Consider the following 267,228-nt stretch of genomic DNA (forward strand, 5'->3'; position numbering starts at 1 on the left):
GAAATTTTGCTTTGGCAAACATTTAACCTCTCAGACAATTATTCCAAACCTATAATGCCAGAGGTTGTTTATGTGTAAGAAGGTGAAGTGGGGGTGAGTTTTAAGAACATCTCTAGATGAATCTGAAAATCGATAATGCCATTAATATGAGCCCGTATCCTGTGCTGCCACTACAGTTCATCACCTCCCAACTGCTACTCCATTTAGATATTGATTATGTCATTTCACTGTTGACCCTAAGACCTTAGTTACTGAGTCAGCGGAAAATAAAAGCCTAATGGGACCTTAAACTGTAAGGACAAGTCAATCTGTTGGATATAGAAGATTAAAGTAAATATTTACAATATCATCTTTCAGCTGAGGAAGAGGAGGGAGCACCTTAACACCATAAGTAATCCTGAAGATTGCAGACTGTACTTTCTTTTCAACTAAACCAAAGATTAATAAGATTTATAGTATTTTGTTTCTTGTGTACTGAAATTTACTGCAAAGAACTTGATTAATAAATCCAAAATTACTGATTGCTTTCTTGATTTTCAACCATACATACTTTCCGGGTCAAATCTGACCCATTTTAGCATTTGATTTGAAAATTAATTTTGATTCCCCAACTCTCTGTGTGTGTGTGTGTAGCACATGAAATATAACTAAATAATCTAACAATAAGCAAGTTAAAATTATTACAATTTATTAGAAGCTAACTGAGTTTAAACTAACTGAGATTCAAACAGAAATAAAAAAATAGGGTTTGGAGAAGGTTATAAGAGTATAAAGGCAACTGAGCTGCTATTTCAATGAGTGTGGTAAATACAGATACACGTCTAATTTCCACACACACTGAAAAAAAGGGATTGGCCAGCTCTTGGATTTACATAAGCATCTTGCGTGTATTTAACACAATTGCCTCATGCTTTAAAGTTAAGTGTAACTATATAGTGTAGAAACTACATGATATGCAGAGAGGGTAGATTAAATTGTTCATATCATGTTCAAGTGAAGTAAGTCAATAATATAGCAATGTTAAATCCCGCGACACTGCACGGGATTTCAGTCTCGCACTCTTTGGATCGTGGTTTGAGGAAGGCATCCATCTCAGTCAAGTCAAGCAGCCACCTCTACTTTTTTTGGTATACCAAAAAAAGTAAATTGGGTGGTTGTTACATTAAAAAAGTCTACCTTGTAATTTGAACACAATAATTTCATGTTTCTATGAACGTAATTAAATCATGAAGGATCTGTACGAAATTCAACAACTTAATTTGTTCTTGTTGAGATGACATGATACAATCTAGTAAGAGTGGTTAGTTGCTGAACTCATGAAATTCACAGGATCGCACAAGATTTCAAACTGCAAGAAAATCAGTGGAGTTATAAGAGGCAGAGAACTACACACACACCACGTGCATGCTATTGCTATTTATTGTGGATTAACCTGTCAAGGACAAAAACAAAAAAATTCTGCATCAAATACAGGAAATCATAGCTTTCCTGTATTTCCTAGATTGTTGGCATGGTGGTTAGTGCTGTTGCTTCATAGTAAGAAGGTCCTGGGTTCAAATCCACATTCTGGCTAGTTTGCAGTGGCTTCTCCCTGGGTATTCTGGTTTCCTCCCACAGTTAAAAGTCATGCAGTTATTAGAGTTAGGGTTAACTGGTGATTCTAAATTACCCGTGAATGTAAGTGCACGTGGTTGTTTGTTTCTATGTGATAGACTGGTGAGCTGTCCAGGGTGTACCCTGCCTCGTAACCTATCACTTCAGGGTTATTTCCCAGCTCTCCTGCAACCCGGAGAATGGTAGTCATTGTAAATCCATTCAATTTTTATGGTAACCTGGATCTAGACTTTGTTGAACATTATGTAATATGAAGACAACATGTAGTATTTAAGTGACCAAGTAGTACTGGGGTAAAAGTTATTGAATAGTGTTGAAATAAAATGACAAAATTGTGAAGGATTAAAATATTCCAAGAGCTCAACTTACTTCATCTAAACATGTTTCAATTGCGTTTTAGGAACACAAAATGCACATGTTTATTGAATATGAAAAAGTTGTGTTGATTTAACTCAGTTGTTTAAGTTTCTGCCAAAGCAAAACATTTGTGTGCAACAAATGTCCACTATTGAATCAAGTAAATCCAACATGGCCTTTTTTTCAGTGCATGCAAGGTTTCTTAACACAGCTTTCATTGCACATACTAGTTAGAAATATTTATTTTATGTTTTATTTTTGGTGTAAACTAATGTAAGAGTAATAATTGTATATGTAGTTCTGAGGATTTCTGGTAACAATAGTGAGGAGAATATTCATCCATGTCAGAAAGGCTATTTAAATGTTCTTAAGTGATATGTAGCTTAGAGTGGTAGCAATTTGTCTTCTGTACTTGTTATCATAAGCAATACAAGCCTTTAGTCTATATCTTTTAATGTTCCTAAAACTCCATGCACATACTACAGTATTATTTTATGGAAGCCCGCTTCCACCACTAAAAATAATTTCAACTTATTAACTCAAAATTTAGAGAAAAGCAACTCAAAATTTCCAATCAGTAATGAATGACATCATTTCCTTCCTTCCTCAGCTACAACTGCTACAGCTAAGCTACCAATATTACAGCCGGTCATGAATGCACAAATTGCTGAGTATTTTCAGGGTGGCTTCACAAATGATGAAATCCTTGTAATATAAGCTGAACCACATGGCGTTACAATGTGCATTCCTCTGCACCATATCCTTCTGGGTAACAAGAAAACGACATCATTCACGTCATTCATTGGCAGCGCTAACTCAAAATTTTGAGTTACTTTTTTCAAAATTTTGAGGCAGTAAGTCAAAATTTCAAGGTGCTTTTCTCAAAATTTTGACTTATTAACTTGAAACTTAGAGAAAGATAACTCGAAATTTCGAATTATGGATACTTTTTTTTTCATGGTGGAAACGGGTTTACATACTATTTGGCCTATTTTTTGCAGTGTGGCCATGAAATTAAAATTATATTATAGTTTTATAAGGTGACATTATATCATATATAATTCAGCTTTTGTGGATATAAATTAGGTGTTATTGTTGTGAAATTAAAAGAATGATAAGAGTGCTTTTATAAGGTCTAAAGCTCGATAAATGCTAAGAAACAGGCAACTTTGACTTGTTGCTAAGTGGCTGCTATTCAACCTGACAATGTCATAATATCTGATGTATCTAAGAAGCTTCAGGGCCCTAAGATGGGTGCCAAACTTGGTTTCTCAACTCCTGATTGTGTAGGAGTTGGTGTCATAATCACAAGAATGATTGAACTCAATAGTAAAACCATGAAGACCAACACAAGTTTAACTCTTCTACCGACACAAGCAAGGAATATTGTCTGTATACAGGCGAGTGTAATGCAGGTGAGCGTTTGCAGCACAGGAAGGGGCTGAGGAGCGTAGCGCCAGAGCTCTGTGACAGGGGAGATCACGGGTTAGTGATGTTTCAGTAAGTCTGAGGATTGAATTGTGTATTTTGGAATTGGCTCGAGTTCTTACTTGAGTCCTTTTATTGAATTGCTCATAGGGGAGTCAGGTGACTGTTCGGGAAGACTGAAGTGGCAGAGAGTGGTCGTACGGGTGAGCTTTCCAAGGTGAGTATTGATGAGGGATTGCAAGGTTTTGGTCTGCAGGTAAGTCCAACTTGAAGCAGAGGGTTTTTGAAGGATTTCTTCAAGTTGCAAGAAACTTGAATCCAGCCAAAGCCCACACACTGGAGAAAAACATAACAAGGGTGACAATGATGTGGCAAAGAGTGAAGGTTTCATCTGGCTTTTTATCCAGAGGAGTGATGAGTATACGGGAAGCACGTCTTTAGACTAGATCAGATCGTAAGGGAGCCCCGCCCAAGGATGGACTATTCCGAAACTAGAACTGAGAGCGACAGGTAGAGTGGGAGAAAAAAGCAGGAAAGCGGGAATTAATAGAACAGGGACAGACACCCAGAGATTTCATGTATTGAGAAGATGGCCAGTTAGCTTAGATCAAAATGAGTTTTAGCTATCTAGCTTCAAAATAAGTTGGTAGCTAGCTTATGTAAACAACGTGACAAAGTGCTTACTCAGAAATTAGTCCACCTCAGTGCTAAAGCATTTGTCCACTGCCTGTTCTGTGTCTTAACTTGAGGTCACAACACAAATCAAACTGACAGACATGTCACAGGACAAGATTCACGGGAGTAAATAATACATTTCATCAGCTGCTTCAGTTCCATGGCCCTCATATGGAAATTTATCACAGCAGACATTTTGACTTGTCACAGCAGGAAAAGCGCGGGTGGAATTAATAACACTACTGCTGACTCAGTTCCATTAAGGATCGCAGTACGGCATGGCAGTAAACCAGCATGCATGAATGCAGGATCTTCCTTAACTGAAATACTGTAAAATACACCTTCGACTTCCCTGCTATGACATGTCGACATGTCTGCAAGTAAAGAAAAAAAAAAAAAAAGCTGGCACGGTGTGACACTACCATATCTTCCTGGGAGTCACCTAAAGAATATTTTTATCTGTTTTCACCCGCTTCTTTCATCATAATACCCGGTGAGAACAAATGTAAAGTTTGAGGGTGGTTTCATGTCACGGGGACTTATTAATTTATTAATTTAGGTTTTTACTTTCCCAGCAGATGCACAGTAGACAGAATGTGGTGTTTATGTAAAGTCTTGGTGTGAAGGCCCGGGTTTATGGTGGGTTTCAGAGCACGGTTTCTTCATACCACGCGCCTCCTTCTTTTATAGGAATAATTAATCATAATGTATGGGAAAAAATATAAAAACTGTTGGACTGAATAGGCTTTAATAAATATCCTTTTTTTAATGCTCTCTTTGTTGAGTTTGCAATGTTCTGGTGCTGATTTCTGAGCCAACCACAGGCCTCTCTCTAGTGTCCTTTCTCTGAATTTCGGTGCAATAGCTGACCCACTATGAGTATCGTCAATCTAATGAATTTATTATTTCCCAAAAAAACCTTACAAACTTACCTTTTATTTAAAATTGCACATTCCATTCTCATCGATCATTCATCACATACTATCTTCTTCAGGATCCTGTTCTCACTATTTTAATGCAAGGCCCTTAGAGTCTTTTTCCGATGCACCAAGACAGCGCTTTAGCATAATTTTCCGGCACGAGGAAGAATATCAACCTGCAAACCTTGTTTTTACTTTGACCTATCTCTTACCTTTTCTGTCACCGTATTGTTAGGTGTAAGCACTAAAATGAAGTGGTTAAATTGAAGAAAATAACATGGTTTGGTTTAAAACAAACTAGTTCATTAATTTGACCGTGCAAAGATAAACAGGATCTGCAACTTTAATCTACAACAAGCTTCTCCGGTAGATCATTTTTGATCATCTATTTCTTTGGCATCTATTTCAGTAGTTAAAGGAATCCTACTGAACTCTGTCAGACTGGATCTATTATCTTGAAAGCTTCCCATTCAGCCTTACATTGCATTACATTTTAAGCTATAGATGACTATATATAGCTGATTCTCACATGTGTAAAACTGAAATCTAAGACCCTAGTCAGACAAGCCTAGACAAGGGTCAGTGACCATCTAGAAACCACCATTCGCTGGGAAAATGATGAACATTGATGAATGGTTGCCAGAGGTTTCTGGCAGTCACGAGTTGAAACTATTTCCAAAGAGACATATGGTTCTGCACCAAAAAAATCCTTGTGATTGCTTTGGTTGCTAGCAGAGTGCAGCTAGTCCTGTAGTTTTCATGGGAGACGTCTGCAAACACCTGTCAACCACTCTCCAAGTGGGAGTGAAACTGTGAAAAGTGTGACTACTATCTGCCAACAACCAAACCATTCAAAAGGTGTTTTTTTGTTTTTTTTCTTGTGGAGCACACTCTTTGCAGCTAATTTCACTTTGTGACAACCAGCAGCTTCTCTACAATCGTGTGACTGAAGCCTAAGCTATTTTGTCCAACTCAGGAGTATTTCTACCATGTGTGTTTACAGCCGCGGGGGAAATGGCCTCAGTAAAAAAGAAAAAAAAAAATCATAAACACCTTAAATTAAACTTTGTATCAATGCAGTCCTACTAGGAACAAAATGGAAATATTTATTCTGTTCTTCAAATCATTTTATATTAAATTATTATATATTATTTTATTATATAATTATAAAATATTTTTGCCTTCACTGCACTCATGCATTCTAGGCCATTACCACAGTTCAATTTCAACACCGGCCATGTTGTTGAAACACAGTGTAGGTTTGCAACACACTGAGATAGGTGTTCCATCTTGCTCGCCGACCCCTGCCAAATGATGAAAATGTGACACGAAACTTTCAGCTACTGTATAAACAAGCCCAGAATGAGTGCTCACAGAAATATTATTTCTTTTGCAGAAGCAAAGCATCATATAAAAAATTGAAAGAATGGGGGGGGGGGAAGAAAATGTGCAGGAGAACAAGCGCTTTGGAGGCTGTCTCTGTGGTTTAAGATGTTATGCATTAATTCTCTGAGGGGCCTTGAGGTCCCAGTTTCCAATGTTAATTGATATCCCCATTAAAGAGATAAGTAGGCTTGGGGAAAAGAAGAGAGCCAGAGAGCAGAGAAGTTACTGCAAGGTGTAGCCGAAAAGAGAACGGAGATGAAGAGGAAGAGGAGAAAGAAGATGACAGGAAGTTTAGGGGGAAAAGAGAGAGCAGGAAAACAATGCACCAGTCAGCTGCTGGGAGATGACCCCAGACGATTAGTTCTGGCGATGGCTGTGCAAGTGTCCAATAAATGAATAATACTTTGCATTGTGAGTTTATGTGTCTCTGCATGTGAGAAAGCGAGAGTGACATAAAGAAGAGAGCACAGAGAGGGGAAAAGAATACGCTTATTGGCTGACAGAGCTGCTCTCACCTAGTTCGGGATGAGTCACAGTTCGCAGAGCTGTTAATTACGCCAACGGCTGAATCAAAACTCGGGGAATGAGAGCAGCTGTCTGCGCATTTACATATCACAGCCTACAAGGAGTGGAAGGGAAGGAGGGATGAAAGATAGAGAACAGAGGAAGGTAGAGAAAGTGGAAGATGGAAGAGGAGTTGATTCAGAGATAGAAAACTAATGGAGGAGTAAAAAGCTCTCAAAAAGAAAGTGAAAGGTAAAGAATTGGGACAGGGAGGAAGGTAGCGTAAGGAAGTGTGAGATGCAAAGAAAAAGTGACAGAACTCACTTGATTAGAGAAAAATGGAGTGACGATCACGTCATCTGCATCAGCCGTCATGGGATTTTGTCATTATTTTTGTTTTAGAGTCTTATGCTCTAAATGTCTTGTTTGTGCATGAACCTCTGTACCTGAATTAAACACAAGGTTTTAGCATATACCTGGCATACAGTTTCCCGAGTGTTGCCAGAAATCTCCATTTTGTTAGCAACTACATTTGTTTTATTCTGTTTGCTTCTTTTTCCACTACATTCGTAAAACTGACAGCCTTAAGGCCAGCACTGACCAGAATAAGACTTGCTTTGATTTCAAAGTCACAAACAAGGCAAGCCATTAGCATACAGCTGCCAACAGGCCAGCCTGCAGCTGCACTTAAAGCCTTTAGTTTCCTTCCAAAAATAAAGCAACAAAACAACGCAAGAAACACAAAACCAAGTGACTGCTTTGCATTGCTTTACCACTTGAATACCAAATACATAGCCTAATACAAACGACCTGGGTATGTGGTAATAATACGTACATCTACACACCTACAAGTACTATATTGCAACCGTCTGAATTACTAACACTAAGAAAAAACTGGATTTAAATAAATAGTACAACCAGGAAGATACAGTATGTTTTATTTCTAATATTTATTAGTAGGAAAGGTTGAAAATGTCAAGCATACAGAGTATTAATTATTGTCAGTTAAATCAAATGAACTGGTTCCTTTATTCCTGCACAATGCGCACATGATGATGAACAGTATGAGAAGCTTATGATATTTTTGTTAATATTGGTTTGAAGCTATATCTCACACCTTGTCATTGTGGCGTTATACCTTGTGATGCACGGTGCATAGCTTGACATATAGCTTATTGGTGTGTTTGTAATTCTGTATCCTGTTTGAGAGAGTAAAATACACTGTGTTGTTGCCAAGTACAGAATAGAAGCTTTCAAAGAAGGGCATGAAAATGACTTTGAGATATTTCCCATGTTTTCAAGGAGAACTGTGAGTCAATGACAGCAGTTGTAATTTGGCGCTGGGAGCCGATTTAATTGAGATGATTTCCAACTCAAAATGAAAATGAAAATGCCATCCCTGGAAACACTTTACTATCAAGTTTATCATCTGCTTTCATCAAAGAGACTAGGTCACTGCTTTTTGGCCACGGTGTTTACCGGACGTGAGGAGAAGGCAGATGAGGGAGTTGTGTCAATCACAAAGACTTCGTTCATGACAAGCAGGTGGCTGTGGTGGTGGTAGTGGTGGAGGGTTGTGAGCAGGGTCTCGAGTGAACAGTCTCTCTCAGTCTTAGTCATCAGAAACTGCACTCAGCTGAGTTACAGAGAAAGAATCAGGCAGCTCTCTGTAATAACAGACCGGCGGCTTTGAATGCGTCCTTCATGTGACAACAGATTTACAGTAGCATCTTTTCATTCGCTTGTAACAACATAACAGTCACATAATCACAATCATCATTAACTGATCCGTGTCTTAACATCTGTAAACCTTTAACACTGCGACAGAAGTATATTTGAACCACTCTTTTAAGATGCAAACCTCACACGTAATATGTATTATAAAAACGCATCGTCATACATAAATGACAGAATTGGTTGATTGCTAATGACTCTTCAAATGACATTCATTCAGAAATTCATTATACTGCATGCAGTAATGAATGTAATATCAGTGATGTCGCTGAGCGGTTTTTCCTCCCACTTTAAGTTGCAAAGGGCTATTTTCTCAAATTGTTATATTGTTTTAAGTGTTCGTGTAATGAAATGATCAGTTGTGAATGTGTTGCTCATACAGCTAACATGATTCATCCAGTCTTAAAACTAAACAAGGCTCAAGTTGTAGAACCATTCAAAATGCAAAATGAAGTGATGAGAAAAAGTAAAGTATAATAAAATGGCCTGTATTTGTATAGCGCTTTACTTAGGCGATCGTGGCTCAAGAGTTGGCAGTTCGTCTTGTAATCGGAAGGTTGCCGGTTTGAGCCCCGGCTCCAACAGTCTCAGTCGTTGTGTCCTTGGGCAAGACACTTCACCCGTTGCCTAGTGGTGGTGGTCAGAGGGCCCGGTGGCGCCAGTGTCCGGCAGCCTCGACTCTGTCAGTGCGCCCCAGGGCGGCTGTGGCTACACTGTAGCTTGCCATCACCAGTGTGTGAATGTGTGTGTGAATATATTGTGTATAGTGTAAAGAGCTTTGGGGTCCTTAGGACCAAGTAAAGCGCTATACAAATACAGGCCATTTACCATTTACTAGTCCCTAAGGACCCCAAACATTCAATCATCCACCCAACTACATCACATATGACATCTGCACTGGGTTATACAAGTCACCTAGAAGTTACACCTCTGCTGAAAATGGAATAATCAGAAGCCAACAGCCAGTTTGGTTCATTCTACTTTTCCTGTCATTGCCGCTCACAGTTGGTTACTGGACACCAGCTTTTAGGGACCAAAAACGAACTCCCTCTGATTACAGCTCTTTCCAGTTGCTCTTTGATTGAAGTTTTAAAGAGGACTTCTTTGACTCCATGTCCTGCCTCTGTCCAGACATGTGAAAAGCATATGGGAAATGCTTGTAAAAGAGGAAAATCCTACTGATCAATTACGATTACTCGGCACATTAACATTATACCTCATCATATTGAATTTTTGGGTCTACCTTTACTGCATATCTCCAACTTTATAGTTATGTGCAACCAGCTTATGCCTACCATGGACTCAGAAGGGAATATCTTTCTTTTCAAGTCACAGTGGTGCCAGTTTGTGTCTGTTTTGATAATATTCTCCGGTTAATTCATTCAAGTTCTGGAAGAAATACATTTTTGATAAAAAATAAATAAAGCACAGAACCACAAAAATCATCATAAAATTGCTATTGGAGAGTGTTTCCTACAGCTGTTTTATGCTGAGATCTTATTTTTCGTGGGTGACATGACAATGAAATCTTTGAGAAGAGTTAAATCTTTGCTGGTTTCCACTGAAAACGGGATACTCAGGTTTAATGCACAGCAGAAATTACGAGACAGGAGCAGTTGAACTAAATGGACTGAGAGGAGGTACGTTTTAGTAGCCAACACTGCATGGTCTAGCTGTTAAAAATCTCACATCTGACACCAAATACATGAACAATAATTTATGTAGAGCAACACACAAGCCTTGCTTATGCTTAATGAATAATAAACACCATGCAAGTATTCGAATCAGTAATGTTTTAAGCTTGTGTGTTTGGCTCACAGTTACTGTAGATGTGGGGAAAATCTGAAAGAATCTCTGGCAGTTTAGATTAGTGTAGAGACTCAAGAGACTGTTGTTGATAAATTCATTTAAACAATTTTAAAGTGATGGGTTTGAATTTGCACACCTGGAAAAGTGGAAAAATCAGTTTAACAACCACACCTCTGCAGTACTGGGGTCACTACTCAATAAAAGTAACATATTACACATTACTTGTTACTTTACTGCTACAGGCGTTAGCAGTACATTACTTAATTACTCATTGGCAAAAGTCATTGGTTACACTTCTCATGACTTTACCTTCACGCTGGGCCCTAACATGCTGTGAATTGCACTGTCACATAATTACCAGTTAACAACTTTAATCTTGGGCGACAACACAAACCTGTAACCTAATGAAGACACACAACATCTGTCTTTTAATGTTAAAGTTTGAAAACAAAAGTGTATAAAACCAGACCAAAGAGATGTCAAAGTGATCGCTATCATGATTCTATTTTAGAAACATGAAGAGGTAGAAATGGGGGCTTCAGTGCCACAAGTCTGACTGCTCATCATTGCTTTGGTTACCTGTTGAAGTTCAGTGTCTCACTGCTTGGATTAGGTCAGCAAACACTGAGCTTTAACATCACTCTGGGTTCTTTGCTAGCTTTGTCTTAGCATGCCATCTGCACAGATGCTTGCAAAGAGCCAAAGCTGCATTAGCAGTATATTGCAGTTGTTTCTGTCCTGGTCAAAGTTTGTACTTTACCATCATGCACTTGTCCTGCATAATATTACTACGTTACTGAAAAATACACAACTTTTGCTGTTGTGTAGCTTTTGTGTTGGTATGTGGGACTGGAGCCTATTTTTTTTATTGTTAAGTGATGCTTATAAGACAATGCATTTCAGGTCATTTTATGGAGTAATACAAATAACTTTCGCTGGAAAGTAATTCCTTTTATGAAAAGTCATTACAACTTTTTAAAATAATGACACCAGCACTGATTATAGTAATGTGTTATACTGGAATGTGGCACACCTAGCAATGCACCTGTGTTTACAAATTTCATCCATGAAAATTCAAATGTAAATTGTCCAGTAAGAATTTGCAAGAACAATGACTTGCACTTTAGTGCACATGGTCTTCAAAGGGAGCAAAAAACAAACACTCTGTGTATAGCTCTGGTCAGAAGTTTACATATACTCATCATGAGCATGGATAAAGATAATTTGTGGCTTTTTTTGTTTGTTTGTTTGCTTGCTTTTGGTGCACAAGTTTAAATTCATGTTGGATTTTCTATGATCCAAACGGTCAAAAGTATGCACACAGGCTTAATATTTTATTCCCAGTAATATTTGGTTAAATGTCACTTATAGGGCTGCACCTTGACCAGATGTCCGCAAATTTTTAAAAGGGTTGAGATTGGGCCTTTGGGAAGGCCATTCCACAAGCTTTACCCACTCCAAAACTAGTCGTGAAGTATATTTGTGTCACGGTTCAGGGTCTGTGACCCAGTATGTGTAATTCCAGTTTAAGTTATATTATTTAAATCAAATATTATTATTTGATTTGTTGTTTTTTATGGTTGTGGTTTTCTTTATTGTGTTTTACTTGTGTTATATTTATATTTCCTATTTCTAGTTTTCTGTTGCTATGCCTTTCCTGTGTTCCACATTTAGTTACTCTTGTCTCTGTGTCTCATGTTCCCTCTGTTCCACTAGTCAGTTATGTCTCTGTGTCTCATTGTCAGGTCTGTCTGTCTTTGTGAATGTGTCATGTTCCTGTTTTCTTTTGATAGTTCCTTGTCCTGTGTTCAGTATATTCAGTTTTGCTTCCTCCCCGTCTTGTTATGTCAGATTAATCCCAGCTGTGTCTGATTCCCTTGTTATCCTTCTGTGTATGCCTGTGTTTTCCTCTGTCCATTGCGTTGTACCATCATACTACCCTATGTAGCTATTTGCTATTTAAGTGTCTCTCTGTTTCTGGTTTCTCAGTCTTCCAGTTTCTAGTTTGAGTTATGTTTTTCTTGTATCTGGTGTTATTTCATACAGCAAAAATAAGGCTGGCTTCCATAGTTAATTCTTTTTGAGTCCTGCATTTGGGTCACAGCCGTACTATGGCAGTTTGGAATTAGTATAAAACCTTTCTTCAGAAGGCATTTGGCTTGTCCATGTGGCCAGCTGCAAATTGTATTTGAGTTTGAACGTGTCAATTTTTGAGCAGGGACTTCTTTCTTGGTGAATGGATATATAAAATTCGCTTCACTGTGGACAGTGACTCTGGTGTTCCAGTTAATGATAGGTTTGCGTCTTGGTATTTCCTGGGTTGTTCTTGAACATCCTGCAACCAATTTCCTCTCATCTGAGAGTGACAGATAGGCTTTTCTTCCAGACATTGACAGTTGTTCTCAGTATTGTTCAGTCCAATGAGTAGCGTCAAGCAATTTTGTTTTTGTAGTCAGTCACGATCACTAAGTTAATATGCCTCAGCCTGGTCAACATTAGATATTGTAGAACTTCAGCAAATGAATAAAATAAATAATGAAAAGCCCGAAATTACCACAACAGCCATGTCCATAATGAGTGTGTGTAAACTTCTGACCAAAACTGTAGTTTCAGATTTGCATGTATACATAACTATTAGAAAGTTCAAGCAAGAAGAGAAGAAGAAAGGAGACACAACTTTAGATGAGTAGCGCAGCATTCGCTAACATTTACAAAGCACCCACTTGTTTGGCTTAATGGATGAACAAAACCTTTGGGACTTTGAAGAAGAAGGCTTACTCTTTTTAGGCCTCACTGATCACAGTGATAGAGAATGGTTTTATAGCCGTTTTGAGGTAGAGGAGAAAATACTCAGTATAATAAATGTAGGGAGTAAGTCTCTTGAAATTAATGCCCCCATAAGAGAATGAGTGATCACAATGTATGGAATGTAATTAATCAGTGCAACAAGGGTTATTGAAAAAATGAAATTGACGAAACCGTTGTTAATCACACCTGTCCTAACTGCCAGAGCAGAAACGTTTGAAAGCTCTACAACAACAAAGCACCCGCAAACTTATAGAACAGTAATTAATACAACAAATATGATCACCCATAACAATAAAAAAACCCTCCTTAATATTGTGTAGCTACATGCCACAAAAAGCTGCATCTATCTACTTATCTATCTTAGAAAGTGCACCTGTTGTATGAGGGGTAAAAGTTTTCATGAGTATACTGACAAAAAACAGACATCCAAGGTCCATTTTGGCAGCTTGCAACATCTCCACCATGCACCTAAACATCAACATCTGGGTCCCACTGACTCATGCGCGTATGTGCGTATGTCAAAGATTATCAGTGTTTAAGTAAAAGAGCCTACATTGTTTTGTAGCCTGTGGCGAGTGCTTGCTTAATTCCCATTGGCACATTTCTCCCAGGTCAGACCTTCAACACAGGGTTCAGTATCAGTGGCAGGAGCATTCCAGAGGTGCACGAGGAGACACTCTTTAAGGGGAATTTTAGCAGTGAAGAAAACCAGCTTACTCCATCTACTATACAGGAAAATGAGCTTGATTAAAAGCCACAAACAGAAGTTAATGACACTCAGTGCTGCTGTTTGCTTTTTTGTTTTTTATTTGTGCTAGTAAATAAATAAAAAAAAGATTAATGATCCGTGTTTACTTCTTACTTCTGTACGCCATAATAATCACATTGCAACTGTGTTGAAGCATTTCCTGCCAAATAATTTATGCATGTATCGCTGCTGATGTGTGAAAGCACGTTTTTAACATCTCCAGTTTTGGTGTACTGTGCTGGCATTACTTTTCAAGGATTACAAGCATTACAAGCTTTTTATCTTAGCTACTGTCACTTCTGCAGCCACGATGTAGCTGAATTCATTGCTGAATATGCCTAACGCGGATTAGTTTAGCAGTCCTACATTACAGCCGCCATTAAATCTTCGATTTGTTAAATGGTCTTGGATTGCCAACAGCAAAGTTGTACTAAAATTATAATCCCATTGCATTGAAGAGGGAAAAGATAATATGAGCGCTGATATGCTTGTGAAAAATAAGGTTAGCAGTATGACATATAATTCCTGCTCTATGCAGATAACTACAAAAATACAGAATCATGCAATGCTTCACTTTTAATAGTCTACTGATGTGATTTAATGTTTAATATTGTTTTCAGGCCTCAATTTTTATGCTCTGAGGAAATCCAAGAGGATTTGTTTTTCCCAAATCTGGCACAGATTTACAAAACAATACATGACACAGTAATAGTTTGGCAGATAAAGTCAGAATGAGTGTGAACTCATGCTTCACACATTTTTGTCAAATAAGAAAATTGTTCTTTACACTACAAGTGATGCTGAATATTTAACCACATCAGACTTTAACCTCTCCTCTGTGCATTTTGAAAGTAGGTGACGTACCAGTAACATCCACTCTCTTTCTAAAGATCTGACTGTGGATTGAATGGAAGGACATGTTTTAAACATTACATCACTGAAAGTGTGAAACACAGGCCAGACACCAGGATTTTGCTATCAAATAGTAAAGGATACATTTAAAATAACCAAATATAGTGTATAAACATGCAAATGTTTCGTGTGGTTGCCAAGTTGAAGAAGCAAATCAACACACACATGCTGAGTGGGAAGAATGAGAAAGGCTTTCTCTTGAGGACAGCAAGTTTCACTGTGTTCACTATGTTCATGATTATTATTATCTTGTCATGATTAGTTACCCTCTCATCTTTTTTCAGATGTCACCAGTGATTTATTGCTATTGCAAAGCCGTTAGTAAAATTCTATTTGATATTTTGCCTTTAAATTTCTCCAAAAACCTGCAATGTAATAACATAATAGGAGGATTGCAGATATTTAATTAATGCCCTCTAATTAAAACCAGAAAGGATTCTTTATAGCAAAGGGTCACAGTCAAAGTCGAACTAAAGTGAACTCTGATCTGCAAGACTGTCTGCACATTGCACAACAATTGCAGACTTAAAATTTTCCTCTGAATGGACTGTAATAGAAGGCGAAAGGGAATTCAGAAATTCATGGCACCTGGACCTTGAAGCAAGAAAACCACAACCAGTTTACCTTCAGTTGAGTTGATCCCATCTTTTCTCACTTCACTCATCTCAGTGCTCTCAATTTTATAAGCTAAAGATGCTACAATATTAAAGACATGCAACGAGTATGCATAGAAAGCATAAACAAAAGTTAAAGAGCTGCATGAGGTGATATGAGGAGTGTAAAGGAGGGGAGTGCAGTGTGCTCAGTACATTACTGCAGGTCCCCCAGCAGACTGAGCCTATAGCAGTAGAATTAAGGGATGGTTAATTGTCACCCGATTCAGCATTAACTAAAACCAAAAGTAAAGTTTTAGCCTAATCTTAAAATTAGAGGGGGAGAGACTGTCTCTTGCAAACCAAACTGAGCGCCGGTTTTGCAGGATAGGAGCCTGATAGCTGAAGGCTCATCCTACACTGTACCTTTGGATACAGCACAATTAAGCCTGCACTCTTAGAGCCAAAAGCTCAATAGGGATAATGAGGGTTTAAGATAAGATGGGGCAAGCAGTCTCTGTTTGTGAAATAGTCACAACCGCTAATCCACTGATTTGTGTTTCTGGGCACAAATGTAACATGTTCCTAAGCATGAATTTTCCAATGTCATTTTCATGTCCCTGAACAAGATTTTTCATCTGTCCAGTCTCATTTGTACTGATTCATGTCCATGTACACGAAATCAATATCTTCCACTGTAAAAGGCGAAAAAGTTCACATTTTCTAGGATGGAGGGGTCAGTGGTGGAGCAAATCATTTCACCACTCACACCCGAGACAAGTTGGACCCGTACATGTTACAGATATTCACACATCATTTATATTATCTTATTTTTAGGTATTAAAAAGACATTTGATTAGGTTTTGGCACTAAACATGACTTGGTTATGATAGGTATAAATACTGGGTAAGTTTATAACAAAAGAATACAACTGCTTTTTTTGTGGTTGCCATGGTGACACAGTCCCAATTTTGTCTAGCCAACATAGTATGCATAAACTATTTCCTGGTGTATTTGGTTAAAATTTGACTCATGAAGCCATAACTACTGAGTTGAAGGAATGCAAGGCTCAACAGAGCCTAGAAAGAAGCCAGGGTTTATTTTTGTTTACCCCCATCAATAATAGGACATTTAGACATAGCAACAACATTATTATTATTAATTATTCGTCTATCATTCTAATAAACAAATGAGTAGTAGTCTTAGCTTTAGAGAGGATTGTTTTGATGTAAATAATTCAAGTAGTGTATTTGGAAAATCACATGCTTTCATGGTGTCATCTTTAGATTTTCATTGGTGAATTGCACCATGAGTCAGACTTCTCTGATAATTGCTTTATTTCTCAGACAAGATAATCAAGCTGTGTGGGATTAACATTTACTGAGAGTAGCTGCTCTCTGAAAGAAGTAATGATTTCTTTCAATTTTTGTTAATTCTAGGATAATTTAAAAAAAATCAAAATAATTGGGTTTTTCAGGAAATACCACTAAACGGGAACAAGATCAAGGGTATGATTAAAACAGTCAGGGTTTTGTTTTGTTTTAATAATGAATAAAATTCAGGGTTGTGGCTCCTTTTGTCAACATAAACATGAATGTAATTTTATCTAAACTTCGTACTAAATTTTATATATATAACAAAACAATCAGAGTCAGTCAGACAGTTCAGATAAAAACTAGACAACAACAAATGTTGAAAAACACACATAGCTCTTTACAAGAGATGACAGATTCATCTGAGTCTGATTCTATGAATGTAGTTCATTTATTTTTAAAAAATCAACTCTTTTTTTATTGTTTTGGGAGATAACGTTGTGTCTCTCCTCTATAAATCAGGAAGACTGTCTCTAAACAAACCTTTCTGGTTAGAATCCTGGGTATAGCACCTGCTCTGGCTGCTGAACAGACCTCATACCTCTTGTGGTAAGACTCAGAAGTCTGTCATTGCTATTTACTTGATAGAGATGCCTCTTCGAACTAAGTCTAAAATGTGTCAGCCACAAGGATGTCACACCAAATGTTCTGTTGGTGGCTACAAGACCCCTTTTGCAGGAGAGGATATTTAGCCTTAACAGATATGGCCAAAGTTATTATCATCAGCTTATTTACATATTTTCCTTCTGTTGCCTGACAACAGTATGTTGGACTGAAACACAACCAGTGAAGGCTGCATGTTCTTGCCACAGCTCTGTGATGGTAAAATCCAATATAATCAGCATACAGTGAAAGAAATGTATAATATTTACAAAGGTATAAATACATGCAAAGCTGTGATTTGAAAAGTTTTATGTTTTAAAGTTAAGTTGTGTTTTAAGCTGCTGTGCATCATTGCTGTTTTGCTGCTGCTGTCTGCATCTCAGTGGAGTACAGGGTGGGCCATTTATATGGATACACCGTAATAAAATGGGAATGGTTGGTGATATTAAAGTCCTGTTTGTGGCACATTAGTATATGTGAGGGGGCAAACTCCTCAAGATGGGTGGTGACCATGGTGGCCATTTAGAAGTCAAACCAAGCACACCATTGTTTTTCTTGTGACATTACCAATAAGTCTGATGTGTCACATGGCCCTCTTCCTATTGAAAAAAAAAGTTGTATCCAAGATGGCCGACCATGGTCACCACCCATCTTGAAGAGTGGTGACTTATTACGGTGTATCCATATAAATGGCCCACCCTGTAGAATAGTTGTATTGTTGCAAACCAAAAATTATAGCACATAAAAGATGATCTCTGCCAAGGATAATAATGATGCCAACATTATAAACATGGCCTATTAGCCACATGTCTATTTTTGGTGTATATTATGTAGTGTTTGGTTTTAGCTTCTAAAAATTAATGAACGCAAAAAAAAGTACTAAACTTAATGGGAAGAATTTCTAAAAGCAACTACCATGATGCTGTGGTAAAGATGCCTGTGTAATGTGTTGCAGAAATATCTATTGTAGTTAGCATGGTCTTGTACCCTGTTTGTAGCTCAAGATGAGATACAGCGAGTCAAAGCAGTGTCTGCCCTCAGTCTAACATGAGAGGAAGAACAAGCAGAGCAGAGCAGTCTTTGATTTTGATCTCTTATTAATCTTTTTGAAGGACAGGCAATTAATGAATGAAACAGGACAGCAGGATTAGCAGAGCCAACAAGCTAGAGGGCTTATTTTTAGCATGTGTACTCCCTTGCACACTGGCTAACGGCATTAAACAATGTGAAATGCTTCAACTCTCCAGCAGATCATCAGTAGATCAAGTTTGTTTTTGTTTAATTGCTTCTGTGCTGTTGCTGTCTGAGTTTTTATGCACAGTAAAAATCAGTGAAAGTTGGGCTAAAAAGCAAAAGCAGCACCACTGAAGACCTCAAGTGATTGATCTGTGTTATCACTTTTTAAGAGTAAATTATGCTATGTTTTGCATATTTTCAGTGTCTCCAACTTTCTTTTACTGGAATTGAGAATGCCTTCATTTCCAGCAGATCAGAAAGAGAAACTAAAAAAGTGCCAACAGAGAGAAAGTTAGCAGCTGTGCTTTAGCAGATATCATATGGAATAAAGCACATGCACAGAGAGCTGTAGGGGTGCCAGTGTAACAGACACCATTATGAGGCCATAAGTGTCCAGATTAAATAATAAAAAAAAATGCATGTGAGTGGATTAGCAGAAATGACTGAAGAAATGGGAAACTCCTTTGGAAAACAACAACCTTCTGCAGATGGGGGAGGACACCTGCTGTGTAGCAAATGTGATTTTAGCAGTAAAGATATGACGACTGTATGTGACAGCTCACCTATATACAGTATGTAAAAACAAATGGCATTTACTGTTAGAACCAACCTTGTCCTCCATGCTAGGACTCATTAATGGCTTTCAATAAACAATTCAGTTACTAGTGTTGTTTCTTATTTGTAAATGAGATTGTGCACCTCAGCTTACACGTGTAAACTGTGTATATTGTGACCAGTTTGATATCACTGGTGGTGAAATATGGAATACAGAAAATTCTACTTTTAGCTTTGTAACTTTTTTGTAAATGAAGGAAGGGCTTTTAGGTTTTTTACTGTTATAGTATGTGTGTTGCAGTTAGTAGTGTTTTGTTGATAAGTGTTAGGTGACCAATATCTCACTCATGCCATGTGCACGCACTGTGGCTATTGATCCCAACTCATTGGAGCTACTAATGCAACAAAAATGTTTGAAGATCTGTATGGAGACTTGTGTAAAAATATTTCAGTTTATTTCTGTGAAATATGATTTACAAATGTGTACTGAGATTTGTAAATTGGGAGTTCGCTTTGTAATCAGAAGGTTGCTGGTTCGAGCCCCAGCTTGGACAGTCTCGGTTGTAGTGTCCTTGGGCAAGACACTTCACCCGTTGCCTACTGGTGGTGGTCAGAGGGCCCGGTGGCGCCAGTGTCCGGCAGCCTCACCTCTGTCAGTGCTCCCCAGAGTGCCTGTGGCTACAATGTAGCTTGCCATCACCAGTGTGTGAATGTGTGTGGATGACTGGATGTGTAAACCGCTTTGGGGTCCTTAGGACCAAGTAAAGTGCTATACAAATACAAGCCATTTACCTCTTCACCTTTGCCTCTTTTAGTATGCACAGAGCTATGTCAACCAGCCACAATGTTACAACTACTAAAAGATGAAGATAGAAGTATTTATCATCTAGTTAATATGCAAAGTTTCGCACTATAACCTTGGTTCCTGGCATTCATGAGGCTGTGCTGTCCACATATAGTACCCTTTCCATTTCTATTACTATAACTTGTGTGTAATTTTAATAGTTTTGGTCAGTAATGTTACTATAAGGTACAGTGTGAAGTTACAGTAATTATATCTGTTTTCAATTGTAAAAAGTAGATTTCCACAGTTTGCTGATGGCTTTAGATGTTATACACTTGTTAACCCTTGGATGCACAACCTACCAATACCTACACTCTTCCACGAGTAGGGTCAAAAATGACCCCAAATAGAAATAATGCATTTTGCTATAAACTTGGTTGTTATTCTTCAAAATCTTTAAAACAAAGAGTTGTAACATTCTCATATTTGAGGTATTCCTCATAAAACATGTTTGTGACATGAGGCACTTTGCATTTTTATTTATTTTTTCATTAATTTTAAGAAATTGCAGTTTTTCTATCGCTTGTATCACTTTTGTATGCTTGCTCTGCATATACTGCAGAAGCTGGGTCTTCCCTCTGAAAGGCACAAGTTGTTCATCCACTGTAACACAATCACTAGGGATGAATTTCTGCCTGCAGTTGACCAGGAACAGGCCCCATATGTAGCAGAAAGCTGCCATGTGGTTTGTTTTCAGTCTGTAGGCTCTGGTCCTCTTGTCATCAAAGTGCAAGAAACGGTCAATATCTTTAAATCTTTGAATTGACATAGTGGCCTTGTACCATGGGTTATGCAGAGGACTCCCAAAAAACACACCAACTTGTACATCCCAGTTCTTCTCACTTCCTGCAAAAATGGTCAATCAAATGAAGGCCAGGAACTTATGTTTGATTACATTTTTCCACTCTTTTCCCCTGTCTGTAGCTACTCTTTATGTCTCCATGTTTGTGCATGTAAGAACCTCTTCTATTATATTATCAGACCTGAACATCTTCCATGCATCTATTGGGGAGACAGTACTAAACCCAGGTGCAAGCCCTGGGTGACTAATTCAGAATATTGTGGCTAGAGCAGTAAGAGGGGCTCATTCCCTTGGACTCAATATCCATTTCCTCTTCAGAGGACTCATCAGAGGACTCCTCTGTATCTGACTGACCTTGTTTGGGGGGGATAGTCTGGGTCCTCTATATCTGAGATGTCAAATTCGGAGTCAATGCCTCCGATGTGCTCTTCATCCCATCCGTCCTGGATCCACAAGGATCCTAGATGGCCTCATAGCAGCCGTGTTACTTTAATATTTAAGTAGACCACTGCAGACCACTTATGTGCAGCCCTGACTATAAATCGTGTATGTTACTGTGTAAAAATTTATTCCTGATCCATCAGAAGTGTAAGTGGGACAGTCAGAGTTGCTAAGAATGAAAGTTTCATAGAAGAGCCCATAGGAACTGCTTGGTGTCATTTTTGACCCCACTTGTGGAAGAGTGCGGTAGTGATACAAAAACTGCATTTTTTTTAAATTAATGAAACAATTAAAAAAAATGCAAATGGCCTCATGTTACAAACATATTTTATGAGGAATACCTGGAATATGAATATATTACAACTTTGCATTTTAAAGATTTTGAAGAAAAACAACCCGTGGGGTCATTTTTGACCACGTGTGCATCTAAGGGTTAAAAATGTATTTAACATCTTGTTTGTAAACTTCAAAATTAGACAAGATATGCATTATCTAACAAACAAATCTACATAAAATTACAGAACCTATACTTATTTTACTTTTTGTTTAAAGTTTTTTTTTTCACTTCTTTAATGCCTGTAGATTGACATAATCTCCATAGGGATTATCAAATTGTTCCGATTCTGATTTACTTATTAAATAAAAATCACATAGTTATAAAATTATGCCATATTTTCTGATTTTGTTTTTACAGTTTGTTTATGTGAGAAAACATTTTACGGTTATTGTATATTTATTGGAAAGCCATGCTATAAAAACATCTCAGGAAAATGGCCTCAAGACTTGTAGATCTCAGTCCTGATTGAACATCACTGTGGCACACACCACGGGTGTCCCAGAGACTCCATCTATATGCCCCAGTGGGTTGCAATTGCCTTGAGCTGCACAAGGTGAACCTGCATAATATTAGATTAAGGTTATTGTACCAAGGCTAATAGGTGTATATGCAAATGGGCCCTTGCCTCTAACACTACATCTAACAACTCTAACATCTCCAACATTTGCTGGAGGCTTAAGTATACTTGTTCATCTATGTCTCCACTCAGATGCTATAAAGCTATGCTACACCACAATGACATTATTTAGCCAATCATGTTTAATACTACAGGGGTGTCTGCATGACCAGAGGGGTTCTTTCATGTTTGTAGTTTTGAAAGAGGACACTCTCTAACAATATTATTTCAGGCTACTTTCTAAGCTGTATGTACACTATATTGCATTACTGCCTCTACGGTGAAGGGTCTATAAGAAGTATAAAACACCACAAAACCCTAAAGATAATTAAGCAGCAGGTGGTCTTTGAGGTAGTTCCAATGAGAAGAACTCCCAGCTCTTCTCCGCTTACTATTAAAGACAGGATGTGGGCATCGGTGGGAGGACTGTGTATGAAACAAAGACAGTAAGCAACAGTGAAGAAGTACTTGGTGGTTTGGAGGTAATGCTCCAGGAAAGTTTCTGAGTGGAAGAAAGTTGAGTTGTTGCCTAAAGAAATGCTCATTTTGCACCCATTAAAATCCTCCTCAGGGTCTGTGATCTTTAAGTCTACAGAGCTCCTCGAGGGGAGATAGAGCGAGAGAACTTAACAGTTAGGGAGCCCAGAGGCAAAGCAACAACCAGAAAACAGCGTAATTAAATTAATCCCATTATATGAGGATGTGTTACACTCAATGGCCGGAAAATCATTATTAATTGTTGTAACTGTTGCAGAGATTATTCTTCTATCTTGAATTTTTCTTTTCATTTGCCTTAGAAGAGATCCAGTCAAAACTAATAGGAACATTGTATAAATTAGTAGAAAAACAAGTTACAAGAATTTAATGTGTGAATAATATTATCAAGAATGTGATTTTTTTTATCAAGAATGCCACCTGTACATAATGTTTTACATAATACTGATATACTGATAAATAGTTGAAATGTAATTTTAGCCATAAAAAACATGTCTTAAGTACAGTGAAGGAGCTGTCAACAAAGCCTTCTTATTCAGTCATGTACAATAATAGCTATAGGAACTATGTTATTAAGTAACGATAGGTTTAGATACCCCAGTGCCTCCACTCCCTTGACATTTAGTAAAGCAAGGACTAGGTCCCAAGTATGGATAACCCCAGCAAGGGAGGAATGATTCTTAAGTGGTTTAATGAAAAATGCAATAAACAGAAGCAGGTAGGTGTCATATTGAACTATGACACCTACCGCATTTTAAGAAGCACTGGGTACAAGGACTTTTGCAACAGGCTACTCTTGGTTTGTGCTCATGGAAGTGTTTGTATCTGTGAGCCTTCAACTTCAAAATAAAACAGTGAAAGCACACATTTTCCTAAAACTACATTATCTTTAGCTATACCGTCTTATCAGCAGGGTATGTATTTGAAAAGATGGAGAGATACTGGTAAAACCTGTAGCCAACATAATTTTTTGTAATGTACCAATTAAAAAAAAAAAAGTCTTTCTTTATACAGTGGCCTATATTTTTTTTTTCAGGGAGGAACACTGCAGAAAAAGTCAGCCACCTGTCAGACTTTATATTTCTGTCCTCTTTTCTGTCCTCACTTCCCTGTTTCCTCCTTTGAGCTTCTGTGTTTCCCCACCCTTCTTAGCATAACAGCAGAATTGCTACTTTAATCCTCCTCACGCCTAGTGTCTCAGAAAGCACTCATTTTGTTAGCCAATATTATTCTAATGACACTTTATTTGAAATGTAATGTAAAACATACATTTGTGTATTTCACAAAGTTACACGTGTGATCTGCCTTTGATATGCTGAAGTTGTCATCCAAGTAGAACACACACAGACACACACAGACACAGACACACACACATTTACAAGCGCAGATACAACACGCGCACTGACACGCGCGTCGTGCCAACGCTACGCAACGGCGAGGGCTGTTGTTAGGAGAGAAAGTGACTGATTACTTTTTTATCAGAGGAATTTTAGAGAGAAAGAAAGCAGCAAATGAGAGCGCTGTCATCTTTCCTCTGCTCGTGACGGGATATAAATAGCAAGTAGGTTCTCTTAAAAGTCGAGATGAAAACATTTGCTTTGTTTCCAGTGCATAGCTGTAACACTTCTTTGAAACCTGAAGCAGGGAGAAGATGCTCCTTCATGTCTCCCTCAGTAAGCTGGAGAATAAGGAAAAACAAGAAGGCTCCTCTGAAATGCCTGACCTAATATTTGACAGATAGTCAAGAGATATGTATCCAGGGACCAAAAACAGATTTGCAGGAAAGATGAGCTCATATTGTATTTTATTGTACAATTTTATTAGGTTGCTGTGACTGAGCCGCTGTTGCAGAAAGGAAACTATTTCCTTTCTTCTTCTCCTACGAGAGGAAATTTCAGTAAGCAATTATAATGCTTTGAGATTTTGATTGCGAGAAACCTTGTTTTGATTAATAATAATAATAATAATAATGCAACTAAGGAGCATTGAAAGATGCTGCTGTCCGGGTTATACCTTTCATACCTGTTTATAATTTACCTATATTTTGTCAGTCTTATTGCCTGTGCTGTCATATTACTACACTGTTAATTGCAAAGCCGCCTGGGGAAAGTTTGTTAATTGTGATGTTGGACTACATGCTTAAATAAAGCATGACTTGACACTTACAGTACTATCCAAACACAGGTTGTACTGTGTAAAAGTATGGGAAACCCTCTGAAGAGAAACAGTTGGTAGAGGATATAATGAGGCATTATATTCATGAGTTTTCTTATCATGCTCCCTGTTGTGTAATTGACTAATCAACATCACCCAAAGTACACAGTCTTTGTTCTCTGGCTAATGCATTCTGATGGGTTCAAAGGCATGGAAAACAGAATGAGCAAGTTAAAGACCAAGCATATGTGTGTTTGTATGCAATTGTGTGTGTCGGGAGACCAATTACATTTCCAAGTTGTACTTCAAATGAGGCACATCGAAATACTGCCCTTTCCTGATTTGGCTCTTGCAGAAATGAGAGCAAACCTTGGTGATATGCATGCGAGCACATGCATATACAAACACACACACACGTAAACACAAATATGTTTTTGTCTACAGTAACTCATCTGTTCATTTTGGCGGACTCCATGAGTGGTTACATAAGGTCTTTTCCCGGTGATGGCAGCTGCTTTGCTTAGCAGGTGAGGATGTAACAAAAATATTGATTCTGGACAAACAAATAGCCACCGACTCACTGACTGGGCAGAACTTACAAGTAAACAGAATAAAAAATAGCAGTATTGATTCTAACAAACAAATAGCCACAAACTGACTGACATGGGCACAACCTGTGAGTAAACAAAATAGCACAACTCAAATAAGGAACGGAGGAGCGATATCGCAACGGTTTGTCATGTGTCGATTTAAATTTGCTGACTAATCCTCCTGCCGTTAGTTTCCACACTGGAAAGGCTCTAAGTACCCCACCTTTCTGCTGGGGTAATCTCAGTGCAAGTAAGCAGCATGAACATGAAGGGAGAAGGCCCTTGCTTCGAGAGTATATAAATTTCATAACATAAAATGCATGCATCCATTAATCCTTGGTAGTGAGTAATCCCAGAATGTTTACGTGCTGGGCTAATCTCCTTCTCTTCTGCTGAGGAACTGAGCACTAGGCTCCAACTTGCAGGTAAGCCTCATTCCCATACCTCGCCCAGAAGTGCTAATCCCAATTCCAGATACAGAGACTAGGGAAAGAAAGAGAGGGGGTTTGGCACTGTCTGTGTGTTTGTGTTAGTTCACCTGTGTCGGACCAGTAGACACCACATTAAAACCATGATATAACTGTTGTTGACTAAGCAGGTCGAAATGTGGGTGTTACAGAAATTCTCTGTAAACAGAGTGTTGTTGATTATTTTGAAATTAAAAGCTAAACTTGGTGAACATCAGTACACTTTTGAATTGTTTTCTGTATAAGTAGTGATTAAATCACAATTTAATCCTTTAAAGCCTGAACCATCAAGCATTTAAAAGGAATGTTTATTGCATTATTGCATGTTTTTAATTTGTATCATATTTGATACATCTGCCTTTTTTGCAATTTATTATTAAAAAAACAATAAATTTTATTATTATTATTATTATTATTATTATTATTATTATTATTATTATTATTATTATTATTGCTTAAAAATGTCTTTAAAACTCCCACGGATGATATACAAGTCACAAAAACTCACAAAAACTTTTTCTATTAAATATGATACACTTGACATTAAGGGGTTAAGTTTCTAAAATTATCATTTTAAACTGCCACAAAACCACAAGTTATTGACTTAAAGTTAAAAATGTACTTTTGGATTAGATAATTACATGAAAGAATGATAATGTGTTGCAGTGGTTACCACTGGTGAGCCGGCACACTGGACTTCTCAGAGAAGTCGGAAACTAACCAAGCGTAATATTCAACCAAAAAAATACATTTTTCTCTTCAAGAACGCAAGCAAATAACTGTAATTTTGCATTTTAATAAATAACAACACCACCAACAACAATGTGCTTCATTTTTGTATTTTGATTTTTTGTTTTTTTCAACTGCAAAGTTTATGGAAAAACAACAATAAATATATTTTAACATTAACATGTTTGATTTAAGTGCTTAGAAAAACTTATTTTGTTAATTGTCAATGCTGTTAATTCCAGAGTGCCTCTCTATGTTAGGCTTGTGATAGACTGGTGACCTGTCCAGGCCGATCTGTCCCTACCTCTTTCTAGTTAGTGGTTAAAAAATGGATGGATGGATGGATGGAAAAATACATAAGGAAAAAAACTAAAGATTGCAACCAACATATTATACTTTATACACTTGCAATTTGTCTGTTCACAGGTATTTTCAAATATGAATCCTGACACTGAGAAGAGTTGTTTTCTTCCAGGTTTCATGATTTTTTACTTTATCAGTACACATGCTGATAAGAAAATCATTTTTACCATTTTGTATTGTTTTATTTTCATCCAGCCATTCTGTAGGCTGTCAGGTTTAAATGGTTGTTCCAAAGCATGGGTGTGTTTGCCCCACTGCGAGTTTGCATGTGAAGTATGGCTAGATTATTTTCACACATATACTTGCATGCAAATTGTATACTTACTCGTGTCATTAGTTTGTATAACCACAATCTTTAATGCAAATCATTGCAAACCAGGTCTCCTGGTGTGACGTATTATTTAACATGTTTAATGATAACACAGTATTTTTATGTTAATTGTATTTTTTAACTGCCAATTTCAGCCAAAAGCCTGTAATTAAGCACAACAAATCCTTTTCCCACTGGAATATTAATAAGTAATAATATTATGTTTGCAGCAGTGACAGGTACTTGACAGGTAAGGGGCTGTGCTTATATGTTTTGTATTGCCTTGTGATGAAATTGTCACAGTACTTACTGTATTTGTACTTACATTTAGACCTGACAGGTGGCAAGCAAATAGTAAATGATATACACAGGCGTGTGTGTGTGCGTGTGTGTGTGTGTGCATGTGTGTGCGTGTGTGCGTGCGTGCGTGCGTGTGTGTGTGCGTGTGTGTGCAGATGACAAGGATTCCTTATCCGGCTGCAGAGACAGTGATGGAGACAGTGAAAGGACAGCATGAGTGCAGTTATGGATTTTGCATCCAAATGAGGGAGCAAGTTAATTTTGTATACTTGTAAGCTGAGTATAATTTACACTTTGAGCATCCTGATGTAATGTGTGTGGGAGCGTGCATGACGTGGACAGAGCTGCAGAAAGGGCCAGCTTTCCTTACTTTAGAGGCCTTGAGGCTGTCTGACCTATTTTTGCCTGGGAGTAGATGGTTCATCACAAGCAGACACCAGCCACTGCACCTGGACTGTGACTATGGGTGTATGTGTATTCATGTGTGCCTGTGGAACGATGCACCGTATGTAACTCAAGCATTACCGCACAGCTCTGTTAGGTTCTCAGTGGTGAATGCACTCTCATTCCCTTCTCCTATCTTCTTTCCCCACCCATCACCTTTTCATAAAGCAGCCCTTTCCAACCACACACACTCACACACATGCATCCACACACTTTCTCAATCTCTCTCAGGTGCTGCCTGCTGTGATGTCCAGTGCTGAGTGCTGCTGTACTTGCGTTCACAGCAGGATCTTCACACATGTGCGCACTCACTCAAACCCACATACACACACACACACACACACACACACACACACACACACACACACACACAGATCCTGTTACACTAAATGTGTTCACAGCAGGGTAAACTTGATTCAAACAGCCAGTGAGAAAGTCTAATGATTGATGATAAGACCGGAATATCCGCAGCCACAGCAAAAAACACACAAACAGGTTATCTGGGACCTCCAGGCACTAAGCTCCTTTCACAAAGGAAGAGTGTTTGGAATCATTAGCTCACACATACAGGGGCTGTATCACCCCCCCCCCCCCCCCCCCCCCCAACCACATTTACATGTATGTGTCACACCTGTGCTCATAATAATACCTATATGTGCCATCACATTCCCCTTTGCATATCAACTCTCACTTGTGCACTCTGGTGCTGCCTCTTTTTTCCTCTCCCCTTCTCTCTGGTACTTTGAGACAAGTTTTTGCTGAACTGCTGAGGAGGCAGGCAGGTAAGCAGGCACATCAGCAGTGGGGCAGAGGTGCTGTTAGTCTGATGAGCAGTAAAGCTGTCAACACCAGAATAGCTATGAGGAGCTGCATTTGCTCTTATGTTTACCAACCCCGCTTAATGCAGTCCTTTAAGCGACACTATCCTTAACATCTTTATGGATTTTGAATGCCAAAGCACAAAATCTCACAAGCATAGAAGGTGTGCCATACATCTCCTCCACTGTTAGGTCTGTAGCTTCAGCAGTCTAGGACTGGATTTGTGACATGATGAAGGTGTTGCTCCTGTACCAGAAGTGTGATTGGAGTCTTTCCCACTGACGTAAGCTAGAGAGGAGTATTCTCATAGAGAACAGTGATGTAATGGACTGTGAAGGTACTAGTCAGTCTCCTTTTTGCTTCCTCTCCCTCTCTGTCTCACTGTTTCTCCCTCCCTCCCTTCTCTGTTCCCATCTCTGTGTTTTTTTTTCTTTTCCTTTTTGTCTTGGCAGGCTAGTCCTGCTATTCCTTTGGGATATGTGAAATCAAACCCAACAGCTCCCTCGCTTGGTGACAAAATGGAATTACATCTAGATACATTTGCCGTTACTTACCTAGTCTCCATGTGCACACATAATAACGCGGCACAGTGCTCCTCCCTCCCCCTTTTCCTTCTGATATTTCATTCGGTTGCCAGCCACCACTCGGTGTTACGCTGTACCTAGATCAGTCCTTAAATGGTTTGTCAGATACTTTCTAAACACAGACAGTTCTTTTGTCACATTAGCTGTCAAGATTGTGAAACATTAATTAGACTCAAGTTCCCACTAAGGAGTCCCATGCTAGTGCTTCTCCTCCTCTTCTCCTCCCCTTTCTTTTCTTCTGTCCTTGTTCTCTGTCTTCATCAAAGAAGAACAACCAGCTCTCTCTGCCCCGGGGAGACATCACAGTGAGACAGACAAACCTCCCAGTCCTCTCCTCTACTTGACCATCCCAGCGTGAGCAGAAAAAAACAAAATACACACACACACAGATAGAGAGAGAGCCACGCTCTCTCGCAGGCTTTGCTTTGTCTTGCCGGGTGGCCTCCTTGACTTTACCTGTCTAAAATTACAGAGAGTTCAGAGTGCCATAGAAACAGATGCACAAACATCTGTACCCACACGCACTTTGCAGTTGTTCTTTTCAATGAATTCACCACTAAGTCAACCTTCTTTCCAAGAAAACTCCAAAAGCAAAAGGAGGAAACAACACACATGCACACGCCCACACACGACAACAACAACAAATATATGCTTGCTGGTGCATGTTGGCATGCAGACACACACATGCATTATACATGAAAACAAACACACACCTATACAGTGCAGCTAGAGATGTACTATACGTACACACACGTGCACAAATACCAAAGTGCAATGGGGAGTTTGAGAGAGGAAGCTCACAACATAAATATCCAATTACTAAACACATCAAACGCACAGAGGATGAAATATTGATAACTTTGAGATATTTATGTAATCCACAATGGTGCCTTATATAAGTGTTCCATTTAGAAGGAGAAGCACAAGTGTGCAGGGAGGTATTGTTTTTCTTTTTTTAACATCACAGAAAGAGAAAGAAACTCTGTTGTATGTTGGCAGACAATGGTGTGAGCATATGAGAGCACTGGCTGAAAGCAGTTGAAAATGAACTCCCTCTTCCTCCCTGCAGTTCTCTCTTACCCAAAGTGTTCGCACTGAAGATACATGTGTGAGCGCTTTGGGTGAGATGTCTTAACCACAAGTGTAAACCACATTCGAGTGAGCTCCAGTCAGAGATCCCCCTCTCAGAAATAAGACAACAATTGAAAATGAAAGCAAAATGAGTGATGACTTAATCACTAGTGGGGCTCTACTCTGCTGTTGGGTGTACATTTATGAGGGGGAGTGACTGGGATGTTTTATTTGGCAGTTCATATTGGGCTGTCAATCTTTGGGTGATAAAGCAGGTTCTGAGCATATGGAGCTGACGGGGGAAGGTTTTGGGCTTCTGTCTTCGCTGCTCTGCTTTGAGCTGCAGATCATAGAGTGTTTGCAAAAGCATAAACAAGCAAGAAAATATGGATTCTCTAATTAATTGTAAATTGTCACCGCTTGAAGTGGGGATGCTGAGTGATGTGTGCATGTAGAGTGTGTGCTTGTGTTTTCATGAGTGAGAGAAAACGAGAAGGGGGGAAAAAACAGAGGGGAAGGCTGAATAATTTGACTTAACTTTCGTGCCTTATCAACAAGGCACTCTTCATGGTTTTTCCTTTGAAAATGCTGTTCCCCACTAAGGCCGAATAAATTAGAACTCTAAATAGGAATAATAATGAGAGCATACATTATTTCTGTTGTTGGTACTGGTTGATGTTGTTGTTGTTTGTGTCGGCAGGAAGGCTCAGATCTCCATATATGCAAAAAGAAAAAAAAAAGGTAACTTCCCCACATGCTTTACAAGTTTGGAGGATCATTTTAATGGTGACCCAAAAAGATGTCCTAGATATTTGGTGAACATCCTTTTGAAAAATTCCTGAAACTACAGACAGCGAAACTGAGGGAAGAGACGGAGAGAGAGAGAGAATGGAGAAAAGGCAGAGAAAAGATAGAAGAGGAAAAGATTTGATGAAATGGAACGCCTCCCTCTGTCGGGAATGACTTAGAAATTCAAACAATTCCCTGCAATGTCAGTCAAAAGCATTGTTCTATTTAAACTACAAAATCTTTGTTTATCTCCAGATCTGTACTCGGTATGGGAAGTACTTCCAGACCGAGTGAAAAATCATACGGAAGATTAACTATGACTAACCTGTGATACACTAACCTACGATTCAAGCATGACGCCCTGCTCATCTAGTCTCGGTGTGGTCCTGCTGGCACTCCGCTTCAGGGAATTCCCTGATGTAATGTGGAAAATATATTCACACAAGAAAGCAAATCAAAGCTTACATTCCCCAAACATCTTGAGTCTTTTTAAGTTCAGTATATTGTTGTCTTTTGTATAACTGGTGTTTTTTACTACTTAAGATCAACTTTAACGTCACTTACTTGAACCGTTTATGACATGCAAAAGTAACTGTAAATATTCTAATAATATAACAATTCAGATTTATTTGATACTAGTCATTTCACATGTTATCCATTTCTTTGTTGTTTAGTTTGTCTTCCATGGGCTGGGACAGATGCTGCAGGAGTCAACTATATGCTTAGACTGTGTAGCTTAATGGTGTAATAAATGAAGTACTGTGAAAAATCATGGGCTCTTTCTTTGTCTTAATTTCACTTCATTGTTTTCAGTTATTCTACCTGCTTAAGGGCAAGTGCATTCCATTTTTAAAAAATATTTTCTTTGACCCTGACCACATATTTTGAAGAGGAGTAACTAAGTGCATCACTCCAGGAAATAAGGGAGGACAAATCCTTTCCCACAATGACATAAAATATTTGTAAAACACACACACACACCACTAGCAGACATAAAAAAGAAAGACACAAATTTAAAAAAAAAATTGATCATGGATCGCCTACATGTGGCAAATGTCTCAAAACTAGTAAATTCATTGTTTTCCTTCTATGTGCATGACACTCATTAGGGAGCCTACAGTGCTGCTGTTGTTTTCTTGCATAAAAATGATACAGCCTAGAGTGGAGCTACATCTATCTGAAAATGTAGACCTGACAATAATGACCTTATGTTCTGATCGGTCTTTTATAGAAGTGCCAATGACTCAAGCCTAAAACACTGTTTTCTTAAAGAAAAAGCTTCTTGAGCATTTTTGTTAACATTTTTGATGCAAAATTAATATACATCTGTGAATGATTGAAATCTGTAAGTCTTTTCTGTTCAAATCAACAATATAGAATCACATAAAACTGCGTGCTATGTGCTTAAAGTGATTGTTTTCTAGTACTTCTGCTGCTAACAAATAGGTCATGTTAGTGTAGGTAGAAGCTAATGTTGGTTTCCTCACCTCCACTGCCCTTTCTTCATAGAGACCGCCTCTGAAATTCCAACACTGACATGCAAAATACAGACAGCAGCTCTTATGCACTCACAGCACTGCACAAGGTGCTGCTGCCCTCAGCCCTAAACACAGAGCAACTTCAGAGGCCGTGCACTTTCCAGAGTTTCCCTTTGGTAAGATGACAGGAATAAGATAAAATAATAGAATAAGGTCTATTTTATTCAGCTTCGGGGAAATCCGTTGCATAAATAGGGACAGTGTCAACTATGGGTCACTGACCATTTACATTAATAAAAATCTAATTTCATTTTTTGCCTTGTCATGGTCCCATGTTTTTGCATTGTTTTTCTTGTGGTTTAGTAAGACAAGTTTGTGTACCTCTTGTTTCATGTGTGAGTTAGCTTTTGCTTGTTATCCTTTTCTACATTGTTTGGTTTCATTTTAGGTGATTGCTTTCACCTGTGTCTTGTCCATATTTATTTGTCTTATTTTAAGCTATCATCAAACTTATCAGACATATGTGTTAGGATGCACACAGTATGCACCTTGGTAATAATCCCCCTCTCCCAGACTTAGTCACAAGCTAAGTATGAGGTGCTACTGCCTGGTAGCACAAAGCACAGTGTGAAGCTCATGTGACTGTATTAACCTTTCAGACCAAATCTCCTGGAGTCACGAATGAGAGCGAGCGAGATCAGAAAGTAAAAGTTGAAGAGACTTTAAAAGCATGAAACAAAGAAAGCAGAGAACAAAACAATTGAGTTATGTCTTGTTGCTCCTCTGAAGCAACCAAGTCTCAGTTTCTATCTCTGGTTTGTTTTGACACAGAGTGTCTTTAATATGCAGAAGTGCAGATTTGGCAGTGAATTGTCAAGAAAATCAAAATGAAGCAGGGAGCACTGCGCAGCACTACATGTGGCTTCAAAAGCAACACAAAGAACTACAGAGAATTACACTGACACATTCTTATAATAAAATTGATGTTTGTTTTTTAAAAAAAAACATGATTATCTCCATATTTGGTTTCATAACTCAGAACAGACCAATAGACTGATAAGTCTGAAAGATAATAAACTGGTAGATGAAGGAATCTTGCTGGTTTGATGACAGGAATTTATCATTTTCCATGCTGGTCCTGTGGTGAAAGAATCAGTGTAGCCTTTGGTGAGGATCAGATGATTAATTGAAAAGCAAGATACATTAAAGTGTCCCAGAAGTCTTACTATTATTAGGCAGATAACAATGCAGCTACGGTATGAGCTATCAAAGGCACTGCTTTTTCTTACAGAGGTTGAGGAATGGGGGTGGTGGTGGTAGTGTGTGTGGTTGTGTTGGGGGTGGGGTAAAAAAATGTTACATTCCAGTACACACTGACGTGGGGGTGAATGAATAGAGGTATTTATGTTTAGTGAATGGCTCTAGTCATGCTACCAAAGTTGAGTTGATAGCGAAAATCTAGCATGACGATAAATCGTGCTAATGAAATTACTCAGCTTATTTAGAAGTGTAAAGATAGTGCATACAATGTCATATAATCCAAACCACACTGAATATGCTCCATAGTGTGGTGTTTACACATTTGCCTGGAAAGCAAATGTTGCTGGTTCAATTCCAGCCACAGATGCAAATCCCCTTTCGGGTTGTGTAAGCAAGGAGATCTGGTGTAAAACTGCTGTGGTGACCCTTCTCACAGGGTCAAGAGAGCAGCAGAAGGTTTCTTCATCAAAATCTCATTGACTTGGATTTGCTGGGTATTTTTGGCCATATTTCTGTCTTCTTAGGCAGTACATTGGTCTTATTTCTTCAGCTAAGATTACTATTTACTAATGATTGATCTCATTTTGAAACAAACAAACGTCACAGACATAGTGCTGTGTGCTGTTTTTTGAGCTATGACACTGACATCAGCATGGTCCAATCAGAAAGTTTGACCGTTTTGCATTTATAGTTTGCAAAGCACAGTTTGCAAGCATTTAATGCTTGAACAAATTCAAGCATTAGCAAAATTTGATAGTCATCCGATAAATTAGTTGGTCACTGTAGATTATTTGTCTCTTTACTCAAAGACATAAATCTGAATCTCCTAATGTCAATAGAGAACATCAGAGGCACGCAATGTCATTAGGATGCATGCATGAATAGAAAACACAAATGGCTGTTGATCACCACAGTCAAGCTTTACATGCATCCAACCATCCAAAAAGTCCTGAGATATTGCTGTCTGTAACATAGAGGTGGACAACCTAAGCAGCCCTAGATATATGGAGGTAGCATGTGATAAACTAGGTGTAGTAACAGAACAATGTTCGGTTACTTTATTTGGCTGTTGTACTTTTACAATATGGATATGCATGCTTACTTCAATGACTGTATCCATATAAAAAAACAAAACTACCCAAGTGGGTGTTTGGTGCTCTTGGAGTGCCTCTGTGATGCTAACCTAGACATGAATATAAATAAACTGCAGCAAAAACAGCACCTAGGGATTTTTCATTGCCTCTAGCCATATACTATGTGCATTCACAGAAACAACCCAATTAAGGAAACACCTGCTTCCAATTTCCTTGGATTTCCACACTAATCATGCAATCAAGAGACTGAATAGAAACACCCTAGATGCAACAATAGGAAACCATAAGGCATCGCTGTGCTGTTCGACATCCTAGCTGTGCACATTGGACTGATAACAGAGAAGTGGGCATCTTAGTAGAAACAAATGCTTTATATAATAAAAATCCTGGTAACATAAGGGATTCTTTTTCACTCTGTAAACTAACTCATTAAATATTTTTAAAATATTGTGAAATTTTGTTTGTAGTCTTTTGGGCTCCAACTCAGCTCTGCTTTCTCTAGCACTGTTTCAGGCCTAAATGGTTGCATCACTCACACTCTCCTTATAATTGCTCCTCCAGAGTTCACTGTGTGTGTGACATGCCGTCCATGCTTCACCACAACCCTTGTAAGAGTCTCAAAACCATTTAGCGCTGCGGTGCTACTTCATCTAACGACACCATAGGGACACCTGGTGGTACAGAGAAACCTTGAGGTGACAATATTTAACATGGCAATGTTTGTTTTCCACCCTCCCTCATTTCTTCGTCACCTGCTGGAATCACACTCCATTGGGTATTTGCCGTCCAACCATCCAGAGTCTCAGTGTATGTCTTGTGGTGGTGTACACACTCACACTTGGCATTTTGAGCAAGATTTCTAGACACAAAAGACATTAAAAGGATCTTCCTGGAAATTACTGTGATTGCTTTGGAGTACACATTTGGAGTACACATGGAGTACTGCGCTTTGAAAGGATTCCTAGTGGTTTTAATAATACAAGGTAGGGAGGTAGTAGATAGGTGTGATTATGTATACAGTGATGTTCTGATGAACGAGTCACAAGTGCTTACTGATTCCAAACCACTAGTTTAATTAACTATAATCTACAAAATGAATAAATAATAGTATGACAAAGTGAAGGAACAAGTATAAATAGATGTGTTTAGATTTGATTCACTGGCAATCTGAGATAATGCTACCACATATACTTTATATGTTCATTACATGTGAAAATGTCATGCATATTATATACAAAGATGTAGTAACTAGTCCTTAGGTATGTTAAATTATCAATATTCATCACTATCAATAAAAAATTAAATGTCATTAAACGTACTTTATTCCCGTTTGTTCACTGTGTCCTTAGGTCTGATGACGTCTATCCAGTCCTCCACTGAGGGCACCCCCTATGGACGGACCTCACCACAGGAACCAGAGCTAACCTCTGCAGGGGTGGTACCAGCAGTACTGTCCCCTCCTAGCCTGAAGGAGGTGCAGCAAGCTGTGCAGGAAGCCTCAGAGCAGGTGGAGGGCCGTAGGACAGAGGAAGTGCTGAAACAGCTGCTGGAGAAGGTGGTGGAGGTCGCTCTGGGACAAGCGGATCGAGGGAGTGATACAAAAGTGGATCCGGGCACAGTCCAGAAAGCAGCTGAGGAAGAAGCTGACTTTGAGGCAGAAGTGCTGGAGCAGAAAGTGGAGGATGAAAATATGGGCATCAGTGAAGAAGATGCTGGTGTTGAAGAGAAGCAGGATGAAGCAGGGGTGGGTGCATCTGAAGATGTATCTGATAGAGGAGTTGTCATGGAAGAGCATGAAACAGTAGCTGGATCTGTGGAGAAAACCACAGCAGGTGTAGAAACTGGAGTCAGAGAAGCAGACACTGTGAGGGTTATTGATGAGACGCTAGGAACTGAATTCAGTGATGAGGTTGTAGAAGGAGTTGGAGCCACTTTAGACGAGACAGGAGAGGATTCAGCTGTAATGGCAAAAATTCAGGAGGACAACAAAGATCAGGCTGTGCTGTCAGAAGAAAAAGGTGCAACACTAACAGAAATACAGGAGACAAAGGAAACTCTGGATGTTGAGGAGGTGGCAGTACACAGAGAGCCTGAACTCAATCTTGGAGAGGCTGATGTGGAACAAATAGGAGATAAGGAAGAAACTCGGCTAGACAAAACAGCAGGTGAGACAATAGCGCTGCTTTTGGACAATTATCAGATAGAAGCCACACAAACTGCAGTCAGAGAGCCAATACTTGAGGAGGAAGATGTAAACATAGCTAAAGAGCCAGATGGACCAGAAGAAAAACAAGAACAAGGTCATTTAATGGAGGAAGGAGCTTCAGTAGAGGTAGAATTAGGAGGTACAACTGTGGGGGAAGCAAAAGTAGATGACAGAGATGGAGAGAGTGTGATCAAGGGGAAATCAGTGGTGCTCGTGAATAAAAGAGATGGCCAAAAAGAAGCAGAAGAGGAGCAGCTTGCTTCGGAGACTTCAATTGACAGTACAAAAAAGGATCAAGGTGAGGTGGAGTTGCAAAAAAGTAGAAAATGCACAGGAACTGAAGTGTAACCTACACTAAGAAATAAGGCTTCAGTCTATAATCTTTCATCTTTTAGACAGAGTAAGTTTTATCTGTCATATTAACTTTAATCTTAGTTCATCTGTCTCTGTTAAATATCTGAAATGCAGACTATCTAGAACCAGCTCATAATTTGGGTCACAAAAATTTAAAACTGCAATGGTCTTTAAAATTGCATTTGCATAAGACTCAGCAGATTTGGTTGAGCATTGCATTGTGTGTATCATAACATACTTAAAGACCTTAAATAAGGACTATAACAGCTTTTTGTGCAAGAAAAAAGGCTGGTTACTAGACTATGTCTGAAAACCCCTATAATGTAAATAAGAATATTTAACACTGGCTAGTCCTGTTCTGTTTGCTCAGAAAAATCTGAAATTTCTACTCTGAGTACATTGATACAATCATGAATCCTTTATCAGTTTAATCCTCCATTCCTGTATGGTCATTTGTCATTAAGACCTATGCAAAAAAGAAAAGACACTTTCTGCTACAAATGCACAAATGCATACAAATCACGACCCACCAGGGTCTTTTAGCTACGGCACATCTGTACTTTATTCTGCATTCCACTGCTCTACTTGACAAAACCTTAGTCTAGGCCTCTACTCTTCATTTTCATGTGCGTGTCACATACCAAACCTCACTTCTAGATGTGGTGGGGATCTCTGGCCCAGAACCTGATGGTGGTGCTGAAACCACCATGTTGCAGAGCTCTGAGAACCAGGCTTCCACTGTGGATTTATTCCTCATTGATGTGGAGACTGAAGAAAGAAACCTAGATGATGAGAAATTTAACAGCAATGAGATCATCACCCCGACCAATGACCTTTTCCTGTATGACCCAGCTGATGCCCATCCTACACTGGATAATTTTATGAATGATGATCTAGCCGAACACCCAAGGACTGAAGGAGAGGCATTGGGGGAAACCAATGAGCTAGTTAAAGATCCAGGTAAAAGCTAAACTGACAGTATAGATAACTATGTATTTTACATAGCCCAAAGACATGCATGGTAGATTGATTAGTGATTGCAATGTGGTCTTTGCGTTTGCCCTGGGACTGACCTCTCTAGGCTTTGTTGCACCTTTTTGTCTGTCTGTCTGTCTGTGTGTGTGTGTGTGTGTGTGTGTGTGTGTGTGTGTGTGTGTGTGTGTGTGTGTGTGTGTGTTTACAGCAGTCTTACAATAGCAGCTGTAACTTTTCCCTCCAAAAGTCATATATTAGATTTGCTGTAGTTCTCAAACACTTTTAGAAACACATCCTAGGCTATAAATAGTTTGGGAAATATTCAACAGGAGATTTTTTTTTTCCACATTAAAAACTTGGGCAGAATAAAGAAGAAGAAAACAGATCATTATCATGATTCTGCCAGCAAAATATGCAGATGGCCAGCTTGATGTTTTTCCATTCCACTGAGCAATTGTGCAGGCTAACTATACCCTAACTGGTGGGGGAAGACCAGAAAGTTTGGACCCTCCTGTCACACAGGCTACAACATGCTGTTTTCTGCCTCTTGTATTTGCTTCATATTTTTTGTAGGAGCCAGTGCCATTAGACACATGCCAGTTTGGGCTGGCACAATTTTACTGGCAGATTGTTTAAAATGACGTAGCGGTAGCAAAAAACAAAAGGTCTTTTCTTCTATGAAAAACCATCATGTATAATTAGACTGCACATATTCATATAAGAACTTCCTGTTTGTACATTTGCTGGACACTTTGACGTACTTGTGGCTGCCCATCAGCCACAAGTATGTCAAACTTTGTATTAAATCTAATGCTTCCACCTGCTCTGCCCTGCAATTTATCTCTCTCTGCCTTATTGTATCTGTTTAGAATCAACTGAATTAGGCTTGGAACCATGGAAAATCGGAGCTGCTACTGCTGCAGTTTTCCTGGTTTTGCAGACCGCCGTCATCATTATCTATATCGTCAAACGTCGTCACAAAAACAAGTAAGTTGCACCACTTGATCTACAGGAACATTGATTCAAAAGAGTTCTTTTATAGGCCCTGAGTTCCTCAAATTACAGCTCTAATCTTTGCTTGTTAGCAAAAATGCTTTGCTTGTTAATCTCTGGCCAGCAGTATTCCTTTAAAGCCTGCCTTCCATTTTATGCTTTGATTAGGTTAGACTACACATCAAACAGCCTCATTTTAAAGCACATTTCTTTTACAACACAAATTTGTACAATACCATTGCATGAATATCTGTCTGACTCTGTATTTGTAAAGCAGACTCCCCTCCTTTTTTAATTACTTTTGTGAACGTGAATGCAACTAACATTTGTTGCATTTGCACCAGTGTCAGCCACCATCCACTTCTTTTTCTCTGATATCCGAAACAAACCATTTGATTGCTACCTGTAACAACAAAAGTGCTACAATCACAGATGGGACTCGGAGCAGAACTGGCACATGATTGCTTTAGATGTTGCCTGAGCTCAAGGTAACATTTCAACACTGATACATGATGAAATCAGACCACGTATCGAGTGTTGGGTCAGAATTTCCTCCTCTGTTCACAAAAGAGAATGGTCTTGCTTCAGTTATATACTTGGCTACTTTTTTATTTCTCTACATGACTCATTGCAACGTGCAGTTCATTTGTAGAAGGTCAAGAGTAAGCAAGAAGAGCAATAATAGTGATAAAGGGATATTGTTTATGTGTTTGTGTGCGAGCAGCAGCCTGCCCCGACAGCGTGCATGTGAGGAAGAGTGTGTTGAGCCAGAGGCAACTACAGGAGATGACTACAGTGATGATACACTGCCTGCGGGCAATGGTGACCCTCAACAGTATGTTCTCACCAGTGTTTCTTGCAGTGTTATAGATGCGTACAGCACACATGAGAGTATCTGCAAAAATAAAGGAAAGGGACAACATTAAGAGTCATAAAATGCTGCCAGAATTGTGTCATTTTGCAATCTAACACAACCTAACACACAATCTTCCACAGGTGTTTATTTGACTTGAGATCTGCTGACTGCAAAGTCACATTCAAAACATTTAATATACAGTGTTCACATTCTTCTTTAAGCCTGGCCTTTTTCTCTCTCTTCCCAACCTTTTTATTTTTTCTTACACTGCTCAAAAGAAAATTAAGGTAATGCTTCATTTTCACAGTATAACACAGAGCCAGTTAAACTTCAGGGACATCAATCTGTCTTGTTACAAATCATAAACCATTGTGAATCCAATTCACTTGCTTTGGTGCAAATGAAAATGACAACAGGCGTACTGCAGAGGCAATAACAAGACTCCCTAAAAACAGAATGGTTTTCTTATCCCTCCCTCCTCCCTTTTTCCTAGTTTTTCTATTTGTTAGTGTCCTTGTTACTGCTAGTAACATGAGACGGTACCAGCAGTCAATTCAGGACACATCCATGCTTTCCACCATAAGAAGGTTTACTGTGGCTCCCTGTACAGTCTCAGAACTGAGAAAGAGAGCCCTACAAAATGATCTCCAGTGGGCTACTGACCAGACTCCATGGGCAAGGCATGCATTAAGTGATCCCTTAACTTTTTTGAGCTGTGCATTTATACAAAGTGACATCTCTTAAACTATTTTAGGACTGACAAGCAAGCAGAAGGTGCAAACAACCTTCACAGGTGTTGAATTAAAATGGAATCTTAACTTTAAACTTTAAAAATAATCTAATGCAACAAAGCTTAAATTTTATTGGCAGCCTTCGCTAGGCTTCATCACAGATTACAAGATACAAGATTTCACTGATTTCTTTCCTCAGCTACACTTACTTACTTTTCCATTGTGACCTGCCTAAATATCATGTACTGACCTGCGTAGGAGGTCAGGAGCCACCAGTTGTGTGCTTCTCAGCTGATTCCCTCTTGGCGCTTTTATAGTGTAATAGCCCCGGGATTCTGCTCAAAATGTCACATGAGAATGTGAGTCCCGTGAACCAAGAGCATTACTGGCTAATACCACTGCTTTTGCTAATCAGACCGGTGGGCTTGGATCAGTAATTAAGCTACAGTTGTGTGCTTGCAGTGAGAGACCATGTGAAAAATATGCATGTGGTGACAATCAACTGTAAACAAAAAATACTAAAAATTCAGAGATTTAGAGATTGAGAGTCTGTGTATTTGTGTGTTGCTTCAGCGAGTGAATGTGTATAAGACACAAGTAGAAATGTGATGCCTGCCTTACACAGACAATAACAAAGCAACACTGAATTATTAAACAGTCGACACAGTAATTTTGAAATGTGTCCTTGTTAAGAGTCTTTGCAGCAGCAGTGGCAATCCAGTCGTCATCAGAAGAACCAAAATTCCTGTTAATAGAAAACAAAATTCGCTTTTTAAATACTTTTTTGGTTTTTGAACTCTTCTTTAGCAATAAATGTTTCCCCCAAAAAAGGTATTTCAAGAGTCAAGGTGGCTGTAAACAACTGCACCTGAACAAAAGATGCTGGGATTTACAAACTCTTTGGTATTGCATTGAACTTGGCGTCCATGAGGTTTCACTTGGAAGGACGGCATCTGTCTTTGATGCACAATTCAGTGGGTGCTTGGCTGAAATCATAGCCGCAGAAAAAATATCGTACTTTATTATCTTTGGAACTTCAAGCAAACAGCTCGACAAAAAAGCAACAACAAAAAAACCTCCACAGTGCTCTAAGATTATATTTCACTGAGCTTTAAACTGTAACCCAAATCCAGCTCCCACCTCCATCACCTTTAGCCCAACACAAAACCCAAAGCAGCTGTGTGAACATTAAACTCATCAGGCATTCTGGGTAACGTGCAAATATTCAGCACCCAGGCAACATAATGGAAGTGCTCTTAGGACAGCCGCATTGTTGCCCTTGAGGGGTAGTCTACTAGGACATATTACAAATTTCAGTCAGGACGGTATCCCCTGCAATTATTCAATAATGTCAAGTGATCTGTTTGTATCTAGGTGTGTCATTAGCTCCCAGGTATCTCATTTCAGCACAGTTTGTAAGCTTCTCCATCTGGTGTGGAAATCATTAAATAAACAGACCTTCCAGTGAGAATATTAGCATTCGCTTAGAGCGGCATACTTAACAGCAGTTTGACAACCATTACGAACAAGCCATTTGAAAGTGTGTTTCAATTTCATCGCTTGAAAGGTTCCTGTCTTTGTTTTTGCGTGAAGCAAAATAGATTTTCTCATTTGTGTGAAATTTATCCCATTTTCCTGCTAGCACTAACCTAATATTATACCATTGTACAACAATGTGAGTTGTTCCTGTCATCAGACGGCTGTATATTTTCTCCTTTTTTCCTGTTTCAACTGGTCTAATCACTGCCAACTGCTCTTTTGTCCTTTCCACCAGGATGGCTGCAGTTGACCCAGCTAATATGGCTTCAACCCTGGCCAAAATAAATGACCAGCAAGGAGATGAGCATGCAATAGCTATGTCAGACCTCCCGCCCAGCTCTACAGATGAGTGGGCCAATATTGGATCAGGACCAAATTCCTCACAAGACCTCAGGACTTCCTTTCTCTAGGGGGTCCAACTGTTTCCTCATTCATGCTATATCTAAATTAAGCTCAGTGAGCACACAGCCAGTGAATTACCTAAACATTTCACACCCTAACCAAACCCAGTAGTGACTGTCTCACATTCCCAAGCGTATTAACTACTGTATAATCATCTTACACTTAGTGCATATGACTTTATTTGTGTTTTTGCATGTGTAAATTTAAAAAAAAAAAAAGCCTAACAATTTTGGATTTTGGCATATATGACTGTGTGACTGAGTGAACAGAGAAACGTGTGTTTGAAAATACTGTGTACATGTGCAAGTGTGCAAATGCGATAAACCTTTTATGTATCTACTGCTGTCTAGTGGTTTGATGTCTATAAACACTTTAGGCTGCACTGGAATTGTTGAGCAACGGTTTTCAAAGTGGCCACATCGCTCATGCTGTACAAAGCTGCTGAACTGCCACGAGCAATCATCCCATTTTATCAGCAAGTCTGAAGTCTGAGAATGCTGGCTGCAACATGAAGTGCCTCATCTGAAAAGTCTTTAAAATGTAAAATGATTTTTTAAAAATGGATTTGATTTTTATTCTGCACAAGTCTTGACTTGTGTATCATAAGTTTTGCTTTGAGTAGAACAAAATTAAGTGTCCAAAGAAGCAACTAGATCCATAAACTCCAGTGCCGGGTTCCACTGGCCACCACACACCACAACCATGCCCCTATCCTATTTTTCTCTTCCCGTCATTCTTCTGCAAGTTTATCATCTGACATTTTTTACTTAGAACTGTGCAGGCTCTTTCAGAAGATTTCTAAAAAACACTCATCTGACCTTCATGTTCTTGAGTGTAACCGGTGGTTTGCACCTTGTTGTAAACCCTCTGTGTTTCATGTTTGTAGACGTTAACAATGATATCGCTAATATTTTGAGAGTGTTCTCATCTTCGTTAGATTTTTTTAAGTTGTTTTTCTTAACAGTTGAAATAATTCTGTCATCATCCACTTTATGCATGATCTTTCAGGCCTCTTGGGTTAGCTGTGTTGGCAAATGCATAAATCCTTTTTAGAATGCACGAGATTGTTGATTTGGCCACTCCTAAAGTTTTTGCTGTCTCTCTGTTAGATTTATTTAGATTTTTTTCAGCTTAATAAGTACCTCCCTGTCTACAGAGAAAAGTGACAAAAATACAAACTTAGGACTTTGAATCAACTTCAGATATTATGTTTGCTTCATTTATCATGAAATAACAACAAGGGACCAGGCCTCGTGTCACCATGAAACCGCTTGTCAGTCAATTGTCCAATTATTTTTAAGCCTTTGAAAACGAGGGACTGTGCATAAAATTGGCTGCATCTCCTAAAGTGCTAGTGTAAAAATACTGTAAAACTGCTGGAATTAAAGCTGACAGTCTGTACTTCAATCACGTCTTGATTGCTTCATTTGAAAATCATCTTTGGGAGTGTACGGAAACAAAATGAAAACAAACAAAAACAAAGCAAAATTATGGAACTAACTTCTACTTACGTCCATGATTTACATAAATGTAGAACTTGGCTAAAACCCCAGAAATTTTCTCTTGTAAGACTTCAACATGAATGTCATCAAATAGTTGTGTGAGTATCTACAGTCTGGCGTCATTTGGTCCATGATCACAAGGTTCATGAATGAGTTTTTGAAAAAACTCAAGTACCCTCAAGTGTACACGTGTGTATGGTGTGTGTGTGTGTTTCTCCTTGCACAAGCTCCACAAAGGCCTGCTCATGTGCTCAATAGCTATTTAAGACAGAGAAGGGCTGATTCTTGGGGGGGACTTCAGTTCTGCAAACAGAGGAGCAGCATGTACAGTCAGAGGTAGGGGAACAAATGATACTGATTCCTTTTTCATTCCTTTTGCAGTCAGTCATACAACTCGGTGGTATGACTGACTGCTTTAGCGCCTTTACAAATTAAAAGTGTTTATTGGACTAATGCGCTACATCTTTGCAGATGAAGTGAAGTTTTGTCTCATATGATGTTACAGAGCAGATTTCCACAGAACCCAGCAGGTGATGCACCGACTTGTTAAGTCGTGCATTCGAATATTTGTAATATGCTCAAACATGTGGAGCATTTCCCCTTTTATATCGGTAACATTTCTTAGGTGTTGTTTTGTTGTTAAATAATTGCTCATAATAATTGCAAATTATTAGCCCCTCCTTCATTCATTTCTAATCAACAAACTTCAAAAGGCACGAAAGGCAAGCAAATCTAACTGCAAAAAAAAGGAAGAAAAAAGAGAAAAGGTTCAAGCAAATCATTGCCTGCTGTCTATTGTTGAAAGCATTTCTGAACTTGTAAGAGTTGAAAGCTAATGGCTTTGTGAATAATAAATAATGACTTGTGCTGCCTGCAGGGATGTGTAAGAACTGAAGTTTTAGAATAATGTTAAGACAATTGGCTTTAGCAAGAGAACACATACTGAGTAAGTTGTTCTGGAGCTTAATTTCAGTGGATGTGGCGTGTATGTGGGGATGTTTTTTTTTTTTTATCTTCATCTTGCTAAATGTGTTCTGGGACGGTCACTGGTCCTTCACAACCGTGAACAAGACAAGTCCTTTAAAAAAAGAAGGAGGCCTGTATAACAGCAATTCTCAACATGTAAAAGATTTCCACACACTTTGTTCTAACCTTGTTCTCACATCTAAATTACTGCATGGCCCTAAAAAACTCCTTACTTCACCTCATTCTCTACTTTATCAGCTTGTGGAGTGTGGGTTTGGTGGGGACCTTGTGTGCCACGCTCACCTTGGCCCAGTTCCCGAGGGAGTGTGTCACTCCTGAGGGGCTGCAGAGCGGCCAGTGCTGCCCATCCCCTACAGGGGTAGCAGGAGACGAGTGTGGCTCCAGCACAGGAAGAGGCCAGTGTGTGACCATTGAGGCTGACAGTCGGCGCCATGGACCTCAGTACCCTTATGCCGGGCGTGATGACAGAGAGAGGTGGCCGCTGAGATTCTTCAATCGCACTTGCCGGTGTAATGGGAATTTCACCGGCTACAACTGTGGGCGATGCAGACACGGGCTAACTGGACCAAACTGTGATCAGAGGATCTCTGTGGGTAAGAGAGCAGATGCTTTTTTACGACCTAAAAATTCACGACGACTTAAAATTTCTATCTTCTACTGTGTCCTTCACGATTTCACAGGTCTACATCAGCCTGGGGAATGAAGGCAGCATTTATTGCTAGGAGCAGGAAAAAAGTGTTAATTTTTAATAGCACTTTCTTTTCTCTACTCTTCCTTTGTTTCCCCCACACTTTAACAACACTTCATTCTCTCTCTTCACCCCATTAACTTCTCCCCAGTAAGGAGAAACATCATGCAGATGAGCACAGCTGAGAAGCAGGCATTTGTAAATGCTCTGGATCAAGCTAAGAGGACTGTCCACCCTGACCTCGTCATCTGTACAAGACGGTATATTGAAAAAGTAACATGATAATCAAGCTGAATACAATTAGATGGTTTTAAAGGGTTGATTTTTACCTTGTGATTCTCTGTAAAACACAGCATGTTTTGCACAAGGACCTGCACGCTCAGACTCAGCTGAGTCTGGCAGTTGAAAGAAATATATGTGCAGTATCTGTGGCTGAGCCACATGCTGTGCTTTTGAAATTATTTGTAAAATCAGAGAATTTCTCATGGCAGCTTTCTTTAAAAGCTGTAGAAAGTTGAGCAAATGATCACGTTTGGCATGAGTAAAGGGAATTACAGTCTTCTGAATCTGTGAATAACCTCCTTCTAAATTAGCTGAGGACTGCAATCTGTTAATTTTTGAAGCCATTCTTGACTGCAGCTCAAAGAAAATCTCTTAACCTCTGGATCAGACAATTAAAATTCCCCTTGTTATTAATGGTCATGCTCAAGATTCTTAGTTACATGCCACATAATGCAGCTACAGAGAATAAAATATGTATTAATATCTATATATCCATTAGTGAGTTATTCACCAGTACCATCCCCAAGTTCTGAAGCCGTGTTTGAATGGATCAGTGAAAACAAAATTGTGAAAAACACTTTGTAGAGCTACTAAGATTACAAAGCTTTATGCAACAGCAGAGCATTTAACACATGCATAGTTCATCTAAGGCCACACATTCTCTTACTTCAAATCAATCAGGGTGAATTTGGAGGATTCAGGCAGGGCAATGTGGAGGAAAAAATACAACGTGACATTCATCCTTTATCTTTAGGTACCAGGAGTTGTTTGGGCCTGATGGCAACACCCCACAGTTTGAGAACATCACCATTTATAATTACTTTGTTTGGAGTCACTACTACTCTGTCAGTAAGACGTACCTGGGGCCAGGCCAGACCAGCTTTGGAGGTGTAGACTTCTCCCACGAGGGCCCAGGTTTTGTCACCTGGCATCGTTTTCATCTGCTGCAACTGGAGAGAGACATGCAGGTGAGCAGAGAGAAGGCAGGGAGAAAGAGGGGTGGTAGAGGAAAAGAGGAGAGACAGCAAGCTTCTGGGCTGATAAAGAAATGGATGAGGAGGTTAGGATTGGAGGAGTGGTGATGGAAAGAAAAAAGATCTGACACTGAGTGAAAAGCTAGCCTGAAGGAGAATGGGTTAATGCAAGGAGGAAATAAAAAAAGGCAAAACAAAAGCAGGAATATATAGGAAGGGGACAAAAAGAAAAAGAACCAACCTGCATATTTTTCTAATAAACAATTCAAGAAAGTAGTTTGTTTACAGACAGTCCTTCCCTGAACACCTGCCTCCTTCCCCTGTTCGATCTTCATAGGACATGCTGGGCAACCCCACCTTTGCCCTGCCCTACTGGAACTTCGCCATTGGAGGCAGCGAATGCGACATCTGCACAGATGACCTGCTGGGAGCCAGGAGCACATTTGATATGAGCTCCATCAGCCCCAACTCTGTGTTCTCACAGTGGAGGGTCATCTGCGAGAGTGTGGATGACTACGACACTCTGGGCACCATCTGCAACAGTAAAGACAGTCACGGAAACACACTATACCAGCCGAGCTCTGCTGATATACAGCATCGTCTCAGCTGCATCAGAAAAGAGGGCAAAGAGCTCATAAAGAGAGCATGTAGAACATAGGCTGCTATAAATAATAGCTCACAGCTGTTGTGCTAAATTCGATATTGCTCGCTATTACTTCAGTTTGTTTGAAACTGCTCTAGTTGTTAAACATCGCCTTCTCTGTTGCCGTGTGTAACTGGAGTACTACACACTGCATCTCTAAAAACTGCGGTTTGAAAGATTTTTTTGTTTTTATTCAATCAGCCTAGTTTTTCAGTGTTAATTCCTGATTGGTCACAAGATTTAACCTAGAATAAGGGAATTCTTATTCAGTAATAAGATAACGCTGCGTAACCTAGACTTTAGGTGATCAGATTTGCAGGGATTGGCTCTCATTCCGTACTGGCACCAGATTACAAGCCTAATTCACTACCTTTCTTTCAGTGTTCAAATGCACCTAATTTATAAAGGATTTGGTTTTCATCTGGAATAGGCAAGTAATTGGGAATGTCAATCATCTTTCCCCGTGGACCCTCAACAACAAACTTATAAAAAGAGGTCATAAGAAAAAAAAAAGTGTTTGGTAACAGGTTGAACACGTGAGTGGCCAACATGTGAGTGATCTATCTTGTTATTCCCCCCAGAGAGTCATGACAGGCCTGGTATTTCCTGCGTCAACAAGCAACATCTCCTTAAATGGGTTAAGGGGGTTGCCTCATTTGTGCATGTGCTTGTTGAAGACAGGAATCTAACAGTCTACTGGTTCCTTTGATCTGAGGGAACAATCTTCAAACAGACAGACAACTCGGTTATGTAGCCTTCTGTTTATGTGCTTGTGTGTAGGAGAGAAAGCCTGAAAAAAGAGAAAGAGATCATACATGCAAGAGAGACAAAAAAAGAAAAAAAACTTCTGTTCAGTCACAAAGCTCCCACTCACTACTGTTGACTTTTATTGAATAATTAAAAAAGAAAACTGCCATCCTGTCATGTTTAAGGCAGATCAAACTAGTAGAGTCTCCCACACAGAGTTAGAAGGTGGTTAAATAATACATTTTCAATCAAGCCATATCTGTAGGGACCTCTGGCTTGTGCCTGATCTTAGGTCTTAGTGTGCCAGTAATCAGAAGTTATCTTTATTATTTTAAACTAATTATATTTCACTCAACCTAGTTTTATTGAGTCCTTTCTTCATCTCCAAGGCACAGAGAGCAGTCCCATCAGGAGGAACCCAGCAGGCAACGTGGCGCGGCCCATGGTGCAGAGGCTGCCGGAGCCCAAAGATGTGCTGGACTGTCTGGAGATCAACACCTTTGATACCCCTCCTTACTACTCCACCTCCTCCGAGAGCTTCAGGAACACCATCGAAGGTGATCCACATTCAACATGACTCATAGGTTAGAGCCAAAGCAGTAGTTGAGATTTAGCATCCTCCCATCAACCCAATCCAAGGAAATATTCAGTTTCTCTTGGGCTCAGCTCAGAAAATAAAGCTGCTGAATACTGTGTGAGTGTATAGATGAAACACAAAGCCAGAAAAACACTCACTCAATCCTCCACCCACATGCACATATGGTTAGCTCCAACACAACATTTGTTGTTCCTAATTTTGGTAAATCAGAGTCTTCATTAAACGTTTTCCTTTTTTTTTTCTTCTCATTTTTTGTTCCATAATTTCAAGGCTACAGCGCCCCCCAGGGGATGTACGACCCAGTGATCCGCAGTCTTCACAATCTGGCCCACCTCTTCCTCAACGGGACGGGTGGACAGACTCACCTGTCGCCCAATGATCCCATCTTTGTCTTGCTTCACACCTTTACTGATGCAGTCTTTGACGAGTGGCTCCGCAGGCATCAACCGGGTACACCTTTGCGAATATTCAAACAACAAAATTCACTTTGGAGAATGAATAGATGGATTGACATATTCTTCACTCTCTCAGGTGACACTGTTTACCCCGATGAGAACGCTCCCATTGGACACAACCGCAGGTTCAACATGGTTCCTTTCTGGCCGCCTGTCACCAATGCTGAGATGTTTGTGCCTGCCCCAGAAAACCTGGGATACTCATATGAGGTCCAGTGGCCGGGTGAGAAGCAGAGAACGTGTAAGCATGCGCAGATCCACAAAATCCAGGAATTGCTCATAACCGTCCACTCTTTTCCCTCATAGCTCGTACCTTCACCCTCTCTGAGATCATCAGCGTAGCCGTTATTGCTGCAGTGCTGGTTGTGGTGGTGGTTGGTATCGTCATAGCCTGCGCTATGCGTTCTCACTCTTACAACTCTGCCGAGGCCCTGGAGCCGCTGTTGGCAGAAACTTACCGACGCTACTCAGAGGAAGACCGCAGGCTGGACAAATCACAGTCCGTTGTCTAACATTTTCGATTATCTTGAGAGGACCCAACATTTACATACATAAATTTGTCTTGTTTTCCTTTTTTTTTTAAAATTATTCCTCCATTTCTTCTAATAAAGGTGAACTGGTTTTGAGGCTTAATTGTGTGTCTGCATTTATGAATTGAAAGGCGGAGAGGGTCTGGCGGATCTTTTGTTGAGCACATACAGCAGATTTTCAGACTGCAGCCAAGATTATAATAACTGCAAGAGCTGATATCCAGTGCTCAGATAAGTACACAGAAAGCATAGGAGCAGCTACTGGGACTGAACCTTCCAAAGCTACATGTCAGAGCTACAATATTTTGCGACTCCACCTCGCTGCCCATTTTCAGCTGACAAATATATGTTTATCCGTGCAGATGAAATGATGTCTTTCTATAGGAATATGCTTCTATTCCTTTTCATTTTTTTAAACTTTTAACTCACTCTGTTTTTGTGTGAACAAGCAGTATTTTATGAAAACACCATTGCAGGCCTTTTTGCCGCAGGCATAAATTTGCTTATCTCAAGCCTCAGGCCAACTGGCAAATCACACCACTTAGACGTAATCTTACTTCTCAAATCAAGCCCATGCAAATTTCCATGTGTTCAAAACAGCAGATGTACCGCCCTCAAGTGGATCTAAAGGATTACTGCGAAAGGAGGAAATCTGTTTTTTTTCTTCATTTACACTCGTATCCTAATTTTTTTAAACTGCATGTAGGGAATATCAAAGACTAAACTTAATATGACTTTAAGCACACCGTGGAATTTTAAATGTTCATGACACCATAAAACTGCTACACTGTCCACACCTATAAGCTGGTACCTTCGAGTTGTAAGACTAGTTTGCCCTTTTGGCACAGATTTATTACTTTTATTTTTTATAACTTTGGCTTTTTTGTGTGTGTGTAGTTTTACATACATAATATCGTTTGCCTTGAATAAATAAATAATCCTGTCCTGTCTGTCACAAAAGGCGGCCACCTGTCACTGCATGCCTAATTACCACGAAGGCGCACCTTATGCACAATTTAGGATCCTACGTTGCAGCTTTGGAGCCTTACAGCAAGTCTTCAAGCTCGTACCTACAGCAAGGGCGTCATGGAGATGGAGGGTGGAGATGCTGTCTGATCTTTCTGATGTGAAGCTGCATTTTCAGCAGAAACTCCCCACCCCAAAACAAACACTTACTTAACCACAGTGTCCCCAAATTTGAGGATTTTTAAGCCGAGGGTGATCAACGGACATTTAAAAACGGACATGTTTTTTTTTTTTTATTCAGAGTATCTAACAAAATTTTCAGAAATAAGCTTTTGTGAACCGTGAGAAATTCAGTGGTTTATTGAATAAGCGTTAAAAAGATTTCTGTAAAAACTACACAGTAGACTACGGAACTTTCATCACTTGAAATTTACTTTATTTCTGGATTAATTTATTGCTAAATTAATGTATTGCTAAATTAATCCAAGTACAGATGTGTATAGCCGCATGTAAAATTAATAGCATTATTCATTAGCATTGTTCGGTCGGTTTTCAAACTCATAATCGGATGACGTCATCCAGTGTTTGCCTGCTGTTTCATGATGAGGTCTAACTATTTCTTGCTCTAGGCTATGTCACTGAATATAAGCCACACCACCGTGCACGCTTTTTTGTGTCTGTGTGCCAAATGCCAACTCAGTCCAGCTCATTCGCTCATTTGATGGGAATGACGTGGACTTAGTGGCACCTAACTCTTCCTTTTGGGATATTTTGGGACATCTTGCTTTATGGGAATCAAGATTTTAACACTCAGCACTGACTGGAGTGAATTTCAAAGGACCGGTATTTTTGCAGTGCATGCTGATATCTTGAAAAAGGACCTCATGGGAAAGGATGGAGAAGAAGACTTTTTGGACCCATCATCAGTTGGCTGTACTTTCTGTATCACCAGGTTACACTGACAGCAAAAAGACACGGTCCCCTATGTTTATGAATATGGATCGATGTGACAGTCACACATAGAACAATCATTTGGCCACTGCTATCCTCCAGAGAGAGAGGCTCATTAGTGCCTTTCAAGCATGCTCTCATGAAAGTCATCTGCAGAAAAAAATGCATTGCAGTTTCTGCAGCCAAAGAAGTTACTGTGCTACATGGTGTATGATTAAGGGTAGGAAAAAAAGTCCCGTTCCCTGTGGCTGGACCTCTTCCCCTTAAAAATGTTTGTCATGAAATTTGAGGCTGATTTTGAAAAAAAAAAAAAAAAGAACACCAAAAAAAAAAAACCCGGCAGATAAGTCCTTTTGCTTCCTCTTAATGAAAAAAAGAAGAAAAATAGATGTCATTTCATCTGCTTCTCTGTCAGTTATTTGTATGGAACTGGAAATCCACAGGGGTCAAATGTTTGTGGATGTGAAAAAAATACCAAATAGGATGTTTATCTTTCTTATATTACAGCAAAGATCCAAGTGAAATGCAAAAAAAAAAGGAGAAAAAAAAGCATTACACCGTTTCTCCATTTCTCCTCGGGCCAGCAGGGAAGCAATTGTTCATCTGGAGAAGGATAAAGCAGACCGCGATGGCTGGGTTTCAATAAAGCTTGCAATGTGAACAGATGGCTTTGATTAATGCCGAGGCTCCAGACAGGATCTCCCTAGATGCCTCCTATTTCCTAAATGAGACATTTGTGTGCAAATGTATTGTTTATCAAGTTGTCACCAGTAACTCTGGTAATTAAAGTGAAAGTACTGAGGATTTTCCTTTAAAAAAAAGTCACAGGTTTCCTCTTCCTCTGTGATTGTCGGACCTCAGGTTTAAAACGTCTTTGTCCAAACTTTAGACTGATCTTCTCAGCCTTCTATAAAATGTTGCCTTTTCTCTAATCTAGCTCATCCCCCTTCTTCTCTCCTCTCCTCACGACTCCTCCGTAATTCAGAGCTGCCTGTCATTCCAAGCACGACAGGCACTTCATCCTGTCACCTTGACTAAACGTGAGTGATGCCGCATATGTACTCATGGCAGACAAAGGTGGAGAAAAAGTGCGAGAGAGGGATAAAGACAAAGAGCATAACAGCTACAGGAAAACACCTCCAAGGCGAAATTCAGTTCACTGGTTTGGAAACATGCAAAAAAAATCTGCAAAAAAATAACATAAAATAAAGAAAAAAGAAGACTCTTGCTTCTTCTATCCATTAAAAATGTGACTTTCAGCTCAGTTGTACTTGTTTAACAGTTCAGAGCTTTTCTCAGATACTGGTGGTGTGCATGTGTGAAATTTGAAAACTGAAAAAAAAAAAAGGTTTATCCTACTCGGTGAGAGAAATCACAAAATATAACTTGTTGGTATTCATTAATAAAGAAGATGAAAAAAAACCTCATCCTTAAAATCAGAAGGTAAGAAAAACAGAAACACAAGGTCCTAAACTTCAAAAGGTTTTGGATACAAAACTTTAACAAATAACATTTAATAAGATCACTTACAGAACATTTGGTTACACAATACCAGTGCGTGTGTACCATGTTTATATATCTTTGTGAGGACCAATACAAATGATGGTTAGGGTTAGGGTAAGCAGCTAGGGAAAACATTATGTCAATTAGATGTCCTCACTAAGATATGAAAACGAGTGTGTGCATCCATGTGTGTATGTAAGTGTGAAGAGACTTCTTAATTAAATTAATTACAGCGACGGAAAAATAAGTATCACAGCCGTGTGAAGTCAGGTAAATAAATTTATATAAAACGAAGACGGTGTCTAATTTCACACTGAACTATTAACATCAACAATCAAGTCCTAAAAAAAACAGCTGCTAAAGTTGAAGACTATGAAAACACTGATTAATACTACACTGGTAAATAACAGTCGATACTCAGCAGCTGCTTCTAACAGATGCAGCAAAATGCATTTTTTCCTATTCTCTGTCCCGTTTAACATAAGGTGGTTATCATTGCTAATTATCGACATGCCACTTAAGACATTCAATATTCATGAAATCATGACACATTTTTAATTATTTGAACACAACAATGAAAAGAAAAGTACAACAGTCTTTCAAAGCAGACATCCTATTGCCATACAAAAGATTGGCAGAAGCAGTTGGCATATTTTGAGTCTTGGGAGTTGTTTGTTTGTTAAAGTAATAATCAAAATCCAGCACTAGGCTGTTGTCATTTGAGGCTTCAATTATATATATCAGTATGAACACGTAACGTATTGATGAGTGTGTTTACGTGAAAAATAATGCACAACAATGCTAAACTCTCCATCCAACCATTTTCTTCCACTCATCTGGGTCAGGGTCTCAGGTGCTTCTTAGCTATTTCCTTCTCCAGCTCTTGTTGGGGCTTTCCTAAGCCACCTGAGGCATAAAATCTCTCTAGTGTGTCCTGCGTCCACCCTGGGGGTCTCCTGCCAGTTAGACATGCCACAAAAAGCACCACCTAGAGGGCATTCTAGGCTTTCTGGACTGGAGGAGTAGCGTCTCTACTCTGAGTCCCTCCAGAATGACTGAGCTTAGTGGTCAGACTGGACTCAGGCATCCAATCCCCAAAGCCCAAGACGGAGGCCCAATACCCGGCTCCTTAACTGGATTTAACTGGACATGCTCTGCTATATTTTTAAATACTGAGTGTAAATACAACAAAGCTGTGTTTGCAGTTGGAGGTAGAGTTCACAAATTAAATGCAATTTAATTTAGACTTAAAATAAATACTCTTCTTATAATCATATGCCTTGTTTTGACATGTAGAGTGCCCTCTACAAGAGGAGAATCACTCTACAGCTTTATAGGAAACAACCACAGCCCTCCAGAGTTGTTTCAGGAAGATGTCATTAAATTGAGGTACAGTGTGCAGTTGTCTCATGAGAGCACGGTGAGGACGACAGTTCCTTTGGTCTTTTTCAGAATGTCCACAGCTTCAGCGTGGGTCACACCTTCCAGGCAGTGTCCATTAACAGCAATTATCTGATCGCCACGTTTTAGCCTGCCATCCTCAATGGCTGCACCCTGAAGTACAAAGTCAACAAGAGCTTTTAAACACTAATATGGCAACACATATGTTAGAAGAGAATGAATGTGAGATTAAATGAATGTTTGTAATGATCACAAAGGAATTGGTCGCAACAGATGCTCAGAAATAGAATCAAGAAACAAAACAAAGGAAAGCTATCATGCAAAAACTGACATAATGCAGTTTACTACAGCATGGCACTAAGAGTTTACCACCTGTTACAAAACAAAAGCTATTTAACAAGTTATAACTGTGGCCTTTTTTGCTTTGTTTCTTACATTGAGCATTGCAGTTCGGGACAAATTGCTATTTTTGGTGTTGAATTACAAAAAAGGCACTATAACTTAAAACCACACAAGAATCTTATGTGGCTTACATAGGTAGTCACAAAACAACAACGCATATAAAGTGAAACCACACATGGTGAAACTGCCTGCTCCCTGCTTTTTTACCTGAATTGCTGATGATCTGAGAAAGTTTTGTTTTGAACAGAGAAAACGCTATAAGAAGATGTGAGGGAGTGACTCAGTGAGTGACATATAGACTGCTGCTAAACTGTCTTCCCTAACATTAAAACTCTTCGGTTTTCACAACAAAAGGAGACCTAGCAGATGCTTTCTCACCTTGTCAAAGACAGTTTTGATGTAGATAGGCAGGTCTCCGTGAGGGCTGCCAAAACCTCCTACAATGCTGAAGCCGAGACCTGAGGAGCCTCTCTCCAGAGTGATGGTCTTATACATGCGAGTGCTGTAAAGAATACGATGCGAAACAATGGATGTTGGCTTCTGAGCGCGCCGATGTGCATGCATTTAAAAATAAGTGTTGCACCAACTGTTTAGTAAAGTTTGAGGCCTGCTTTTGTCTTTATTCATTAATTAAAGTGGAGAGAAGAACAATGAAATGACACTGTTAGCCGAACCACTTCTTACCAGAGGCTGTTGTGAAAGCAGGGCAGCCTGCTCGGCTGGCCTAATGACCATGCGCGCACATCGCTGTTACCCTGTGTGCTGCATCCCTGAGAAGCTGCTGCCACCTAGACAAACATTGATCCACACAAACAGCATGTTATGAGTGCAAAGTGTAAAGGTTTTAGCCATTTAGGACTACACGAAGAGACCAAAGTAAGCAGGACAGCCTGAATCCAAGGAATAGCATAACATCTACAAATAGTGACAGTAACATGTAATTAAAAATATATCTCATTATTTTATGCGATTACTCTGGAGAACAGTGAGTTTCTCCTGACTGACATCAGCAAGACAGGAGTGCTTTTCTTCACAGCTTCCTTTTAGGAGTATGCAGAGCATCACTTTGAAAATGCCTATTTGTGCTGAGTAGGCAATCTGGCAGACCACTCTACATGAGGTGCCAGTTTCACTTCAATAAAAGACAATGAAAGAACAATGAAACCAACACAGGAGAAGTCATTATAACGGAACATGTGTAACATTTGAGCTAGTGTATAGTACATGTTGTCACGGTCCTGGGTCAGTGACCCAGTGTTTTGAGTTTCTTGTGCCTCTGAGTTTTTTGTATTATGTTCTTAGTTCACTTTGTTGTCCCAGCTTATTCTTTAGTGTAGTGTCTTTGTTTGGTTTTCTTGTATTCTGTTTAGTTCTCTGAGTATTTAGTAGCTCCCCTCTGTGTCTCTTTGTTGTTGGTATTGTCTGTGTTTCTTAGTTGCTCTGTCTCCCCTAGTCTAGTTTGCGTCTTCCTGTTTTACTTTGAAGGTCTGTGTCTCATGTGAGTGTATCCTACTTTGCTCCCTGTCTCGTCAGTTCTGATTTCCCCCAGCTGTGCTCTCCTTCTGTGTCTCATTCCCCTCGTTACTTCCCAGTGTATTTAAACCCCATGTTTCTCTGAGTCAGTGTCGCGTCGTCCCTCTTGCTGTGTGGATCTCCCTGTGTCTCCCTTGTGAGTTTAGTTTGAGTTTCCAGTTTAGTTTACTTTGTCTGCCTTTCTCCTGCCAGCAAATAAAACTGGGTTCTTTGTGTTTAAACCTCGTGCCTGAGTGTCTGCATTTTGGGTCCAACTCCTGCCTGCCGCACAGCGATTCATGATGCATGACTACTAAAAATACAAGCTTCTCAAACAAATCTGCAAAACTGATGCATTGCAAATTTATCCAGAAGAAGTTGTGCTAACAACAGATTAATCAGGATTTCTGCAAAAAGTTAATATTTCTATAGTTGGACAATGATCAAATATCTTATTGATGCAAGAGCGGTCTTATGCACATCCAAATATTACCATATTCCTACTTAGTAGGAGTGATACAAGTCTAAAAACTTTTGATGTTTATTTTAAAGACAAAATACTTGCCAAAAACAAGCAGCATGCGCTTCCATAGATACAAATATAGTTTTTTCCCTTACAGCAGAAGTCTTTTTAGAGGAGATGGTGTGAAATCAATGTCATAAACACTGTTGTCTTGAAATTAACATACACTGACTGTGCAAAATCCTGATAATGAAGGGCCTCCTTTTTTGTTAAAGACTTCTTTTTTTTAGTTGTCTGTATGTAAAACTATGTCTTGGGGAAATATGGAAGAAGATAAAAAGCCCTACGGGGAGCTGGCTGTGAACCATTACTGTGTTTCTCTCACAAAACAGAACTAAAACCTGCTGACGTTATCGCACAGAAACTTACTGCCTTTACAGGCATTACATATCAGTTACTGGATGTCTCACTGTGACAGTACCTGCAAAATGATGGTTCCAGTGGTGTTCTTGAGCAAGGCTTCAGCATGGGCATGAGTCATTCCCTCAGTGGAAACATCATTGATACTGAGGATCCTGTCTCCCGTCTAGATGATGCACACACAAACACAAACACGTTTGTCCTAGACTTGACACTATCCCCCCTTTTCCTTTTTGCCTACAAAGTCTCCTTTTCTTTTCTGTCCCTATCTTTTTTCTTTGGGATTTTATAAAGGTTTAATTTTGGTATGTCACTCCATTTTCAATATTTATGTCTAAAATGCATTTTATGTTACATGTATCTGTAATTTGATCATGGAGAAACATTTATGTCCTCTGCCCCTTGCATCCCGATCTATTCCAACCTTTATATTTGTTTTATGAGATGTATTTCAGGAAGAAAATGGTGTAAAAATATCGACCTCTATTCCAATAAACATGTAACACAGTCAAGGCAGTCCATATATTTGTCTCAGTGTTGGAAAACTTCATTTTGGTAACCTTTAGTTAACCAGGAAAAACGGCCTCTTCAGATTCTAAATGTCTCCTGCACTCTGCGATTACAGAAGAATACACAGTAAAACAACAGTCACCTCTTAAGAAAAAGGCATCTTGTGCCTCCTTCACCTTATTTTTTATGATTCCCTTAAATTTATTAATGCATACCAGAGAGTCTAAGTTTACAGCTTTTTGCAGATGTTCCAGCCTCTAAGGGACACAGTAAGAGTAAGAAAGTGCAATTTTCCTTATTTAAGGCCCAGTCCACATGCGACTAGTCATAATGTGAAGCACACATGAGACACACATGCATGCACGCACTGGTGTATATACATGGTCACTCCCCACCTGTAATTTCTGTGTTTTGGCAGCAAGTCCATTGGTATCCATGGTAGCAATAAAAAGAGGAAGGTTGCCATGGGGACTGCCCACTCCTCCAGCTACGCTGATGCCCAAGGAGTCGTATGGACCCTGGAGTGATAGCGCACAGACACACAAACACACACATTTGCAACCTTTCCAAATGGCAGATTCGAACAAAAAATAAACACCCAACGTTACAGGAGCATGATATCCAGTCAGGAAGCAGGTTGTTTTCAGTATATAACTAATTTATACTAATTTGTAACTTCTAAAAATAAGTTAAATTATCACTACTCAGTTTCTCCAGCACAGTATGGAGTCAAAAAAGACATTGCTTTTATTACTATAAGAGTGTTTTACCTTTTTTAATATCACTTTTCTGATGTCAGAGTCTTTGAATGCTGGAGAAGAGAATGACACATAACTATGGATAAAAAGATGCAAGAGTATATTTTCCATTCAAAGCAAATTGTTGGACTCAACATTGTAACTCAGACAATACTCGAGAACTTAGTTGACACTCACTGTAGCTCTCTATTTTGTTATCTGTCTCCCTCTGGTGGCCAAAAGAACCATCGCATACACTTGAGGGTGTAAGTGTGGAGCAGTCAGAGTCTTCGCTCTGGATAAAACACAACTTAAGGTACTCCTACGTTCACAGAGTAATATTGTTAAAATAGTGTATAAACGCAATAGTTGACCTACAAACTACAGACTGAACTATAATTTCACTAGGAATCATATCACTAAAGAAATACGTAGGCAAGAGAAACAGTTTACCTGACTCCGCAGTGTGTACTGCACCCCGGCTTTAAAACGAGCCACCTCCAGGTGGACTCCTCCACTGCAACTCTGAGAGCAAAGTGACACATCTCACATAATGACGCGGCCATAAAAATGCCTACCTATGTGCATCTGTTTATAAACTGTGAATACGGCAGACCTGCAGAAGCGTGTGTGCGCGCTCCTGTGATGCCGCACGCACGTCTTCCCCATTGATTGACAGAATCTGGTCACCTAGCAACAACCTGCCATCCGAATCTGCTACACCTCCTCTGATGATATCTGACACAAAGATGCCAGTGTCATTACTGTTGGAAGAAAACAGAGGTCAAAAGCTTATAAATAATGTGACCTGTGCACCGGCTGTTTTGCATAATGTCACACCTGATTGTGCAAAAACATAAAGCTGCGAGAAAATTGGCACCCGAGCTCTTTGGAAAATGATGCGTCTTGCGACTTCTTTGCAGTGAGACCCTATCTAACCTTTATGGTAATTATCGAACGCTGGAGAGATCTGTGAAGTAGTTACAGAACATGTCAAAGGAGTTTGCCATGAAAACAGTCAATCTAGTAGGGTCTATAAAGGTTTTTTTTGTTTTTTTAGAATATAATTTTCGGAATTATATTTAAAAGGAACGGGTATTCTGCAATTTAAACTAACTAACCAGCCTAACTACAGCTTACAAACAAAAGTTGATTAAGAATAAAATTGTGTTAAAAATAGGCAACAAGACTAATCACATTTATTTATTTTTAACCTATTTCTCATCTTCAGAAGTTGCGAGGAGAAGTACTCCCACTTGCCATATGTTATATTTGAAGCCCATATATTAACAACTTCATCAGCCTCTTAGACTTCAGGCTCTTTCAGCAGGTGACATCACCTAGGTTGCGAACACGATGGTTCTGAACAAAATTTGATTTTGTCTTTGTTGTACTTGAAAGCACAGTGTTAGATAACACAGGCTCAAACCTGCTGTGAACATACCAAGTTGGAGGTTTCTAACTTGATAAAAGCATCCTGACTGTACCTCTTCCCCACAGTAGTGAAGCCCAGTCCTTCTCCAGGACGAGGCCTCAGCTCCAGGCTGAACACATCCCACAGGTCCTCCTCCCTGTAGGACTCCTGGTGCCTGAAGACGCACAGCTGGACACGCTGGGTGGTGAGCCGTAGCACGGCAATAGCTTCGTCATGACTGGCCTGCCGCATATCTATGCCATTTACCTAGAAGACAGTGACAGTGAGAGAAACAGGGGAACAGATGCATGAAAATACATTCTGTTTGTTCAGGAAGTACAGGAACAAGTCTGTCAGTGGATACAAATCAGGCTGTACAGTAGTTAACACTGACAGAAAGAAGGTCTGAGGTGTGGCATTTGTATCTATGTCAGTTTCTCTCTCACAGTTCAGAAATGATTGTTAAATTAACTGGTGATTGCGTAATTATCTGTAAGTGTGGAGATGAGAGTGTGTGGTTGTTTTTCTATTTCTAGCAGCTTCCTTTTCCTTACGCAGCTTCACTTACCAATCAGAAATATCGAAGAGTCTGCTGGTAGAAAAGCAACTGATTTTACATAGTAAGATAAAACACACAATACAGACTGAAAGCAACAGAGCTGCTGCACTCATTACAGTGTTAGTGTGTGTGAGAAAAAGCACTGAATAGAAGTGCATCATTAAAAACACTTCGTGAATATGTGTGCTTTAATGTCTAGACTATTTGAAACTGAAAAGAATGCAGAAAAAATGCCAATTATGTAAGTGAACAGATGTATCAGTATGATAGCTCTATCATTAAATCACGAGCAAATCTGATGGATTACAGATATTATTATAGCGTATGGTTATAAAAATACAAATGCTCCAGGTGCTCTGTTTTAGTATCATATATTAATCTTTATATAACAATAAAATTGATGTAAAATTGGAAGGAGGAATAAAGCTGCATAGAAATAAAGACTGCAATGCTTGTTAGTCTACATGGAAATTCCAGGAATGCTGACACTATTTTCTTGGCGGTGACTTTATCGTGAACATAACCTAAACCGTAGCAGGTTAGGCCTGCAGCCATGGTGATGTGCCCAGGTAAAAACGTATACCTTTAATATGCACTTCGTATCCCTGAAGTTGCCTGGAGAAATTCTGCTTATCCTCTGTGTACTAACGCTTCAATTCTATGACAGCTGAGACCGGCTCAAGCCTCTCTGCAAATTCTAATTTGGATAAGTGGTTAGATAAATAGACAATTATTATTAGAATTTTGTATTTATTTATTTTATTTGCTCTATTTAACTAGGAGAGATGACAGAAGCTACCAGAGCTTTACAGTCTCTCAGTTCAACAAGTATCTCTGTAAGTGTTTCTCGAGTCATACTGCAGTTTGTTTAGTAGTGATGCGTACAGTGCTGGAAGCCAGCTTTCCAATTCAGTGTTTGTGTGATGATCTCTCCAATGAGCTGTTATCAGAAAAATGACCTCTAAACAACAGCAAAGATGTTAAATATCTTTGCATAGATGTGATCTTTATAGTTATTCGTGCACAATATGCTGCACACTGAATATCATCATTTGTCTGTTTTTTGGTTTGTTTGTTTTTTAAATAGTAGGTAGTGTAGTGGTATAAGAATCTAATTTATCCAGAATCCAGTTTTTGAGCAAGATGTTCATGTGTTTTGTAGGACAATCTGTTCTCTAACATTTGTATATATATATTTTTTTTTCATTTTGGAGTTTAGTACAAACTTCAAATTAAAGACTGATATTCTGAAGTGACTGAAAGCAGTCCCCTGGAGAAGGTTTTAGGGGGATCAGTAGCATCCAAGATGGTATTATTAGTGTAAAAGCATCACAGCCCAGTTTCATTTAGATAAGGAGCAAAAAGTAGTGGACAAAAGTGTGAATAAAACCCTGAGGATAGGTCTTTATTTTTAACTCCTGGGAACCACATTTTCTATAAAAACAGGTTTTTGAGCTTGTAACCAGCAGTAAACCTTAAAACCCCTTTTTAAATCATGTGAGTAAACAATTTTTAAGGCAGATTTTTTTTTCAGGTTTTCTTTGTTTGTTTGTTTCATTTCTGTGACTTTCTGGTTTTCACTATAAACTGAAGCTTGATTCTGTTATATCTGGCAGCGCAATCTGAGTTTGAGTTCCGAAAAAATTAGTTTCTGAATTGGAAAAAAATAGTGCATAAATAAATAAGAACACAGATGCATCACGGCTGCGTTCTTCATACTGAAAAATATTGCAAAAACAAACAACAGAAATAAAAATAAATGCTGTGTGGTTTGAAATAACTTATTCACATGCACTGCTGTTTGTTCTGGTGTTTGTGTGCACATGTATCACTGCTATACCTCTAATATCTGATCTCCAGCCTGCAGTCTACCATCTCTCTGTGCTGCTCCTCCATCGTTCACTTCATGGATTATTACTGCCCCCTGGTGTAAAAACCAGAAACCACTTCCATCATTACACAACTCCACAAATGAATATTGAAACAACAAACAAACAAACAAATGCACAACTTTTTGGCCTAATTCGAGTACAAACTTTGCTTCCATCTGTGGATTTTTTATTTGCAAACATAAATAAAAATTATATAAAGTCACCTTCATGTCACAAGGACAAATAATGAATAACGAAATCTTTATGTTAAAAATCATTTAGCTCTTCTCACCAGCAGAGTGTCACATCCACCTACAATGCTGAGACCCAGGCCTACGTTTCCTTTATAAATCTCTATGGTAGTTTCCTTTCCTGAAACAATTGGACAGCTGACAGGGTCGGAAGTTGTGGGAGCTGATCCTGGCCAATCAGACCGTTCCACTGGAGAGGTCTGCATGGGTTTTAGAGACGAAGAGGAGGAGGAGGCGACAGGAAGGCTTAGAGAGGACACTGGAGTGAGTGAGCGGGGACTGGAGAGTGATGTAGGGGGAGGAAGAGAAGAAGAGGAGGAGGAGGAGGAGAGACTCTTGGAACGGTTGATGGAGAGCTTGACAGTGACCCGGTGTTTGAGAATCAAACTGGACACCTGAATACAAAAAAGACAGCTGAGTCATAAATCATTAAATCAACTTGACCTTGAAGAGCATATATTTCACAGCCCGCATGTGTGCTTGCACCTTTTTCACTGACAGTCCAGCCACGGGTTCATCACCCACTGCTGCGATTCTGTCTCCAACCTTTATCCTGCCATCCTGCATAAAGAGGCATGAATAAAATATGTAAGATAAGCAAAATGTATGAAAGTGAGTGTGTAGAAGAAAGATGGTGGGGGAGTGTGATTAAAAATCAAGCACACCTTCTGGACAAATATATGAATAACTGTTCCCTTAGGCCGGACATGAAGACGTATTAGTACATGATGACATCACTTGAAAAAATGGCAACCATCATCTGTTTCACATAATATTCATAATGCCAAGATGGCAGAACCATCACATCAGACTTGTACAAAGCCTTTATAATTCAAATATGTTATGAGACGAGTTCTGCCCTGGTGAAGGGCAAAATTTCAATCGATTCTACTTTTTGTGGGTAAAACAGGAATAATACATATTTATTAATAACAGCATTTTTATTAATTTAAAAATTACAGAGTAGATTTGCTCAGAGAGAACCAAAAAGAAAACGGAAAATGATTAAATTACTTAAAAGGCTTATATAGTATAGATACTTATAAATAGTATAGATGATATACGGGCATATGATCTTGTTGACGATGTCATACCTTGCTGGCAGTGCCGTGCTGGATCAGGGACGTGACCACCAGTCCTCCCTTATAGTTGTCCTCTTCCAAGCAAAGGCCAAGACCTGCATAATCCTGGAATGAGAAGCAACTATGTAAGAAAACAAACTTAAATACTTACCTCTTATCAAAAACGAATAATAATACTCATATGTAAAAAATGACTGTGCCAGTTTTAAGAGGTGTGCTTTAAGATGGGATTTTTTGGCTTTATTAGACAGACAGTGAAGAGTGACAGGAAACCAGAGGAAAAGGGTCGGACTCGAACCCGGGCCAGCCGCTCTCAGCAATGCAGCATGTGGTCGCCTGCTCATCCAAATTTGCTAAACCGGCACACTTAAGATGGGATTTGAAAGTGTTAAGAGAGTCAGTGTTACAGATGTCTGGTGGGAGGGGATTCCAGAGGCGAGGAGCAAAGAAACTGAAGGTTGTAGATCCCAGTGTAGTCAAAAGGGCAGAAGGGACAGTGAGGAGTTCAGAGAGGTACTGCAGAGGGAGGTTAAGGATTGCCTTAAAGGTGAGGAGCGGAATCTTGAAATCAATACGACATTTAACCGGGAGCCAATGAAGCTGCTGAAGGACAGGCGTGACATGACTAATGCAGGGAGGTCTGGTGATGCTCCAAGTGGCAGAATTCTGAACCAGTTGAAGTTTATGAATGAACTTGAGAAGGGAGTTAGAGGATGGCAGTACTATTGGGTATGAGAGATGGATGGAGGCGAATATTGGTACGGAGATGGAAATATGAGACTAGTGAAACCAATAACAGCACGTCTGCAAAATGTGTTTTTGTGATTAAAGTTACATGTTGTTCATTTTGTACAATTACACAGATACTCGTCTATCTATCAAGATTTTGATACAAAAGTACCTGCTATCAGGCTGCCTTTGATACACAAAAATGTCAACTGCAGTACAGACAACTGACAGTGGTTAGCCAGAGACCTACTGGATGTATTGTACCTGAGGTAGAATAATGTGTTCAATGTCACTGGAGATTTGTCCACAGCCTCCAGTGTCAGTCTGGGAGTCGATCGTGTCCTCACAGTCTTTCCTGAGTCCCTGGACCGTTTCACCTAGAGCTGCTTTATTTCTGGTAAAACAACACCAATTATTCCAGAAGCAGGTTACAAAAACCTTTAGTGTGTAAAACCAAAAAGCAATCATGTTACCTGATGAGAATGATCTTGACTTTACATGGAGCATTACTCATGATGGCGGAGGCATTCTGGTGACTCCGGCCGTACAAAATCTGACCGTTAATCTAGAAGAAACACAGCGTCATGTAGTTCCTATTACACAACGCCTTTCCCCCCCTATTCACCTCTACATTAATCTTCCTTTCTGTCATCTCTTTCTAACCTCTCCTCCCCCGCCAACTCATCAGCTGCTCCTCTCCCACTACTCTCCTCCTCATCTCTATTACACGGTTGTTCATTACAAAAATCCGGCCCAGCACCAACTATCATTCAAATGGTAATTTGCATGATAAATCTACTGTGCAGGTACTCAACGCTCTCATCCATGTCTCCAACTGCCTTCTATTCTTCTCCTGCTTTAATTTTTGACTTCACTATTTTGTCTCTCTCCAATGGCTCAACCCATTCTTGGCGTCTTCAATCTCACACCATTAATCTGTTAATCCCTACTCACTCATTCTTCCATATTGTTCCCAATACCTTACCTCTAGAAGCTCATCCCCGATCTGTATCCTCCCATCTAAACCAGCGGGGCCTAGAGGGTCTATAGCTGCCACATAGACACCCATACGGGCCCTAGAGCCATCCTTGTTGCCCGTGAGGCTGATTCCCAGGCCGTGAGCTGCAGGGTCCTTCTCTAGCTCAATCATTTGGAGCTTTCCAGACAGACTGCCATAACGCTGAAGCATCTTTTCTAGGACACAGTTAGCAGACAGAAAATTGTTAGGAGAATGATATGATTGTTAAGCCAAAAAAAGTGTGGCAAACTACATGTAATGAGTGACACATGGAGACATGGGGAAAAGCATTACACCCTGGAGGAGAATGTGTGTGGGCTGCTGCATTTTGCCTGGAAGTGACTTGTTGAGGGTGTTTCTGACTATATACAGCATGATAGTATGCACCTTGTGTGCACAACTGTGCAAGGAAAAATGAATATAGAGCCACGACTGTGATTTATATATGCATACAAAGTGTTTCAAACCACTTGTAGCATCATGGGGCAACGCTTTAATGAATGGATTCATATTTTCTTTGCTTGTGTGCATGTGCAAGACACACACAGTTTCCTTCTAATAGTTTTACACTATTTTACTAATCAACAGTATAAAGCACCCTGAAGCTCAAACACACTAGAGCCAACTCCAGAGTGGGATCCTGATAACCCTAATCCAGGCGAGGTAACATGTCTCATAGTTACGCTCGTAAGAAATAAAACAATAGATGCAATTTGAATACAATTTTTTTTACTGCCAAAAAAGAGACAGAAAAAAAATTACTTAGAAACTAAAATGCATTCAAACAGAGTAATGTTACTCTTTCAAATGATGCTATACTTGAATAATATTTCTAAAATGTTTTTTTTTAGGCTTTAATCTGTTCTTGGTACATTATTTATGCAAACTGGCTTGAAATGCAGGTGGTTTAAGTGTCATATGGCTTAAAGTATGTCCCAGAATTTGACAATTCAACTGTGAGTGTCAGAAAATGTTTATCAGTATTAAAATCTATAATGGATGAGGATGGCACCTAGGCTTTTGAGGAGTCTTACTTCTGCCAGAGTCGTCAGCATCTTCAACTGCTCCTGTGACTGGTGTTGTGAAATTCGTAGGGCTTCTCTGATCCATTCTATCGGATGCTGGTGAAGGTACCTTGGGACAAATTTTGCATTATTGAACAAGCAGAGTTTGAGATGCCTCAGGGGTCCTTCAGGCATAAGTTGGACTACCCCTGAGGCTTGTTCAGTGCGCTTGATAAAGCACTGGGAAATAACTGATGAAGAGGATGAATTAATGAACGCTGTTTTAATGTCAGCTAAAAATAACATGAAAGATGACCAGAATCATGCATTATTTTGCAACTAACTTACAAGTGGATGGAAAAATAACTTCAAAAGAATGCGCTGACTCTATTTAGAGTCATGCATCTCCATCAAAGGCAAAAAACAAAGGGTTTAAACAAACAAGGTAGCTGCGAGGGACTACAAGGGTTCTATGTACAAAACTGCATGTTAATTAAGTTTCTGGAAGTTGGTTTGATGTAAATGCAAGAGTGCTTTTACAGTGTGGCACACTTGTGGTAACACACACACACACACACACTGTGCACCAACCTTAAACGGGGTGGGAATGAAGGGGTTTGCAGGGGAAGGACTAAGGAACAGACCACCAAGGTTCTCTGCTTCCTAGTATCATGTGGGGAAACACAGACATAGCTCTATATCTATGAAAAAAGAAATCCCTGTCTCAAAAAAAAACCTCTTTGAAGCTTCCCCATTCTTTTTTGGATTGCTGTGTAGGTGTTAATGACTCATCTATCTATATATAATATAGTGTGCACGAAACATTTTCTATACACTACAGCAACACACAGCCAAATATCAGTAACTGTGTAGGAACACAAAGTGAGAACTTCACAGCTTGTGTTCTCTCCCAGCGAAAACTAAAGATGTGGTCGCAACCTTTAAAAAACATGAAAAGTAGCTACTGCTCTTTAGCTCCAACGAGCAGTACTTCATATTTTAATGGACATGATTGTCTATACTAGAAAAGTAGTGGAAAGCACTATAATATCAAGGCTGGTGTAAATTTGAAATAAGATTTACGTATGCCATTGAAACAGGAAAAACCTTAATGCGAAGCTTAAAATAGGAAGTAGAGCGGTGTTACCCTGCTGCTGTGTGAGTTGGACAGTGTTGGAGTTAGTCTTTCATGGTTGATAAGAGCAGGAGACTGTGGGCGAAACACAAGACGCAGAGTAGGCATATTATTGTCTATAAAATTGTACACGTAATGCTGAATAATTACTTATTCTGTCAGTCAAATGCATTTTTACCTAATATGCATTGTGTCCACAAGACATAATAATGCAACCCCCATGCACAATGCTGCTGCAACTTCTGGTGGGACTTTCCAATAGAATATGCATTGCACCTTCGCTTTACTGAGTGTTGAGATTCAATGTGAAAGAATCTGAAGCCTCAGAAGACTCAAATTCATGCATGCATGCCAGAATATACAGAGTCTGCAGGATGCATAAAGCTACCAAAAATCTGCTATTTTTGGTTGTTTTCTGAGGTGCTGTACCTGAGATCCGTCTTGTCCAGACTGCACTAGAAAGGTCACAGTGTCTCCAGCTCTGCGGATGGCCTCCACTGCTTGCTCGTGGCTGGCACTTCTCAGGTCCACACCACATACCTTAGCAACATCAACAAAAAAGCACGTAAATACAATTTTCAGATCAGATCAGTGTAGATCTGTTTTTAAAGAACGCATTGATCATCTAAACTCCAAGTTGCCTTAAAATAGCCGTGCCCATTTATTTGCAATGCTGTCGGCTGTCTTTTTCAAAGAGACAGCTAGTGAAAAATTATATATCAAAATTTCTGACAGTTGACAATTTCTTTTATCTTGCAGTGTTGTACACACAGCTCAAACCTAATACAGCAGAATGGCATGTTTTCCCAGTCTTCACTTCACTTTGGTGAGTGTGTGCCCGCCGCTGCAGTTTCAGATTTCTGTTCTCGGCTGACAGGAGTGGAACCTGACATTAGTCTTCTGCTGCTGCAGCCCATCTGCCTCAACATGACATGTTGTGCATTCTGATGCTATTGTGCTTACAATGTGTGTTTTTCTTTAAGGACAGAGAATTTTTATTTAAGCTACTGTTTTTCTGTCTTTCTGTTTCCTGCAATCAGTCTGACTGCTCTTTTCTGACCTCTCACATCAACAAAGCCTTTCAGTCCACAGAAGTGCTCATTGAATGCCTTTTCAGAAAAAATATTTCACACCATTCGCGATGAACTCTAGAGACTGTCATGCACAGAAATCCCAGGAGACCAGCAGTTTCAAAAAATATTCAAACCAGCCCATCTGGCGCCATCAATCAAGCCACAGTCAAAGTCAATTTGACTGTGTTTCCCCATCTGATGTGCGATGTGAACATTAACTGAAGCTCCTGACCTCCATTTGCATGATTTTATGCATTGTACTGCTGCTACATGATTACCTGATTGGATAACTGCGTGAATAACCAAGTATGTTATGGCGGAGGGGGGTATAACTGCATTTTATTGTGCATTCCTGTATTATATAATGACGGTGGAGCTGAACCTTCAATCTTTGACCAATAACAAATAACAGGCTGCTGCGAATAACATTTTATGGGCATTTAAACAACAAATTGGCCATTAGTGTGTCATATTACAATCAAATTGGCACCTTTTAATACAGCAGAGACCACAAACAATATTGAATTCCAGTACCGCATACACAGTATGTATTATATAAATGCGTGCTCATGCAGTATGCACAATACCTTCTCCCTCTACCACACACAAACACCACTGGGTACCCAAACACACACACACACACATGCACCTCTTTCCTGCAATTTCTGATAACTGCGCCTCCTTCTCTGCTACACACCAACACACATGTCAGTTCCAGGCATTCGCATACCTCCAGTATCCTGTCTCCAGCCCGTAGGGTCCCATTACTTGCTGCCGGGCTGTCTGGGCTGATGTTCTTGATGAAGACTCCCCTCATCATCTCACCGCTGCTCAGTCTTCGGCCCATGCCTCTACCTCCCATTATGCTGATACCTAGGGACTGACCTGGTGCTCGCGTTAGTCGCACACTGAAACACAGAGTGTAACGCAAGAAACATTACCAAACACTGCAGAGCTGATATTGTTCTAACATTACTTTACGTATCTTAAAAACAGTGCTGCATAATTTATCCAATGTGTATTTTTGCTTTTTTCAGTCTCTGCTGCTTAGTGTTGCAAATGGAGATTCAATGATTTAGTCAAATAAAACTTAAAGGGAAACACAGAATAGTTTTTTTTAATAATTTTTTTTCTTCTTCTTTTTTATGCAGTGCAATATTTGTATCAAAGTGGGACACATTCTTTAATGCAATAAATGCAAGCTGAAAATTTTGGTACTGTAGTCGCTTTCTCTAAACTCAAGAAATATGAGCATGTAGAGTCTGTTGTGCACCATTAGCACTGCTGTTATCATGACCTGAAGTTGCCTGAATAATCTGAATAATATCTCATGATAATTATTAGATGACAAATTCACTAACCTTTTAGGCTGGTCCCAAGACACTGTAGAAAGAAGCCCCTCCTCCTTTCCTTCTTCTGCACCATCCACCGTTATCTCCACATCTGGCTTTGATGCCATTCCACCTGTATCAACATTGTCCCTTTTCTCTGCTGTAATGCCTCCATCTTTGCTCTTCAGAGGTAGAGATTTTGCTATCTGCCAGCTGGGGATTAACAAAAAGATTACTTTATATATCAGGTTTTAATATGTGTTTTTGAATGATTATTTTTGTGCTACAATGACTAAATGTATCTAAATTTACAGGCACCTTTCTGAATATAAAATACAATAGGAGAATAACAAAATGCCCAACAAAGAAAGAATCCAAATCTGTGGTATAATTGACACGTTTGGGACTATTATCCATGCAGATTTATACTCTTAAACTACACACTGTGAATATTTATACAAATTCAAATTCAATTTTTTTATTTGTCACATACACAGTCATACACAGTACGATATGCAGTGAAATGCTTATATACATTACATAATTCATTTTTTCACATCCATGTGCCCAGTGTATAGCTCCATACCTTTTAAAAAGAGACATATTTTTATTTACATACAACATTTTCTAATTGCAAATGTTTCTATTACGTGTTGTTGTTATGTTTACTGTGACTGTATGCACACAAACACAGGCAACCAAATTATGTGACATTTTGATAAGTGATCTATTGATATAACATGGATTAACAGAAAATGAATGAATTATTCAGTTTATTTATTCAGAAAAAATGCCAACTGTTAAGTTGTTAGAACTTTCAGAAGTGAGAATACCATACTCGATACCACATTTTCTAAAGTACTCGTACTCGTTAAAAGTCCCCCGATACTGAGGACCGATACCACGGTCTGAGACCTGTCTATGTTTGAGCAGCATGTAAGGGGTTAATCACAGGCACCGAGTGCCCGCCCCCAGGCCCCGGCTGCAGCTCAGAGCGGGGAGAAGGCGAGGCGAGACAAGTCAGCCGTGTGGAACTATTTCAAAGTGAACAAAGACGCGAAAACAAAGGTGGACTGCAAATTGTGCTCAGCGAAATTGTCCAGAGGAGGCTCTAAAGGTAGCGCATTTAACACAAGCAATTTAATCAAGCACCTAAAATCCCAACACGACAACGAGTACAAAGAGTTTACCCACGCTTATTTACCCATGCTTATTAGCACAGAGGAGCATAGCTGATGCTATAGCAGTGGGACGGAAAATAGTTGGGCATTTTAAACATTCCGCCTTAGCCAAGTCCCGCCTCGAGGACATTCAGGGACAGCTCAACCAGCCAATAAAGAGACTGCAGCAGGACGTACAGACGCGCTGGAACAGCACGTATTACATGCTCCAGTCCCTCATTGAGCAAAAGCGAGTGCTGGGCGTGTATGTGTCTATCTCACAGCTCACCAATGCCATCCTCGCCCCCTTTGAGGAACTAACTAAAAAAGTGAGCAGCTACGACGCACTAGCCTCTGATGTCATCCCAGCTGTGACTGTGCTAGTGAGACTTCTAAACAGAGAAACAGACGAACAAATTTCAAAATTAAATTTTGTTTTTTATAATTATTTATTCTGTAATATGTTGCATACAACATGCTTTTCATTTTAAATAAATGTTCTTAATTCCAAACTAGTCCCTTGTTTGTTTGTTTTTTGTTAAATTATAGGACTAAAGCTGTTACCTGTAAATTTAAATCATGTTTTTATTAAGTACTCGGTATCGGTATCGGCGAGTACTGAAATGCATGTACTCGTACTCGTTTCCAAAAAAGTGGTATCGGTGCATCCCTAATATATATATATATATATATATATATATATACACACACACACACATATACTGCAAAAGTGGAAGAAAAAGGTACAAAAGCAGAGAAATTTTCATGAATATGTTTAACGGTGGAGGGCTGTAATAAGCCCATGGATTTGAGTGATAGTGGTGCTATCTGCACAGCAGGAGCCTATAGCCAGTTAAGTTACAGAAGAGGGCAGAACAAATGGTTCCACCAGGGCTGAAAGGAGCGAGGAGAAGGGGGATAGACGCCAGGCAGGGAGGAGAGGGAAAATGAGGTGAAGAGAAAAACACCAGTGCAAGATGACTGAGAGTGCGAAAGAAATGAAAGACAGATGTAAGCACACACAGAGAAAGAAACAAAGACAATACATTGAAAGATAAGAGCGAAGAAAAGGCTGCAGAGAAAAATGGGAGTGAGGGAGGGAGGAGAAAGGCAGAGGTACGAAGACAGAGTGAAAGCAGGGACAGACAGAAGCGAAACAATTCATTTTCGCTGACAGTCAGCACTGAGATCCATAAGCGAACAGCTAAATATAACTCAGAGATTCAACAGTGAGAGAAGCTTTTGCCTTTACAACACAGAAGAATGGAGAAGAGAAAATACGTGCTGGAGGAGACTCACACTGAGCTGGCTGCATTCTGAAAACAATTGTTTCCTCATGGATACGGTTAATTAAAGTGTCAGATCATAATTCAGATCATTAGCGTGACTTAAGCAGCTGGGTAACTGAATGATGTGTTACAGTAATAAAGCCATAGCTGCTACAGCAATCAAAAGCCTATGGTTAAAATGTTAAAGCATGTATAGCTATTTCTTAGTCTGAATTCCCTGCAGCAAATGTATCAACTTGTAATAAAACTGGAGCCTTGAAGTCTAATAAACCTTTAGACAGGTTTATCTTGCACTCTGGGAACTGGGAAGGGATTAGGTGACCGTAAATAATAGGCTAAGACCTCTGGCTCTTATATTACCTCGTGTCTGAGGCTGGGCTGATGGTTGGAACTGTGACCGGGTCTTTATGAGGAGTTCTGAAGGATGCAGAAGATCTGATTGAAGTTGGATCCGGAGTTGTAGCTTTAAACTTGAGTGAGGAAGAAAGCTTGAGCATAGACAAAGCCGGGTGACTCGAGGATCCAGCTGGGTCCGCTGCTGGCTCCGGAGAAGCAGTCGCTAGAGTGGGTGAGGAAGAGGGGCTTTCTGTTGCAACTGATGCCAGAGGGGGCAAACACAGTCGAGTACGGTGTTCATCCACCTGGTGGGCTGGGACATAGGTTATACTGGGGGTAGGGGAATGTGGGAAAAGAAGTGTGGGAACGGGGTGAAAGCATTATAAACATTATTTACTTAAGTTTTACCAACACTGTTTTCTCAGCAGCACATTTGCTTTACTTCTTCAACAAAGAATGAGCAATGGGTTCTTAAGGAATGAAAAAACAGTCCCAGTAGTGAGAAATTTCTATAAATCATAAATTAAATATCAGTTGAATAAGAGAATAATTGCATTTTATCCACTGAAGTAATGGCAAGTTTTTAAAATGACTCTTATTTACTGCCTTATCAAGATAAGATGAGTTTAGTAACATTTTCATTTCTATAAAGAGGATTTTTAAGCAACCTCCAGCTTAGCTAAGTATAAAGCTCATGCAGGGGGAAACAGTGTGTCCAAAATCCACACAAAAGATAACAGATAAAACAAAATGTGTCAATTAGTTAAGTTATTAAAAGAGATTAAGTTATAGATTTTTTTTTGTTTTAAGTTTATAAAGAAGCTAGATGTGGTGACTTCCAGAAGTCTTTAGTTTATTTTCCAGCTTTAAAGCCAGAGCCAATAAAACTGCAAAGAAATGTGCTACTCGCTGTTTCATCCTTTGCCAAACAGAAACTGACAAATCATGGCAGTCTTCATGAAATCACTCACTTCTCTCAGAATGCAAATTAACCGCTTCTGCTGTCAAGTAGCTTGGACTATTAGCCAGCTAGCTTGCCTACAAGCACAGAGACATGTCTGAGTCAATTTATGCTAAAGAATATAGGGGAGAAGGGCTGTTCTCAGAAATTTTGCTTCCTTGTAAGGTGTCCATTTTGTCAAAAAAACACTGTACATCCATCGCTTTGCCTGGAGACTATCCTGGCTGTCATAGGGAAAAAGTGGGGTACCTCCTGGACAGGTCACCAGTTTATCATAGATAGAGGCTAACGTGGAAAGACGGACAAGCATTCACACTTGCAATCACCTGCAGCTGATTTAGAATTGCCAATTAACCTAAACCCCCGCATGGCTTTGGACTGTGGGAGGGAATCGGAGACAAGAAAACTCCCCACAAACAGGTCCTAGCTAGCCAGTGAATTCAAACCCCAGACCTGCTTGCTGTGAGGCAACAGCACTAACAACAAAAAAAACCTCCACTATTATTCAGACAGTTTTACTTGTTGACAATTTAACATTGAACTGAAGACAAATTAAGCCATATTGATGGACAAATACCACATAATAGCTAAGCAACTAAAAACATACCCTTTTTGTATGTCATACATGAATATTTTTTTCTCTTTTACAAACAACCTCTAATCCACAACAAAAACTGAAGTTGTCGGTCAAACGATATTTAGAGCTCTGAAAATACGGATGTGTCCCGTTCCATCTGAAAAATGGAAAAATCTTCTCAGCGTTTTTGTTTTACATAATCCCAGATCTGCCTAAGCCATGCTGTAAAAGATGTCAAGGACATCATTCAGCCCCCTCCTCCCACTTTTATTTTTCTTCTTTTTACACGGTGTGATGCTACTAGCAGACATGCTTTTTGAATCTGCTGAAAAAGCCAATTTCTATATTTCATTCAGGGTGGTAGATTGAACATGGTAGTCTACACTAAGCTGTTGTGACTGAGCCTTGTGGACAGCCTGTCTTGTCTGAAAGGAGGCAGTTTGATGGTGACAAGCCCTCACCCGTCTATGTGTCTTATTCTGAGGCTGCCAAAGCAACTCATCTGCCTCCACTCGCTCTTAGTTTATCTGAAGTGCTGTTTAGGAGTAGGCAGTGTGAGCACACGGTATGTGTATACTGATGAGTGTTTTTGTGTGTATATGATAGAGAAAGCCAAAACGCGTGTGTGTATTCGTCCGCGTGTGTATTGTGTGCGCATCTATGAGAGGCTCTTTAAAACGTTCTTTTATTCAGAAGCACACTGTTCAAGGTGAGATGAGTGATGAATTATTCAGAGATATTTCCCATAGCAGGAAAAGGTGTTTTTGGAGGTTAGACCATTGAAAGGCTGGTATGTGTGTTAATGTTTGTATGTGTGTGCCCATAAATGCAACACAGAGCGGAAGAGAGAGAGGGAGGGAGAAAGAGAGAGACTGGGAGAAAGTGAGTGGGTGTTCTGCGGGGCAGTGGGGTGGTGGGGGTGGAGCACATCGCCAATCAGCCAAACAAGCATTGCCAATGTGGAGCCATAACTGCTGATGTTAGAACAAGTAATAATTTATCCAATTTCCCCTTAGGCAATCTTTAAAATTTCATCACCTAATCTAATCTAACATGACTGCACTGCCTCAGTCAGCTATGACTGCAGTGTCAAAAAAAACAAGGTGGTAATGGAGATCCAAAGTGAGACGAGATCATTTATAGGTGATGATGCGGTCAAAGTCATGTGACTGCAGAGATGATGATATTGATGACATGCTTGTACACATTGCAGATGCAGGCTGTTACATTTTGCATGAGTAGATCTAACAAATATGCATGGTAGTCAATTACTTTTTCAGCAGTTGTTCTCAACATTCCCAAAAGACAACATTCTCTCCAAACTAATACCTTTGGTTTTCTTGTTTCTTAAAGAAAACTGTCTTTAAACTATGACAGCATGGAAAGTGCACATAAATGCAATGCAAATAATTGCATTAAGTAACTACTGTAACCCGCTAGGGTCTCTTCAGTTGGGAAAAACACTCACTTTATAGTTTTGGTAATTGCCTGAGGCCTTGAACCACAAGTTTTAAGTAAACAAACAGTTTTATTTTTTTGTGGTGCCTGAAAAACTTTTGAAAATCCGAAAACCTAAATTGTGTATCTGCCTTGTTTAACGAATGTATTAAACCACCTATCACAAAACAAGAAAACACGAATAATTCAGAAGGTGTTTAAAACTAATAATTATATTGTTATTTATTTGGCAAATAACCAGCTAAACGCACATTTTTATACCAAAATCTGAGAACAATGGACTTCAGTCAGAAATGTATCAATTCAAGCATCACATGTTTTCTCTTTAGAAATGCAAGTAAATAAATGTAATTTGGCATCTTAATCAAAAATAATATTGAATGGTGGATTAAGCTTTACAGAAACATTGTGGTAATTAAAAATACTGTTAATTACGGGCAGCTATGACATAAAACTTATATTGGATGGAGCATTGTTTATATCATTAATATACTCATGGACATTAATAGGTGTTTGTTGATCAATGGTCATGACAATTTGCATATTAATGATCAAGGAACTGACCTCACAGCCCATTGTTCAGTCAGTAGGCTGGTTTCAGTTCTTGTGCAAATGTACTGTTTGTAAGGTTGGGGAAACCTGCAGTCAGCTGAGACTGAAGAAGTGATGAGTAACGAAACGTTTCTCCCATTGAAAACGTGAAAACACTACGTCCAGATGAACAGAATGGGATTTACTTACCTGGATGATTGAGCATGTATCAAGTATATTTTAGACATTTTTGCAAACTGAAAATCAAAAAGTGAAAAATATTAAAGCATTCTGATCTTTAATTTAGAACTATGAATATTCCCCTTGGCAGCAACTACAGCCTCGAATGTTTTTGGGTAAGTCTTTAGTCAGCTAGTTTGCTATACAGCTTGATCGGGGAACTTATCCCAATCTTTCTGACAGGGTTCTCAAGCTCTTTCAGTCATCTTCAATTTTCTACACAAATGCATATGTGGGCTGAGCCAGAACTTTGGTTTGATGATTCAACGACTGCCCTGTACTTGACCTGAAGCCATGCTAATGCTGCCTCGGCTGTATGCCTCCATTCATTGTTGTGCAGAAAGGTAAGATCACTTACACTTGGAACCTCTCTGTTGTGTATGCATACACTACATACTCAATAACTGAGAATTATAAAACTATAAAACCTATTTTAGACATTTTTGCAAATGGAAGATCAAAAACTAAAATCTCGCACAAACGTTTTCTGATCTTTAATTTAGAAATATGAAGAAATCCCTCTGGCAGCAGTTTATAGCCTCAAGTATTTCAGATTTTAGGGTAAGTCTAAGTTGTACGCTGGATTGCTACACAGCTGGGTCTGGGCAGTTATCCCATTTTTTCTGGCAGATTTCTCAAGCAACTTCAGTCGTCTTGAACTTTCTCCACAGATATTGAAGTGGTTTTAGGCTAAACTTAAAGACTGTCCTTGACCTGACCTGAAACCACACTAGTGCTATCATGGCTGTCTGTTTCAGATCATTGTTGAGCAGAAACTGCCCTAAACTCAAGTCACTTACATTTGGAACATCTCTGTATTTAGCTGAGAAGCACACACAGTGTGTTGCCTTGTCACTGGTTTTAGACAGGTGATAGATAATAAGCAGTGTCTAGTGCTCAACAGAGATGGTGCTTAGAAATGTGCAAGAGAATCATCCCAGAGAATCTTGTTCCTTTAGTCCTTTAAATACCCCTTGTGGGAGGTTGTATGTGTTTTAATCAAGAGTGGCTTCAATCTTGCTGCTGTATCATAAAAGCACAGAAGTCCTTTGTGTTCTCCACAAAGGACTTCTGAAGCTTTGTTTGAGTGACTTTGGGATTCCTTTTATCTGTATGACACTGACACTGACAACTTTAGGATGAAGCAAAAATAATCAGCTGTACCTGACCACAATTTGGATGTGATAGTAAAGATTTCGTAAATGCAGAAAAATTCAAATGTAATTTAAAAAATGTACAGTTCTAAAAAATTTTTTTTGGTCATTGTAGTTTATGGTCATTATGATTTATGGCATTTTTTTAAAATCAAAATTAAATCTACCAGACAAGTATGAAAAAACTGAAAAGGTCTGAACACTTTTTATAGATCCCAGAAAGATGATTCTGTTCATCTGGACATATCAACTTTTTGAAATTTCTTTACCTGGAGCAAGCAAGTTGAGCAAGCATCAAGACTTTTTGTGCCTTTTACACTGTGCAAAAATATTAAAACATCGAAATAAGCAATTCAAAAAATACAGTTATTGTAATTTGGAGTAAAATGAAATAAAAAGTAATCTCAAAAAGCTGTACTGAATGTAATGTAAAAAAAAAAAAAATAAGACAGCTAAATCAAGTAAAGCTAGCTGCCATGGTTAGCTTTAGGCTTTAAAATAAAGTGTAAAAAAGCGTGAAAAACTACACATGTAGTTATTGATTTTTTTCCCTGTTTTTTTTTATTATTATTATTTATAGACGTTATAAAACAACAATGTAGCTTCCAAACCTGACAAATGAAGCCTCTGTGAAAGTGTGTTAAACCTGCTACCTGAAGTCTACAAGATGACATCAGCTGTAGTTGCAACACACTTTCAGTCTTATTAAAGTCTGCAGGAAAAGTGTAGAAGCTCATTTCTGTTAGTGAAAGAAATAAGCAGAACAGCAATGTCTGTATTTCTTAGGTTTTGTGTATACTTTAGGTGAGTGGTTTTTAGGGGTAAAAAAAAGAGTAGCACTGTCCACTCAGGTGTTTTTAGTTCTCATGGATGACCTGCACTGGGGACTGTGTGGGCATGTGTACTAGAGCATGTGCTTGACTATCGTAATGGTCTGACATTTGCTACATTAAGGTTGAGAAGCTACATCTTCCTCATTTTCAGAGGTTCTTTTGCGGTGACTTAGTCCAGTTTTAACTTGAATAGAGGTCTAATTAGCCATATTGAATATCTTTTTGAGAGTGCTCTTTAAAACGAGATAATTTGGCATTTCACAAGAACAATGGCTCTTTGTTTTTATTAAAATGTCCCAGTAGGTCACTGTACCACAAAATACCTAACACCCCACCTGGAGCAAGAAACTGAGACAGCTTGATACAAGTAGTTCATTTTGTCATTTGCACCTGGGATATTTCTGCTTTTTTTGTCAAGAGACCTTCAGAAATATAATTAGTTTCTTAATATACTTACTCTACTCGAGCCACAATCGTCAAAATAATTTTGCAAGCACAATTACTAAATATGTGCACTAAGTATAAGAAATCCAAAGGTTCAAGCAGCACTTAAAACACTGTAAAGGATGTAAACAGTACTGCACAGCCAGTCAAACAGTGTGTTTGTTTAGGGATTAAGGATTATTGAGAAAAAAGGGGCTCTGTTATGTACAGTAAAAAAAAAAAAAAAAGCCCTAGAGTGCTTTAGCCCTTTTGTTGAGCTTGACCATGTTTTCTGGGGGGCTGCGGGGATGTGACTGTCTCCTTACCTAATTTCTGGACCTATGACGGAGTGCCTGCGGAGCATGGCCCTGGCCTTGGCGCTGGTCAGGTTGGAGGTAGATTCTCCATTGATGGCCAAGATGGCGTCCCCCACCCCGAGCCTGCCATCCTGGCTAACAGCCCCCCCCTGGACCACACTGCGCACCAGCATGCCTGAACCGTCCTTGATAGCACTCACTGTCATCCCTGCCAACACGCACATTAACACACACACACACACACAAGCACACAAAAGCACAGGTGAACGGAGGGCTGGCTAAGGCTGCTTTGAATGCATGCCAAACAGAGAGACAGTCGCCCAAACAAACACCTGACAGTGGTATAATCAGCATAATCAAGACAGACACTAGGCAGATTAGCACACAAACATGGCTACAAATGCTTGACATTTACACAGCATCATCCCTCACAGTCACACCCACAAAAGGTGCACAAAGAGTGTCATGCACACTCACATCCACAGAGGGCAGAGGGCACAGGTGACTGACGAGTAACACATGCCTGTCACATAAACACCCGACTTTGGCATTATCAGTTTGGACACTAGGAGGATTACACAAACACTTCATTAATGCAAACAGACAGAAGCAGGTAAATCAGGCGTCCACACACACGCACGCCTCATGCACGCACATACACAAACCACAGAAAGGGAAGCCAGCCAGCCTGCAACAAATTAGGCAGTCTGGTCTATAGCTGCTGGCGTACTACGTTGCTATCTAACTACAATCCACAACACTATGGTCGTACATAATTTGAAATTCGTCAAAGAAATGACTTTGTGCTTATTTTTCATCATATAAATAGTTTATTGTCTTTTTCTTATTACATTCAAATTACAATACAATCATAGTGCATGGAATACAGTCAACAGAAGACATAGCTACCGATTTTGACAGGACAAACAGAAGACACATGTTTTAAAGACATTCAAAGAAATTATGGTGAATGTTTTAAACGTGCTCAATACTATGACACTGTAACCAGACAGATTTAAACATTACAAACTCTGCCAAAACAATGCTTAAAATGCGTTACGGTTATATCCAAATGAAATATTCTACATGGAAATCTAAACCTCTTCAAAAAGTAAGTCAAACAAATTCACACCAACTGGTTCACGCCAGGAATAAGCAACTACTAAATTAGCTGTTTATAGTCATGTTTTAGATGAGCAAGGCAAGAAAAAAACCCTTTTCACACCATCAAACCTTTTTCTTTGACAACCTGCTCTATAGAATATCCAAACTCTAGCACGAAGCAGCCATATACGGTATGTGCATGTCTCACTTGGGTAAAAAGTCATAGTCATGGATCGCATTGCACATGGCACCTATTGGAAAAGTTGGTAAAGTAGCACAAAAAATGTTGCACTACATTACCATTGCTCATAAAAATAAGTCCATATTCAAGCCTTATGGATAAACACTGTAACCCTGTCTATGCTGAGGCTTTTGCCTCAGATCAAACATATGTAAATTCACAAAACCAGAAACAAACTAAATATGCAAACCCTCCATACTTGGATATCCAGAAGACAGAACTTCAATAAATATCTCAGTAAAAGGATCTACAATATAAAAACAGGTAAAAACCAAAGAATACAGTGGTGCAACACACAGACACAGACTGTAGGTTATGACCTTGATATTCTCTACCTGTGAACATTTGCATAATTTCAAACTTTCAAACTTTCACACACATACACACACACACACACACACACACATAGTGTGGTGCCTTATTAGCACGTTTGGAGAATACAAATGACTTTGTTTCCTTATACTTTGCATAGAGCAGAACTGCCTTGCACTCTTTGTTCGCCTCCTGTGTTTGAAGAGCCAAACATCAGACTTTCTCTTGGAGCAGTTAAGACAATGCAGTCTCAATACTGGAGTATAAAAAATATAATCATATATTAGAATCAACATTCAAATTAATATGTCATTTTTTAAATGAATGCTAAGTTTTCATTCTCTTTTATGTCACTTCATTGCTTCGTACCTCAAACACACACACACACATGCGGTACACACACGGATCATATTTTTCTCAGGAATGAGGAACACATTGCTTCATCATTCCTCTTCAGGGCAGTCGTCATCACCGCCTCCTATTAGTGTCATTATCGCCATGCCTGCGATGTACACACACCAAGACAGCACCACCATGAGAAAGACGGAGAACATACCAAGGCTACGATTGCCCCGCACAACAGTGATTGTCCTCTCAAAGCTGGTGCGGGGGGGCAGAGGTGGCGGTTGCTGCATGTCGTCATCATCCATGTTGGTGAAGCGATGATGCAGCTGGTGTTCCAGAGAGAGAGAGAGAGAGTGACAAGGGGGCAGGGGTGAGTGAGAGCATAAAAGTGTGTTTTCATGCTAGTGAACAATTATGCAGCACAGCTCCACTTTGAGTTCCACGCTAACAACGACAGTGTTAACAGATTTATATTCACCAACTTTTCAGTGTTCAAGTTTGGCACACTAGCAGTCTAACATCTTTTAAAACAACTAAACACAAAGTGAAGTGGAGGCTGATCGAAAGGTCAATAATTTTGCAGGCGTTTGGTGAATGTTTTGTCCTAGACACCAAATTGCTTGGGTGATTCATCCAGTAAATGGGTGAAAACTGACCTGCTGGTGGTGTTAATGACATAGTCACACAATCATCAAATCATCTGAATCTGTCATGATTGTTGGTGTCAGACAGGTTTTTAGGAAAGTGCTACTACTGGGGTTTTCCCACATAGCATCTCTGGGGTTTATAGATAATGGTCAGACAAAACATACATATATAATATATATAAAATATAAGGAGATATAGGAGGAGTGGCAGTTCTCTGTGTGAAAATGCCTTTTCAATACCCGAGGTCATAGGAGAATGGCCAAGCTCATAGGAAGGCCACAGCAACTCAAATAACCACCCATTACAACCAAAGTATGCAAAAGACAAGAGTGGAGAACATTTTAAACCTTGGAGAAGATGGCCTTCTGCAGCAGAAGGCCTCACTGAGTACCCCTCCTGTCAGCCAAGAACAGGAAACTGAGACTTCAGTTCACATAGGTTCACCAACAGAAGACTGGAAACATGTTTCCTGGTTTAATGAGTCTCGATTCTTGCTTTGACATTCAGATGGCAGGGTCAGAATTTGGCGTAAACATCATGAAAGGTCCACCCTGCCTTGATTAATTGAGATCTAACTGTATGGGGTATTTTTTAGTACCAATTGAATGAATGAATGAATGAATGAATGAATGAATGCTTTATTGGCCATATGCAGGTTGCCCCGCAGAGGAATAGAACCTCCCCCGACTTACACACACAACATAGACATCACATGGGAATACAAGTCGGAGATCGGCAGCGTTACAGAGAAAAGTACAAGAGGAAAAAAAGAGACCTCTACTCATGCTGGGCACCTATGGGAGGACAGCATGAGAACAGGAAACAAAAAAAACCTCCTCTGCACAGAGAGCACATAAATGTCCACAGTACAATATTGGAGCACGTGACAAGCCACAGGGTTGGGTAGGGGCATCATTCCTTGAGTATTATCACTAATCATGTCCATCCCTTGATGATCACAGGGTAACCACCAATCCAACCTGGTGCTGGAAAGGTTTACCTAATATAGTGTCCGTGGGTATATGCAGCACCTTTAATAGGACTCAGTTCAGTAAAGACACTTAATATTACTAAGAACCGATGTCAACCTGACAGTGGTGCCAGAGAAGAAATGAAATGGACCCTTCACAGCCAACACCATCAACACTTCAACAAGGAATTGTGTTGCAAAGATAACCTGGCACTGAAATGTGAAATTATCATTACCACTACCTGCATTCTTGTATGACACAGTAATTATTTCAAAGAGCTATTACTGTAACTCTCTGTGGTTGAGGCCTTTGGAGTTACTCTTAAATGTAAAACACGCAGAAAGTTCGAGTTTTAATGTCCCCTCGGGCACTTCACAAAGAAAAACGGCAACAAAGACATCTTCTTTGAATCTTTACATAAAGTAAAAGCAGCACTGAAGTTCTGAGGCTACCTTTTGCAACAAGCCCATCTTTGATGAAAACACTGACACTTGCTCCAAGTCTCTTGTGTGTGTATGCGTGAGCCTGAGACAAAACTCTATGTCCTTGTGTTCGACCATGTGCCAAAGCTGTGCAAGCAGTAAGCACTTTTCATTGAGAGGCAATTGTTGGTAATTAAGCAAAGTAGAGTACAAAAGGCCAGCTCAATAGGACTGAGCTGAGGCCACAATGCAGGAACAACTCTGTGACACCGAGTACTTTTCTCTATCCCCAACCCAGTAATACTGATACAGCCAGGTCTAATCTCCCCACTATAGAATGTGAATGAAGCGAACACACACTGACATGGTAATCTCCTTCAGAGCAACTAAAATGGCTACCCACAGAATCTCAGGTTTGCATGGTAATGAGCAATGTTTCCTCTGTGACAGATTACAGATCCAGACCACCGCAGTTTCACTGTATGTGTCACTGCAAATATGCAAATACTATGCAAATACTGCAAGTATGCAAATACTTATTCTGAAAGGATTTTGCTTATGATTATACGAAATATTATTAAGATCAAGGACCAAATAACACATTTTAAACTTTACTTAAAATTGTATTTAATCCAGACACAGAATAACCAGACAACCTGTTCTGCTTTCTGCTGACAAATAAATAAATGTGCAAATACCCCAAATATAGACACACTCTACCTCTCTATTATTTTTCTACCCCATAAAGTGTGCAAAAAGCATTTATCAAGTACTGTCCAATGGCAGAAATATCATTTTATGACTGGTGCTAATTTTGTTTAGCTGAACATACCGTGTAACACAGCTGACTGGTGCTGTTGTCCTCTGAGTTTGAAGCAGTGGCGTTGACGTTAGCCTCGGCTGCTTCAGCTACCAGGCTGACCTGAGTGTGGCTGTCATTGTCGTCGCAGGAAGCCCGTGTGCTCCTCTCTGAGATGGGAGTTAAGCCACCGCACAGTTCCAGCTGAGAATACAATATTCAAAAGTTGAAATTTAGGACTTTGACAAAATAAAGGCAAAAGTAGCTGTGTTGCTTTGAAAGTAAATTTGCATCGAAGCAAACAGGCTAAAGGGGGTGACTATAAATTAGACACCCTGTACTCCCCTCCCCTTCTCTCCATCTGTAGAGTGGTCGAGCATTGTGTTTATCTCTCAGCAGCATTAAAAATTCAGAAGGCCTGTAACTAGATTCTCTGTTCCTTGTTACTAAGCCACAGTCCACAACAAAAAGGAGAAGACATAAAGTGCTTATTAAGAGAAAACATACATGCAAGTAATGAGCTTGCATATCTCTGTAAATTATAATACATTTTATTATACATTGCCAAACTGATAAAGATTTAATGAAGTCATAACAGTAAAATAAAATATCTTTTGAACTGAAAGTATGTTTTGAACGTGCAATGTGTGATAATGAATATGACTCAGAACACAAGCACCTAACCATGCAGCAGCCTCACAAACATTTGAGAACGTAAAGAGCTCAATGAATTTGAGTGTGGAACTGTAATGAGATGCCACCATTGCAACAAGGCAGTTTGTGAATTTTGTGCTCTCCTAGCTGTTCCACGATCAACTGGAAGTGGTATTACTGCAAAGTGGAACACTATATACAGTTACAGAGTTGCTTTGCCAGGTACTGAGACTCATATTGTGTAAAAGTCGCCAAGGTTCAGCTGTTTTAGAAATGTCAGACTTCCAAACCACCTTTAACATCAGCACAAAAACTACGTGCTGGAAGCTTCATGGCATGGGTTTCCATGGTCAAGTGGCTCCTGTAGGTGTGATGCTTCTGTGTTTAATCTATGTAGGTACATCACAACCACAAACCTCCTAAAATCCTCTCTAAAAATGTAAATACAACATGCGTGGATGCAGCATGCAACAATTATGATTGGTACCTTCACTTAACATATAATGGACCATCATACACAAACATAGAGCCACCTGTGTAGGCTACACTAAAGACTCTGAATATAAATTAGCCATAATGTGTAGGTGGCCCAATACTTTTTATCTATATAGTGTATATGCCATGTAAGATGTACCATACCATTTATTATGGAAGGCAACATCTTACATGGCACACTGTCTGGTAAACTTCCATATATTTGGACCATTATGATAAATAATGCATAATAAAGTAGTGTTAGTATTTGCAGGATTAGCTGTAGGTGACGATCTAATAAGCCGTTTATTCATACACAGTTTACTTTTTACTTTATCACAGCATACAAGTTAGCTCCAATATTACTAAACATTTTTAGCAATCAAAATTTTAAAATCTTCCAATATTGCTGTCATTTTTATATCAAATGATAGGGTATCAAACATTATGCACAGTATATTTAAAAACAGGCTGACTACTTTGAGAGGCCCAACAGTAAAACCTTAGTTAGGCGTTTTACTTATTTTACATAGTTTTAGTATGTTTGGTATATCATCCTGGGCACAAACACAACTTGTGCGCAAATATGTGGCAATCCTGAGAACAGACTATTTCTTTCCATGCAGTGTCATGTTGAACTGGACATTATAACCCAGGATTAAACTCAAAAAGCTTTAGTTTTGGCAGGTAGTATTTAACCTTGCTCCTGCTTTTAGCTTTATGTTTAAATCATATATATAATCAGCTTGCTCAAAATGATCACACTTTTCTTTCACTAAGTTTGCAGTTTGTAGTCTTTTCAATTGGTTTGCTTTTAAATATACTTAAGATTAAATAGCCTATATTTCATTAATCATTTACTGTTTTACAGGTCAAAGCGGTGTACTTGAATTTTTATGTATACTATACAGTAATAAAAATCATAAATCCTCATGATTTATCTGCACATACCGGCAGAGGTTTGGCAACACCAATGTGGACAGGGCCATAGCCTGTGGACTTTAGGACATGCACAGCATAATCCAGGCTGGAGCCTTCTAGGTCAGCTTCATTGACAAACATGAGCCGGTCCCCAGGAAGGAGGCGACCGTCCCGATCGGCTACACCTCCAGGCACCAAAGACCGGATTACCAGAACTGTTTTAGAAGCATCTTCTGGATCCTAGAGTTAAATCGAAAGAAGAAAGATTTGCTCAAATATGCACAGAAAATTAAAGTTAAACTAGAAAAATGAGAATGAGAAGATGAGGCATGAATGCAGGTAAACAAAGTGACGAGGGCTTAATTAACACATGAAAAGCAAAAGCATCGGTTAGCTTCACAGAAGGGAAACCAGCTACAGTTGCCTTTTCTTTATAGCTTGAAAGCTTTTGAAAGGATTGATTTTTTGTTGTGTAAAAAGATTTCATTATCTAACATTTAAATAGAAACCGTCAGGGCACATCAACGTGTTGGTGATTTAGAGCACAAAAACACAAAATACAAAAATCTTCCCTACAGAATACAGAAGTCAACTCCTCCATTTTCTTAGTATTCACTGAGAAACTCCAACACTGATATTCTTAGACTGCAGCCTATTACAGCCAGTTCTATTTGTAGAAAGGCTCAGAGGCATGTCTCTGACCTGATAGTCCAGGATACTGAAGCCCAGGCCCGCCTCTCCTTTCTCCAGCTCGACCACCTGAGCCTCTCTCTCCCACATGGCCAAAGGAGGTGACATGGGGGGCACGCCACGCTTGGTGATGTCCTCAGCTGTAGGACAGGGAATGACACAACCCTGGTCCAACTGGAACAAACAGAAAGAAGAGAGAGAGAGCAGAAAATGTGGAATGATTTACAGCTGTAGAGCACATCAGTGGTATTTCAGAGTTTCTTTTCACATGCTGATCTACTGTTATTCATGCTGTTTTCAAGCTAAAGGATTTCAATATTAAATCTACTCCTCTCAGTTTACCGCCTCTTCAGGCTGTCCCTACCTTATCATTGAACCCAGCCAGCAGCTCTTTCAGGCTGAGACAGACATCATCATCGTCTTCCTCATCACTGTTGGGAACTGAAGGGGGTATAATGCGAGCGCACACAAGGTATACGTGCACTGGCAGCTCCTTCAAAATACTGACCACCTCCTTGTGCGTCTCTCCGATAAGAGGAATTCCATTCACCTGCCAGCAAGATACATAAAAATTACACATTATTTCAAAAATACACGTTCTCGAAGTCAGGGATTGGTTGAGTCGTGTTTGTAGCGTTTAAAAAAATGTGTTCTTTACTGTGCTGTGTACCCAAGGTTAAAGATGCTGTGTGAGAAAATGTTTTCCCATAAAGCGCTGGCTGCAAATCATCTGACGTTTGTGTATATCCCTAACTGCGTTTCTCTGTGCATGTGTGTGAGCATACTTGGCTGAAATTTCTGTTTTGTGAATCAAGGAGAAATCGCTGGCTGCAGTACATCGAGTCACAGCAGAAACAATTAAAGCTGGAAGCAATAACCCAACCGGGTGAAGCTCATTTAAAAACAGAGATGAACAATGGCTTTGGCATCACTTAAGCCATGGGAAGGAGATCAAAGGGTCGAGCTGCGTCACAGATGTCGGTTTGTCCCCACAAAGACATGAAAGACAATCTGGAGTGTGACTATAAAGCGAGTAAAGCAGCTATAATTCATCCAAGAGTTCATCCGACTCCTCATCATAGTGATACATGTGAGTGAACCTGTCCCCTGAGAAGTGGATATGCCGTGTTTGGATTTACATTTTTGTTTTAATTCCTAGATTCATTCCTTTTTTCTTTTTTTTTTTATGCGTTTGCCTTTCCCCCCCAATTTGTTCCAGATTGCAGGTTTCCCCAAGTCGAAGTCTGAGTTAATTAACCCTGAGATGGGAAACTCAAAATTTTCAGGCAGCTGATCAATCAACTCTGACTATGTTGATCCAGATTTATGTGGGTGTGTGAGTAATGAAAGACAAAAACAAAAAACCCTCATCAGTGAAGGTCTTATGGCATGTTTTACCATGGCAACATGCAAAGAAAGAGTAGTAAATTTAGACTGTGAAATTTATCTTAAGGAGAAAGTCTAAATAATGTTGAATGTTAATAAGTTATATTTATTAGATTCTAGCCAGTGTAGGCCCATCGTTTAAACATTTCTTCACTTTTCTTAATGGATGGCATTGCTGAAATCCTTCTTGACTACTGTAGATTACATTTAATACATGCTTTTTTTAATTGATGTATTTTGCAGTAACCTGATGAGGATAAAATGCAAGTGGCAGCAGCTGACAGTGAAAAACACTGTGGCACTGATACTAGTGTTAGTCTAGTGCCTGGCTGCACACGCTGCTGATTGGACAGGAGCCTGCCAGTCCAACCCAGCAATAAGGGGATCCACGTGGTTGCTGAAGTATTTGTTTTAGATTTGAAGAGCAGTATAATGTGAGCAGTGGCCTTCAATGCCTTTTGATTTGGTTTATGTATGCTACAAGCAGAAACTCGAATGATACAGTTTAAGGTTGGATGCAAATACTAGGTACAGTTAATGTTCAAGGTGCTTGTTACTGCCTGAGGCTGAGACAGGTTTCTCACACACACACACACACACTAGTTGTCCTTTTGTTTAGAGACATTAGAGAAAAAGATGTGGTTTTGGGCAGAGAGTTGATTGTGTTTACTTTCTATTTTCTTTTGCTGATCTGGAAACACCTACAGGCCATGTTGTCCCTGTAGTTTGTTTCTTCATTTTTTGATTCTTATATCTTGTGGTTGAGCAATAAATATCCTTAGTGAAACTGACAACATCTGGTTCTGTGTCGCTTCTCTCCAATCAAGCTGAGCCATAGTGACCATATAAGAAGGTGGTGGTATTCCTAATGTCTCGCCCACAATTTTCAGAAAACACTTTTAAAAGTAATGCAATTCACTACACCCGTACTACACACCGTGACCTTATGAAACAACTGGTGAGTGTATGTTATCATTACCACTTTATTAATCTTTAAAAGGGAAGTCAAACTCTAAAGATTAAGAATTTCTTTTGTTAGTGCTTGGGCCCAAACGAGCAACACTAACCTAGCATGTGTTTGCATGGCAGGAGAAAATCTGTGCAAACAAGTGGAAAACATTCAAACTCCACAGAAAATGACATATACCTCTCACTCCAGGTATAAAGTCCAATAGTGCATGTGCATAACTAAAGCTAAAAACACTACATTTACTGTGCTCTCTGTTCTGACTGGCGATTGGCTGGTCAGTCTCATGTATGTTTAATTACAAGCCCATCCATTTTATGTGCACTATGTCAACAGTAGCACATGTAAATGAGTGTGCACACTCACAGATACACTACAACATGTCATTAATGTAGCAGCTCTTCACAAAAAACTTGCCAACTTTGTGTCTTTGCAAACTGGCAAAGGACCTAATCAGACTCTTGAATCACCTTCACCCAGCCAAACGTGGACATTTTAAAGAAATAACTGGCTAAAGCTATGCAGAGCTTAGAGACAATCACAAGCCAGAAGAAAAGCCAGAAAAAACACGGACGTAGCTTACAGGTTTGAAAAATTAAACCATTGGAGAAGGGCCTAAAGCCTGCATTCTATATGAGGGTCACTAAGTGGTGATAGATATGGTTTCAAGATACTTCCTGACCAAGAAGTCAGTGGGAAAATGGTTGTCAAGATCAATCACTTGGTCATACTATATTTAAAAATGGAAGACTATCTGTGGTATGAAATCATAAGATATGAAAACATATCAATGATGGAACCTTATATAATAAGTAATCCAGAAATAACTCACAGCCGTGACAAATCAATCAGTTCCACACAGATCGTACTATAACCTGGTTTGCATAATCTCATATTGTTATCAAATGAGAAAATGATGAGTTCCACATACGGAGGCTGAAAGGGCCTGAAGTATCAGAGTTACCTCTAATATCTGGTCTCCTATGAAGATCTTGCCACTTTGGCCGACGGGCCCCTCGGGTAAGACGGAACACAGATAGTGATGCCCTGCCCGAGCCTCCAGACTGATGCCCAGACCGCTTGTCTCACTGAATCGCTCCAGCTGGCAAACCTGGTGGAGATTGTGGAAAATAAATGGCAAGAAAACAAAAAACAAAGAAAGCTACATTTAGTGGGTAAGTCTGACGGAGAAGACGTTTGAGCATTGTTACGTCAAAAAACTGTGATTTTTCAATGGTTGTTTTTTCTGTGTACTGCACAAATTTTCACAAATGTAAAAATACACGTTTATATATTAAATTTAGTCACGTGACAGTTAGTCAGCATTAAAGTGACACTTACAACCACTTCATATCGCAGTCCCACTGCTTGCTGCCACCTCTTTCTCAGGTTTTCCTCCTCAGCTGGAGTCAGTTTCACATCTGTAAAATGTGCACACACAGAAAATCTGCCTCACCCCACATATGTAGAGATATATGAACCCAGGCACATACACACCAATTCAAATCACCTCAAGCCCTCAGATGACCCAATCAATAAATAATGGGATCCTATATGAAAGAATCCACTTGGCTGTATTATAGAGAGATGACAGCATCCTTCTACTTGTGGCAAGGCAGGATGTCAACATACACCCACAGCTCAGGCACATAGGATGTGCATATTCACATCCACCATCTTGTGATTTCTTGGCAAACCAATGTTTTCTCATTCATCTAATAAAGCCTCACAGCAATCAGGGCTTATTTAACTGTGCTCTCTAATCAAGCCCAAAAATTCTTGTCTAAATAAAGCCATATATACAGGCGGGGTGAGAGACAAATCATCTGGAATTAGCTGAATGAGTTGGATAAACACATGATTGCACAATACTATAAATAGACTCCCATCAAAGAGCACGCTTCACTGGCACATTGCTGTTCCCCGAGTCCAATCAGCATATCACACCAAGTCCCATGATCTAGTTCCAGACTGCAGTGCAGTATGGGAAGCGGAGCTTACCGTTTTTGGAATCGTGTCTGGGTCGTCTGCTGGCGTACGCTGCTCTCCTGGAGATTTCATGCAGAGAGCAAATGCCTGGGAGACGTTTGAGCACACGTGCAGGGATCCAAACAGACATAACACACAAACACACAAAAGAAAAGGTCTGTTTTTCCCCAGCAATCAAGCAAGCAAGCTCAACATCAATACAGAGATTCAATATCATATTCCGATCCAATATTACAAAGTTAATTAGGTCACAGTTTAACTCAACTATGAAGGTAGAACCAGTGAATCAATGATCCTTTGAATTATAGATTAATAATCAACACGTTCTTGAGTTTCTCAGGTACAACAAAAATGATTTGACCGTGACACAACTGAGCCAATGTGTTTCCCCTTCACAAATCACCTGACTCTTGGATCTTGTTGAGGCCCCATTTGTAGGGATTCCCTTCATGGAAGCTGTGGGAGTGTCGGAGGCGCTGCAGAGGAGGAACTGGAGGCAGGATGTTACTAAGACGGACGGCTTTTCTCAGCAACCTAAGTCTGACCAATGGACCTGTCCTCCTCAGCACTTCCATGGCACGCTGTTCACTGCAGCCCTGCAGGCTCACCCCATCGACCTGAGTCAGGTGACAAAAGATGTGGATGGAGTAGACGATGTACACAACTACAAGTAGATTTAATGTCAGTGTAGGTTAAAAGAGAGAGAGAGAGAAAGAGAAACTCACAGACAAGATGATGTCTCCAATGTGTATGCGTCCATCTTGATCAGCAGTGCTGCCTTTTACTATGCTCTTCACCGTCACGCCAGCACTGTATACTGAGGAAAGAACAATATATGAAATATATAAAATCTGAAATGAAACTGAGAACTGATTGCATAAATGTGGAACTGTATTTTATTTTTTATTGGATAAAGATGAAACTTACCTGAGTTTAGGTCACCTACATAGCTAGAGATGCTGAATCCCAGGCCCCGATTGTTCTTAGTGAACTGCACGCTGAACTCATAGTCATCATTCAAGTCACTGACCTGGAAAGAAGTCCAGAAGAAAAAAAAAACATAATTACCACCTTGCAGTTGTATGCCTTCACCAACCAGTCAAGATGACATTTGCAACCACGCCTGTCCAGACTTATACAGCTTAATATATAGCGTGATATTTAAAGGAGTTTAATAGGTGAGCACCAAAGATTAGTGTCACGATACGATCACAACCTCATCTTCTGTTCCTAAGTTACAGCACTGATGAAAGGAAAAGTGTTTTCAAAGAACATTTTTATATCCAAGTGACGTTCACTTGTGGCCCTTTGGTAATAAATTCTAATCTCATCATCATTTTACCCTATTGCACATGTGAGTGATATTTTGTCATAATTAGCATATGAATTTTTGAGCTATAGCCAAATGACCTATTTTAAATTAGTTCATAATTGAATAATAAAAATGTGTGCATGACGTAAAGAAATTACAGATTTTACAAACACATTACAATCATCAATTTGGGATGGACATGAGAAGACACGGAGAAACTGCCTTTTGACCATTACATCTATTATATGCCTATTCAGGTCTTCCTTGAGTCCACGTACTAAAGGAAGAAGGGACAGAATATCCAAAAACATCAGCTTCGCTGGCACAGATGCATAAAGATATTTGGGCTTAAAGAATATTTGATTCTTATATTTGATTTTGATACCCCTCCCCTCCCACCCCTTCTCTTCCACAGGCACACATACACACACACATACACCCACCACGCCACCCAGGTTCCCCTGGTTGAAGACAGGGGAGGAACAGTGGTTGTCCTTAGGACCATCCCGGGCAATGAGCAATTTCACCCTGGTACCAGCATTTCGCAGCACCTAGGCCAGGCGAGCATAAATGAATAAGATGAACAGTTAAAAGCCACCTATTCTCAAACAGGAAAAACAGTGAAACCGCAAAAACAGATTAAGCAATGATTTAATCACCAGTTTCACAAAGCGTTATTATAATGGGGTGGCTGTAGCTCAGGTGGCAGAGCGGATCAGCCACTAACCAGAAGGTCGGTGGTTTGATCCCCAGTCTGCTCCAGTCTGCATGCCACATATCCTTGGGCAAGATACTAACCCCATGTTGCTCTCCGATGCATCCATCGGAGTGTGAATGTTAGATACTCAGCACTTAAACTTAGAAGTGCTTGTGTGATTGGGTGAATGAATTAGCTGTATAAAGCGCTTTGAGTGCTCGGACAGAGTAGAAAAGCGCTATATAAGAACCAGTCCATTTACCATTTACCATAATTTTAAATTACTCACCTGTGCCACCTGCTCGCTGTTCATGCCCGCCAAATCCGTATCGCCAATGCGCAGGATCTGATCTCCGCTGTGCAGGCGCTTATCCTGATGAGCAAAAGAAACTTGTTTTGATAACAATGCTTGGCTAAAAAAACATCATTCCAACACTGTGCAGATTGAACCATTTTATTTGTGTACAAATTAGATAAACGAGACATAAAGGACTAATAATTCATTAATTGATCATAAGAGGATTCATTGTATTATCGAACAAGCTAGCATTCCCCTCTGCTTCTCGTCTTTCTAATCTTTTTATACCTTGCAGTTGTATGTGTTTGCATACAACTGCAAGGTGGTATTTATGGTTCCTTCTGTGCTTCTTTCCAGTTCAGTGACTTGAATTATGAGTAGGCTAACCAAAGCTTGACTCTCCATTTGATTAGTCTTTTCATCTAAGTAATGGCGAAAATAAAAACAAGACAGGAAAGGAAAAGGATTTTTTTGTGTAAATGGCTATGTAAACTTTAGCTATGTGATTCAGTCGCAGGCACACTTACCCTTCCAGCAGCTCCTCCAGGGAGAATGGTCTTGACCATGACCCCTGTGCTCCGTCCTCCTATGATGCCAAAACCAAGTCCTTTCCCATCATTGGTCAGCTCTATCATCTCCACATGACGCCTCTAACAGGGCAAAGGTTACAATAAGTGGGAGGGAGACAGAAAAGGGGGAGTGAATAAATAATTTCTCATTAAATGCTTGAAAAAGGAGAAGAGTATTAGGTGTTTCATTCAGTTGTTTTTTACACACATAAGAGATACATAAATATTATATACAAGACTTTCTGTACCTCGTGTGCAAAAGCAGAAAGGTTTCTCCCCATGGACATGGTACGGGAGAGCCGAGGTGGAGTGCAGTACTAAAAGAAATGCCTTGTGTTAAATAAAAGCAAACTGGAATTATATTAAATGAACTGAGAAGTCTTCTTATGATCAGATAAGACTCTCATTTGATGATAGCCAACTGGGCCTGACTTACAAAATGCAAAGAGATATTCTCTAATGTGAAATGTGACATTTTAAATAGTAATGTGCTCCTTTTTACAACAGAATAAAATAAATCATTTGATTGATCCGTAGTCTGTGCATGTTGAAAATAAAAGACTCCCTAATACTAAACTACTCCTGACTGAATGATCTCTCTTTTATCGTGGCTATTTTTATATACCTGAGATTCACTTGGAACATAGTTATCTGGGTAGATGTCTGAGAAGGACAGCTCCTGTGAGCCATGAGAGGAGATGCTGCCGTCCCTGGCAGAGCTGGGCCTTCTGTTCTCCACGGCCCATGTGTACGAGTCGCTGTGGCTCAGCGTCTTTGTGCCCAGTGCTTCACCCTGGCATGGGCCACAGTTCATGGACACGGACTTGGAAATGCCCTTCCCCTGGTTAGATTTACAGAACAGGAAGGAAGAGTTTAAATTGAATGCATGAAGCAACAGAAGAGAATGCATGCAGAAGAGATGGATTGGGTGGAGTGCATGGAGAGAGGATATATAAGAGAAGGATACAAGGGAAAGAAGGAAAAAACGATGGGTGACAGGAAGATGGGTAACGGGGTCGACACAAATTGAAGAATGGAGACGTGCAGTCAGAGAGGAACAGGATGATGGTAAGAGAGCGATGGAGGCAAATTAAAAAGCATAGAGCAATTGAGAAAGGAGGCCAATGTGAGACAATGGAGAAGGATGTGAGAAGGAGAAGAGGGAGAGAGAAGAATGGGTTGGGTGGGGGTGGGGTTAATGTGTGTTAACTGAAAGGGAAAAACTACAGAAAGATGTAAAATGGAGCAGAGAGGGAAAAGATTGCAGAGTGGAAACTTAAGGATCTGAGATAAAGGCTTCTTTTCAATACCACATAACCACAAAAGTGTTCTCTTTTGTCTGCAACGTTTTCTGTTTCAGAGTTTAAAAGCAAGTTTCAGTGGGTGCCTATTTGTGATTTGTATTCTATCCTAACAATTTTGACACCTGTTGAAATGGCAGAAAGAGCGTTAAAGAGAGAACGCTATAAAAAAACATACCAACAGGAAACTTTACCCTCACATTCCAAATGCTATGCATAAAAAAAAGAAATGTGCAAAGAATCTCAACTAATAAAAACCATGTCAGCGTCTGTCCTGTTAAAAATATCTAGAGATCTTTGACACACTCCAGTGCCGCGCTTCCCTGAATGCAACAATGCCAGAACGCTACAAGCCCAAACCACATGGCAATCTAATATTCCCAGTGTGTTTAAACTTTGCCTATTAGAGGATGTCACAACTGGTAGACACCAAATGAGTACGCAGATACATGCGCCGTGGAAGTGCAGGATTGTATGCATAAAAACTCTTGGATGAGTGGCATCCAGAGCTGTATACCTCACAACTCAAACACACACACACACAAACAGACATACACATCAGCTCAAAACTTATGACAATGTTACAGACGACTTCTGTAAACTCTTCAACCTGATATATCCACTTCTTCCCTCCTCCTCCCCTCTCTCCCTCTTTCTCAGGGCTTTAGTGGTAAGCTTAGGTAAGCTGATTACTCATCCAGTCTGGTTCCTGCATTCAGTATTTTGGGAAGGATTCCGGGCTCCTTCCTCACCATTCAAATGTACCAAACACCCACACATTCTGGCTTTTCGCTATACCTTCGCCGCAGGCTTCTGTTGAGCTTGCTGTAAGCTCAGTATATGAAGGAACAGTGGGCTCTGCAGGACAGTCTTCAGCAGGGATAGCTTCTCCTGAGTGGGGGCCTCTCCTCTTTCCTTCAATTTGGCTTGCAGTCTCTCCACCGCCGCCAAGGCACACTGGGTATCTGCGAAGAAATTGTAGATTATTTGTGTCATTCAGAAACAGGATTTATCCCATTTGGCTTTGCATTAGTTTTCGCATGCTGTGGCAGCTGCTGAGACAGTGACACAAAGCCAGGTATTTGATATTAAGCTATTAAATGTCAACACTTACTAGTACCGGTGGGAAAGTAAAAGAGTAAACAATAAAAACAACTGTGCTTTCGAGGTTCGAGTGCTTGTCTGAAAATAAAAATCCATGAACCAAGGCTGCCTGTGTGAGTTATTTTGATTTAAAATCTGTGGCTGTATATGGAGGCAGAAACTGAATTAAAGTGGTTACACATGCACACACAAAAACCTATACTTCATCATACTAAAGGAGGCGTTCAACTTCACCGCAGAGCGAACGATGAAGCGTTTCATCAGGTCATACTGCCCTTGTTTATTTAGCTGAGTAGCAGCTGATGACCACAAGCCACAACTGCAGTAATTGTACTTGGCAGAAGGTTAAAACCCCGTAACTCTTCACCGCAAAGTTTTGACTACTGACCAGATTGTGAGTTCTTTTGCCACCTGCACGTGTAACTGTTCCCTTACTGTCTGGCTGAGGCAGACATGCCTGACACCTTAATTGTAAGAGCTTAATGACGGCAGTGGTGTGCAGTCTGACAGCGGTAACTGAGAGTGCTCTACATCTTCAGCTGTTTGAATTCACTTACCTATGATTTCCATCGTTGCCTCACAGATTAGTACGAGTGAAAATTTCCTCCTGCTTCTTCCCTCAGTTAAATGTCATACTTGTCTGTTTGAAAACTGCAAGATGAATAAAAACAAAGGTGATTGTGCAGATTTCTTTAATGTGTTCCTTTTCACATTTTTAATGAAACTGAAAGGGATGAAAACATAAGATGATTTCAATAAAGTTTAGAAAATTATGAATCCTGTAACAATGTAATATTACTCCATTGTGTCTTTTTTACACCTGTTTAGCACCATGTATCATTTTTACCCTACGTCTTGTAGGCCCGTGCCATGCTTGCTTGCAAGCGCCTTGCTTGTCACCTAATGCTCTTTAGCGGGATTTAAATCTTTTCCAACAGGCTTTATCAACCAATGATGCTAATTAACAGCGACACATAGCCTCCATCATTCTGACTTGAGGAGGGGAGGAGGGGGGCAGTCTGTATGGCTTCGAAGCATGATACCAGTGGCATGATTTGATTTGCAAAACGATCGACTAGAAATGACAACGACTCATCTTAAATCTAATTAGAAGCCATTGATAGGCAAGAGGGGTATGCGCAGTAATACATACCCTTCACGGCAGGGTAATTAAATCTTTAGCTTGTCCCTGCTGATATTAAAGCAATGCTGACAGCTTCCAAATATTATTAAAATATATTAGAGATTAATGGTTTTACAGTAGAATTACACGTCCCTATTAGCAGTTCACCTGAATCGAGCACACTGGTAATTTCTATTTATTTATTTATTTTTTAAATTTCTTATCCATAGCACTGAAACGCCATGTGCAGAAAGGTTCATCTCACCTCCATTGCAGCGCCTGTGGACGATCAACAGGTCCCCACTGAGCTCCAAGCACAGCACACACACCACTTTCGAGAGTACACGGGCCAGATTTGCCTTTGCCGAGTAGAAAAAAATTAGTCTGTCCTAATGGAATAAGTCATAACAGCTTATTGAGAGAAGGGGAAATGTCAAGAAGCGAGCTCTGGGCTTTATTTTCCTGCATTGTGTCCGCAGCTTGTGAGCGCTCCGTGCAGTGCGCATGTCACACCCTCTGATCTTCAGGCGCAGAGGGCTCATCCCTACTGATAAAGAGCTAGCCATCAGTAATCCCGTAGCCACAGGTGGGAAGTAATTAAGTTAGCCACTCAGTATAAATGTGAGTTTTATGTCAATTTATGTTTTCTGCTACTTTCTACACTATTAGCTTTATTAGACTTTCTTTGACAGATTTAGCTTCTAGTTACCCCTAAGATGAAGATTTTACACAAGCTAACACGTTTTAATTTTTTGTTTAATTATAAGGTCATGATTGACATTATATGACATAACAGGATTTTCAAATACAACACTGTGGTTTCCAACTTTTTTGGCATCGCAGAAACAAAGCGGTGTGTGGCCTCAGTTACATTTTGGATGTATGTGAGACTGTTTTTAAAAAGCCTTTACATTATTTCAATTTTTAACAGATCCAATTGGAGATCTCGCCAAAAATAACCGGAAACGGTGTTTTCCTCCTTTTGACTTCCTGTCATCATATCAGGACCCTCAGTATCTGTCTGCTGTCCCTGTAGGCTACGTAAAACTGTTTATGGGGAACTTGAAATCGTTATCACACGCTTATTAATAACATCATGATGTTACATACAGTACATTTTTTAGAAGAATCAAACCACAGGCTTTCCCCCAAACCTAGTATCTACTTTAATGCTTTAACCACGCTTTCATCTCGTAGCTGTTCTGTCGCGCTTTTCATTCATATAGAAATGTTACGATAATGCGTTATTTTAATTAAATGTTACCTTAATTTATTAATGGATTTACATTATTATGCTACTACTTTTCCTTTTGCAAAGAATCTTCTGTTGTTGCTTTCAGCACATTTCAGTAGGGCACATGCTTTTTAGAGTAAATCCTTTTGAGAAAATGATGGTTGACGTTGTTGTAAACCAGTTTACGTTTATGTGGGCCTATACGCCTTGTGGTGAAGTAGGCCGTGGACATTAACCATATTTGATTAAATTAAGAAATGTTTTTAAAAATTAAATAAATTTACAAATTTATTTGGAGTTTAATAAGTTTTAATTTTTGCTGTGCCAAAAAATGTCAGGTTTTCCGCTACAGGGAAAACCCGTTCGGATTAATCTGTAAAACAGCCCCCCAACTCATAGCTTGACTTTCTGTAGGCATATGGATAACTTCTGCAGGTCACCGTAGCAAAATCATTCAATGGGTTCCATGGTGCGATTAACCAAAACCAGCCCTGTGGTTTCCCCCCTTGTCCCTCTTGATTAGCTAACAATGTGGAATTTGTGGGAACGCTTACGCGTTCTCACACGGCAGGTGGAGCTCTAGGTCCAGAGATTTAGGAGCCAGATCCAGTTCCTTGTTTTCCACTGCACACCCTAGTTCTCGTCTCCCCATTTCTCTTCCTGCATCCCCAAGGCAAGAATCATCACCCTCTCCCCAGCCCTCCATCCACCCTGCTCCCCGCCCGCCTGCAACGCAACGCTCCTCGCGCCGGGCTGCGCTCTGATCAGCCGAGCATTCACCGCGCCTCCAAATTGGTTTGTCATTTCTGACCCCTCTCTCTCTCTGCGCCGACCACGGTCCTCTGCTCCACTGCGCTCTGCGCCCGTGGACTTCAGCAGAAGTCACTAAGAACATAAAGGCAGCCGAGAAAGATAAAAAGAGAGAGGGAGGGAGGGAGGAAGGGATACAGACAGACGGATAGAGAGAGGGAGAGACAGAGATACGCCTCTGTCCTCCTCCGGCGCTCCGCTGGACTCAGTGCGTTTGGACGGACTGACGGACGTGATACCTCCTACTGTGCGAGCGCTGATCGGGATACTAAGCACGCAGCTATTGGTTTGTTACACCCTCGGCTTCTTTATTTCGATACCCTCTTTCAGGAACACTTGCCAATGTCGTTCTGCAGCCGCGAGAATTAACTAGAGCCGGAGTCGAGGCACAAACCAGCCACTGAAATTTATCGACTAGGAAGATACGTTTGTACACAAGCATTGCGTTCTGGTGACTGTATAGAGCAAAGAAGGAGAAGAAGGAGAAAGGTTATTCCCGACTCTTCTCTGCGCTGGATGTGTGAGCTATACATGCGCCTATACTGCTGCGACTGGCGATAAGGTAAGAGCCCGCTCTGTGTACCGACACAAATGATGGGAAATTTTTCCAGACATTACTGGTAAACGTCTTGGCTTTATGTCAACCCATGTCACTGAATTGCTCCGAAAGCGCTGACTTTGGATGTTACTGGTGCCCATGGGAATGTGGCCTGCCATTATTGTACTTACGGGGAGCGGAAACTGGCCTTAATGGACGATTGGGTAAAATGTAATATAGTGCCAGCATTTGTACAGATGATGGTCCAGAGGCTTGTGGCTGCATGGGCGTCGCTAGGATGTGAGACGTCGCTAAGGCGAAGTAATAAGCAGTGATACCCATAACCGCTCCGGAATATAATCAATGCAATCACATTATCCCATGACATCTTCTCGGCCAGGGTGTACACATAATTATTATTCTGTAGCCGCAAGTACCTGCCTCACTGCAGGGCGTAATGACAAATCACATGCTCTGGCATGATAGATGACAGACAGACCAAGTGTTCACCTCATCAGTATTTCCTCTCCTGTTTTATGTGGTTGTCATTTGAGTACAGCTAGAGCTTATTTGGGGGCTTTGCTGGTTTGATCAACCGCAGTCTGAAATCCAGAGTAAATCCAACGGCTTTGTAAGAGAAGGAATATCCAGCAGGCCAGTGCACCTCAGGATACGTCAATCATGCGGATATATGAGTGAAAGCTTTGGCTCTTATTTACAGAAGAGGCGTCCTGGGTTGCAGATGACCTTGATGTGAAACTGTGAAGGCGGCAGAATCCATCGATGTTGACCTCAAGCTGAAAAAATAAATTTAAAAAATATATATAAATATGAACTTGTGTCAGATTCGTGTGACCGCAGACGTGTACTCTCCCTAAGAAAAATGAAGTAGTAACACACTGATAATAAACAACGTGGTTCATTGTAAGTTGTCTGCCTCCCAAATACTTGCAGGTGTCTGACAGTTAAAACAGCCTTAATAGTCATTTGCGTTCTGTGTCTGCTTGGGTAGCTGTAGGCTCGCCCTTTTGACTTTCAGCACCCAAATGGCCATCAGCAAAGAGATTCAGTGTAAATTCTTTGTGTGGATCTCAGTGTTTAAACAAAGGGTGGATAAAGTGTAGGTTGCTGGTTGACGTTGTGTTGAGTCAGTGCTGCGGCTGAGATAGGTGTCTCAACAGAATCCACCAAGCAGGTGAGCAATAGTCAGCGTTGGATGATGTGCATCTGTCTACATTGAAGACATTTTTGCCATTCTATCTGTTAAAGGACAGCTCTGTCTCCAGGACGCTCAAGGACTGTGAATGTTGTGGATATCATTAATATTTCTGCTTATATCAAAGTGTTACCATAGTTCTTTGCTTTGCTTTTATAGACTAAAATGATTATTTGTTTTACAGTAAATATTCATCAAACTGTTGTAAGAATATAGCTTTCTCTTCAAATATCGCAGTTTATTGTCGGTGTCTGCTAAGCTTTCGTTGTTTGTTTTCAGATTAGTTGTAAAACAGTGAAGAAAGATGGGGACTCAGTAGTGTTTACCTGTCCAAAATCACACCTGCTGCGGGGGATGTCTTTGGTTTACTTTTCTGACGGTCTCAGTCTGCCTCTCTGGAGAGAGAGCCACATCACACTGTGAATGCGAGATGTGTCAAAGAGCATCTTAGGTCACGTTCAGTAATGGCACTCACGCAGCACTGATGTTGTGAAGCACCTGAAGCTGTTTAATGTGCAACCGCAGCAATCAAGCATTCTGCTGACTGTGGGTCTATCTGTCTTCTTTTAATTAGGTCACAGATTCCTTTCTGTTTAGATGCACAAGACATACTAAGCTCCTTGCTGGGAAAACATGGAACGAATTAGGAGGGTTGTGCTAATTTGGTTTGCTCTGCTTGAATGACCAGGGCCTCACTTTCTTTGTTTGGCACTGTTACCGTAACACAATATTTGATTTAGATTTGGAAGGCTCCAATAACAGTGTCTCACCCTGCAATGGAAGCAGCCTGTAATTTAAATAAGGGATCGTATGTTAAGCATCCTCTGCTCACATGGAAACCTCGAGAAATGAAAACACAACTTGGCAGAGAATATAATCTGTTGCAGACAGACAACAAGACACACAAATACACATGGGATTATTAAGACAAGCAGGCATATAATCAGTTTTGTAATAAGTGTTAGCATGCTTGCTTACTAAAGTCTCTATTTATATTGTCAAGGGTTAATAGAGAGTCTAACTTAAGCACTTGTGCAATTAATTCCATTTAGTAGGCATGCAGAATAAAATACTGATTTCCCCAGAAGCATTTTAACAAGTGATTCTGCAAAAAAAGAATCAGGTTCTTGGATTTGGCTCTCTATTTAGTTAATTTATGCATGGCAAAGTAAAGGTTTGTGTTAGAGAGCCTTGTAGATAGAAGGTGATGTTTATTATGCTCAGCGAGGTTGACAGCCAGCCTTCCTGCAGAAATAAACTGTCGCTTTCCTGGCTTGAGCTGTAAAAAATAACAACAAATCCTAACGCTGTAATAATAAAACATTATTTTCAATGATAACAGAACCATAGACTTTCAGTGCTCTGTTTCATAACGTGATGATGATTCACATTCCTGGTTTCAGCCCCACTTTGTGTGCTGAGCTTAACCTAATTCAAAAGCCCTTTCCTGCACTATACGACATCTCCCATTTTAAAACAATGAGACTAGGTCCTTGCTTGCCTTCCTCTGCCATCTAAACCTCTGGCCATGTGGTAACACATCCTTCCTCCTACCCTTTCCTTCCCTCAAACAATAACCCTAGTTTTCTGCATCTTGCACCAGACTACCAGCTCTCTTAATATGTGAAACACACCTCACATAACATCGAACCCTAACAGAGTTTCACCATGAGACGGGCCCACAGTTACTTTGAGCTCTGATTAGATATGTGCTCGGAAAACGGGAAAGCTAATAGCAGACATAGCAGACGACAGTCAGATCTCAGAGCATTCACAGACTCGTTGCTGCTATGATCTCCTAGAATAGTCCCGCAGACGTAGATGTCTTATTTTACCTAAAAAAAACCTCTTGAAATATGTTCTGTTTGAACCACCACAGCTTATTATCTGCGTGTACCTTCAGGCTGAAAAAAGGCACACTGTTGGCCTGCTTGCTTATACAATATGCTATGGGGCTGTTAGTATGGTGCTGAAAGTGATACATTTTGTCATTCTGCTCAGTGGTTTTTGCATTGTTGAGCACTCTATTATAATCATACCATTAAACCGCATCAGCACTATGATACAGAATCATCTAGTGATTGTAAAGCGCAGGCTTAAAACAGATGATGCACATGGTTCACTATAGGATGAGGATATATTGATAATTCAGATATAGAGGATATATTTGTAAAGTTTGTGAAGAAAACCAGAATTAAATTAGAATTAATATGTATTATTTTTGGTTTAGATTTATTGAACAAAAATAATTAAAAAAAATAGCTGCACATTTTGTTTTCTTTTTGCTGATTTGATAGTGAAATAATGAATTTGGGCTTTTTGTAATGTTTGGTCAGTTGAAATAAGGTGAGTGAATGAATACTAGAAATAATACATGAAATAAATAATATCAGTGGGCTCACTAGATGGGAATCTTTATCCAAGTTATCTAAGTATAAAATGAGACTAAAACATGTACAATAAACAAGTGTGATCCATGGTCATGAGAAAAATTCACCTTATGTTGTCACTTTTGTTTACTTTTGAAAAGTTTTTTTTACTTTTCAAAAGAACTATATTTTTGATTTAATTAGGAGCTTTGAAAGACAAAGGAGGGTCTATAGCAGAATAAACAACATGTTCTTTGAAGCACCCCTGAACTATTTTAAAGGCTTGATTACTTAGTTTTCAATCAAAGATTTTTCAAACAGACAAATCAAACAAGATCAAGGGACTTAGGTTGTGAAACGTCTTACGTGGAATGAAAGTAGTTGAGAAATCAGTCGGTGCAAATCCGTTTTGAGAATGATTACACCTCCGTACAGGAAAAATTATTAAGCAATATTTTGATTGACTTATTATGAAAATAAAATGCCAAACATTATTTAGATCTAGCTGTAAAAAATAAATTCATATTTTTACTAAGTTCCAGTCAGCTGAAATAATGTCAGTGAATACTTGGAAATAATACATGAAAGAAGAAATATTGATGGAATCATTTGGCAGTACGTTTTATGGATGTTGCAGAGAAAGTGAGACCAGAACATATTGACAGGGAGAAAGTGTGATCTATGTTCAGGAGAAAATTTTCACCCAATGTTAATTCTTTTGTTTTCCTTTTTTAAATAAAACAACAAAGCAAAAAAAATATTTTTTTATTGAGGGCTTTCACAGGACCATCAGCAGTAGACACCCGGATATTCTTCAGGGATTTAGGCACAATTCTTCGAAGCATCTCTTAAAGCTTTGATTACATTTTTAATTTAAATCAACAGCTTTTTTTAAATTTTTTTGATAATAGACAAACAAGCCCAAGGACCGTAGGTTGTGAAATGCCTCACATGGGTTAAAAGTAATTGAGTCAATGTAAATCAGTTTTGAGAATGATTACCCCTCAGTAAATGAAAATTAATAAGCATTATTTTGATTGTTTTGATTGACTTATTATGTGAGAGATTTATCGAGAAAAATGCCCCAAATTACCGAGTTCTAGTTTTTAAAATTCAGTTTCCCTCTAATTGTCTTTGCTAATATGATAGTGAATTAATAAATTAATAAATGTGGGTTTCCAGTATGTGGCGGTCACTTAAAATCAGGTCAGTGAATATCAGGAAACCAGAATCAGTGTTTTCTTGCAGTTTCCAATCTCTATTTTCATACATAAAATATGTAACTTTGGTGGAATCATTAGTGAGGAAGCTTTAAGCTGCATATAAAATGAGACCCCAATGTTTTGCAAAAGAGCCAGTTTGATTTATGTTCCAGGGTAAAAAAAAATCACCTGATATTATTGCTTTTATTATTTAAATTTTTATTGAGTTAGCAACTTTCAGAGACAGAGGAGGGTCAGTAGACACGTGGATAAAAAAATTGATGTTCTCTGACGCACCTCTGAACCAATTTAAAGGTTTGATTGCATTTTGTTTTTAATCAAAGTTTCTTCTTAACAGACAAACAAGCCCAAGGACCATAGACTATGAAATGTCTCACACGGGATAAATTAATGAGAAATCAATTAGTGTAAATCAGTTTTGGGAAAGGCTGCCCCTCAGTAAAGGAAAATTAACGTATTATCTAAGATATTTTTCAAGAAAAATGCCAAACATTGATATTTTGACTATTTTCTGGCAGTTTCAAACTATTTTCGTACATTAAATATGCATTATGGTAGAATCGTTAGTTAGGAAGCTTTATGGGTGTTTCCATTTAAAATGAGACTAGAATATGTTGAAAAACATCCAGTATGATGTTCAAGAACCACGATGTTGTTGCTTTTCTTTTAATTTTCAATTTTTATTAAGTTGATAGCTTTCAGAGACATAGCAGGTTCCCTCGTCGACATATGGATAAAAAGTGATATGTTCTTTGATGCACCCCTGAACCAGCCTTAAGGTTTAATTGCATTTTGTTTTTAATCAACAATTTTATAACAGACAAACAAGCCCAAGGACCTTGGGTTGTGAAAAGGCTCAAGTGGGATAAAAATAATTGAGAAATCAATCAGTGTAAATCAATTTTAAGAATGATCACCTCTCAGCCATTTATTATGATAATATAAATATGTGTTGTGGTGATGTTTTCTGGCTCTTCCCTACCTTCCAAACATAAAAACTCCTAAAGAGATTGAATATGACATAAAATAGCCTACACTTTCCATCATCGTTATAATAATCTAAACAGGCTGATGGCTCGCACTGCACCATCTTTCCTTTTAAGCAATCAATTTCAGGTGCTTAAGTGGGTAAAATCAATGTCAGGTTTTACAGTTATGTTTTTTCAAAGCCAGATGTGTATACGTTTTTCTGACCAGTTGACTTTTTTTGTCTTGTTTGTCGAGTCAGTGTAAAATCTATTTGAGACCCAACTTTTATGTTGTCACAATTGAGTTTTATTTAACATGGTTTTATTGGTTGCACACTATAGTGCTGTCTTGAAGAGGAGAGAGGAGGCTGTTCACGGTACATTTATTCAGTTTGTGCACCGTTATTATGGGTAACAGTCTGAAAAGTGTGTTTACAATGACTGGAAATTTCTCTCAAAACTCAAAGAAGAATAAAGAGAATTAATGTTTGTGTTTATGTCTTTGGGCTTTTTCTGCTTTACTCTCCAAATTTGATATAAGCCGGTAAACTACAGTTCTTTGAAAAGAAGAGCACAGCCCTTGAAAGTTGTTGACCTTTTGAACGTATTTAGACAAGCAAACACTTGAAACAGTATTAATGCATAAAATAATATGAAGATGATGCTTTCAGACAAATTAAACATAAACTTGACATCTAGATTCATCACACAAGGTTCAGGATGAGAATCAAGATTTCAGCTTAGATCCCAAGTTGACCGACCTCTAGCATGTAGAGTCTTTGTTATAGTGTCATCACTCACTTTTCCTGTCAGGAAACTCATCTATAGCTGGCTCAGAGTTGTTAGAGTTTGTCCTGTATATCGCAGCCCTAACAAACAGATTCCAGCAGTGGAGTGTTCATGCAGAAAGAAGCTTCCAAGAAAGCCAAACATTCATCTTATAGGCTCCACAAGTAACTATTGATGTCAAAGAGGGTGTGTTGCTAATCATATTTTATGGTTTTCCCAAACTGGAAAGGCAGTTTACAACTATGTTCTCTGGAATTGTTTGGCGTTATTAGATTGCAGTAAGTAATTCAACTATAACTATGAATTCTGCATTATATCAAGGACTGAAGATATGTCTGAAAGTTGAAGTTGAACAGGACAATAGAGAAATCATCATGGCTTGCAAAGATGAAATTGAGTTTTATAGGATATTTATGGTGTAATCAAACCCTTAAACATATTTCAACTGAAGGGGGCAATAGTAGGATCTGAAGACATGTATATAGTTACTTTTTCCATGTAATGATATCTGTTGTGTGGTAAAATATTGAAAAAAACAGTATCGACATTATCTGGAAGAACTGAGTGAAAGATGCTGAAAACTTTGGTCATGTCAAACAAGTCAATAGCTTGCAATAAATGTCTATGACTAAGCTGTTGCTTTTTAAATGTGTCCACAGCCCACCAATTTTTAAAAGCTTGCATTCACTATGAAGTTGTTATTATTATTCTACAAAGCGAGAGTTTCTCCTTCCAGTCTACGTATCTTCACACATTTCCTCTGTGTGTTTCACCTCCCTGTGCACCACTCAGAGCTGTCACCACTCAACAGAAATGCACACATACACATGCATTTCTTCCTGCAGATACTCTGAACACACATTAATAATGTACACATCAGCTCCGACCACTTTCTCTGGTTCTCTTAAACACACGTACATTTACATTTGTATGCAAACACACGCATGCATAAGCTCACACACTCACACAGAGACGTCCATAGACATTGCCTGCAGCTGTATATTTAGTGACACACACAGTGCCATTAGGGAGCCGAGCGGAGAATCAGTGTACAAGGCCAGAGTGATTGTAAGAAGCCCACTCAAAGGTCTGCCGATTATTTTGGTCTCTGCAGGAAATCATTTACAATAGCACCCATCACCCATCAGTTCATTTAAACATTGCGCTGTTGTGTGCGTTAAGTGTTAAGCCAGTCGCCATAGTATTGATGGGAACTTCGCTGCTTTGTTGTTTGAGTGGTTGACTATAGCGTGCTGAGGAGGCCGTGGTTGTTTAGAGAATAGGTTGCATGGAAATGAGTCATACACAATGTGATGCAACACAGCGGATAGATTTGAATTATGGGGCAATGAACAATGAGGTCATCACAATGCTGGGGGCCTAAATCTCTCAGCGCCATCGTATAACACAGCATTTCTTATCAATGGAGGAAACTACAGCAATAAGGATTGTTTAAAGGCTTATTCATTGGTGTAAATAAAGGACTGGTTGGTTCCCTTCATTGACTCAGGTGCTAAGACAATAGAAGGGGAATTCTGCTTTCATTGTTTTTTGAGCACTGTTTACTGTTACAATTAACATTTACACTTTATTACACATTTAAATGATTTCATATTGTTAAATAGTTGCAGTTCATCCTTTTCGAGAGGTGCCAGTCTCTTATATCTACAATACTGCATGCAGTGATATTTTCCATATCTTTTCCTTCTTCAGCAGATTGTCCACAATCAGCGTCTGCTGTAATACCATCATCCCCAGGCCCCTCTTAAATTTCCTGCTTACTGAGCTTTTACTTTAACTGCATTACATAGATCTTCCACTCCCTGTTCATCTGGTTCCTTTCAGCATAAACCAGGCTGAAAGATCTGACTTGAAGCACTTTGATGGGACTGGTCATCTGATGGTAAATAAGAAAAAGGGAAAAGGAAAGACGAAACTGTCGTTTCTTGTGCTTGTTCATTGGCACAGTTGTGATCATGATTGATATCGAATAGCATATTCATGCCAAGTCTTTGGGAGTGTGAATGAAAGGGAGTATTGATCTGGAGCTTAGCTGCTGGTGTAGTATGATAGGCTGAAGAAGGGCAAGGATGACTAGATAGTCATTCTTGATGGAACAAAGATATTAGCAGATGTAGCAATGATCAATGCCTTGATAATATATGTTTACATTATTTGCGGCATTTTGTCTCAGTCCCAGTGTTATTGAGCGGGCGGAATGTGAATATAGCCTTTTACTCTGTCCAAGGTTGAAGAAGAAAAAGAAAATAATAATAAGAAAATAATCAAGAACTGAGCTTAAACCTATTAGTTTACTTTCACACATCGTATATGAGCCTAAAATAATCTATCCAGTTCAGTGCTACTCATCTGACATATAACCACCACACTTTTTTGCCATGTCTCAGTTTTACATGATACATGGTAGTGTCACGAAAGACAGATGACTACCACTACGACTTACTGGCCTGGAGCAATAACTTCCATGCACCGCATGTCTATTTTCTAACCATGTGAGACATTGTACTCTTAGTCTCTTTAAGTGTGCTTACATGCATTTTGAACCCTCTGATTGGTTCTCACTCAGACTGTATGTGTGATAAATGAGATGACATTCAGTACATGGACCTAGAAGAGTGTAAGAGGATATTTAGACTAAAGGAAGTGTTTGATAAATTATATTTGGTCTTTTAAAACCAATCTCTGCGTGAAAACATATGTCTGGGAATTACTTTAAGCTATGTATAATGGTTAAAATGATATATGTGGTGCATGCAAGTCCTGAAATGTCTGAATGTGTCTGTGCAATCATGTATTGAAATATCTCATTGTCCAGACTTAAGCAAAGTTGATTACAGTTCAGCGGTTCACAGTATCTGGACAAATCAACCAGTTTTATTTATCATGTACACCTACGTTCCTGATTCCCTTTCTTTCTTTCCCTCCCTCTTTCAAAGATTTATGTGGGCCACATAGAGAAGAGTCTTTAATTTTACGCCTGGGTAAACCATATACACTATTGCTCCACATTCCCCGTGCTTATAGAGAGTCTGCTGAAGGACAGGAAGAGAATTGCGGTTTTAAAATGAATATATAGGGGACTCCGCCCTTTAAAGAAAGGCCTTGGATGGCTTGGATTTGCCATAAATCTCCGCCAACAGGCATCAGCACAATTTCCATTGTGTTATGATGCAATTGGTCGCTTAAAGCATAATTACAGAGCGTAATACATGAAAAAACCATCATGAAAGCATACTGTAGCATCATCCTAATTACATACGGAGAGCTGATGAATAATGGGGATGACACTGGACATCAATACAGCCACTACCTCTCATAATAGAAAACACAATTGTTTTACTGTGGGAAAATGGGGGTCATCTATCATGTAGAATCTACTCTGTTTTTTTTTTTTAGAAAGACATTGAGCCTTGAGACCTTAAAAAAATCCTCATCCATCCATTGTTCATTCACCCCCTCCCCAGAGTCCTCTTGATCAGTTCCCCTGCTTAGCCTGAAGCTATAGCTACAACTGTTCTCTATCTGAGGCCCCTCTTACATTCATTTGATCAAAGTCCTGCATTTATCACCTTAAGTGTACTCAGACTGTTTTAAATCTTTTCCCTTTCGCTCTTTTCTTGAAACACTCACCAGCAACTAAAGAGAGAAACTAGAAATTTTTCAACTGCCCTATATTTGTCTAGGTTACTCTGAGGTATAAAGTTAGCATCGTTACATTAGCTTAAACATTTGAGTTTAGCTAACACTTAGCCTTTGGAACATGTTTGACTTTAGGGTGATGCCAGCTTTCTCTCCTTCTCTCTCTCTCAAAAAAAAGATGAAATAAAAGAGCTATTTCAGGATCACGTAAGAAAGATGAACTGTTTCCTAGTCTGATTCAATTCTTTGGTTGCTTCCCCAATTTTCAATTTACGTGCTTCCCTAAAGTGGAATCTTTCTTCCCTTGGTTTGAAAAGCACAATAGTATTGTTTGTACAGTTCTTTTTGTGAATGAATTAGCTTATCACACCTTGGTCATTTGCTTGAACGCAAAGCACTTCCATACTCAATTCTTGATGCTGCTATCACAACAGCTGCATTAGTCTCAGTTTTCCATGTCGTTTTTTCCTCTGCTATCTGCAGTTTTTCTTGTCCTTGTGGCAGCCCTTCTTATTCAGCATACAACGATAGAATACAATGTTTGTAGCCATATGCTGCCACCATTAGTTTCGTAACAATACAGCCTCTGTACTTACGCTGCCTAAGGTAACTGCTACAGAAAGCAACTGTTGCATTTTTTGAATTTTGGTATAGTTATCCTACGTGTTGATTCAGGTACCAGCTCTACTATGGGCCCATCAGCAAACACATACTAAACATACCTACTTTCCAAATTAAATAAGGGAACATTACTTCTTATAATGGCACTGGAAATAGGAAGTAAATTACATTCAGTGTGAATGTAATTCCAGTGTTTACAGAGTTAGTGTGATTGCAAGGAAAAAATATACCAAAAATATACTTTATCTAGTTGTAGTTTTCCCTGTGTGTTTCATGGAAACTTAAATTAGACTTTATTTAAGACTTCCTCTGTAGGGATGCAACAAACTGGTGGTGTACTAGTGTTGTGTGCTCTCACTATTGCGCTGGCTATGTCTTTGTTTCTTTTTCCTCTTTTGCACTTGCTACTGTTTATGAGTTGTAATGAAAAAATCCCTTCCCCTGTTTTGCTGCTTACACAAACATGGTGTTTCACCACTTTACATTTACATTCAATCCCATTTCTTTTCGATCCTTCTTCCACCACTCCTTACTTGCTGATTCCACCATTCTTGATCATCTCTGTGTGACTAACCATGTTAAGGGAGATACGAATGAGGGCGCTGGATAGTCGAAGGAGCTTAAAACCAAACGTAATTTCACTAGTTCTCTGTTGTCTGTAGCACTATTCCTGCACTTTAGTCACATGAATACATAGAGACACATGCAACTACATTAACAGAGAACAGTGAATCCATCTTTTGTTGTCTTTGCCCACCCAACCATAGAGACATTGCTCATGGCCTGCTTTACTGGCTGATAGAGCCAGTTCCACAACCCTGTCCGAGCGCTCCACAGAGGTTTCACACGTTGCATGGGTGTGTGTTAATGCGGCTGACAAATGTCTTGCATGACAGTGAAAATGCACACAGATAAAGACTGTCTAAAAGAAAATTCAAAAGTCAAAACAGTATATACACTGTTGCTTTTCATTTTATCAGCCTCCCCATGCATAAACAATGTGCGATTTCAGACACTGTACACAGAGTAATAACACACACACACAAATACACACACACACTGAGCTTGGTTATATTGGCACAAAGTTTATCTCGAAAGAAGTTGGGATTATAGGTGGAAATGAAGGTGGCGAGCAAGAGAAAGAGAGAGAGAAAAGGGAAAAGAAAAAGGTTATTCTAATCCTAACAATAATAATAACAAAAGAGAGAGTGTGAGAGAGAAAGATGTGAAAACCAAAATAAAAACAAAGATGCAGTGACAAATACAAAAAAGAACAAAAAAAAAAGAAAAAAAAAGATATGTAACACTAACCATGCATAACTGCCTCTCTGAATTCTGGAAACAGAGCTAACAATTTCCCTTTCTGAAAAGTGTCTCTGGCATTTGGCTGTGAAATGCCACCCATATAAACCAGTTATCATGGCATGAGAGAGCTTTTTAGCTGTAAACTGCCAGCGAGCGCATAGACAGACCATTATAGACTTTGATACCCTGACACTTAAGAGGTCATTATGAGACAGAGCACACACGCACACACACGTGTGCACGTGTGTGCACATACAAGGACACACGAATACTAAACAAGCAATCAGAAGTAAAAGTGGCTTGTGAACTGTCTGGTTCTTGTGTAGAGTGGGTTATGGCTATTCACACAATCTGGAGGGGGGGGGGGGCATTATTCACATTGCACCCCACATTCACCACATATTATAACTATCTGTCTCTATTGTAAAAAATGACAGGGATTTCAGTTCACTGAGCTCGAATAACCCCCACCGTTTTCTCTCTCTCTTCCTCTCTCCTCCTTTCTCCCTTTGTGTCCCTCCCTCTTCTCTCCCCCGTGTCTGCAGAACTGGAACATCCGGCTGGCACTGAGATGTGATTCTCACCAGTTTCATTTCACTTTGACAAAGCAAAGTACACCAGTAACAGGTAAGAAAATAGCACGTGTGTCTGTATTTGTGCATCAAGATTGAATGCACACTATTTCACACTGTAACAATTTTTAAACAGTGGTTAACCAGGGATGTTGACTCAGAACTCGTTCTTATTTACAGCAGGCTTTTTTAAGCCACGGGTATAGTCACGCATATGTACACACACCTGGTGCGTTGTTTTTGCCGACTCTACAGTATACATTATGCTTTTTTAAAATCCAAATATGACCCAGTGTTCTCCCCGGAGGTCTCATGGTTCCATCTGTGCCAGGAAGTTCTCTAATTGGCCCAACAAATGCGTCCTCTGAAACTGCTAATCCAATTAGATTTAACTAAGCTTTAAAAAGAATACAGGAAAAACACGCAATATGCAGTTAATGCAACAGGAATAGAATTAGATATGTAAAGATAGTGGGTTCCGTTAGCCCATTGGGAATAAAAGTGAATTTGAAATAATTGCAATCAGCCTGGTGTTCATTGAAGGCATCAGCTGGAGTTTGCCACAAATCCAGACATTCATCTGCCCATGAAGCCACTCAGCATGGGTTACTTACAGTGTATTTACAAGCTGAGCAGGACCTGTAAAATGTCGAATTTACGAGCTTCCTTTTAATTAGAAATACTGTCTCCTAGAGTTGGGCTGATGAATTGCACATTCAGTTTATTGGTAATCGAGGAGGGTGCAGTTCCTGGGTACTGACAGCTTATCAGAGAATCCTGGTTGCCATCAGTTTTTACATTTTCTTTTTTTTACTCAGGGAAAAAAAAAAAATTGCATCCTTGCTGTAAAAAAGCCCTGAGGTCATGTTTACATGTGGGATCCTATTTGTTATTGATTGAATTGATAATGAGAATGAGGCTATTCTCTCAAACTCCTTCTGCTTCCCTTATTTTAGGGTCTCCGTGTCACATTGTTAAGTTTAATCTGTCATTTCACTGACGTTTCCGACTGCATTCATATGAAATAAAAGACAAGCCAAGATAATATTTGTGTAATTAAGAATGTTATTGTGTGCACGCCCGTTTGAGTTTTGATTGTGTAAGCAGCATATGTGAGTGTGACCACCTCAATGCCCTTCCTGTCTGGTCTTTGTGACTCTGCATGCTTGCCTTCCTTGACTCTCACATGGCTCTGAATGCTTGCTTTGAAATCTAATTCTGTGATAGCAAGGCCACATTTTGTCTTTATTTCACTGAGACAATAAGTAAAAAAGAAAGAACAACAGGAAATGGGATACATCATTCTTCGTATGGGGGATGTGCTTTTTTTTCTCTGCGTCAAACAGGTGTTTCCTGGTCCACACGAACAAACACACAACCTTCAATCACCACATTTCTAATGAGAGCGCAGACTGAAATGAAATCCGTGAATTGGTGAATTGGTTAAACAGTCATTACATGTATACTGAGTAACACATCAAAGCAGTACACAAACAGAATGCTTCGATAAACAAGCAGATGAATGCGAGATATGGTGCAGTCATGCACAATATAGTCACTCATTACAAAGTTAACAAAAATTAAATATCAAGTGTGAAACTGAATTTAAGAAAAGTGAGTCTTGACAAGCTTTGCACCTGTAAACCTGACACAGAAAATATATTGTGGAAAGTTTATGACTGAAGAAAAAAACAAATTTGAGAAAAATACAAAGATAATTCAAATTCCAGTTGTAACACCACTTACACAAATTAGTCTCTGTTCTCTCTTTTTCTGTCAATCTCTCTTACACAGATCCATATGCACACACACACACACACACACTCTCTCTCTCTCTCTCTCCTCTCCCTTGCTGCCACCCAGTGTGTGCAGGCTCATTGTCTTATAATGTGACCTTTGCCTTGTGTCGAGAGGCCTTTATTCGAAGACAATAGGGTCCATATTGTAAACCATGCCAGTCAATGCGGTCCACACAGCTGCCATAAAATGGGTGCAAATTATCCAGGGTCCAAGTTGAGGCTTTGAGACAGGCACTTGTGGCACGCGCGCATGTGTGTTGTCTTTGCTTGTGTGTTTTTGTCTGTACCATTTGTGTCTGTTAGATAGAGGCCATGTTTCCAAAATCAGCAGATGGACTTGCGCAATTAGACTCAGCCTTGTTCTGTGTACACATTGCACACAAACAGACACACGAAAACCCACGCATCCAATGCATACTCGGAAAAATATGCACAGGGCTGGGTGTGACACAGATGTCTCTGAAGCTCCAGACCTGGGAGATGAGGATGGAGTTCTTTCTCTCTAATGGGGCTACGGGGTAATATATATTATTGAATTTCATCAAGATTAAGTAAGATTAGATAAACACATTTTTGTTTTCTTCGTTGAATTACTAAAAATGCTAAAACAAGCAAAATTAAATCTAATTATTATTTGTAAATGGATCAAATGAGCAAATCATCAAATAATTAGGCATATTTTTTGTTTCGTTTTGCACGTATGAAGTGTTTTCATTGAATGCAACGAATTACTCAGCATTATTCAGCATATATTGTCATACTGTGAGAAATTACAAATCTGCTTTTCTTTAACAGAAAATGTATTGTAAATAATTGATAATGAATCATCATTAGTTGCAGTTCCATTCATCCATTAACAAAGAATAAAATGTTACAAAAATATGATAAAAGACTGCGTGACCATGTCTACACCATCTCTGCATTTATCCTCACCAGCCACGTATTGACCCGCTGTGACAGATAGGCTCAGAGGAAATGAGCTTGTGACTGAAAGGTTACGGTTTAAAATCTGTATGGGTACAGTAGCTGGAAAAATCCCGGCAGTTTAAATCCCTCAACAACTACCATCAGGGCTGCGACCTATGGGCATTAACCTTTAACTGTTTCGGTGGAGCAGCTCCGACTCCGGTAGCGTGAGACTGTGTGGCTGTGCTGAACGAGCTCCCAGGTGTGACTGAGTTAATGTGTGAATGTGGTCCACCCTTCTTTCCTGCTCAGCCATTGAGGCAAACATGAACGAGTTCTTTCCCAGTCAACGAGCCGGGCTAAATGAAGCGCATGACTTGATAGCTTACAAACGTGGTACATTTTCGGCCATTATTTCAGCTTTGATTGTTTACAGCTTCTTTGCTGATTTGGTGTATCCACATCTGACAGTCTGGAGAAATTCTGTTGGACTTAGTGTTTGCTGTCTGATATTTGCCGCTGTCTGGTGGCTCTGCATCCTGTTTACTGTGCTTAAAGTATCATTCTTTCCTTTATGCACTCTTTCATCCCTCCTAAGATCAAGCGAGTGCACCTGGGGAGCAAACACACACACACACCTACAGAATAATCAAATACACATGCGGTTTTGACGTAAATGCACAAAGACCCACATGTATACCCCTCACAAGCACAAATACATTGCCACCTGAGTGGATTGGTACAACCCCCAGCACACCCCGTGCAACACAGAAGTACGTGCACACACACACACTTGACAACAGGGACTAGCCCACAGAGATGCTCTCAGTCAACAACTTGGAAAAAAAAGGCAGCTATTTAAGGCCACTGTATTCCAGGAAGGATAAGCCGTCTTATTTGTGCGAAGAAACAAAACAAGTTATGGCAGTTACTATCACTGTTTCTTCCCTACTGTGTCTTCTCCTATTTGGGATGTTTTGCTTATGACTCAGTGCTAATTGTATAAAGTAGACTATATTGAGAATGCAGATTTCCAACGGGCTTGGTATGATGATGAGCAGATGCACTCGCAGATGTTTTCCTTCCATGTGTGTGTTTACCAGTTCAATTATCCCTATCGTATACTGTAGAGATTTGTCGTTCTATTTGGATGCATCAACATGAATTCCAACAAAAACCACGAGTTATCGTAACTCTGTTCGTGCAAGCAGACTTGTTTGATACCTTTGGGAGCGCGACAACGGTTAAACACACACAGACATCTAAACCATGAAATACGCTTTATTTCACTCTAATGCGTTTTGAAAGCAACAGCTGGAAAAGATGCATTGGTCAGAGATTAAAATCTTACTGTTCTAGTTAATAGTTTAAAAGCAGACCTGTTGCTGCATGCCAGTGTTTCACATTTCAAATCTACATATATATCCATTATCATAGAGGATTAAATGCTGTGATTGTGCTCTGTGCGTGTGTGTTTTCAGTTATTGTAAAGAAAGACGCAGACCTCACAAGGATCCAAATGTAATCCTCACATTCAGTTCATGTTTTAGGAACGTGGATCTATCCAGAATGACTACAGTTATGAAAGGGAATCGATGCTGAAGACTTCTAGCTACAACCGGAATATAAGATCTGAGCAGCATAAGATTAATTTTTGATCATATATTTCTTACTGGCACAATAAAGCATTGATGAAACAAGTGAGAATAGTTTTGCAGACCCTGGGTTTCTTTTATTTGAACTTTGTAACTCTATAGAAATAATTTATTCTGTCACTTTGTACTTACTAATGTGTAATTTTTTTTAACATAAATGGGCATTACATTGTTATTACACATACTCAAATGTGTCGATTATATTGCAGCGATAACAAATAAAGTATATGTACATGTAGATTTGCATATTGCATGTGTTTCAACAATGCCGAGTAAAAATAATAGACATTTATTTCAGACATTGCGAACCACCCACCAGCCTCATTGAATCATTCTATTTTAAATGCATCTGCTTGCTCTGGTTTGTTGATTGGAATATATCAGCACACCAGGGATATGAAACTGCAATAAGATCCAGACCTCTACCCTGCGTGATTTGAATATGAAATGATTAGATTATTGATTTTGGTTATTTGGGTCTCCCGCCCGAGGTGATATTGTGGCAGCGCAATCACCATAGCTGACATTTAGCACTGTGTTTACCTTTGCTGTCCCCATTGATTGCTTCAAAATCACCACCCATACATCCTGCTGGAGCTCATTGTATCATCAGTTTTATGCTATTTTGGAGAAGTGATGGATGCAGCTTATCAAAAATGCAACAGCTGTGGTTTGAGTCAGGGCAAAAAATATCCACGTCGCCCTGCAATCACGAAACACTGGTTGCATTTCATTGAATCGAATCTCATTGTAAAAATGGCAGATGCAATTCACGTGGGTGCAGATTTACTCCAGAAGAAGTCTTTAACATATGTTGATAACATGAAGGATTATTATAGTGAAACTGATGAGGGTTAGGATTCAAACCATTTTTGCCCTGCAAACTGAAAACTAAAGCTCAGCCTCAGTCCTGCAGAGAACGGTAGTAAGTCTTGATTTTTATGTAATAATGTTCCAGGTAATGTTCTAGCACTGAATAACCACCACTGTGCTTCCTCAATCCCAGTAAACTTTGAAGAGAATCTCTTCCTCAGTTTAGATTTTTTTTGTTTCCAGGGAGAAGTGAAAATGTAATATCTAACAAAAGTGTTTGCTGACAAATACTCCCATATCAGTGTGGACATCTGTCATGAGACATTTTATACGCATCACGGCTCTGAGCAGCATTGCAGTCATAGTGACTCAAAAAGACTGTAATGTTTAATGTGTTCCGTGATATGTGAAGGGAGAAATTTCTATCTGTGTCCACCAGCGCATTTTCCTACACCTAAGTCAAGGTGACAGTCTGCAAACGGATGTACTTTTTCTCTTAGGTAGATCTTTCTGTGCTTCTGATGCCATTTTCTCAGCAGTCAGACAATCCAACATTAAGTGCCTCCTTTTATATTTATACACCAGTGTTGGTGCTTATGCATTTTTAATTTATGAACAGCACTGTAAGCACCCCAGAAAGGCCTTTTTGAATAAATATTTCAAGACTCTGATATACACAGTTCATATCTGCTCTATAATGCAAGAGCAAAGGTTTGGTCCTAATGTCTTATGCAAAAATCACTTTTTTTCCCCCCTCCTAACTGAATCAGTGGAAACCACAGAGTTTTGAAGTTTGCTGATTCTGAACAAATCTTTGAAATACTTGAATGCACGTGTTTCTGAAAGAGTATTGGGATCTAAAATTAGAGTAGCAGGAGTCTCATTATTTTGGTCCTACCAGTCTCTTTCATGTGAGCTTACGGTAGTTTAAAATGGAAAACAGTGGGTGTAGAGCACCTGAGCATGATGAGAATATTAAATGTTCATAGAGAGACACGGCGAAGTGGATGGCAGAGGACAGAAAGGACATGCAAGCATGTAAGAAAGAAGAAAAAAAAGCATTGAGACAGAGTGCAAGCAAAGAAGTAAACAATGCTGGATGGAGGATAGCAGTCGGCCATGAAAATAAATGGATGGAGAGAACAGGATTGAAGAAAAGTAATTGACAAATGGATAATAAAGCTCAAATGTAAGATGAGGTTTTGAGCATTTTCTCTTGCTAACCAAGCCCAGCTCGTTCACGGGGGTTTAAATCTAGGTCACGAGAGTCGTTTGCTCCCTGTTTGTCTGCCTCCGCTTTAATGCAGCATCACTCACTGCTGAGGTGGCTGTTCTCTGTACTGTACAGGAAAACTTTCTCCCTTCCCCTCTCTCTCTTCTTCACCCGCGAACACAATCACACGCATACACAAACTCTGCCGCGCGCTGCATCTGGCTTTAAGGCATGCCTTTGATGGATCCGTTGTGACAGTACTGGGTTTAGAGCAGTGACAGGGAGTAGGAGAGGGAGACGGCAATGGGGGAGCAAAAAAAGGTAGTATGAAGGAGAAGACAGATGAATCAAAGGGAGGAAAACAACATCAGTGGCGCTGGAATCAGCATCACTGTGTCTGTAGTTGACATAATTGATTGTATCAGAGGAAGTTTTGTACACTATTAACTCTTATGGGGGAACTCAGCTGTAATGCCATGCAGAATTGAATGGCTACATGCGCGTGTGTGCACAGGACTGTGTGCTTGTTATCTGGATATTTGCATGGGGCACAGCCATTTTTGGGTTATGGATTCATTTTTTGTTTGTTTTTTTCATTAGCTAAGCCTAAAAGTAGGCCAACCATAAACTGGACTTCTGCTCTATGCATTGAGTACTTTGATATATTTTGAGTGTTTTGAGTATTTCAGTGAACTAACCTAATTTGCTGGTATGAGGTGGGAGTCAAAACAGTATTCCTCATTATTCCACATTAATCTGTGGGTTGTATAAAGCAGATAAGTTATGAAATCAGTTTTCACTGATAATTGTATTGATTGTGCGTATTCTTAGCATTGAATGAACAAAACTCTAACTCATCTGCAAGCTAAAGTATTGCGTCAAGAGCGTAAATAATGAGTGAAAAAAGTGTAAAAGCATAAAAGCTATTAATTTTTTATTTTGTAAATCAAAACTAACAGGCGCTAAAAGCTGTCGAGAACTGAGTAAACTGGCTCTTCATGACTAATCTGGTGAATCTCGACACCGCCAAGTGGGCTGTTTAATACTTTTCAGCATACGAGCTGCAGTTCCACATATGTGAGAATATACTAGTTTGAAGGGGTTAGCAGTTTTCATACTCAGCGGTCATAATAGAGTGATCACTTACAGTGATGGCAAGCCCACAGATTGCCTGTAAATGATGGATATCGCCATAGTGATTTAACCCATTGGTTTGTGAAATGCTTTTCTGGAGCCTCAAGCTGAGCATTTTTTGCCATTGCGATGTTGTTTTTTAAACCACATCTGGATCTGACTGGGAAGCCCAGGATGCTATGTGTCCAACTTATCCCAACCTAAACCCCGATCTGGTCTACCCTATGTTTTTCTTACAAGGAAAGTGCTTCATGGTGCTCTGACGTCCCTTTTTTAAGGTTATGTGGACATGTGAACACTAACCATGTGACTTTAACTTGTCTGCTATTTTAGATGTGTGACAGTCATGGTGACAATGTAGGGTCAAGTGAATAAGACTCCAGTCATTTAGGCCTAGAGAGTGGTGAGCATCCAACTGACAACCACCAATCGTTCGGGAAAAATGAGTTTTCCCCGAATGGCTGAGAGTGGTGGCAAGAGGTTGATGGGAGTCACTGGGAAAACAATTGCTAAAGCCCTCCAGTCATACAGGCCTACAGAATGATCAGTGGCCCTCTGGCAACCACCTATTGCTAAGGAAAAATGTGTATTCCTCTCTACGGTAAGACGAAATCCTCCTTGTGACTGCTGAAATCGTGGTTTGAAAGGAAGTGATGGACTTGTCTATAAACACCATCCATCTGCAGACAGTATATGGGTAGATTTTATCTCATTGGAACATATCATGACCTAGCTATTTACTGTACAGTTGTTACTCAATTATGAAACTTTAAATAGCTTTTACAGTAAGAGAAAATCTGTAAAGCGCATATCTCCCAGAGACATTATAAACAAATCTTATACAGTCTGGGTGTGAAACTCTGAAACCAGAATCGCCTCGAGGGTTTTGGCAAAGACTAAAATCTGGCCAATGGGTGGCATTGGAAAATGTGAAGGATAGAGGATAAATTTAGTACTTTTAAATGTATTTTCATAAGTTTTATAACTTTTCCCGCTCATAAAGACCTCCCCCATTAGCTATTCTTATTACACCAAAGTAATTAAGTAATAAATAAATGATTACATGACAGAAAAGTTCCTTTCACTATATTCAATAGAAATGTCTGTTTTGTACAATGGGTAGTTAATGTGTAGTTAAACACTGTTAGACTGATGTAAAAGCGAATTTCTTCGGTTCGGCCCACTTAACATCCAAATAGCTTGTATTTGACCCCCGATGTAAGATGAGTTTGACATTCCTGTTCTCGAGAGTCTTTACAAAAAGACTTTGTTGTAGCTAGGCTAGCTAGTTACCTTTCCCCCTGTAACATTATAGATAGTAATAGCATCAGTATCTGTCTCATAATGATTACTGTCTTGAAATTAAATATTTTAAATGATTAAGCATGTCAAAAAAAGTCTACTTTGTCTTAGCTAGCCTTAATTTGCTACTGCAATTGATTTGATTTAGCCTGCTTATTTTTCCATGGAATGATATTGTGTTTCTTTGAAATTCTTTGAAAAGCTGGTCTTAAAAAAGTGATGTTATTGTGTTATATTTAGTTTTCACCCATAGTTATTGTGTTTTTTCTTTCAGAACTGGTGCTGTTTGAATTTTATGTCTCTTTTCATGTTTGACAGTTGAACTTTTTATATCACTATCTAGTGTCAGAGAGCTGTGTTTTATGAAACCCGAATCTTTTAGGGCAGAGTCTAAGGAGGAGAAAAAAGATAAATGCCTTATGTTATTAACTTGCTTTAAGATTCTGCTCAAATCGCTATGATCGCTTTTGGCACTCCCTCTCTCTCACTGCCTCCTGCCATCCTCTCTGTCTCCATCCCTGTGTCACTCCCGCTTTATCCCATCTTTCTATCTCTATTTCTCTTAGCCGTTTTCCTTTCCGACCTTCTTCACGAATCTCCTCCTCCATCTTCTTCCCTCCTCTTTAATCCTTCGTCTTTTTCCTCTCTCCACCCCTCCCCGCTTCTCCACTTCTCCTCCTATCTCAATTCTTGCTTGCACGTCTCCACCTTAGCCCGTCTTGTCTCATGAGGGAGGGAGGGCATATAGAGTTGATTAGATTGGAGCATTAGAAAGTTCAGAGCAAAGCAGAGCAGAACAGAGTGTGGTATCTAGCTGCCAGGCAGACAGAATCAAAACGCCTGTGCCTTACAGACGAGGTCATTGGTGGTGGATTTTCAGGCTGTTTTTGGTGCATCAGATTTCTGTGAGCGTTCTCAGAGCAGCCAGAGGCAGCCATGCGGAAACTGCAGTGGTCCGGTCAAAGCCAGAGACTCCCTAGACGCAATTTTCTGACGGGCATAGCATGTCTAACATGGATGGAGAGGATGAGGTGCTTAGCCCAAAGCTTTGAACTCTTATGAGTGAAAATAATTTGAAAAGAAAATGTAGCTTTTAAAAAATAAAAATGTACTTGTGGGAAAAATCTTGAATCTTCTTTGAACAGCAACAGAGGAAACTAGTCTGTCAGGGCAGTCCAGCCTTCTTTGCATGTTTTTTTCTCATGCAAAATATAAAGGCGGCTTGAATTAGCCATGATCTGCTCTGCCACTGGCCATTATCCCTGATCATGACATGTTAAAACAGAGTAAATGTTGCAGTTAAAGTAACAGACTTCCCTGCTGCTATAAAAAAAGAAAAAAAATGAGGAAATTGAAAACAAAAACATTCTAAACAGCTGTTGTTCAATTTCACTGAGGATGTCAAATTGAGACCACAGTGATCCATACTGATGTAGGGGTGACCTATACCTTTAAGGCGACGCTGAAGCACTCTGCAGCTCTTTGCTACTGACATACAAAGGATTTACAACTGGCACTGTATAAATTGCTAGCTAGGCCACTTGTCTTCAGGGCACTGGTGACAATTGTGCACATTCCTACAGTGAAGCTGCCTGCCCTTCATCCGAGTACTGACATGTGTGTGCTCGACTGCATGTATGTACTGTGCATGCTAAAAACAAATGTCCAGTGGTAGTAACCATACTGCATCTGGCTGTAGTGGCCAAATGTATAGATTTAAAAAAAAGAGACATGAGCTGACATGACTGTTTGTCACATGTTAGTAGTGGCCAGATCTAAACTCAACGAGACACTGACTTAATATTAATTGTGATTTTAATCTGGTGTGAGGGGGCTTGTATGTGAACTCCCCCTTTCTCTAAACATGCATACACATGCAACAGTAGGAATACATGTTGTGGTTGAGACGTCAAGACATTCACATTATTGGGAGTTGACAGTATGTTTTTCCTGAGCCTCTGGTCACACTGAGGGGCCACTCGCTGCTAATCAGTATCTTAGGCTTCATCAGCACCAAGCAATTATGAGGGAGGACCTTCTATTCACAATCACTCATGCTGGTCTGTGTTTGAATGCGTGCGTGCCTGCTGCATGTGAATGTCTTTTGTCTGTTTGCACAGTGCATAATTGCTATGAGTGTGTATACACGCGCCTGTTGCTTGAATGTGTGTTCTTGTTTCTTATGTCTCTCATTATAGGCCACAGGCCAGACTCCCACCAGGTTCTATCCTGATTAGTCATCTCTTCAGCTCCACACTGCCAAATTAGCTACCTAAATGTGTGTGTGTGTCTGTGTGTGTGTGTGCATGGTCACTCTAATCAAAATTCTCCCAGCCTGTCTACCTGTGCTGATGATAATTTGAAACACTACCTATACCGACTCACACTCTATCACCCACACAACCTTATTCCAACCCTTTCCATCACACACACAGACACACACACGTAGAAATGGTCCATGGTGGTTACCCTAGCAAGCCAACTGGAGGTAATTTACCGTAGCTTGGCGGACACATGCCATTTTACTGAACATGGTGCATAGCCCCCTGAGCTTTGTTCCGCTCAGACTTCTCTCCAACAGAGCAAAGAATGAACAAATGAAGAAACTAAAAAGAGGGAAGAAAAGAACAGGTGAAGAAAAACTAAGTGAAGAAAAAAGGAGAAAAAAACACAAGATGTCCTCTTCCTCTGCCGTTATAGCACACCAAATATATGTATCTATAGATAGATAGATAGATAGATAGATAGATAGATAGATAGATAGATAGATAGCACAAGAAGAAAAACTCAGCAGGTTATGCATGCATTTACATTTTTCTCCTATTCTTTCTTTCTTTATTTTTGAACCATTTTCTTTTATTCTAATTATGGTAAGTGCAAAACTACAGGTAAAGATAGATTACAAAATACTGATTTTAGTACAGTATCTAAACGGGTATTCATTTGCTCTCTATGGTTTGTTTTTTATAACTCCTGCAATCCATCTGTTATCTGCTAGCCTAATATGATGCACATATACTCATACTTCAACACGGTATTCTTTAAGGCATGCTCACAGGATAAGTGCAACACGGACACATTTGAGACTCTGCCTGGAGGCTGAGGGAGTAGGGCATCTGGTCTCCTAGTGATAAGCATGTGTGTGTGTGAAAATGTGTGTATGAAGGCGCGTGCATGTGCGTGTGACGCGTGTTGACAAGGTAGCCCAGTCCGGTCAGCATTCATTAGTGAGAGAGAGAATCCCCGAATGAGGAGTGCTGTGACAGGCAGGACTCTCGTTAGGGAACTTAGCACACACACACACGCACACACACGCACACACACACACACACACACACACACACACACACACACACACACACACACACACACACTCAGTAGGGTCAGGCTGCCTTGTGCACAGAATCAGCCCAACATCAATTAGTTCATGGATGCATGCATTATAGACTGTGTGAGTGTGGCGACAGCTATGTTAATGCCGACCCTGTAGGAAATGAAGATTCAGGGCAGAAAAATATGGGACATCGAGGCCATGCCACACATACATGTAAGACTAATGTGGAGAAGATTGTCTTATTGACACAGTAAATAATACAGTGTTGTTGAGACTGTTAACTGCATTAACGGTGCAGTTATAACATACATTATACATTAATATTTTTCTTCAAGACGTTGGGAAAACTGCGATGGCAAAATAGCCAAGGTTGAAAAATATAGTGTGTGTTTATATTTGTAGCATAATTAGCAGGTGTCTGCTGAGCGGATATGACTAAGCAGAGATGGATAGAAATGGCAGGTACATCCAAAGACTTGGATCCAGTCTGATCTTGTTTCTTTGTTGATGTTTTGCTCAGTTTTATGCAGATGCTGTTTATCTTCTAGAGAGCATCTCCAGTGAGATAGAACTAGTTCAGGATTGGAAATATTGAGCTCATTAAAAAAAAAAGAAAAAAGATTTGATTATTTTCATAATTTTAGCAGTGAGCAGGTTCAGGTGGGGCCTGTGATGTTTGCAAAACCGTATGTGCTCTGATGAATACAGAGTGTAAACGCTTCACATATGTCCTGATAATTAGCATCATTACTGTCTGTTTACTCATTATATATTAACCAATCAACACATTAGGATAATTAAAGGAAGCAGGTTAGGAAAACAGGGCAATGCTTTGGGCAATCATTATTGTCTATGCTCTTGTCAGACTTTGTAGAGGGAACAGTTTTTTTTTGTCATTATCTGAACATATGGGCGCATGCAGCCCTGTTGAATTATGAACATAACTTGACTGACACGCAGCCATTGTCTGTGTAGCCACCATGTGCATGGAGGAAATGAGAGGGTTAATTAACTGATGGGTGAGATGCTGGTGGAGCATACGGGGTGATGGAATAGCTTTTGAATTATGAAACAGCAGAATGCTGTGGCTGGTGGCGTCCAGCCATATGTCAGTGTATGCCTTCTCTGTCTAGCTGGGGACAGCTGGTCAGATTGCTCATGTTCAACTGAATTAGGGGCCAATCAATCAAAATGGGGCAGTTTGTTAGGTCGTTTAAGTGGAGGAAAGAATAACACAGAGGAGTCTATTGTGAGTCTATCACTTTAGTGCCATTAGGGATTTGTCAAGAACTGTTAACAGATATGCAATCACACTCCAATGAAATCAGTTGCACCGCTTGGTATTTAGAAAGCTGAATAGGTTTGTAGATTAAAAATAAAAATTGAAGGATTTTTTTTAAGTAGAAGGATTAAGTCGATTAGAACAGACAGTTTTGAGAAATCAAAATTATTCAAACTTTGACTTTTCTTACTTAAATTAGTTGTTTTGCCACCTATTGTCAGCTGACCAATACATATTATTTACTTTTAAAATGATTTTTTTGTATCGCAAACTAGAAATCACAAAAAAACAACAACAGTTTCTTACAGTTAACAATTAGTTTCTTCTGAATGCAAAAAAAATCCCACTTTGTAGTTAAGTGCGTCGGTTAAGTTTTTACAGACTTATCAAAGGGAAACTTAAAGTCTCTGCCATTATCCAGAGCTAAAGAATTATGCTCCATAAAAGTAATCTGATTGGATAAAATGCTTGACTACTTTATGCTGGAATGCAAATTGAATTTTCTACAACTTTTCAGACTTCACTAAATTAGGTTTGGCTTGTGTTTTTATCATTAGTTTTAGTGAATTTTCAATTTAAAGGATTTATTTTGACATACAAAAAAGAACAGAACCAATAAAATGCCAGATGACTACACAGGCCTCATCGTCTGTGGGTTTCTGCAGTGTGCATGTGCCTCTGGGTGGCTGTCTGTCCCATTTGCAGGTCTGCGATGAGGCTTTTTGTCATTTCAGATGCTCTGAAGATACGTTATACATATGTTATGTGATTCTGGTAAAAAAAAAAAAGGGCCTGTGTGATTCTGGCATTTTCTATAAATTAAAAGACTTTTGATAACATCAGTTATAAGAAATATCAAAGGCAGAGGATTGTGCCAAAGCAGATATTGCCTTCACAGCATGACATGATGGAAATAGCTGGCTATTGTCTCAGTCTCTGCTGGACAAAAATGATATGGTCACACTGATCAATAGTCTCTGTTACACATGATGTATCTCCCACGGCTGTGGCTGTCTGCTTTGCTCCATCTGTCCCCGGCTGTTGCATATTTCTCCAGCCCCTCTCGCTCCCACTTACAAACTTGATGTGCTTGTTTTTCCAGAGCTGAGTATGAGTTCCCTTGAGAACGGTGAACATTTAGGCACAAAGATGGCTTTTGCTACCTTAGAACTACTCCCCTGATGAAATTGATGTTTGTTTGAAAAGGATGATTGTGTGAAGATTTTATTATCCTTTATGTCATGCACACTTTAAACTTGACATACACACATAATTCTGCAAATTAAATGTAAATGTTGCAGCTTTTCCTATTTAAAACGTGAATTTTGCGGTGCAAAAAAACAAAGAAAGCCACTGAGTTGAGATAAGAGTGAGTGGGCGGGTGAGCAAGTGATTTGAACAGTGCTGGTCTTTTTAATCTGCTCAGAAAAAAGACGGAGAAACGATGCTTACCAGTCTGTCACTGCTATAACTTATCTCACAGACCATCCCTGTATTAATTGTTTGTTGCTGATGGACCATGAAATGAACAATTAGGTTGGGACATCAATACATTTCACACTTTGATGCTGATGTGTAATACCAAGTGAAGTGAATCCTAATAAAAAAATCATTATGCAAACATTAAGCACCATTGTATTATTTTACTATTTCTTTTAGACAAGGTCTGCATATAACAGTAGTCTTGCATTTTCCAGGCAGATTTGTGTTATTGTGTGTGGATTATTCGGGATATGGTTTGTTGCCATGTGAAATATAGATTTGCACAAAATATCCTGTTCTTGTTGTGTTTAACACACTATCATGGCTTATGTCTGTGAAGGTTCTCAGTCATCCAGGTCATCGTAGTCAAAGGAGCTTGCAAAGAAAAGCGTCTGGACTTCTTTAAGTTACTTGAAGACGTTTCACCTCTCATCCGAGAAGCTTCTTCAGTTCTAAGGTCAAATGGTGGAGAGTCCCAGATATAAACCTAGTGGGAACCTCACTATCATGGCTTTTTTTTAGCTTAAAAATGTGATTTTAATTCCTTTAGAATCTTTTAAAGCAGATGAGATGTTTAGTATGACCTAATGAAGAATATATTAATTTGTAGATCTTAAAAATAATCACATATTGGACAGACGTTTTTAACTCCCTAAGCTATTTAATTTAATTGAATTCAATTCAGTTTAATTATACAGCATCAAATCACAACAACAGTTGCCGCAAGCCGCTTTCCATTGTAATAAAATAATAAAGAGAAAATCCCAACAATCATATGACCCTGTATGAGAAAACGCTTTGGAGACAGTGGGAAGGAAAAACTCCATTTTATAAGGAAGAAATTGGTTTGCAGAACAAGGCTCAGGGAGGGGCGGCCATCTCTGTGACCAGTTGGGGGTGAGGGGAGGATGACAGAACAAAGACATGCTGTGGAAGAGAGACAGAGATTAATAATAAACAACTATACAATAAATGTTATCAAAGTGTTTTTATACATTCATGATTAAATGATCAATTTCTCTCTGTGTGTCTGCAGAATATCATTTACTTATCTAGCAATTTCATTTTCATTTAAATTTTCTGAAAATATGATTGAGGTACAAGTGTTTGTCATTTAGTCCTCTCTTTCTTTCTCTCATTATTGTTTAAGGAAATGATTTTTGTTATTTTGAAGTTTGTTAAAATGTCCATCCACTATAAATCAGTTAAATGTTTTGCTGGATAAACTTTGTCAGTTGTTGTTTACTTGTTTATTTGTTGTTAGAAAGAAAAAAAAAAAAGATCATATTTTGGAATAGTTAGTAAATCTGTGTATTGCGGCCTACATAAAGCATCCTAATGTGTATACGTATGGCAAACTAAGTGAGCAGATTCTCTCTGTGTGTCAATTCTCAGGTCTGTATGGTGACAGGAAGACTGAGCTGTGACATATAAACAGCTCGCCACAAGACCGTCTGGGCTCAGCAGGAAGTACCTCCATATCTACTTCCAGGTCATCCTCAGACGTCATGTGGACCAGATGCCTGCTCTTGATCTCAACCTTCTTTTCCCCCATAGCCATTGGTAAGGGACACACTACTCATTGCACTGCCCTAACCAAAAAAGGGGAAAAAAAACTTTTAATTTGTTAATTGAAATGTGTTGTATTGCTCAATTATTACTATTGCTACATTAAAGATTTTTCAGTCAAATATCTATGTGACTAAAGTCCAATTGGCAAAAGCAAGAAAAAAAATTGGGGACTAGTTTTGGTCATATTACAGAAGGAAAAACACCTGATTACTGACTTGATAAGGCACTACCGTGGCTTACTGGGCTCACTGGAAAATGTAAAATAAAACAGCTGTTGATTATTTTAAGCTATAGTCTGTGTTTTTAATAACTGTATTGATAAGAGCAATAGGTAATGTTAGTTCATTTTATTACAGTCACAATTGTCTGCTAAAATAAAGGCTTATTGCTGGGCTTCTTTCAAAAAAGAAATAGCATTTGTTGCAAAGAGCTGTTACTCAGCAGGCACAAAAAAGCAAGGATACAAATGAGTCTTGAAACAACACAGATGGGATAAAGGAGGCCGACACACAGCGGATAAACAGACAAACCAACAAAGGGATGCACAAGACTACATACAGCATGGGCTGATTACAAAGCAAGGTGGCAACTGTTCAATTCAAGTTTACTTATAAAGCACCACATGACAGCAACAGATGCCTCAAGGCATTTTATATTATAAGGTAAAGACCTTGCAGTATTCATGAGAGAACCTTAACAATCAAAGGATCCCATATGAGCGATTCGTTTGCATTGTTGGGAATGAGAAACTCCCTCTTAACTGGAAGAAACCTCCAGCAGAACCATGCTATAAGCTTATCAAAAATGAAAGTGATGAGTAGAGTAGAAAGAGCGTAGGTCTCCCCAATCCAAACTGGGAGTTAGTTTGACAGGAGAGGGACCTGATAGCTGAAGGCTCTGCCTCCCATTCTACTTTTAAAAAGTCTAGAAACCAGAAGTAAGCACCGTCTGAGAGTGAAGCACTCTGTTAGGATAATATGATACTAGTCTTTAACATATGATGGGGTCTGATTATTCGGGAGTTTGTGTGTGAGGAGAAAGATTTTAAATTCAGTTCTGGATTTAACAGGGAGCAAATGAAGAGATGCTAATACAGAGGAAACGTGGTCTCTCTGTCTATTCCCTGACACCTGATAATAATGAATTAAGATTGTCCAGACTTGAAATAATGAATGCATGAAAAATAGACAAGTGAAGATATATAAAACAAGAGTGAAACTAATCAGGATAGCGCAGACAATCATAAAGGAGCGAAGAGGCAAAGGCACAGGAGACACACAAGAAAAAGCAATTACCAAAATAAGAGCATAAGAAAGAATAACAATAAAACCAAAAATAAGAATCAAAACTCAGGGCACCATTTTATTGCACACACAGAAATGTTTCACACGTACAAAATGTTCAGTGCAGATGCAGTCCAGTAGGTCAACTTTATATTTCCTCCTTTCCTACATGACTATAGGCTTAAAAGACTCTGAGAGGGAGCTCTGGCCCATTTGAACTCGGCCCTATTAATAGCTCCTGTCACTCACATTGTGTAACTTTGTAACATGCACTCACGCACAAACACTCATATGTATCCACATTTTAAATAGATGTAGGTCTCTACAGCAAGTGATTCCTGGACCACACACACAAACACACCATCTAGCATGTACTTGCACCAATGTTGCCAAAAATCCCACCTAAAAACTAATGGATGCAATTAAAAGGCACACAGGGAGTGCTTATAGTCAGGCATATAAACACCAAGGGCTTGGTTTTACAGGAAGAGATGAGTTTCAGTTAAATATATTTGCATCGATGTCTAAAGAATGAGCTGACGTATGCAAAGTATGTTCCTTTTGCTTTGTGAGGAAACCTGTACAGCTGAAACAAGGACACCAGCTTGAGGACACACAACAGCAACCACTCAGTCTTCTCCAAAGACCTATATTATTTTAGGATTGTTCAAACAAAAATAAATGTAAATGTGAATCTGGGAATTATTTTGGGTTTTTTTTTGTTTGTTTGTTTTTGGGATTTTTTTTTTTTGGCAGGGTTTTACGGGTTTTTTATATGCTCTATTGGGTGGAGGTGACTGACTGAAGAACATCCAGTTTCTTTCCTTTAAGGAACTTGTGTGAAGCATTTGCACTGTGAAGCTCTGTCTAATCAGTTTTGCAGAATTTGGCTTATTCTGAGCAGAGAGTCTAGGCCTGTACACTTCAGAATTCACCCTGCTACTTCTATAAGCTATCACATTAGCAGTAAACAGTAGTGACCCAATTCCACTGGCAGTCATACATGCTCATGCCATAACACTGCCTCCACCATATTTGACAGATGACGCGGTATGCTTCGAATCATTAGCTGCAACATCATCAACATCTGCAAAAAGCAACTGCTGTTGCAACTAGAGACTGAGGTACAACACTGTGGTGGGGCGTGGTCTGCGGTGCCGTGCGGACGCACCTGCACGACATCTGCAGACCACGCCCCACCACAAACACATTGAGTGACCTACAACACAAAGACGTCAGGTCTGAGGGGTAATGTCATCATCCCCACTCTCCAAGACTGGGCACCAAGTCCTGAAAACAACTGGTAGATTAAATGCAAGGGCAGCTGACCTGAAACAGAAGACCATGGCTAAGCTGGGAACCTGGACCCTCTATAGCTGATTAAATGAAGTACCTTCTGAAAGTCTACTAGAAGATGTGAATGCGACATTACGCACAACCCCTACTGCAACAATCAATGAAACCAACCAGCTGATCTATACCACAGCAACATATGAGACATATAACTCTATAAGATTAGCAACAGCAACAAGGAGCAGTATCTTCCATGGAGAAAAAGACTTGTGGCCAAGATCAAGGCAGAACAAAGGGACGTTAGCCAACTATCTGCAGAAAGGAGTGATGAAGTGTGATGGCTTGTGGTATACATTTTAAAGCAATTAGCTTGAACAGTTATACCAGAAGCTGGGAGAATAAGCCAAGTGTTCTCCACTGAACCATCCAAGTTATACTCTTGTGCTTCACAGGTAAAGGTGTGGCTGGTTGGGATTAGCTGAGTATGAATTATTGGCAGTCCGCGGCAGTGTCATCATTTATGTCATCTCCATTTAGGTAACCAATCTGTATCTGTCTGTCTTCTGGGTTCACTAGTCACCATGCAAGAAATATAAAGAGTCGGACAGCAACAGACTCTGGCATGATCTACACCTACTGGCTCAAGGATTTACTTCATTTTGTGAGCCCCTGGAAGCACAAATTAACCAGTTGCTAATGGATGAGGTGTACCCAGAATGGCTAACCGGAGGCTGAAAAGGCCTGATCGCCATGGAACCCCAGAAGAGTACACTAAGCGGAAAGAAGGAGGCTGAGGACTAGTGTGTGTCAGAAACACTATCCAGGAAAGAAAGAACAAAGATCCATTAGCACACAGACAGATGGCCACAACTGATCATGTGCTTAGTAAATACCTCAGGCAGCAGAAATCCAAGAAAGAAGAGGCGTAAGAAGAGGAAGCATCATGGATGGACACGCTACTGCATGCCATGGTCTCACTGGCAGGTAGAAGAAGGGTGTGATATTAAAAAAATCCTAAATGGCTAGACAAAGCTGGACTGAAAGACAGCATGGAGGCACTAATTGTGGCAGCACAGACACAAGCTCTAAGCACAAGATTGATGGAGGCTGGGGTCTACCACACCAGGCAAGATCCCAGGTGCAGGCTGTGCAAAGATGCCCCGAGATAATCCAGCACATAACAGGGTGTGAGATGCTAGCAGGCAGGACATACATGGGACGCCACAACCAAGCGGCTGACATAGTATACAGGAACATCTGTGCCAAATATGGCTGGAGGTTACTGAGGTCAAAATGGGATACACCCCCTGGTGGTTGACAATGATCAAGCTAAGATATAGATATATATAGATAGATATATGAATATATCTATCTATATATTGATAAAACAATGAAGGTACTGCTAGCCTTCACCTTTAGAATATCTTATGCACTTAAAATAAGTTGTTTTCCCTGTAACTCAAAGCACCCCACATTTAAGACATCAGCATTGGCCAAAAGCTTTGGCAGTTCAAGTGAGAGATCACCTTTTAAATCTCTCTCCTCTTTCCTTTCACCCATTCCTTCTTTCCATCTATCCACCTCTTTCGCCACTCTCTTGTTCTTGGCCCAAATGTAAAAATCAATATCCTTTTGTTTCAGCCCCCCAAGGCAATAAGAGTGTCTGAATAAGACTGTCCGTACTGTCTGTTGCTGCCAAGCTTCTGTCACCACTTACACAACTAATGACAGACACATTAACATGGACTTGCCAGCTCACACATTATTACATGTAGTTAAAGACAGACAGCTAAAATATGTGCGCATAGTGTGTGTGTGCGAGTGAATGCATGTGTATCAGGTGACAGAAATATGTGTAGAGGGTCTCCTTTGGAGACAGGTTAAGCACAGCAGCTTTATAGGTGAGCCAGCTGATATAATAAGATAAATTAAAATGTGACAGACGAGACAGGATGGCATGTACGAGTCAGTTCATTTACTCCTGCTTACAAAGGCAGAGTGGCTTTTAATGGGAATACAGATAGACCCCTCATTTGAATAGTGTGTGTGTGTGAGTTTGTGTCATAATGCTTGCTTCATACCCAAAGGGGACCCTGTAAGGCAACACTGTAAGACATCTGATCCAAAACTAGTCTAGACAGCTGCCTTACGATGCTGTTTATTGATCCCTGCATGCTCCAATTAACCCTCACTTCAGAATTTATATTCATGCTCACAGAGTCATGATGCAGCCATTGAAAAACTAATAAACTGACACTTACTTTCACACAGTAATGACCCAGTGCACTAAGACCCCCTGCTTACACAGACAAAACTGCATGATGCCCTGTTAAATCCTCAGCTACTTTGGAGACACACATCCTGTCTGAATGTGTGCTTAAGGTCTAATCATAGCCTGCAGTGATATACATATGTGTGTGTGCATGTGTCTGTTCATTAGAGAAGACATTTTCAGTAAATGCCACTTATATATCAGTCTTATCTCTAAGCTACCTCCTGCCATTATCAATGTTTTTCTCTCAGGTACCAACACCACACTGATATTGGCTGGCTGTGAATTTCCACCCCTACATTCCATCACTCCGAGCATTTGTATGCATGAGTGTGTGTGTGTGTGTGTGTGTGTGTGTGTGTGTGTGTGTGTGTGTGTGTGTGTGTGTGTGTGTGTATGTGCTTCCATGCTTGTGCGTCTGTGATGTGGTGAAGGGCAGTATTAAGTTGAGCCCGGGCACAGTGTCATTGAGCTCATTCAGATTCTTTGCTGCATTTGTGTAACCATGACGCTTCTCTAACCAATGAGAGAGCCAAGGGAGGGTGGATGGGGTTACTATGGTTACCATGACAGGGAGTGTTGCCTCGCTTTACACAGATGTTGTATGTCTGTGTCTTTTTAATTGCTTTTGTGTCCGTACATTCATGTGTGTATACATGTGCTTGTTTCTCTGCTTTTAAGAAATGATTTGACAGGATATGTTCTTCCAAAAAGAGCGCTGGGTCTGACAACCTTCCACATTAGTTCTGTGTAGATTTAATAAATGTTATTAGTTTATTCAAGTGGGAAATGCATAATATGTATATTGCACCCTGTATAGCAAAAATTCTCAGATGGTCTAGATGGGCAGTGCTATATATATATATATATATATATATATATATATGTGTGTGTGTGTGTGTGTGTGTGTGTGTGTAATAAAATCTGCATTATTATTATGGAAAGGTTAGGTGGATGCAGACATGGGCAATGCAATTGAGCACCTCAGAAGAATAATCCATGCGACACTAACATCCAGAACCACACCATTATTGTCACTGCACTCCTATGTAATAGCTTCAGTCACATGGAGGTATGTATAAGGTGTTTTAGCAGAACATGAAAATAAAGAATGAGAGAAAGGGGAGAAAAGTCCAAATGCTTATGAGCAAGGAGAAAGCTTTTTTAAAACTATTTGTGTGCGTCAGGCATTGGGGGGCTGGCTGGCGGGGACTAACTGGAATCCACAGGAAGCAAGAATTAAAATAAAAGAAGTGATGGAATCGCGATAACAAGAAGAATCCAAAATCATGACACTGTTAAGAATACTTTTGATGTGAAGAGTTTGCCTTTCTTCTGATTTTTGCTCATTTTGTTTTTAGATGAAAGGGAGTTGTGTGGCACAAAAGCGTCCGCAAGTGAAGTAAAAAAATATCGGGAATGTTCGGTAACTTCAGACTCATTGAAATTAATGACATGTTCCCCATTACAGTACAGTCCTAGTGGATGTTTGCATCACATTTGCAACTTGTGAGAATAATTAGGCATTGCCATCTTTGAATATTATCTGCAGCACTAAATATCTGTTGAAATTGCCAAGCAATTACTCTTTATCTAGAATAATGTCCAATACTGCTAACTGCAAAGCACTAATTACCAAGTCAGTTCACTCGCGACAGTGGACGTGCCCTTATAAGAAGTCTTTTGTTATGCTATTGTTTTTATATAGTCTGAATAATTACGTCTATATGACAAGGGTACAAATGCAATTTCAGTTGAACACAGTCTATTCTTGAATAATTCAGGCCTTGCAGTCCAAGTAAATTAAAGATGGCTCTACCAAAACGTCTAGAGTATTTCACCAAACAAAGACTTAATATCAATACATATGTCTTTCTGTCCAGTTTATGGCCGTGCCCCCATCCCCATGGCAGTAGTCCGCAGGGAGCTGTCCTGTGAGTCCTACCCCATTGAGTTACGCTGCCCAGGCACAGATGTCATCATGATTGAAAGTGCCAACTACGGCCGCACTGATGACAAGATCTGCGACTCGGACCCCGTCCAGATGGAAAACACGCGGTGCTACCTGCCTGATGCATACAAGATCATGTCACTCAGGTCAGTTTGTATGTATGTGTTTGAGTGAATGTGTGATGTGTCTGAGCGGAACATTTTCTAAGAACTGTAAAAACAAAACTGACAACCACAGTGAAAATAATTAATTCTTTGTGTTGCTTTGTTAATTAAGTTTGTCCCATGATATCCTTTTGGTGCGTGTTGAAGGCTGACTCATGGCACAAAGACAGAGCCAAGACAGGAACAGTCTGAATTGCTTTACTTACTCTAAACCCCAGAGATCCTATCTTTAGTAGGTGTATTGATCCTCATTAAGTACAGTGGTATGAAAAAGTCTTTGCCCCCTTCCTGATTTTCGATTTTTTGTATGTTTGTCACACTTAAATGTTTCAGATCATCAGATCAACAAATGTAAATATTACACAAAGATAACAAAAGTAAACACAAAATACAGTTTTTAAATCAAGGGCTTTATCATTAAGGGTATGGCCGTGTGTGAAAACTTGATTGCCCCCACCTTGTTAAATCATGAATAAAGTGTGATTAACCACGTCTTTTACAACGCTAAGTTTCCCTCCCACTCTAAGGCCTGATTACTGCCTGTAATCACTTAAACAGAACCTGTCTGACAAACTGAAGCAGACTGAGAAATGCAACACAACATGTCACAATTGAAAGAGATGAGAAACAAAGTCACTGACATCTATCAGTCTGGAAACGGTTACCAAGCAATTTTGAAGGCTTTGGGACTCCAGCAAACCACCGTGAGAGCCATTATCCACAAATGGCAAAAATATGAAACAGTGGTTCCCAGGAGTCGCTGGTCAACCAAAAAGTGCAGCGACGACTCATTCAAGAGGTCACAAAAGGTCAGAGTTTATTATTCAACAATAAGAAAGTTACTGGGAAAAAATACCACCCATTGGAGAGTTCAAGGAGAAAACAGTTACACAAAGACTCGCCTCATATTTGCCAGAAAAAATCTTAATGATCCCCAAGACATCTTTGAAAATACTCTGTGGACTGAAGAGAGGAACGCTGAACGTTACATGTCGCATAAAACGAACACAGCATGTCAGAAAAGGAAGTTTGCACCAACAGTAAAATATGGTGGTGGTAGTGTGATGGTCTGGGGCTGCTTTGCTGCCTTAGGACCTGGAAGATTTGTTGCAGTTAACGGAACCATGAATTCTGCTTCTACCAAAACATCCTGAAGGAGAATGTCCGGCAATCTGCTGTTGACCTCAAGCTTAAGCGCACTTGCGTTCTGCAGTAGGAAAATGATCCAAACCACACCAGCAAGTCCACCTGAATGGATGAAGATAAAACAAAATAAAGACTTTGGAGTGGCCTGGTCAAAGGCCTGACCTTAATCCAATTGAGATGCTCGAAATCCCCCCATGTGTTTTTTCCCACACCACACTATATATCAAGTTCTGAATTAACTATGAATTTACCCACTTTCAAGAAGTTTACACCAAACAACAGAGGCATAAAATGACAGAACTGCTAAACTGTAATGGGGGAAAAGGACAATTGTGACGGATTATTTATAGAAACCAGTGTAGTCTTATCAGACAATGGAAGCGACTCAGGTGACACTTCTCCTGCACATCTCTCCGGTGTGTGCCTGCCTCCTCCTCTGAGGGTGCTGAAAGGAACACAGCAATCTCAGCGTCTGCTCCATGGAAAATTATCATTGAACAACAGGCTGTAATATATGGATAGTTTAAAAAAAACATTATAATGATATATTATGTCATACAGCATTTTATGCCATAATACATGGAGCTCACAAATTAAGGCTTCAGCAAATTTTCTTTACTTTGTAAATTTTAACAACTGATTTTTCCACTTTTTCTGTGTTTGTGAAAAATACAATATTTAATATTTGGGCTGCAAAATAATAATAATAGATTTTCATGTCTCCTTTCCTCACTTGAGACTATACTTTTATTAACACGAGTGAGTGCTGTTTTAGCTAACATCTAACATGTTCAGGTACTTTGCTCTGATTATCCTAACATTTATTTGGTGAGTAGCAGAATAGAAAAGAGAACCCAGCTTGTGATTTAGGGTTACCGGAAATGGTTTTTAATGCTGTCGTGGTCTCTGCACTTTACATATATTTTGTATTTGGCAGGTAGTTAGTTAAAGCTAGTTGGCAAATGATAGCATGACAAAAATAGCAATAAAGGGAAAGCACCGTGCTCTGTAATGAGAATGTCTGGCTATAAATAATTCATTAATGTCACCATTAGTATCTGGATTTTCCAGGTCCTGCGTTAATCTCACTTTCAGTTCTCTTGCTGTCCTATTATTTTCTCTCATCTTTTTTCCATCTCAATATTGCTGTCATCTTTCCCCGTCCGTCTCCCTGCTCTGTTTCTCTATCAAACCACCTGTCTGTGTCATGTGGTGGTGCTCTGATTGCGACTGCTTTGGCCTAGCTTGGTCTCTCTTCTCGCTCTGGCAGCTGAAGCTTGTGTGGCCACTTTCCTACAGCCCTTTCCATCCATAATTTATACGGAAGCGCGCTCACACACACATGGCTTCTACCACACACAGCATACACTGCCCAGGGGCTACACCAGACTTTAAGCTCCAATTAGCAGAGCCAGAGGCCATACTTAATCTTGAGGGATCCTCTGTGGAGGTGACTCAGACCGGAAACAACTGTTTATCACATATATTTGTGGTGAACGGTTTGTGAGTTCCAAGATGCTGCGAGTGGGCCTTTGTGTCTACTTGCACAATACTCTGCAAAGCTCGGATATGCTCTTGCATACAGTATGTGTGTCCATGTTTGGCATAAATGCTGACAGTGAATCTTTTAGTGTGTGCTCATGCACATGTTCGTTGTATGTGTTTTTGCATGTTAACGGGTATTGAAGGCTTCAATTTCGAGTTTGACCAGGGATGTGTGTATGTATATACTTTCAACTCTTCCCCATACTCTCACTTCCCTTTTCTTCAGTCTGTTTCAGCCCGTCTTGTTTCCACTCTCTCATTGCCTCTATGTCTGTATCGTCTCTGGCTTTCAAGCTCCGCTCAACTGGCTGATAAAATCAGAGCATGTTCCGCCTGCCCAGTGTTTCCTCAGTATCACATTCTCTCTTTGTTTTCCTCTCCACCACTCTCCAAGGCCAATGAGTGTGTATGTATGAGTGTGTGTATGTGTTTGTGAATGTGCGCATGTGTGTGTGTGTGCTAATGTTTGTGTGCGTGGATGTGTGCGCCTATACCACATAATTGGTCTTGATATCAAAGCCTCATATCTCCAGAGGGTCTCACAAGGCTTCTCAGGCAACCTAGAAAGGACCTGATACCGCTGCATTTCCCAGATTATCTCCCCATTGGGATACACTGGGTTGAAGGGGAAACGAAGCCGTGGCCATGAAAGTTACGCTTAATCTGTTTTAGTGATACAGTGGCCTCAGTTCAGTGACTCACTCTGTTTTATCAGGGTTTGAACAGAGGCACCTTTATTTGAAAACGACTACTGAAAATCCTTTGTTTTAAGGTCTCTGCAGCTTAATTATTTCTTTTTTTAGGTTTTTACCTTTGATATTAAATTAAGGCATTGTGAGTATAATTCATTTTTTCATTCTTTGTTAGACTCACCCCACTGGCACTACACTTCAAACTTATTTTCCGAAATGTCAAGATGAATTTCACAGTACCGGTTAGTGCTAGGGTGTGGCTGGGTTGCATGCATATGTGTCACAAGTGACTTATATCAGGAGACATTTGATGGTTGAGTGTGCAGTTCTACACCGGGAGAGAGCTGCGAGCCAAACTGCCGAAGTGCCTTCGGGGATAGTGATTTATTCACATAAAAATGACTTGATGAGTTCTCTGGAGATGCTACAGAAGTGGACTAAGTTCCTTTCGGCACATTCTCTCAGATTTTCCCTCTTAATCTCACACACATGCATTCGCGCACTTGAGGCTGCAAGTGTCGATAGTGTGAAGAATGTGTGGACGTTACACACGACCACACAAACTCTGTTTTGTTGCCTCTGCCACAGCTATCGTGATAGAAAATTACTTCTGGACTTCAAACAGACTTTCCCTCGATGCCTCCATACCACCTTTCCCACCTTGTCACCTTGTTGGCCCTTCAGCCTTTTTTTTCCGCTCTCACCTCTCTTTTTCTCGATTGCTCTCGTTTTCTCTCCCTTTCCATGCCTATTGAAGATGCCTCTCAACACAAAGGGAAGGCACTTTGACAAGAGAGACAAGGGTGGGGAGTTGTTCTCCCTTCTCCTCTGTTCCCCGTCTTTTTTGGATGTGTTAAATAGCAACATGCTTCATTTATTATTCTCCCATCTGTCACCCTCTTGATATCTCAATTTTTGTCACTCCATTCTTAGTATTTTTTTCTACCCTCTCCTCATTCCTCAAATTGCTTCTCACCCCGTTTCCCACCCTCACTGTCACTCTTCCTTTCTCACTTACCATCTGTTTTAGCTTTCATTGGCTTTCCTGTTTTTCCATTTGCTTTTTTCTTTCCTCAACTCTGGGGAGAGATGAGGTTGAGGCTAAAATGCAAAGCCTTATAGGTTGCATGTTTCCTGTCTTTTATAGTGAATTCTATATTTTGTCCCTGTTTTGAACCGGGATGCTAGGGTTGACGGCCAGAGTGACAACCCAGATCTCCAGATGAATCCTTCAGTGTGTCCCCAAAGATTCTAGGTGCACTATGGCTGTAAAAACACATATTAACACCACCACTGCGTACTAACATGCAGATGAAGGCACGCACATGCATATGTGAATGCATGTGGCAGCTGTTAAATGCATACTCACACTCTCTCTTGGCCACACACATACTGCGCTCAGAAAGAAATAGAGAGTTTCTTCTTAGTTCTTAAGCCTGCTCAACTTCTCCTTCTCTTTAGAACTGCATCTAAGCCTTCAAAGCTCCAGGCTAGTAGTGTAGCATGTGAATGTATTTGTGTGCATCTCTACTGAATATGTGGTTGTGTGTGAACATGTCTGAGTGTGTTCATCTTTAGCTGTATGCATTTGCATACGAGTCCGTATGTGTTATTGAGCATGCACTAGCAAGCTTGAACTACACACGTGGGAGACTCTAAAGCATCCTCTGAAGTTCTTTTCCTTTGACTCTCTGAATTATAGAAAACCACTTGAATCGCAGACTGCAGTCTAGTGTTAGCTGTGTGCTGCAGTCTCAGACTCTCTAACCAGCAAACTATGCCATGCAGTCTGGCACTTTTTTCCAGGCATACCTGCACTTCATGTTACTTCTCCATTTGAATATAATCCATCTCTGTAAAAGCTGAACGATAAGAAGAGAGAGGTGGAAGAGATAGTGACAGAGGGGCAGATAAATAAATGCTCCAAACATTACATTAATCTAAAGCCCAGTGATTCCAAGTCCAAAAACAATATGCTAAATTGAAGTCTCACAGAAACTGAGACTGTGACTGTGTTTCTTCTCTGGGTGTGAGATTTCTTGCAGAGGTGGACTCACCAGGATATTAACAATTATATCTTGTTATTATATCTATCTCTGACTTACTCTGTCTCAATCTGTTCACTCTTCTTCTCTCCTCCCTCCATTAACTGTACCCTGCTTCCCACTGAATGAGGTCATATCTGGAAATGTCCTACTTAATGCGTATGTGTGTGCGTGCATGTTGGTGTATGGAAGTGTCTGTGCTTGTGCTACCACCCTAACATAGTCACCACGGCTACAGGAGATGCCCTGCGGCACCCTGGGGGCCCAACTGTCACCCTTGCTCAGTGTGGTAATTAGGACCCACACACATACGTACGCACACGCAAACACAGATAGATGAATAGGAAAAGTCGTACTTAAAGACTGACTGATTCTGGCACACTGAAACACTGACAGAAACTTTCCCTCAGATATGTGACAGGAATGAACACACGGGGTCTTTTACAATCTTAACAATGATCTTGTTCTTTCTATTGTTCTTTATATATATTCCTCTCCGTCTACCCACGCAAATATACTTTCACCCAAACTGACAACTGTTCTCTTTTCCCAAAACCTCTGTATTTCCACATGTCAAAGTCTCCACCATCTGACCCTGTTCTCCTTTCACCATAGCTCTGCTAACCTTCGTTATCATGCTTCACTGAGCACCAAAGCTGCATGGCTGCCTGAGAACGGCCTGAGACACCACACGCTTTCTCTTTTCCTCTCTTCCACACATGCACACAAAGTCTGACACATCCAGAGAGTAGCACGGCACGTGAATCAGTGCCTCAGACATGCTGGCGTGCTGTAGACATTGACTGACTACCTGACTGACTCGATACTTTGACGCTGACAGTGAAGCACAAATCCAAACCAGGACACAAGGAACAGCCCTCGTCTCCCCTGCACAAGCACAGCATCCCATATTTTTTTATGAGGTGAGGCTGACTAAATTCTACTAGTCAGTTACTTGATGTAGCATTGCTCTGTCGTCTTGATGGTGATGGTGTCTTGCACGCTCCTCTGCGTCTCACCAATCAAGAAGACAGCACATCTGTCTGAAACACGCTCATCTTTTAGCTTTTAGGAGGATTTGGGGTTCGTGTAAGCAGGTGGTTTGGATTAAAATGTGAAGTTGGAGGTGTCACATTTAAATTTAGAGAGATGCAAGGTTGGGAGAGACATAGGGATATCAGCTAAGGAATGTTACTAGGTGGAATCAGGAGAAAGACTCTCCGAGTGTGTCCTGGAATCGGACGACGTGGAAGTTGCCATGGCTACCGGTGGAAGAGGAAAGGAGAGACGGTGGAGCTCAAAAACTATACTTGGCAGTCAGCCTGCTCAGAAGCTAGAAGGGTAAAAGGGTTTGTTTGCCTCTGTTTATGATAAGACATACATTATCATCATTGCTATTATTATTAACAGTCTTTTAGTTGTAATAATCATTAGTTATCCACACACATAACATATATTATACACTCCCAAACTAGGCCACTTCTAAAGAATGAATTAACATGCATTACACATTCGGTCTCGTTCCACTTGGAATTATACTCATTTCTTTTTTTCTGACATATAAGAAAACTAATATATGACATCTCTACCTGCCATACTGAAATCTGATAGTGTTGTCATCGTTTATTAAATCATATATTATCTTAACAATGTCACAGGCATTATGTAGACTTAGAAATGTGTGTGCCATTTGTCATTTGCATACAAATGGCTCTCTGTATGAGAGCAAGCTTACAACTACTGTAGCTAATTTTTAAAGAATGTTTTATCTGTTCACAGAAGTGTGTCAGTGATTTTGCTGACTTGAATGCAGGTTGTTGGATTGCACTGAGAATCTAAATTGTATTTAATGTTCAAGCACACTTTACATCCAGAATTAAAACAGGATGTGGAACAAAAGGCTCACTCTCCAGCACTTTTTATTGAATCTGTGGCTCAGTCTTTCAGCTTTTCTCATTTCGATGTAACAGATCTGTAGAGCTTTAAAGCAATTGAATGCTAATAAGACTGCAAGTCCTGAAAACCTGGATCTAGATTTTCTCAAGTTAGCTACGGATATTATAGTAGAACTATTATCCATCCATGCATCCATTTAGTTCAGGGTTTCGTGTATTAGAGCCTGTGCAGCTAGAACAGGGGTACACCCTAGGCAGGTTGCCAGGGTATTGCAGGCCTATAGCAGAAATACAGAAAATATTAACTACTAAGTTTTAAAAAACAGCACAGCACAATAACCACAGCTATTTAAGAAGTAAATTACATTATTGAGGCAATGGACTGCGGAACATACAACATTTCTGCTTTTCTTTATTTGCTGAAGGCTTTTGACACAGTTGACTATGCCACTTTGGTGGATAAACTACATAATAATGACTTTTCTGGGAATGCTGTCAGTTGTTTTTAAAATTACTTGTCAGATAGAACACAGTAGGCCCACTTTGCTGGATCTTCTTCCTCTTTTCTTCCCATATCAAAGAGGCGTGCCCCAGGGGTCGACGTTAGGACCACTGCTCTTCTTGATCTTTGTGATACTTATCAAATGCTGCATTTATTTTTTATGCAAACAACACAGTTATCTGCTTTCATTCTCCTTAAGTGGTACAAAAAACTCAAATTTGCAAATCCAAGTGCATGCTGTTTTTAAATGGCAGAGTTAACATCTAATCTTCCTAAGATCATAACTGCTCAAGGGGCGTAAATTAAAACGGTACTAAGTGAGCTGAAATTTAAATTAGGTTTAATTTTTAGGAACAAAACCTGTTTCTAAGATAAGAAAAGGTTTATCTGGTGGAAGTATATAATGTTATGTGTAAATAAAGTCTATAATACTTAAGTAATTAAAATTAGATTATCATTTTTTGTCATTTCATATTATATCCTATTGTGCATGGATGAGAATGACAGGTAAACGAGCCGGTGCTTTGCATTTACACACATACAGCATACAGTAATAACAACATCCCATATTATGCTGTGCATTGAATATTGTAAAGTTAAAAATATCACATGACACACAGATATAGGAGAAAACAGGAGAGCGTGGCATCCTCCAACCAAATATTAATAATGTAGCATATTTCAAAGTTTTTTCCCAGTAGGGAAAACAACGTAATTTTACCTGTGGCTTGTTTGACAGGCTGTTCGAGAGCTGACAGAAACACATTCGGGGACTGCTGAGGAATGTTTGTGTCTATGTGTGTGGGAGAGAGACAAAGAGAGAGGCAGATCTGTCATTTCTTCATAAGTGTGGTGTGGTGGGGCTGGCAGAGGATGTGCTGCATCTGCTTCACGATACCCCATGGTGCACATGTGCTCAGGCTTGCACTAACACATATATAGGCGCCTTCTTTTGCTCCCTTACCTCTGTCACTCACAACACTAGCATCATTTTTCAATTATATATTAAATCACATTTCCTGTGCACCCCTCTACACTTCCTGCCTTTTGTGTTTGTCCTTTTAGGCATCCTTTCCCATCACTCCATTTGTCCATCTCCAAACAGGCCTGTGTATGTGTGTATAACCACATCAGGGAGCTAATAAAGTAGAAATGAGGCCAGTAGAAGAGGAATCTCATATGTGATGTGTGAGGGGGGCAGAGTGAGTGGTCAGCCTAACAGGTTTTTATCCTGTTGTGAGATATAGTGAATGGGCTCTATCTGCTGTCAAATGGGTTTTCCTGAACTCGCACATGAGATGAAGAGCACTCTGAAATCATCTTCTCACAAGACTGCTCAACTCACACTGGTTAATTTTTGCTACTTTGTAGATTTCAGTTGAATTTCTTTATATTTTAAAAGCTCACAAAATGTATCTGATTTATTGCAACAGTAACCAGTGTTACAAATCATAGCAATAGAAAAATTTGATGGGGTATTTAAGAACAAAATGCGGCTTCCTTTGCAACAGGAACTGGACCATTCTTGGTAGATTTCTATATTTTTTTCTATATTTTTGTGTTGAGCCATATCAGACTCTTCTATCATTGTATCCCCTAACTGTCTGATTCTGGGTTTGTGTAGCTTTCCAGCTGTCAAAAAAGGAAAAAAATTAATAAATCCAGTCTTTCTGCAAGTTACGTCACAGTGTGGGTGAACAAGCTGACAAAAATAAAATGGTGACATTATGCAGACCACGAGTCCGTGTTGCATGCTTCAAGCTTTGCACAGCACTCCTAGGCAGATCTACCATGAGATGTCTCAGTATTCTAAACCATCAGTGCCTCTGCAGGTGTGAAAAGAAAGAAGGAAAGATGCTCAATAATGCAGTTATGAAACATGTTGCAAAAATCCTCCAAGAATTATTTGCAAGCATGTAAATATAAACAATTAGAAATTAACATAACTTTATAGTTCTCATTATTTAATAGTTTTTTCTGTATTATGTAATAGTTTTAGTGTCATCACTGAGAGTTCGAGTCGTGTCTATAGTAGCATTAGGGACAAATGGATACTACAAAAAGGCCGTATTAAAGTTTCTGAAATAGAGCCTGCTCCTTAAAAAGGTACTGCACCCAGTCACACCCTGTGCTGTAAACAACTGTGATGAAACACAGTACTGGTGGTAACGGTGATATTTTTTACCAATTTTATTAAATTTGGCATTTAATGGGTCGAAATTACATTAACACACCATCTCCTGTTTTAAATCCCTGAGCCTTGCAAGGCCAATGCTGACACAGAATCATCCATTTGAGACTTATCTATGTCCAACCTCCCTGAGCCACCACTTTTGAGTGGTATTCATTTTCAAATATGTGATGATAGAGAGAAGAGTTTATGTCATATTTTGCTAACTCACATAAATATGTTTTATTCTTGGCACATAATTGTCCTTCTGAGAGCTTAAGATACACCACCTTACTGTATTCTTTTCTTTGAGAAAATTGTATGGCTTTGAAGTGGCTGCAAATGAGCACTTTTCCACGATGGCAACACAGCTGCAAACAAATGTTACATTAACACTTAGACATCCACTGTGAGAGCTCCAGCTTTTGGGCATTATGTGTGCCTTAGCCAGAGGCATGAAGGGATACATGAGTCTTATCATCTTACTGATCTCTTAAACCTGAAATGGTCCCTCAGAAACACAAGGTACCTGTGACATGTCATCGTTATTTGCGAATGTTTGGCTCTTTCCAATATTCTCTTCCTTGTAATAATCCTAATCCTTGTACCTGACCATTTTCAGAGGAATGGGTGCTTTACTGGTTAAGCCACATAACACTGACCTATGAATTATTCAAGCATAAAAAAGGCACCTAACTCAAACGACTAACCAGGGTTGTGTCTACACATAACAAACAAGTTAACAAAGAAGCAGTTTTAAATGGTATATATTGTCACTTTGTCACTAATAATCTATCACCAGAAACTTATTTGCATTTCTTTAACTGAGTCTAAGAAAAGGGCATAAAATAGCATTTTTAAACCAACAAGGTGATTCCCAAAAAACTGGCATATCTCAGCATGATGTGCAGCCTTAAAAAAAATGAGGAATTTGAACAAGTGGAGAACAAAAGAAGACGTGCCATCCCTAAAAAAAAATATAGAGAACATCCTTAAGACACAGGGGAAAAAATGACTGTTCACTGAAGGGTCTTCAGAAATAGTCTCAGTGGAAGTGACGGGGTCAAAAAGAAAAGACGCTTAAACAAGAAATGGACGAAAATGAGTGGCAATAGGTTTTGTGGAGAGCAGAATCTAAATATGAAATTTCTGGTTCATATCATCAATATGTATGGAGGAGATCAAGTAGTGTCTACACCCATCTGTAAAAGAAGATGGAGTCTTTGTTGTGGTTTGGAGTTGTATTTCAGCCAATGGTGTTGTGGATCTTGTCAAAGCTGATTGAATCATGAATGCAGATATGAAATACAATCTGGAAAGCAACCGATTGGCAACAAGTTCATTTTTCAGCATCACAATGATCCCAAACACACTTCCAATGCAGTAAAAGCATACCTGGATAGAAAAACACACAGTGGAACAGTCGGATTGGCTTTCCCAGAACATTACTGAAGCAGCGAAGAATCATCTTGACAGAGAATGAAACGAAAGGCAGCCAACATCCAAATATGAGCTCGGAAGGTCCTTCCAGGAACCTGGAAAACGAATGCTAAAGAAATTACAAGAACGCTTGTCAAAGAAATTTCAGGCTGTGTTGAATAATAAAGGCGGTCGTACAAAGTATTAACTTTCAAGACTGTTGGAATAGTAGAAAGTCAGTTTCTATTTCCCATTTTCCTAGCAAAACATAAAGAAATGAGTAGTTTCTATACATGTATGTCTATATTAGTCCAGTTCAAGTATCTTCAAGTTCATTTAATTGTTTTTTTAAGCTCAGTGAACACAATTGATGTTTTTTTTTTTTTGGTTTTTTTTTTAGATTAATGGACGTTTGTGTGTGTTAAGCATGTTCACAAACAGTTGTAGATGACTCACAGAGTGCTCTGGAGTGGTTTCACTGTATTCGAACACTGATTCCAGAGGACTTTGGAGAAGCTTTATGCGTCACTCACTCTCAGACACTTCTTTCAACTCACGAGGATTAGTTCCCAGCTCTCTCTTGTTCTGTAATTATATAGCTCTTCAACACATCTGCATTCTAGCACACGCACACACTCACACACGCACAAACGCGCGCACACTCGCAGACAAACACTCAAATATTTATTCCATTTTGCATCTGCTCACAGACATACATGCGCTTGCACATATGCATAAACATACCCCACACACGCTCCAACAGGCAGCGTCGGCCTCATCAAATCATCAGTCAGTTATATGAGGGATAGAGACAGAGATGGAGTGAAGGGAGGTCTGCCAAACAAAGTGAAAAACATCAGAGACAAGAACAACAGCAGCACCCACTGCAGCATAGCAGCTTTCTCTTTCCCTGCCTGCCACAGCTCGGCTTTGTTAGTGAATAGTTTGTTCGTGTGCATGTGTGTGTTGCACGTTGCAAGGAAGAAAGCCAGCGGGCCAGGCGGTATCCAGGCCACTGCCTTGTTTTGATGTGGTCATGCTAATTAAAAAAAGGAGCTTTTCTGCCAACTCTAAGAAAAACACAGAGAAAAAGAATATATAGAGCCATTTTGGTGTTTGGGAAAAAAAAAAAATTCTAAAGGTGCGCGTGTGTGTGCGCGCATGTTCTGCATCTCCTCCATTAATCATGGGTCACAATGCAGAGAGGACAGGAATTGTAAATTTTTGCTGATGTTCTCGTGTTTTGTTAGGCTTCTGGATAAACATGTTGGCAGTGAGGAAATGAGAGTAACGTTGACAAATAAAGAATGAGATGGAGGTACTGGGAACATAAGGGAGTCTTTTTTGGACCTGACTCAGACTACTGGCTCAGACAGAACGGTGACGTCAGCAGAGGCTTTACTAAGGATGGAGGGATCGAGGGAGAAACAGGGGGAGGCTGGAGATGACGCCCTGAGGGAGGCGGGGATGAGAAAGGTATTAAGCAGGGAGAGAGGAGAGAAAAAGAGAGAACGGCAGCAGCAATAAGCGGCCTACCACATATATCTGGGTGTGACTTAGGAAACTGCAGCTAAGTGGGTTTAAGACAGATAAACAGACGGAAAAAACAGCCAGTTGGAATGAGAGACAAAGAAGGAGGAACAGTGAGGAATAATTCCTAGGCGGGAAGGATGAGGACAAAGGCTGAAAAAAGAAATTGGTTTATTATCTTGGCTTAGAGAGTGTGGGGAGGAAGAAAAAAGGTAGTGCAGACAAAAATAGACAGAGAAAGAAGGAGTGATAGCAGAGAGATATAGCTCGCAAGAGAAGATTATGCCAAATCTTTGCTCGATAGCTTTTATTTAAAATAATAGTCAATAACCTTCAGTGCTCATGATTCAGCCATGAGAGCCCTGAGCCATTTTTTTTTTACCTGAAGCGGAAATATATTGACAATTACATATACCCATGGCTACTGCAAAGCCTAACATTTCTCTCAGTTTTTCCTCAAACTCATTTTTATCTGTTGTTTTCTTCAGCCCGTGTTCCCTGGATCAGGCATACATGATTTAATGTAATTTATTACACTATATAGTGTAATAAAATACATATATATATATTGATTTCAGTTGTTAGTTTTAATAATATGTACAAGAAACAGAAAAAAAGACTTGTTCGATTTTAATGTTTTCACTATTATGTGTTTTCTATAATATTTGTGTCTCATATTATGGTTTACTCATGAAAGTGGCACCTTTTTTGCACTTTCTGGCACAAAATAATTCTACAGGTGATCAAAGGTGATGTCACTTCCATGTGTAAATCATCGTGAGATATGGAAATCTTACAGGACTTAGACATGAAACATAAACATTTATGGGAATATTTTACTCCTTTTTTTTCAGACGGGTTGTCACTTCAGTGAATCGGAGAGTTCAAAGCGCCGTAGCCCACGATAACACATGCAAACACTCGAAACATAACATAACTAAGAAAACATTCATCAAGTTGACATCTCTAGAACTGCAAATATTTCCAGACACGAGCTCTAAGTTGCCCACGTGATAAGAAGATAGATGTGTTTTGTGTCTTTTTGAAGCTATTAAAGTTGGCTATTCATTTGTGCTTTTAGCAAATAAGCTTAAATTCACAGCAATTCCTGGCTGGCTCCATCACTTTTCTTATATTGAGCTTTCTCAGCCACTGTGTCTCTTCAGTGTGAAGACATCATAACTAGCAGCTAGTTGTTGGTTTTTTTTTTAACTTTAGAAAGTTATGCGAGGTCGTTAAAGGGAGTTTTGTGCTCTGATTCACCAGTGAGTGCCAGCCATTCGTGACCTTTGGTGGGTGCTGTGAGCAAAGTTGTGGCACTGTGTCAGTTTTGTGTCCCCTGCCCCCCCCCCCCCCCCCACTCAGCCCACAGCTCACACTGATGACAGGTGACCGATGATGAAGGTACCAGGGCAAGAAATTAAAAAGCACAGAGGCGAGAAAAAAGAGAGGAGGGAGAGAAGATGGGTGGGTATTGTTAGAATATGACAGACTTCACAACACAAAGAGTTTGAAACCATTACAAATTCCAATAAACCCTCACGTGATCTGAGACACGCTGGTCAGCAAGAGACGCCGAGCTAAAAAAAATTAAGGGAGTTAGTTCTTTCTAGGCTACATTAGTTCTCTGTGTTACATGTGAATATTGAACTAATAATTAAATTAGCTCCTATGAATATTTCATTATGCAAATTGTTGAATGGTATTGTAGGAAAAGTGACTTGAGGGGTTCTGTATGCTCATTAAAAATATCTCAATGGGAGAATCTGAATGTTTTGAATGTAAATGTCTTCTGTATGACAGGTGTGCACAGAGGGAAAGAGAAGTTGTGCTAATTAATATGAAAGCATTTTAAAAATAGCTTTTTCTCATTTGTCTGTTGTTGCTATTCTTGTATAAGAAATATGTTTCAGTCGTGTGCTTTTGTAGCTCGTTTAAACTTGGAAGTACAACTAAGATAAAGTGTGCGTTTTATGTTATTACATGCATGCATCATCATATCATATGCGCTTCAGTCACGCACCAGCAAATCTTTTGTGCTTGTGGCGAGCAGCTTTGAAATGTTCAGTGACACGTAAATGTCATGTATGTATTTTCACAGGTGCTCGTATACACGCCTGTAAGCAGAAACCCTAAAAGACACGCAGGGTATATACTACATCGTGTGCTGCCTTGCATAACCTGTGTTAATAAGAGTGAGTAATACTTACTTTTTGTGTGTCAGAGGAGAGGGCCCCCAGGTAATTAGAATTAATTATCTAAAGTCTGGGGCAAAATAATCTTAAAGGTATAGGTTATTGCTGTCAGTGCTTCACACACTCGTGCAGGTACACACAGACACCCACATACATTCAACGCAGAAGTGTCCTTGTGCCACAGCTCTTCTGTATCCATTGTGGGCCACCTTTGTGTACAAGTGAACTCGGTGAATCCATTACTGTTATGTTCACTTCAGGTACCGGGTAAGGCCGTATCATCTGCTCTAGCGTCAACATGAAGGGTCCTTAAGCACAGAAGACTCTCGAGTGTCAGGATGACTCAGCGGATAAAATAGATCTCGCTCTACATTATATCACATGATATCAGGATATGCGTTTTGCGGCGTAGCGTGCTTGGGTTCCAAATGATGCAACTCCAGTACAACAGCCCTCCAATAAATCCCGGCTCCTCGATGGTTGTGGTGTTCTGTTTTTGTTTTAAACCTTTTAGAGAAGGCTGATTCAGCTGCGCGATCATTTTGGAAAATGTAGTTTGTGGTGCCGCTGAATTGTATCATGTTAGAGGTCTTTCACTTGATTTGTGGATGTTTTCAACTGACGCTATCCATTTATCCCATCTATTTATCTATGTAGATGCAACAACCGAACGCAGTGCGCTGTGGTGGCTGGCCCCGACGTCTTTCCCGATCCCTGCCCCGGCACATACAAATACCTCGAAGTCCAGTATGAGTGTGTTCCTTACAGTAAGTACCCTCTCGCTCTCTCTTTTTTTAAATAGTTCACTACTCTTCAGTATATGTTTAAATTGCAGTTTTTGTTATGCCAGGCAGCAGCATTCACAGCAAAAACTTCAGCAGCTTGATGCCATAGTAACTTTACATGGAAGTTATAATATTATGCCTCTCCCCCCCTCCGGGAAAGTCAAAGGTAGCAAGGATGAGAAACAAGGGCAGTCTCAGATGATTACAGATGGTGATGTGACCTTTGACCAGGTGGTAAGAGACTGAGAGGGGAAATTCACTAGAGTGAAACAGTCGTGTGGCTTTTTAAAAATCTTTTCCACTAGAATGTGGGTTACAGCTCGCTTCAGAACAAATGCATAAGGGATCAGCATGATGACTTGGATTGGAGATTAATTTTAATTTTTGTCTTCTTCATATTACCTGACTGTGATACATGTCTGGCTTGTAAAGCTATAAACATGACTGTGGTAGAACAGTTCTAAGCAATACAGTCAAGAGGACATGCAGAGTTGGAACTGAAAAGCTTATTTCTGCATTCTTTGTATCAAAAAGTCAATTTCCAAAGAGATGTAAAGAAGTTTAATTTTGCCCTTATAACCCACACATGCTTTACGCAAAATCCCTCCTAAAGTAAGAAATAACAGATGCACTTTAGATTTGTCTACGGCCTTGGCACCGCAGTCCATACAGACGGCCAAGGTGATCTCCCACACTGAAGCATTCAATTATGTCTGGCTAAACGGCTCTTGCCTGGCGTCTAGAATGACCAGCAGATTAAATAATAGGACTATCAGAGCCCTCTCTGGAGCAGATGGAAACACAACCTGATACCTGCTTAATGCCCCACTACGCACGCACAGCACATACACGCAGGCATCAAAAAAGACTCTGTAGCAGTGTGTGTTTTCACTCGTCTCTCATTCATTCAAGACTTGTCCGCATGTTCCGTGTTTTTATTTGATATAACCGCACACCTGCTTGAAAATACAGCTCTCCTTATTTAATGGATTTGTCAGCGTAAAGAATAGTGATTTAAAAAAACGACCGAGTGCAAAAGGAGATGAGTTGTGTTTTTGGATCTGATAAACAATGGGTCAGTCAGGGTAACAGTGTCCCCGCGAAAATACACAGTATCTGAAATCAAAGTCATTAGCGAGCTCAGCTAACAGAGGGAGGGATGGAGAGAGGGAGGTGATGCACTGGAGAAAAAGACAGCGAAGGGGAGAGAGAGAGAGCTTTTGACAGTACATTAGCATCTGCTGTGTACTGACTGAAGAGTTCAGGCTGGATCAGGTAGCTGTGTGATACACTACCTTGCTCGCGTGTGTGCTTAGCCATGGGAAAAGTCCAACAGGGGAAAAATGTGATGTATAAAAAAAGTGAAACCTTTCACATAACCTTCACATGGAATGGATCAAATATTTATAAAATCAATTCTTTTTTAAAAGTCATAATATTGCTTGTAACTTAGAAGAAGGCACTCCTGACATTTGGGCTGGAGTTTCAGTCGTCAACATTCACACTGGCGCGTTTGACACCGCAAATCAATGCTGCCAGCGGCATTGTCGTGAAAGATGCATTTTGTTAGACAATAAGCGATGAAATATCTGCAAAGTGTTGTAAATCAAGATGGCTCAACAGAGGAGGGGCTTTTATGATAGATACACTATATGATAGTGTAATGAAATTTGTCCTGAAATGAATACCAACTGCATTTTTAATATGTCATCATTTATAAGCAGGCTTGGCTTTTATGCACTCAGATAACTATAACGTCAAGGGATCCACTCGAGCAGATCTCCCCTGACGCCGAGCGCGCTGGTGGCGGTGCTGTCTGTTGAGTGTAACCACCTGAACCCTTGCAGTCACCTGTAAGGCCAGGTGTTGCTTATCACAGGCCAGCCGCACGGAAGGGAAATGAGCCGATCGACTTTAAAGCGCAGGCATACTTTTCCTGAGCGCTGCCAATCGAGTAGAGTAGGTGCGTTTCCCTCTGCATAGATATAGTAAACAATTCTCAAAGTGGGTTGTAAAACAGGTAATTTAATTATGTGCGGTTCAGTTTTCAGGGAAATTTTGCTCCTCCATCTCGCCTCCTTTTATTTAATTTATTTTTTTTTCCCAAGGATTTTTTTTGGCTTGCGCTACCCCTCAAAACTCCTCATCTCTCTCCACTGCACTGTAGGTTTTTGGCTGTTGTCCAAAGCTACAATCAAGTGCTGTCTCTTTCTCTCTCCGACTCTCTGTGGTACGAGTGTGTGGCAGTCGTGTGCCAAACTAGCCAGCTAGCTTTGGCAGTAATTAGCCACCTGTGTATACTTGCTCATCGCACTGCAGGCAGACTATAAATATCCATACATTAGCACACCGCTGTACAAAGTACTTCTCCAAGGCAACTCTGGTGCGTGGACAGATTCAATCTCAGCAAATGTGTGCTGCTGAAGAGCAGACACATGATACGTATTGTTTCATTCATGTTCGTCCGTTAAAAAAGCCAGGAACACTTAGGATTATGTCTATCCGTTTCCTCATCTTTATGTGGTATACCCTGGCTCTCCTGGCTGCTGTTATGTAGCAATTAGCCTACTCCCACATTTAGTGTATTAATCAGAAAAGCCAGTGATATGTTATGCAATACCCATGCAGTCTATTTTAGACAATAGAACTTGGCTCAATAGGAAAGCTAATTAAAAGATAAAATCACCTTCTTGTCTGTCCAATTAAAGACTTCTGTCAGATTGGACCCTTGGAATAACTTCATCACAGTGACATGAGAAGCCCTGTTGTGCGTCTGTGTGTGCTTCCTTGTGTGTGTGTGTGTGTGTGTATTTGCATGTTTTTTTTGTTTTTTTTTTGGGGGGGGGTGCTTGTGTGTTTGTGTCTCTCTCTGTACATGCATGTACAGTATATGTGTGTGTGTGTGTTTATGTGGGCACATATGCAGGTATTTTTTTCGTTTCCCAGAGAGAGCAAGGGAAGATGGGAAAGGAACCAATGAGACAGAAGGAGAGACGGCAGAGCGACAGCTGAAACAGAGATAGAGAGAGAAATAGGTTAGACGAGGCCAGCAGACAGGGAACAGAAAGAATGAATTAACTGATAAAAGACAGAGGGTGAGAGGTGGACAGGGTTTGGTTTGGGGGAAGTAGGAGAGATACAGAGGAGGTAGTGGGAGAGAATGAACGAGGCGAGTGGGAGGGGTGAAAGAACAGGATGAAATAATGCAATAGAATAGCGGGTGAGGATGAGAGGACAAGAGAAAAAGAATAGAATAATGAAAAAGAGAAAGAAAGTAGAAAACGTCTGCGCCCATAAACGACCTTGGGCTTTAGCCGGCTGAGCTGATTGGAGATCAGAGATGATAGTGGTAAGGCTGCTGTCGCCACTCGTTGTCTGTAGAAACACGCACACGGGCATGTCGGCGCCCCCCCCCACGCATACACACACATTACACACGCTTGTGAGCACACACTGTCTTTCCTCCTAGACGAATACCTACTTAATAAACCATACATTTTCAATAAAAATGCTAATTATCTTTACACAGCAGCACAGTTAGGTTAACACAGCTTCTGTGTGTGTGTGTGCGGTGTGTGTGTGTGCGGTGTGTGTATGAGAAATAAAAACAGAAAACAGAGAAATGAACTAAAACGAAAGGCATGCAAGGTATGGGTGTAAAGTTGTTTGTATAATTACAGATTTTTTCAGACCATTTTACTGAAGATATTAATGAATAATTACATGATTTTTACTAAATCAAACTAGTCAGGCGACACATCCTCACAACACACTGTTGCAGTTTGCGTTATTGCTAATATTCATTCAAAGCCATGCTAGGAATAAATTAGTTGTTGTTTTTTCACAGTAGCTGCATAGCTAAATATTCAATAGTGCGGTCCTAGTGGTTTTTGCAAATGATCAGTCAAAGATACTGGATAGATAAAAATACGCCGCTACCTCTGCAGAATTCAATTATGAATAACACAGCGTGAGAGAAGATGCTTTCTTGTTGACGTTTTCTTGGAAACAAGGACGCGTTTCTGGCAAGTTGTCATAAGTCCATATTTTTCCCTCCTCTTTCTCTTTTAGCTACACTCAGCAGTTTAATTAGCAGTAGCACAAAAGACTTTTCATCTCTTGCATCATCTTGCATGCTCGAGCTGCCCTTGAGAAAACCTTGAGGTTTCAATGAATATCCGACCACCCTATATTCGCTCTGTCAGACCGTCTGCACTGGAGAGGAAAAAAAAATCAATGACTGTTATGACAAACTTTCATTTCTTACCCTTGTCCTCAAGATTAAAAGAGAGATACCACAGAACAACCCCGCAATGAGCTCACCAACAGAGATATCCATTAATCTGGTGAAACAACGAGCAGCAGTACAAATTGAATGACATTTGTCTGACATTTTGTGTGCCATTTGGTTTACTTGTTGCTGCCACACTTTTTCATTTGAAATCTATTAGTTGCTGGCAACCTTGAACTCTGTGTGTTTTCCTCTGTGTCTGCGAGGCTCCGTAAGAGCCTGAGGTAATGTGAAGGCCTCATTGTTTGGTGTCATTAATCCTCGTCTTCTCCACCACGATGCCTTTCTTTGTGTTATTTATATGTACGGATGCCGGTGTGAGTGTGTGTGTGTAATATCCGTCGTGCACACCCCTCTGCCTAGACAGACTATCTGCTTTCTTTCCAAGATTTTCTCACAAGGGAACTGTTTTCTTGTGACGAACCTTTTTATATCTTACCTCGCAGGGACACACACACACACGTGCACACGCGGATGTACACACTTGTTTTAGGTTTAACATGATCTTCTTTCGGAGATTGCTTATTTATCGGGAGTTGTGCTAAGCCGCGCCAGTTACCATGCATTTTTCATGAGCTTAGGATTTAATGGTTGCCTGTGTATGAAGGTGTGTGTGTGTGTGTGTTCTGTGTGCCACACGTGTTTGTGTATGCCTTGTGGTTGGGGATAAGTTTGGGGTTTAATGTAGTAAAGAATTAAGACATGCAGCGTGCAGTATGCAGTGCATCTGTGATATATGTAAACATGTGAGGTCCTGGAAGTTCTTCCAAATGTTTTTTCCTTTGAAGACTCTGCCTTCCTCTCCTCTCCCCTACCCACACCCACACTTACACCCACACACACACCTTTCTCATGGGACTAGTTCCATTCAGCAGGTCTCTAAGTCTTGAAAGACACAAGGGCACTGCCTGCAGGATTAAGTTTCTGCCGTGTTCACATTCCACTCAGTCCCTCTGGGACCAAGGTGGAATAGAATTCATATGTTTAAGAGGTTCCAGGCAATTGTGCACATTTCATTGCCGGGCAACATGAACAATCCTCGCAGATTTTTAAGGATAATGCTTTGAATGTAATAGACTGGGAACCGGTGTTGGGATTGAAACAAGCCAGCTCTTTTAGTATGCTCCTGCTTGCCCAAGAGATGCCTTCACTCTCATTTTCAGAGGCACACAAGATGACATGACATACACCAAGCATTAGCTCACCCACCGTGCACCAGAAAGCATTTTAATGTGGCAGTTTTGGCTGGTCCACTGAAAAGCAATCCCAGTAATCAAATAAATTTTCTGGTTTTCATTGCGCCGCCACTATTAGCATACATTAAAGAGCTCATTATCTCAGGTCATTTTGCAATGCTCTGTTTTGTCCTGCACCGGGTTGAGAACCACCGCGGACAGCGTGAACATGTGTGCTTGAGCATGTTGTGCCATGCTCCTGTGTGTTTGCTCTCATTTTGTCTTCCCTCCCTCGTTCTGTGTCTGCTTGACATGTGCATCTCTGTCTGCCCACATGCGCGTGTGCAACATATGTGAGTTGAATACTGTCAAATAGCTTCCCCATTGCAGTGCAGTCTCCTCAGACGCTTATGTAATGTTATTACCAATCACACATGGAGAGCATCCTGGCACTCTCACAAGGTTAGAATGAAATATGAGGCCGATTATGGAGATCTGAGATTGTATTATCATGATTTCCTTATTATTGCATCATTAATCTATTTTTGTCTCTTGTCTCTATCTCTTTCTTTCTCGCTCTTGTGCTTCCTTTTTTTTCTTCAAATCTTTTGCCTATGGCTGGTGCAGAAGTAGAACAAAAAGGTAAGTCTGTGAAGCAAGCACGCCCACATTCGCACATGCTCAAAATCCGGGATTGGGCGTCACTTTTTGATGCCAGCGCTTGAAGCGTTTTGTACCTCGTGGCAGCATGACATCTCTTTCATTGTCGCTGCTGCTATATTAAGACAGCTTGATCTCAGCATATAGAAGCAATTTAGAACTACTGGTTCTCATTAGACACACTCCGCTCACGTTATTCCACGGTATGTGTAGAATGCTTCTTAACGAACTCTCCGATGGGCCGAGCACGTTTTTGTGACGAGCCAATGATCAGAGAGTTACGTGGACGTTTAATATTTAAAATGCTTCTCTGATGAAATGAAAACAGATATCCAGTGAAAATTCAATCAATAGTCAGAGCCTCATGCCTGGGATCTGGAATTATATTATTTGAGAAAATGGGAAAGTCACAGTGCACATCTGGCAACTCTATGTGGATCTGCTCTGTACATATATATATATATATATATATATATATATATATATATATATATATATATATATATACATATGCTTATGTGACAACATTCCAGTTGAATTACAAAGGTTCCAATGACTCTTGTCGCACTGGCTTCCCAGAATTTACTACTTTTCCCACATCCCTCATAAAACATGACCCCAGTATTCCAAGAGGAGAATAGTGAGCGTGGAGTGGGAAAAGAATTATTGTAACAACTGCAAAAACAGCAGACGATAAAAGATGTGTTTGGTTCTACAGTTGGTTGTTCCTGACAGAAATAGAAAGGGAGTGAAGGGAAGAAAGAGCTGTGAGACTAATGAGGAGCTGAGGAGGGAGGGAGAAATGGGAATAGAGGGAAAGGGTGGAAGTAGAACAAAATGTGCCATTTTCTCTTCATCTTTTCGCATCGTATTATCTGTTGAATAGAAGGCATACTGTTGCTGTACTTAACAATGACAGTGACTATACAACATCCAAATCACAACACAGTAAGCCTATCATGTCATCATCACTCACCGGTGGTTAAGTTAAAATACTCTGTTATGTTTTTTTAGAAACACGTATGAATGGAGGCAAACATTTCAAAAGCTCTGTCAGGAACTCTACTGAGAACAGTTGACATTTTACATCAGCCGTGTAATTTAAACTTATCTAATGTGAAAATGTTTTCTTTTGTTCCTCAGTGTTTCTGTGCCCCGGCATTCTTCGGGGAGTTTACCAAAGTGAACATCTCTTTGAATCGGACCATCAGTCTGGTGCTTGGTGCAAAGACCCGCTGCAGGCCTCTGACAAGATCTACTACATGCCCTGGACACCATACCGCACGGACACGCTGACTGAGTATTCATCGAAGGAGGACTTCATCGCAGGCCGTCCCACCACCACATATAAACTGCCGCATCGGGTGGACGGCACTGGCTTTGTCGTCTATGACGGTGCGCTGTTCTTCAACAAGGAGCGGACCCGCAACATCGTAAAGTTTGACTTGCGCACGCGCATCAAGAGCGGTGAGGCGATTATTGCCAACGCCAACTACCACGACACGTCGCCCTACCGCTGGGGGGGCAAGTCGGACATTGACCTGGCGGTGGATGAGAACGGTCTGTGGGTGATCTACGCAACGGAGCAGAACAATGGGCGCATCGTGGTGAGCCAGCTCAATCCCTACACCCTGCGCATCGAAGGCTCCTGGGACACGAGCTACGACAAGCGCTCTGCCTCCAATGCGTTCATGATCTGCGGAGTCCTTTATGTTGTCAAAACCGTCTATGAAGATGATGACAACGAAGGCACAGGGAACAAGATTGACTACATGTACAACACTGATAAGGGGAAAGAAATGACGGTTAACATACCCTTCCCTAATTCCTACCAGTACATAGCTGCAGTGGATTACAACCCTAGAGACAACCTGCTGTATGTGTGGAATAACTACCACGTGGTCAAGTACTCGCTCGACTTCGGCAACAATGGTAGGTCCAAGCCAAAGTCTAAGATTCCCTTCTCTACCTCTTTCTCATCACTCCACCTCGTTTTTTCATCTTCTCTTAATGATTTCCAATTTCACGTTACTATATGTGTGAGCCAGAAGAAAATTATGGCGGTTAGAAAATGTCTTTGGTACTGAAAGTGATGGCTAGCCCGTGATGTGATTTCTTTTAAATCTTCGAGTGAACTACCTTGACGTTTTTAATGTTAACATTAAAGAAAAAAAACATTTTTCTTGTGACATAAGGAATACTTATAGGCAGTAATCTGCCTCCAATAATTAATTGTTCAAAATAACTTGAAGAGGAAGAAAAAGGAAAGCGCCATCTGTGCTGTCATGATTCTCAATTACGACTGTTCCCCCACCACCCCACTCGTGATATCTGCATGTGTTCAGAAGTCAAAAAAGAAAAACGTTTACAGCTGGTCCTACATATACCACTGCCACTGAAGTTGTGGATGTCAGATGGCAGTAGATTCCTCTACGCGTAAATGAGAAAGATACCATAAAGGCTACCTTGATCTCTACCTACAGAAGAATATTATCTCCAATGATGTAATGCCGTAAATGCCTTGTGGCTCTTAATGTACCACTTGCCAGCTTTCTCTTTAGTTTCCCCAGCTGCTTAACAAATCATAATGCATTCCTCTCGAGTGGAGCCAGGAGTATCTGGAAGACGGGGGAACTGATGGTGCTTTCACATCCATATAAGATGACAATCTGAACACACTTTAAGCCGTTACATGCACTTTTTTGTTTGCTTTTTATCCATTCATATGTATCTGCTCCCAAATGTTCTCACCATGCAAACTGACTAAAATCTGCAATTTCCCTGTGTCAGTGCTAAAGCGCAAAGCTAACTATTACTTTTATAAGACGAAAGCAGTTTAAATTTTAATAGATATATGTTTTGAGAGACAGGTTGTTTGTATTACAGCAGCAGATGATTACAGCCTGACACTGGAGTACACAAATGGACACTTTTTCCAGCCAGTGCAGCTTTTCAATTCTTTGAGCACCGCAAACCTGGTTCGTTTTTGTGTCAGAAATACAGATGCAATCAAAATTCTTTACATGATTAAGCGTAGGGGGTGGGGTCATACATGGATCAGGTCAAATAAAGGTCAAAGTATTTCGATACAGGGTCATAAATCCAGCTGATAAGGTGACTCATTAGGGTTAACAAGCAGCACGTGTTTTAAATAGAATTGCTGTATCTGTTTAAAAGCACTAGGAATTCTGTCTATCTAACCGAGGGTGACTCATATAACTCTGGTGTGAGGTTAGAGTACACCCTCCCCTCTTCCTTCCCTCTGGATGGAAGGGCTTAGGCCCCTGGAGCCTGAAGGGCTATTTGCCCAGCGTAATTGCCTTTCAGCACCTTTCTATGGAGTGGTCAAGGCAGTCTGGCTGCGTGTCTTATTAAATGATGTCTGAATTAACGCATGCTCTTACAAGCAGTTAGGAGGCACAGTACAAGAAATTATAGAGAGAGGCAGCATTAAACTTGGTTTCTACCGATCAGTGTGCTGTATGTGGAAGGGGGCCATGGTGTAAAAATATGCTTATGTGTGTGTTTAGACATGCATAATAATATCCATACCCATGTGCTAATGTACTTACAGTATGGGTTTATTTCTCTATTCATGAGCGTGCATTCGTGTTTATTGGTGAGTGTGAACACTCTCATAATAGAGCTCGGCGTGTCTCAGGAGGCTCTAAAGAGGAGATCAATGGGGATTCAATGTGAAGAATGACCTCCAGTGCACAGCAACAAGCCAGACTGCTGACCAGCGGGGGATAAATACATACAATCAATGCTGCTCCGCACTTTTACTTTCCTCCTCGCTTCACTCCGTCACTCAGTGAAGACAAGAATGAATTTAACTGGCGTAACTGCACGAGTCTCTCATTCTTCTTAAAGTGAGCCAATAGCTCATTAAATTTTTATTTTGTTGCATTTTGGCACAGTGTTTTGCCCTTCGTGCCTTCTAAAACTAGAGAAGGTATTCGACCATTTTATTCACTAACTAAATGCATTCAGCATATACTGCTGTGAGTATGATCACATGTCTCTTAGTCAGTCCAGGAAACAGAACAAGGAAAAAGAGCCATTCTGAGGGCTTCCACTCATTACTGATGTGGCTTAATGCGCGCCTTGTTTTTGTTTCGGCTCATATGGACTTCTTAAGATATAAAATGAGGCAGGAAATGGGCCATGCTCGGAGAGAAGGATGAGGTAGGCCACTGAGAGCTGAGTGTAATTGGGGTACAACGCAGAGAGAACCAATTACTTTGTTGTGTCCGGATGACAAAAGGCAAATGGTTTAAAAGAATTCAGTCTGAAGCGCTTGCACTGTTTGCTTTTGGAACACACATTTCAATGTGAACAACAGGGCAGGGACGGTATGCTGAAAGACTGAACTCATGTAAAAGTACTCTTATTTAAAGGAAAAATGGAAAAGATAAACAGACTTGTATTAGGCCGTGGTTAAAAAAATAATAATATATTACAATCATATTATTTTAGCATGCTGAATTAGGCTACTGTGCAGTCAGAGGTCATTGTACACTAGTAAAACAACCTAGCAGCTAAACATGCAGTGTGGATTTTTTTTGCTCCCTCCACTGGCAGGGAGAACAATTGCAGAAACACTGATGACGTATTAATGACGTCAGTCACGAATAAGAAAAAGACAGCTGCGTTTTCAGACGATGGAGCGGTTGTTGATGTTCTCCTCCAGTGATTGATAGCTGTTATATTCACCTGTTTGGACAAAGCAACAGCAAAGACACGTCTTTAGCCTATTTTTCTTTCAGCCTCGCCATTTCACTACACCCTAAAGACAAACGAAGCATGAACTCTGACAAATATATTTGGTCAAAAGCCACAGAAAGGTACATATGCTAGTTAGATGCTAGCCACGTATGCTAGTTAGATGCTAGCTTTTGTTAGCTATGCAGCAGTTTGAGTGTGTTTGATTTGATTCACTGGGAAGGATCACAGGGCGGTACAAGAGAAAGATTTATATTATGCGAAATATAATCCCCATATATAACCATGTTTGATTTTATTTATTTATTTATTTGCATTTGGAAAGATTGCCGTTCAACACAGCTTACATCACCAGTAATGTCCACACCGCACACGTGAACAATGACACAATGGATATCAGACCTAAACATTTTTGAGTACCTAAATTAATATTTTCTCTATCATATATACATACCATGTCTTAATTCGAGTCATATGTTAGAAAATTATCACAATATGCAGAAGTCTGAAATGTTTGAGGTATTTAAAGGTCATGTTTATTTACCCCGGTGCTGAACATGTCAGGCCTAGTTTCATATATCGCATTGACGGATTTAAAGGGGATCGCAGGGGAGAAACAAATAAAGCAGGTTTAGTTCAGCTTGGGCTAACGTATGATGTGCAGGTTTTCTCTGTCGCGTCATTGATGTAAAACGGAGCAGGAATTTTTCTTTTTGAAATGCATATTTTATTTCTCCCTTGGTACCTAACGAGAAAGTAAACTGTGCCCTCTGCATTTATTGTTAATGTTTGGACTTCTCTCTGTTAAGTCGACATTCTTCCTCTCCCTGCCTCTTACACAAACACATGCCCTCACAATGACAGGAATCTTAACATTTCCTCCATCCTGCTCATACATCTTTCTCTTTCACTCAGTGTTTTTTTCCTCTGTTTTTCACTCTGTCTTCCTTATCTAGCGCCTAATCTGTCCTCCTTTTCTGCTCCCAACCGGTTCCCACATCACACAGCACTATTTCATTGAGAATCCTTTAGATCTATATATTATAGAGTCCTACTGAATGCCTATGTAAAGTCAAAGTCACTTGTCTCTGCATCACCCTTTTCTCCTCCCTCACAATCCCCAAACGTTCTCTCATTCTCTACTGTTTATGGAGTTGTTTCATCACGTCTTCTTACATGCATATTATAGAGACTTGCCCTATGCAAGCGGCATGGCTCCGATGAAACATTTGAATAATTTATCACCTCCAGTCTGCCTTGCCACACTTTAAAAAGTTTTCCCAACAAAGTCACAAAATTATTCATGTTATCTGTATCTACGGGGTAGGAGGGAAAAACATGGCTAAAACTAAGCACTGCCTTCTCTGTCTTTGTATTACTTGTCTTCAGTCTCTTCTCATTTTGTCTTGTGCAGGGTTTTTTTTTCTCACCTTACTGCACTCTCACAAGTGCTATATATACTCTTTCTAGTGCTAACTTGCAGCTCTTTAGGATTGTGATCTACCCGAGGTCCTAATTTCATGTCTGACAGTCTGATTGCATATTCTATGGGATAGATGCAACACACTGAAATCAGTTTAAAAAAAAAAAGAAACATTGCGTGAAACTTTCTGGAGTAATCCTGGTGGATTGTTTTTTGTTCTGGCAACTGGAGAGCAGTGCTCCAGAAAAAAAGTTAATTAATTGTTGCTTTTAAGCAATAGCTAAGTAGAAAATAAAATACAACTCTGAAAATGTGTGGTTTAACCATTAAGCAACACAATATACACCAGAGAGTCAAAATGATCTGTCCTTGAGAGTAATTAAACACTGGACTACTTCTGTTATATAAAGATGACCTTGCTTTCAATACTGTCAGGTTAACAAAATGTAAAGGTTCACCTTTGAACTCTTAATGGCTGAAATTGCATAGTTACATTTCCTAAGGAAGTCCACCTCTTTCCTCTCGTTTCCTTTCCTTTTCTCTCATTTCCTTTCCTTTTCTCTCATTTCCTTTCCTTTTCTCTCATTCCCTTTCCTCTCCTGTCCTCTCCTTCCTTCTTCCTCTTCCCTCCTCTCCTTTTCTCCTTGACACCAGATTGCAATCAAGCAGCAGTGCTTAGCAGTGCAGGAAATGTTGGAAGCCAGCTTAAGGGGAGAAAGAAAAATACTTAGCGGTTGAAGTGGAGACCATCTTCCACCAGGTCACTGATTAGACTAACCCTCAGAACATTTTTGGCCCGTCAAAGCAAGCTGTTTGTGTGTGTGTGTGTGTGAGAGAGAGAGAGGGTCTGTGTGCAAACTCTCTTTGTGTTAGGTCCTTTAGTTATTCACATCACACGATAACACAGCTCTGCAAAAGTGAAGGGAGGTTACTTAGTTTGTTTTATGATTGTTTAGAAAGGGACAACTTTATAATTTAATATCTTTTGAGCCCATCTTTAGAAAGATTTGTAAAAGTAATTTACAACGCAGCTTTCAAGTGAAAAGTCCTAGCATCTAAGCACTTTCAGGTATATGTCATTTTTACTGAATATAACTGTTACTTATGTCTACGTAGTTTTAGATAGTACATTGCAAACCGATCATTTCTACGCTGTCTTCAAAATACCGTTCTTGTACACCAATATCAAATGCTTTATTAGATAGTAACTTTCAGGAATTTGTCCACTCTTGTCTTCTACACCTGCATCTTTCACCGGCTCCTCAATCGCTGCCTATCTCCCTCATTCCCAAAAACATTACAGCACAGCCATCTCAGCAGAGACTGAGCTCTGCTTCAGAGAGTCTGCTGCACCTGTTCCTTGCCTGGAGTGTGTCCTTATCGATTGGATAGCCTCTGCCAGGCCCTCTGCGTGCATTTGGCCTCAGCACTGCTTTCCTCCTGCCAAAGAGCAGATGCCAAATTAAGCAGGCCTAGCTTGGACAATAGAGTGGAAGGGAAATCCACAGCCCAGCAGAAAGTAAACAGAAACAATAGCAGTTATCGGAGCATGTCCCCATATGTGCATTAGGATTTTACTTTTGACATTTTGACATTAAATGTGCAGGTCAAAAAACGGGGTACTGAGACTGGTTGCTGTGTACCATCCTTTAGAAAGACTGGTCCCCCTCCCGACCCCACTGCTGGCCTGCTTTCACACTGGCCTCGAAGATCTTCTCTCTCTTTGACAAACACAAATGCAGGGCCAAAAAAAATACGCTTTTAGAGTAAAAGTTTTACAACCTTATGTGCTTTTTGTGCTCATATGTGCTACATGCTATTTGCTATATGCTACATGCATATCATACCCAACATGCCCAGTTGAACTGTGCCTGGGTTCACCTTTGCAAGCCAGCCAGGGTTGCCCTTATTTTTGAAAGATATGGGGCAAAGCAAACAACTCCCATTCAAATATATTCATTGTATTTTACTAGATGCCTTATAGATAAAATTTCATCGCAGTTCTCATATAACTGACATAAGTTTATAGCCTGCCTGGAAAAGGAGCAATCGAGGCTCTAAAGGAATGTGCTGATGATTCTTTATATTTTAAAACTTAAAAAAAAAGGGTTTAAAAAAGACAATTTGGTCTGTCCCATTAGCTTTTTGCTTTGAACAAGGGAGCTTCCTCTGATTAAGAAAGAAGCATGTAATTGGAAAACTTGCTGCAGGTGCCTTAGAGCTCAGCAGAGGGATGGCATGATTATGCAACTGGAAAGCCAACAGGGCTGAGCAGGGATGTGTCTGCATGTGAAGCATTAGCTGTAGATCGTGGTGCGGGTCCCTGGCAGCCATTTTGAGTGAGGCTCTATTAGTGAGGGTTGTTTTTGTGTGTGTGTGTTTTTTTTGTTTTTAATCTTGAAAGTATTGCTACTTTGAAGTGCTCCATTCTGTCTTATCAGCAGACTTGAGCCACTCGCCACAAGCTCTGGTTTTATGTGTGTGTGTGTGTGTGCTCTTCAGCCATAGGGGTGGCATGTTATCGCTGTATGCAGTTCCATTTAGTGCGTGTGCTACCATCAAGCCTAGAAAGCGTTTGGGGCCCCAGTCAGACTATCATTTTGCCTTTACCCCTCTAGATTCATCTTTCCCCACTGCTCAGAATAGTGTTTGCATGTGTGAGGGCACGGATGCAGTAGATTTTTGCTAAATCGTCTCACATTCTCGATAATGTAATAGACACTTCATTCAAGTTCTGCAAAACTTCTCCCTTAATTCAAGTCCCTCTTTGCTTCCGTTTCACTCTGCCTCTCCTTCTTGCCGCCTGTCTGCCATTTTTTTTCTGACAGTGTGGGAAACTTGCCAGGGGACGTTCGTTTTCCCTCTCCTCTCTCCTCCCTGCCTTCTACCTTTTGTGTTGTGGATTTACGATCCCTCTGTTTACCAAGTGAGAAGTCAACAAGAGCATTCTCTGCAACAGAGCAGAGGCAGCGACAGGCAGTCTTACCCACACAGAAAAACATCACGGCACACACAAACACACTCGCACACACAAACACAGTGCCTGTCTGCATGTCAGATGATCATGTGCTAGCATCCCAGGCTGACTGACAGCATCTCTGTGGCCCCTCCAGTGTGGTGACAGATGACAACTTCAGGAACAAGTTTACTGCCACCCTGCCATTGTCTCTGTCTCACCTTCCCCTGGGCTTGCTACAGGTCAGAAAAACAAATAGAATAGAATAAAATAGAATAGAATAGAATACCAAATGTTCTTCAGATGGAGTTTGGCAATTGACATGAAAGTGTAGATGCACTTCAGGCACTTCTGAGATTAAGTGTTTATTCTTGTCTGAGGAAGCAACGGAGAGCACAACTACGAGCCCACTGGGTCCATTAGTAACTGATCTGTTGCTTTCAGTTATATTACGCAAGCTTCCTCATCAGATGGAGTTTGCACAGTAGAATTGAATGAGATTAGAGCTCGGCAATTATTTGATCTTATTCATCAGCGCAACTGTAATCGCATTGTTGCACAAATATGTATTATTTGAATGAATGATTTAAAGAAAGTTAATTCAATTTAAAAAAAGGAGCGATTGCAGACCAGGCTTCAGCAAATTGGTCAGTTTAAGACTGACCTTTTGCACAATGTGACTATTTTTCATCTCCTGGTATGCAAAGAGAGGAAAGGTAGTGACTCAGGTTTGCCCTAAAAATATATATGTGTTAAAATATATCACCCACAAGCATGTGCAAGGCTTAGATACGTGCAAAATCCTTAAGTGACGAGCTTGTACTAAATTTGTCGGCGTGTTTTTGTGGCACCAGTTTTGGCAAAGAGCATAGTGTTTAGGTTAGCTGACATCATGAAGTTGTCACGGCACATTTCCTCAAGGTTTCCTCGGTTTCAATGCGGGGAGATATGTCAGTCCCCACAACTGCAACCTCTAGCCTTCTTTCTTCATAAATGTTTCATGGACCTGTTATGTCATGCTCCTATAGTTCCCTACGGTCTCTTACACAGCATCCTGAGTGATGGCGGTGATGAATTCATAGCATTAGAATGTCATTTTTAGCCAAAATGCTGCAAAACAACAAGGAAAAGGAGGAGAAAAAAAAAAATAAGAAAACATAGTGCAGTGCACATTTAAAGTAGTGCTGAGAAAGGCTACAAGATGTCTCAGAAAGTGGAAGAAAGTGAGTGAGAGATAAGATCGGGTGAAAAATGTTAAAAGAAGAGCTGAGGAAGGAAGGAAGGAAGGAAGGAAGCAAGAGGGATAGAGAGCGATGTGCTGTGGCCCCTTGCCTATGATGCTTGCAGACTTTTGTGTTACCTCACCCGGAGCTGCCAGCCAGTGTGTTTGCTGCCCTGTACTGGAATGACAGCAGACATCAACCTCAGTCACGCACACACACACATGCACACACACCATTACTCTTCTATTGTTGTGGCAGAGGCCCTAATGGAGCTTCCCGTTTGAGTCCAGATAGGCACACACACATACTCTGTCTCTGCTTCATAAGTACACACACTCATACAAACACACGCAGATTGACAGCTAGTCCCTAGGCCACTGCCGCCACGCATGATTGATGGCAATGTTCCGTGGAGAATGCATGAGGCAGGGCGGCAGTGATTCAGGAACGGGGAGCAGCGCAGTTTAGGTACGGAAACACTCCATTGAGTTGTGAAGGAACAGAACAGAACGTACAGGAGGAGCGGGATGTAAGATGGCTGTCAGTCAAGCAGACAGACAGAAAGGGAGTAAGACGGCATGATGGAGAGAAGCACAGCCCGGTGTCTTTTAATTAAAGTGAGAAAGAAAAATAATCCACAGGAAGGGACAACTTTAGTTCACAGGAAACAATATAAACACCCACTCCATTCAACAACAACCCACACACTCGCACTTTATTCTCCACTCACATCTACCCAACAACCCCCCTGCCCAAAAACAAGGAACAAATTAAAATAGACAACATTTATTAAAACAATGCAAAAAGTAAAGCTAATTTTTTGCACAGTCCATTTATAACTTAATGGGTTGTTTCACTTGTTATTACGTCTATCGCGTAGGTTCACTGTCTAATTCAAATCAGTGGAAAATTAATGTGAAATTAAAATCAGTAATAGCTAAACACCTGCCACACACACACACGTGTGGAGTTATGTTTAGGCTCATGTCAGACTTCTTCACGTCTTCAGTGAAACATCTGCAACCCTACAGTGTCAGTGACCACTGTGTAATACGTATTATGACCTAAGGCAAACCAATGAGAAACACAAGTCTCCTGAAAATTGTGAAATCAGTCATTTGAGCACGAAGGCAGTTTTTAAGCTTATTGTTATTATTTTTTTAAACTGAAAAATTTTAAAGAACCCTGTTAACCAGAAATACGAAATGTTTGAAGGCACGTGCAGCTCAGTCTTCTCTAAACAGGTTTCTGGTTATCATTGCTTTGTGTGTTAAAAAAAGAGTCTACAAGCTGACTCAGAAGAGAAAGATTAGAAAATACATATTTGTGTTGAAGAAAGTAGCATAACGTGAAATTGAAGAGTTCATATTTGAGTTGCCTTGTGATCTGTGCTGTGTGTGTTTGCGTGTCACACACTGTGGGATTTGAATAGCAGGGTGAAGCCAGAACACATTTTTAGAATCTTCTATTGATTTTTGTTTAGTAACTAAGTTGTAGCTGAATCTAAAAATACCAGGTGCAAAAGTGCAATATTATTAAATTATTACAGTGTAGTTTGGAAACAAGGCAACTCACATAATGTGGAATATGTCAACTTAATAGACAGATGTCTGTAATTACAATCTTCTAAAAAGTGCTCTTGTGTATATTTTACATATATAAATATGCTCAGCTGTATAGTAAATGTGCAGCAGATGAGACTAATCTGTGCTTTTGTAAAAGGCAAGTAACAATTAAGCTTTAGAGACTAGTCTCCTCCAGTGTACGGTATTTAACTGTAAATCAAATTTAAAAATTGTTCATTTCTTCATATCGTTTTTTAATCGTGCAAGACTGATCTTGCAAAGAGAGTGAGAGAGTGCAGCCTCTGCATCCACGATGGCACAGACACCAACATACTGTATGCTTCCCATCATCTCATCCATTCATTCTTTATTTCTGTCCCCTAAACAGGGTCAATGTGAATAATTGAACCTCTTTACAATTAAATATTGACAATAGAAGAGTGTGCCGTATGCATTTAAGTGGCCTTCCTACCTCTTGTGATGTCATAGTGCTATGAATCATGCATGCCACTGAAAGAATGTTTTTTCTGCCAGGTTAAGCAGCAAGAACCATTAGTTTCCCCAAAGGAAACACAGATGCAGGGAAAACCAATCACTGGTCTTGCTTTGAGCTGGAGAGTTGCAGTTTATACACTGAAACTTTTTCACAAACCCAACTTTGCCACACACATTCAAGTTTGTTCTGTTATAAGTGTTGTTGGCTGAACTGTTTAGAAACATGTCCTGCAATTGATGGTAATAAATAGGACTCGATAGTAGGAAACGACCCCACAAAGATCTGGCGCATGACTGCACTGACAAGGATGAAACACTAACATTGGGAAGTCATCAGAAACATGAGCTACTCCCTGTCAAAGCTATTTGGCGCCGTGTAAACAAATCCCTGCAATGTGTTTGTGTCCGTTGCTACATTATTTATGCTTATTTGATTGCTCGAATCATTTGGTGCTAATGCGGATGGGTCTTTTAACACTGTACATCTTATGTTTTTTATCCCAAGGATGAACCTTGAAGGCGTTAGCCCTAGCGTCCAGGGCTCATAAAACCACCTGTAATCTAATACTGTGGGGATCCACAAATGTGCACAGCACATATTTTTCCTTCTGGCTTTTCGTTGAAGAACTCAGGCTTTGTGTGTTTTTGTGAATTTAACCAGAGTCTCCTCTCTCCTAGACTTTCGCCCACCTCCCATAATCCCCCCAAACCGAGGAGGGGGACCAATTGGTGGGGGAGGTTCCTCTTCATCTACCAGCCGTGCAGCCACCACCACACGGTCTCCCCCCTCCTACACCACTCCAAGGCCTCTACTGACAACATCCCCTGGTCAGCGGTATCGAACAACTACCACTGTCCGCCAGCCCATTCTGGTTCCTCCTGGAGGTTCATCGTCTGACAGCAATCAGATTCCTGACACCAATCAGAAAGTTGGGGGTCGATCCCCTCCAGTGCAAGTGCCTCCAGCACCCCCACAGCCCCCAATCCTCCCTCCTCAAGACTTCTGTAATCCAGTAGTGACAGCCGACATATCGTGGCCTCGCACACAGCAGGGCCAGATGGCCAAACAGCCGTGCCCTGTAGGGACACTGGGTAAGGAGGCCAAATAGTTTCTATCGCATAAACAGTTATACATGGTGTGAATAATCTATATATTACTTTTTTTGTTTTTTCTCCTACCGAGTAATTATTGGATCATTTATTGGGTCAGTTAATACACACATCAGTAATGATCCACCAATTACACACACACACAGGCAAACACAAAATGCTTAGCGAACCCTAAGGAGCTCAAGAGTCTTCCTTTCTCCTTGTGAATGTCAGTGCTGTCATATTATCTTCCCTTTGCTTATCTTGCAGGCGTGGCTACATACGTGTGCGTAGCTCATTTGGGCCACTGGGATACCCAAGGCCCTGACCTCAGCAATTGTACGTCACCTTGGGTCAACCACATCATGCAGAAAGTAAGTCTGAAAGCTACCCCAGACCTCGTGGCTCCTATCAAGCCCCAGTTTAAGCTTAGCGCATGATGAACATAGTTCTGGAGCAATTTTTCTCACGCATGAAGGGGCACTGGTCACAGGGAAAGATTTAGGCCATGTATCCATCCTCATTTGTTAACCCTAACTCGTGTTAGAGATTTGAGGGATATGCCATAGCTGTAGGAAAGAGGAAATGTTCAATAGCATCCCTAATTTACAGTGGGCTCTTATCTTAAAAGGGTAGCAGACCTCATGATAGGCTTATTTACATACAGTGCATCATTTTTTTATGGAAAATGCATTTGGTACTTACTTATACTTTTGCTGCCCCATTTTTTATGATAAAACAGAGACAATCTGAGGTGCTAAAACAGGAGTTCTCTCTATAACATAATGCTTAGCTTAGTATATGCTTAGTATATTGCAAACGTATTATTTTTTCTATTCCTTGTGTCTTTTTCAACTTCCACTCTTTTGCATATATATCTCTTCCCTGCCGATCCGTCCTCTCCCCTCCTGTTATTTCTCCATCCGTTGTTGCCTTTTCCTCTGTCTCACTGTGTACTTGTAATGCCCTCACAAACTTTTTCTACTTTCTCAAACTTTCCCTTCACTTCTCACCTTTTTGTTTTATTTGTTTTTTTTTCTTTACTGCCATCCATCTCTTCTTGCACATTGTGACTTTCCAATACCCTGTCATCCACTCTGACATGCAGCTTCGGTCGGGCGAGACGGCAGCAATTGTAGCCAGGGAACTGGCAGAGCAGACCAAAGGACTTCTGCATCCTGGCGATGTGCCATCTACAGTGCGGGCCATGGTCCAACTAGTCGAACTGCTGGACGTCCAACTCAGAAACCTCACGCCTGGGGGCAAGGACAGTGCTGCCCGCAGCCTCACCAAGGTACTGTCTTGAGAAATAAGAGGTAAATGTAGGGCAAGTGAGTGAGTAAAATCGACGTTTTCTTGCAAGTGCTAGGATAGAGGGGTTTTGCAGTTTAAATGCAAGTAAATTAAGAGAAAGAGAATTGAGAGCGAGGGAGAGAGGGGAGCAGATAGAGGGACTCTTTGATGTTAACAGTAAGATGAAAAGCAACAGTTGTTAGTATTTTTGCCTTACGCTCATTTTCAGGGGTTAGGAAAGTCTCTCCGTGCAGAGTTTGATGGAGAGCCATACATAAAGCTGTAGATTTCAAAATGATAAATAGCTGCTTTTAGACAGGATTTTATCTTCTTCTGTGTGTGGCTCTTTGTAACAAGTTTTGCTCGACATTATGGCTGATAGATAACTGCTTTTAGTCTTTGGCATAGTTCCTGAACTCTTTTCAGAGCAGGACCCAAATTTAATAAAAGTCCGTCTCAGGCCACAGGGAGTTATTCTCATTAAAACATACGGACATGTTTTACGCCGTAGCTCGTTGTTCTAATGAACTTCAGGCTTTGAGCTACAACTCCGAAGACGTTGTTGACAATTAGGCTCGAGTGCTCACTTTGGGATTACGTTAATGGAAACTTGATTCCAAGTATGCAAAGGATCTGTTTTGTTATGGCTGTAGATAAATTTAGTTCTGCGCCATGCAGGCATGTAGGCATGTAGGCATTCAATTAAAGTGTGTTAAATCACGGGGGAATGGTTGACTGGCTGGCTTGGCTGGCTAATTGACTGACTGAGTGGATGCTGGACTGTTTCTTGATTATCTCTGCTGAGGTCAACGGTGATAGGCGGGTTTAGCCACCGGACTGACAGCTGCTGCCACCGCTTTGGCAGCCACTGCCTTTTTTATTTAGCTTTAGCATCCGAGTCCCTCTGTCGGTGTTGTCTTCCACTTTTCCCCGCTTACCTCTTTTTGTCTCATTATCACACACTTTAAATCTCTTCTCCTTCCTCTAAGTAATTCATTAACATGTAGGAAGTCGATACATACTCGAGCAAGTGTAAGTGGAATCAATTAATCTGTGTTTTGCTGTTGACCAAATGGCCTGTTAACTGTTAGATATGTAGAGAGGGAAAAAGCCCTCCATTGAAAAGGAAAAGTGTTCTTCCTGATTTCAATAATGGACCAATTACATATAAATCTAACTGAGTAATACGCTAGCATATTATGCAAATATTTGTTTGGAAATCAAATATGACCAATGACGCACGAGTGGCACAGTAATTAATGCCATCAATTCACTTGACAGTAGATGCACAGAATGAGTAGGGTGGGGGGGAAGAATTGGAGGAACAGAGGAAATTATTAAGACAATCTGGAAGAAAAGAGGAGAAGAAGAATAGAGGGGAAAAAGCATGAAAGACAATTAGATTATAAGGAATGACAAAAGGAGGCGAATGAGGAGAATAACAATATATTTTAACCATCAAAGCCTTTTTCGTGCAGTGGTAATGAAGTGGGTGTAACTGTCTTTGTGTGTCTGCGCGTGTGTATGATTGAGAGGTGTTATATCGCTAACAGCTGAATTGTTTGAATTTGCAGCTTCAGAAGAGAGAAAGGTCCTGCAGGTTTTTCGCACAGGTATTTCCGTTTCCCGGTATGGTTGATTACTTTGCCACACCACAGTCCCACGTGTTTTTTCTTTTCTTTTTAACACTCAGCATGTAATCTAGCAAGCAAGCTTTTGTGTTTGCGTGTGTACGTGTGATCACACATGACAATGCTGCAGCGTAGAATTCGAATTCTACGCTGCAGCATTTGTCCTATGGTTTGCAACCCAACCCTTTGAAGAGGGCGGTCATTTTAACAGGGGAGACTACCCACTTGTGTCTCCCGGTAAAGTTTTAGTCTCCTCAAAGGGTTTGCTGACATTCTTTTGTTTTCAGCTTTAATTTTTTTTTTCTTGCAGTCAGAATCGATAGTACTGATAAGAGGCCATGATCAATATCAATAATAGCTCATCTATTTTGCAGTTCTGTCTGCAGAATTGTAAACAGGCCCGCCTGAAACCAAACGACTCGCTATCCATCTCCATTCAATGAAATGCCCTCTGTGTTGGTGCATCAGAAAGAAAGAACTGAGTATGATGGATATGCTGTTGCATATTTGTTGATCACGGCCTCACTGCCTTAGAAATAATAGAGGCTTTATGTTTGTGGCTCAGTATTCATTTCATGTTTCATTGCTGGTCTGCTTGTATTGATGTTTGTACGTGTTGACGCCATGGGCCGACACCGCTAACAAAACAATCTACCATCAGGTATGTTTCTGGTCAGCTAAAATCACTTTTCAGAACATCAAAAGGACCCCACCTTCCTCATCAATGAGCTGTAGACTAGATAGACTGCAGTCTCTCGTTTTCTCTGTCGGCACCCCTGACAAACACACACACACACACACTAGTGATGGGGTAGCTCTTTTTCTCCTGATGCAGGCTTTTTTCCCACTCTCCCCTGAAAAGTCTTAACGTCAGCACCAGTCAGCAATGTCACATCACAGAACATGGTTTAGGACTATATGCAAGCTGACACACACAACTCACACATGCACGCACATGCAATATATAAATATATTTTCAACAATGATCTCGTGCTGTCACATCACAACCGTCAGACTTTTTGATGTGTCTCCTTAATCCAATACAAGTGCCATGTTTCAGAGAGCGGCACCATTTAGACAACTTGTTACAGGTTAAAATCTAAACCACCACACACTTTGGGTTCTGCAGGGGGCTGGGAGTGATCGATTATATAATTAGCCTTAGTAATGTGAAACAAAATTATACCAACAGTCCCTTACTCTGCCAGATAGAAATGCGCGTGATTAGGGATGTGGTGTGGTGCTGCCCTCTTCTCGTTAATTATCTACAGCACTAATTGCCAAGTGAGGAGAGTGGGCAGGAGGTTTGGGTTCTTAATAGAGACAAAAAATAATTGAATTCTCTCTCTCCTTTTCTTTCTCTCTCTGTCGCTCTCTCTCCTTCGCTCTCACTCTCACACGCCATCTCTCCTCCTCTCTCACTTCGTTTGGGGAACTGGGGACTCGTTTCATGTATACTAAATTGGCAATTTATTCATGATGAAGTTGGTGGTGTGGAGAGGCTTTGATGCTTTAGGGTGGATTGATGGAGGGGGTAGAGTCTGTAAGGTAGAAGGGAAATGAGAAACTGGGAAGGAGGGACCAGAAATTAAATAGAAAAAGAGAAGAGAGTTACAGAAACAGCAATGTGAGGAAAGGAGAAAAAAAACAAACCCCAAACAATGAAGGGGGCAGTGAGAAGACAGCGATGCTCAATGACAATGTCTAATTTGCCCTCCATTTATGGATGGCAGGTCAGAACATGGCATGCTGTGAATTTAAAGCCTGATTTAGCTGCAAACTCATCCTGTCAGGGAAGACAAACTCAAACAACAACTGACAGATAAGCCTGCTTCTCTGATGAAAACATTTTCAAAACATGCACCTTCTCAGAGCTCATCCAAGCGAGTAAAAGGGGAAAAAAAAAATCCATTCTTTTCTCTAGTCTCACATCTTTCCGTGCTTCAAGACGTCCTAACTCTTTCAGGTTACATGTTACCGTGCATGAGTGTGCACATACTGTACATCCACGCGCACGCGCACTCGAGCGTGTGCTCGCGATCCCCTTGTGTAGCTCGAAGTAGGAGACCAACCCAGCTCTAGTCTGTCTTGCTGCTGCTGTTTACGCTGGATTACCCCAACGCTTCAAAGCATTTCGCTTCTGCCCCATTTACTGGTGTGTGCATGTGAGTACGTGCATGCGTGCTGTGTATATGTGTGCGCACATGCACTTGCCTACCCTGCAAATACGTGGCCTCACACATGCACACATTCACTCATACACACACAAACGAATGACACTCTTATCTGTCTCTGCAGAGTCTCTCCCCCCTTTGAAGACCCCTAAAAAAAAACCTGTCTCTATTTTAGCCCTCAAGTCCTTATACTTGTGTGGATAGAAATGTCACCAGAGCTTACAGGCATGCACACACACGCACACGCGCACACGTGCACACCCAAACATATATTCCATCTCTGACTTTCTGATGCTGAGATGTCTGGACCTCAAGGAAATCATACCCCTTCTTCTCCTTACCTATCTTTCTCCTCTTCAGATATAATCTCGGTGCCAGCGAATTAAATTAAATTTCATTGAAAAAAAAATTATATGAAATTGAAAATGCACGATAATCAAAAGTTCAATAAAAGCAATGGAAAGTTTAATGAGAGTAGAAAAATGGGGTTATCTGAAACACATCAAAGTGAGCGCTTGGGAGAAGCACCAGTCGTGTGAATGAATGAAAAGCTGCGCCATTGCATTCATATCTGCCATGTCTACAGGACATCCTCTCCACTGAGCATCTCTCTTTGCCTGTTCGGCTACTGTACAGCAAGTGGAGCAGAATGATGCACTACAAGTCTTCTCTTAGCTACTTGTGCACACACTCAACTGAACACACAGCCATGAGAACACATACGTTACATGCAGCATGTATCTCAGTCCATTTCAGTGTGTTTCTACACCATATATTTATGAGATATGCACATACACGTTCCCACACTCGATGCGACAATAAGGCAGCTGAAGAAGTTAAAAATCCTTTTCTCATAAAGCACAGATCAAATGAAATTCTGATTGTAAACAAACTTCATTGCATGGTTTTGCTGTCGGGGCAGCACAGCAGTGTGGTGGTTAGCACTGTCGCCTCACAGCAAGAATGTAATGGGTTTAAATCCAAGCTGGGGCCTTTCTGTGGGGACAGTATGTTTTCACCTGTGCCTCCATGGGTTCTCTCCAGCTATTCTGGCTTTCGTCCACAGTCCAATGATATCCTAAGGTTAATCTGTGATTCTAAATCAGTGTGAATGTGTGAATGTGAGTGTGACTGACTCCTCTGTGCTCGCCCTGCCTGTTCCGGGTGTACCCCGCCTCTTACCCAACAACAGATGCGATAGAAAATAATACAAGTAGGCAAAAGTAAATAGCAAAGTATAAAATCAATCACAGAAATAACTAACAAAGTTATTAACCTCCTAGGACCTGGCATCCACATATGTGGACATCACATTTTGGGTTGTCTAGACCAAAATACTACATTTTGCGCTACAAGGGCCTGATGTCCACTTACGAGGACATTATTTAAAAAAAATCTGGTAATTCTTTGTTTTTACATTCATCAGGTCCCAATCAGCCCAAATAGTAAAGAGAAATTGAAAATGCATGCCATGAAAGAGTTCGGGTCTCAGGAGGTTAAATAAGAAAATGGATGGATTGATGCATGAAATTTCAAATATCGTTTCTGTGGATATGCTAAGGTAGTTTGTTGCAGATCATGGCAGTATCCCTAAAAAGAAGTCAGATGGAGCGGGAAGAATACACTTGGGAGAGAAAACCTCCTGCTTTAGCTATGACCACAATGCTTAGTGTCAGATAGAAGTACATCTGATTTTTGTTTGCACAATGCACATGCATTTTTAATCACTGAGAGATGTTTGAAGGGTCTATCTGTCAATATTTGCAAGTATCCAACAATTTTAAGATTAATCATTTAATTAACAAACTAATAACATTTTAAAATGTTAGAAAAGTGTACAAGTGTGAAAAACTGAAAAGCTGAAACCAAAGAATGTTTTGCTTCAAAAAATGGCTCGAATGATTCATTGATTATTGAACTACTTGCTGACAACGAGTTAATCGTCTCGGTATTAGCTTGATTATAATCAGCATCAGAATTATTTAGTTGACTGCTGGTGTTTTTCCCCATCTGGTTGGTACCAGATTTTAATACTTTAATGTCTTAAATGTGGATTTCATAACTAATGGGAATTAATGGGCAAAATAACTAAGAAATTTCTCTTTGAAAGGAACTGAAGCTTGTAGTTTCTTGTCAAAGTATCAATGAGTGGATATAGAAATACATTTGCTGGTTTACACAGATGACGTGCACAATGCAAATCAAACACAATACAAGACAGCGTAACATTGGTTGAGTCTAAAAAATGTATTTAGTTTTTGTTATATATAGGTTCAATTTTTATTTGATGTCACCAATTTACCATTGTTAAATCGCTTGTTCTTAACACTGTATACATTTGGGAAATGACAAAAGCAGTACCTGCTTTGAAAATAAAATGTTTCCCTGTCTTGCTTGATAAATGATTTCTGCTACCTCACAATTCAGATCCATCCTTTGTTGTATTTTTCAAGCTTTTGTTTTGCTGAATTGACCTTCCTTAAAAAAAAAAAGTCTTAATACATCATGTCTTTTTCTCTAGGGCACTTTTTTTTTGCCTAATCATGTTACTCATAAACCTGATCAGCTGCAAGATGTTTCACATTTCCTGTCTTCTTTTGCTCTCGTCCATTTTTTTTTACTAATTGTTGACATTCAAAATGAGTATTTTTTTTTTTTTTAAAAGAACATCATGAAACATTTTCAGCTCCAATATTTAACATGCTCTCTTTGTGTTACTTTAAATTAAATACAGATTTGAAGTGATCTGCAAATTATTACATTCTGTTTTTATTTGCGTTTTACACAGTGAACCAACTTTTTTTCTTTTGGATACTGGTTTGTATGTTTTGCGTGTGTGCTGCATATCCTCTCCTGCTTATTCTGGTTGTTTGCCGAAGCAGTGGATTAATTAGTTCTTGTTTACATGTAGCCCTCCCAAACTCATTCAATATGCATCCCAGCTAATTAACTGCTAGTGCTAAAAGAGGACATAATATTATCATATTAGTTTGTTGGCTAAGCACCAGTTTTTCTTGCGTGAGATATACTGTAACTACACGTGGATAAAGAAACAACAGGTAGGATTAGTTTTAATTCAAAAAGGCAAGTGTTTTGTAGCGCATGCCATCAACACTCGCATGAGTCATCATCTCCACTGTTTCTTTAGGCTTTACTTATCCACCCCGCACACAAAACACATCGTTTACTGCTTCTGTCTCCTCTCCTCCTTCCTGGTCCCTCACTTCTCCTTAACCCTGAGTGAAAGGGACAAAAAGGAAGTCAAACGGTGGATGTGTGAATGCCAATAAACTGATGTCTTTCACTCTTCCTCCCTGCCCTTGCAATTCCCCGCTGAAGTCCCCCTTAGCTTGTATAATCGCACCTGTGTTACTTTTCCCACTTTGCCATCCACGCTTCTCAAGAGAGAGGAGCATTGAAAGAGTGAAGGCAGAGCGAGGGGTTTCTTTGCAGAAAGGCTGGTTTACAGAGCGAGCGAAAGAGAAAATAAAGAGACAGACCGGAGTGTGAGGTGTGTGTGTTTGATAGTACCCGTAGTCGCTTTTCCACCTCTCTTGTTCCCAGTGGAGGCCTGTCACCATGGACTCACTGGACTGTTTTATCACTCTCACATGGCCCTCCCCTTCCTGCCCACCTCCAGCTCTCTTTTCTCTTTTGTTTCTTTATCTCTCCCAGAGTCTTCTAAGATGTGTGTGCGTGTCTGCGCTGTATGTGTGGCGTTCATGTCTGAAAATAAGGAGGTGAACTCTTAAAAGCATAACAAAAAAAAGTATGAGCTGGAGACAAAATAAGCATTGTTTTATGGGGAACATTTCATCTATGTGAGCCAACACTTTTCTGTTTAATTTGGTCATATTTTTGGATTCAAACCCATTCTGCACGGCTTGATATGACCCAGCAGGCATTATCTGATAAAACTCTAATTTCTTCTCAGACCCTCAAGCACAAGTTTTCAAACTTGAAGATAAGACTTTGGCTGAAAAAAAGAAAATACAGAAAGGGAGAAAGAAACTGAACCCGGTTTGGGGGTGTCGACACATGGTGATTGCAATCAGCTAATTAGCTTAGCTTGATTTTCATAACATCTGTGATGGTTTTTCTATCACAGCATCCTCACACAAAGAGAAGAAAAGGGTGTAATAAACATTAAAAAGTGTAGAGTTCAACTTTGAAGATGTACTTTAGATTTAATAACCGTTTTTGTCTCTGTTGTGTCTGCATGGGAATGCCACATTTGCATTGCTAACAGTTTTTTGGTCTTGATTATCATGATTTATTAACATGATAAATGAAAATCAACTGCATTCTCGCTGATGCATTCAGCTGACTTCAGTAGTTGTCCACTCGTAGACACCACGAGTGGATCTGCATTCCTTTAATAAATAAGTGGTAAATATGTTCGTTTCCTCTTTGTGACCTCTGTGTCTCTGCTGCTGCCCCAGGCCATGGTGGAGACCGTGAATAATTTGTTGCATCCACGAGCTGAGAAAGCGTGGCGAGAACTGCCCACCAGTGAGCAGCTTCACTCGGCTACCCTGCTCCTCGACACCGTGGAGACCGGGGCTTTTATGTTGGCTGACAACCTCCTGAAGACTGACACTGTGCAGGAGACTACTGACTACATCCGTGAGTACATTGTTAGGATCCTTCCTGTCCTCTAAACTCAGTTGGACCTTGTGAGCGCTGACGATTGAGATAGCCTGTAGTCAGACCTCCAACTCTTACAGTGGATCATAAGAGTTGAGGGAGCCAGTCAAGTCTTAGGTTTTGGTGCTTGGACAAGGTCAAAGCAGGATTTGACTGGAACAATAGTATTTGTTCATCGTCTTTACCTAAATACAAAGTAAGAGAAGAAATAACTTCTTTTTTTTTTAGAAAGAAATTGTTAGATTTCACTGTTTTTTCTTCTTTTTTGTTTTTTCCTCTTACAGAACTTATAATAACATGAAAGAGCTCAGTCTGCTGAAGATCTAAGAACATGATGTAATATCATAGTAAGAGGCAACATTGACAGCACGCATTATCAAACCCAATGTCTGATATCTATGTTTCATAATACAAATTAGAGGCAAGGCTTAGTATCTAGCTTCACATTATGTCAAAAGATGGCATCTTTCTTCACTTAATGAACGTATGCTGTTCAACTACGACATAAAAACCACATCCTTGTTTGCTCTTATACTGCCAAAACAGTTTGGCCCCTTCGGGGCATGGATACAGCCCCGGATCTGCTGGGATGTTCGCAGCAGATCCGTTAGGTCCTGCGGATTGCTGTGATGCTGTTGCATTGTGATTTGGGAAGTTTGACAATGACTGCAGCTCTGTTGCTGAGCAGTTTTTGTGATTTGTTGTGTTGCACTGTCCTTCTGTGTATCATGGAGTATCATGGCCACTGCAGAACATATCCTTCAACAGTAGTTGTACATATGAAAATAAAGAGCAAAAACGCCTTGCTAATACCAGAGGAGAATAGCCAGAGTAGTATTTTAACAAGGTGACAGATTATTCACTTCACCTGTCTGTTTGCAGCCAGGTTTTGATGTTTTGGCTGACTGATGTTAACAAAACGTGTGTTATTTCTTAGAGTTTTGACAAAAGATTGCATGAATACTTGCACAAGTGAATGTTGATGTGAATTAATACAGTCAAAGGAAAAAAATATTAATCTAATAACATTAGGTTTCTATTCTGTAAATGTCCGATCACAGAAAACAAACAAAAAACCACGTAATAAAAAAACATGGCAGGCTTTACAGTCGATAAATGTGCTAAACATAAACATATCACATAGTATATGAATTCTGAAGTACTGCTTTCTGCAGTGATAAAAAGGGGAAACAACAGTGCACACTTTCTTTTTCTAGGATAGTAGCCATTATGCTAAAAAAAAAAAAAAGTGCTGAAACAACACTGAATTTTGTGTCAGAATTTTGGGACACTGAGTGTTGAGGGACTCCTTGAAGACTCAAAATGGTATCACTGATATGTGACTATGTGACTGGACTAAGCATAACAACCTGTTACACTGATCCCACTGTTATAGTGCTTAATCCTCTTAATACTGTAACTAGACTGTGTACACATATATTATTAATTCCAGCAAAGCAATTACAATTCTGTGCACAAAAGGGCACTACAATCTTATACCTGTTGGGCTGCTGAAGCTCCTAGTATTCATTTCCTTTGCAAGAGATTAAATATACTTTTGAATGTCTAAATATTTTGATACAGAGCAACATGTACAACAGAATACATACAGCTTTGCATGCTAGCTTTAGGTCATGGTGAAGACATCAACATGAAAATCTCATTGAAAAATATTGACTTCAATGCAGAGATGAATTGGTTTCCATATATTTTTCTTTGCTGAACTTGCAGACAGAATTGACAAAAACAGAACACAGATAGTTATTATAGCATTGTCTCCATCACTTTCCTCCTTTCTCTTCTCTTTTTCTGTCATATTCTTTTCTCTTATCTCATTATCGAACCTTGGAATAAGTGCATTTTAATGGAGAGTAAAAAATTTATTTGATTTTCATTTCTTTACATGGAGTATGTACTTAGAGGCATCGTTTCATCTTTGCTCAGATCAGCGAGTTGCAATCTGTTATGTTTCCCTTGGTTATCCTCTTGTTTACACTCCCCCGCCCCTCCACCCAATTTCATTTTTTTTAACATTTCCTCCGCACCATTCCCCCATTACCACCATTCACCAAGTCTGTATGTTACTCAGTCAGAGATAAAAAGCCATGGAGGAGGAAGAAATAAAGATGATAACGAAATAAGAAGGAAGACTGGATGTGCGCGTGCTTGAGGGCGGCGGCGGTGGTGGAATGTCAAATGATGCTCTGAGGGGTCTTTTTGCTCACTTTCACATCAGTAGGCAATGAAATTACAGCTATTTCAGTCACAGATAATGATGATAAAATCACTGCATTTCCAATCAAAGACCGTTAAGATTCCTCAAAGTCACTCCTCACAACACGACTTTATGTTCTCGCTTAAGTTTAAGTACAACAGTCCATTTCAACACCTGACATCCTACACAGTTTCACCTTGCATAATTTCAAACTTGCATCTCCTCCAGTGTTTCCTTTCTCTCCTGATCACACTAAATAAATGTGATTACGTAAACAGTCGTGGAGATGTAGGCTACTGCCTCTCCGAGGAACTTAAAAAACAGGAAGTGATCTTTTTCCTGCGAAATTTCTGCTTTTTTTGTGTTGTTAATCTTCCCTCGCAGCTAATCCAGTGGGCAGATCCACCATGATTATCTCTCCCCTTTATTCATAACCAGCCTGTCATTTCTCTCGTTCTCTCCCTTCATCCTCACTGCTCTCTCTGAGTCTTTTCTCCTCTGCTCTCTCCCGTGCACTTTTTAAGCTCCCTCCTCCTTTTTTTTTTCTTTTCTCAAGTCTTTGAGATGAGAGTGAGTGACAAGAATAAATTATTTGACGCATTTTAAAGGAGCCACAGCAGCTACTGTAAGTGATATTATTGTGTTAGATTGTGTGCGTGCGACTATGAGCCACAGTAATAAGCAGATGAATAAATAGTGTTATTATTAGAACCAAAACAGTGATTTGAAAGGATAACGCAGCGGTAACAGCGTGCGCGTGTGATAACGATAATGAACAAGTGTGTTTCTTAGGAGGAGGATTGTCTTGACAAGGATGCTTTAATTAGATTAGACTCAGCGTGTTTTGATACCCCGCTGATGTGTGTGGGTGTGGATGCGTGTGTACATGTGTATGCATGCATGTGGGTGGGTCGACGTAGCTCATGTGGAAGTGGTGGTGGGGGTGGGGGGTGTCTCAGCCAATGTTTCTCTTTCTTTATGCATACCCACGTCTATGCTCATGTCCATCTTCCTCACTCATCCTCCATTTGCTCGTTTCTATACGTTAGTATCTCTTGCTTGTAAAGCCTTATCTATCGTATGCCTGAGAGAGAACATAGTCTTCTTTCTATCTCTACTCCAGTCCTCTCCTTTAAGTGTATCTGCTTATCTCATCCATTCGGCTCCTCTGATTACCCTCTCTTTTACCTCTCTAAACCACTCCTCCACGACCTCTTCATCTGTCTGCCTTTTCCACCTTTTATCCCACTCTGCCTCCGATTTTTACCTTCATCTCCATCAGAGATGTCCTTGTGTTGTTTATTTGATCAGAGAGGTAGGACTTTTTTTTTTCTTTTACCATGAAAGCATCAGTCTAAATCACCAATTTGCTCAGAAACACAAGATAGCAACACACCAAAGGTATAATTAGTTCTTAATTAGAAACTTTATCTAATACATTACACAGCTGTAATCAGGAATGTGCTAACGAACCTGGACGCTGAAATAATTCCTACAATACAGAGGAGGCCGGATAATCTACCTCAAAGTGCTGGAGCAGTTGCCTGGAGACATTGTTACCTATTTTAGCAGGGAAAAAATGTACATTATTTCACTTTGATATCTGTCAGCTTTTTCATTTTCTTTGTTTAGGAGAAGCTTGAAACTGTTTCGGGACTCATGCCAGTGCTGTGCTGTGAAGCACTTAGTGAGAAAACATGGTTATTACAAGAGTCTGCAAAACAAATCTGATGTAATGTGCTATGCTATAACTTACCATTAGGGCGTGCGTGTTTTGTGTGCATGTGTGTTTGTGTGTATGTATTTCAGTGCTGGAAGTAGCCAGGCTGAGCACGGATGGGAACCTCGCAGACCTGACATTCCCTCAGTCGGAACAACATGGAAACTCCATCCAGCTGTCAGCCAGCACTCTGAAACAGCATGGCAGAAATGGTAGCAGAGAAATCACATGTTTTCCTCCTTGCACTTAGTCTCACTGTGATCTCTGTCTCTCTGTGCCTCTCAATCTTCTTTTCTCACCCACTTGAAGTGTCAAATTTCTGTCATCATTGCTTTGCAACAATTATCGAGTGCACTATTCGTGTCCCTTTCGTACAGGTGAGATCAGGATGGTGTTTGTCATGTACAAGAACTTGGGCTCCTACCTGTCCACGGAGAACGCCAGTGTCAAACTGAGCAGCGATGCCATCTATCCTAATTACTCTGTTATCGTCAACTCCCCGGTCATCACCGCATCCATTAACAAGGAGAGCAATAAGGTTTACCTGTCAGAGCCTGTGGTCTTCACTGTCAAACATCTACAGGTGAGTAAAAAAAAGATTTCACAAAAGCTAGAAATTGAAGGTTTGTAGCCAGAAGTTTAAAATGTTAATTCCTCTGTTAGAGGAAATCCACCGTTGTGCCAAAAAGTGTTGCTTTATAGGAAACAATATGAGAAATGTAGTTTACACCATCAAAGCTTCGCATGTATAGTGTTCTGGTGCTGTAAATTCTGACTGACCACAGCTGGAAACACTTACTGGAAAATTGACTACTTACTCCGATTTGAGTAATGTTTGCTTCAACCTACAGACTTAAGCAATTAAAAGAAAAGAAAAGATTTATTTCCAGTCAATTCTACTTTATTCATGTAATGCCAAATCATACGTCATTTAAAGGTCATTTTAAGGTCGAGACTGACAATATTTGCAGAGAGACCCTGCAGTTCTCCAATATGGGAGGAAAAAAAGAAATATTTTTAGCAGGAAGAAACCTGCGACAGAACCAGACTTAGGGTGGGCGGCTGTCTGCCTTTATCAGTTGGGGTAAGAGGAAAGTGAAGAGTGAAAAGATGAGCAATGAAGAACAACAACCACTCAGCAAGTAGGTGAGGTCAACAACATACTTGCTGAAAGGTACAGGTAACAAGAGTATAAAATGGATAAGTGCAGGTTAGGCTTTAAAAGAGGAATCAAAAATATTCCCTGGATGCTTTATCAGGACCACTTGTTTAGCTGCTCATTAACACAAATATCTAATGAGCCAGTTATATGGTTTGATCAAGCCGGTCTGCTGCGGTTCAAACTGAACGTCAGAATGGAGCAGAAGAAAAGTGACTTAGACGTTGAACGTGGCATGGCTGTTGGTGCCAGGTGGGCTGGTCTGAGAATTTCAGAAACTGCTGATCTACTGGGATTTCTTCACATAACCATCACTAGAGTTCACAGACAAAGGTCCAAAAAGGAGAAAATATCCAGTAAGCAGCAATTCTCTGGGTGAAAATGTCCTGCTGCTACAGCAACAGACGAACACCACACCTGTCAGCTGAGAACACAAAAACACAGGCTCAGGCAAAATTGGATAAGTGAACACTGTGAAAATATTGCCAAATGTCAATTTCTGCCAGTACATTTAGATGGTATGGGTTGGTGTAAGCAACATAAAATGCATCCTGCCTTGTATCAGCGGTTCAGGCTAGCGGTGATGTAATTGTGTGGGGGATCATTTCTTGCACACTTTAGGCCCCCTTAGCTCCAGTTGAGCATCATTTTAAATGCCACAGCCTAACTGAGTATTGTTGCTGACTACAGCCATCCCTTCATGACCACAGTGTACCCATCTTCTGATCACTGCTTCCAGCAGGATAACACGCTTTGTTACAAAACTCAAATCACCTCAAACTCATTTCTTGAAAACGACAATCCATCACCAGATTTTACTCCAGCGCCTTTCAGAGCTTTGAATAATGGATGTGCAGATGACAAATCCGCAGCGACTGGTGTGATGATGATGCTGTGATGTCCGCATGGACCAAAATCTCAGAGTAATGTACCAGCTCCTTGTTGAATCTGTAGACAAAACAAAGAGTTATGGCAGTTATGAAGCCAAAAAGAGATCTAGTTCGGTACTTTAGTTTCGTGCATAATTCCACAGAAAGTGAGGGAAGTCTAAAAAGAACTGAAGAAAACGTGTTGTTTTCAGACTTCCGTATTAAATCATTGCATATTGCATGTTCCTGGGTCTGTGACTCAGGGTTAGCTGATCCAGCCCTGACTATATGACTAAAATAGTTTGAATAAAGGCAATTTTTTTATTAACCTCTAGTTCACCTCTGCAGTATGCATTTGGGTCCAAACGTCCTACATTTAATGACAGTATATAGTAGCAGTAATAGTAGTAGTAACCAGAGCAAAAGACATAAGGCATGAAACTCGGGCCTGATTCAGACAAAAACATGGCGTATAGAATCCCTGGAAAGGCTCAAATATTAAAATGTTGTTTCTGTGTCATTGCGGGATGATGTTCAAACATCGAAATGTCTTGCAGCCATTTTTGATCACTTGTGTACTAACTTGGCTCAACTCGCGTTGACTTGCCCCAAATGGCCAAATCATAACATTAGCAATTACTGCAGACTGAATTCCACATAACTTTCTAAGAATTTCATAAGTATGAATTAGGGTGGTCAGTAACACGGTTTTATTTTGTGTTTCGCATCCAAAAAGCAAATACTTATCCAGTTGGTGATCCAGCTAGTTGGCAGTAAAAAACAAAAATCCTCACTGTTTCTCTTGCTCTTTTTGAGAGTAGCTTTACCAACCCAACGCACACAGCTTCATCAGTTTACACAACACAAACAGCTCCTACACTCCAGAATCTCACACAACAAGCATGGACGCAGCTCTGTCACCTCCTCTCATGCCTCTATGTTTATTTGTTGCTGCAATCTCACATTCTGTCCCTTCTGTTTGTTGTTTTGTTGCTGTGTGTATTTGACTCTGTCTCTGTGTTTCTTCCTCTACATCCTTTTTCCACCAATTCCTCCCACCAGTTTCTCACTTTTTTTGGCTCACCGACCACTCCATGCTTTCTGCCTCCCACCTCCCCATGACCGAGTATCTATTCTGTGTGTTCTCCCAACCCTCCTGCTTTTTTGTCTCTCAGTTCCTTCCTGTCTGTCTGGGTTTCTCTCAATCACACTCTGCCTCTCTTTCTTACTCTCTCTCTCTCATCTTCCAGCATTCAGAAAAGAATTTCAATCCCAACTGTTCATTCTGGAGCTACTCCAAGCGCACCATGACGGGATTCTGGTCTACGCAGGACTGTCGTCTGCTGGCCACCAATCGTACACACACCAGCTGCTCCTGCACCCACCTTACCAGCTTTGCAGTGCTCATGGCCCACGTGGAGGTCAAGGTAGGCATTTTTCTCTGCTTGTGCATGCCAGAAGGGGGTGGGCGATATCTAGGGGTCAGTTATTTATTATTTGATTAGCAGTGGTTGGTCAACATATTCTGAAAATAGAAGGAGAGGAAGAAAAGAAGAGAGAAAGACCACAACATCTGAAAAGTAAATTATGAATCTTGGAGTCTGAATAACCATGTTGGCAGGGAAAATCTTTACAATTGATTTGTCAAGCTGCATGATGACATTGATTTGAGGGGGAAAATGTACTTCAAACATCTCAGAGTTCTGGATTACTAAAGCAGATACAAAAATAAGCTTTAGGTCTTATTTTCATTCTAAAAGTGATGCTTGACTGATCAGACAGTGAAAACATGTTTTTGTTTTCAGATTTTGGTTTTGTTTTTGGTTTTTTTAGATATCCATGAGCCTTAGTGGGTGGTTAATAAAAGCATTATTCTCCCGCCATGTGTGGGATAAGTACTTTTTGTCTCTCTCTCTCTTTTGTTATGTCAAGACCAAGTTTCTTTACACAAATCAGCCCTTGTAACTCTGGATATTGCACGACACCTATTCCCTCCCCGTGGGCTAGGATGTGTGTTACTTCCAAAGGGGTCATGGTCAGAGCCAGCTCGGCTGCTCTGTGTGAACGCAGTGTGAGGGTCTGAGCAGTAGATCCATCACAACAGCGCTAGGTTGAACATTGCTCTACCTGCCAGCTTGCAGGACACTGATGGATAGAGCCAGCACACCTGTGCAACACAGCGTAACGCTGTGGCCCTGAACGCTCAACGACACACAGCCAGACTCACATAAGCCGGGGGGGGGGGGGGGGGGGGGGGGGGGGTGTTTAACTGTCTGTTCCTACAGTTTGTTTCACCTTACAACAGTATGACTCATGTATGATGTTAGCATACCAAGGCTATGCATAGCTATAGTAGCTGTAAATTACATTGTTATTATTGAATTACCAACTTAAACTTGTCTCTCTGTTTGCACATTTCACAGAAAACAGACAGCATGCACGATGTGCTCCTGGATGTCATCACGTGGGTGGGCATCCTGTTGTCACTGGTTTGCCTGCTTATCTGCATCTTCACCTTCTGCTTCTTCAGAGGGCTTCAGAGTGATCGCAACACCATTCACAAGAACCTCTGCATCAGCCTCTTCATCGCTGAGTCTCTGTTTCTGTATGGGATCAACAAGGCCGACCAGCCAGTAAGGGTCCAGTTCCCCTGTGTGAGCTTATGCGAGTGTGTGCAGTATACGCGGCGTATGGAAGAATATTACTTTCACCATAAATTCAGTCCACGGCACATGTTGGCATAACTATCCACTGACCAATACACAAATCATCAGACTGTTTATTAACTTTGTGTCAGTGGTTTACCACACTCGTGCTACTACTGAATAAAACAGGAGATGTTGTACAGTAACAGTGATCTTTGGAATAAATCAAAGCCGTCATTTCTCATAGCGATTGTGAAACAAAACAATATTCTTGCTATTCTATGTAATGGTTTTGCATAATTAAATGTATTTATTTTTTCTTCAACATGTTAAGTAATCCCATCATCAAAATCATGTACGTACTTGTGCGTATGTAAAAAGAGCCTAATTTGCCTGCTTTGCAATCCATTCATAGTCAGCCATGATTTACAATGCAAAGAGCGCCCACAAAGATCTGCCATATAATGCGTTAAACCTCATGCAGCTCATATGAGGCCGATTTGTGAATATGAGTTCAGACTGCTTTTGATTAACACCTCAGTGTGGTTGGATTCCAGCTGTGACCTCAGTCTGTCTGCATCAGTACCCAACAGTAGAGTTCCCTTGTACAAAAGCAAGGTAAAATAAAGACAATTAAAGATGGCTATTTTGAAAAATTTACTCTTGACACTGAAAGTTCTGGTCAAGTGGTGTTATGTATTTTCTTTATTTTCCCTCCTTATAAGTAGGCAATTCGTATTTGTCAAATACCTCTGAGACTGAGTGAAGCAGAATTTATGTATGATATAAGATAGAATATATTATAATTTTAGTTACTACTAATTATCTCATTATTATAGATGTGTTTAGTAAGATTAAACCTAAGCATTACTGACTATTTAGCAGTTATCTGCTCTCGACCAGGCTCAGAGACAGACTAGTCCAAGTGAAACATCTAGAGCAAAGCTGGGAATTATTTTAAACAGATTCCTGTGATCCAGGTAAACATTTATACAGAAGCTTTTCGTGAAGTCACATCTTTGTGGGCAAAAGTGCTAACTTATTGAATATGCTCTATATACTATTTTAAGAATGGTTCTACTCTCCGCAGGCGTAATGGTAGCTCTAGCCTAATTGGTCGCAGTGGTACGTTTGTCAAATGTAGTGTCATTTGCAACATCACTGTGTTTTTCTGCATGTGGAATAGAAATGTGCATTTTCAGAACAACAAATGCATCATTAACTGCACAAGTCCTTGTGACACTCAGAACAAATAGCCCTTCCCTCGAGAGCGTGGAGGCTTTTTAAAATCATGAGACACAATTTGCGAAGCATTTTCTTTACGTATCACTTAAGCAACCAATCAAACTCTATCCCTGAAGGAATTCAGTGCAGTGCAGTTTTTTGGCTCAACAGTGGGGGATCCACATGGTGTGCATTCCAATCATAGCCCAAGATGTATAATCCATATGGTCCGCATTCAGTACGCCAGTCATGGATTAGAACTTTAAACCTCACTTGGGTACAAGCGTTTTGCACACAAATCTTATGGGACAGATTCTGAGAGGAGATTCTCGCCTTTATTATCTCTGCTCAAGGACACCTAAATAATAATCAACACACAGGAAAGGATGAGCGTTTTCGCCACTTCTCTCTGTAAGTTAGGGCTCAAGGCTGTATCCGTTACCTCCCCCATAGTATACAAGAAGCCTCAGAACACCTTGAAGCATTTGCATCCTGCTGAGCTTTCAGTGAGAAAATCTTCTCACTGTAAATGAAGAGACAAAGCAAATTGGATGGAGAGCGCGTTTTGATCGTGGCGCTTGTGCGTCTCTCTTTGTCTGTGTGTTTGCGTGGGAGGGATCATGTTGTTTTGTTTTTGTGGGTTTTTTTTTTCCATGTATGTGTGCTGCTGTATTTGCGTGTTGTTCTCCCGTTAATTACCGGTGACTATTCGTGACCTCCATTAACATCTTCAGCGTCACTTAGCTCGAAGCTGGTTAATCCAGTAATTCCAGCAGGAAAACTAAATGACTTTGCATAAGCAGCCACTTTTTTTTTCTACCTGTGTGTGCATGCATGTGTGCGCCTTTGCCTGTGAAAGCTACACTCTGCGATCATCAGAAATGGAAATGAGTGACTCCCTCACCCCCTAAACTCATTGTCTCTCAGACATTAGGTAATTGTCTCTCGTTGCAAACTCCTCTATTGTAAAAGTCTGTCTGTTAGCGCTTCCACTGAGTGATTTAGGAGTGACTCTTTAGATTAGAACATTGGCATGATTGACCAAGTTTCAGCGCTCATTCGTTTTTCACCTTTCTTTTTCTTAATCAACACTCTTTCTTTGTCATCGAATTGCCAAAATTATTAATGTCTTTTTAGGTTTGATCCCTGGCTTTTGTTTTTTTATTCACATTCTTTGCGCCTCTGGTTTTTTCTTCTGTTTTTTGGAATGAGCAGAGTCTCTCACAGGGTTTTCTAAGTATCTTATCATCGATCACTCTAAGACTTTTACATGTCTTTCATCCGTCACTGTTCACTGGCACGTCATTTAAAATAGATTTACTCACTTTCAGTGTATAAAATGCAGAGTTAGTTCTGGTAGGTGCAAAACGTTCTAATTTATGTTTTGTGTTTGATAATTGCAATTCTCTAGGAAGTACATTAACAAGCACAGTGTTTATCGTATGTAAAACATGTAGTTCTGCATTAGTAAAAGCGTAAAAAAGCCGTATGTTTTCACAACTATTCAGCATCCAAACCGAAGTTGGTTATGGCCATTTTTTTTTCTTTTCCAAGCTCCGAAATCTGTCAAATTTTATGTGATTTTTCATTTGTCTCTTTCAAACCAAGATGCTGAGTCATTTTTGCAGCAGTTCCACTTATTTTGTTCATCCTTGGCATTGACAAAAATCATACTGTATTTTCAACAGCGCTGGCAAGTAATTCGCCCTCCTCAACAACTCATTGTCAGCCCCCTTTGAAAGTGCTTCGCTACATCTCTTTGAAATGTGGTCAATCAGCGCGGGCTGCGGCGCTAACATGTCACTTATATTTTCTCATTTATCTTCCTGGACGACTTGTAGATTGTAGACTGTGAGTGAAGTGTGAGGGGGGTCTCCAATAATATTGCTATTTTGAAGTGATTTTTTACTTTTTTTTTGTCATTCTGCCACCTGAAATTTCTGTCATAGTACACTATGATTGTGACTTCTATTTCACGTTGCCTTAATTTTATCCCCTGTCTTGCCTGTTCAAGCAGTGGCTGTCCAGTATTTAATCACTTACATTTTCTTCCTTAACTGAATATGATACATTATTGCTACCCTTACTGCCTGTACTGTTTGCATCTTTTTTTTTCTGCCTCATCAATGCAAGTGTCCAGTGAAATAAATATTTCCTGAGTTTAATGTTACTGTATTTTTAAACCCTCCCAATCCTTTATTTGCCTCACCAGATTGTCTGTGCAGTCTTTGCGGCCCTGCTCCATTTCTTCTTCTTGGCAGCGTTCACCTGGATGTTCCTGGAAGGGGTACAGCTCTACATCATGCTGGTAGAGGTGTTTGAGAGCGAACACTCCAGGACTAAGTACTTCTACCTGGCAGGATATGGAGTACCTGCTGTCATAGTGGCCGTCTCCGCTGCCGTGGACTATAGGAGCTACGGCACCGACCGAGTGTAAGGATGCTGCTGAAGAATGCGTGAAGGAAGGATGGATGACGGGGCAAGGGAGGGAAAGGGAGGGAGGCTGGAGTGCCTGCTGTCATTTTGGCTGCGTTTGCCACACTGGACTCAACAAGCTGTGGCACTTCTGAAGAGTCAATACAGAGAGAACGAGTGGAGAGAGAGAGGCAGAGAAGGATGGAGAGTGGTAGAGAAGTATTGGGGACACGCAGGGGGAGGATGCACCACAGAGTGCCTGCGTGAGCCCGGCAGCAACAATGTGTGAATATGGAAGGATTTAACAGGCGGGACAGAAGGAGGGGGTGTACAGTGGAGTATGCCGAGGGAGAAAAAAAAACTGCTTTAAGTGTGAGAATGGAGGGAAGGGATAGGAAAAGATGGAATTGTGTGTCAGGATGTTCACACATCCACACTGGCTTGCGCTTGCGCATTAATATAAAACGAGCTTCTCTGGAGAAGAGTAGTGGAAGATAAGCACATACATTAAAAGCACAAGGTAACGTATTTGTGCATGCTTGACTTGTATAACCCTAGAAAAAGGATGAATCCAAGAAAGGACAGCCGGCATCTCATTACAGGCATAATAGACAAACTACAGATTCAAAGAGAGTGAACGTAAGAGTTTCACCTACACACTTCATCCATGCTTTGACTCTGAGAAGAGGCCAACATTCTAATTATTAAGTACATATGCATATGAAATGTATATTGCATATATAATATATATAAGGCACAGGCATGTTCATAACCTGTTCTCCATTCAAATCATAAGACTAAACACTAAGAATGTGAACTTTGCACTGAAAGGCTACAGCTTTAGAGGTGTTTCATCCCTCAGCTGCTTATAAATGAGTCGCTCCGTGTTGAGGGTGAAAAATGACGTGTGGTTATAGATATAAATGATTCACCTTCTAAAATGCTCCCAGCCGCTGGTCATTTGGAGACCTTTCGTCGTTCTGACATTGCAGCTTTCCACAAGCTACACTCTACTCGACCAGCTCTGAAAGACGAGGGAAGGGTTGAATTTAGCAGTGTTTAACCATCAAGCCACACCAGTCCTCATGCCACTTAGATCAATATTTCATTGCCTGATGATCATTAAAACATGAGAGTCTCAGTGCCAAGCTTTGGGTGAATAATCATAAACAGAGTGTCGTAAAGGACCTGAGACAACTGCTGTGAGTTTAAATGCGAAATGATGTGAAATATTTTGGGACAATGAAGCAGACCTTATATGTAAAAGGTGCACATAACCAAAAATAAATGCATGAATATATCAAAATTTTCTTTTGTAATGTTGCATCCAGGCCATTAATGCTCTTGCTCGTCATGTCCTCGTGCCCCATGGGCCTTGCGGATCTGAAAAGTAAATGAAATTGGAAATTTTTAAAAAGCAGAAACGAACTTACACGATCCATTTATCATCCCAGGCTTGAAAATGACACTGTGTATCATTTTTGACATAACACATTGAGACAAAACCTTTGAAAATATCATCTGCCATTCCTGCTGTGTCACCTTGTCACATAACACAGACTGTTCTTCTTCACAGTAGCCAGTGGCACTGAGTCTCATTCATGTACCGTAATGAAGGTGGCTACAACATAGCAAAGGAGCCCTAATGGAGGATACTGTGACACAGTCAGGGACCCATAATGGAGGGTTCTCTAATGTGGTGGAAATTGAAAGATTAATAATTCAAAAGCAGCTGGTCATGAATCAGTTGGCCATTTTGCTCCAGCCGTTTTTCTCTGGCACCTTTTTCGGCAACTAGTTGGGTCTGACCTCAGTGGAGGGCACTCTTTTTTTCTTCTTCTTCTTCCCCTGCTTGCTGCAGTTGATGAGTCAAGGTGTTTTGGGGTTATATAATTTTGCATACAGCAGTATATCTTTTACAACCAATCCTAACCTTGTGGTCCAAAATGATTGCCTGTGCGTACGTGTGTGTGTGTTTGTGGTTATATGTTCACGCGTGTCTTCTGAAAGTGTGCTTGTGTGCATATACACAATGAATGTGCATGCACTTGTGTCCCTCCTTTCTCCTTTAACCTCAACACAGCCATCCGCAGACTCCATAAATAGCCTCGTATGAGGTCTGCATCCATAACTCAGTATTCAAATGAACACAGTCATGTCATATTTTTGCGACTGCAGGATGTGGCCATGCCATATATCTGTGCCCTTAGGGAGAAGTAAAGCTTTATTTATCACAGGTGCTTATCCCTCGCTGTCTCCCCCCTCTGTGTGTGATGTATGTTCGAGGTGTGTGTATAGGCTATTTTCCTCCATCCTGCAACACCTTTCTTCCTGTTCTTCATCTCTTTCACTTTTTACATCCACCCCAGTTCTGTTTTGTCCTCGCTCTGTCGTGAGGCATTTGATATACTGCGTGTCATAATGTGCTCCTTTTTTTTTCTCCAGCTTGCGTCCTGTCAGTGATTATATGTGTGAAACCGCGATGCATGTCCTATCCTCTGATTGCTACCCTACATCCATCTAAAGAACATGTTTTTTTAACCCCTTTATTCTTCCCAGCGTCCCTCGTGCGTGACGTCTCTCTCTGTCTCCGTCTCTCCCTGTCTCTAGGTGCTGGCTGCGATTGGATACTTACTTTATCTGGAGCTTCATAGGCCCTGCTACACTCATCATTATGGTGAGATGGACACACGTGCATGCTCACACACCCTTGACATAGCACTTCATCTATGAGTAGGTAGATCTATAGATGTTCGTGCAGCAGTGATGGCTCACATTAAGGTATTTGTTAATCTCCTACAAGGCTTGCCTGAGCTCCTCAGAAGTGCAAGTAAAAGTGGAAGCAACTCTATACGTCAACTTAATAACTCCCATTCATGGATTAACTCTCAGGCGGGCACGTATTCCTGCAACCTGGAAATCTTCGAAGGGGATATGGAGCACAAGCCGTCGTGCGTCACACAGATTATGATAAAAACTCAGCAAGGTTATGTTGCTATTAGGCACTCATTTGTGTGCTGTTTTTCCTCCTGATCTAGCTGTTTTATTGCTTTGCCACCAAATTGAACATTAAACTGGAGAACAGAGTCTCCCGGGAAGTTTGAGCAATGCCAATGATTGATGTTTCATCAGTCATCAAAATGTTCAGAGGAGCAGGAACAGGCATTCTATCTTGAACAAGTAAACTACAACAGGAATAGAGTTTGATGATTAAGCAGACACACATACAAAGACATTTAAAGCAATGAGACGTATTCCCAGTAGCCTGTGAACCAATCCACTGTACTCATTTTTGAAATGTCAGGCAGGCTATCACAGATCTTGCAGGACGTGCATGTGGGGAGCAGTTCAGGTGGGACTGCACTGTTATGACACCACACCTAGTGGTAATGTATACAGCCTCTGAGACCCAGTGTATCGCTTCAGACAGTCATTATTAAACCACCCTCTTTATGCGTTAGTACTCCAATAGAACAGAACACATCTATGAGAATTGGGTTACCATTGTTACAATGATCCCGAACTGCTGAAATTTTCCCTGATGTTCAAGCTGCTGTATTTTGAGAACATAAAGGCTTGTTGATTGAGGGCCCGATATGGTGTCCCTAAGCCAATTACTGTTGAAGAGGCAAATAAAGAATCCCTCTTTGTGTGAGTGAATGGCTGTGGTGACATTGTGTCTTTAATTAGGCTACTTGCTGCAGAAAATTACCTTGTGTGATTTTATGTCTGTGTGTTTCAGCTGAATGTAATCTTCCTCGGCATCGCTCTTTATAAGATGTTCCATCATACGGCCATTCTCAAACCAGACTCTGGGTGTCTGGACAACATCAAGTAAGTTCTTCAATCCTGCTACTACACTTGTGCATCTGATTTGTGATTATGCATGCTTGTGTGAATAAAGCAGAAGGAATAGTTTGACATTTGGGAACTGTGCTTTTTTTTTGCAAAAGGGAAAACTAATAGAAGACAGATGTCTGTACAGTACAATCTATAAGCAGTATTGTGAAAAAGACACAACAGTATTGCGAAGATCTATATCTTCTTGCCACTTTTAAGGGGTCTTGAGCAATAGTTCTCCAGGCTTTCCAAAGGTGTTCCAATGCTTTTGCACTCATTTTCAATCCAGTCCTTGTACCTGACTATTTTCAGTTAAATGTTTAGTTTTTTTTTTTACATTGACTTATGAGTCATTTGAGCATAAACAGACTAATTCAAGGAATGAACTGGCATTCTCAAGATGATTCCCAAAGACTCCCAATGGTGTGCAGTGTGTCATGAAACAGGAAACTGGACAAGGGCAGGTAGCACGCCTAGAAAAACTATCTACAGCAAATAAATAGTAAAGTCAAGTCAAAAATACACCTGGCTGTTCATTTGATCCGTCTATTATTATTTAAAGCATTATCAGAAATGGTTTCGGTGCAAGGATAGTTTTCAAGAAGCAAGTCATAAGGAAAGGAAACAGAGAAAAGGCAGAAATTTGAAACATTAAACAATAACTGGACTGAAAATCAGTGGCAACAGGTCTTAAGGTGTGGTGAATCATCATCATCATGTTCTAATCTTAATCAATATTTTCTGAGGATGTTCACAGAAAAGTACAACAGTGTTTCTACAATATGACCTGATTTTGATCCACCATCTGGAAAACTCCTGATAGGAAACAGCTTCAGTTTACACCATGACAATGATCCCAAAGATACTGGCAGTGCATTAAAAGTATACCTGGATAGAGAAAAACATAATAAATGCTGTCAGTGATGGATTGGCCTCCCCAGAGCCCGGACATCAACATTATTGAAGCCGTGTGTGATCATCTTGACAGACAACAGAAAAGAGCCAAAATCCAAAGAGCTTTCAATGTCATTCAAGAAGTCTGGAGAACTATTCCTGAAGACTAATTAAAGAATTAAAACTTGCATAAGAGAGTTCAGGCTATGTTAAAGAATAAAGGTCGGCGCAATGGATATTCACTTCACTTTGTACAAACTTTGTTTTCACCTTTTATACTGTGTGTGTGTTTACACACGTTTCATTAAATCACTTCAACTATTCAACTTCTTCCTATTTCCTAGCAAAATACAAAGAAATGAGGCATAACTCTAAATTTTTGCACAGTACTGCTGCTGCAGATGGTTAGCTTAGCTTAACATAAGACTCGAATAGGGTTGAAACACTAAGCCTGGCGCTGCCCAATGGTAACAAAAGCTACAAGTTGATACCTTTAGTTCAGTTAAAGACTTTATGTTCTGTTGCTTGTATAATTTATATATAAGTGGAAGCATAAACACAAATTATGGAGGTAAGGTGCAATACTATTTCTCAGCCAAGAGAGACACAATCTCTGAATTTATCCTCTCGCATTGTTGGTTTCAGTTTGTTTTGTTTATGGAGTCAGCAAAAGGCTATAACATGGTAATTAGCGAGTATTAGAATGTTACCTTTGGACAGAACCAGGAGTATTGTTTTTACACTAAGCTCATTAGCTGCTGGCTCCGACTTCATCATGGCTGCACAAACACAAGAGTGGCATCAATCTTCACATTCATCTCTGCAAGAAAGTGAGCACATTTCCCAAAAAGTCGAACTATTCAATTAATTCTACATTTTTATGCTACCCTGTCGCATGGAGCGCCTTTCACCTTTATCTTACATAATTTTGAGATGCTACCCTCTACATTCTTCAAATCATTATTCTCAGGCATGTCCCTATTATTCAAGAGACCCTTAGAGAGTGCCACTGAAATATGACTTCACTTCCATTAAATACTGAAACTCTTTCTACCAAGCTAACTAATCGGGATTGTGTCATTTCTTGTTCGAGTTCAGCTCAAGACAAAAAAGGCTCAGTCTAATTCAAACAATATGCCTTGGCTGAGAGTTCAACGCATATCCGAGGTCAGAATTTATAATGTAAATCCCAAAAATGACTCGGTTCTCATATCATTTAAATATTACTACCAATGGAGGCAGTTTTTAAGTAGGACTTCAAGAAGGAAGTGTTTCAGAAGCAAAGGCGAAGCCAGCTGATCTTTGCTGCAGTTCAGGAAAAAGTACTCTAATAAGAAAAAACCTGATGAAAGATGGAAATCAAAGAATCGTTTAAAACACGATGCTTTGGATCTTTCCCCCGTCTTCTTAATGACTTTCCTTAGTCTTTCTGAGAACACTGAAGGCTGTCTAGATTTTAATCTATTTCACTTCATTAGTCATGTCTTATTGTAGTTCATTTATTCGTTAATCACCATCATGCTCTTTTTGTCTTATTTTTTTCTTCCTTTTGTTTTCTTTGTCTCTCTAACTCCAAGCCATCATAAGTTATCTTTGTTGTGGATTGGCTCTGGTAAGGCCACTCTCCAATCAGTGTTGTCTTCCTAGAGACATTTTGTTTGGTTTGCTTGTTATTCATATGTCTGTGGAGTCTTCCTGTAGTCTATGCACACACCTAAATTAACCGTGAACCTGTCTTGTAAAATGGATTTCTTGTTCAAGTGTGATTTGTGAGGTCCTGTGACCTATAGACCTAATGTGCTATTGAAATATTATAAAGAGATGTGAATTCATGGAAACAGGGCTGAGAGAGAAACCATGACTCAAGGGAACACTGGAGGAAGAGGTGAAATGGTGGGATGGAAAAGAGAGATGGGTATACCCTTTATTGAAGAGGGTCGTCAGACGAGCTTTATTGGAGGTTCTGTCTCGCCTGAATGGTGCCACAGAGGGAAACATCGAATCAATCACCTTAGTCTCACTCACTTACTCTCCTCCTCTGTCTGTCTTCCTTCCTCATGACTCTCCTAATATCTCTCCGGCTGCGTTTTTTCGCTCTCTCTATCTCCATTCCTGCTCTTTCTTTCCTTGCTGGTTTTCTTTGTCTCTATCACTTGCATTAGAGGTGATCACTGCCCAGTCAGCCAATCAAATTAACAGCTATCATCTCGGCTCTGGCAGACCCAAATCTATGACCTTTAGTGGGAAATGTCATTTATAATGGCCGTAATGTCCCTCTGCTTACTGCCCGATGAAGACACTCATGTGGACACGCGCACACACACACACACACACACACGTGCGCGCACACACACACATTCTCAGACAAGGACTTACGATGCATACACATGCCTCCACATGACCAAGTTTCTCTGACATTTGGCCTTTATGACTCACTTCTTCATAGCCTTTATTTGAAATGAAGGTTTGCAGCCTTAAAAACTTTTATCAAATCTACTCCCATTAAACTGTTATAGTTACAAGTGCGCTAACAGACTTCAGGACCTACTTCTGCCTGAAAATGATTTTTTACCTCCTGTCATATACTTTGACTGAGAAAGTTTGGCTGCAGCTTGGGAAAAGTGTGCTCGGTGAAGAATGCTTTTCTTCGTGATACCCGTGGCTGACGTCAGCTCGCTTATAACCTCTCCTCGCTCTCTGGAGATTGGATCTAAATGAAAAGATCCACTCGCACTGCCTCCTCTAAACCCTTTTATAAGGCTTTAATTCTTTTAAGCAAAACTCCCGCTGTTTTCTCCAGTCTACTCCTACAGTGTTGGGGCTCATAATGAACCCTTTCTAACCCCTCTACCATCTCATGGTCCCTCATGCGTCAGCCTTGACTGATTAGTTTTTTCACCACGGGGGGAAAAGACAAACTTCTCATGTTTGAATTTCATTTGATAATGACACAAAGTAACAAGACGAGCATTTCTCATTTTTCACTGTTTCTCTTCTCATGTAGGTCCTGGGTGATCGGGGCCATAGCTCTGCTGTGTCTGCTTGGTCTGACCTGGGCGTTCGGGCTAATGTACATCAACGAGAGCACCGTGATCATGGCCTACCTTTTCACCATCTTCAACTCTCTGCAGGGCATGTTTATCTTCATCTTCCACTGCATACTGCAGAAAAAGGTGAGGCACAAAGCTAGACAGAAGCTGCCAGTGTGACAGACAGACATACAAACACACACAGAGGCACACATGCGAGCCAGAAACGATCAACAGGGACACCAAAAATATCTGCAGAGCTGTCACAGAGGTTTGATTGGTCATTCAGTATCCCTACTGCTCAATTCTCTCACCTTTTCATTCTTGCTACCTAACACTCTCTTTCGCTGTCACTGTCTGTCTTGCCATGAGGCAGCAGGTAACAAACCGAGTTGCTTGTCTTACTTCTTCTCGCAGCAGCAAAGAAAGTTTTCCATCATCAGGCAGGGTCATCGCACCTGAAATAGCATGTTATACACTTTGATAATATTCAGCTCTAATTGTTTTAAATATTGGACCCAGGAAGAGGACATGCATGAGTGTTTTAAAGTCTAATTGGCTGAAACTTTAAGTAATTTCCTCAAGTGAGTTTTATGATTTTATGACTCACATTAACTAGAGGTGGGAATCACCATACATCCCACGATACGATATTATCACAATACTTAATGCACGATACGATATTATTGCAATTTTTAAAAATATTTTGCGATATTCAGATTCTGTACATAAAGGTAAACTTTATCAATATTCATTTTATCTAATATCAAAGTCTCACACTCAGTTTTTCTCTCATTTCAGTCAGTTTTATTGTTGACAAACTGAACAGTTTGTATTACAGTCTAGTCCAACTTAACTGAATGCAACCATCTGGTACAATTATAGCTATTCTGAACTATGCAATTCATGAAAACTATGCAGCCCCTTCAGCAACTGAAGACTTTGAAAGTAAATTAAAACAAAATATAATTTTACATTAAATAAAAAAGTTTTAAACTTAATTAAAATAAAACATGTCTTAAATTAAAATAAGTAAACTGTCATGTTTATTGCTGCCAAAAAAAAAGTTAAACACATTTGGACAGTGAAGGAATGTCAGGATTCTTGCTCAGAAAAAGGAGCAACATGCTCTGAGATCAGAGCACAAAAACCTTTTTTGTAACAAAATATCGATTTCTGCTGTCCCTGTATCGATACATTATTAGCAAACAAAATATCACGATACTACACAGTATCGATTTTTCCCCCACCCCTAACATTAACACACGGTTCGCCTTTCAAGTCCTCTATAATTAAAAAAAAAACAAAAAACAAGCTCTTCAGTTTTTTTTTTTTTTTTTTTTTTTTTTTTTGGGGGGGGGGGGGGGGGGGGGGTTACTTGGCCTAAAGGATTACTGGCATTTGTGAGCACATGTGTGTACTTTTTTTTATACTTGAGTTATGTGTGGCTTCCAGGAAGAGCCTACACACACCGGGATACTTTTACAGTCTCCCACACACTGTCAGTGCCTGGGACTCCAGAAGAGGAGTAGGATATGGAAAGAAGATTCATCAAATACTTAATACTCTCATCTGGCTGCCATCCCACAGACAATTTTTAGTTACAAGTGCATGACCAGTAAACAAGTGTGGTGTGTGTGCACAGTATACTTAGGTATGTGCTAGGTCACGGGATCAGGTATCCAGAGAGATGTCCTCAGAACAATGATGAGGTTTTCTTTGGCTGCGACCCAACTTGGTTTCTCCCAAGATGCATGGAGCAACTCACCACACAGCTGTTCAAACAGAGCATGTGGCAATATATGCCTGCCAGTCCAACGAGCTTGTTAAAAAGCAATTACAGTCGTATTTGTTCTAACTTGATTGGGATCTAAATGCAGATGTTCTGTGTGTACAAGTGCATCACATGTCCCCCTAAGGAATATGTCCATTTTAGATGAATATGTGGCAGCTTGGGGAGGATGTTGATGGGGGAAAGTTTATGGAGCTAATCTTCTAATGTCTAAATTTATGGGTTTAGTGTTTGCACAAGGAAGTTGAGTAGAAGAAGAGTTTGTCTCTTCTTTCTCGGCCTGTCATCTTGAAAATATGCATCATTATGTGCAACGTCAAAGTAAAAACATCAATCAATTCCCCCTCTTTTGTACGCGCTGGCTGAGTGTGCGTTTACAGTTTCTGCCGCTTTTTTCCTTCTCCCACCATCTGGGACCCAGGTGCGTAAAGAGTACGGCAAATGTCTGCGCACCCACTGCTGCAGCGGCAAGAGCGTGGAGACTTCTATATCCTCCTCCAGTAAAACCACCACCTCGCGGACCCCGGGCCGCTACTCCACAGGCTCACAGGTGAGCTTACCTGCCTGCACACCTGGACGCTACAGCACAGCAGATTCTCAGGTGAGGCCAGATAACGCCATGAGGGTTTTGGGTCATCGCTGTTCACTTTCAACTCGTCTCATATTTTAGGCAAACACATTAAATGCAACTTTAAGTTGGAATGCCATTCGGTTTATTTTGGGGCTTTAAATTAGAGATGCACCGATCAGTCGGCTAGTATATCCGATCAACGCTATAACCGATTTCGTTGCCATCCACCACAGCCGATAGTGCACCTTAGACAACAAAAACAACTGTAATTGCTGTGCAGATATATTACTTCTGTGAAGCAAAATGTAATATCTTATAAGCTGTAAATGTATCTGGCATCCTCATACTGCTAACTCAGTTGCCAGTAATCTACCAGTGTAGCCATCTGCCATGTACTCTTTTTCCTAGTTCTGCCAATCCATTAGTAATTTCAGAACTCTCTTTTCTGCAATAAGAGCAAAGTCAGAGTAACTTTTGTTTAACATTTATTAGCTCCAACTCTGACATGATCTGCCCAGCTCAGTTGGCGTCATATACTGTTGTTGGCACTGTTTGCCAGTAAATGAAGAAGCTCAATATTGTGTCCAGTAACCTGGAGCACTTAATTATGTGTTTGTTGGAGTGGGAGTGATAGTAGGTTCAGTAACCTGATGTCGTACTGGAAAACATTGTCTGTTTCAAAAACTTTTCTATGTTTTATTATGAGCAAAAATGGAAATTCACCACGAAAGAAAGGTTAGAAAACATAGCAAGTAAAGAAAAATGCAATAGTGCAGTAAAATTACATTCAGTGCATCTCTACTTAAAATATGGATGTTTTGTTGAAAGTGTGAGATCCAAAACCCTGACTGTGACAGATAATGTTGCTTAAAAAATGCATATGGAGTACAAAAGACACTGATGTATGATTATTTTTCCCTGCCTGTTTCTCTTTTGTCGGATGTTGCTTTGGGTTTTTTTTTTTTCCTCATTTACTGCCTCTCCTGCACTAATTTGATCCTTTTTTTTTGCCAATCGCCTCCCATATATTATACTTTCTCACTATATTTCTCTCCCTTCTTTGTTGTCGTGTCCTTTCTCCCTTGATCTGCTGCTGGCTCTTCCTTTGATTTCTTTTCCCTTGCATTTTATTGTTTCCCCTCTACGAATTTGCCCATACCGTCTCTACCCTTTTCTTTCTTTCTCGCTTCTTTTCTCATGTGTATAGAGTCGTATCAGGCGGATGTGGAATGACACTGTGAGGAAACAGGAGTCCTCCTTCATCACTGGAGACATCAACAGCTCTGCTACGCTCAACAGAGGTAACCACGGGATACCTACAATTTGCATCCTCATCACTGTCACCCTATCTGCTTTATTAATAGCAGGAGGCACAGGCAGCATACGCTGTCATTTAGCAAAGTAGCTGCGGTCCAGACTACCGATAATGGTATTTTGTTCTTGAAGATCGGAAGATTAGCAGGATAGTGTAAATATCGCTTACTTAGTTTTGCTGCTTCAAAAGCTGCTTTTTCACAGGAAGGAGAGGTCGGGGCAGGCTCCCGTCAAAACTGAGACTACTTTATTGTCACAATATTAAATCTACAGAGTGAAGCGCTAACTGTGCTGTAGCACCAACCTTCTTTTTGCAAGGACAGATGTTTGTTTAACTGCTGTATGTTTGAATCCTTTAAGTTAGTATGTGTTAAGGACTTAAACTAAACACCATAACACCTTTGTTATAATACAGTGTGCTATTCAGATTAATGTTATATTTTAGATGAATTCACAGCATCACACATCACATAGCATCCCATTTCATTTTAAGTAGAGTGAAACTTTGCAGGATTTGCACCTGAGAATTTGTACGCTATTGTAGTCTCAAACCTTTTAAATGAATAAGCCCAGTTCAGTGTATCCCTACTTTATTTAGAGCTGTGTATTGCAGTCCGTTCAGAGTAGGACAGTGTAATGGACTGTAGGAATGAACTCAATGGGTATGGCTATCCGAGGGCTAGGGTAATGAGGGCATAGATACCCAAATGGCCACACAGTTTGAAATACGTGCACACACACACACACAACACATGCTGCCATTTGTTAGACTCTAAGCTGAGGTGTGGCCCTCACTTTCTTCAGGCCACTAATAAGCTGTTAGCATGACAGATTGATACTAAAGCAGACATGGTGCGTGTCAGCGCTTGAATTATCACACACTTAGTGAGGCAGGGCTTAAGACTCCCGCACCACCTCCTTCCCTCACACTTTAAAGAATGCCACACAGAGCTACTTAGCCAGTAGATGTTGAAATAACTACATACTTTGACTTATTGGATAACGGTGGAATGGAATAAATTGGATTGTCAGATAAGAGACCAACTTCTTGTTATGCCCAGGTCATTTCAGCTATAATGAAGAAGAGAGAACCAAAAAAAAGGTTCTGTGGTATGCTCAGGAACGTAGGAGTCAGTTGTTAGTATGTGGCTGTTTTTCATTTTAGTGAAACTCAAACACTCTATGATATTCTCAATTAATGCAAAATATAGCTGTTACTTAATGTAAAAAAAGATTTTAAAAAAAGGGGGGTGTGGGTTGCAAATCCAAGGTATGTATTTCATCTGCAACCCTAGCAGTAAAAGATAATTGTCTATCAGCTAATACTGTTTTCACATGTGTATTTAATAAACACTGACAGTACCAGCTTACAATAACAGAGTCAGACTAAAGAAGCTGTACACTGAAAAAAAGTGATTGGCCATCTCTTGGATTTATGTAAGCATCTTGTGTGTATTTAACACAATTGCCTCATGCTTTAAAGTGAAGTGTAACTATATAGTGTAGAAACTACATTATATGCAGAGAGGCTAGATTAAATTCTTCATATCATGTTCGAGTGAAGTAAGTCAATAATATAGCAATGTTAAATCTTGTGACACTGCACAGGATTTCATGCCCCAGCCCCCCTGCAACCAGGATAAAGATAGGAGGATGGTAGTTGTTGTAGATCCATTAAATTTTTATGGTAACCAGACTCTAGACTTGATTGAACATTATGTAATATGAAGACAACATGTAGTATTTAGGTGACGAAGTAGTACTGGGGTAAAAGTTATTGAATAGTGTTGAAATAAAATGACAAAATTGTGAAGGATTAAAATATTCCAAGAGCTCAACTTACTTCATCTAAACATGTTTCAATCGCGTTTTATCAACACAAAATGCACATGTTTATTGAATATGAATAAGTTGCGTTGATTTAACTCAGTTGTTTAAGTTTCTGCCAAAACAAAACAATTGTGTGCAACCAGTGTCCACTATTGAATTAAGTAAATCCAACATGGCCTTTTTTTCAGTGTAGTTATATTACTTAGTGTATGTGGCAACGCTTTCACAGAGTCTGTTGTAAAACAGGCGCATCACTGAGCTACATGCCACATTGATTGTTTGGAGGCTTGACCAGAAGGAGAAAAAAAGGGAATCATTTTCTCTTTGGTTCATTTGTGCAGTAACAACATTAGGAGATGCTATACACACATTTTCAAGCAACCTAAATTTTTTGTCATGGCCAACTAAACACCTTACGTAAGCCAGAAACTAGTAAGGTTAAAGTGAGGCTATATATATATATATATATATATATATATATATATATATATATATATATATATTAGGGGTGCAACGATACACAAAATTCACGGTTCGGTTTGGTTCGATACTTTGGTGTCACGGTTCGATATTTTTTCGATACAAGAAAAATGTTCATGCCTTTTTAATTTGTCATTTATTACATCTTCACGGCACATTCTGCACCACATCTCTGTGCGTTCATCATTTGTTTGAAGTCAGCTCAACTCCTGCAACCACTTTGCCGAGAATACGCGCTTCTTTTGTGGTTCGGACTCCTTCTGACATTTCTTGGAGGTGGAGGAACACCAAAGTAATTGCTTAAAGGAGCTTATTTGACATCTTTAAGAGTTCTAAACAAATGTCTGTCCTCCTCCTGAAAATCTTGTGTACGCAAACACGTGTTGCAACTTCTTATCTTGTGCGCGTTTTTTTATTTTGACAGCGAATGCGCACCTGCGGACCACTTATGTGCAGCCCTGGTTATTTAGCTTGTCATATTGCAGCCACAGAAATTCTTTTGTCCGTGAAACCATAAAGCTGCACTTTATTTTTGCCTTATAGTCTGATTTGTCATAACTTTTCCGTTTTGTGGTAAGCTTTTCTTTGGCTGTCACTTCTTCACCCTGACATGTCTTATTTGGCTCAGCAGAACTAAAATATATATCCTGCTGCTTTTACACAGGCACTCACATAACGCTCAGCGATTCTCTGCGCGATCAACCTCTCACATGTTTAAGCTTGATGTGGGAGATTTCACTTGTCATGTTTGCATAGTAAGCTAACGATTGATAAGATGATGTCAGAGGAATTGGTGCGCAAATTATCATCACTCACCAATCAGTGCTGTTGCTCTCTATACACAGTTCGCACGATTGCAAAGTGAAAGCAAAAAACAAGCGCAAATTCAAACGCGATTTCAATATGTCACATATTGACAGTGGCTCACCGATGCCAATGACATAATTAAGCAGCTACATTTCCGAAAGAATGCAAAAGCATTGACATATATTTTTCCTTCCTACGATAGGCCGACGGGCAGGGCAGAGATAGATTTTGGTAGCCCGACTGGAAAAATCGCTAGCTAGACGTCGGGCTAGCGATTTTGCGAGCCCTGTATCTGATTGAGGAATCACTCATCTTTGGAAAAGAGAGTTTATTACAGAGAAATGGCTCTTTCCAAAATAAAAGCTATACTATACGCTTCTTCTGGGCTATATTCTCGGCAGCATATTAAACATATCAGGTCCCCATAAGGAGAATCATGTGCTAACGGCTGTCTAAATGACTCGGGTAAAGATTGTAGCATGCGTGCTTGTTGTTTTCGTCTGCTTCCACTTGTCTTTGCACTGGGATGATGTCCGCGTAATTGTGCAGTCATATTCGTTGTGTTCCCACTAGTGCTGTCAGCGTTAATCTGAAATGACGTTAACACCACAACATGGCAAATCTCCGTTAACGAGGTACCGCGGATCGCCCCGTGCGTGGGGCTTGACGGCCAACATGTTAACGAGCTAACTGCGCTAACACATTAGTTCCCACCCATGTAATTGAGCGTTGCGTGGCACATCCAACATACTGTTTTACTTTAGTCCATGACGCGCTTACCTTCAGGGCCATACGTCACATGAAAACCAAAATAGTTCCAAACGCCAGATCTGAATGAGGGTGGGGGAGGTTCAATTTGCCATGTTGCAAGGAGAGCTTAACTTCTGTCTCGCTAGCTTGCCCTGCGCTCAGTGAATCTGCGTTCGACTACTCCGCCTAGGCTGCACTGTCAAGCGCAGATCCACTGAGCGCTCAACACAGACAGCACCATCAGAAGGGAAGTTGATAAAATAAATTAAAAATTTTGTATTGTTCGATACATATGCGTACCGAACCGGAAGCACTGTATCGAACGGTTCAATATCGATACGAGTATCGTTGCACCCCTAATATATATATATGTATATATATACACATACACGTGCTGGAAATCTACAGACAACATCCGCAAAACTAAGATCAATAATAGTTCCAGTAGTCACATCACATAATCAACCAGTAAATAACTCATGCATGTACGCTGACTTTTGGCAGCACCGAGAAAAGGAGGGATCAGTTAGAGTAATTAAAGATAACAGATCCTTAACGTGATTTTCATTTCAGTGTCATACATTTGAAAGGATCTAGAATGCATATATTCCCTTTTTTTGAATATTATGACAATATTTGACTTATGTAATTCTTAAATGCTGGGTTATAATGGCATAGGAATCACAAGTTTATAGTTTACATTGTGTAGAAATGAGAAAAAAATGCCTTAGGGAAGTGAAAAATTGCTGTGCCCCTATATTTTTCATTGATTTACTAGCCTTTAGACATGATTTTACTGGGTATGGGATGCATCCATATAATGGTAGATGTAGCTAGTTTACATAACCATAAGTTCAGATCCCACACAGTCAGTGACAACTGTATAATATTCCATTTGAAGCCGCTAGAAAGAGCAGAAAAGAAAAGCAAAAACTGCATGATGCAGACTCTCCACTAGGTCGTCACATACACAGTGGTTGGTCATGTATAATAACATTTCTGCACCTCATTAGTGGTGCTGCTAACGTACTAAAAGGAAAAGGAAACTATGATAAAGATAATTATTTCTTATCATGTTTTGCTTTGAGTTTATGCTGAAACCACAGAGATATTTGAACCTGTTTTTCCCCTCTCTGTTTTAAAGAACTATATAACATGCACAGACAGCAGTAGCACAGCCTGCTTCATACAGTGTCGATAGCATCATGAGGATGAATGCATAAGAGCTGTCGTGCCCATTTGTTGCCTGTATTTTTTGCATTGTCTTAATGTGTATATGAGCAGTCTCTCAGAAAATGCACTGAAAACACTTTCTGTGGCCCCTTTGTCCATTAACTGTCCTGTAGTCATGCTTCTCTGCTCAAGCGTATTGAACTGCAGCACAGTCTGCTCCAAGCTACGGCACTCTCTCTTTGTCTCTCTCTCTCTCTCTGTCTCCTTCTCCCTTTCCCTCCCTCAGCCTGTATGCAATGGCTGCAAGAATGACTTGTCAAGCTTTTTCTTGCCTTTCTCCCTGAACTGTTAGCCTGTTTGATTTACTTGTCCTCTTCTCTCCCTCTTTCTTCCACACACTCACTCTCCATCTCGCTCTCCCTTCTTCTTTTTTCCTTCTTGCTTACTTCCACTCTGCAATGGCTACATGTTCTCTCCTTTAACCTCTATCTCCACTCTGTTTTTTTTCCTCCTGAGTGCTTCTCTCTTTTTCTCTCTTGACTTGGCTCTTGCTTTTCCTCTCTCCTCCTCTCTCGACTTGGCTATTGCTTTTCCTCTCTCTTTCTCTATCTGCCTGTACCAGGAGCCATGGCTAATCATCTTATAACTAATGCTCTCCTTCGTCCCCATGGTACTAACAATCCTTATAACACGCTCCTGGGGGACTCGGCAGTCTATAACAACCCAGCTGTGGGCATGTACAACACCCAAGGTGTGGCTGATGTTCCATTTATGAACATACAACATTTTTAAATGTAGCATAGAGTTGCTTTATTTTATCTATTTATTGGTTTAGTTTGCACGGTTCTTTCAGTTTAAAAGGTGCTTTCTATTTTGATGCATGCATGTTATGGTTCCCAAGTGAGATGATCAATGACACTGAAATGTACATATATGCATAAAACTCTATTTAAATTACTATTTGCAGATTTGCTATATCTTAAATAAGATACTTGGGAACCATTAAATATTTCTTATATATTACATTTTATATGAATGTTAGATTTACTTATATTTTTATTTTTACATGCATGTGTCATTTTGGCCTTGTGTTGCTTGTGCAACAGCATGTGTCTGCGTATGCTTAATATCTACATATATAGCATTTTAAATATGATTCTTATGCTGTTTCTTTCTCTGTCCTTATAACAAAGCACAGATATTTTGTTCTGTAATCATTATGTAAGATTATTGTGTTTAAAATTTGTCAACTTGCCTTTAGTTGTTGAGCAATTGTTGATGTAATGGTGGCTGAAATGTGTTTCTGTCAATGTCTAAATTCACATCTGTGTTTCTCCTCTCTCTCTCTCTCCCTCATGCTGTCCATTAGCACCATACCGAGACACAAGTATGGACTACATTATTACTCAAACTACTTCAGCTACATAATTATTTTCTTGACTTTAAAGCAATTTAATGTTTTAAATCCAACCTATGCAAAAACCTTTTTTCCCCAAAAAGTTTTCCAGTCGATATACTGTATCTATAGTATTAGTCGACCAGCAGGGAGATGAGATGTGATAATAACTCATGTATAATTACTAGAAGTTCTACTTAAAACATTTTTCAGTGAAATTTTAACTTTTCTTTTTGTATTGTTGTAGCGCTAGCAGCAATTGAAAAAGAAGAGTACTTATGAAGATTCTCCTTAATGAATTATGGACGCTTGAAGCATTTTTCTTTCCAAGAAATTTATCATTGCTAATTTTTAATCCTCAATTCACAGCACCCACTACAATGTGAAACAATAATTAAAATCTTTCATTTGTAAAAAAAAACACTTGGGAGTTGTTTTTTTTCTTACATCTTAATAATTAGCACTTTTTAAAATTGTTTCTCAGAGGGCATCCTGAACAACGCAAGAGACTCCAGTGTTATGGATACACTCCCTCTTAATGGTAACCATGCCAACAACTACAGCATGGCGAGCAGTGAGTACTTGAGCGACTGTGTCCAGATCCTTGACCGTAGCGCCGGCTACGGCACCCACGGCAACCACAAGGAGACAACTCTAGAGAAGAAGATCCTCAAGGAGCTGACGTCCAACTATATCCCATCTTACCTCAACAATCATGAGAGAGCAACCACGGAGCGCAATCACAACCTCATGAACAAACTGGTGAACAGCAGCATGGCCAATGGAGGTGAATGTGGTTTCATTTATATAATTGAAGGTTTTGATAAACAGATGTAAATATTTCGATTTATTAAGTGGCACTGCTTGTTAACTCACTACAACAAAAATAGTCTTAGTGTAATTATAAATGTGTGTAAACACTTTTTATTTGTTTCTGTGGGCGAATGAGTAGAATCTGGGTTTTTATCTGGTTACAATGATTTATGCAGACAGGTGATTATTAAACTGAATTAAGTAAAAGCCTGTCATTTATAATGATTTGCAGTAACCCTTCCTTTTGAGGGTTCAGGTGAACTCAACAAAACAGCACAATAGAAGTGGTGAGCAACATATTAAAATCTACAATAATTATTATTTCTAACCGTTCGCAGACAGCTTAAACAACTGCAACATATTATCACAGCTGATATGTTAATACTAAACTTTTACAATTTTGGCAGCTATTGTGAAGCGTAGATTTACCTGAAGTTGATCCTTTTTCCTTTTTTTGCTTTGCCTGTCTGACATTTGGTAGTGGGCAGATCTAGCAAACAGTAGTTTTTTGGGGTTTTTTTTTTTTTTTTTTTTACTGGATAACAGACATATGATGCTGGCGAAAATGGCACTGTTGAAAGTGGTGAGCTCAAGTAAAACTGTAATTTCGAAAGCAAGACAACCTGGACAATGACATCAAAGGAGCTGACATCCTTTAAATCGCTCTCTTTGGGTCAGGTGTCACATAGCAGGACTAATTTAATCTGTTGTTAATTTCTGAAAATTAGACTGGGGACTTTAAACTTCACAGAGTGAATGGGTTAAATGCAGAGAGGAATTTCCCCACGAGGGTCAATAAAGTATACAATTTTAAAAATTAAATACATGTTTTACTAGTAATGCTAAAGTTTCTGCCTTGGGTAGCAGTGGCAGTGCTTTTTGTTCAAAATGATTTAACGTCGGTGTGCTAACATAGATGTGTGGTGTAATATGATTCTTGCCTGGTTCTTCCAGGGAGCCTGGCAGGGGGCAGCAGCAGCAGCAGCAGCAGTGGAGTTGGTGGATGTGTGGGAGGCAGTAAAGAGGACAATGGCCCCATGGTACTAGACAACTCTGTAGCCTTCCCCCATGAGGAGAACCTGGGTTTGGAGATTATCAGAGAGGAGTCCAATGCACCTCTCCTGCCGCCACGGCCTCCTCCGCCAGACAGCCACCCCCCGCCGCCGCCTCCTCACAGTTTCTCCCGGCCACGGCGCATTCCTCAAGAGACCAGCGAGAGCTTTTTTCCCCTGCTGACAAACGAGCACACTGATGAGCACACGCACTCACCAAACCACAGAGACTCACTCTACACCAGCATGCCAGTGCTGACGGACCTCCCAGATGGGCAGATGAATGGTTTAACAGACGGAGAGGAAGACAGCTCCGGGGAGCTACAGCCCTGTAAGAGTGCTACTGCTCCTGAACTGGATGATGTCTATTATAAGAGCATGCCAAACTTGGGCTCCAGGAATCACCTTCACGAGCTGCAGAGCTACTACCACATGGGCCGTGGTGGCAGTGATGGATATATGGTCTCTGGGAGCAAGGATGAGTCCGATTCATCACCCGAGGAGCCGCCTGTAGACCCTTCTCACCTGGTTACCAGTCTATAGAGGCAGTCGAGACTTCTGTCCCTCCCCAGCCCACCTTTACACTTTCAACCTTTCAGTGAAAACATTCTGTGTTGTTGACTGACAGACTGAGCTGGCCCGACCCTGGATTGAGGTACTGTGTGTAACATTAACGGCGGCCCATGACAATATGATTGAGACATCACTGGCCAGTTAAAAGCAGGGATTGAATGTACTGTCATAAAAGGTGCAGACTGAGAGGGCAGCTCTAAAAGACTTTTTGTGAACATCAAGCCAGAATGGAATGTTTGAACTCAGAACAGAAAAGGAACGGGGAGGGATTGTGTAATTTTACCGTACCTGTTACTTTTATTTGGAATCTTCGGATTGACCGTAGCCCTACAAGTTTACCAATATGGACCTCTAGCAGATTATAGCATATAGTCTCCACTACCACCACAACAGGGCCAAGGCCCCCAGCCCTGGGTGAAAAGAGCTGCCTGTCTGTTTGTCTGTATGTCTGTCTATCTGTCTAACTCTTAAAGACGCATACGTTGGATGACGTTTCCACGACAATAAAGGGTAGAGCAGGACGTCAGACTCTGGTGTTCACAGCATAAACTGGCCCCAAAGAAGCACCGCTACCTGCCAATCAAGTGAAGGATGTATGATATATGCCCTCACTAACAATCACCCAAAAAAAAGTTAAAAAAAAAAAAAAAAAGAAAAGAAAAAGAACCACTGATATTATTTGGGCGGCTGAACTGTAACCATATCAAACTGATGTTCGAAGTTCTCTTCCTGTTCGTATCTGCTAAACTGGAGTTGTGTCTGGGCTGGTGTAACATTCCTGCAAGTCGTAGTGACAGCGGCTACTGTGTATTTCACTGAAAACAAAGAAGGAAGATCATATTACAACAGACTGAAGTGAAAAAAAAGTTCTGTTTCTTCTCCTTTATTCTGTAATAGTTTTCCGTTATCAAAGGATTATGAAGAAATCACAAACTGTTTCTATGTATTGTACAGAATCCAGATACAGATACAAATGTTGCATATGACCAAGTCTTTTATTTTATAATCCTAAGTTGCAAACCTTTTATGTGTGAAAACGTTCTGAAATGCAATGATATGTTCGGTTCACGAGAGGACTGCAGAACGAGCAAGAAACAATCTTTCATGTCACTCTTTCGTAATGCAGAGGCGGTCAAGCACTCCTTAATTAATACGCATATACCCTACACACACTTCATCCTGGTCCTTTTTATAGCAACACCACTGTCACGTACATTTTGCAAATTAGTTGTTACTATATACTTTGCCACTTGTGTAGATTTAAACCAAGCAGGAAACTGAAGTAGTTAAGAGACGAAGGAAGTGATTACTATGGAAATACTACATTTTAGACTTTTGATGGAAGAGGATCTCATCTCATTTTGACCCTGCACGAGGGGCCTCGGTGTGAAAAATTACAAAGACGCCAGATTTAAGACGTAGCACAAGAATAGTTTTTAAAAACATATCCTCTGCCAAATATTCTAGCAACTGATAATACCTTATCAGGTATTATCAGTTGCGATCTTATTGTACAGAAAAATGCTCAGAGAATCTACAATTTTACAAAGGGGTCAGTCTTACCAATGAAATACCATGGCTACACCATATTTGTGTACTGAAAATGTGAAAAATCTGCACACAAGAGCACTGTCCAATGTGGAAAGCCAATGTTTACTTATTTAGCAGGAAAATGAATAAGTGTATGAAGTGTAGCTTGCACATGTATTCCACAAACCCCGCCATGTCCCCAAGAGAGAAATTATTTATTTATCTGTTTATTGGTTTAAATACAGCAAAACAAGCTCAGAGGAAAGAAAGCTGGCAGGAGTAAATAAAGTGGCACTGGGTTTGTTTTTTTTTAATTTTTTTAATTTTTTGGGTTTTTCATTTCTTTTTTTAAATTATTATGATCTTGATTATTATTACAATATTACTGCTAATTATTTATTCTTTTTGTATGGGTTCCACGTTGAATGATCTCATAACTAATATTTGTTGTAACAGTGAAAGTTGTTTGCCAACAAATAAATTACTGACATAGCTTTGCGGGTTTCTGCCTCTTGAGTGTTTTCAGTGATTATGCTGAAATTAAACACAAACACAGAGTTAAACCCATCACTGTTTTCACTCCAGATGTGTGTTTCTGACCATTTGGTGAGACTATGAGTATGCAAGCATCTCGCTGCATGCATTTGGGTCTGGTTCTCAGGTGAAATTCTGCTTTTTCGATCTGTCAGAACAGCTTCTGCCAGTTAAAGCTTTTGCGTGCCATAGCTGAGTGTGTGGGAAGTTTACAGAATCATATTAGGCAATTTAGTTTTGAAGACTTCTTTCTGTCAGTGAATACATTAGTTCTCCATTGTTTGGAGATTAACATATATTTACATATTCTATACATATAAAGGACTGAACCTCAAGGGTAATGTGATTGATGAATAATTACTTTCACAAAAAATAAGTGTGATATGAACCTCTGCAAGTAACCCATGGTGATCACGCTACCAGCAGAAACTCACTGCTGCACATTTTTCTCTCCCTGTCTATCAAAGTATGAATCAGTTAATATTTTAAATTGATCCAGCTTTCTTCCAAGTTTATTCGGTCCATACACAATATAAACAAAAGTACTGGATCACATACACAATACACTTGCAGTTGCTTCCTGGCCTTGGATGCCATAAAGCTCCCAGCACACAGCTTTTGTACTGATGTTAATCAGTAGCTTTGGAACGTACATTTACACTGGAAAAAAAAAAGGTTGTTTTGTTTTGTCACTCAAGGTCATTGAATTAACCTGTCAAATCACATAAAACATATTTCTCTACATTGTCAGTTTTAAAGAGTCCTCTGTAGTTTCTTTGATGTTATTTCAGTAAAATTCTCTATTCTTTCAGGTTAATTCAGTGGCTTGTCATTGAATCAAACATTTTAGAGTACAAAACAGCCAATTTCTTCAGAGTTACTTTACACACTTGAGTGCAACAACTTTTTAAAGTAAATCTAAAAAAAAAAGGGTTTTTTTTTATGTTTTCTTAAAATAGCACAAATGACTCAAGTAAACCTAAAAAACCTAATTTGTTCAGTAAACCCAGTTTGGGTTTGAGTAGCTATGGTTTCTGAAAGCTTTCACTTTGTATAAATACCAGTAAAGTTGATCTTAGAATTTCTAGAAAAATATCTAATATAAAAAATATTAAATCTAATATTTAAGGAAAATTTCCCTTATTGAGTTGTTGACATCCTTTTATTATATCACGCTCAAATTCATTGTGCTCTTTAGATCAATCTATGCCTAGACAATTTTTTTTAAAGGCAGGCTGCATGGCTAAGTGCTCAATTTTATAAACCTGTGGCAATGGCACTGGATTCAAAGATTCAGATTTTAAAAAACAGACTACTTGTTTGTCTTTTGCAAACTAAAGTTCGTAGTCCTGTCTTTGTAAAAGTTCAGGTCTTCACATTACATTTTGGATTTTGCTCAATTGTCAAGGTCCTTGCCAGTAGCTGTGTCATAGCCAGAATTGTGTTGGTCTACTTGTATATTTAGTTTTTTCCATGTAGTCTGTTCCCTCTACGTTTACACAGTTCCACCCACTTAATGTGGTGAAGTTGCTAACTTGTCCTTAGGGGCTGATGTGCTTAGTGTTGCCCAGCAATAGAAATTCTTAATGATTCCCTGGGTGGACTTTGGTAAACCCCACTGAGGAATGGCTAGTTACCTTCTCCAGCTAGTGTAGTCTCTAGAGGGCAGGAGTGAGAAGATTCAACATCCTCTAATTTGGCAACAGGCCTAAGAGTGTGTATGAAGTTAATTTGTAAACAACCTGTTGGCTATGTTCTGCCGTTCCACACACACACAAACTTACAGTCCTTTTGATTGTTTCTCTCTTTGCTTTTTTTCTTTCTTTTTTTTTTTTTTTTTTACACACAAGTTATAAACTGATTTGTATTGAGTGAAATAAGTATTTGATCTCTTCTCTCTATTTGAGAATTCTGGCTCTCAGAATTAAAATCAACTTTATTATGTGTATAAAGCACGCCTGTCCACAGAATCAATTTCTTTTCTTCCAAACTCTCCACCACCATAAGCAAGACCAAAGAGCTGTCAAAGGACATCAAGGAAAACATGGTAGATCTGCTTGAATGGGATACAAGGGTGTTAGCAAGAAGCTTGGCGAGAAGGTGACAACTATCAGTGTGATTATTTAGAAGTGGAAGAAATATTAAATGACGATCAATCACCTTCAATCTGGAGCTCAATGCAGATTCCTGCTTCATGGAGTGAAGATGATTATGGGAAAGGTGTTAAATTAACCCATACATACATGTGAAGAGCTTGATAGTTATCTGAAGGCAGTTGGAAAACCAGCCACAGTACACAGTTGTTAACACACTACACTGTAATGGACTGAAATCCTGCAGCATCTGCAAAGTCCTCCCCTTAAGAAGCCACATGCAGAGGCCAATTTAAAGTTTGTGAACATATAAATTATTTAGAGAGGGCATGGCAAAAATTGCTGTGATCAGATGAAAGCATAGTTCTTTGGCATTCGTGCAGCCTGCCATATATTGAGGAAGCGCAATACTGAGTATGACCCAATGACCACCATCCCCACAGTCAAGCACAGAGATGGAAACATTGGAGCTGCCAAGCAGCAGCCAAGAAACCTAAAGGATTTAGAGTGTTTCTGTAAAGCCTAAACGAAGGTCCAAAATATCTGATGAGATGTGTGCAAACCTGGTGACCACCTACAAGAAACATCATGTTTTACTTGTGGATCAAATGCTATTTTCACTCAAGGACATGCAAATCAATTTATAACTTTTATGTAATGTGTTTCTTTGTAACTGATCAAACTTGCAAACTCAGCAGACCATGTATACGTATTATTTCAACACATACTGATGGTGTCTCCTAGTGTCACATCATGTAACACACCCATAGTCACTGTACAGGCTATGCATCTTGGCATCCTTATGCATCCTGGCAAAAAGACATCACAGCTGTCTATTGCATATATTGAGTCAAATTTATAACCATAGCTGTGCAGTTTATTTATTCCAATGAGAGGAAACATTTTGGAGCAAAATTTACTGCATAAACAGATCTGAAATTGTTATTCTTCACTTGTGTATACTTAAGATGATAAAAACTCAAACCACTGGAGGTGCTTCGCCAGCAATAAATTGGTATTTTCTAAATGGCTTCAGCTCAGATTGCAGAACGGTTGGTTACTAATTGGTTAGGGTGGATGTTCTTGGTTCAGTATTACTAAATAAATCCTGTGAAGCCACAACAAACTACCACCATGATGTGGGTATATTTACAATGGTGAAGAAAAACTAACAGCAATTAGTGTAAAAAGATTCCAGCCTACAAACAATATCTCGCTCACACTGACATCAGCTTTGTTCTTTGGTGTGTAGCTAAACAGACCATTTTACGAATATATGGAATTTAAAATAACAAAATAATTGTTTGTCAAATGTCAAACAGTTAATAATCTGCATTGGCCTACAATAGAGTCCCCTTATTTTTGTAATAATAATTAAAAAAAATAGTTATTTAATTAAAAAAAAACTGCACTTGGGCCACGATATGAAAAGCTTAATGAAATGGTTACATGCCCTTTTATTTGTGGCACTGCCCCCACAAATGTTTCTTGTTACTCAGTTGGGTGCAATCTCTGCACAGCATCTTTATATTATTTAAGACTTTTGCCATCTTTTATCTAGTTTGATCATAGATTCAGTTCATGAGCAGGAAATAAAAGAAAATAATACAGCAACAGGATTTGAAAAATAAGAAGAGTAGGGAGACCAACAATAAAGGAAGGAGCAAAAATAAAGGAAAGTGTGAACAAGTAGAATGGAAAAAAGATAAATTTTTTATAAATGTATTTTAGATTCCTTAAAACTAACTAAAGCCACCTAACACTCAAATTTCCCCTGTTCCTCCCTCCGATTCCCTCTTTCCTCTGCCAGTAGCAGGCTGATTAAACGAGTATTGGGCTATGTGGGTCATATCTCTGCTGGAGTGCTCTGATCGGTTAGTGCTGCCTGGCTGTGTTATCTTCCTGCTCTCTCTGTTTCCCTCCTTCAAGGGAAGGCATTCAGTATGTCTTACAAGGTGACATGTCTCTCAGACTCAGCTCACACACCAAAGGCATAAGACAGCAAGGATGAGCAGGAATATAAATTAAAGGGAATCATTCTGTTTATTGTATTTGTTTATGATTAATTAATGTCTTTGGCAAGCTGAGGGAATCTAAATGTGGCAACTGCAGTGCACAGACTACCAAAATAAATAAATAAATAAATAAATGAAGGAGAGGGAAAAGTGTGGAATAACTAATGCTTTCTGGAAAGATACTTATAGCCTAAAATAGTTGCTGAAATAGAGTTTTTTGAAAAAATGTTCAGAAATGTTCTTTCAATTCTTTGTGACTATTTGTAGATGCAGCAATATGAAAATTCAAATTACATAAGGTAGGAAGGCAAAAGAAAGAAAGAAAAGGAATTAGAAGTCATGCTCAAAGGTTGTGCCACTGTGCCACATAATTCTGGATAAAGTGTAACCATCCTGTAATGTGATCACACCAGTTGCATAGCAAATGGATTCTCACACCACACAAATCATCAAAGGGGTTTTGGGGAGGTTTTGTACACAAGATAAATAATTTTGTCATTACATATACATACAGAACAAAAAGACCATAGGACAGTGACGTATAAGGGGAAGAGCAATCAATTTCTGTCACTTTTTATTCAGTACACACAGGTCATATCCATCTTTGAGCTCTACCTTTAAATTCACATTCATTCATAACTGACTTTCCACTGAAATAAAATATATAAATAAAGGCAAATAAAAGTAAGCCAGTCAAAGTTACTTCTACATTTAAAAAAAGAAATATGGCTTCATCTTAACCATTATCATCTAATTTTGTCAATAACCACAAAAAGCACTCAAAACTTTACAGCTGTGGAAACATGAAACATTATATTTATCAAGGCTAACATAGACAATGAAGCCCTACTCTATAAAACTGCCATAGGTTTAACTCTGTCTGTGAAGCTTAATTTAAGAAATAAATGTTTAGATGTTTTAGAGCATGTTAAGTGTCATCTTTTGTGTAAATGTTATCACTTGTTTGGTTGGTTGGTTAGTGCTAGTAGACTTACATTAGTTTATGTTAGCTAACCAGTGACTGAACTAATAACTCAGTGGAAAACAAGAAAAACTTAAAATCAGTCTAAGGGAGACATTTTTGTATTACCGCTTTCTGCAACAATGAGAAAACTAATTGTACTGCTCACTTTCACTCTCTGTGTCTTTAGCAGTAACTGGCTCTTCCTTGTTGGCTAGCTAAACTGAAACAGGAAATTCCACCTGTTAGCGGTAATGTTTGGGTTTGTAGAGAAGATTATGAATGTGCCTCTCGGTACACCCAACCTGACCTGATCTGACTCCATCAGTGGACCTGACACAAACAAGCTCTCTCTCTACACTGTCCTCATGCATAAAGTGCTTGAGAAATGGGAAAATCTACCTGTTAGCTGTAATGCTAACACGTGAATATTCCCATTTCAGTTCAGCTAACCAACAACAAGGAACCACTTTCTATTGTTTAAACCAGCCGCCTTACAAAAGTGTCTCCCTTAGACTGCTTTCAAGAGTTTTTGTTACCTTGTTTTCCACTGAGTTATCACTATCACTAGTTGGCTAACATAAACATATTAGCAGTAATCTATTAGCAGCCACCAACCAACAAAACCAGTAGTCATATTCTATATTGGTACAAGATGTCTTTACACAAGCTCTAGAAACTTTAAACATGTATTTCACGAATCCAGGTTCACAGACAGTCTTAAATCTATGACAGTATTTTAGAGTAGGACTCCATGGTGTAAGCTAGCCTTGATAATGTATTGTTTCATGTTGGCTAAACAGAATAGAATAGAATAGCCTTTATTGTCATTGTACAAAGTACAACGAAATTGGAGTGCCACTCCCTTGGTGCAAAATGCAAAATAAATATAAATGTAAAATATAAAAAGTACAATAAAACAACTGTAGTACTCAGACAATAAATAAGTACAATATATACAGGATAGCAGCATAATATAATGATAGTATGAATAGCAGCATAGTATAGTGACAATGGCAAGTATAGTTAAGCAGGTTTAATTGTTTTGTGCTTATTTACTGTGGTGATAGCTCTGGGAAAGAAGCTATCCCTGAATCTGTTTGTCCTGGTTTTATGTGACCTGTACCGTCGGCCTGACGGTAATAGTTCAAACAGTTGATTACTGGGGTGAGAGTAGTCCTTAATGATATTGCCAGCTCTGCTGAGGTATCGGGAGTTCGCAATGGCCTCCAGGCTGGGCAGAGGGCAGCCAGTGATCTTCTGGGCTGTGTTGATGACCCTCTGCAGTCCTTTCCTGTCTGCAACTGAGCACCCTGCATACCACGTTGTTATGCCGTACGTTAGGATGCTCTCTATGGTGGCTCTATAGAATGTCACCAGCAGCCTCTCCTCCAGGTTGTTCCTCCTGAGCACTCTCAAAATATGGAGACGCTGCTGGGCCTTTTTTACCAACGCCGTGGTATTTGCAGTCCAGGAGAGATCAACAGAGATCTGCACGCCCAGAAACCTCATGGAGTGTACCCTCTCCACACAGTTCCCGTGAATGTAGAGTGGGGCCGGGTCTGCTCTGCCCTTCCTGAAGTCCAAAATAAGTTCTTTAGTTTTCGTGGTGTTCAGTTGGAGGTTGTTAGCTGAACACCACTCAGTCAATCTGTTAACCTCATCTCTGTAGTCCGACTCATCCCCCCTTGAGATGAGTCCAACCACTGTGGTGTCATCCGCGAACTTTATGATGGTGTTTGAGAGATGGGTAGGGGAGCAGTCGGATGTGTAGAGCGTAAACAAGAGGGGACTCAGAACACATCCTTGTGGAGACCCGGTACTGAGTGTGATGGTGCTGGACAGGTGGGGGCCGAGTCTGACAGACTGTGGTCTATTTGTCAGGAAGTCCTTGATCCAGAGACAGATGGAGGTGGAGAGTCCCAGGTGAGACAGTTTCTCGACCAGGATCTCCGGGATAATGTGACTGAATGCTGAGCTGAAGTCCAGGAAGAGCATTCTCACATAGTTTCCTCGGTGCTCCAGGTGACTCAGCGCAGTGTGGAGCGCTATGGTGATGGCGTCCTCGGTGGATCGATTTGTCCTATAGGCAAATTGGTGGGGGTCCAGAGTGGAAGGCAGACCGGCCCTGATGTGCTGACAGACCAGTCTCTCAAAGCACTTCATCACTACAGGCGTAAGTGCAACAGGCCTGTAGTCATTTGGGCTGTCCACAGCAGTCTTCTTAGCGATGGGGATGATGATTGAGGTTTTGAGGCAGGGTGGGACGGTGTTTAATGACAAGGAAAGGTTGAAGATTTTAGTGAAGACTCCGGTCAGTTCGTCAGCACATGCTCTGAGAACCTTTCCATGTATTCCATCAGGACCTGCCGCCTTCCTGGGATTCACTGACCTTAGAACACGCCTCACTTGATGCTCTCCAAATGTTAGTGTGCCGGTGCTAGAGGCGGGTGGAAGTGGTGTAACAGCTGAGGGCCTGGTCGTCTCAAAGCGGGCGAAGAAACGGTTTAGATCCTCAGCCAGCGAGGCATCAGTCCTAGATATCGCCTGGTTGTTTCTTCTGTAGTTGGTAATGTGATTGATCCCCTGCCACATTTTTCTGGGGTCGTTGTCGACAGCAAAGTGATCTTCAATCCTCCTCCTATAGGCAGCCTTGGCTTTCTTGATGCCTCTACTCAGGTCTGCCCTGGCCGCCCTATACGCAGCCCTGTCCCCTGACTTGAAGGCGGTGTTACGGTTTTTTAGGAGGGATTGCACTTCGCTATTCATCCAGGGTTTTTGATTTGGAAACACCCTGACCCTTTTGTTAACGGTGACATTGTCAACACAGTTCCTGATGTACGAGAGTACAGTGTCCGTGTACTCCTGGAGGTTGAGGCTGGAGAATAAATCCCATACAGTTGTTGAGAAGCAGTCCTGCAGTTGAGAGAGGGCTCCTTCAGGCCAGGTTTTTATTATCTTTGTCTGGGGCTTTGTTTTTCTCAGCAGGGGGGTGTAGGTGGGGGTGAGAGACATGCAGAGGTGGTCAGATCCAGCCAGATGGGGGAGGGGTGTCGCTCTGAAGGCATGCCTGATGTTTGAATAGACATGGTCCAAAGTGTTTTCTCCTCTCGTAGCAAAGTCCACAAACTGGACAAATTTGGGAAGCACAGTCTTTAGGCACGCTTTGTTGAAGTCGCCGGCGACAATAAAAACCCCATTGGGGTGGGCAAGCTGTTGTTTATTTATGGTGTTGAGCAAGAGGCTGAGAGCCATGCCCACGTTAGCATCCGGTGGTATATAAACAGCTATCACAATAACTACTGTAAACTCCCTCGGGATATAAAAAGGTCTGCACGAGACTGCCAGAACCTCCAAATCAGGAGAACAGTGTGTGTGAATGATCCTGCTGTTACAACACCATGTAAAGTTTTATGAGTGCTTCTTTTCTGGTTACTGACAAAATTACATAACACTAATTTAGCCCATCATCATCTTTAATTTTATTTATGTAGAAGCAAGTATTTCAGTGAAATTTAGTCAGTTATCAATAAATGTAAATGAATGGCATGGCAACAAGCAGCGTCCACTGTGAAACTGGTGTTACATTGTGGTGTCTGTTAATTAAAGCAACTATGACATTTAAAGCTGAATATGAATTTGATTAAAGATGGAAATTTAGCCCATCCATATACGGTATGACATTTTAATGTTTCCATCCCATTTCCTTCTTCTGCATTGTTAAGCACAAGCAGGACATTTTCCAGCCACACTAGAATCTAGTTGAGGTTCTGATGAGATAAAGCACATCACCTCTCATTCCAGAATTTCAGATGTCACTGGAATTTACGGTCTTAAATTACACATTTTTAATTGTGTCATCCGCAGATTCATTTGTCATTATGTAGCCATTCTTTAGTTTATTAGAGGCTAGCTGTGATAGAAGGCTAATTAGTCTTTCTCCAAGTCACATCATATTAACTTCTGAATCACTAGCCTCTCACTGACCTCTGGAAATACATCAAAATGCAAAGGGGTCCGTCCACTGACCTATGCTGGTGCGGGCATGCCTATGCCAACTCATCTGCTTCAGTTGCCCAGCCTGTGTGTGGCAGCATACATGCTCTTGATCATCTTCTCCTCACCTCAATTTTCTGTGAGAGTGCTCATTGGAAGAAAAACACTTAACAGGTACACATAGGCTGCCCTGAATAATTCACTTTAATTGGTAAAAAGGGAAGACGACAAGCCTCAGCTGAAGAGTGACAGAGGGTGAGCTACAAAGTGGAATGAATGGGGGAGAGAATGGCCATCCACTGGCTTTTTTGAGGTCACGTACACCCCCATGCATGTTTAATTGGCTTTGGGATGGCATGGTGTTTCTGCTGTCTCTGCTGTGAGTCAGACTCACTATGCCTTTTCTGCAGCGTGCCTTTTCACAGAGGCTCAGCAATGGAGACACTATTTTAGGAATACATTAGGAGCACAGAAAACACTGACATTTAGACAGTCTCTGGGATGGCGGAGAAAGCGAGAAGGCTAGTCACCAGTGTATATGACAGACACTGGATTACTGCCAGTGTGTTTTTGTGGAGAGCTAGTACAGTAGGCCAGACTCATGTCAAGTTACTTTCTAAAAAAAAGATTCATTTACTTCTTCAAACTAATCGCAATTCACTAAGAAAAGAACTGATCTGATTGCCCCAAATGTGGAAAAATCACACCTAATTGTTGTAAATAAAAATTTTTAAAAAAGCAGTTTGAAAAAGGAATCACATTCAATTAATAATTCCACATTTCCACAGGAAGAAAACCGTGCAAACATGTACCTTTAAACCTTATGACAGCCATGAATATGTTCTTGCACTGTAGTGCATTTTAAAGCTAAAGTGTGGACTTCTTGTAATAACGTACAGTCCTACCAAAGTAAGATCTTACTGACTTGGCAAACCTGCATTAGCAAAGATTATCTGTATGTTCAACTGCATATTTGTACCTTCTTAGTTATAGGTTAAATGAAGGGGGGGGGGGGGGGGGGCAGTGCTGCTCGTGGGAGTTATCACAGAAGGCTGTGAGAAGCAGGTTGTAATGCAAAGAAAAATGTGTAAATACAGTGTCTTGTCTATATAAAATAAAGTAAAATAATTCATGATTTCCTCTGGATGCTAAATGGAATCAGTGGCCTGGCACAAGGTGCTGCTTTCACCTTGGTCCTAATCACTAATAATATCCGTCATATGATCAAATTAAATTACAGATAATATGTATCATTTGAACCCCAATCCTCAGTAATTGCATGTGTTACTAAGTTAGAAGCGTTAGATCTTGTCTACAGATTAGTCATTAAAGCTGTAATGAAATTCTCCACCGGACAGAAAAGTGGCTCTGGTTTTACTATGAAAGGATAATTGAGCTATCTGTGCACAAACAAGCAATTATGAAAGGTTGTTGATCTTGCAAAAAGAATCAGAAAGACTGACTAGACTGTATTGTGTAATTTTGTAGCGCAGAGATACAGCACACAAAGCAAAGTTACACTGATAACCCGAGCTTTCATGTTTAATATAATTTAGAATTTCTTAAAATTGTACTTCTTTGTATTCATTGTTTGACAACCAGAGTATTTTTGTACAGAACTTCACCTCTAACTTATAACCTATATTATTATTTGTTGTTTGAGTTTCTTCATGACCACAATTTAAACAGATTTCCTGAAAACTTACTCCAGTTATAACTCCCAGAGTACTTGCCTAACACCAACCTTTAAACAAAGTTCAAGTCATTAACATGAAAAATGTAACTATACAGCTTTGCAGCACACATCCACATTTATGGTAGTCAACCATTGTTTCCACCAAGCAATTCTGTCTCTAAAAGCCTCCTAAAAGCATTTTTCCAAACTAAAAATATATATACATAATTAAGCAAGACACGAAGAAAGTAAAAGGATGTTACAAGCATATAACAGAAGTAATTAAATGTGTACAATCAAAAGATTTCTGATGCAATTAAAAACCAGATGCACTGTGTGTCATACAGCCTGAGTAAGTCGTTTTCAAAATAACCACCACAAACCTGCATACTGCATGAGTACCCAAGGCTCTGTTCTTTTCACATTCACTAAGATGCATTACATTAAGCATAAGTAGCAGCATGATTCTAAGACATAACAATAATTGGGTTGTAGGCATATCTGCAATAGAGCAGACAGAAGTGACTTTCTTTTTTCACGAGAGGCAAACTTATTTTTCAGTTTACACATTTCACAGCGCTAAGGGTTAAAGAAAATTACAATTGTGGGTGTTTTTCACCCACAATTTATTGTTAAGTCTGTAGAAAGAAAGCTAGAAACAAAGAACGCTAAGAATGAGAGGAAACAAAGCTACCTAGCAACAAAGCAGCGAAAGAAGCAAGGTGTGAATGGCATGTAGACACAGATAACATGAGACAAACAGGAGAGAGGATAAGCATCCTCTGTGGTTTATCTACACACAACACCACAGTCAAGAATAGTGTATCCCAGGGGCCCCTTCTTGCTTTTTTTTCTGATTGGTAATGAGGCACAGCTGCCTTATAGTGGGCACAGCAGGCAGGGCCTTGATTGTTACTGCTTACTTAAGCAGGGAAATTGTGGCAAAAGCTACTGGATAGCGATGCAAGTGCAAGAATGGGGACTTTTGGTAATGAAGAGATCCCAATCTTGGTTATCATGATTCAGAACACTGTTTTCACTTCTGCTAAATATGGTCCACAAGTAGTTCTGGCTTGCTTATTATGTTTTCATTGGCAGTGTATGTGGTGGGCTTTTTATTCTTCCCTCCTTCCCATGAATAGTGTAAATGTGGCCGTGCTTCCTGGAAAATGCTTTTGGAGCAAAAATAGACAGTTGCAAGCCTGAAAGTGGACTAAAAAAAAAGTGTAACTGCATGTAATATTTTCATGTACTTAGAGAATATGAAACACTGGAGATGCCTTTTAGTAACAAGGACTCTTCTTCTACAGGCAGCTCATGATTTTGTCCTTTTAATTTAAACACTTTTTTGACTGGTGAATTTAAAAGTCCTTTGGTGTGTATCCACAGGAGCTGACTCACTAGCAAAGCTGCCAGTCTTACTTTTCTCCATCCTTCTGGCATGAAAAAGTTATTACTTTTTACCATCTTGCGATTTGTCAGTACAAGTCAACATGGCTGAAACCACAAGAGGCAAACAGAAAACAATGACCACGAGTAAGCGAACAGAGGATGATTGTGATTGTTTTTGTTTATTTGTTTTCTACTTGGCCCCTCCTCCTCACAGCTGTCAGCCTGACTGTCTGGGGGTGGCAGTTTACCTCAGTATATTTGGATTCTCAGGCTGTTGTTGTTTGGATATGAATCATGAATCCTTTTCTCATTCCCTTCAGGAGTTGCTGGGTGCCAGTTGCTATGGCTACAGTACATCGTGGTTCAGAGAGACACCTTGTGAGATAAATTTGACCAGTGAGACTTATTTATTTTGTCTGTCTTTCACTTTTTCCACAGATGCCGTCCAATTTAGCTTCTGGTGAATAAACCGTTTTTAACACATTTGTGGTGTTAGGGCTCAAGTGAGTGATGAGTAGGTAGCATTTAGAAAAGAGTGTTTGCACATTTGGTTAAAATATTTGAAAATTTCGCTATGAAAGCATATTAGAATGTTTTTTGGCTTTTTTTATGATTGAATGAAAACTGTTTATACAGGCAGCACAATGACTGAATAGAGTCATTTTTAAGGAGATTTAAGAGAAGTTTGTTCACTAAAGTCAAATGAATGCAAACTGAACGCCTACACAAAACTCGTGGACGTGGGTTGAATCTTCTCTCGTCTGGTCCCTTTAGGGGTCGCCACAGTGGATCATTTGTCTCCATCTCACCCTATTCCTAGCATCCTCTGCATGTTCTCCTTCACGATATCCATAAATCTTCTGTGGTCTTACTCTTTTCCTCCTGCTAGCTCCATCTTCAGCATCCTTGGTCCAGTATATCAACTATTTCTCTTCTGCATATGTCCAAACCATCTTAACCATGTCTCTATCTCTATCGGAACCTTTGTCTCCAAACTGCTCAACCTGAGCTACCCCTCTCGTGCACTCATTTCTAATCTTGTCCATTGTGGTCACTCCTAGTGAAAATCTTGGAATCTTAGGCTCTGCCACCTCCTGTCTTTGTGTCAGAGCCACCAAACTAGACACCACAGCAGGTCTTGGAAACCTTCCCATTCACTCTTGCTGCTATCCTATTATAAATCACCCCCACACTTGTCCTCACCCACTCCACCCTGTCTGCAGGGAGGACCATTATTGGGTGGCTGTAGCTCAGAAGGTAGTGCAGGTCATTTATTAATTGGAAGTATGGTGGTTTGATCCCTGGTTGCTCTTGTCTTGCCAAAATACTAACCCCAAGTGGCTCTCCAATGCATTTATCTGAGTGTGAATGTTAGATAGTAAGTGCTTAAGTATAGAAAAAAAGTGATTGTATAAATGGGTGAATAAGGTATGTTGTATATAGTGTTTTTAGTGCTCAGATAGACTAGAAAAACACTATATAAGAACCAGTCCATTTACCATTTAAGTTCTTCTTCATCTCTCTTGTGCATTGCTCATTGCATTGAATGATTGAGCCCAGGTATTTAAACTTGTTCACTTCACTACTTCTGCTCCTTACAGCCAGCTTCATTGTTACACCTCTCTCCCTGTCATTCACACCCATGTATTGTATCTTGATTCTACATTCATTCCTCTCCTCTCTCTAGTCTCTACCTCTCCAGGCTCTCTTTCACCTGCACCCTAATCTCACTAAAGAACACAATGTCATCTGTGAATGTCATAGTCCACGGAGACTTCCGCCCAACCTCATCTGTCAGCCGGACCATTCTATCACTCCAGCCACAAACCTCACCACTGTCTTGGTGTCCTCATACAAGTCCTGCACCACCCTCACATACTTATGTGCCACTCCTGACTCCCTCATGAAGTAACACAGTTTTTCTCATGGCACCCTATCAAATGCTTTCTCTACGTCTACATACAGTGCAACTCCTTCTGATCTTCTCTGTACTTCTCCATCAACACACTCCCCTCTTTCCTACACATCTCCATACCTCCACAAATATGTCACTAGACCACTGTTCATCCTTGTTATAGCTGTCCTCACTTCTTCCTTACAAATCCCCTGTACTCACTGATTCATTAACTTTTCTACATCTGTCCTCCTCTCTCTCTCTCATTTTCAACATTCATCAGCTCCTCAGAGTACTCCTTACACCTTCTGAACACACTCTATACCCTCATTAGTATATTTCCATCTCTATCCTCAATGACTCTCTTGCATTCCCTTTCCAGCTTGATCTCTCTATCTAGGAAATCAATAAGTTTTTTTTCCTCCTTCCTTAGTGTCCAGCGTCACACACAACTCACTACAAGCCTTTACCTTTGCCACCTCTCTCTTTGCTGTATGTCAAAGCCTCCCAGTACTCCTGTCTACTTTCATCTCCCTTGGTCACTCCCTATGTCTTTACTAACCTCCTATGAATGCTATCCTTTACGTTCTCATTCTACTACCAAGTCTCCCTGTCCTCTTTCCTCTCTCCAGCAGATACACAAAATAGATATTTTCAGTTCCCTTCAATACTACAGCAGTACTTTACAAGTCATCTGGTAACTGCTACCATGCAGCCTGTCTCAACTCCTCCCTGAACTCTGTCCAATATGCTTCGTTCTTATCCACCATTTAAAGCTTGCCTACATGTTCACCACAGTCATTTCCACTGTTTTTGAAAAAGCCACTACCATCTGCCTTAGTGAATTTCTCTCCATGCCTACCCAATACCTCCTCATTATGTTGCTTTCACCCATATATCTATTGAAGTCTGCTCCAGTCTTCTTCCTTCAAGATTACTCCTACTCAATTTCTCTTCGTAACTTCAGCATGATAGAATATTATGAATCCACTTCCAATGCTCCTGGCCTTGGCCCCTTCTCCTCTGCACACATTATACACTGTATAGCCCAAAAGTATTTTCTTGTCCTTTACTTGCATATAAACTTGAGTGACATCTCCTTAAACCATAGGGTTCAATCACTCTCTGCACTTTGTGCAGGCCAGTCAAGTTTTTCAACACAAAACTTGCTCATCCATGTCTTTATGGACCTTGCTTTGTGCACTGGTGTACAGTCATGTTGGAACAGGAAAGGGCCATCCCCAAACTGTTCCCACAAAGCTGGGAGCATAACATTTAAAAATGTCTTGTAGTGCTGAAGCATGAACAGTTTCCTTGCGCTGGACCTAAGAGGCAGAGCCCAACTCCAGAAAAACAGCCCCATACCGTAATCCCCCCCCTCCACCTAACTTAACAACTGAAACAATGGAGTCTGACATGTACCTTTCTCCTTGCAACCGCCAAACGCAGAATTGTCCATGGGATTGCCTGAAGGAGAAGCGTGATTCATCCCTCCAGAGAACATGTCTCCAATGCTTTAGAGTCCAGTGGTGGCGTGCTTTATACCACTGCATATGACACTATGCATTGTCCTTGGAATGCAGGTGCTCAGCCATGGAAACCCATTCCATGAAGCTCAGTGTGTAACTTTGCCAAACCAATATTAGACTGTAGTTTTCTCTGGTCCTCTCGTGACATGTTTAGCCACATGTTCTCCTTAAATTGTCTGAGTGGTGTCAAACAATTACCTGGGCTTTATAGATAATTAGGTAACCCTCTGGGGAAAACCTGGTCTTGTTAAAAGAGACGGCACCCATCCTACTTTAGATGGCGCAACTCTCATTTTTAAAAAATCTTTACAAAATTTTTAAGCTCAGACTGCAGGCTAACTTTTTCTTCCCAGAGCTTTCAGCTTTCAGGCCCATCTTTTGTGGCACTAGCTTCCAATTTGGATTCAGGAGACAGACATTGTCTCTACTTTTCTATAGTTAGGTTTTGATCAGGTGGCCCCGAATCATACATTAGTTACGTTGCAATAGATCTAGGCTGCTGGGGGGGTGTCCGATGACGAACTGAGTAATTCTTCTTCAGTCACCTTTTTTACTCACTATGTTTTATACGCCTCTCTGCATTTAATTATCATAATTAATCTCTGGCTCTCTTCCTTTATCCTATCGTCTTTATCCTATCTTTATCCACTCACCCCAACCGGTCATGGCAGATGGCAGCCTCTCCCTGAGCCCGGTTCTGCTTGAAGTTTCTTCCTTTTAAAGGCGAGTTTTTCCTTCCCACTGTCACCAAAGTGCTTGTTCATAGGGGGTCATATGATTTTGGGGTTTTCTCTACGGTTGTTTTGTATTATTGCAGGGTCTTTACCTTACAATATAAAGTCCCTTGAGGCAATTGTTGTGATTTGGTGCGATATAAATAAAACTGAATTGAACTGAAGCGAATAAATACTTTTGGCATTATCGTGTATTTACCTTCCTCTTCTCCATTGTCTCAGCCAGCTCCCTCTCTTTACTAGCCATAGTCCCTACATTTAATGCACTCTCACCTTCATACTCCTGCCTTTTCTTCGCTCCCATTGTCATTTAACATGCCGTCACCCTCTTTTTTTTCTTTGTTTTGGGCAAACAGTGGCACAGTTTCCACTGACACCTTGTAGGCCAACAGCACTGGAGGCAGTTGTCGTCAACCTGGGTTCTGACCAATCCAGTCTGGAAATCTTGTTTCCGGCCTTCTTGATGCAGCCCTCCCCTCTGGCACTGGCTTGTGGCCCCCCTCCGTGGCTGGATTTCGTGTGTTGACTAGTGGGTGCAAACATTTACAGGCTCATACTTTCATGCAGCATGTACCTGCTTGTCATTATTTGCATAGATTATGGATATTTATACAGAGTCAGTGGGAGAGCCGAGTTGGTACAGTACACTATTGACAATAACCAATAGGTATTTTGTGTGAGAAGGGGGTTCTGTAAATGCTGGAGTTTACATAAGAAATTGCAGAAGCATCATCAAACATTCAGTCTGATTAAATTTCTGCTAGCATGATTATCTGCTTTAATGGATATGCTTGATTGAAAGACAGTTAATTATTTTTCAAAGAGGCTATGGACAAAAAAATGTATAACACACATACAGGCACGATACACCTCTCAGCGCTCTGAAAAGGGTGTGTGATTATCAAAACCAAGCATGAGAGCAGCGCACAAAAATGAAGTGAAGTGCATTTTGATTGGCTGCTTGTTCCTTCCTGAACTGCCTCTGCAGGAACTAGATGCCCTGAGCCCACCCTCGGCGAGCAGGACAACACATTTGTCAGTTAACTGAAACAGCTCATCTAAATTTAAAATGTAATTTAAGATCCATTCAAATGTATAAGCTGCAATGCACCTTGCAATATTAACAATTTACCAACACGCTCACAGCATGAATACAGGTCACCTGGGAAGATGTGTGAGTGTGTGCGAGTTACATTGTGTACATCACTGTGTGTGTTTTGATGAACTGAAGCCTTTTTCTTGCACTTGTTTAGCATCCATTCTGAGATCTGGCCAAATTCAAAAACCCTGACACTTCTATGTGTTGGTAGATATTCAAGCCTCACAGGCAGAAAACGGATTAAAAAGCTAGCTGCTTGCTGTAGCATCCAAGGACTCTTATTATGTATCTGCTGGCTCTTTTTAAATCACTGATGCAAAAAGTATGCTCTCATATGACAGAGAGGGAGGGTGCAATGTTTGTGTGTGTGTGTGTGTGTGTGTGTGTGTGTGTGTGTGTGTGTGTGTGTGTGTGTGTGTGTGTACACATGGGTGGTGCATATATGCATACTGTGTGAAGGAATGGAAGTCCTTGTGCTGTTATATTCAAACAAAGGTTTCCACAGCAACCACATGCACCATTAGTCCCCTTGCAAAAACTCAGGGATAAAGCACCTCAATTACCCCTCATTCTCATGTACACACAGGCACACGCGCACACATGCACTCTCACCTTTAGATCTGCAATAGCATGTCAACTTTTGACTGTGGATAGCTTTGTACAAATGGTACCACAACATCCTATAGGACAATATGTGTGACTGAATGTAGTGTAAAGCACTTTGGGGTCCTTAGGGACTGAGTAAAGCGCTATACAAATGCAGGCCATTTACCATTTACCAATATGGAAACGAATGGAAGTGGCTGGTTTATCAAAAAGCAATGCTGTGAGAAATTTAAAAAAAAGACTAGAAAGGGCAAGTAATTTGCCTTTTACAACAATTATCAGCTTTATTGCAATTAAAAAAGATTCAGTTCTTTAGACTCCTAAAGAATAGTCACTAAAGCTTGTCATAAAATTCCCAGTGATCTTGACAAACTAACTGTGCTTTACTCAGCTTTGATTTGAAAATGTTAAGAACTCCAGTTTACAAATTAAAAGTAACAAAGCTCTATTGGTACAAAGAAACGGAAGGGAATGGAGAGAACTTTAGTGCTGGAATTTTTTAATTAAAAGCAACAATGCCGAACATTGCTTCCAGCAACTGGCCTTCAGGAGTTGAGTTTACTCTCATGCCTACACAACATAACAAGACCCATTGTTACTGAAGGGTTTCTAGAAACTTACAGCCATGACATACACAAATGCTAATGCTAAAGCTGTTTCTGCATGAGATGAGTAGCATCACTGTTCTTCTTGTACAAACTGTCTCATGCCAATGCAATACTGTTTTTCTGATTCAGAGAGTTGTTGTAAAAGCAGTGTATCTGTCTTTTTTTTGCCTGTGGTTTAGACTCACAAATGTTTCTCATGTGATTCAAGTTTTGTTGTCTAACATACTTTTTTGCTACATTTTTCCTGTTGTTGTTGTTTGGTAATGAGCAGTGCATGTGTCTCTTTCATTTTAATTAAAATGTCTTCCATTTCTTACCCTGTGACAGTGCAGTAAAAGTTTTAGCATGTCAGCTCAGTCTTGCAAGGTAGTGTTGCCAATTTGCCAGCAAACACCAGACTTCTCTCCCCCAAATGCCATAATTTGACTGCTTTCACTCTTGTACCAACTGCCTCCACCACCAATTTTTCATCTTTTACAGACTGCTGCTGTTACTTAGAGCACTCCCAAGTCACAATGTCTCTTTTAACATGGCACAAGGCTGACCGCATGGTCACATTAAAAGACAGGCGCAAACAAACATAGGATTGCACGCACATTTCTTCTACTGCATGTCTGTTTCACCATACCCAAACTAATCTCACAAAAGCCTCAAAGCCACTCTTTTATTTAAAGAAATGTTATGTGAATAGTAATTTTTATTGCACATAGGGCAAAGGGTTTCAATATTTTTTGCATTGTAACTGGTCCACAGAAACTCAGTTTGCATGCCATTATTTGCCAGAGGTGCACGCAAGCCTCTCAAAATCCATCAAACACACCTCATCTGTTTTTTGCTCCACCAGTTTTACACATTGACATATTTATTAGGTAAAATTTTACAGTTCACTGATGAATCTGTGATAAATCAGATTAATAAAACTCAACAATAAATACACTGACCAGCCACTTTACTCTTGCAGGGTGTGTAAGAAGATGGTTGGAAGCATCAATCAGAAGATGCTTACACTGTGGTCATAAAAAGATGGATATAGTGGCTCATATTTGTCATGGATTTGCTGTGTGGCAGGCAGGATGAGGACCCATATGCAGGACTCAAGACAAAGGAATAAACTCAGAACGCCAGCTTTATTGCTGGATTAACTTCATGTCAAAACCCAAACTAAAACACTATAAACCAGGAACTGAGAGCTAGGAATTGACTAGGAGCACAGACGGGAAACCCACAGCATAGTGAGAGGACAACGCAACAACAGACAGGGAAAAACACAGGGCTTAAATACACAAGCAGGACAATGAGAGGATGGGGAACAGGTGGGAGCACAGCTGGGACAAATCAGACCTAACGAAGCAAGAGGAAGCAAGATTAGACACACTGCACGCAGGACAAGGACTATCAAAATAAAACAGGAAACACACAGAATGAAGACATGCAAGCTTAACACAGTGACTGGGGAGACAGGGAACATAGCAATGAGGGTGAAATGAAACGTGGGACACAGGAAAAGCATAGAGTAGACATGGGAACAGAGACTAAACAGAAGCTGAGAAAAATACTAATGGGAGGGAGAACAAAGATCACTGAGAACTAAAGAAGAGTAAAACCAAGAATAACAATAATCAAAGAAAAGAATTATAAAGTCAGAAACACAAATACCGTGACAATATTCATCAAGGTTCTACATCTTATGTGTAAAGAAATGTTCTTGTGCATCCCATACCATAGCATACCATTTTCCTTTGACCCATGGCATCGACAAAGAATTTTCACCCAGAGAACCGATTATCACTGGGTATTTTCTCTTTTTCAGACCTATCCCTGTAAAAGCAAGACATGTGAGAAAATCCCAGTAGATACGCAGTTTCCAGATGGTTGACTCTGTTCATGTAGAACAGGGGTAGGCAACTCCAGGCCTCGAGTGCCAGTGTCCTGCAGGTTTTAGATCCCACCCTGGGTTAACACACCTGAATCAAATGATTAGTTCATTACCGGGCCTCTGGAGAACTTCAAGAAATGCTGAGGAGTCATTTAGCCCTTTAAATCAGCTGTGATGGATCATGGACACATCTAAGACCTCCAGGACACCGGCACTCGAGGCCTGGAGTTGCCTACCCCTTATCTAGAACATTTTTCAAAAGGCAATGGAATACACAGCGATGGTTCATCTAGCACAGCATGAAAAGTCTAACACCAGACAACAATGGGAGTTTGTTTGCTACTTCGTACTTGTTGTGTGTTGAAAACACGAGAATTATACGGAAAGTGTCCTAAAAGGCCAGAAAAGAGAAGGATAACACACCGAGGATGTGGACAAGTGGGTATTGAATTTGTCTGACAGACAGAACCACAGAATCAGCATTTAGAAACAACAGCATTGCAGATGTGGAAGCGGAGCAACTGGCGGTGAAAGTTTTGGCCTATCTTAGCAATGCAAAGCACCGGGCATCTAATATCAGCATGCAGGAGAGGAAGCCACTCGCATTGCTGAGTAAGGACAACAACATCATCATCCTTCCAGCAGACACGGGTAGGTGCTCAGGTTTGCTAAACCAGTAAGACAATCATGAGAATATTGCGTCCGCTATTGACCGGACCTGATACCACAGGGTATACCCAGGGTAAGCTAAACCAAGTCTGCAGGGTTTATCAAGGTGTATCTTTAAGACCTCTTGTCTATACGATCAACTCAGTCATCTATAACATCTCAAAGTTCCGGCTTTGATCCTTAACCCGTTGATAGACATCTCTAAACACCACATCCAGAACAACTTGGATTTTGTTGAGATGGTGAGAGATGTCATTACAGAGGCAGATGAAATTATGAAATGATGGTCTCCTGTGATGTAACATCTCTCTCTATTTATGTAGAGTGGTACTTCATAAGAGATTACTGGATGACTCCAACCTCAGCAACAGGAGCACTCTCAGCACCGACCAAGTTTATTTTCTCTTGTTTTCTCTTCTCGTGGCTTCATTTTTCACATATTTCACATACAAGGGTCAGGACTACAGGCAGTAACATGGGTGTGCCATGGGTTCCCCAGTTTCACCCATTGTGGCCAACTTGTATATTGAGTAAGTGGAAAAAGAGGGCTTTGCTATACTACCCTGGAATACCACCAATTTATTGGTTCAGGTATGTGGATGACGCCTGAATGAAAATCAAATCTTACCACAGTTCACTGATACCATTAACTCTGTGGACAAACACATCAAATTCACCAGGGAGGATGTGACAGGCTAACTTCCTTAGACTGTGAGATCAACTGTGAGATATTTAAAAGGTGATGTGTGCCATAAACCATCACATACGGATCAGTATTTAAGGTTTGACTGTCATCATCCACTGGAGCACAAACTGGGTGTCATTAGGACGCTACAACACAGAGTGAACGCCATCCCCACAGACACAGCGGCCAGGGAAGCAGAAGAACATCATATCAAGAAGGCCCTGAGGAAATGTTGTTTTCCCAGCTTCACATCACATGAGCTTTCCAAGCTGGGAAGGCACCTAAAGGAAAGCTCCAGATGATCCAGGAGAGAAGAAGGACAACTGCTGTCTAAGAGAAAACCTTCAGTGATCCCTTGTGTCTGGAGTATTGAAACGGCTGAGACACATTTTCTCTAAGCACCGTGTCTTTTAAACTCTTAAACACGCTGTGTCAAAAACTGGTCCACCCCAAGGATCGGTCCCCCAGCACACTGTACACTGTTAAGTGCCAGAAGGATTGCCGTGATACATACATCTAGGAAAGTTAACAACCTCTGGCTAAGCAGATGGCGCAACACAGTAGAGTTAACTCATTAGGCCAGGACTTCACAGTCTATTTACACCTATAGGCCAGCGATCACTTTTTCAGCGATGAGGATGTACATATCCTAGACAGGGGGGAATACTGGTTTGAGCGAGGAGTCAAGGAGGCCATTTATGTGAAAAAGGAAACCCGATCTCTGAATTGAGGAGGGGGCCTAAGGGTACATCTTTCGCCATTTTACAATGCTGTGATTGCTGCCATTCCCCAACTCTCTATGAATGGTATGAATGACAATTTTCATATTAATGATCATGAAACTGACCTCACAGGCCATTGTTAGTCAATGGTGCTGGTTTCAGGCATTATGCAAATGTACTCTCTGTTTATAAGGTTGGGGAAACGTGCAGTCAGCTGAGACTGAAGAAGTCACTTGGATGAGTGACGAAACATTTCTCCCACTGAAAACGTTACATCCAGATGAACAGAATCAGCTTTTTGGGACATTCCAATCAAGTCAAACAGATCAATTTCACTAAGTTCAGTAAGTATTTGTTATACATTATCAGTGGCACTGATACAGTGTCAGTCAGGATCTAAATGTAACTATCTTTATGTACTTTACTTCAGGCGGGTAGGCTGACACATAGTGTCTCAATTTATAAGCGGTTTTAGAATTTTCAGATAAACACTACCTCCTATCACTGGTATCACTGGTGTGGATATGTTGTCATGAAACATTGAAAGTCATTAACCCTCTCCAAGCAGATGTTGCAGATTTGCAACAGTTAAGAACTAACAACCTGATTACCCCACATACATATTTTATGAGTTTTTTTTTTACTCAGAAGTACCACTGCATGACTTGGTTGTGCATTAGCAGCAAAAAACTTAATTTGGGCCTGAGAGGGTTAATCTAAATGAGACATATGTCTGAATGAAAGAATGTCATCACAGCAGAATTATGAAGCCAGTAATTGGCTTTTGTCATCCTGAATCTCAGAAGCTCCAGGGTGACCATGTAATCCTTATTAACTTTGCTGTGAATGTGTTTACATTTTCTAATTACCAATGGTTGCATGATTGCAGCAGGAGATACCCTAAGTCTGTCTGTTCCTTCCTCACAACTTGTTTAGTAAAAAAGAAATAACCCGTGTCACAATTACTAAAAGTCCGACAGCATTAAAAAGATCTCAACATTTTTTGCTTTATGAAGTACTTACTCAGTTGTTTAGTTTAGGGGCTTTTTTTTCTTTTATCAAGATTGTATGTGCTTCCAAAAATTTCTCATGAGTGCGACATTCTGCAGTCTCCAATCTGAAAAGCAAACTAGAAGAAGAAAAAGGCCTTCATGATTGCTCCATTCACCATCCTTCCAGTACTTACATTTAAAGCTAGGTCCTGGACTCTCAGAAGTAGCTGTGGGGACATTCTGTCTGGAGCTGCTGGAATTTAAAAAGGCTTATAGTTGATTAAAATGGCAAAAAAAAAGTATGAAAAGTGAGCCACAAGGGAGGCAGATGTAATTAAAAAAGAGAATGAACGTGTACATTTTCAGATTGCTTCTCTAGATAGATTTTTATTGGTTCAGATGAAATTACCACAAATATATGCATAAATAATGAAAGCAGAGAATTAGGAAGAAGAGTATGAACTGTGACTTATCTCACCTCCATTTATATGAATTTTGGATAGCTGTTTTGATAAAGTTACAGGTAGATGATGCATATACCTTCTTTTCAGTGTCAAAAAGTCAAAAAGGAGTTTGAACTTGCCTGACTGACAGATGGACATTTAAGATAGAGTAATAAGGTATACTTTATTGATCCCTATGGGGAAATTCCTCTCTGCATTTAACACTTAGTGAATCAGTGGGCAGCCACCAATCTAGCACCCAGGGAGCAGTGTGTGGGGACGGTACCTTACTCAGGGGTACCTGAGGGTAGCCATTCAGTGGATTCAAACCCCTGACCTTCCCATTGTGGGGTGACCACTCTAACTACTGAGCTATTCCTGCCACATTTAGTGCTTTTATGCACATATACTAGAGTAGCATGACAGATTTTTGAAGGTTTCCTTAGCTCAAAATACTAAAATTTTACGTTGATAAAACAGATGGGTCCATTGCTCCATAGGCTTTAAAAAATAAATTAATAACAATGGTTAATTGATGGAGGGTCAAAAGTATTATCAGCTCCACCCCAAAGCACTTTATTAATCTGGCCATAGGAAAGAGGCATCAGTGGTCTTGAAAGCAGGTAATAGGCCCATGTTAATTAAACTATGGTTGATATGATAAAGTCTTTCATCAATAAACTAAAGAGCTGCTTTACTTGTAAATTCATCATATGAGTTTTCATTATGAAAGCATCTCATATTCCAGCTAACAGGATAAATGCTCTATTAGAATCTGAATTTCAGAAGTTAAGAGAACATACTGTAATTGTCATGGTCCTCTAGTCCCCCTGTGCTGGCTCACCCATTCACTCCATATCTATCTTCTCTGCATTTTCTCATTGTCTCATTTGCGCTCTCTCTCTCTCTCTCTGACTTTGAGGCTTCTCCTCCTTGCCCTCACCTTACCTGTTTGTTATCTGTTTGTTTTCCTCTGTATGTGTTTCCTGGACCAATTATGAGTGAGTTACTGAGAGAGTATTCCAGTTGAGAGATTATTCAGTAGACCTGTCTGCACTGGAACCTTGGATCCACTAACTATAAATCCTCCTGTCAAACCTTGCCTTTTGCTGCATTGTAAATACATTTTAAGTAAACTTCAGTTAACTTTTATCCTCTGAGTCTGTGTCTTCAGTCCCACCGGTTTCATTAGTTATGACACTAATGCACTACCTGTTAAAGCACAAGGGGTACACAGGCATGTAGAGTAAACAGCAACGTACTTGTTGCTCTAACTAGTAAAGTACAGCACATTTATGTGTAAAATATGCTGAATTTTGGTGTGATTTCTTTTTTTTAAATCAGCCATCAAATTGTCAGTGATTTTGACTTCCATTTCACGATTGTGCCATTCACCATCTTCTTGTTCTTATAAGATGCATATCGCTAATCACTAGATCTATTGAGCAATTTAAATGTTGCCTTATTTCTTTCCCTTCTTGAAAAACGGTGTAGATTCCTTGTGATGGGAGTATCTTGTTCCAAGGAAATTGCCATATCTTTCTCAGTGCCATTCAAGTGGGATAGGCTGTCTACCAGTGGGGGAGAAACCTCAGCAACATGCTTGCTGCTTAAATACAGGATGGCTGATCACAATGGCTCTTTTGTTTCAGGGGTTTTAATGTGCTCCTTGCTAATACTTAATAAGTAGGAAGCAATCATTTTGTTTTGGGGGATTAGCCCACTCAGCAGAACTGTTGACGTTGATCGGATTCATTGAGAGCTCTCTCTAATAGCAGAGGCTTTCCTGCTTACTTTAACTGCATAACCATTTCCAGTAAGTAATGTGACATAAGTGTCTGAGGGAAGTAAAGCAAAGCGTAATTTAAGCTGTGCAATGAAGTCTTCAGCTGATTGGCATTAGTCATCCCATATCATTAACGCATTGTTACAGGATATGTCAACCTGGACAAATATGATAGGTTAAGGTTGCCAATTATTTCCATTTAACAAGCATCTTGGGTAACATTTTAAATTCTATTGTGCTGATCCTCTAACAGGAGTGCAGGTTGCCACAAAACTCCCTCCAACATCCTGACTCCGCCTTATATCATGAGCTTAGTGAGATAAGACTCTTGTATTATCTTGCTAAGCTCATGTGTATATGTTGTGCTTTCTAACAGAGTGAGGAATTTGCTTTCTCATGCAAGGTTTGTTGCTACTCATATTCTTTCAGAGGTCATTTAAGCAAAGTTTATTGTGTCAAAACTAAAAACTAACCAAATAACCATTTATGATGCTCGTGTCAATGCCCGAAACTTAGAGTATATAGTATATGTTATATTTTTATAATATTTAAAAATGAAGGCAAACAATTAATGGAAAAATATACGAGATGAAACTGCATGAGAAAAAAAAATCAAAGGTTTTCAAAGGGCAAAGCTTTTATTTTCAGGTCACACTTACACACACATACATGCTTGGTTATCTAATCACAGGGCCTGGCATAGGATGGCAATCTGGGGACTGCACCATCATCAAATCCTCAAAGAATCCCAGCTCTCATGTGACTCGACAGCCTTCTCAGCTCATCAAGACAGGAGCAGCAGAACTGGGCTGAGTACCGATACCCTGATTTCAGACTGCTGTACTGAATGTGAACAGACATCTGTTGGATCCCCTTTCAGTACATTGGACTGAATAGCTGACTTGCCTGTGATTCATTTATGAATTCAACAGTTCAAATAAGTATTTTTAATGTGTAGTTGTTGTTTTTTTTACGTGATTGATATGAGACCATAAATTGCTGTTCCCCATTCTCACTGTGTTCTCTTGGAATAATTAAACTTTTTTTCTTTTATTTTCTTATTTTGGCAGGTGTAGGGCATCTAACATGTTTGGCCACACACTGACCAATCAATCAGCTTGATTGGCTGGTTGGCCTGTCCATCTTAAATATCTAGACAAGTATAATTTCAAAAGGAAATGCAGTAACGATAACTGTGCCCCCAGAGGATGAAGCCTGACTTTGATTATCCCATTACTTCCCCAAAGACAATTTAATTTGAGCATTTTTTGAGTTGAGAAAATTTCTTGGCAACCAGCCACAAATGAAGTGACAGATATCCATGTTTCTAACTTTATATTGTGGACCACATGCAACCCAGTTTGATCTTAAGGGGGCCAGACCACCAAAACGCCCCTTTTTGTCAGTTAAAGAACTTTAACAACCCTTTTAATCCCTGAGACATTTTAATATAAGGAAAAGAAATGTATTTTCAAGAATACTATCGGTTTGTCTACATGATAAAGAAATGCTGTCTTAGTAAATAAAAGAAGTCTGCCAGCATGACTCTTAAATTGTCAGAAATAAATGTGTAAAATTAGAGAAAAATTCTTCTGATAGCTTATTGCTCAGACTGTTCTGTAATTATAAAACAAAGATTTTTTTTGTTATAATTGTAATTGTAATTGACAGAGCCAATCTGATCCCCAGCCCTTAAGTTTTAAACTCCTGCTCCAAATTGTAATCACAATGGTGAGCCCCTCATTGTTTTTCTAGTACTATCATACAGTCAGAAAATCTGTTTAAGCAACTTGTTCGTTACCAAAAATCTACATATTAAGGAAAATGCTAACAAAAAAAAGTATTACTAAACATTGGAAAAATTATTAATTATAAAATTATATATTCATATATTGGTCAGAGATTGCTCTGCTTAATTGCAGCCTCACATTAGTCCAGCAGTAGACTCATAATGAACTAGTAACCGCTTCTTCAACATTGTAAAGGCTTGGAAACCATCTGCCAGCACAACTGTGAATGAAGGTGGAGAATAAATCACTTGCCTTCTTTTTTTATCACACCACCATTTCTGTCATTTTTTGGTCTCAGTTTCAGCAACCACATGCAACTGCGTGTCAGGTAAAACACAGTGCAATGCTACCTTACAGTTGCTGTAATGTCAGGCTTTACATAAGCTATTCTCACTTAGCCGTTTTACTCCCTGTTACTGCTTTTTTTCCCTCATGTGTGATGTTTTATTTCTGGAGATGCTTTTCTTTTCGGAGTGGGAAACCTTACAAACACGAAAGCGCAGAGCCTGTTGGGGTACATAAATCAATTTGACCTAACTTTCAGATGGCAATAGATAATCGTAACAATTAAAAACAAACCACACAGTAGCAGTGTGTATTGTGTAACCACTATTCCACCCATGAATATGAATCACCTTTCTGTTTGTGTTTTTAATGAGCTTGTGTAGGTGGACAGTAGCCTTAAGGAAAAACCCAAAAACACAGCCAATACATCACATCGATCAAGCCGTGGACCTGTTGGCCTTATAGCATCTTTGTTAGAAGATCTACACATTCCCTTTTTGGCATAAGGATCATTAAGCTAGTAGTGTAACAGAAAGACTCTTTTAGAGGTATTTTCTCTTCAGAGCTTTAAAAAAGACTGAAAGAATAAAGAGTATATAATTTGCCATCATGGTCTACGAATCTATAAAAACATGCATTTGCAAACTGCTAGATTTACGCGCGCGCGCGCACACACACACACACACACACACACACACACCATCAAAAACACTTAGTATCACCATGGAATCTACAGATTGATTGATGGCTCAGAGATCTGCTGTGCAAAGCTTCAAATATTTATCATACACACTTGTGGTCTCTCATCTCCTGCCATGTGTTCATTGACCCAGTGCCCCTACTGACATGAGTGTGTATGTGCATGTGCATTTGCATTGTTGACTTTCGTTGCTATGTTTTTATGATTATCAAGATAACATCTGAAGCTGCTGACTTTCTATAGTAATACTCTAAACACTACAGATAGCTTAGGTTGTGAGATATGGTGAGAAAAGAACATAGAAGACAAAGATGTATATGGTTTGAACATGTATAAAGGAGGAATGGTGGATATACTGGACAAAGGATGTTGAAGAGCTGTCAGGACCACACTGTAGGAGGGCATGCAAATGATTGGTCTAACAGGAGAGATGGCAAGAAGTGGGGTCAGAGGGAGGGGTACAATCTGCTGTGCTAGGTTAAACAAATTAGCCCATTAACACATGAAGTCTTTTTGTCTTACATGACTGAGTTCTCTGAAACATGCTAGTTTGTTTCTACATACATACATACATACATACATACATACATACATACACACACATATATATAGAGAGAGAGTAGCAAGTGTTTATTTTCAGACGTGGCTAAATAAGGGAATGAAACAGATTACTGTTTACCATCTCATTATTTAATGTTGTTTACAGGTTAAAATTATTTAAAAAAAAACAGATCCAACTCATATCCAAAATAACTTCTGTTTGTTGATATGATAGTTTAATGAGGTTACTCTGCTAAAGCTAGAGCATTGTAAGGAAGCTGAGACCACCCAATGAGCTGTCAGGGTCTTTGTGAGTTTTATTCATGATGCTTTTTATTTTGTAATATAAGAAGTTATTAGAATGTGCTTGTTAGTAAATCCTGTTTGTTTGTATCTATGATTTAGATATATTTAGTTATAGAGTTTTAGTATTTTGTTTAGGAGATTTGTCTTTCTGCTGACAGTATTTATGAAGCTTAGTAGCTCACCGACTGCAGACTGGTAAATATACTTCCTTTGCTTTTCATGTAAATGATTCTGACATGTAACCTTTGTTTGTTCAGATGAATTTTTGAGTGAGCGATGCGGTCAGAGTGCATTCAATATATATATATATATATATATTTTGATAGCTGGAAGAAATGGAAGGAACCACTGACCACTGTTGCCTTTCCCATGTTTTTTTTGTTAATTACAAACCTAATTTGAGAAGAGGCCTCATAACTGAGGTTTGTTGAATTATAGGAACATTTAACTTAAGTATGTCACACAGGATTTGCCTCTGTACACTAGCACAGTGGATATCAAATCATTTGTAATCAGTGACTGCTTGAAGTGTAGAAGTCGTGGACATCACAAAATGCTGCGTTTCCCCCTTTTGAGATGCTCTGCCAGGCCTTTATTTTAGCAGCCTTCAGCTGCTGCTTGCTTGTGGCTCTCTCTGCATTCAGTTTTGTCTTCAGTCACTGTAAAACATGCTCTGTTTGGTGGAGATCAGGTGACAGACTTGGCCATTGAACAGTATCCCATTTTGTTGCCTTGAGAAAGTCTTGGATTGCTTTTGCAGTATGCTTTTGGTTATTATCCACTTACACTGTGAAGCTCTGTCCGATCACTTTTGCAGCATTTGGGTAAATTGGAGTATAGATTATAGCCCTGCATTATCCAACTACATTCATAGAAATAATTTAATCACTAAACACTTGTGTGTTTCCACTGGTACCCTTCCATGCCAATGCTATAACGTTTAACAGATAACATGTTATATTCCTGGTCATGGGTTTTTCCTCACACTTCTTCCGACTTTTCTCTTCCTATCATTCTAATACAATTTTATCTTGGTTTCATGTTACCAGAAATGTGAACAATGCTGGCTCTTTTTAGATTTCTAACTCTCTGAATGTAAGTCTGTGAAGGTTCTCAGTCATCCAGGTCATCGTAGTCAAAGGAGCTTGCAAAGAAAAGCGTCTGGACTTCTTTAAGTTTACTTGAAGACGTTTCACCTCTCAAAGGTGAGAGGTGAAACGTCTTCAAGTAAACTTAAAGAAGTCCAGACGCTTTTCTTTGCAAGCTCCTTTGACTCTCTGAATGTAACCAGTGGTATGCACCTTGTTGTAAACCTTCTATATTTAATTCACGAAGGCCTCCTTCACAGTGTTTTTGGCTTGGTTAGATGTTGTGAAGTGATTTTTTTTTTTTTTTTAACCATGCATATAATTCTTCAATCATCAATTTTAGCTGTTGTATGTGGTCTTCCAGGCCTTTTTTGATGGATGGGGGTTAGGGTTAGGGTTTTCATTCTTTTTAAACATTACAGTAGATTTTCTGTCTCTCTGATAGGTTTGTTTTGGATTTTCACTCTACTGATGGCCTAACTTGCTTGCACTAACATCTCTTTGCACCACATGTTTAAAATCACACTGATAAGATAAACATTCAAATTCACTGCTATCATTTCTATTTCATTTGTCATGAAACATTACAAGAGAACTAGCCTCACCTGGCAGTGAAATAAGATGTCAGTCAATTGTCCAATTAATTTTGAGCTTCTGAATAAAGGGAATTGTGAGTAAAAATGGCTGTAACTCAGTATCAACAGTTAATGCAAGCATTTTGAAACTCTGAAATTAAATGTGAAACTCTGTCCTTGATTTAAAATTGAATGTGATTGTGTACAGAGAGAAAAATTGTGTCTTTGTCCAAGAAGTCAAGGACTTGTACATAAAAGATTGTGTTCCAATCATCAGCTTGTATGCACCTAGCATGGGGGTATTTAGTGTGTTTGCTGCAGTGCCAGCTTTAGAGACTCCATGCTGGTCGCGACCTGTAGCGCCAACATCTGCTGACTGCTGGTGGAAGATGTGCAGATAAATCTTTGGTCTAAATGTCACTTTACATCTTTTTAACAATCTTTCTTTAAATCCGGATCTGCCTCTTGTGTTCTCTTTTTTCATCTTTACCTTCCCATGAACCCATAGCTAACTGTAAAGTCATTTTGTTCCTAATGACACCACGTGAAAGTAAAGAATTGGACATGTTAAAATCTAATATCTGTTCATCAATTAGATGGTGAAGCTGACCTGATAAATTTAAAATGAGAACTGGTGAACTTGATTTAACAGTTACCAAAGTCTGTGTGGAAATTTGTTTTAAGTTATTTTTATTTAATTAATTTTTTTTTGGAATGTCACTATGGGGAACACCATGCTTATTTGTTATGTTAATATAAGCCACAGGAATAACTATTTAGAGAGAAATAAAGTAGTTACTTAAGTAGTAGTAGTAAAACCCTTAAAAAGTTGATGTTTTTCAGACTGTGGCTGATTCTTTCCTATCTCAATCATTCTTTACTGCCTGTTTAGAAGGCTGAATAGACACAAAGCAAATATAGCGCATTTACATCATTGGATGCAAAGTCAGTAACAGCCAAAAACAGACCAGTATTTTGAATAGTTGGTGATGCAAACTAATCCTCATCAGTGTATTAGTAAATTTCTCTTAATTAAAAAAAAAAACCTGTCTTTAGATGTAATCTGAAAATTAATTTACAGTTTTGAAATCACGTGGAGTTTGGCTTTGCATACTACAGAGTCCATCTGGCCACCAGTCAGCTGGATGAATGCTGTCTAAATACCACTTGAAATAAATTTAAAGACACTGACTTATTTTACCCTGTATTTTCCTGGCATTGTGTTTTGTGTCAACTGTCTCCTTCATTACTAACCTGCTATACTAAAATGTTTCCCTTTGTATTTTGTTATTTCTGGCTAAATTATTTGACCTTGGATGGTAGAACCTCCTATCAAGAACATGCCAAGTTAAATCTGGCAAGCTTGATTTGTCACTGATACCACATGCCTGAAATTCTTATTTATTTATTTATTCTTGTGAATAACTGCTGTGTCCTCTTAATCGGTTTTACTTTCTTAAGAACTTGTACAAATTTCTCACAGTACTTTTTCTAATAGAATATGGACAGTACAGTTAGGTACATACGTTTTTAGACAACAACATGTTTTTGTAGCTGTACACCAACACAAACAGTCAAGTTGTGTTTGAAGTGCATACTTTCAGCTTTAACTTAGGGAGTTGAACAAAAGTATTGGATTAACTATTTTGGAATATCATTCATTTTTATACAAAGTCTCCCAATGTCACAGGCTCAAATGTAATTGGGCAAACTAACATAATTTTAAGCATTCCTGTTAAACTTCTTTGAAGTCTGCCCTAAAGGCACATGCACAGTTGGTGCTTTGTAGAATTATAACATGTAGTGTTCTTTAAGGTGAAAATTTACTGGCAGGGTGTTTGCACAGACCCTCATGCCTCTCTGATCCTTGCAGACACTTGGTGGACTGAGGTGGCACCAGCATATTTAAAATCAGCAACTGGGGAAAAGGCTAAATTTCAGACCCCTTTTTCACCATCCCAGCTAGGAAGACATTTCAGCCAGAAGAGGCGTAGGCCTCCAGAAACAAGGGTGACCCAAGGCCTATCAGCTGGAGCACTACAAAGTAGTAATAAACTGGGTTGGGAAGCGCATCTGTAACCGGAAGGTCGCAGTTCGATTCCTGGGCTCTCTGTCCTGGTTGTTGTGTCCTTGGGCAAGACACTTTACCCTACCGCCTACTGGTGTTGGCCAGAGGGGCTGATGGCACAATATGGCAACCTTGCTTCTGTCAGTCTGCCCCAGGGCAGCTGTGGCTGCAACTGTAGCTGCCTCCACCAGTGTGTGAATGCGAGAGTGAATGAATAGTGGTATTGTAAAGCACTTTGGGTGCCTTGAAAAGCGCTATATGAATCCAATCTATTATTATTATTTATTTTCTCTCTTTCTGTAGGGATATCAAGAAGCTGGTTCCAGAGCATCATCAAACAGGAAACCCAACTTGTCCTAGCAGACTGCAGAACAGTCTGGTATTCAGGAACGCGCAAACCTGTGGTATATGCTAGCAATCCGGATACGATAAACGTAAGGCTTCTAGCTAACAAAGCAGAAGCTAGTTAGCACAGAAGCAGGTTGAGGCTCACTAAAATTTGACTCAGGAGCAGAAACAGGCGGGACGTTAGCAGGACAGTAGCTGGCTGACTCAGGTGCTGGAAAAGGTGAACAGCTGCCAGGTAGACTACTGTGAAGCAAGAGCTACCAGAGATGTTGCATTTTATGAAGAGAAGCAGGCCCCATGAGAGGAAGAATAAATGAATGAAGGAAGGAATGAATGAATGAGTGAAGCAGCCATTTGAATTTGGGTAAAGCATGCAAAGCACTGTTGAATCTACCATGTGTACATTAAAGAACCGATAGAGACAAAGGAAAACACACTTGGCTAAATGCAGGATAAAGTCCTATGAATAAAAATTCCAAATGAGAAAAAAATCCTTTGGGATGCTGTGCATAATGTAAATAAAAACAGAATACAACAATTTGAAAATTTCATAAACCCACATCATATTCACAATAGATTATAGAAATCATATCAATCACATCATATCACAGAAAATGTACTATTTTGAGAAAAAGACTGGATCAACAAGACCAGGTGCTGAATCTTTAGGTGAAGTATGTTGCTCTATCATTGTCTGATATAGGTGCAGACTTTTGAAATAAATGCTAATAACAGGCTGGGTGGTCTCTCTCCCCTTTAGTCTGGAAGACGTGACGTCCATGTTTTCCAAAAAGAATTTCAAATTTCGATTTATGCAGCCATTGGACAGTTCTCCACTTTGCCTCAGTCCATTTTAAATTAGCTAAGACTGCAGTACTTCTGATCATGTTGACATACAGCTTCATTGCACGGCAGTGCTTTAACCTGAAAGCATTCTGAGCCCATGACATGATTTCTGTGTAAGAATCATAGCGGGTTTTACTGCAGTGTTACCTTGGGCCCAAAGATTATATGCATCCACTATTGATTTTCGGCCTTGTTCCCTGCACACAGAGATTCTCTCTGAATCTTTTGATGATATTATGTACAGTAGATAATGAGATATTCAAAGTCTTCCCAATTTTACATAGAGGAACATTATTCTGAAATTGTTCCTTGATATGTAAATGCAGTTTTGTTGCATCTTTACTTTTAAGAAACTAAGATGTGCTTTTTATACCCAGCCATGTTACTGACCTGTTGCCAGTGGAACCAATTAGTTGCGAAATGTTCCTCCAGCTGTTTCTTTTTAGTGTCACTGACTTTTCCAGCCTTTTGTTCCTCCTTTGTTCAACTGTTGGTGCCTTCGGATTAAAAATGAGCTAACATTTTTGATGAAATAGTAAAATCTCTCAGTTTAAACATTTGATGTTGATGTATTCTGTTTTCTGTTGTTAACAAAGTATGGCTTTATAAGATTTGCAAATCATTGCATTCTGTTTTTATTTACATTTTACACAGTATACCAACTTTTTTGGATTTGAGTTTATATATGGAAAGAAGAATTAATAGTGTCAGGAAGATAAACAACATACAGCCAAATCCAAAGACCAGGACAGTAACAATATGTAGTGAACAGTATGTACATCCTACTCAAAACATGTCCACATTTAGCCCCTGACTAAAAATGGAATAGATGCTGATGGGTTGGTAAAGCATGCACCAACAGCTAGTAAGAGCCACAGCAGTAAATCTATAGCTCATAGCTGTGTCTGTGTCACATATAAGCTAAAGTAGGCTTAACAGTCCAGGTGGCCATTGCAATACAAATGGCATTTGAATCGAGAGTTTTGCCAACACCAGACACTGTTGTCTGCCCACATATTCATTTTATGTCACACTTTAAGTCAGAGAGTCCACAAACAAACAAAACAACACCTTGGACCTGAAAAAGTCACACCTACAGACACCATGGATCTCAGCATGCAAATGTGCATTTAAGAAAAAAAAAAAAAAAAAAAAATATATATATATATATATATTTATACAATGGTAATGTAAAACTGAACTTTACCATTGCCACCTCCTACTCTTTGTCAGTAGTGCCACAGAGAGAAAATGGACAAGACTCATAATTTATAATTCCAACAGATGGCTATTTCAAAAAAAAAGATTCTCAGACATCTGGTACAGCTGTCTCAAATTTAAAAAGTAAAATAAATAATAGTAATGTGATAGTAAAATCACATTCAAAATCAAAATGCAGAATCAGATCAGCATATAAGTGACTGATGAGTAAAAGAACCTGATGTGAGGTCATCATTTTAGTGAAACCCCTCAGCCGTCTAGTAGACACATCTATGATATCACCTTCAAAATCTTACATCAGCTTGTTCCTGAGTTGTCACATTCACAAACTTGTGTGTGATGACATGATGACGACAATACCCTACCAGCCATCAGAAAAAAGTAGATGTAGATCTTTTTTTTAATATATAACAAAAAGAACATGCTTTGTTTCAGCAGCAGGCATGGTAGATGTTTATGTGACTTCCTGTCACACCTAATATTAAGGGAAGTGGCCACGTGAGAAACTTGGAATGTTGTGGAGGGCTGAACTCCTGTAATCAAATCACATGGCTTCCATCAAGACACACCCTATACTATAAACATTCGTATCTGTGTATCTAATTAAGGATACACAATAAACTATAAAGTTCATTGTGTCTATCTTATTTATATGCTATAAAGAAGATACAGACACACACAGTTACTCAAAAGAATTTGATATAATTTACACAGATGGCTATGTGAGAGTCTGTCTCGCCCTGTCCATTCGTCCAGCCTCTGTTTCTCACTCTCTACCTCTCCTTTTCTGTTGTGCCGTCTTTTCTATTCATTCTAAGACACCCACACAGTACCACACTCTCCCACCCACTGAGAGTTTTCGGTACTATACCACATAAATTTGCTGCATAGTTAAAGAGAGAAGGAGGGATGACACAACGTAGAGAGAAAGCGTGCGAAAGAGAGAGATGCAGGTAAGAAGGACTGAACGCCTACAGCAAATGCATACAGAATGGCATCGGCACAGGCTGAGATATTGACACCCACATCCCATCTGTCAAATGAGAACCTTACACTGATAATGACATTTTTCTCTTGATATGACAGTTCTCATAATCCTTTGAAGGGAAAGTTTTGTTACACCATGACCAGGCACACGCACACAAAGACTCAGCATACACATTATCAGTTTAATAATGAAAGCATTTCTGTAGCTGTCATTGTTGCTGTCATAGCGGTCACTTTATCTATACAGCTAGCTAGCTAAGTTATGCAATGACTGCAAAAAAAAAAAAAAAAATAAATCACAGTCACAGTTTTGTACATTTTTAGCACAGCAGGGAAAGCAATATATTAAAAAAAATCCCTTCTTGCTGCTGTGGGCGGTCTTTATTCTTCAAGTTTGGGTCCTCAACCAGAGCAAAAGCATCCTGCTCCAGTATCTTCGCTGTTCTAGGACTGAGCTCTTCTGGACAGAGATCTTGGATGTTGTTTCTGGAATCTGCAGGAGCCACTCACCTAGCTTGGGGGTCACTGGACCGAGAGCTCTGATTACAACTGAGGCCATGTTGCCTTCACCCTCCACATCTTCTCGAGTTTGTCTTTCAGCCCTTGGTATTTCTCGAGCTTCTCTCGAGCTTCTCATGTTCCTTCTTCCTGATGTTGCTGTCACTCTGCATAGCTACATCTATCATTGACCCCAGGACTTCCAGGCAATACTCAGCACAGATATTTCTGTATACTATGCCAGGCACTTGGTTATGGCTATCCACGTGCTAGCATCTTGCACCCTGCTGTTTTACACTGTTGTCTCAGAGGCATCTTTGCACAGCCTGCACCTGGGGTCTTGCCTGGTATGCTAGATTCCAGCCTCTATGTATCTTGTACTTAGAGCTTGTTCCTTGCTGCCATGATTAGTGCCTCTGCACTGTCTTTCACTCCAGCTTTTTCCAGCCATTGGTAGGATTTCTGGATGTCAGCCACTTCCTCTATTCACCGGTGGTACATACTGTGCAGGGGCCTGTCCTTCCATAATGGTTCTTCTCCTTGCTCCTCTTCTTTGTTGGGTTTCTGCTGCCTGAGGTATTTGCTAAACACACAGTCTTCCTGATGTGCTCATGGACATTAGTTATCTCATTCTAGACAGTGGTTCTGACACTTACCAATCCTCAGCCTCCTTACATTTGCATAGCATACAGTCTCAGAATGCTGGGTTTGGGATGAAACCCTCCATACATTGTGAGGAGCTTCCTTCTCTTAATGTCAGTGGCTTCTATTTCCTCCTTTGGACAGCTTATTATCCCGGTAGGGAACCTGATCACCGGCAGGGCGCAGAAATTGATTTTGTGCTTCCCATTTAGCGGACTCCTCAGAACTTGGCTTGCCCTCTGCAGGTATTTGATGGTTGTGGATTTCCTAGAACCCTTTTTGTGGTTTCCATTTGCCTGTTGGATTCCCAGAACCTAAATTTAGACCTATGCAAAACACCAGTGGTGACAGGGTATCTCCTCGGTAGATTCTGCACTTGATGATGACTTGTGTTAGCCTCCAGTGTTGTTCGCCACATCCCACTGTGTTCCTGATGAAGGCTCTAAGGGTCCTGTTGATATTGTACAGTTCGGGGCCTTTCCAGGATCCATGTGTGGGCCATTGAGTCATAGGCTTGTAGCCAATCCAAGCGGTGCACAGGTTGGCCAGTCTGGTCTTGCAATCTCGACTGACAGTCAAGTTACTGCTTTATCTACCAGTAGCTGGTGTGTCACCCGTCTTAGCTGCTATGATGCCTGACTGGTAGCTGGATGGGACTGGTCCCTTCTGGGTATCTGTGGGGATCAGGCCTTCAGTTGGCCATTCTGGGTGTTTCTTGTTGAGAGTGCTGTCCAACTCTGGCACTGTGATGGTTACTTGATCCTGTTTATTTTTTTCTCTGTCTTGAAGTCTTACTGAGGAAAATGCAGTATGATCATACTACATCAAATTCTAAAGAATGAGTCAATCAGAAATAAATAACAATCACTTAAATATCCTATTTCTTTTCCAAAAAATCACCAAAATATTATAAAAACCATACAAATAGCTAAGATGACTAAAAAAACTACAAAAAAAAGCTTATGTTCTCCTTGCCCAGTTTTCCTGTCTTCTCTCCACTATCATGATAAAGGTTAAAAACTTAAAATATACTAATAAAACAACAGCAACAACATGCAGGCCCTATTTAGTAGCATCTTTTAAAGTCCTCTTGAGTACATAATTAAAGTTATTTTTTAAATTATGGTTTCATGAGGACAAAAATAGACAATAAAGCAGGGAATGCTTGAGAACAGGCTCACCTACAATTTTTGTCATATCAGCATGGACTGTCCTCTGTTGCTCCGGAGATGTGCTTTCAATAGACAACAGGGACGCAAACCAATAGCCAGTGTTGGGTAAGTTACTTTAAATTAGTAACTTAGTTACATTACTAGTTACTTCTATCAAAAGTAACTCAGTTACTTCAAGTTACTCGTTACTTTCAGAGTAACTAGTTACTAGGGAAAGTAACTTTGGTTTTACTCAGAATTCTCTTGTTAATGTGTTGCTTCCGTAACTGGATACCCAGCAAGATTGCCAGTCTTCTAGCTTGTTTACTTGCCACAAGTGCACTGTGCCACCTACCAATAGAAAGGAAAAAATAATGTGCACATTTCCACAAGAGAAATCCCACGCCTGATTCTATCCTAGCCTGCTTTTTACATCCAACACAAAAACTGCAGTCATGGTGTTTTCGATTGTACTCAGAACTCGGAAATTCTGCCTTCTGAATATGAAGATGTAGGCAACACCAGACTGCAGATGAGCTGCATACAGGGCTGGACTGGGACAAAAAAAATCATCCCGGGCATTTTGGCTAGAGACCGGCCGCCATTATAGGAAAACTCATAAAGCCTTTGAATGAAAATAAACACTGTTGTGACAGTGATGTACACTGTTCTGATGGTATATATGTATCAATCTATCAATCGTTTGTTGTAAGACTCAGATAATTATTTTTTTTAAAAGTGAGACATTTTAAATGAGAATAAGAAAAGTATTTCCTTGTGCCCCCCTTTCCCTTTTAATGCCCTACATGGAACCCTGGCAACACTTTGCTAGACCCGCCCCTGCACAGTTACCAGCTGTCATCTCCTGGTTTCATCTTCATGTTTCCCTCTCACCACATATTCAAACCGATATCATAACCAGCAGGTTTACAGCTGTGGCTCCAGCAAACATCAGCTGATACTTAATTAATATTAAATAAATTCTAACAACAGCTGATCAAGCTTAAAAGTGCTGCTGTTGTTTACCGTGACATCCGCTGGTTTCCTCTTTCTGGCGCAAAGTGGGCGATAAATAAACAAGACAGAAATGCCGATCAGCTGATCATTGATCAGTTTCATGATTGAAGTAGAAACAGGAGAGGGAGGGTGAGAGGATGAGAGAAGAAGAGGCAGCTGTGCAGCGTAAACACAGAATAACTCCAACTTTGTGTCTTTTTCATTGTAGCTGAAGTCCGGGACAAACTGTGTTCCTTTTCAGCTCACCCACCCAGCTGTATAGAAACTCCGTCATGCTAGCTAGCACGCAGTACGAAAAAGTCAGCATAACGAAAATAAACTCCACCTAAACTTGGTTCATATCTGACCCAGATGGACTGCAGGTTATAACTTCTTACCTGAAGTTCAGTTCACCTGACACTCTCGGACCAGCCCGGCCGCTTCGGGTCTCTCCTCCTGCCTCCCTTTTCCTTCATCCACCTGCTGGCTTCCACCACTTGCTAATGTTATTGAATCTGTGGAAGCTCCGCGATAGCCACCACACGAAGTAACGAATAACGGGCCTATCTAAATCCCAGTAACGAGTAACGCGTTCCTGGTTTTGGCATAATAACTAGTTACCGTGCGCGTTACCACAATAATAACGTAGTTACTGTAACGCGTTACTTAATAACGCGTTAGTCCCAACACTGCCAATAGCTGACATGATACACGGCTATATTCATCTTTTACATATGAATCTAAGACTGCACCAACATGTTGAAAACTTTAATTTAAAGCTTAGTGCTGTTTGGCAGCTCATGTAAATGAAACATTGTCATTAATAATTTCATTTCTTTTTTTTTTTTTTATCAAAAAATAAATAAATAATCTTCCTCCACTGTTTGTTTGGAGTGTCAACAAGTTAGTCAGAGTAGAGAAGAAGCAGATGGTAATAAGTAATAATTGCTATAAATATTTTATTTATTACATTTTTTTAAACCACTTGTCTGCATTTCTTTACGGGTATTTATTTTTGTTGTTTTTTTGACTATAGCAGCTTTAAACATCCATGACCCAGCTGACAACACACCACCTACCTACAATTTGTGTATCCTCCAAAACATCTTGAATATCACACAAAAGCCAATCTGGCATAGGATAACAGACACAGGCTCAACATGAACTCACTAAATATATGCACACAAGTTTGTCATGCATTGTGTGTGTGTGTGTGTGTGTGTGTGTGTGTGTGTGTAGGTGTGTGTGTGTGTGTGTGTGTGTATACGCACACACACGCACAGTTACATTAAATAACTAAATAGTGAACTTGTGACTTTTAGGAGTCCTCAGTACTATTTTTCCATCTTCAATATTTCAACAGAATAAAATGCTGTGAGTTTGAAGAAGTGACAAATAAATATTCTACTACAATGAAGTCTTAAATATCCGAACGCTTTCATGGTGGACTTTTTCTGCTTTCTTGCAGCTTGTCATCTGCAAGGAGGCATTTACTGAGATTAGTAGCAGCCTTTTGGAGTTTTTGTCAATAAATATTTGAAAATAATGTGGCTCTGTAACTAGTTCTACTGACTCTGTTCTACTTGAATGATGCAGTGAATGAGTTTAGGGTTGATCTGTTCATCAGGGTGTGGCTGTTTCTCTCTGTCAGCCCTATACAGCAGCTGTACCATTATTACAAAGACATGAAATTGTGCTTGTAATTTCTTTAGAGAAACCCTTCATTGCTAAGCTTTCTAACTGGAGGATGTCACAGACAGCAGCCTTGGTGCATAACTGCAGTTTAACAAGCTGAAAGAACAAGCTGCACATCTCACCTTTTTCTGACGTCAGCGATCAAGCAAGTAGTTCAAAAGCAGTAGGAACATTTCTAGGATTTTTTCAAGTCTCCTGATGCTCTGAATCTGATTCATTTCTCTTTTATTTAGTTAACCGTAGTTTTCGCTGTGAAACAGCAGTGCTTAGTGGCTTTATGAGAAATTGGAATTGAACAGGATTTGGTTCATCTCCCTTCTACGCAGTGTCATCTCTACTATCAGGGGATCGTGAGTGCTGAAAGCGTAAGTCTGCTTTTGATTTGATTGCTGTTTGCATTGTACACTGAACTATGCTCCCATATCCTTATGTTATTTAGTTGCCAAGGTAAAGGAGCGAGGAGAGAGGTGTGTGTGTTGACTTTAACAACAGTGGCAATTCATGAAAGCTGGAGTTCAAAAGATAGAAACTAAGCTTTGGGAGGCTTTCTGCTTGTCAACAACACCTTCTTCACCTCAAACTAAGAGACAATCAGAAGCATATTTGCATTACTGAGTGCCTTCTGGAATTTACAAAGATCAACATAATCCAGTGCTGTATGTGTGTGTGAGAGCGAGTGTGCGCACGTGTGTGTGTTTGTTTGAAGTTTTTCACTCAGAGTGTGTGTATTCACTTGTACGTTAAGTGAGTTTTGCAGTGTGTTGCTTCCCCTGACAAATCCCCCAGGTGGACTGCTTTATTACACTCCTTCTCTGTTTCTCATGCGTGCATGCGCGCACACACACTTAAATGCTTTCACAAATGTGCTCAAACACACACAGCATGGCAATAGCTGAGTCACTGATCATCCCTGCTCTTTTGTTCCTCATACACCTGCTCAGCTTACCACCTCCCACTCATATGTATGGACTGACACAAACACACACACAAACACACACTGGTAAACACTCAACACCTCCAAAAAAGCTCAGGCAACTCAGAACTTAGTTCCCATGAGAGGAGCAGTGGGGGAAATAGAGACTGAACCAATGTAAGAAAAAAAAAACAAAAAGCAAAAATCCCTTTATTCTGCTTTTCTCTTCTCTTCCTTTTCCTACTTCCTCTCCCCTGTTGTATGCTTCCTCTTCTCGCCTCCTTTCTGCCTCACTATTCCCAGCTACTTTTATGTCTTTTTTTTTTCTTTCAAATCTTGTCTTCGTTATTCCTGAACATCCTATTTTCAAGTTGTTGTTTTTTTTATTGGATTTTAAACTCTTATCTCTTCTCTCCCAAACATTGAGTTACTGTTTCTCTTCGGGTAATAATAACAACTTCCTTCATGACAGAGATTTTGTTTACCTTTTGTTGTTTACCAAATTTAGCCATTTCTCCCTCCATTTCTCAGGATAATAGGACCAGCATGAACACACAGAAAGAACCTGCTACAGTGAGATGTCACCCATTTTACATCTGCCACTGTGGCTTGCTACTTTAGAACACACGTGTGTGTGTGTGTGCGGTCATTTCATTGCACATGCTAGCTTGCCCGTTCGCTTCATTGGCTGCCAAACAGTTAGCTTTGCTCTCTGAGCACAGATGTTTTCCCCTGCCAGAACAGTTTGTCCCAATTTCCCACTGAGAAACTCTTAGAGAATTTTTAGGGAAATGTGTGTGTCTGTTTGGTGTGTATGTTGGTATGGAGACACATTCGAATAGCATCATATTACCTACAAATGAAAATGTTTAAATATAAGATAAGATAAGATAAGATAACCTTTATTAGTCCCACACGTGGGAAATTTGTTTTGTCACAGCAGGAAGTGGACAGTGCAAAAGTTATGAAGCAAAAATTAGAATACAATAAGAATAAATACAGTACACAACTGTACAGAATAGAATAAATAAAATACTATATACAGTAGAATAAAAAAGAATAAAATATACAATAAGAAGCTAATATAGCATATTAGCTGCAAAAGATTTGAAAAACCTTGGACAATTTTAAGTGCCAGATTGAAATGTTGCTGTGCCTGTAGTTTCAGGTTTAATCGATGTAGGAGAAATAATTGTTTTATGCAATGCTGTCCCTTTCAGAGGAGACTTTACCATCTACCTGAGGGCAAAAAGGGCAAGTGATGATTTAGAGGATGAATGAATTTTACAGCTTCTTTGTTATTACAATTTCATATCAGGAGCTGTTTATAGTCTAAAATTGCATCATCCTGTTTGACTATTCTGAGGATATTTTTTTTTGTCCTTTTGATGATCAGCTATTGAAAAGATGCCACCTTTCTACTACGTGTAGATGGGTACAGATGGATGTTTACGAATAATGTTAGGTTGTGTGTTCACATGGGATCAATTATAGAAGGCAAGTGTCATCTTTTGCTTGTAGACAAAAACAGAATCTCAGAACATTAGCACTGCTGTTGTTTATTGCCTGTCTAGGCTTACAATTAGGTTTCAGCTCTTACAAATCCCATCTTGTGACACCGCATCTCTTTACCTCACTTACGCTTCTCTTCCTCACATTACTCTCTTGCTATATTCTCAACATACCTAGCCTGTAGGGAAATCAGATTTTTATAGTTTTATAACTGATTATGCAGAATTCTTATATAACCTGACTATTTGTCCATCAAAATAGTTTTATATGGTTTTTGTAATAAACTGCGATGAAATGCTTCCTGGTGGCCTGTCAAAGAGATTCATAAATGGGTCTTTAGGGAAAGTATGCAAATGAAAAGCAGCAATCTTAACTACTTAAAGACTAAATATGAAAAAATAAGCTGCTTTGGTTTTGAACTTTATATATCCACATATTAATTTCTACAATCTAACAAGGAAATCTAACCACTAACTACCACACAGACACAAGGCATGAAAAGAAACACAAACAATCAGCACACTAATTGGGAGTGTGATTGTCAGAAAGGAAAACACAATATTACACTGTAATATTGTGTTAAATTAAACAGAGGAGAAAAGCTGAACATTACCTGAAGCAGCCAGTAATTGAGGAGGTAAATTTGGGATTTAGTGAAATCCAATTTCGCCGAGGAGGAGAAATTAGACTTGCACCATGTTATCAGTTTATGGAAGGCACTCATGTGCCAGTGGGTTGCAGTAATGGTGAGGATGCCGTGATGAATCGAACGGTGAATGATTTCGCTGAAGGTCGGGTCAGCCTGTTGGAGAGGGGCAGCTGCTCGACAGAGTGGATTCTTTCTGTTCAAGGTAACAAAGGAACATGTGGTAACAAAATAACTCAGCATTGTGTATTGGGGATTGGACTTTTAGAGGAATAAAAAATGTTACTGACTCCGTGATTTCGAGCATTAGTTATGTCAACAATGAGAGGTTGGGTCTAAGAGAGAGAGGGTTTTTTTCTTATTGGAAGCCTTTAAGGATTTTTTTCTCTCAAGGATATGTGTTTGTTTGAGGTTAATGTGAGAGCTCCCTTTTTTTTCTATAATATGCATTAGAGATTAGGGGGAACAATACGCATCTAATAAACCATCTCGAAGCTCTTGGAGGTATTAGTTACCAGGGAGCTGCCTTTACACAGGAGGGGAGCTTCCTGGTAACTAGTGATTACACAATTTGCTCTTCTGACCACTAATCACTTTTTAATTACCAGAAGGGCTCTAGAGTGACTCTGGTTTTTTGTCTCGATAAGCTGATGTAGGGTTGAAAAGCGTGAATGGTAATGGGTGATAATGTGCAGGTCAAAAGTCTTGTAGCTGACTGTCTTCACTTATGTTATTGTTGTTCATAAGTTTAGTGTTGCTGGTTTGATGCCCGGGTGCTTCTGTATCCTTGGGCCAAATAAACCCCAAGTTGCTCTGTGATGTATTCACTGGGGTGTGAATGTATATGAATGTTAGAGAGAAAGCACTATTATTTTAAAATGAGTTATAGTGGGTGACAAGATGGACTTTTTAAAATTAAATTTGACAGAAACTAGAAATATGGTTTTTTTTGGAGACGGTAAGCAAACACAGTTAGACTCTAATTAAACACCATATTTGGGGTATGACACCTAAATTCTCTAATTAGAAACCATATGTTACACCACTCGTTCAAAGAAAATATTAAAATTAAATTCAAGCCACATCTGGTCTTTACAGCTCGACTTGTTCCTACCTGCATATGTTCTCATATAGTTTGTAGGAAGTAGTACCAACTTTTTTACTGTGTCCTGGACAAGTTAAAACATCTCACACCAGTAATACTAGACAAAGGAAATGACAGGACATTACTGAATGTTATTCCCAAGTCGCTCCAATATCTCTATCGAATAAAGACACAGGTGTCAATAAGATAACATATTCATTTTTAATTAGCAAGGAAAAATCTTTGACTTAATACATTGTCCTCACTTTCAGGAGATTAGGATATTACTATTATTTCAGTTTGCACACATAAGGGAAAAATACCCCCATTGAAAAAATAATCCCAAATTCCACTGTGGGTCTTGCTGGAGATCTTGGGATTTAAGATTCTGTGAATTCAACTTCAGCCTCCATAGTTTAAACCCATCTTCTTTTTCCAACTCATTAAAAAAAATCACACTTTTTTTGCAGTTAGATCTATGAGTATTTGTGTGGTTACTTACGTTTTTTGTAATTTTGTATGTAACTGTATGTTACTACAGTTTATTTTAAATCAACCAGACCATCAATATTCAGCTATGATTACAGGCTTTTTATAAAAACGGTATAGCATTATTAACTGTTTGGGAATTACTGCCATTTCTATATATACCCTGTATGCTTGTTCATAGTCTCTCCCATCTGCCATTAGACAAGAGTCAGTGACAGATGGATGGACAGGCCACCAGTCCATCACAGGGCCACCTTTACACCTACAGACATTTTAGAATCACCATATCACTAAAATGCCTGTCTCTGGAGTGACGGATGGAGCTGAAATACAGAGTTAACCCAAACTGTGACAACAGAGACACAGGAAGGCCCCAGCCAGCTTGCAGGTTTGAACTCATAACCTTTTTGCTCTGAGAAAACGGTGCTAACCAACCTTGTGCCACCTTAATTAGTATGACTGCTTTGTTTCTCCAAACGCTTGCTTGGTGCTGTAACATTTTCTGGCATTCTTGCACTCTCAAGCACTGCTTACTGATTGGTCACAGGAAATCTAGCTATGGAAGCATTGTACTTACTGACACAGGACTGCTGGATGTGCTGGATGTGGAGATATGGAGTTATATTTACATTTTTTTTTAAAATAAAGGATCCATCTGTTATCACTGACTAATTTGAGAGTAGGAGCTGATGATGATGAAAATGACTGACTGAGCATCTAAGAATGAGGAGTGTTTGCAGTAGATCTTTTGAATGTTCTTGTTTGGTCATGCAGGGGATACACAGAAAAGACCACAGGCTTTCAGATGATTCACCTACAACTAAACTATACCTGGGTGCATGCACAAGGTTTGAAATATGTGTAGACATTCTTGTTGTTGCATTAACAAAGATATGGTCTACCAATCTCAATCATGGTAAATATGTGAATTTTTTGCCACATTTTCACTTTTTAATATTTTATCCACCTATAAGCTGTAGATATTCCCTTAATTCAGAGTACTCTGAAGTTGTGTGTTTGGCTTTGTTGGCAACCCAATATTCAGTCTTTGTGAATAATGTGTCTTGCCTGGCTTGGATGTTCGCTAACATTACTATGATCTCACCCTCAAAAAACATCGCCTTTTCTCTTTCGATTCACAGGTATCCCTGACTAAACCCTTATTTGTTCTCTTATATGAGGGGAAGTCACAAGGCGGTACCAATTTAAGTAGATCATATGTGCTTAATTCTTTGACTTCTCAGCACCTTTTTTGAAGTCAGCGCTACTGGAAATTGCTTTAACTCCAAGTTCAAGTATATATATATTTTTTATCAATATTTTCATAAATGCAGTCCCTGGCTTTTGGACCTTGATTTGGAGATTAGATGGGGGCAGGAGTTTGAAGTAGGTTTAAGCGATCTCTGCAGTCTGAGGTCATGTCATGTTTTAAGTGTAACAGAATGACAGCCACTTAGCATAGCAGAGAATCTTTCCTTGTATCATTTTTCAGAAGTTCAGTGATTTTTGTGCCATCTTGACAGGACTTGACACAAAGAGAACCAGTTGCAGAAAGCCTGATATTTTACATGAAATCAGCTTTGGTTTTGAGCATACTGTGAGTTTAATAGTGTTAATGATTTGTAAACATTTGCTCAAAATAACAGTTAACAATCAGACAAATCTCAGCAAGATGCCTATTGCCTCAGCTGCACTTATCTTGGTTGGTAACTCCTTAATGCGACATAAAGTATGGTTCTTGGATAAGGTTGCATATGATTTCACTGAAATCACTTACTACTTGGCTATAATCCCTGTGACTTAATTATCGAGAACATGATCACTAGTATTATGTTCCTTCAGAGAACTCTTAAAAAATAAAGCACACTCGTTAAAAAGAAAATGTTTATTAATATTTACTGCATCTGTGAACTGAGTTTAATCAGAAGATGACTCTCATCATTCATCATGTCCACCTTGTTGTGTGTGTGTATGCTTACGGTATATACAGTAAGCATATATACATAATAACACAATGTATATGTATATAACACAACAATAAGCAATAGCGGTGGAACAAATATCTGATCCTATGTCAAGTGGCTGGTAATAACTCTTGGTAAAGGAAAATAGCCAGCATGGTTTAGAAATGCAATTTAGAGACTGAAGTGTTTCTACTTTTGACAGTGTTGTGACCATATGCTCATTAAATCACCACTAATATAAGTTATTGAAAAGAAATGAACAGAATTCACTGGAAGTAGGGAAAAAAACAAAACAACAAATATACAAAAAAACATTTTATTTTTATTTTGCAACCACAGGCAGCACCAAAATGTGGAAACAACACTGACTGCAGAATGAGGCATTTCATTTAACTACACCAATACGGAAATGTTGTAAACAATGTGACATTCCTCCTATTAAAATGCAGCACTCAATTATTCACCTTTGGTATGTGATGTACTTCCCCAAATGCTAAAACGAAACTTGATTTAGTTGGATATAAGACAATGAATATGTCACAAAGTGATACAAAATACACACAACATGCAAGCAGACATGATAAAAGCTCCACAGAATGATACTCTTATTAGGCCGACAGTGTGTGCCTGTTTCAGCAGGATTCTTTTCCGTATCTCTGCACACTTCATGGAACTGAATCTCATTGTGGGAGATTCAAGATATAGATCTTGATATATCCATCCATCCATCCATCCATCCATCCATCTTTCCACTGTTTTTGTAGTTTAGGATTGCAAAGGGGCTGAGCTTATCTGGTTAACTGGATAGGTCACCATTTATCAATGGGTGACCTTGATTGACCCATTCAAAAGGTACCTTAGCTTAACTGCTAAAATCCCCCACCCTTAACACTTATCCATACACATGTGCCCCACAAAAGCACACATTGTCATCCAAACTCACACTGATAAGTTGTCTATGGGGAAAGGAAGAGAGAGAAAATCCTATGTGTGTGTATTCATCCTCCTTACTCCCAACATCCCTGCACCTGACCTTCAGTGTTATTAGGGAGCCTTCTTTATTCCTGACACTCTCACAGATCTTCCCTGAAGAAAGCAATTCATCCATTTTCCAATAACTTACCACCCAAGGCAATTATGTCTGTTTTTCTGCCACCTCTCCGCTTCTCAATAAAGTGCTCATAAATGGGGAGGGCAAAGATGTGAGAAGTGATTTTGAAAAGATTGCTCTGTGTGTGAGGAAATGAGACAGTGTGTGTGTGTGTGTGTGTGTGTGTGTGTGTGTGTGTGTGTGTGTGTGTGTGTGTGTGTGTGTGTGTGTGTGTGTGTGGGTGTGTGTGTGTGGGAGAGAGGGTGAGAGGGTGTTCTGTTAAGAGATGTGTGAGGATAGCAAAAGTGAAAGTGATATTAAAAAGCAGAAGTTAAAAGGAGACAATGATTGAAGGGTTGGGTGGCAGGAGTTGTGAATTTGATATGTCTGAAGTACAGAGTTTGTGTTCAGCTCAGCTGGGTTCAGGCATCGCTTCAAGGCAATGCAGTCACATGAAAATAAAAACCTTGGAAAAGGGGAAAAAAAGCTACATAGAAATTTTATTAGTTTTCTATTAAGAGTAAAGCATGTTTTTATTTAAGTAGTACTCAAAAACAAGTAAAGAATTTTCTTTAGACAAATATCCAATAACATACTGTACAAGTTTCAGTTTAATCTCGATATAAATTTACTTGTCAGTGGCTTAAAATATAGAAGCGTTTCGCATGCATTGACTTCCACCACGCAATCCTGCATGTTTTTAATGCCATGCAGCATGAAA

At 39.9% G+C, this 267,228-nt stretch overlaps 4 protein-coding genes across 16 annotated transcripts; 3 read left to right on the forward strand and 1 right to left on the reverse strand.

Moving 5' to 3' along the window:
- The first annotated feature begins 34,672 nt into the window (after positions 1 to 34,672).
- On the forward strand, positions 34,673 to 45,031 carry LOC146516814 (uncharacterized). Its single transcript, XM_085164422.1, has 5 exons — positions 34,673 to 37,746; positions 38,460 to 38,762; positions 39,647 to 39,764; positions 40,495 to 40,605; positions 43,132 to 45,031. Exons 1-5 carry the CDS (start codon positions 36,546 to 36,548, stop codon positions 43,304 to 43,306), a joined length of 1,908 nt encoding a protein of 635 aa, XP_085020548.1. The 5' UTR covers positions 34,673 to 36,545; the 3' UTR covers positions 43,307 to 45,031.
- A 7-nt stretch (positions 45,032 to 45,038) lies between these two features.
- On the forward strand, positions 45,039 to 50,800 carry tyrp1b (tyrosinase-related protein 1b). The gene is made up of 9 exons (XM_085164421.1): positions 45,039 to 45,136; positions 46,025 to 46,380; positions 46,627 to 46,735; positions 47,512 to 47,725; positions 48,069 to 48,273; positions 49,511 to 49,678; positions 49,990 to 50,169; positions 50,251 to 50,397; positions 50,481 to 50,800. Exons 1-9 carry the CDS (start codon positions 45,123 to 45,125, stop codon positions 50,684 to 50,686), a joined length of 1,599 nt encoding a protein of 532 aa, XP_085020547.1. The 5' UTR covers positions 45,039 to 45,122; the 3' UTR covers positions 50,687 to 50,800.
- Positions 50,801 to 54,656: 3,856 nt separating this feature from the next.
- LOC146516816 (multiple PDZ domain protein) lies at positions 54,657 to 99,178 on the reverse strand. Of its 3 annotated transcripts, none has more exons than XM_085164407.1 (44): positions 98,908 to 99,178; positions 98,077 to 98,170; positions 97,214 to 97,380; positions 95,740 to 95,955; positions 95,363 to 95,431; positions 95,073 to 95,195; positions 94,537 to 94,620; positions 93,994 to 94,101; positions 93,166 to 93,268; positions 92,964 to 93,055; positions 92,642 to 92,855; positions 92,251 to 92,325; positions 91,591 to 91,670; positions 91,214 to 91,360; positions 88,261 to 88,446; positions 87,909 to 88,070; positions 87,237 to 87,446; positions 85,191 to 85,361; positions 82,529 to 82,643; positions 80,325 to 80,523; positions 73,846 to 74,151; positions 71,067 to 71,249; positions 70,436 to 70,613; positions 69,062 to 69,172; positions 68,645 to 68,707; positions 68,089 to 68,160; positions 67,528 to 67,627; positions 66,461 to 66,669; positions 65,949 to 66,040; positions 65,740 to 65,869; positions 64,759 to 64,851; positions 64,151 to 64,225; positions 63,706 to 64,059; positions 63,383 to 63,466; positions 61,057 to 61,250; positions 60,186 to 60,333; positions 60,023 to 60,094; positions 59,768 to 59,864; positions 59,603 to 59,643; positions 59,228 to 59,350; positions 58,384 to 58,488; positions 56,612 to 56,715; positions 56,306 to 56,429; positions 54,657 to 55,678 (listed from the first exon to the last, which is right to left on the reverse strand). In XM_085164407.1, exons 2-44 carry the CDS (start codon positions 98,087 to 98,089, stop codon positions 55,532 to 55,534), a joined length of 5,739 nt encoding a protein of 1,912 aa, XP_085020533.1. In that variant the 5' UTR covers positions 98,090 to 98,170; positions 98,908 to 99,178; the 3' UTR covers positions 54,657 to 55,531. The 3 variants fall into 3 exon arrangements, with proteins under 3 accessions (XP_085020533.1, XP_085020531.1, XP_085020534.1); XM_085164405.1 differs by having other exon boundaries at positions 59,768 to 59,891; XM_085164408.1 differs by lacking the exon at positions 68,089 to 68,160 and having other exon boundaries at positions 59,768 to 59,891.
- Positions 99,179 to 100,547: 1,369 nt separating this feature from the next.
- On the forward strand, positions 100,548 to 217,257 carry adgrl3.1 (adhesion G protein-coupled receptor L3.1). 11 transcript variants are annotated; one of them, XM_085164410.1, is made up of 27 exons: positions 100,550 to 101,248; positions 113,921 to 114,002; positions 115,294 to 115,381; positions 130,263 to 130,430; positions 137,171 to 137,384; positions 153,199 to 153,308; positions 159,420 to 159,434; positions 160,596 to 161,384; positions 172,518 to 172,931; positions 173,199 to 173,302; positions 174,037 to 174,222; positions 175,796 to 175,834; positions 182,469 to 182,652; positions 186,698 to 186,820; positions 186,986 to 187,191; positions 189,887 to 190,063; positions 191,060 to 191,269; positions 194,718 to 194,938; positions 197,531 to 197,597; positions 198,663 to 198,754; positions 202,659 to 202,827; positions 204,897 to 205,076; positions 206,254 to 206,347; positions 212,023 to 212,151; positions 212,770 to 212,787; positions 213,281 to 213,583; positions 214,564 to 217,257. In XM_085164410.1, exons 4-27 carry the CDS (start codon positions 130,376 to 130,378, stop codon positions 215,202 to 215,204), a joined length of 4,740 nt encoding a protein of 1,579 aa, XP_085020536.1. In that variant the 5' UTR covers positions 100,550 to 101,248; positions 113,921 to 114,002; positions 115,294 to 115,381; positions 130,263 to 130,375; the 3' UTR covers positions 215,205 to 217,257. The 11 variants fall into 11 exon arrangements, with proteins under 11 accessions (XP_085020535.1, XP_085020536.1, XP_085020539.1 ...); XM_085164409.1 differs by lacking the exon at positions 115,294 to 115,381 and having other exon boundaries at positions 100,548 to 101,248; XM_085164413.1 differs by lacking the exon at positions 115,294 to 115,381 and having other exon boundaries at positions 100,551 to 101,248; positions 212,113 to 212,151.
- Positions 217,258 to 267,228: the final 49,971 nt, after the last annotated feature.

Source organism: Neolamprologus multifasciatus, chromosome 6, assembly GCF_963576455.1.
Source record: "Neolamprologus multifasciatus chromosome 6, fNeoMul1.2, whole genome shotgun sequence".
NCBI lineage: Eukaryota > Metazoa > Chordata > Actinopteri > Cichliformes > Cichlidae > Neolamprologus > Neolamprologus multifasciatus.

Excerpts from the sequence above, each read along its gene's own strand:
- LOC146516814 (XM_085164422.1), top strand. The coding sequence starts at position 36,546 with ATGTCATTAAACGTACTTTATTCCCGTTTGTTCACTGTGTCCTTAGGT. Across the intron at positions 39,765-40,494 it reads AAACGTCGTCACAAAAACAA|CAGCCTGCCCCGACAGCGTG; the intron begins GTAAGTTGCACC and ends GTGTGCGAGCAG. Across the intron at positions 40,606-43,131 it reads GGCAATGGTGACCCTCAACA|GATGGCTGCAGTTGACCCAG; the intron begins GTATGTTCTCAC and ends CCTTTCCACCAG.
- tyrp1b (XM_085164421.1), top strand. Across the intron at positions 47,726-48,068 it reads AACTGGAGAGAGACATGCAG|GACATGCTGGGCAACCCCAC; the intron begins GTGAGCAGAGAG and ends CGATCTTCATAG. Across the intron at positions 48,274-49,510 it reads TCTGGGCACCATCTGCAACA|GCACAGAGAGCAGTCCCATC; the intron begins GTAAAGACAGTC and ends TTCATCTCCAAG.
- LOC146516816 (XM_085164405.1), bottom strand. Across the intron at positions 71,250-73,845 it reads AGCCCAGCCTCAGACACGAG|CTGGCAGATAGCAAAATCTC; the intron begins GTAATATAAGAG and ends GTTAATCCCCAG. Across the intron at positions 66,670-67,527 it reads TGCTGACGACTCTGGCAGAA|AAAAGATGCTTCAGCGTTAT; the intron begins GTAAGACTCCTC and ends ACTGTGTCCTAG.
- adgrl3.1 (XM_085164409.1), top strand. The coding sequence starts at position 130,376 with ATGTGGACCAGATGCCTGCTCTTGATCTCAACCTTCTTTTCCCCCATA. Across the intron at positions 187,192-189,886 it reads TCACTGTCAAACATCTACAG|CATTCAGAAAAGAATTTCAA; the intron begins GTGAGTAAAAAA and ends CTCATCTTCCAG. Across the intron at positions 190,064-191,059 it reads TGGCCCACGTGGAGGTCAAG|AAAACAGACAGCATGCACGA; the intron begins GTAGGCATTTTT and ends CACATTTCACAG.